The 276491-nt window shown below is 34.6% G+C and overlaps 38 protein-coding genes, 2 long non-coding RNA genes and 2 pseudogenes across 63 annotated transcripts; 23 read left to right on the plus strand and 19 right to left on the minus strand.

Annotated features, from left to right (window-relative positions):
* Positions 1-35364: 35364 nt before the first annotated feature.
* LOC107367261 (MOB kinase activator 4) lies at positions 35365-36810 on the plus strand. The gene has a single exon (XM_015934950.3). It carries the CDS (start codon positions 35627-35629, stop codon positions 36299-36301), a length of 675 nt encoding a protein of 224 aa, XP_015790436.2. The 5' UTR covers positions 35365-35626; the 3' UTR covers positions 36302-36810.
* A 1617-nt stretch (positions 36811-38427) lies between these two features.
* On the plus strand, positions 38428-41182 carry LOC107367254 (conserved oligomeric Golgi complex subunit 8). Its single transcript, XM_015934940.3, has 7 exons — positions 38428-38698; positions 38756-38949; positions 39036-39139; positions 39219-39393; positions 39464-39625; positions 39726-40504; positions 40622-41182. Exons 1-7 carry the CDS (start codon positions 38653-38655, stop codon positions 40872-40874), a joined length of 1713 nt encoding a protein of 570 aa, XP_015790426.2. The 5' UTR covers positions 38428-38652; the 3' UTR covers positions 40875-41182.
* Positions 41183-41502: 320 nt separating this feature from the next.
* Positions 41503-43841, minus strand: LOC112539410 (uncharacterized). Its single transcript, XM_089269082.1, has 2 exons — positions 43730-43841; positions 41503-43565 (listed from the first exon to the last, which is right to left on the minus strand). The coding sequence occupies exon 2, from the start codon at positions 43460-43462 to the stop codon at positions 41981-41983; it is 1482 nt and encodes a 493-aa protein (XP_089125208.1). The 5' UTR covers positions 43463-43565; positions 43730-43841; the 3' UTR covers positions 41503-41980.
* Positions 43842-44308: 467 nt separating this feature from the next.
* Prp3 (pre-mRNA processing factor 3) lies at positions 44309-46350 on the plus strand. Its single transcript, XM_015934941.3, has one exon. It carries the CDS (start codon positions 44779-44781, stop codon positions 46240-46242), a length of 1464 nt encoding a protein of 487 aa, XP_015790427.2. The 5' UTR covers positions 44309-44778; the 3' UTR covers positions 46243-46350.
* Positions 46348-47454, minus strand: hzg (CTD small phosphatase herzog). Its single transcript, XM_015934949.3, has 2 exons — positions 47212-47454; positions 46348-47119 (listed from the first exon to the last, which is right to left on the minus strand). Exons 1-2 carry the CDS (start codon positions 47280-47282, stop codon positions 46480-46482), a joined length of 711 nt encoding a protein of 236 aa, XP_015790435.1. The 5' UTR covers positions 47283-47454; the 3' UTR covers positions 46348-46479.
* A 233-nt stretch (positions 47455-47687) lies between these two features.
* Positions 47688-48663, minus strand: LOC107367262 (TIM double twin CX3C motif protein). The gene is made up of 3 exons (XM_015934951.3): positions 48474-48663; positions 48269-48409; positions 47688-48160 (listed from the first exon to the last, which is right to left on the minus strand). The coding sequence occupies exons 1-3, from the start codon at positions 48558-48560 to the stop codon at positions 47951-47953; spliced, it is 438 nt and encodes a 145-aa protein (XP_015790437.2). The 5' UTR covers positions 48561-48663; the 3' UTR covers positions 47688-47950.
* Positions 48664-49186: 523 nt separating this feature from the next.
* Cand1 (Cullin-associated and neddylation-dissociated 1) lies at positions 49187-53765 on the minus strand. The gene is made up of 9 exons (XM_015935038.2): positions 53618-53765; positions 53309-53478; positions 53023-53236; positions 52251-52965; positions 51451-52195; positions 50058-51357; positions 49745-49988; positions 49531-49677; positions 49187-49440 (listed from the first exon to the last, which is right to left on the minus strand). The coding sequence occupies exons 1-9, from the start codon at positions 53657-53659 to the stop codon at positions 49310-49312; spliced, it is 3708 nt and encodes a 1235-aa protein (XP_015790524.2). The 5' UTR covers positions 53660-53765; the 3' UTR covers positions 49187-49309.
* Positions 53766-54431: 666 nt separating this feature from the next.
* Positions 54432-55895, plus strand: LOC107367141 (poly(A) polymerase alpha-like). Its single transcript, XM_015934826.2, has one exon. The coding sequence runs from the start codon at positions 54432-54434 to the stop codon at positions 55893-55895; it is 1464 nt and encodes a 487-aa protein (XP_015790312.2).
* A 1359-nt stretch (positions 55896-57254) lies between these two features.
* On the plus strand, positions 57255-66053 carry LOC107367220 (uncharacterized). Of its 2 annotated transcripts, none has more exons than XM_089269224.1 (8): positions 57255-57401; positions 59755-59822; positions 60023-61291; positions 61387-62000; positions 62171-64484; positions 64586-64678; positions 65373-65498; positions 65601-66053. In XM_089269224.1, the coding sequence occupies exons 2-8, from the start codon at positions 59771-59773 to the stop codon at positions 65876-65878; spliced, it is 4746 nt and encodes a 1581-aa protein (XP_089125350.1). In that variant the 5' UTR covers positions 57255-57401; positions 59755-59770; the 3' UTR covers positions 65879-66053. The 2 variants fall into 2 exon arrangements, with proteins under 2 accessions (XP_089125350.1, XP_015790386.2); XM_015934900.3 differs by having other exon boundaries at positions 62171-64472.
* Positions 66054-67660: 1607 nt separating this feature from the next.
* Positions 67661-68746, minus strand: LOC112539402 (uncharacterized). Its single transcript, XR_003083235.2, has 2 exons — positions 68411-68746; positions 67661-68286 (listed from the first exon to the last, which is right to left on the minus strand). It is a non-coding gene; the product is annotated as an uncharacterized LOC112539402 (long non-coding RNA).
* Positions 68747-68802: 56 nt separating this feature from the next.
* Positions 68803-72358, plus strand: LOC107367224 (Na(+)/H(+) exchanger protein 7-like). Of its 4 annotated transcripts, none has more exons than XM_089269619.1 (7): positions 68803-68908; positions 69622-69921; positions 70360-70586; positions 70654-70809; positions 70890-70979; positions 71084-71336; positions 71794-72358. In XM_089269619.1, the coding sequence occupies exons 2-7, from the start codon at positions 69708-69710 to the stop codon at positions 71898-71900; spliced, it is 1047 nt and encodes a 348-aa protein (XP_089125745.1). In that variant the 5' UTR covers positions 68803-68908; positions 69622-69707; the 3' UTR covers positions 71901-72358. The 4 variants fall into 4 exon arrangements, with proteins under 4 accessions (XP_089125745.1, XP_089125716.1, XP_015790395.2 ...); XM_089269590.1 differs by having other exon boundaries at positions 68814-69030; XM_015934909.3 differs by lacking the exon at positions 68803-68908 and having other exon boundaries at positions 69466-69921.
* LOC107367225 (uncharacterized) lies at positions 72192-88735 on the plus strand. Its single transcript, XM_015934910.3, has 2 exons — positions 72192-72325; positions 87271-88735. The coding sequence occupies exons 1-2, from the start codon at positions 72235-72237 to the stop codon at positions 88356-88358; spliced, it is 1179 nt and encodes a 392-aa protein (XP_015790396.2). The 5' UTR covers positions 72192-72234; the 3' UTR covers positions 88359-88735.
* LOC107367223 (2-hydroxyacyl-CoA lyase 2) lies at positions 88702-92778 on the minus strand. Of its 5 annotated transcripts, none has more exons than XM_089269443.1 (4): positions 92456-92778; positions 91105-91627; positions 90683-90962; positions 88702-90582 (listed from the first exon to the last, which is right to left on the minus strand). In XM_089269443.1, the coding sequence occupies exons 3-4, from the start codon at positions 90899-90901 to the stop codon at positions 88816-88818; spliced, it is 1986 nt and encodes a 661-aa protein (XP_089125569.1). In that variant the 5' UTR covers positions 90902-90962; positions 91105-91627; positions 92456-92778; the 3' UTR covers positions 88702-88815. The 5 variants fall into 5 exon arrangements, with proteins under 5 accessions (XP_089125569.1, XP_089125590.1, XP_015790394.1 ...); XM_089269464.1 differs by lacking the exon at positions 92456-92778 and adding an exon at positions 91785-92194; XM_015934908.3 differs by lacking the exon at positions 92456-92778 and having other exon boundaries at positions 91105-91874.
* Positions 92779-93031: 253 nt separating this feature from the next.
* On the plus strand, positions 93032-96936 carry LOC107367221 (uncharacterized). 2 transcript variants are annotated; one of them, XM_089269349.1, is made up of 5 exons: positions 93032-93180; positions 93323-95335; positions 95384-96412; positions 96505-96555; positions 96619-96936. In XM_089269349.1, the coding sequence occupies exons 1-5, from the start codon at positions 93078-93080 to the stop codon at positions 96732-96734; spliced, it is 3312 nt and encodes a 1103-aa protein (XP_089125475.1). In that variant the 5' UTR covers positions 93032-93077; the 3' UTR covers positions 96735-96936. The 2 variants fall into 2 exon arrangements, with proteins under 2 accessions (XP_089125475.1, XP_015790389.2); XM_015934903.3 differs by having other exon boundaries at positions 93323-96412.
* Rat1 (5'-3' exoribonuclease 2 Rat1) lies at positions 96816-99878 on the minus strand. The gene is made up of 2 exons (XM_015934907.3): positions 99219-99878; positions 96816-99150 (listed from the first exon to the last, which is right to left on the minus strand). Exons 1-2 carry the CDS (start codon positions 99736-99738, stop codon positions 96983-96985), a joined length of 2688 nt encoding a protein of 895 aa, XP_015790393.2. The 5' UTR covers positions 99739-99878; the 3' UTR covers positions 96816-96982.
* Positions 99879-101461: 1583 nt separating this feature from the next.
* On the plus strand, positions 101462-127874 carry Myo10A (unconventional myosin 10A). Of its 2 annotated transcripts, XM_015934938.3 has the most exons (29): positions 101462-101833; positions 101989-102098; positions 102240-102314; positions 102408-104009; positions 107309-107429; positions 107495-107755; positions 108301-108466; positions 108907-109139; positions 109409-109644; positions 109875-110044; positions 110197-110464; positions 110602-113014; positions 114042-115643; positions 115738-116111; positions 116319-116412; positions 116664-116714; positions 117048-117168; positions 123422-123525; positions 123745-123924; positions 124084-124193; positions 124263-124413; positions 124510-124582; positions 124662-124738; positions 124830-124912; positions 125004-125404; positions 125497-125981; positions 126064-126150; positions 126284-126418; positions 126505-127874. In XM_015934938.3, the coding sequence occupies exons 1-29, from the start codon at positions 101633-101635 to the stop codon at positions 126622-126624; spliced, it is 10104 nt and encodes a 3367-aa protein (XP_015790424.2). In that variant the 5' UTR covers positions 101462-101632; the 3' UTR covers positions 126625-127874. The 2 variants fall into 2 exon arrangements, with proteins under 2 accessions (XP_015790424.2, XP_025017667.2); XM_025161899.2 differs by lacking the exon at positions 123745-123924 and having other exon boundaries at positions 101483-101833.
* On the minus strand, positions 120718-123098 carry LOC149094470 (uncharacterized). Its single transcript, XM_089269704.1, has 3 exons — positions 122720-123098; positions 121564-122642; positions 120718-121507 (listed from the first exon to the last, which is right to left on the minus strand). The coding sequence occupies exons 2-3, from the start codon at positions 121610-121612 to the stop codon at positions 121047-121049; spliced, it is 510 nt and encodes a 169-aa protein (XP_089125830.1). The 5' UTR covers positions 121613-122642; positions 122720-123098; the 3' UTR covers positions 120718-121046.
* On the minus strand, positions 127870-130609 carry UGP (UDP-glucose pyrophosphorylase). Its single transcript, XM_015934939.3, has 2 exons — positions 129827-130609; positions 127870-129104 (listed from the first exon to the last, which is right to left on the minus strand). Exons 1-2 carry the CDS (start codon positions 130521-130523, stop codon positions 128302-128304), a joined length of 1500 nt encoding a protein of 499 aa, XP_015790425.1. The 5' UTR covers positions 130524-130609; the 3' UTR covers positions 127870-128301.
* On the plus strand, positions 129157-130530 carry LOC112539406 (uncharacterized). The gene is made up of 2 exons (XR_003083244.2): positions 129157-129415; positions 129513-130530. It is a non-coding gene; the product is annotated as an uncharacterized LOC112539406 (long non-coding RNA).
* Positions 130610-135534: 4925 nt separating the features above from the next.
* On the plus strand, positions 135535-141264 carry LOC107367398 (potassium channel, subfamily K, member 16). 2 transcript variants are annotated; one of them, XM_015935101.3, is made up of 5 exons: positions 135535-136342; positions 138392-138542; positions 138899-139197; positions 139837-140047; positions 140125-141264. In XM_015935101.3, the coding sequence occupies exons 1-5, from the start codon at positions 136331-136333 to the stop codon at positions 140475-140477; spliced, it is 1026 nt and encodes a 341-aa protein (XP_015790587.1). In that variant the 5' UTR covers positions 135535-136330; the 3' UTR covers positions 140478-141264. The 2 variants fall into 2 exon arrangements, with proteins under 2 accessions (XP_015790587.1, XP_089122140.1); XM_089266014.1 differs by lacking the exon at positions 135535-136342 and adding an exon at positions 137945-138326.
* Positions 141265-142321: 1057 nt separating this feature from the next.
* Positions 142322-144171, minus strand: l(1)G0320 (signal sequence receptor subunit 1 l(1)G0320). The gene is made up of 7 exons (XM_015935017.2): positions 144012-144171; positions 143587-143802; positions 143347-143474; positions 142937-143068; positions 142712-142870; positions 142543-142645; positions 142322-142473 (listed from the first exon to the last, which is right to left on the minus strand). The coding sequence occupies exons 1-7, from the start codon at positions 144082-144084 to the stop codon at positions 142397-142399; spliced, it is 888 nt and encodes a 295-aa protein (XP_015790503.2). The 5' UTR covers positions 144085-144171; the 3' UTR covers positions 142322-142396.
* Positions 144172-147780: 3609 nt separating this feature from the next.
* LOC107367323 (putative nuclear transport factor 2) lies at positions 147781-148870 on the plus strand. Its single transcript, XM_015935018.3, has 2 exons — positions 147781-148014; positions 148375-148870. The coding sequence occupies exons 1-2, from the start codon at positions 147907-147909 to the stop codon at positions 148651-148653; spliced, it is 387 nt and encodes a 128-aa protein (XP_015790504.1). The 5' UTR covers positions 147781-147906; the 3' UTR covers positions 148654-148870.
* A 62-nt stretch (positions 148871-148932) lies between these two features.
* On the plus strand, positions 148933-150326 carry LOC107367321 (purine nucleoside phosphorylase). The gene is made up of 2 exons (XM_015935015.2): positions 148933-149233; positions 149301-150326. Exons 1-2 carry the CDS (start codon positions 148996-148998, stop codon positions 149975-149977), a joined length of 915 nt encoding a protein of 304 aa, XP_015790501.2. The 5' UTR covers positions 148933-148995; the 3' UTR covers positions 149978-150326.
* An 801-nt stretch (positions 150327-151127) lies between these two features.
* LOC107367324 (GEL complex subunit OPTI) lies at positions 151128-152170 on the minus strand. The gene is made up of 5 exons (XM_015935019.3): positions 152011-152170; positions 151830-151905; positions 151667-151735; positions 151528-151604; positions 151128-151270 (listed from the first exon to the last, which is right to left on the minus strand). Exons 1-5 carry the CDS (start codon positions 152101-152103, stop codon positions 151232-151234), a joined length of 354 nt encoding a protein of 117 aa, XP_015790505.1. The 5' UTR covers positions 152104-152170; the 3' UTR covers positions 151128-151231.
* Positions 152171-153325: 1155 nt separating this feature from the next.
* LOC107367355 (enolase-phosphatase E1) lies at positions 153326-155057 on the plus strand. The gene is made up of 4 exons (XM_015935054.3): positions 153326-153759; positions 153833-153968; positions 154058-154181; positions 154253-155057. Exons 1-4 carry the CDS (start codon positions 153392-153394, stop codon positions 154387-154389), a joined length of 765 nt encoding a protein of 254 aa, XP_015790540.2. The 5' UTR covers positions 153326-153391; the 3' UTR covers positions 154390-155057.
* Positions 155058-155203: 146 nt separating this feature from the next.
* Positions 155204-161994, plus strand: LOC107367353 (CAP-Gly domain-containing linker protein 3). 7 transcript variants are annotated; one of them, XM_025161880.2, is made up of 7 exons: positions 155204-155432; positions 155733-155928; positions 155989-156835; positions 157176-157214; positions 159058-160150; positions 160229-160380; positions 160461-161994. In XM_025161880.2, exons 5-7 carry the CDS (start codon positions 159066-159068, stop codon positions 161180-161182), a joined length of 1959 nt encoding a protein of 652 aa, XP_025017648.2. In that variant the 5' UTR covers positions 155204-155432; positions 155733-155928; positions 155989-156835; positions 157176-157214; positions 159058-159065; the 3' UTR covers positions 161183-161994. The 7 variants fall into 7 exon arrangements, with proteins under 7 accessions (XP_025017648.2, XP_015790536.2, XP_089122631.1 ...); XM_015935050.3 differs by having other exon boundaries at positions 155733-155840; XM_089266505.1 differs by having other exon boundaries at positions 155733-156835.
* LOC112539416 (GEL complex subunit OPTI pseudogene) lies at positions 161374-162652 on the minus strand (annotated as a pseudogene). The gene is made up of 3 exons (XR_016198016.1): positions 162567-162652; positions 162397-162465; positions 161374-162334 (listed from the first exon to the last, which is right to left on the minus strand). The product of XR_016198016.1 is annotated as a GEL complex subunit OPTI pseudogene (transcript).
* Positions 162653-165518: 2866 nt separating this feature from the next.
* Positions 165519-167297, minus strand: LOC149094471 (solute carrier family 60 member 1-like). Its single transcript, XM_089267759.1, has 4 exons — positions 167053-167297; positions 166829-166987; positions 166167-166619; positions 165519-166105 (listed from the first exon to the last, which is right to left on the minus strand). Exons 1-4 carry the CDS (start codon positions 167258-167260, stop codon positions 165540-165542), a joined length of 1386 nt encoding a protein of 461 aa, XP_089123885.1. The 5' UTR covers positions 167261-167297; the 3' UTR covers positions 165519-165539.
* A 2129-nt stretch (positions 167298-169426) lies between these two features.
* On the minus strand, positions 169427-172247 carry LOC107367362 (kelch-like protein 3). Of its 3 annotated transcripts, XM_089269826.1 has the most exons (3): positions 170258-172247; positions 169972-170049; positions 169427-169762 (listed from the first exon to the last, which is right to left on the minus strand). In XM_089269826.1, the coding sequence occupies exons 1-2, from the start codon at positions 172078-172080 to the stop codon at positions 169998-170000; spliced, it is 1875 nt and encodes a 624-aa protein (XP_089125952.1). In that variant the 5' UTR covers positions 172081-172247; the 3' UTR covers positions 169427-169762; positions 169972-169997. The 3 variants fall into 3 exon arrangements, with proteins under 3 accessions (XP_089125952.1, XP_025017676.1, XP_015790549.1); XM_025161908.2 differs by lacking the exon at positions 169972-170049 and having other exon boundaries at positions 169427-169759; XM_015935063.3 differs by lacking the exon at positions 169972-170049.
* A 397-nt stretch (positions 172248-172644) lies between these two features.
* LOC107367352 (rho guanine nucleotide exchange factor 10) lies at positions 172645-188645 on the minus strand. Its single transcript, XM_015935047.3, has 2 exons — positions 187102-188645; positions 172645-175118 (listed from the first exon to the last, which is right to left on the minus strand). Exons 1-2 carry the CDS (start codon positions 188465-188467, stop codon positions 172828-172830), a joined length of 3657 nt encoding a protein of 1218 aa, XP_015790533.1. The 5' UTR covers positions 188468-188645; the 3' UTR covers positions 172645-172827.
* Positions 188646-189062: 417 nt separating this feature from the next.
* On the minus strand, positions 189063-190144 carry LOC107367309 (uncharacterized). Of its 2 annotated transcripts, XM_089269995.1 has the most exons (3): positions 189863-190100; positions 189599-189786; positions 189063-189321 (listed from the first exon to the last, which is right to left on the minus strand). In XM_089269995.1, the coding sequence occupies exons 2-3, from the start codon at positions 189771-189773 to the stop codon at positions 189242-189244; spliced, it is 255 nt and encodes an 84-aa protein (XP_089126121.1). In that variant the 5' UTR covers positions 189774-189786; positions 189863-190100; the 3' UTR covers positions 189063-189241. The 2 variants fall into 2 exon arrangements, with proteins under 2 accessions (XP_089126121.1, XP_015790488.2); XM_015935002.3 differs by having other exon boundaries at positions 189599-190144.
* Positions 190145-190668: 524 nt separating this feature from the next.
* On the plus strand, positions 190669-193068 carry LOC107367308 (uncharacterized). Its single transcript, XM_015935000.2, has 5 exons — positions 190669-190858; positions 190914-191329; positions 192332-192449; positions 192544-192621; positions 192686-193068. The coding sequence occupies exons 1-5, from the start codon at positions 190732-190734 to the stop codon at positions 192835-192837; spliced, it is 891 nt and encodes a 296-aa protein (XP_015790486.2). The 5' UTR covers positions 190669-190731; the 3' UTR covers positions 192838-193068.
* sws (patatin like phospholipase domain containing sws) lies at positions 192741-194877 on the minus strand. Its single transcript, XM_015934997.3, has one exon. The coding sequence runs from the start codon at positions 194875-194877 to the stop codon at positions 193093-193095; it is 1785 nt and encodes a 594-aa protein (XP_015790483.1). The 3' UTR covers positions 192741-193092.
* Positions 194878-195415: 538 nt separating this feature from the next.
* Positions 195416-200424, plus strand: LOC107367140 (uncharacterized). The gene is made up of 4 exons (XM_015934825.3): positions 195416-195897; positions 196512-196746; positions 196838-197026; positions 199017-200424. The coding sequence occupies exons 1-4, from the start codon at positions 195718-195720 to the stop codon at positions 199610-199612; spliced, it is 1200 nt and encodes a 399-aa protein (XP_015790311.2). The 5' UTR covers positions 195416-195717; the 3' UTR covers positions 199613-200424.
* A 792-nt stretch (positions 200425-201216) lies between these two features.
* On the plus strand, positions 201217-203000 carry LOC107367174 (solute carrier family 60 member 1-like). Its single transcript, XM_015934857.3, has 4 exons — positions 201217-201486; positions 201552-201710; positions 201903-202355; positions 202414-203000. The coding sequence occupies exons 1-4, from the start codon at positions 201279-201281 to the stop codon at positions 202977-202979; spliced, it is 1386 nt and encodes a 461-aa protein (XP_015790343.2). The 5' UTR covers positions 201217-201278; the 3' UTR covers positions 202980-203000.
* Positions 203001-206433: 3433 nt separating this feature from the next.
* On the plus strand, positions 206434-208489 carry LOC107367307 (solute carrier family 60 member 1-like). Of its 2 annotated transcripts, XM_015934998.3 has the most exons (4): positions 206445-206710; positions 206770-206928; positions 207000-207443; positions 207503-208489. In XM_015934998.3, exons 1-4 carry the CDS (start codon positions 206503-206505, stop codon positions 208060-208062), a joined length of 1371 nt encoding a protein of 456 aa, XP_015790484.2. In that variant the 5' UTR covers positions 206445-206502; the 3' UTR covers positions 208063-208489. The 2 variants fall into 2 exon arrangements, with proteins under 2 accessions (XP_015790485.2, XP_015790484.2); XM_015934999.3 differs by lacking the exon at positions 206770-206928 and having other exon boundaries at positions 206434-206710; positions 207021-207443.
* Positions 208490-208902: 413 nt separating this feature from the next.
* Positions 208903-211090, plus strand: LOC112539412 (eukaryotic translation initiation factor 5B pseudogene; annotated as a pseudogene). The gene is made up of 2 exons (XR_016200858.1): positions 208903-209169; positions 209317-211090. The product of XR_016200858.1 is annotated as a eukaryotic translation initiation factor 5B pseudogene (transcript).
* A 9030-nt stretch (positions 211091-220120) lies between these two features.
* Positions 220121-221446, minus strand: LOC149094472 (uncharacterized). Its single transcript, XM_089266398.1, has 2 exons — positions 221419-221446; positions 220121-221307 (listed from the first exon to the last, which is right to left on the minus strand). The coding sequence occupies exons 1-2, from the start codon at positions 221444-221446 to the stop codon at positions 220121-220123; spliced, it is 1215 nt and encodes a 404-aa protein (XP_089122524.1).
* A 14843-nt stretch (positions 221447-236289) lies between these two features.
* eIF5B (eukaryotic translation initiation factor 5B) lies at positions 236290-239903 on the plus strand. Its single transcript, XM_015935025.3, has 3 exons — positions 236290-236452; positions 236602-238960; positions 239054-239903. The coding sequence occupies exons 1-3, from the start codon at positions 236411-236413 to the stop codon at positions 239323-239325; spliced, it is 2673 nt and encodes an 890-aa protein (XP_015790511.1). The 5' UTR covers positions 236290-236410; the 3' UTR covers positions 239326-239903.
* A 654-nt stretch (positions 239904-240557) lies between these two features.
* Positions 240558-242326, plus strand: LOC107367377 (sodium/hydrogen exchanger 9B2-like). Its single transcript, XM_015935076.3, has one exon. The coding sequence runs from the start codon at positions 240558-240560 to the stop codon at positions 242055-242057; it is 1500 nt and encodes a 499-aa protein (XP_015790562.2). The 3' UTR covers positions 242058-242326.
* Positions 242207-243430, minus strand: Coq3 (ubiquinone biosynthesis protein COQ3, mitochondrial). Its single transcript, XM_089270037.1, has 2 exons — positions 242589-243430; positions 242207-242460 (listed from the first exon to the last, which is right to left on the minus strand). The coding sequence occupies exons 1-2, from the start codon at positions 243317-243319 to the stop codon at positions 242328-242330; spliced, it is 864 nt and encodes a 287-aa protein (XP_089126163.1). The 5' UTR covers positions 243320-243430; the 3' UTR covers positions 242207-242327.
* Positions 243431-243693: 263 nt separating this feature from the next.
* dysf (neuronal PAS domain protein dysfusion) lies at positions 243694-259495 on the plus strand. The gene is made up of 6 exons (XM_015935069.3): positions 243694-244166; positions 246820-246878; positions 249260-249349; positions 253051-253427; positions 256776-257036; positions 257146-259495. Exons 1-6 carry the CDS (start codon positions 243977-243979, stop codon positions 259403-259405), a joined length of 3237 nt encoding a protein of 1078 aa, XP_015790555.1. The 5' UTR covers positions 243694-243976; the 3' UTR covers positions 259406-259495.
* Positions 259496-276491: the final 16996 nt, after the last annotated feature.

The raw sequence follows: 276491 nt of genomic DNA on the forward strand, positions 1-276491 counted from the left end.
GTCCTCTCTCTCTTTCTCGTCCTCTCTCTCTTTCTCGTCCTCTCTCTCTTTCTCGTCCTCTCTCTCTTTCTCGTCCTCTCTCTCTTTCTCGTCCTCTCTCTCTTTCTCGTCCTCTCTCTCTTTCTCGTCCTCTCTCTCTTTCTCGTCCTCTCTCTCTTTCTCGTCCTCTCTCTCTTTCTCGTCCTCTCTCTCTTTCTCGTCCTCTCTCTCTTTCTCGTCCTCTCTCTCTTTCTCGTCCTCTCTCTCTTTCTCGTCCTCTCTCTCTTTCTCGTCCTCTCTCTCTTTCTCGTCCTCTCTCTCTTTCTCGTCCTCTCTCTCTTTCTCGTCCTCTCTCTTGCTCGTCCTCTCTCTCTGGACGAGCTATCCCACCAGAAAACTATCCCATCATTCAATTTCAGGTATATCATCTTCCTTATTTTCTTTCTTTGGTACAATGGCACTTAATAAAGTGAGTCGTGCAGCAGATGAAATTCCAGTTCTTATAGCAGTTTACGCTTAAGAAAAATATGAAGGTATCACATACCTTATAGAACATCCTATGCAAATCGCTCGTCCTCTCTCTCGCTCGTCCTCTCTCTCGCTCGTCCTCTCTCTCGCTCGTCCTCTCTCTCGCTCGTCCTCTCTCTCGCTCGTCCTCTCTCTCGCTCGTCCTCTCTCTCGCTCGTCCTCTCTCTCGCTCGTCCTCTCTCTCGCTCGTCCTCTCTCTCGCTCGTCCTCTCTCTCGCTCGTCCTCTCTCTCGCTCGTCCTCTTTCTCGCTCGTCCTCTCTCTCGCTCGTCCTCTCTCTCGCTCGTCCTCTCTCTCGCTCGTCCTCTCTCTCGCTCGTCCTCTCTCTCGCTCGTCCTCTCTCTCGCTCGTCCTCTCTCTCGCTCGTCCTCTCTCTCGCTCGTCCTCTCTCTCGCTCGTCCTCTCTCTCGCTCGTCCTCTCTCTCGCTCGTCCTCTCTCTCGCTCGTCCTCTCTCTCGCTCGTCCTCTCTCTCGCTCGTCCTCTCTCTCGCTCGTCCTCTCTCTCGCTCGTCCTCTCTCTCGCTCGTCCTCTCTCTCGCTCGTCCTCTCTCTCGCTCGTCCTCTCTCTCGCTCGTCCTCTCTCTCGCTCGTCCTCTCTCTCGCTCGTCCTCTCTCTCGCTCGTCCTCTCTCTCGCTCGTCCTCTCTCTCGCTCGTCCTCTCTCTCGCTCGTTCTCTCTCTCGCTCGTCCTCTCTCTCGCTCGTCCTCTCTCTCGCTCGTCCTCTCTCTCGCTCGTCCTCTCTCTCGCTCGTCCTCTCTCTCGCTCGTCCTCTCTCTCGCTCGTCCTCTCTCTCGCTCGTCCTCTCTCTCGCTCGTCCTCTCTCTCGCTCGTCCTCTCTCTCGCTCGTCCTCTCTCTTTCTCGTCCTCTCTCTCTTTCTCGTCCTCTCTCTCTTTCTCGTCCTCTCTCTCTTTCTCGTCCTCTCTCTTTCTCGTCCTCTCTCTCTCGCTCGTCCTCTCTCTCTTTGTCGTCCTCTCTCTCTTTCTCGTCCTCTCTCTCTTTCTCGTCCTCTCTCTCTTTCTCGTCCTCTCTCTCTTTCTCGTCCTCTCTCTCTTTCTCGTCCTCTCTCTCTTTCTCGTCCTCTCTCTCGCTCGTCCTCTCTCTCGCTCGTCCTCTCTCTCGCTCGTCCTCTCTCTCGCTCGTCCTCTCTCTCGCTCGTCCTCTCTCTTTCTCGTCCTCTCTCTCTTTCTCGTCCTCTCTCTCTTTCTCGTCCTCTCTCTCTTTCTCGTCCTCTCTCTTGCTTGTCCTCTCTCTCTGGACGAGCTATCCCACCAGAAAACTATCCCATCATTCAATTTCAGGTATATCATCTCGCTCGTCCTCTCTCTTTCTCGTCCTCTCTCTCTTTCTCGTCCTCTCTCTCTTTCTCGTCCTCTCTCTCTTTCTCGTCCTCTCTCTCTTTCTCGTCCTCTCTCTCTTTCTCGTCCTCTCTCTCTTTCTCGTCCTCTCTCTCTTTCTCGTCCTCTCTCTCTTTCTCGTCCTCTCTCTCTTTCTCGTCCTCTCTCTCTTTCTCGTCCTCTCTCTCTTTCTCGTCCTCTCTCTCTTTCTCGTCCTCTCTCTCTTTCTCGTCCTCTCTCTCGCTCGTCCTCTCTCTCTTTCTCGTCCTCTCTCTCTTTCTCGTCCTCTCTCTCTTTCTCGTCCTCTCTCTCTTTCTCGTCCTCTCTCTCTTTCTCGTCCTCTCTCTCTTTCTCGTCCTCTCTCTCTTTCTCGTCCTCTCTCTCTTTCTCGTCCTCTCTCTCTTTCTCGTCCTCTCTCTCTTTCTCGTCCTCTCTCTCTTTCTCGTCCTCTCTCTCTTTCTCGTCCTCTCTCTCTTTCTCGTCCTCTCTCTCTTTCTCGTCCTCTCTCTTGCTCGTCCTCTCTCTCTGGACGAGCTATCCCACCAGAAAACTATCCCATCATTCAATTTCAGGTATATCATCTTCCTTATTTTCTTTCTTTGGTACAATGGCACTTAATAAAGTGAGTCGTGCAGCAGATGAAATTCCAGTTCTTATAGCAGTTTACGCTTAAGAAAAATATGAAGGTATCTCATACCTTATAGAACATCCTATGCCAATCGCTCGTCCTCTCTCTCGCTCGTCCTCTCTCTCGCTCGTCCTCTCTCTCGCTCGTCCTCTCTCTCGCTCGTCCTCTCTCTCGCTCGTCCTCTCTCTCGCTCGTCCTCTCTCTCGCTCGTCCTCTCTCTCGCTCGTCCTCTCTCTCGCTCGTCCTCTCTCTCGCTCGTCCTCTCTCTCGCTCGTCCTCTCTCTCGCTCGTCCTCTCTCTCGCTCGTCCTCTCTCTCGCTCGTCCTCTCTCTCGCTCGTCCTCTCTCTCGCTCGTCCTCTCTCTCGCTCGTCCTCTCTCTCGCTCGTCCTCTCTCTTTCTCGTCCTCTCTCTCTTTCTCGTCCTCTCTCTCTTTCTCGTCCTCTCTCTCTTTCTCGTCCTCTCTCTTGCTCGTCCTCTCTCTCTGGACGAGCTATCCCACCAGAAAACTATCCCATCATTCAATTTCAGGTATATCATCTCGCTCGTCCTCTCTCTTTCTCGTCCTCTCTCTCTTTCTCGTCCTCTCTCTCTTTCTCGTCCTCTCTCTCTTTCTCGTCCTCTCTCTCTTTCTCGTCCTCTCTCTCTTTCTCGTCCTCTCTCTCTTTCTCGTCCTCTCTCTCTTTCTCGTCCTCTCTCTCTTTCTCGTCCTCTCTCTCTTTCTCGTCCTCTCTCTCTTTCTCGTCCTCTCTCTCTTTCTCGTCCTCTCTCTCTTTCTCGTCCTCTCTCTCTTTCTCGTCCTCTCTCTCGCTCGTCCTCTCTCTCTTTCTCGTCCTCTCTCTCTTTCTCGTCCTCTCTCTCTTTCTCGTCCTCTCTCTCTTTCTCGTCCTCTCTCTCTTTCTCGTCCTCTCTCTCTTTCTCGTCCTCTCTCTCTTTCTCGTCCTCTCTCTCTTTCTCGTCCTCTCTCTCTTTCTCGTCCTCTCTCTCTTTCTCGTCCTCTCTCTCTTTCTCGTCCTCTCTCTCTTTCTCGTCCTCTCTCTCTTTCTCGTCCTCTCTCTCTTTCTCGTCCTCTCTCTTGCTCGTCCTCTCTCTCTGGACGAGCTATCCCACCAGAAAACTATCCCATCATTCAATTTTAGGTATATCATCTTCCTTATTTTCTTTCTTTGGTACAATGGCACTTAATAAAGTGAGTCGTGCAGCAGATGAAATTCCAGTTCTTATAGCAGTTTACGCTTAAGAAAAATATGAAGGTATCTCATACCTTATAGAACATCCTATGCCAATCGCTCGTCCTCTCTCTCGCTCGTCCTCTCTCTCGCTCGTCCTCTCTCTCGCTCGTCCTCTCTCTCGCTCGTCCTCTCTCTCGCTCGTCCTCTCTCTCGCTCGTCCTCTCTCTCGCTCGTCCTCTCTCTCGCTCGTCCTCTCTCTCGCTCGTCCTCTCTCTCGCTCGTCCTCTCTCTCGCTCGTCCTCTCTCTCGCTCGTCCTCTCTCTCGCTCGTCCTCTCTCTCGCTCGTCCTCTCTCTCGCTCGTCCTCTCTCTCGCTCGTCCTCTCTCTCGCTCGTCCTCTCTCTCGCTCGTCCTCTCTCTCGCTCGTCCTCTCTCTCGCTCGTCCTCTCTCTCGCTCGTCCTCTCTCTCTTTCTCGTCCTCTCTCTCTTTCTCGTCCTCTCTCTCTTTCTCGTCCTCTCTCTCTTTCTCGTCCTCTCTCTCTTTCTCGTCCTCTCTCTCTTTCTCGTCCTCTCTCTCTTTCTCGTCCTCTCTCTCTTTCTCGTCCTCTCTCTCTTTCTCGTCCTCTCTCTCTTTCTCGTCCTCTCTCTCTTTCTCGTCCTCTCTCTCTTTCTCGTCCTCTCTCTCTTTCTCGTCCTCTCTCTCTTTCTCGTCCTCTCTCTCTTTCTCGTCCTCTCTCTCTTTCTCGTCCTCTCTCTCTTTCTCGTCCTCTCTCTCTTTCTCGTCCTCTCTCTCTTTCTCGTCCTCTCTCTCTTTCTCGTCCTCTCTCTCTTTCTCGTCCTCTCTCTCTTTCTCGTCCTCTCTCTCTTTCTCGTCCTCTCTCTCTTTCTCGTCCTCTCTCTCTTTCTCGTCCTCTCTCTCTTTCTCGTCCTCTCTCTCTTTCTCGTCCTCTCTCTCTTTCTCGTCCTCTCTCTCTTTCTCGTCCTCTCTCTCTTTCTCGTCCTCTCTCTCTTTCTCGTCCTCTCTCTCTTTCTCGTCCTCTCTCTCTTTCTCGTCCTCTCTCTCTTTCTCGTCCTCTCTCTCTTTCTCGTCCTCTCTCTCTTTCTCGTCCTCTCTCTCTTTCTCGTCCTCTCTCTCTTTCTCGTCCTCTCTCTCTTTCTCGTCCTCTCTCTCTTTCTCGTCCTCTCTCTCTTTCTCGTCCTCTCTCTCTTTCTCGTCCTCTCTCTCTTTCTCGTCCTCTCTCTCTTTCTCGTCCTCTCTCTCTTTCTCGTCCTCTCTCTCTTTCTCGTCCTCTCTCTCTTTCTCGTCCTCTCTCTCTTTCTCGTCCTCTCTCTCTTTCTCGTCCTCTCTCTCTTTCTCGTCCTCTCTCTCTTTCTCGTCCTCTCTCTCTTTCTCGTCCTCTCTCTCTTTCTCGTCCTCTCTCTCTTTCTCGTCCTCTCTCTCTTTCTCGTCCTCTCTCTCTTTCTCGTCCTCTCTCTCTTTCTCGTCCTCTCTCTTGCTCGTCCTCTCTCTCTGGACGAGCTATCCCACCAGAAAACTATCCCATCATTCAATTTCAGGTATATCATCTTCCTTATTTTCTTTCTTTGGTACAATGGCACTTAATAAAGTGAGTCGTGCAGCAGATGAAATTCCAGTTCTTATAGCAGTTTACGCTTAAGAAAAATATGAAGGTATCACATACCTTATAGAACATCCTATGCAAATCGCTCGTCCTCTCTCTCGCTCGTCCTCTCTCTCGCTCGTCCTCTCTCTCGCTCGTCCTCTCTCTCGCTCGTCCTCTCTCTCGCTCGTCCTCTCTCTCGCTCGTCCTCTCTCTCGCTCGTCCTCTCTCTCGCTCGTCCTCTCTCTCGCTCGTCCTCTCTCTCGCTCGTCCTCTCTCTCGCTCGTCCTCTCTCTCGCTCGTCCTCTCTCTCGCTCGTCCTCTCTCTCGCTCGTCCTCTCTCTCGCTCGTCCTCTCTCTCGCTCGTCCTCTCTCTCGCTCGTCCTCTCTCTCGCTCGTCCTCTCTCTCGCTCGTCCTCTCTCTCGCTCGTCCTCTCTCTCGCTCGTCCTCTCTCTCGCTCGTCCTCTCTCTCGCTCGTCCTCTCTCTCGCTCGTCCTCTCTCTCGCTCGTCCTCTCTCTCGCTCGTCCTCTCTCTCGCTCGTCCTCTCTCTTTGTCGTCCTCTCTCTCTTTGTCGTCCTCTCTCTCTTTCTCGTCCTCTCTCTCTCTCTCTTCCTCTCTCTCTTTCTCGTCCTCTCTCTCATGCATGTCTTCTCTCTCTCGCTCGTCCTCTCTCTCGCTCGTCCTCTCTCTCGCTCGTCCTCTCTCTCGCTCGTCCTCTCTCTCGCTCGTCCTCTCTCTCGCTCGTCCTCTCTCTCGCTCGTCCTCTCTCTCGCTCGTCCTCTCTCTCTTTCTCGTCCTCTCTCTCTTTCTCGTCCTCTCTCTCTTTCTCGTCCTCTCTCTCTTTCTCGTCCTCTCTCTCTTTCTCGTCCTCTCTCTCTCGCTCGTCCTCTCTCTCTTTGTCGTCCTCTCTCTCTTTCTCGTCCTCTCTCTCTTTCTCGTCCTCTCTCTCTTTCTCGTCCTCTCTCTCTTTCTCGTCCTCTCTCTCTTTGTCGTCCTCTCTCTCTTTGTCGTCCTCTCTCTCTTTGTCGTCCTCTCTCTCTTTGTCGTCCTCTCTCTCTTTGTCGTCCTCTCTCTCTTTGTCGTCCTCTCTCTCTTTCTCGTCCTCTCTCTCTCTCTCTTCCTCTCTCTCTTTCTCGTCCTCTCTCTCATGCATGTCTTCTCTCTCTCGCTCGTCCTCTCTCTTGCTCGTCCTCTCTCTCTGGACGAGCTATCCCACCAGAAAACTATCCCATCATTCAATTTCAGGTATATCATCTTCCTTATTTTCTTTCTTTGGTACAATGGCACTTAATAAAGCGAGTCGTGCAGCAGATGAAATTCCAGTTCTTATAGCAGTTTACGCTATTTCTTTTTGTAGTATTTCCAATTTTGCTTGCGTACGATTTTTCTGCCCAAGAGTCTCAAATGTTCCAGGTTCGTGGAATTTGAAACTACGTTTTCCTCTAACTGTGGATTTGGTTTCAACCCGCGGATCGTAAAATTTACAGTACACTTCTTGGGTAGTTAATAGTTGGGTTAATTTTTTGTTTTTTTGAGCTCTAATATTTGCTTTTAATTTGGGCATACGATGAGTCAGTGTAACTTCTTTACCAGTAATATCAACAGTTCGGCCTTCATGGTCCAGAATTAAACGTGCAGGCTTTGAAACGGTTTTGTATTGACAGACAATAGTTACGAAGCCTCAATCAATAGTGATAAACCTCTGGAAGAAAAATATGAAGGTATCACACACCTTATAGAACATCCTATGCAAATCGCTCGTCCTCTCTCTTTCTCTTTCTCTCTTTCTCGCCCTCTCTCTTTCTCGTCCTCTCTCTCTTTCTCGCTCTCTCTCTGGCTCGCCCTCTCTCTCACTCGTCCTCTCTCTCGCTCGTCCTATCTCTCTTTCTCGTCCTCTCTCTTTCTCGTCTCTGGAACATTTCTCTCTCTCTTTCTCGCCCTCTCTCTTTCTCGTCTCTGGAACATTTCTCTCTCTCTTTCTCGCCCTCTCTCTCTCTTTCTCGTCCTCTCTCTCGCTCGTCCCTGGAACATTTCTCTCTCTCCTTCTCGCCCTCTCTCTTTCTCGTCCTCTCTCTTTCTCGTCCTCTCTCTCGCTCGTCCTCTCTCTTGCTCGTCCTCTCGCTTGCTCGTCCTCTCTCTTGCTCTTCCTCTCGCTCTTTCTCGTCCTCTCTCTCCCACAGTTAGAGGAAAACGTAGTTTCAAATTCCACGAACCTGGAACATTCCTCTCTCTCGCTCGTCCTCTCTCTCTTTCTCGTCCTCTCTTTCTTTCTCGTCCTCTCTCTCTTTCTCGTCCTCTCTCTCTTTCTCGTCCTCTCTCTCTTTCTCGTCCTCTCTCTCTTTCTCGTCCTCTCTCTCTTTCTCGTCCTCTCTCTCGCTCTTCCTCTCTCCCTTTCTCGTCCTCTCTCTCCCACAGTTAGAGGAAAACGTAGTTTCAAATTCCACGAACCTGGAACATTCCTCTCTCTCGCTCGCCTTCTCTCTCTCGCTCGTCCTCTCTCTCTCGCTCGTCCTCTCTCTCTTTGTCGTCCTCTCTCTCTTTCTCGTCCTCTCTCTCTTTCTCGTCCTCTCTCTCTTTCTCGTCCTCTCTCTCTTTCTCGTCCTCTCTCTCTTTCTCGTCCTCTCTCTCTTTGTCGTCCTCTCTCTCTTTGTCGTCCTCTCTCTCTTTGTCGTCCTCTCTCTCTTTGTCGTCCTCTCTCTCTTTGTCGTCCTCTCTCTCTTTGTCGTCCTCTCTCTCTTTGTCGTCCTCTCTCTCTTTCTCTTCCTCTCTCTCTTTCTCGTCCTCTCTCTCATGCTCGTCTTCTCTCTCTCGCTCGTCCTCTCTCTTGCTCGTCCTCTCTCTCTGGACGAGCTATCCCACCAGAAAACTATCCCATCATTCAATTTCAGGTATATCATCTTCCTTATTTTCTTTCTTTGGTACAATGGCACTTAATAAAGCGAGTCGTGCAGCAGATGAAATTCCAGTTCTTATAGCAGTTTACGCTATTTCTTTTTGTAGTATTTCCAATTTTGCTTGCGTACGATTTTTCTGCCCAAGAGTCTCAAATGTTCCAGGTTCGTGGAATTTGAAACTACGTTTTCCTCTAACTGTGGATTTGGTTTCAACCCGCGGATCGTAAAATTTACAGTACACTTCTTGGGTAGTTAATAGTTGGGTTAATTTTTTGTTTTTTTGAGCTCTAATATTTGCTTTTAATTTGGGCATACGATGAGTCAGTGTAACTTCTTTACCAGTAATATCAACAGTTCGGCCTTCATGGTCCAGAATTAAACGTGCAGGCTTTGAAACGGTTTTGTATTGACAGACAATAGTTACGAAGCCTCAATCAATAGTGATAAACCTCTGGAAGAAAAATATGAAGGTATCACACACCTTATAGAACATCCTATGCAAATCGCTCGTCCTCTCTCTTTCTCTTTCTCTCTTTCTCGCCCTCTCTCTTTCTCGTCCTCTCTCTCTTTCTCGCTCTCTCTCTGGCTCGCCCTCTCTCTCACTCGTCCTCTCTCTCGCTCGTCCTATCTCTCTTTCTCGTCCTCTCTCTTTCTCGTCTCTGGAACATTTCTCTCTCTCTTTCTCGCCCTCTCTCTTTCTCGTCTCTGGAACATTTCTCTCTCTCTTTCTCGCCCTCTCTCTCTCTTTCTCGTCCTCTCTCTCGCTCGTCCCTGGAACATTTCTCTCTCTCCTTCTCGCCCTCTCTCTTTCTCGTCCTCTCTCTTTCTCGTCCTCTCTCTCGCTCGTCCTCTCTCTTGCTCGTCCTCTCGCTTGCTCGTCCTCTCTCTTGCTCTTCCTCTCGCTCTTTCTCGTCCTCTCTCTCCCACAGTTAGAGGAAAACGTAGTTTCAAATTCCACGAACCTGGAACATTCCTCTCTCTCGCTCGTCCTCTCTCTCTTTCTCGTCCTCTCTTTCTTTCTCGTCCTCTCTCTCTTTCTCGTCCTCTCTCTCTTTCTCGTCCTCTCTCTCTTTCTCGTCCTCTCTCTCTTTCTCGTCCTCTCTCTCTTTCTCGTCCTCTCTCTCGCTCTTCCTCTCTCCCTTTCTCGTCCTCTCTCTCCCACAGTTAGAGGAAAACGTAGTTTCAAATTCCACGAACCTGGAACATTCCTCTCTCTCGCTCGCCTTCTCTCTCTCGCTCGTCCTCTCTCTCTCGCTCGTCCTCTCTCTCTTTGTCGTCCTCTCTCTCTTTCTCGTCCTCTCTCTCTTTCTCGTCCTCTCTCTCTTTCTCGTCCTCTCTCTCTTTCTCGTCCTCTCTCTCTTTCTCGTCCTCTCTCTCTTTGTCGTCCTCTCTCTCTTTGTCGTCCTCTCTCTCTTTGTCGTCCTCTCTCTCTTTGTCGTCCTCTCTCTCTTTGTCGTCCTCTCTCTCTTTGTCGTCCTCTCTCTCTTTGTCGTCCTCTCTCTCTTTCTCTTCCTCTCTCTCTTTCTCGTCCTCTCTCTCATGCTCGTCTTCTCTCTCTCGCTCGTCCTCTCTCTTGCTCGTCCTCTCTCTCTGGACGAGCTATCCCACCAGAAAACTATCCCATCATTCAATTTCAGGTATATCATCTTCCTTATTTTCTTTCTTTGGTACAATGGCACTTAATAAAGCGAGTCGTGCAGCAGATGAAATTCCAGTTCTTATAGCAGTTTACGCTATTTCTTTTTGTAGTATTTCCAATTTTGCTTGCGTACGATTTTTCTGCCCAAGAGTCTCAAATGTTCCAGGTTCGTGGAATTTGAAACTACGTTTTCCTCTAACTGTGGATTTGGTTTCAACCCGCGGATCGTAAAATTTACAGTACACTTCTTGGGTAGTTAATAGTTGGGTTAATTTTTTGTTTTTTTGAGCTCTAATATTTGCTTTTAATTTGGGCATACGATGAGTCAGTGTAACTTCTTTACCAGTAATATCAACAGTTCGGCCTTCATGGTCCAGAATTAAACGTGCAGGCTTTGAAACGGTTTTGTATTGACAGACAATAGTTACGAAGCCTCAATCAATAGTGATAAACCTCTGGAAGAAAAATATGAAGGTATCACACACCTTATAGAACATCCTATGCAAATCGCTCGTCCTCTCTCTCGCTCGTCCTCTCTCTCTTTCTCGTCCTCTCTCTCTCTCTCTTTCTCGTCCTCTCTCTCTTTCTCGTCCTCTCTCTCTTTCTCGTCCTCTCTCTCTTTCTCGTCCTCTCTCTCGCTCTTCCTCTCTCCCTTTCTCGTCCTCTCTCTCCCACAGTTAGAGGAAAACGTAGTTTCAAATTCCACGAACCTGGAACATTCCTCTCTCTCGCTCGCCTTCTCTCTCTCGCTCGTCCTCTCTCTCTCGCTCGTCCTCTCTCTCTTTGTCGTCCTCTCTCTCTTTCTCGTCCTCTCTCTCTTTCTCGTCCTCTCTCTCTTTCTCGTCCTCTCTCTCTTTCTCGTCCTCTCTCTCTTTCTCGTCCTCTCTCTCTTTGTCGTCCTCTCTCTCTTTGTCGTCCTCTCTCTCTTTGTCGTCCTCTCTCTCTTTGTCGTCCTCTCTCTCTTTCTCGTCCTCTCTCTCTTTCTCGTCCTCTCTCTCGCTCTTCCTCTCTCCCTTTCTCGTCCTCTCTCTCCCACAGTTAGAGGAAAACGTAGTTTCAAATTCCACGAACCTGGAACATTCCTCTCTCTCGCTCGCCTTCTCTCTCTCGCTCGCCTTCTCTCTCTCGCTCGTCCTCTCTCTCTTTCTCGTCCTCTCTCTCGCTCGTCCTCTCTCTTGCTCGTCCTCTCTCTTGCTCGTCCTCTCTCTTGCTCGTCCTCTCTCTTGCTCTTCCTCTCGCTCTTTCTCGTCCTCTCTCTCCCACAGTTAGAGGAAAACGTAGTTTCAAATTCCACGAACCTGGAACATTCCTCTCTCTCGCTCGTCCTCTCTCTCTTTCTCGTCCTCTCTTTCTTTCTCGTCCTCTCTCTCTTTCTCGTCCTCTCTCTCTTTCTCGTCCTCTCTCTCTTTCTCGTCCTCTCTCTCTCGCTCGTCCTCTCTCTCTTTGTCGTCCTCTCTCTCTTTCTCGTCCTCTCTCTCTTTCTCGTCCTCTCTCTCTTTCTCGTCCTCTCTCTCTTTGTCGTCCTCTCTCTCTTTGTCGTCCTCTCTCTCTTTGTCGTCCTCTCTCTCTTTGTCGTCCTCTCTCTCTTTCTCGTCCTCTCTCTCTCTCTCTTCCTCTCTCTCTTTCTCGTCCTCTCTCTCATGCATGTCTTCTCTCTCTCGCTCGTCCTCTCTCTTGCTCGTCCTCTCTCTCTGGACGAGCTATCCCACCAGAAAACTATCCCATCATTCAATTTCAGGTATATCATCTTCCTTATTTTCTTTCTTTGGTACAATGGCACTTAATAAAGCGAGTCGTGCAGCAGATGAAATTCCAGTTCTTATAGCAGTTTACGCTATTTCTTTTTGTAGTATTTCCAATTTTGCTTGCGTACGATTTTTCTGCCCAAGAGTCTCAAATGTTCCAGGTTCGTGGAATTTGAAACTACGTTTTCCTCTAACTGTGGATTTGGTTTCAACCCGCGGATCGTAAAATTTACAGTACACTTCTTGGGTAGTTAATAGTTGGGTTAATTTTTTGTTTTTTTGAGCTCTAATATTTGCTTTTAATTTGGGCATACGATGAGTCAGTGTAACTTCTTTACCAGTAATATCAACAGTTCGGCCTTCATGGTCCAGAATTAAACGTGCAGGCTTTGAAACGGTTTTGTATTGACAGACAATAGTTACGAAGCCTCAATCAATAGTGATAAACCTCTGGAAGAAAAATATGAAGGTATCACACACCTTATAGAACATCCTATGCAAATCGCTCGTCCTCTCTCTTTCTCTTTCTCTCTTTCTCGCCCTCTCTCTTTCTCGTCCTCTCACTCTTTCTCGCTCTCTCTCTGGCTCGCCCTCTCTCTCACTCGTCCTCTCTCTCGCTCGTCCTATCTCTCTTTCTCGTCCTCTCTCTTTCTCGTCTCTGGAACATTTCTCTCTCTCTTTCTCGCCCTCTCTCTTTCTCGTCTCTGGAACATTTCTCTCTCTCTTTCTCGCCCTCTCTCTCTCTTTCTCGTCCTCTCTCTCGCTCGTCCCTGGAACATTTCTCTCTCTCCTTCTCGCCCTCTCTCTTTCTCGTCCTCTCTCTTTCTCGTCCTCTCTCTCGCTCGTCCTCTCTCTCGCTCGTCCTATGCAAATCGCTCGTCCTCTCTCTTTCTCGCCCTCTCTCTCTTTCTCGTCCTCTCTCTTTCTCGTCCTCTCTCTTTCTCGTCCCTGGAACATTTCTCTCTCTCTTTCTCGTCCTCTCTCTTTCTCGCCCTCTCTCTTTCTCGTTCTCTCTCTTTCTCGTCCTCTCTCTTTCTCGTCCTCTCTCTCGCTCGTCCTCTCTCTCGCTCGTCCTATGCAAATCGCTCGTCCTCTCTCTTTCTCGCCCTCTCTCTCTTTCTCGTCCTTCTCTCTTTCTCGTCCTCTCTCTTTCTCGTCCCTGGAACATTTCTCTCTCTCTTTCTCGTCCTCTCTCTTTCTCGCCCTCTCTCTTTCTCGTTCTCTCTCTTTCTCGTCCTCTCTCTTTCTCGTCCTCTCTCTTTCTCGTCCTCTCTCTTTCTCGTCCTCTCTCTTTCTCGTCCTCTCTCTTTCTCGTCCTCTCTCTCGCTCGTCCTCTCTCTCGCTCGTCCTCTCTCTCGCTCGTCCTCTCTCTCGCTCGTCCTATGCAAATCGCTCGTCCTCTCTCTTTCTCGCCCTCTCTCTCTTTCTCGTCCTCTCTCTTTCTCGTCCTCTCTCTTTCTCGTCCTCTCTCTTTCTCGTCCCTGGAACATTTCTCTCTCTCTTTCTCGTCCTCTCTCTTTCTCGTCCTCTCTCTTTCTCGCCCTCTCTCTTTCTCGTTCTCTCTCTTTCTCGTTCTCTCTCTTTCTCGTCCTCTCTCTTTCTCGTCCTCTTTCTTTCTCGCCCTCTCTCTTTCTCGTTCTCTCTCTTTCTCGCCCTCTCTCTTTCTCGTCCTCTCTCTTTCTCGTCCTCTCTCTCGCTCGTCCTCTCTCTCGCTCGTCCTATGCAAATCGCTCGTCCTCTCTCTTTCTCGCCCTCTCTCTCTTTCTCGTCCTCTCTCTTTCTCGTCCTCTCTCTTTCTCGTCCCTGGAACATTTCTCTCTCTCTTTCTCGTCCTCTCTCTTTCTCGCCCTCTCTCTTTCTCGCCCTCTCTCTTTCTCGCCCTCTCTCTTTCTTGTCCCTGGAACATTTCTCTCTCTCTTTCTCGTCCTCTCTCTTTCTCGTCCTCTCTCTTTCTCGCCCTCTCTCTCTTTCTCGTCCTCTCTCTTTCGCGCCCTCTCTCTTTCTCGCCCTCTCTCTTTCTCGTCCTCTCTCTTTCTCGTCCTCTCTCTTTCTCGCCCTCTCTCTTTCTCGCCCTCTCTTTCTCGTCTCTGGAACATTTCTCTCTCTCTTTCTCGCCTTCTCTCTTTTTTTCGCCCTCTCTCTCTCTTTCTCGTCCTCTCTCTCGCTCGTCCCTGGAACATTTCTCTCTCTCCTTCTCGCCCTCTGTCTTTCTCGTCCTCTCTCTCGCTCGTCCTCTCTCTCGCTCGTCCTCTCTCTCGCTCGTCCTATGCAAATCGCTCGTCCTCTCTTTCTCGCCCTCTCTCTCTTTCTCGTCCTCTCTCTCGCTCGTCCTCTCTCTCGCTCGTCCTATGCAAATCGCTCGTCCTCTCTCTTTCTCGCCCTCTCTCTCTTTCTCGTCCTCTCTCTTTCTCGTCCCTGGAACATTTCTCTCTCTCTTTCTCGCCCTCTCTCTTTCTCGCCCTCTCTCTTTCTCGCCCTCTCTCTTTCTCGCCCTCTCTCTTTCTCGCCCTCTCTCTTTCTCGTCCTCTCTCTTTCTCGCCCTCTCTCTTTCTCGCCCTCTCTCTTTCTCGCCCTCTCTCTTTCTCGCCCTCTCTCTTTCTCGTCCTCTCTCTTTCTCGCCCTCTCTCTTTCTCGCCCTCTCTCTTTCTCGTCCCTGGAACATTTCTCTCTCTCTTTCTCGCCTTCTCTCTTTTTTTCGCCCTCTCTCTCGCTCGCCCTCTCTCTCTCTTTCTCGTCCTCTCTCTCGCTCGTCCCTGGAACATTTCTCTCTCTCCTTCTCGCCCTCTCTCTTTCTCGTCCTCTCTCTTTCTCGTCCTCTCTCTCGCTCGTCCTCTCTCTCGCTCGTCCTATGCAAATCGCTCGTCCTCTCTCTTTCTCGCCCTCTCTCTCTTTCTCGTCCTCTCTCTTTCTCGTCCTCTCTCTTTCTCGTCCCTGGAACATTTCTCTCTCTCTTTCTCGTCCTCTCTCTTTCTCGTCCTCTCTCTTTCTCGTCCTCTCTCTCTTTCTCGTCCTCTCTCTCTTTCTCGTCCTCTCTCTTTCGCGCCCTCTCTCTTTCTCGCCCTCTCTCTTTCTCGCCCTCTCTCTCTTTCTCGTCCTCTCTCTTTCTCGTCCTCTCTCTTTCTCGTCCTCTCTCTTTCTCGTCCTCTCTCTTTCTCGTCCCTGGAACATTTCTCTCTCTCTTTCTCGTCCTCTCTCTTTCTCGCCCACTCTCTTTCTCGTTCTCTCTCTTTCTCGTCCTCTCTCTTTCTCGTCCTCTCTCTTTCTCGCCCTCTCTCTTTCTCGTTCTCTCTCTTTCTCGTCCTTTCTCTTTCTCGTCCTCTCTCTTTCTCGTCCTCTCTCTTTCTCGTCCTCTCTCTTTCTCGTCCTCTCTCTCGCTCGTCCTCTCTCTCGCTCGTCCTCTCTCTCGCTCGTCCTATGCAAATCGCTCGTCCTCTCTCTTTCTCGCCCTCTCTCTCTTTCTCGTCCTCTCTCTTTCTCGTCCCTGGAACATTTCTCTCTCTCTTTCTCGTCCTCTCTCTTTCTCGCCCTCTCTCTTTCTCGTCCCTGGAACATTTCTCTCTCTCTTTCTCGTCCTCTCTCTTTCTCGTCCTCTCTCTTTCTCGCCCTCTCTCTCTTTCTCGTCCTCTCTCTTTCGCGCCCTCTCTCTTTCTCGCCCTCTCTCTTTCTCGTCCTCTCTCTTTCTCGTCCTCTCTCTTTCTCGCCCTCTCTCTTTCTCGCCCTCTCTCTTTCTCGTCTCTGGAACATTTCTCTCTCTCTTTCTCGCCTTCTCTCTTTTTTTCGCCCTCTCTCTCTCTTTCTCGTCCTCTCTCTCGCTCGTCCTCTCTCTCGCTCGTCCTATGCAAATCGCTCGTCCTCTCTCTTTCTCGCCCTCTCTCTCTTTCTCGTCCTCTCTCTTTCTCGTCCCTGGAACATTTCTCTCTCTCTTTCTCGCCCTCTCTCTTTCTCGCCCTCTCTCTTTCTCGCCCTCTCTCTTTCTCGCCCTCTCTCTTTCTCGCCCTCTCTCTTTCTCGTCCTCTCTCTTTCTCGCCCTCTCTCTTTCTCGCCCTCTCTCTTTCTCGCCCTCTCTCTTTCTCGCCCTCTCTCTTTCTCGTCCTCTCTCTTTCTCGCCCTCTCTCTTTCTCGCCCTCTCTCTTTCTCGTCCCTGGAACATTTCTCTCTCTCTTTCTCGCCTTCTCTCTTTTTTTCGCCCTCTCTCTCGCTCGCCCTCTCTCTCTCTTTCTCGTCCTCTCTCTCGCTCGTCCCTGGAACATTTCTCTCTCTCCTTCTCGCCCTCTCTCTTTCTCGTCCTCTCTCTTTCTCGTCCTCTCTCTTTCTCGTCCTCTCTCTTTCTCGCCCTCTCTCTTTCTCGTCCTCTCTCTTTCTCGTCCCTGGAACATTTCTCTCTCTCTTTCTCGCCCTCTCTCTTTCTCGCCCTCTCTCTTTCTCGCCCTCTCTCTTTCTCGCCCTCTCTCTTTCTCGTCCTCTCTCTTTCTCGCCCTCTCTCTTTCTCGCCCTCTCTCTTTCTCGCCCTCTCTCTTTCTCGCCCTCTCTCTTTCTCGCCCTCTCTCTTTCTCGTCCTCTCTCTTTCTCGCCCTCTCTCTTTCTCGCCCTCTCTCTTTCTCGTCCCTGGAACATTTCTCTCTCTCTTTCTCGCCTTCTCTCTTTTTTTCGCCCTCTCTCTCGCTCGCCCTCTCTCTCTCTTTCTCGTCCTCTCTCTCGCTCGTCCCTGGAACATTTCTCTCTCTCCTTCTCGCCCTCTCTCTTTCTCGTCCTCTCTCTTTCTCGTCCTCTCTCTCGCTCGTCCTCTCTCTCGCTCGTCCTATGCAAATCGCTCGTCCTCTCTCTTTCTCGCCCTCTCTCTCTTTCTCGTCCTCTCTCTTTCTCGTCCTCTCTCTTTCTCGTCCTCTCTCTTTCTCGTCCCTGGAACATTTCTCTCTCTCTTTCTCGTCCTCTCTCTTTCTCGTCCTCTCTCTCTTTCTCGTCCTCTCTCTCTTTCTCGTCCTCTCTCTTTCTCGTCCTCTCTCTCGCTCGTCCCTGGAACATTTCTCTCTCTCCTTCTCGCCCTCTCTCTTTCTCGTCCTCTCTCTTTCTCGTCCTCTCTCTTTCTCGTCCTCTCTCTTTCTCGCCCTCTCTCTTTCTCGTCCTCTCTCTTTCTCGTCCCTGGAACATTTCTCTCTCTCTTTCTCGCCCTCTCTCTTTCTCGCCCTCTCTCTTTCTCGCCCTCTCTCTTTCTCGCCCTCTCTCTTTCTCGCCCTCTCTCTTTCTCGCCCTCTCTCTTTCTCGCCCTCTCTCTTTCTCGTCCTCTCTCTTTCTCGCCCTCTCTCTTTCTCGCCCTCTCTCTTTCTCGTCCCTGGAACATTTCTCTCTCTCTTTCTCGCCTTCTCTCTTTTTTTCGCCCTCTCTCTCGCTCGCCCTCTCTCTCTCTTTCTCGTCCTCTCTCTCGCTCGTCCCTGGAACATTTCTCTCTCTCCTTCTCGCCCTCTCTCTTTCTCGTCCTCTCTCTTTCTCGTCCTCTCTCTCGCTCGTCCTCTCTCTCGCTCGTCCTATGCAAATCGCTCGTCCTCTCTCTTTCTCGCCCTCTCTCTCTTTCTCGTCCTCTCTCTTTCTCGTCCTCTCTCTTTCTCGTCCCTGGAACATTTCTCTCTCTCCTTCTCGCCCTCTCTCTTTCTCGTCCTCTCTCTTTCTCGTCCTCTCTCTCGCTCGTCCTCTCTCTCGCTCGTCCTATGCAAATCGCTCGTCCTCTCTCTTTCTCGCCCTCTCTCTCTTTCTCGTCCTCTCTCTTTCTCGTCCTCTCTCTTTCTCGTCCCTGGAACATTTCTCTCTCTCTTTCTCGTCCTCTCTCTTTCTCGTCCTCTCTCTTTCTCGTCCTCTCTCTCTTTCTCGTCCTCTCTCTTTCGCGCCCTCTCTCTTTCTCGCCCTCTCTCTTTCTCGCCCTCTCTCTCTTTCTCGTCCTCTCTCTTTCTCGTCCTCTCTCTTTCTCGTCCTCTCTCTTTCTCGTCCTCTCTCTTTCTCGCCCTCTCTCTTTCTCGTCCTCTCTCTTTCTCGTCCCTGGAACATTTCTCTCTCTCTTTCTCGCCCTCTCTCTTTCTCGCCCTCTCTCTTTCTCGCCCTCTCTCTTTCTCGCCCTCTCTCTTTCTCGCCCTCTCTCTTTCTCGCCCTCTCTCTTTCTCGCCCTCTCTCTTTCTCGTCCTCTCTCTTTCTCGCCCTCTCTCTTTCTCGCCCTCTCTCTTTCTCGTCCCTGGAACATTTCTCTCTCTCTTTCTCGCCTTCTCTCTTTTTTTCGCCCTCTCTCTCGCTCGCCCTCTCTCTCTCTTTCTCGTCCTCTCTCTCGCTCGTCCCTGGAACATTTCTCTCTCTCCTTCTCGCCCTCTCTCTTTCTCGTCCTCTCTCTTTCTCGTCCTCTCTCTCGCTCGTCCTCTCTCTCGCTCGTCCTATGCAAATCGCTCGTCCTCTCTCTTTCTCGCCCTCTCTCTCTTTCTCGTCCTCTCTCTTTCTCGTCCTCTCTCTTTCTCGTCCCTGGAACATTTCTCTCTCTCCTTCTCGCCCTCTCTCTTTCTCGTCCTCTCTCTTTCTCGTCCTCTCTCTCGCTCGTCCTCTCTCTCGCTCGTCCTATGCAAATCGCTCGTCCTCTCTCTTTCTCGCCCTCTCTCTCTTTCTCGTCCTCTCTCTTTCTCGTCCTCTCTCTTTCTCGTCCCTGGAACATTTCTCTCTCTCTTTCTCGTCCTCTCTCTTTCTCGTCCTCTCTCTTTCTCGTCCTCTCTCTCTTTCTCGTCCTCTCTCTTTCGCGCCCTCTCTCTTTCTCGCCCTCTCTCTTTCTCGCCCTCTCTCTCTTTCTCGTCCTCTCTCTTTCTCGTCCTCTCTCTTTCTCGTCCTCTCTCTTTCTCGTCCTCTCTCTTTCTCGTCCCTGGAACATTTCTCTCTCTCTTTCTCGTCCTCTCTCTTTCTCGCCCTCTCTCTTTCTCGTTCTCTCTCTTTCTCGTCCTCTGTCTTTCTCGTCCTCTCTCTTTCTCGCCCTCTCTCTTTCTCGTTCTCTCTCTTTCTCGTCCTCTCTCTTTCTCGTCCTCTCTCTTTCTCGTCCTCTCTCTTTCTCGTCCTCTCTCTCGCTCGTCCTCTCTCTCGCTCGTCCTATGCAAATCGCTCGTCCTCTCTCTTTCTCGCCCTCTCTCTCTTTCTCGTCCTCTCTCTTTCTCGTCCCTGGAACATTTCTCTCTCTCTTTCTCGCCCTCTCTCTTTCTCGCCCTCTCTCTTTCTCGCCCTCTCTCTTTCTCGCCCTCTCTCTTTCTCGTCCTCTCTCTTTCTCGCCCTCTCTCTTTCTCGCCCTCTCTCTTTCTCGCCCTCTCTCTTTCTCGCCTTCTCTCTTTTTTTCGCCCTCTCTCTCGCTCGCCCTCTCTCTCTCTTTCTCGTCCTCTCTCTCGCTCGTCCCTGGAACATTTCTCTCTCTCCTTCTCGCCCTCTCTCTTTCTCGTCCTCTCTCTTTCTCGTCCTCTCTCTCGCTCGTCCTCTCTCTCGCTCGTCCTCTCTCTCGCTCGTCCTCTCTCTCGCTCGTCCTATGCAAATCGCTCGTCCTCTCTCTTTCTCGCCCTCTCTCTCTTTCTCGTCCTCTCTCTCGCTCGTCCTCTCTCTCGCTCGTCCTCTCTCTCGCTCGTCCTCTCTCTCGCTCGTCCTATGCAAATCGCTCGTCCTCTCTCTTTCTCGCCCTCTCTCTCTTTCTCGTCCTCTCTCTTTCTCGTCCTCTCTCTTTCTCGTCCTCTCTCTTTCTCGTCCTCTCTCTTTCTCGCCCTCTCTCTCTTTCTCGTCCTCTCTCTTTCTCGTCCTCTCTCTTTCTCGTCCTCTCTCTTTCTCGTCCTCTCTCTTTCTCGTCCTCTCTCTTGCTCGTTCTCTCTCTCTGGACGAGCTATCCCACCAGAAAACTATCCCATCATTCAATTTCAGGTATATCATCTTCCTTATTTTCTTTCTTTGGAACAATGGCACTTAATAAAGCGAGTCGTGCAGCAGATGAAATTCCAGTTCTTATAGCAGTTTGCGCTATTTCTTTTTGTAGTATTTCCAATTTTGCTTGCGTACGATTTTTCTGCCCAAGAGTCTCAAATGTTCCAGGTTCGTGGAATTTGAAACTACGTTTTCCTCTAACTGTGCGTTTGGTTTCAACCCGCGGATCGTAAAATTTACAGTACCCTTCTTGGGTAGTTAATAGTTGGGTTAATTTTTTTCTTTTTTGAGCTCTAATATTTGCTTTTAATTTTGGCATACGATGAGTCAGTGTAACTTCTTTACCAGTAATATCAACAGTTCGGCCTTCATGGTCCAGAATTAAACGTGCAGGCTTTGAAACGGTTTTGTATTGACAGACAATAGTTACGAAGCCTCAATCAATAGTGATAAACCTCTGGAAGAAAAATATGAAGGTAACACACACCTTATAGAACATCCTATGCAAATCGCTCGTCCTCTCTCTCGCTCGTCCTCTCTCTTTCTCTTTCTCTCTTTCTCGCCCTCTCTCTTTCTCGTCCTCTCTCTCTTTCTCGCTCTCTCTCTGGCTCGCCCTCTCTCTCGCTCGTCCTCTCTCTCGCTCGTCCTCTCTCTCGCTCGTCCTATCTCTCTTTCTCGTCCTCTCTCTTTCTCGTCCCTGGAACATTTCTCTCTCTCTTTCTCGTCCTCTCTCTTTCTCGTCCTCTCTCTTTCTCGCACTCTCTCTCTCTTTCTCGCCCTCTCTCTTTCGCGCCCTCTCTCTTTCTCGCCCTCTCTCTTTCTCGCCCTCTCTCTTTCTCGCCCTCTCTCTTTCTCGCCCTCTCTCTTTCTCGCCCTCTCTCTTTCTTATCCTATGCAAATCGCTCGTCCTCTCTCTTTCTCGCCCTCTCTCTCTCGCTCGCCCTCTCTCTCTAGCTCTTCCTCTCTCTTTCTCGCCCTCTCTCTTTCTCGCCCTCTCTCTCGCTCGTCCTCTCTCTCGCTCGTCCTATCTCTCTTTCTCGTCCTCTCTCTTTCTCGTCCCTGGAACATTTCTCTCTCTCTTTCTCGTCCTCTCTCTTTCTCGTCCTCTCTCTTTCTCGTCCCTGGAACATTTCTCTCTCTCTTTCTCGTCCTCTCTCTTTCTCGTCCTCTCTCTTTCTCGCCCTCTCTCTCTTTCTCGCCCTCTCTCTTTCCCGTCCTCTCTCTTTCTCGTCCTCTCTCTTTCTCGCCCTCTCTCTCTCTAGCTCGTCCTCTCTCTCGCTCGTCCTCTCTCTCGCTCGTCCTCTCTCTCGCTCGTCCTCTCTCTCGCTCGTCCTCTCTCTCGCTCGTCCTCTCTCTCGCCCTCTCTCGCTCGTCCTATGCAAATCGCTCGTCCTCTCTCTTTCTCGCCCTCTCTCTCTCTTTCTCGCCCTCTCTCTCTTTCTCGCCCTCTCTCTTTCTCGCCCTCTCTCTCTCTTTCTCGCCCTCTCTCTCTTTCTCGTCCTCTCTCTTTCTCGCCCTCTCTCTCGCTCGTCCTCTCTCTCGCTCGTCCTCTCTCTCGCTCGTCCTCTCTCTCGCTCGTCCTCTCTCTCGCTCGTCCTCTCTCTCGCTCGTCCTCTCTCTCGCTCGTCCTCTCTCTCGCTCGTCCTCTCTCTCGCTCGTCCTCTCTCTCGCTCGTCCTCTCTCTCGCTCGTCCTCTCTCTCGCTCGTCCTCTCTCTCGCTCGTCCTCTCTCTCGCTCGTCCTCTCTCTCGCTCGTCCTCTCTCTCGCTCGTCCTCTCTCTCGCTCGTCCTCTCTCTCGCTCGTTCTCTCTCTCTTTCTCGCTCGTCCTCTCTCTTTCTCGCCCTCTCTCTCTCTTTCGTGTCCTCTCTCTCTTTCTCGGCCTCTCTCTCTCTCTTTCTCGTCCTCTCTCTCTCTCTTTCTCGTCCTCTCTCTCCCACAGTTAGAGAAAACGTAGTTTCAAATTCCACGAACCTGGAACATTCCTCTCTCTCTTTCTCGTCCTCTCTCTATTTCTCTTCCTCTCTCTATTTCTCTTCCTCTCTCTATTTCTCGTCCTCTCTCTCTTTCTCGTCCTCTCTCTCTTTCTTGTCCTCTCTCTCCCACAGTTAGAGGAAAACGTAGTTTCGAATTCCACGAACCTGGAACATTCCTCTCTCTCGCTCGTCCTCTCTCTCTTTCTCGTCCTCTCTCTTTCTCGTCCTCTCTCTTTCTCGTCCTCTCTCTTTCTCGTCCTCTCTCTTTCTCGTCCTCTCTCTCTCTCTTTCTCGTCCTCTCTCTCCCACAGTTAGAGGGAAACGTAGTTTCAAATTCCACGAACCTGGAACATTCCTCTCTCTCTTTCTCGTCCTCTCTCTATTTCTAGTCCTCTCTCTATTTCTCGTCCTCTCTCTATTTCTCGTCCTCTCTCTCTTTCTCGTCCTCTCTCTCTTTTTTGTCCTCTCTCTCCCACAGTTAGAGGAAAACTTAGTTTCAAATTCCACGAACCTGGAACATTCCTCTCTCTCGCTCGTCCTCTCTCTCTTTCTCGTCCTCTCTCTCTCTCTCTTTCTCTTCCTCTCTCTCCCACAGTTAGAGGAAAACGTAGTTTTAAATTCCACGAACCTGGAACATTCCTCTCTCTCGCTCGTCCTCTTTCTCTCTCTCTCGTCCTCTCTCTCTCTTTCTCGTCCTCTCTCTCTTTCGTGTCCTCTCTCTCTTTCTCGGCCTCTCTCTCGCTCGTCCTCTCTCTCGCTCGTCCTCTCTCTCGCTCGTCCTCTCTCTCGCTCGTCCTCTCTCTCGCTCGTCCTCTCTCTCTTTCGTGTCCTCTCTCTCTTTCTCGGCCTCTCTCTTTCTCGTCCTCTCTCTTTCTCGCCCTCTCTCTCTTTCTTGTCCTCTCTCTCGCTCGTCCTCTCTCTTTCTCGTCCTCTCTCTTTCTCGCCCTCTCTCTCTTTCTCGTCCTCTCTCTCGCTCGTCCTCTCTTTCTCGCTCGTCCTCTCTCTTTCTCGCCCTCTCTCTCTCTTTCTCGTCCTCTCTCTCTCTCTTTCTCGTCCTCTCTCTCTCTCTTTCTCGTCCTCTCTCTCTCTCTTTCTCGTCCTCTCTCTCCCACAGTTAGAGAAAACGTAGTTTCAAATTCCACGAACCTGGAACATTCCTCTCTCTCTTTCTCGTCCTCTCTCTATTTCTCTTCCTCTCTCTATTTCTCTTCCTCTCTCTATTTCTCGTCCTCTCTCTCTTTCTCGTCCTCTCTCTCTTTCTTGTCCTCTCTCTCCCACAGTTAGAGGAAAACGTAGTTTCGAATTCCACGAACCTGGAACATTCCTCTCTCTCGCTCGTCCTCTCTCTCTTTCTCGTCCTCTCTCTTTCTCGTCCTCTCTCTTTCTCGTCCTCTCTCTTTCTCGTCCTCTCTCTCTCTCTTTCTCGTCCTCTCTCTCCCACAGTTAGAGGAAAACGTAGTTTCAAATTCCACGAACCTGGAACATTCCTCTCTCTCTTTCTCGTCCTCTCTCTATTTCTAGTCCTCTCTCTATTTCTCGTCCTCTCTCTATTTCTCGTCCTCTCTCTCTTTCTCGTCCTCTCTCTCTCTCTCTTTCTCTTCCTCTCTCTCCCACAGTTAGAGGAAAACGTAGTTTTAAATTCCACGAACCTGGAACATTCCTCTCTCTCGCTCGTCCTCTTTCTCTCTCTCTCGTCCTCTCTCTCTCTTTCTCGTCCTCTCTCTCTTTCGTGTCCTCTCTCTCTTTCTCGGCCTCTCTCTCGCTCGTCCTCTCTCTCGCTCGTCCTCTCTCTCGCTCGTCCTCTCTCTCTTTCGTGTCCTCTCTCTCTTTCTCGGCCTCTCTCTTTCTCGTCCTCTCTCTCGCTCGTCCTCTCTCTTTCTCGTCCTCTCTCTTTCTCGCCCTCTCTCTCTCTTTCTCGCCCTCTCTCTCTCTCTTTCTCGTCCTCTCTCTCTCTCTTTCTCGTCCTCTCTCTCTCTCTTTCTCGTCCTCTCTCTCTCTCTTTCTCGTCCTCTCTCTCCCACAGTTAGAGAAAACGTAGTTTCAAATTCCACGAACCTGGAACATTCCTCTCTCTCTTTCTCGTCCTCTCTCTATTTCTCTTCCTCTCTCTATTTCTCTTCCTCTCTCTATTTCTCGTCCTCTCTCTCTTTCTCGTCCTCTCTCTCTTTCTTGTCCTCTCTCTCCCACAGTTAGAGGAAAACGTAGTTTCGAATTCCACGAACCTGGAACATTCCTCTCTCTCGCTCGTCCTCTCTCTCTTTCTCGTCCTCTCTCTTTCTCGTCCTCTCTCTTTCTCGTCCTCTCTCTTTCTCGTCCTCTCTCTCTCTCTTTCTCGTCCTCTCTCTCCCACAGTTAGAGGAAAACGTAGTTTCAAATTCCACGAACCTGGAACATTCCTCTCTCTCTTTCTCGTCCTCTCTCTATTTCTAGTCCTCTCTCTATTTCTCGTCCTCTCTCTATTTCTCGTCCTCTCTCTCTTTCTCGTCCTCTCTCTCTTTTTTGTCCTCTCTCTCCCACAGTTAGAGGAAAACTTAGTTTCAAATTCCACGAACCTGGAACATTCCTCTCTCTCGCTCGTCCTCTCTCTCTTTCTCGTCCTCTCTCTCTCTCTCTTTCTCTTCCTCTCTCTCCCACAGTTAGAGGAAAACGTAGTTTTAAATTCCACGAACCTGGAACATTCCTCTCTCTCGCTCGTCCTCTTTCTCTCTCTCTCGTCCTCTCTCTCTCTTTCTCGTCCTCTCTCTCTTTCGTGTCCTCTCTCTCTTTCGTGTCCTCTCTCTCTTTCGTGTCCTCTCTCTCTTTCTCGGCCTCTCTCTCGCTCGTCCTCTCTCTCGCTCGTCCTCTCTCTCGCTCGTCCTCTCTCTCGCTCGTCCTCTCTCTCGCTCGTCCTCTCTCTCGCTCGTCCTCTCTCTCGCTCGTCCTCTCTCTCGCTCGTCCTCTCTCTCGCTCGTCCTCTCTCTCGCTCGTCCTCTCTCTCGCTCGTCCTCTCTCTCTTTCGTGTCCTCTCTCTCTCTCTTTCTCGTCCTCTCTCTCTCTCTTTCTCGTCCTCTCTCTCCCACAGTTAGAGAAAACGTAGTTTCAAATTCCACGAACCTGGAACATTCCTCTCTCTATTTCTCTTCCTCTCTCTATTTCTCGTCCTCTCTCTCTTTCTCGTCCTCTCTCTCTTTCTTGTCCTCTCTCTCCCACAGTTAGAGGAAAACGTAGTTTCGAATTCCACGAACCTGGAACATTCCTCTCTCTCGCTCGTCCTCTCTCTCTTTCTCGTCCTCTCTCTTTCTCGTCCTCTCTCTTTCTCGTCCTCTCTCTTTCTCGTCCTCTCTCTTTCTCGTCCTCTCTCTCTCTCTTTCTCGTCCTCTCTCTCCCACAGTTAGAGGAAAACGTAGTTTCAAATTCCACGAACCTGGAACATTCCTCTCTCTCTTTCTCGTCCTCTCTCTATTTCTAGTCCTCTCTCTATTTCTCGTCCTCTCTCTATTTCTCGTCCTCTCTCTCTTTCTCGTCCTCTCTCTCTTTTTTGTCCTCTCTCTCCCACAGTTAGAGGAAAACTTAGTTTCAAATTCCACGAACCTGGAACATTCCTCTCTCTCGCTCGTCCTCTCTCTCTTTCTCGTCCTCTCTCTCTCTCTCTTTCTCTTCCTCTCTCTCCCACAGTTAGAGGAAAACGTAGTTTTAAATTCCACGAACCTGGAACATTCCTCTCTCGCTCGTCCTCTTTCTCTCTCTCTCGTCCTCTCTCTCTCTTTCTCGTCCTCTCTCTCTTTCGTGTCCTCTCTCTCTTTCTCGTCCTCTCTCTATTTCTCGTCCTCTCTCTCTTTCTCGTCCTCTCTCTCTTTCCTGTCCTCTCTCTCTTTCTCGTCCTCTCTCTCCCACAGTTAGAGGAAAACGTAGTTTCAAATTCTGCGAACCTGGAACATTCCTCTCTCTCTTTCTCGTCCTCTCACTCTTTCTCGTCCTCTCTCTTTCTCGTCCTCTCTCTGTATTTCTAGTCCTCTCTCTATTTCTCGTCCTCTCTCTATTTCTCGTCCTCTCTCTCTTTCTCATCCTCTCTCTCTTTTTTGCCCGCTCTTACCCACAGTTAGAGGAAAACGTAGTTTCAAATTCCACGAACCTGGAACATTCCTCTCTCTCTTTCTCGTCCTCTCACTCTTTCTCGTCCTCTCTCTTTCTCGTCCTCTCTCTATTTCTAGTCCTCTCTCTATTTCTCGTCCTCTCTCTATTTCTCGTCCTCTCTCTCTTTCTCGTCCCCTCTCTCTTTTTTGTCCTCTCTCTCCCACAGTTAGAGGAAAACTTAGTTTCAAATTCCACGAACCTGGAACATTCCTCTCTCTCGCTCGTCCTCTCTCTCTTTCTCGTCCCCTCTCTCTCTCTCTTTCTCTGCCTCTCTCTCCCACAGTTAGAGGAAAACGTAGTTTTAAATTCCACGAACCTGGAACATTTCTCTCTCTCGCTCGTCCTCTTTCTCTCTCTCTCGTCCTCTCTCTCTCTTTCTCGTCCTCTCTCTCTTTCGTGTCCTCTCTCTCTTTCTCGGCCTCTCTCTCTCTTTCTCGTCCTCTCTGTCTTTCTTGTCCTCTCTCTATTTCTCGTCCTCTCTCTATTTCTCGTCCTCTCTCTCTTTCTCGTCCTCTCTCTCTTTCCTGTCCTCTCTCTCTTTCTCGTCCTCTCTCTCCCACAGTTAGAGGAAAACGTAGTTTCAAATTCTGCGAACCTGGAACATTCCTCTCTCTCTTTCTCGTCCTCTCACTCTTTCTCGTCCTCTCTCTTTCTCGTCCTCTCTCTATTTCTAGTCCTCTCTCTATTTCTCGTCCTCTCTCTATTTCTCGTCCTCTCTCTCTTTCTCATCCTCTCTCTCTTTTTTGCCCGCTCTTACCCACAGTTAGAGGAAAACGTAGTTTCAAATTCCACGAACCTGGAACATTCCTCTCTCTCTTTCTCGTCCTCTCACTCTTTCTCGTCCTCTCTCTTTCTCGTCCTCTCTCTATTTCTAGTCCTCTCTCTATTTCTCGTCCTCTCTCTATTTCTCGTCCTCTCTCTCTTTCTCGTCCTCTCTCTCTTTCTCGTCCTCTCTCTCTTTTTTGTCCTCTCTCTCCCACAGTAAGAGGAAAACGTAGTTTCAAATTCCACGAACCTGGAACATTCCTCTCTCTCGCTCGTCCTCTCTCTCTCTGCCTCGTCCTCTCTCTCCCACAGTTAGAGGAAAACGTAGTTTCAAATTCCACGAACCTGGAACATTCCTCTCTCTCTTTCTCGTCCTCTCTCTCCGACAGTTAGAGGAAAACGTAGTTTCAAATTTCACGAACCTGGAACATTCCTCTCACTCTTTCTCGTCCTCTCTCTTTCTCGTCCTCTCTCTATTTCTAGTCCTCTCTCTATTTCTCGTCCTCTCTCTATTTCTCGTCCTCTCTCTCTTTCTCGTCCTCTCTCTCTTTCTTGTCCTCTCTCTCTTCCTCGTCCTCTCGCCCACAGTTAGAGGAAAACGTAGTTTCAAATTCCACGAACCTGGAACATTCCTCTCTCTCTTTCTCGTCCTCTCTCTCTTTCGTGTCCTCTCTCTCTTTCTCGGCCTCTCTCTCTCTTTCTCGTCCTCTCTGTCTTTCTTGTCCTCTCTCTCTCGCTCGTCCTCTTTCTCTCTCTCTCGTCCTCTCTCTCTCTTTCTCGTCCTCTCTCTCTTTCGTGTCCTCTCTCTCTTTCTCGGCCTCTCTCTCTCTTTCTCGTCCTCTCTGTCTTTCTTGTCCTCTCTCTATTTCTCGTCCTCTCTCTATTTCTCGTCCTCTCTCTCTTTCTCGTCCTCTCTCTCTTTCCTGTCCTCTCTCTCTTTCTCGTCCTCTCTCTCCCACAGTTAGAGGAAAACGTAGTTTCAAATTCTGCGAACCTGGAACATTCCTCTCTCTCTTTCTCGTCCTCTCACTCTTTCTCGTCCTCTCTCTTTCTCGTCCTCTCTCTATTTCTAGTCCTCTCTCTATTTCTCGTCCTCTCTCTATTTCTCGTCCTCTCTCTCTTTCTCATCCTCTCTCTCTTTTTTGTCCTCTCTCTCCCACAGTTAGAGGAAAACTTAGTTTCAAATTCCACGAACCTGGAACATTCCTCTCTCTCGCTCGTCCTCTCTCTCTTTCTCGTCCCCTCTCTCTCTCTCTTTCTCTGCCTCTCTCTCCCACAGTTAGAGGAAAACGTAGTTTTAAATTCCACGAACCTGGAACATTTCTCTCTCTCGCTCGTCCTCTTTCTCTCTCTCTCGTCCTCTCTCTCTCTTTCTCGTCCTCTCTCTCTTTCGTGTCCTCTCTCTCTTTCTCGGCCTCTCTCTCTCTTTCTCGTCCTCTCTGTCTTTCTTGTCCTCTCTCTATTTCTCGTCCTCTCTCTATTTCTCGTCCTCTCTCTCTTTCTCGTCCTCTCTCTCTTTCCTGTCCTCTCTCTCTTTCTCGTCCTCTCTCTCCCACAGTTAGAGGAAAACGTAGTTTCAAATTCTGCGAACCTGGAACATTCCTCTCTCTCGCTCGTCCTCTCTCTCTCTGCCTCGTCCTCTCTCTCCCACAGTTAGAGGAAAACGTAGTTTCAAATTCCACGAACCTGGAACATTCCTCTCTCTCTTTCTCGTCCTCTCTCTCCGACAGTTAGAGGAAAACGTAGTTTCAAATTTCACGAACCTGGAACATTCCTCTCACTCTTTCTCGTCCTCTCTCTTTCTCGTCCTCTCTCTATTTCTAGTCCTCTCTCTATTTCTCGTCCTCTCTCTATTTCTCGTCCTCTCTCTCTTTCTCGTCCTCTCTCTCTTTCTTGTCCTCTCTCTCTTCCTCGTCCTCTCGCCCACAGTTAGAGGAAAACGTAGTTTCAAATTCCACGAACCTGGAACATTCCTCTCTCTCTTTCTCGTCCTCTCTCTCTTTCGTGTCCTCTCTCTCTTTCTCGGCCTCTCTCTCTCTTTCTCGTCCTCTCTGTCTTTCTTGTCCTCTCTCTCTCGCTCGTCCTCTTTCTCTCTCTCTCGTCCTCTCTCTCTCTTTCTCGTCCTCTCTCTCTTTCGTGTCCTCTCTCTCTTTCTCGGCCTCTCTCTCTCTTTCTCGTCCTCTCTGTCTTTCTTGTCCTCTCTCTATTTCTCGTCCTCTCTCTATTTCTCGTCCTCTCTCTCTTTCTCGTCCTCTCTCTCTTTCCTGTCCTCTCTCTCTTTCTCGTCCTCTCTCTCCCACAGTTAGAGGAAAACGTAGTTTCAAATTCTGCGAACCTGGAACATTCCTCTCTCTCTTTCTCGTCCTCTCTCTCTTTCCTGTCCTCTCTCTCTTTCTCGTCCTCTCTCTCCCACAGTTAGAGGAAAACGTAGTTTCAAATTCTGCGAACCTGGAACATTCCTCTCTCTCTTTCTCGTCCTCTCACTCTTTCTCGTCCTCTCTCTTTCTCGTCCTCTCTCTATTTCTAGTCCTCTCTCTATTTCTCGTCCTCTCTCTATTTCTCGTCCTCTCTCTCTTTCTCATCCTCTCTCTCTTTTTTGCCCGCTCTTACCCACAGTTAGAGGAAAACGTAGTTTCAAATTCCACGAACCTGGAACATTCCTCTCTCTCTTTCTCGTCCTCTCACTCTTTCTCGTCCTCTCTCTTTCTCGTCCTCTCTCTATTTCTAGTCCTCTCTCTATTTCTCGTCCTCTCTCTATTTCTCGTCCTCTCTCTCTTTCTCGTCCTCTCTCTCTTTCTCGTCCTCTCTCTCTTTTTTGTCCTCTCTCTCCCACAGTAAGAGGAAAACGTAGTTTCAAATTCCACGAACCTGGAACATTCCTCTCTCTCGCTCGTCCTCTCTCTCTCTGCCTCGTCCTCTCTCTCCCACAGTTAGAGGAAAACGTAGTTTCAAATTCCACGAACCTGGAACATTCCTCTCTCTCTTTCTCGTCCTCTCTCTCCGACAGTTAGAGGAAAACGTAGTTTCAAATTTCACGAACCTGGAACATTCCTCTCACTCTTTCTCGTCCTCTCTCTTTCTCGTCCTCTCTCTATTTCTAGTCCTCTCTCTATTTCTCGTCCTCTCTCTATTTCTCGTCCTCTCTCTCTTTCTCGTCCTCTCTCTCTTTCTTGTCCTCTCTCTCTTCCTCGTCCTCTCGCCCACAGTTAGAGGAAAACGTAGTTTCAAATTCCACGAACCTGGAACATTCCTCTCTCTCTTTCTCGTCCTCTCTCTATTTCTCGTCCTCTCTCTATTTCTCGTCCTCTCTCCATTTCTCGTCCTCTCTCTCGTTCTCGTCCTCTCTCTCTTTCTTGTCCTCTCTCTCCCACAGTTAGAGGAAAACGTAGTTTCAAATTCCACGAACCTGGAACATTCCTCTCTCTCGCTCGTCCTCTCTCTCTTTCTCGTCCTCTCTCTCTCTGCCTCGTCCTCTCTCTCCCACAGTTAGAGGAAAACGTAGTTTCAAATTCCACGAACCTGGAACATTCCTCTCTCTCTTTCTCGTCCTCTCTCTCCGACAGTTAGAGGAAAACGTAGTTTCAAATTTCACGAACCTGGAACATTCCTCTCTCTCTTTCTCGTTCTCTCTATTTCTAGTCCTCTCTCTATTTCTCGTCCTCTCTCTCTTTCTCGTCCTCTCTCTCTTTTGTCCTCTCTCGCCCACAGTTAGAGGAAAACGTAGTTTCAAATTCCACGAACCTGGTGTCTAGAATGTTCAAGCCGACTATTTGTCGAGAGATCCAATCGTACAAGAACAGATTGAGAGGCCAATTAAATTGGTGAATTTTGTATCCATCGATGAGATTAAAAATGAACAAAATAACATGCACATTGATCATAAGCAAATGATCAATAGAGAAGGCCTTGCTATCAGAATTGATAAGAATGGACTGGAGAAAGTGATTGTACCTCAGAATTTGAGAGATAAATTAATGGAAAAGGTTCACTTTCAGTTTGGTCATATTGGTGTGAGGAAAATGCTGACTATAATCAGCTGGTTGTACACCTGGTCAGGAATGACAAAAGATGTAATCAAGTTTGTCACCAATTGTACTTCTTGTCAACAAGGGAAGACGAAACGATTCAAAGAAATCAGTGAATTCGGTCATTTCGGACCAGCAAAAACACCTTTCGAAATTGTATCGATTGATACGATCTGTGGGTTAAATGGTTATAAATGTAAAAAGAAATACATTCATTTAGCCATTGATAACTTCACAAGGTTTGTTTGGACTCTTGGTTCGAACCAGCAAATCGCTGGTGAATTCATCAAACTACTTGAAAAAGTACTTTTGATTGGTAAACCAAAGATGATCTTAGCTGACCGTTATATCGCTATAACATCAGATTCGTTTCTAAATTATTTAAGTGAACGAAACATTGAAATCAAATTTATACCAAAAGCATCTCCTCAATCCAACGGTTTATGTGAACGGGTCAATAACAGCATCGTTGATAAAATCAGAGTGAAAATGATAAGCAGTGGATATAAATATGGTTGGATAAGATTTTTGCAAAAGTCCGTTGATGAATATAATCAAACCCCTCATTCTGTTACGGGTTTTAGCCCATCTTATTTGATGAATGGCCAGTTACCATGGCATTGTGAAAAGGTAAACCTACCATCGATTGAAGAAGCCAGGAGTATTGCTTTTGAAAACTCAGAAAATTACCATCAGAAAAATGCACTTATATTCAATAGTAAACATCAACTTCATGAGTTCAAACCCAATGATTATGTTTTCATAAAAAACCTCGCTGGTATTAATAAAGGAAAATTAGACCCTAACTATTTAGGACCATATAGAATAGTTGGAAAGGTCGCAACAAACATCTTTGAAGTTGCAAGAAACGAATCTCCTATTTTGACTGAGCAGATTCATGCCAAACATCTCATCCCAATCAAATCAACCTAGACCACTTGGATGGTTTATTCACATATCACAACATAACATTATTAACTTCATTTATTTTTAACCATCTTATTTGTTCTTCGATTCACCAATATTCTACTGAAAAGACTCCAAAAATATACATTTTTCACCCTTAGGTGCGGGGATGTAATGTAAATATGGATAAACTTTTAATTCAATATTACTATGCAATATTACTATGAAATATTGCTATAGACTATTAATATGCAATATTACTATGCAATATTACTGTGGACTATTAATATGCAATATTACTATGCAATATTACTATGCGATATTACTATGCAATAGTAATATTTACTATTCAATTTAAAAATCCTAACATTGTCATCGATGCTTCTACAAATGTTTAATTTTTGCTTAAATTATCTTTAACAATTAACCAAAGTCATTTCTAATCAAAATCATATTGTTGACCAAGAAAAGGAAAAAGATTTAGATTTAACAAGGATAAGGATTCTCATTTTCTTAATAGTTAATTATTAGCTATCATTGTTTCAGGAATTCAATTGTAATTTTTGATTTCTAAGTGATTGGTCGGCTGATCAAAATCTAATAAAAATTAACCTTAAAACCGCTGGTCAATCTTGGTATCAAGAACTTCATTAGTTTTATTATTAATTAACATTAAACATACGTTATTATTAATAACGTACACTGTTCATCTCATCTCCTTATCTACCCATCACTTGATCACTTCATCACCCTAACACTAATATTCTTACATGTACATTCTTACATGTATTAGGTGAAGGCAATGTTATATTCAATGAACAATCAACTGGTAAAAGGTTGATGATAACTGGTGTTCTTCATGTTCCAGAACTACATCGAAATTTGCTATCAGTTTCAAAGATGACAGAAAAGGGAGTAAATGTTTTGTTCAAAAATAATGAAGTTAAAGCAATAAGAAATGGAATTGTTGTATTTATTGCTCATAACGAAAATGGTATATTTAAAATAAAAGCAAATTTTGAACAGTACATGAGTTATCATTCTGAACTCGATGATAAAATGATTTGGCACAAAAGATTAGGTCCCATTGGTAAAACTGGATTCAGTGTATTAACTAAGAATGGATTGTTACCAGTTAAAGGTGAACTTGATTCAATTTGTAGAAGTTGCATTCTAGGTAAGCAAACGAAACAGCAATTCAAAGCATCTGCTTCTGAAACTAAAGAAGTATTGGAACTAATTCACACTGATATTTATGGTCCAATGCCAACTGAATCCTTAAATGATAGTAAATATTTCATTACTTTCATGGACGATTACAGTCATTATGTCACAGTTCATTTCCTTAAGAAAAGAGAAGAAGCAATTGATGCAATTACCAAATTTGTTGACTTTGCATCAAATCAAAAGGGAACTAAGGTGAAAACAATGAGAAGTGATGGAGCCAAAGAGTATTTGTCATCTGAAGTTCGCAAATTATTTGATTCGAAGGGTATTAAACATGAGTTAACTTGTCCTTATACACCACAACAGAATGGAAAAGCAGAGAGGTTGAACCGAACACTGCAAGAAATGATGCGCTCAATGTTAATTGAAGCAAAATTAGATCAAGATTTTTGGGCAGAAGCTTGTAATGCAGCAGCTTACTTATTGAATAGACGTCCATCTTCCAGCATCAAATATCAAATCCCATTTGATCTTTGGTTTGGAAAACAGGTTGATTTGAGCAATATCAAAGTATTTGGATGTATTTGCTATGTTTTATCACCGAAAGCACAAAGAAACAAACTTGATCCGAAGTCAAAGGAGCAAATTTTCATAGGTTACGATGAGCGATATAAAGGTTATAAAATATATGATCCAATAACATATAGAACATTCATAGCAAGAGATGTTATCTTCGATGAAAATAGATTTAATCAGAATCCATCAGCTAATGAGTCATTAAGTGTTTTGACAAATTTTGAAGCACCGAAAACATATGAAGAGGCAATGGCAAGAAATGACTCTGAGCTTTGGAAAATCGCTTGTGACCAAGAAATGCAGTCATTGAAAGATAAATCCACATGGAAATTGGTTGAAAATGATGGAAAAATGAATTTGATAAACTGTAAATGGGTATTTGATATAAAAACAGATGTCAATGGTAATATTGAAAGGTACAAAGCTCGTCTTGTAGCTAAAGGTTATTCACAAAATCCACATATTGACTATCATGAGACATTTGCTCCTGTGTCTAAGATGACTTCGATAAGAACAGTACTCAAAATTGCGATGATTGAGAAGATGAAAGTCAAACAAATTGACATAAAAACAGCATTTCTCAATGGAACTATTGATGAAGATCTTTACATGAACCAACCACAAGGTTTCGATGATAAAACAGGAAGAGTTTGTAAATTACTCAAGAGTATTTATGGTTTGAAACAAGCTTCTCATTCTTGGAACAAAGAAATCAATCAATTTATATTGAATCTTGGTTTTACACGTTGTAAATCAGATACATGCATATATTACCGTAATGAAGATGATGGTAAAACTTTTATTGTGCTCTATGTTGATGATCTCGTTATTGCATCAACAAACATTGAGTTAATCGATAAATTCATAGTTGATATTGGTTTGAAATATGAAACAAAGGTAATGAAAACCTTCAACTATTTTCTTGGTATTAATATTGTTTATAATGAAGCTGACAATTCTATTGGTTTGAATCAATCAAAATATATTTCTGAACTGCTTGAAAAATTTGGAATGAGTAACAGTAAGAGTGTTAAGACTCCTATTGATTCAAATGTCAAATTAGTCAAAGAGCAGTGTGAATTGGATTTAACATTGAAAATGAAGTATCAACAGCTTGTTGGTTCATTGCATTATTTGGTTACCTGTACAAGACCCGATTTGGCTATTATTACTTGTATTCTTTCTCAATTTAGCTCTACTCCATCGAATAACCATTATGTTGCAGCGAAGAGAGTTTTACGCTATCTCAAAGGTACTGCAAACTTTGGTATCTTGTTACAAAATGATGAGAAGCAAGAAATTTTTCTTGAAGGTTTCGTTGACGCTGATTGGGGGGGGGTAACTTTGAAGTTAAACGGTCAGCAACAGGTTATCTATTTTACCTAAATAAGAGTTTAATTTAATGGGTAGCAAAGAAACAACAAACAGTTGCTTTATCATCAACAGAAGCTGAATATATGGCTGAGACTGAAGCAGCAAAAGAAGCTATTTGGCTCAAATCTTTGTTGAAAGAATTAGGTTATGAACCGAAATTACCAATCAAGATCAATTGTGATAACCAAGGAGCGATCAAACTCGCTAAGAACCCAATATTTCATTCAAGGACTAAACACATAGATATCAGACATCATTTCATTAGAGAAAATATTATTAATATGGTTTAATCAAGTTAGAATATGTTCAAACTGATAAGAATAGAGCTGACATCATGACTAAACCTTTACCTGGACCAAAATTCAGCTCTTTGGTTAAAATAATATCATATGAGTTCAATTAGATGGACAACAAGAGGGCGTGTTGAGGATTATAAGATCCTGATTATTGTTGTACATCTACATTTTTTGAAAATCATGTCATGAAATTGTCTAAAAAGGCATTGCCTAGTGGGTAAAGGCGCAGGTGAAAGTATGGAGGTTTCAGGTTCGAATCCTGGTGGCTTTTTATTTTGAATCAATTTACATATTGTATATGATTTTAGACCTTTTTAATTCAAATTTTTCATAATATTTTTGTTGATTAATACATTTAATTGGTAAGGTTGTACGAAACTCTGCAAGCTCACTTTTTCACGCAAAGCCGCAGCTACTTAAGCTTCTTCTTAAGTCAAACAAGCTGCGGCTTAGCGTGAAAAAAGTGAGCTTGCAGAGTTTCGTACAACCTTTTAGCTCGATTAATAGACTTGCTGTGGATATAAGCTATTTCCAGTTACTGACAGTATCTGGTACTCCACTGTATTTCCAAAAAATGATTTTCATAAAAATGCCCAAATTTTAAACCCAAATATCTTAGGAACCACTGGCCATATAGATGAAATGCTTCACACTAATTCTTAAAAAATAGCCCTCTATCGATTGTGTCATGTCTCATCTAAATCGGTGAGAACAATGAGAAATAGTTCCCTTGTAAGACATAAAGAAGCAGTGAAAATAACTCAGTTCAGCTAATTTCACGAAATCTCTTGTCAGAGTTGAAAATTTCAACTTGAAATACATTAATGTTTATGTTTATTTTCTTTACGTTTTAATCAATTTCCAGCCTTAAATCAGTTCATTGTTTCAAATTTATTCTTATAAATTCAATTACAGTGTCAAACCAATCTGTGAAATTTTATTTTTCATCGTTCAATATTTTTTGCTGTTTTGTTACAGAGTCAGCTGTAAAATCTGAAACTATGACAGTTTCCAGTAGGATACTTCGCCGTAATCCAAAAGGAATTAAAGGCATAGAATTTTACGATTGGCCTGATGAATCTTTTGAAGATATGGACTCAACACTTGCTGTTCAACAATTGATTCAACAATCAATTAAAAGGGATCCTAGATTTATAGATGAGATACTCAAGCCACCGGAGGGTCAAGATGAAGGTACCTGGAAATATGAGCATCTTCGCCAATTTTGTATGGATTTGAATAAACTAGCAGTCAAATTACAAACGGAATGTCTTCCTAGTGCATGTGTTCAAATGACAGCTACAGAACAATGGATATTTTTGTGTGCAGCTCACAAAACACCAAAAGAATGTCCTGCTATTGATTATACAAGACACACTCTGGATGGAGCTTCTTGTCTTTTAAACAATACAAAATATTTTCCATCAAGAGTAACAATGAAAGAATCTTCTGTCAGTAAATTAGGCTCTGTATGTCGACGAGTCTATCGAATCTTTGGTCATGCATATTTCCACCATCGCTCAATATTTGATGAGTTTGAAAATAGCAGCCATTTATGTAAAAGATTCACCATATTCGTTACTAAATATAATTTGATGTCAAAGGAACATTTGATTGTTCCAATACTTAAACCCGAATCGGAAACTGCAACAGCTACTGAAGAAAGTGAAGCCTGATCTCACAATGGTGCTGATTTTTAGATGATTGGTTTTGCTGGTTCAGTTGCCATTATCAGTATCAATTAGTCAATAATTTGAATAAATACACAACGAAAACAAATTCATTTTGCTTTGGTTCCAAAACATTAGAGTTAGAGTTATAGACAACAGTCTAGTTCTATAAAAATCGAATTATTTCTTTGATAAATTATTGTTGTTTATTAGTCAGTACAACTCCAATCGGCATATTCTGGCTTCAACACCTAACTGACGTTTCTTTATTTAAAAAAATCTACAAAACCCAAAACGAACTCATTTTCACTGAAAATTATTTTATAAATTATTATTTCGTAAATGATTCTTTAATTTATTGCTACGATTATAATCTCAATAAGTATCATTGATTAAAAGTAGTGAGATAATGTTATGCGTTAGATTTTCCTCAACTTAATGTTTGATTCGCAAAATTTGTTAATATGGTCTAATTCAGCAAATTTATTTAATAAAAGATTTTAAAAACCCTTGAATTCAGCTTCAGATATTTTTACTGTATTCATGATTTTTATTATGAACTTACTTTGACAAGAAACACAAAACTATTAAAAATTTCAACAAAATTAGCTCCAATCAGTTGAACACTGAACAGATCACACACAGTTGTTACGGAATCAATCATTGAAATGAGTTTTGATTGTTGAGAAAATATTTGTAACAAAATTTATTTTACAATTTCAAAATAAGGGTTCAACAAAATATCAATAGAGATTTATAATTATTTCACATTTTAGTTTCTGTTATCGTTATTGGTTAGCGTGCTTGAGGTTCTCAAGACTTTTGTATTTTGATTGCGAGTTGAAATTTTTTTAAATTTCAGCATTATGCTGATTCAATTTTAATTTTTGTGACTCCAAGTCAGAAAGATATCTCATTTTACGTAATGATATTCATGAATTTGACCAGGGTTCAGATCTTTTAATTTGTCCTTTCTGTCTTAACTGTAGCTTTCTTCATTGATTTGTTCTTCGGCATATCTTTGCTTGTTTCTTTCAATTTGCGTTTCTGTCCATGAGCCTTTCCAGCGGAATTATTGTCTTTAACAACTTCACTCTTTGGGTTTTTTGTTTTTCGGTTAAATTTTTTAGAGGGACGAGTATTTTTTTCTGTTTTAATAACAGAACTTTTGACTAGCTTATTCTTCATTACTTTTCCCAAACGGGAAGCTTTGTTGAATCTTTCTCTCTTCCTGGCACTACCGGTAAGCTTTTTTGGTCCATCCTTATCAACTGAATCACTCTTTAAGTCAGCTTGGCTGTTACCAGTCGTTGAATCACGTTTATCATTATTATTCCCAAGATTTTTAGCAGACTTTGTCTTATTTTTCTTAGCTTTCATGCTCTTTTTAGGCTTTTCTGAATTTGTTTTCTCAACTTCAAGAGAAACATCAGCTTTATCATCTACATCGCTGTTTTCAGGCTTAGGAGGAGAAGAATCATCTTCAGCTTTTTTCTTTGCTTCTTTAGTTTTCTTTTGCTCAATATTTCTAATTTCGATCTGACGTCTCATTTTTTTAGCCTTTTCTTTCAATGATCGTTGACTAGCAAATTCAGCTTTAATGGAAGTAACGGCCACTTCCTTTGCGTCTTTGTTTTCAATTTCTTCAGGTCCAGATGAGGAGTCATCACTAGCTTCAGCTAAATCTTTATCGTCTATATCCATGCTACCAAGTTGTTGATGAAATAAATTTGGAACATCAAGCAATTAAATTACCTAGAAATAGTAGAAGAAAACTGATGTAACTTAAAAATGCCGATTTTGATCAGAATTAAATTATAAGAAAAAATTGAACAGCAAAATAGAACCAGCAATAGGACATCGATCCAAATCGAGAAATTGTTGAACACGTTAGCACAAAATAATAATTTAACAGAACAAATGCTTCAAATTAGTTGACATTCAAAGGTTAATTGTTACAAAAAATAGCAAATGTAACATGCAAAGAGTAAGGTACTTTACTCTTTGGTAACATGTGAGACTCAAACGGAAAGCGCTGCGCTTTAAGCGCATTCAATATCCATAGTAACGAATGCAAACACTTATTATCCAATGAGATTGACGCAACACAGCCAGCTGTTGATTAGTGAATCTACTTCTATTCAATGAACAATATTCATCTTAACGTGTCTATTTAATTTCAATCAATGATTAACATCTTCTAATGAAGCAATCAAATCATGATAAATCCTGAATCCCTGGATTTGTCCTATATTGATCTAATTAAACCTTATATTTAGCTTAATCTGTTTTCTAAGATTACAAGCCAACAAGTTTTTTTTTACCTTTAGTGGTTGCTTTTCCTTCTCATTAAGAAAATGGATGCTAAACATGATGTTCTCAAGTTTATCTTTAAAGAAGATGGTAAGTACTTATGATTCTTTAGCTTATACAGCTAATTAATGCTTGTTACCTTTTCAGAGTGTATTGATCCTGATCTCTCAGAGGACTATATTGACAAGTTATGCTCGATTGGTATTCATAGTTTAGCCAGGGAACCGGCTCGATTATTGGATGAAAAATGTCGGCTAGAAGATGCTATGAAGGATGAAGCTTTCAAAAATTATCCGTGTTTCTTGGAAGCTCATAAGCTCGGCAAATACGTCAAACAAGAGGTAAACAGGCAATCATCTGTTTAAATGCTTCTCATCTCATCTCGATTTGTAATTTATTTAGTTTTAATCTCATTTTATTCATCCAGATTCTAGGAATTGAAGATAAATTAGACAAATTTATTGATAAAATACCATTCTTCCAAAGAAAGCTTTCAGGATTCTCTGATGAAGCCAAAGACATTACTAAAAGGTAAAAAATACCTTTTAAGTTGTTATATCTATTGATTAATCCCTTAATACATTGTCTTGTGATTCCATACCGTTTCAAGATGGAGGCAAGCATCTTTAATGTTATCCAAACATAATCAGCTGTTAGGGTTCCTTGAAATACCCCAATTAATGGATTCTTGTGTGCGGAAAGGTTACTACGATGAGGCTTTACAATTATACTCGTACATTCAACGAATTGACCGACTCCACGGTAAAGATGCTCCTCTGATTCAGGTAAAAATTTCAAGTTATTATCTAAAGACTTGAACATTTCTTAATGTCTCTTTTTTTCTTTTGTAATTAGACAATATCAAACGAGTTATCCCAGTGCAAGGAATTGATGATTAACCAGCTGCTCAAAGAGTTATATGGGGACATACAATTGCCTGTTGCCCTCAAAATTATTGGTTATTTAAGACGTATCAATGTTTATGATGAAACTGAGTTGAGGATAAAATTTCTCTATGTAAGCTATTCAATTCCATTTCTCTAAATTGACAATATATTCAGCTAGAGTAATACAATTATCATCTAATCTATAATAATCTCTTGTTTTTTTTAATAAGGCTCGAGATGCTTGGTTAAAAAATCTGGTTAAAGAAGTGACAGTCACGAATCCTCTTGCGTACATGGGAAAATTAATAGAAATATATCGGATCAACTTATTTAATACAGTTACACAGTATAGAGCTTTATTTGCGGACGATGATATTGTTTCGCTCTCATCATCATCTAAACAAATCTCAGGTCAAGAAACCTTGAATGACTCTGATCACCGTGATTTCGGTGATACAACAATATTAACAAGCTGGATCTCCAACAAGATTGACTTGTTTCTTAGTCAACTACAAGATACATTAGATAAATGTCTAGCAGCTGAATATTCTTCACTCTATCCAATTGAAAATTTATTCGACCCTTGTTTTTATTTTGGCCTTTCGATGAACCGAATAGGAGCAGATTGCAGACCAGATATTTCTCTAATTTTCCAGCGGGTTATTTTGACAAAATTTACTCAATCAGTTGAAACAGCTATAGATAAATTTGAAGCAAATTTGGAAAACTTTTCTCTATCTTCGGTTAATTTAATGACTAGCTCTTCGTCATCTCCTGCCATCTCATCACTATCTTCAGCATCCGAATCGTTAACTTCAGAATCCAAAACTGATTACGAGCCGCCATCCGTGATTCTCACCTTTCCTCCTTTAGCCAATCTTTGCAATGATCTTCTTGAAGCTTTTAATCAAGCCAGAAAATTGATTCCACTGTCTATAATCGCAAAATTCAGAGATATATTGAATCAATCTTTGATCAGATCAACGCGAATCCTAATCAATTATCACAAGTAAGTCTAAAACATATTTGAGATTTTTCTCATTAAACTCAAGACATTTTTCATACTTTTATAACTCTTATTTTTCTGTTTGATTAATCAAACCTTTTTCTTAAACATCATTTTCAGAACTGAATCAACATCAAGCAATACAAACCCAGAAGCTGATCTTCTCAAAAAAATGGTTCAAGTTTACGTCCATCATTTGGTGCCTCACATTCAAAAGTGTTTAACCGCTTTGGTACCGGTCCAGCAGTTAGCTAAAAGTCTTGGACTTTCTGTTCTTGAATTTAATCGATTGAGAAAAACACGAAAAGATGTTTCCATTTCAGACTTGGATGTCGACGCAATAAAGGAACTAATTGATCATCTCTTGGTTTAAATAAGCAATGATTTGTTTTGCAAAAACTGACCTGTATTCCAATCGATAGATGCCTTTACTCGACGCCATTCACTATTTATTGAATAAATGTTTGCTAATCAACAAAATCAGTAAAGTCACCAAGATAAATTAATTTCGATTTCCAGCCCATAATCTACTGATAATACTAACAGTAGTAATTATATCGGTAAAAGACAATTTTATTTCTCACAATTATTACCAATTATCTTTATTATTGACTGTTACAAATTTTTATCAACTTGGTATCACTTGCCGTCTACCAACAATAAAATCAACTTGTGAATACATTTGACTACCTTGTGATTTAGCAATCCAATTTAACAAATGGAGACAACTTGCAGCCTCTTGATTACCAACAGAGTATTAATGTATTTCACTCATAATTATTGGATAAAACGATTCAAATCTCAGACTGATTAACAATTCCGCCGAGATTTCGTGAAATTAGCTGAACTGAGTTATTTTCACTGCTTCTTTATGTCTTATCAAGTGATTGATGATCTTTAAGTTCAAGAATTCGTCATAATTTAAATTATTCAAGAAAAATTCAACGACTCTTCAAATATTTGATGTACTTGGCTTTGAAACATTGAGTTTTGAGTCAAAATTTTCTTTTCAAAAAAGCATTAAATTTTTATTATCAACTGATGACACGCTGAGATTTATTTTTCATAATTCAACAAATAAACTCAATAGAGCAAATATTACATTGATGTTTAATAGTCCAAATAAAGGTCAAAATGCTAGATATCATTTTGTTCGGTTGTAATACGCCAAATAAGCCAATTGGGAATATGATTATTAATACATCAAAATAAAATGTTTTATGATAAACTAATCTGGTCAATTTTAAATTTCGTTTAACAATGAAATCACCGGGAGACTGCTTAAGATATCATCATCAGACGTTTACTGAAAGCAGAAATGATAAGGTTGGTGATGATGATGATGAATATTATACGAATGATGATAGAGCAAATTTACAATTAGAGTTTAACTTTCTATTAGAAGCAGTATGTGCTTGGAGGGACAAGGGTAGTCTTTTTAGAAGATATTTTTTCATTGAGATATTGAGAATCATTGATTCATTTTTTACGGATAAACGATGTAACAGCATAAAGAGCAGTTTCAGCAATTGATGACATAATTCCACCAGTCATACTAGTAGTTTGTTGTGAAGTGAATAAATCAACATAAGGAGTTGTATTGGACGATGTAACTGACTCCCAATCATTTCCAATACATTCTTCATCGAAGATGTCATCTGCTTCGGAAAAATCTTGACTTTCAGATGGTTCAACCAAAATATAATCAGGATATAAGGATTCTTCAACACGGCGGTGAGTTTCCGAGTCAATGTAAATTGGCCCAGCTTGATCAAGATTACTGAAGTTTGGATTGAGAAGTAAAGTTAAATTATGACCCGTGTAAGTTGGTTCCAAATAACGGAGATCAACTCTTTGTGAAAGGCATAGATAAATTAGATTTGCATTTAATTTGGCAACTTTATGGAGTATCTCTTCGTCAGTAAGAAAAATTTCGGGCCCTGAATCACTACACTTAGAGTAAAATTCAACAAAATTGAGCCGTTTAGGGAACCGAGCATCCATGTAGTAGGAAGCAACTGATAATAATTGAGTGATGTATGATAGGGCAGCAGAGACTCGATAAGAATCATTTTCACGAATTTTTCCATCCAGTCCATCTGTTTCGCCAATAGGACTAAGTTTACAAGGATCCTTCATCTTATCTAACCAATGGCAGTAGGCGCGAGCAATTGAATCTCTTGGAATCCATGGTTCAACGATAAGATATCGAGTACAATTAGATTCAACATTGGCCCATGAACCCATTGAGGGAGGACAACAGGTTGTTGAAAAGGATTCCGTTCCAGATTCTGAAATAAAGAGTGGCCCTTCACTTTCAGAGTAAGTTGTATCTACTGAGTTGGTTGTAGTGGAGGTGATATGACTATTTTCACAATGGAAAGGGAAAATATGATCCTTCAACTGCATAATTGATTTTTGCGTTGCTACCTTGATATCGCAGCGAATCTTTGAACACTCTGAGTCGGAAAGTTTAAGACGAGATGTAACTTGAGAAATAGCCTTCTTTGTTGTCTCCAGGTCATTCAAAAATTTATCAGCATTGTGGCGTAATATATCGATTGTTCGACCCAATCTGCGAGAATATTTTTCGGCTTCAGCAACTTCTAATCGACGTGATTCAATTATTTTACGCATTGCACCATTTTTTACTTTATTTTCTGATATCGAATGTTCAACGGATTCTAGTTTTTTACTACTAGACATCAACCGCTCGAAACGATCATTGATTCTTTTGTACTCTTCTTCCAATAGACGTAATCTAGTCTTTTTCTCAGAAAACTTGGACTGAATTGGAGATAAACGATTACTTGATCCTCCTCCATGGGCTTCTTGAGCCAATTCGCAGTTAATTTTGGACAATTTAAACTCTCCTTGACAAATGCATGCTGCACAGATGAAAGATCCTTGCTCATTGTCACAAACAAAACATTTTAAATTGCCTTGAGTTGACAATGACATTAAAACCTTCCCTTGTAACTCTTTGAATTCACGTCGTATTCAATAATCATTCATGAGAACTTTGAGAATTTACCGATGATCATGGATGAAGAAGAAAAAAACACTAGAAATGAGAAAGCGAGAGACAAATAATTAAACATACATTACTTAAGTCAATGAAATATTAAGCTTAGAAATTTAAAACAGAACTGGATCCAAGCACAAATTATTTCCTTAAAAATGATCAATCTTAAGTATTACAAAAGGGATTATCAGATTAAGACTTACTTTCATGAAATTACAAAGAATTTAAAAAATATATTATGCTTTCACCAAATTTCAATTGTTATATAGAAGATTACAATTCATAATATTGTTGTGACAATTTTGTTTTGATGAAAACGGAAAACAATTACAGTCAAACCTCTCAAAAGTTGCAGCAACGGGCCAATCGTTCGCAGATGGCGTCACCAAAAGTCTCTTAAAAAAGGAGGAGACTCGTCTCTTTCTTTGAAGTTTCTCTTGCTTTTGTCTCTTTCTATGCAACTTTTGAGAGGTTTGACTGTACTTTCAAGAACCAGGTGATTGCTAAGGCGCATTATTCAAATAATAACATGTATAAAGCTTATTAAATTCCCTAACAATTGTAAGATTATGACTTTTTAAATCATTAAGGCTGAAATTGTCTGGATGAAATGGCCTTTGAAATCAAAATTAGGTTCCTTTAAATAATAAAAGCACAAAAACATAAGCTAACATGAAAGGTTAGTCTAGATCTGTATAATTATTATAATAGTAGATGATAATAATAGATGATTTCGTGTTTAAAATAGGGTTTATCTCCCTAATCACTTTTGAATCAATTAATTGATGTATTTTTACACATAAATACATGATATGCAATCCCATGGTTCTTTGCAAACATATTATCAAAAATCACCTACTGAGAGTTCATTTATTGTTTAACGCAGATCAAGAATACGAAGCTTGTTCGAGCCTTTTAAACAGAGCGCTTTTTTGCAAAGAGTTCGCTAAAAGGCATGAATATTGGTAATGGCGCTCTCTAGTGAAAACTTTTTAAACTAGAAAATTTAGTGCATCGTTCAAGCCCAAGAGTAGAACAAAGAGTAACTATAGTAGTTAAACTACTCATTGTTTAAGCTTCTTACTTTTCACTAAATCAGCTTTCTAGATTTGTTTACTTATTTAATGGTATCATCTTTTGCATTACTTTGATTTTGTGATCTTTCTTTGTGATTCTTTCATTGTGATTCTTTCATTGTGATTCTTTCATTGTGATCTTTATTTATTAATACTTCTTCATTATATCATATTAAATGTCAAACTCTTCTTTTTTTGTGTCTAGTATGGCGATTGGGCAGCCATGCTCTGGACCCTCAGCAGATGAAATTAAAGCTCGGATCCAGGCTCAGCTTGCTAGCAGGATTTCTGCTTTACGTCAAACCTTAGCTGCCTCTGACCTGTTGAGACGTACATCTACCATTGTACCTGGAACCAAAACCGTTTCAAAGCCTGCACCTTTAATTCTGGACCATGAAGGCAGAACTGTTGATATTACTGGTAAAGAAGTTACACTGACTCATCGTATGCCCACTTTAAAAGCAAATATTAGAGCTCAAAACAAAGTACAATTCAAATTGACTCAAGAACGAACTCATGATGTCAGTAAATTTTACGATCCGCGGGTTGAAACCAAACCCACAGTTCGAGCAAAACGTAATTTCAAATTCCACGAACCCGGAAAATTTGAGACTCTTGCTTCGAAAATTCGTCAAAAAGCAAAATTGGAAGTGTTACAAAAAGAAATAGCGCAAGCAGCTATGAAAACTGGAGTTTCATCTGCTGCACGACTCGCTGTATTAAGTGGCATTTCATCAAAGAAAGAAAATAAGGAAGACGATATTCCTGAAATTGAATGGTGGGATAGTCTTTTGTTGAAAGACAGTAGTTATGGAGCCTCAATCAACAGCGATAAGCCTCCGGAAGAAAAATATGAAGGTATCACTTACCTTATAGAACATCCTATGAAAATGACACCACCTGGGGAACCTAACAAGGTGATGCCACTACCAGTGTTTCTGACTAAAAAAGAACGCAAAAAATTGCGCCGTCAGAATAGGAGAGAAGCATGGAAAGAGAAGCAAGAAAAGATACGTTTAGGATTGGAACCGCCGCCAGAACCCAAAGTGAAAATGTCCAACATGATGAGAGTCTTACGAGAAGAAGCCATTAAAGATCCTACTAAAGTAGCCGTTCAAGTTGGAGAACAGGTGGCTAAACGACAAAAGGCACACGAGGAAGCTAATGCTGCTAGAAAATTAACTGTGGATCAAAAAAGACAAAAGAAATTGAAGAAAGTGAAAGAAGACACAAGTTGTGGAGTTCATGTGGCCGTTTATTTAGTTTTAAATTTATCAAATCCAGCCAAGAAATTCAAAATTGAGGTGAATTGTAAACAACTTACGATGACCGGTGTTATCGTACTATTTAAAAACGTTAATGTTATTGTTGTTGAAGGAGGACCTTCCCAACAACAAAAGTTCAAAAGATTGATGCTTCAGCGAATCAAATGGAGCGAAGAAACTGCCGAATCAGACTCTGGAAAGAAGATTGAGAACAAATGTCATTTGATCTGGGAGGGTATGGTTGCAAATAGAGCTTTTGGCGAATTAAGATTTAAAAATAGTCCCAATGAAAGTTTTGCCCGACAGTTATTTAAAAATCATGGTGTCGAACATTATTGGGATTTAGCTTATAGCTCATCAATTTTAGACAATTAACATTGAAATTAAAACACATCAATGTTTTATTTATGAGTAGACGATGATGATTACTCATATGTGAGTTTGTCTAAAGAAACTGACAAATAAATGATGCTTGTTAAATGATATTTTTGTGCTTTTATTATTTAAAGGACCTTATTTTGATTTCCAATACAGTTATCCTGAAAATTTCAGCTATTAATGATAAAAAATAAAAAATCTTAGTACATTTGTTAATAAGCTTGATGCATGTTGCTAATCCTGGGAAATGAAAAAAAATTCATTCACTACTTTTGTCTGCGTCGGTGGTTGCTGCAGCTGAGGTTCACTGGTGGCATTTCGAAGCTTTTTATATACATTATCGCATGTACTTAAATCAGTAAAAAATGGTATTAAATCCCGGAGCTCTGTATCAGAGTCATCATCAAACCAGGAAGCAACAGGCACTGCATTATCAGGATGAAAAATATAAGAAGCCGGAGAATTGTCAACAATAACAATTCTATGTAAATCTCGACCAAGTTTTCTTAGATCTTTAACATAGTTTCCACGATATAAAACACATGATTCACGAAATAGTCGTGCTCTAAAAACATTCCATTTATCCAAGAGATCGGCAACTGGATCGGCATATTTGGCTAGGCTGGCGGTAAATAAGACACATTCGTAAAGTTGGCCCATCTTCTGTAGAAATTCATCAACATAAGGCCTCTTGGCAACATAAACTTGATGTAACGTGCCATCAATTTCAACAGGAACTATAAAATCGGCCTTATCTATGGGCCTAAAAGAACTATGAACCAACGTTTCGTCTAAATCAATAACCATACAAAGCTTATTGCTATCTCCATGTCTCACTTGAGGCAACAAATTTGTTTCGTCCGTGGGTAAGATCCTTAATGGAATAATCAGGAGTAGATAAAACACAATTAATAAAAGTAATAAAAATCTTATATTCAATTTTTCAATAAATGGTGAATAACTAACCCATTATTTTGTGTTGATACCTCCAATTCTTGTCTTTCTTCATTTTTTATCTTTACACAGCAACAACCCATATTGATTAAACTTAATCTATTAAGTTAGATTAACTTATTAACACTTATCAAGATATTATTTATCATTATTAAACTTAATAAATTCCAAGGTACACAATTAAATGAAATAAGAAATAAAACAAACATCAAAATAGTTATTGCTCACAATATTTGCTGCCCTATTTGCCTATAAGCATAAGACTATTTATTCAGATACAATCAGGACCTGAGTCTCAGGATTCCCAAGTTGTCTCTCTGAGAATAGCTCCTCACTATACACAGCATTTTTTGTGAGAATAGCGATTATCTTCGTTATTTCATTATTTCAACCTTTCTTAATGTAATCATTTTTAGGTTAAATTATCTAACTAATTTTGTGTGACCTTTTTGATTAACATTTCATGAAATAAAATTAAATTAAGCCAGTTTATGATTAAAGGAATACATTTGATGAAATTCAAATTTGAAAATTGAAAAAATGTACGACTACTTGGGAATCCTGAGTGTAACTTCAAATCCCAAATTATTTAAAAACTTAATTAGGAAAGCTAGTAAATTTAAATTTTTGACTTGAATGAAAATTAAATTGGTTGAACAGTATTAAATGGCAGAAAAGTTGTGTTGTCTATTGAATTTCATCTTTGTTCAAGCCTAATTATAAATTCAAGTTAAACTATTTGAAAAATTAATCAAGCACTGCCAGAGTAATTTCCTTTGCCCATCATCTCTTTCATGCGTTTCAACATGGTTGGAAGTAATTTAACATGACTATCGGCGCATTTAACGATACAATCTTCATATTTGTTCCTAAATTTGTCAACATCAGCTTCGCTGGCATTTGGTCCTATTTTGTCTCTGATGTCGTCCTGACATTGCATAGCACATCGCTCTAATCGGTTCTGTAATGAAATGTATTTGAAAACAATTAGACATTTTTTTCTACTAAACAGACATACAAATTATTTGTATGCTTTTCAAACTTTGTAAATAAATCTTTTAATAATTACCTGAAAGTTAGCAAGCTCATTGGACATGTAATTTTGAGCTTTGGAAACTTCACTTGAACACTTTGAAATACAATTGTGAACTTCATTGAGACTCAAATCAGTTTGATCACAGCATTTAGCAGCACATCTGTGCATTTCACCCTGAAAGAAACATGATAAAAATAAAATTTAAACAAGGTTAAAACAAGGAAAAATAAAAACGAACCTGAATTTTACGAAGATGATCTTTATCTATTTTTTCAATGAGATCTTTGATACCATCTTGGACCATTTGTTGAGCTTTGTCCGACATGATTGAATTTAAAGCACGTTAAGTCAAAAATAGTGAAGAGGTCAAAATAATAATTTAAGTTGAATTAACAGTAAATTTATTTACCGATTGGATTACAGTGTTTATAAATGTGTGATCGACATGCAAATTGCTATGAGTTGAGCTCACATGTTCCTAATGTGTCTCCATCTCTTTTAGAAAACTTGATACTTGTATAATATTAATCCGATGTATTCAGAGATTTCTAATAAAGTTCAGTAAGAACTCTTACAACCCACACCATGACTTTTAATCACCATAAGCATATACTTTTTAAAACACAAAAAGACAATCCGAAAAACTACAGTTTAAATGATTTAACAAGACCTTTTTACTGGCGTGGTTTAAACTAGGATACGAATGTCTTTACTTTCAAGATATGCTTTGGAGAATCTAAATTGAATACTTTAAATTAGGATAATTCATCATTAATATTTTCAATGAATCCCCTTGATTTGAATACAACTGAAATTTTTTTCCTAAGATCTGAGAGTGTAGATCTAGCTTTTAGATTATCTGGGTGAAACATAAGGCAAATGTTTCTTTGATGAAGTCATGTACAAAAAATCACGAATGGGTATAATTTCACAAAAAATTGACACTGTGGCTTATTTTGATCTTACTTATTTATTTTTTACAATGACGATTATCAAAATTTTTCAGATGTATTTTTCTTGTGATCAAAATTTACTAAAGTTCATCGTTCATCACAAATTGCATTTGAATCCTCATCATGATATCTCCATGGGTGAAGTATTATCAACAGTAGCAGATGAATCTTTCTGAATTTGTTCATACAATTTAGATAGTTCACGTGAATTTTTAATATGATTAAGAAAATCACTGACAGCGGGGTTTTTATCTAGAAAGAAAAAGAACAAAGTTGATGAGTAATCTTTTAGTAGATCCAATTAAAGGAGTAAAGATTTGTAAACTGATGTTTATTAAATACCTGCATCTGGGATTGATGTTAAAGCTAATGAAGCTCTTAAAGCCGATCGTTTTAGTTCATCTTGCTTTTCAAATTCTTGTTTGATTGCATTTTGTTGAACTTTAATCTCACACGTTGCTTTCAATGGCTCAATAAGCCGATCCAAACCTGAAAAAATAGATATTTAAATTTATAAATATTAATTGAAAAACTAGAAGGGAAAGAGGAATCTTACGGTTAAGAACTGCAGATGGACAAAGAACCGAAAGTCTGACCAGCATGAGATAAGTGAGCATTTTGATATCATAATGATCCCTCAAACCATCTTCAACATGATTAAGGAATTCAAAAATATCAATCTTGTCCAAACAGGAATCCAACAGTGTGTACATGCATTCGAAAGCAGCCTTTCTAATATCTAGCCCATCATCAACAGTATGCTTGAAAGGACCCATTTCAACTTCTCGGATGAATTCTTTCTGAAATTAAAAATGATGTTTAAACAATTAGTAAGATGATCTATAAAATATATCACATTTCTTGCTTACTTTAACTTTAGTTTCTTCATATAACTGAGGCAACACTTCTTCAAGAAGATCTCTAATTAAGGAAGGTTTGTTGTGTGCAGCTGAGTTGAAGGCAACCAAAGCAACTCGACGAACGTTCATATCAGAATCTTTAAGTGTGTGAAGGAATTTTCCAATAGAAGATCGAAGAAGAGGATCAATAGCTTGTTTTTGGTCTGATATGGTAAACTTCATGGCTGTAACTGCAGTACTTCGTGCCCAAGGTGAAGGATGACGCAAAAATGTCTCAAGTCTTGGAAGTAAAACTTCGGGATTCATCAATGTTAATTTGCCTAAACATTCAGCAACCACATTGCGAGTACCTTCTTCTGGGCATTCACAATGTTTTAAGAGAAGCTCCCAAATAACATCCAAAAATGGAGCCAGTGATTGAATCATACGATCATTGATTGATTGACAGCTGATTATTTCCTTAAGAGAGTGTAACAAGAGATATTGTCCTTTTTGTTTTTTCTCTATTTCTGTTAGAAGGAAAGGCAAGTATTCATTCAGATTACCCACACTTATGCTACCGAGAGCGAACGAAGCAGCAGATTTAACCTCTTCACTGGGCGAAGAAAAAGCACTGATAAGAAGTTCCTTCAATTCGGGAATAGATGACAGATCAACATTTTTACCAATTTCTCCAATAGTTAAAAGGGCAAACATTTGAATGCAAGGTGAATGAGAGTGCTCTTCGATATCCCGGATGAAATGGCGAACAGCTTTAAGACTTCGTTTATGATCAATTATAGATATCGAAGCAATGCATTTGGCAATTGAATGATAAGCTTGTTTGTGTAATGGAGGATGCAATTGTTCACCTTGGTGATTAACCATGTAGATGGGTGCATTAAGTTGGTTAACCAAAGTGAAATAGTCCAGGCCAGGGAAACCGCTTCCTACCAAAGCTTGGAAAAACTCTAGGACAGACTGTAAGGCAGTACCTTGGAGGAGAGGACTTTTGACCAAAACAAGCGTTTCGGGTAAAATAAGTTGAGGAATAACGGGAAGAAAAGCTTGATATGACTTGGTCAATGAAGTGAGCAGAGAAAGGGTGAGTTGTGAGATATGTAAATCACTCTCATTGATTAACGGGGTGACCTCGTTTAAAACAATATTGATTGCTTCGGTACCAATGTTTTCGCCATAGTTTCTAACCAAAGTGTCTAAAAGATGTAAAGTTTGCAGTTTCAAAGTTCTCTGATTTTTACGTAAAAATGATGCCAAAATAGGGACAGCTTCTGGTAACAATGCAGCCAGGTTAATATGAAATTTTGAACTAAGAGAAATCAGGGAAAAAAACAAGTTAAAATACAGCTAGATAATTCTACTAATAAAGGTTACTCAAATTAGTCGGACTAGTCAAATGTACCTGGCAATTTCTGTTAAAGCTTTAACACACGTCAGTCTTGTGATCTCATTTCGCAGACGATCCACCAACAAAGGTAAAACAGTTTTTAACTGTTCTTGCATACAATCACCAAATGTACTAATAATGGTTCCCATACAAGTAATAGCTCGTTCTTTAACTTCTTGATCAATATCAGCAGTATTCAATTTGTTGTAAGTGTTTTCATAGATTATTGGGATATAAGGAACGAATTGAAATTCGTCCATTGAATCTAAAGGTCGCAACACTTTCACCATGAGAGTAAGCACAGCCAGAGCTTCAGAAGAAATCTTATAAAAAGAATCTACAACACATGTAATGACAGTCGGTAATAAAATATGAATATGTGGATGAAAAATCTGGGGTGGGTGAGTACGAATCATTGTGCTCAAGAAAATTAAAGTATCGATTTTCATAGTTGAATTGGAATTTTTGTCTCCAAGAGAGTATAAAATACCAGGAAACAAACTTTCGGTATGGTCACGAAGACAGCCTGGTAAAACGTTGATAAGTTCAGAAAGCAAGGAGAAACATCCCTGACGTGTTTTGATACTTTTCTCACGTAATTGTCGATGAAGTGATTTGACGATTGCTGGAACTTGTAGCATAAGAAGATGAATAGGATTCTGTTGATCAGCTATTCCAGATCCGAGATTTCCACCACGAGTTTGTTTCAATAGAGCAATGTAAGCATTGAATATATCAACTTTCACATTTTCTTCTCTTTCTATAGTATAAAAAAATAAATTAATACAAGAGTTACAACAGAAAGATGATATTACCTTTGAATCTAGCAATCAATGCAGGAGAAATATAAGTGTAAAAATCAACCACCATGTCATGACGTGTGGAAATAACAGCGTGAAGACATTTTGCCGAAGCTCGCCGAATCTTCCAACTAATGTCATCATCATCACTATACTCTTCATTAGAGTCACCATTATCATCTTGATCCATTTCCATTTCCTCAGAGTCTGCATCTTCGTAGTTATAGTTAGGGTCATAACAGAGATATTTTAAACAGTTTGCAGTTATAGTTTGGATGTGGATAGTTATTTCCTTAGGGCATCGACGGACGAAAGATTCGAAGGCTTGGATACAGAATTCCTTCAACTCATCGTCCTCAGATTCACAGAATTGCAAAACTAAAGGCATAGCATGTTCCAAGTGTTCACCAAATCTATGGCCAGCTTGACGACTGATCGCAGCAATACATTGAATATAAGTTCTTAAACTTGATACGTTCATCGTTCGTTGATGTTGTCCCATTTGTTCAAATAAAACTAAAACCATCTTGTTGAACAGAGGGAGACTACAGCTTGCTGCCAAGAAACTTAGCGCAGAGATGGACCGCTTACGTACTGCTAACCGGGAACTGTCAAGAAGGGGTAACAAGGAATCAGCTATTTGAGGGTGGAATGAAACCAGAAGAGGCCCGAACCGGTTCAAGAGGTCAGCTAAGATGTCGAGCACCTCCAACTGAACAGTGACATCACTCTGAAATATGCATGAGATTGATAAAGTAAATGCAATTCAAAAAGATAGAATACTAACCACTATGATTATTTTTGTAAGCTTTGATGTTATGCGCTTACAAATAGTCGCAGCAATTGTGGTGTTTGACTGTGGTAGTTCCGAGATAACGGTTTTCAAACCAATACTGGAGATATCACGAAGTTGTTCTTTATCAGAGGTCATATTAGTACAAAGTGTTTCTACGATTATCTCCACTTGTGATTCCTTGACTTTATTGATTAATGGTCCCAAACTGGATGATTTAAAAAGAGCATGTTACCAGTATTACAATGTGTAAGATGACAATATGAAAAATAAAACTTACCATCTGACAGCCAGATTTTGGACTTCTCCGTTTTTGTCTTCCAAGAGTTTGAGAAGCATTTTAACAATCTTTCGTTCACTGTCATCATCCAATTTAATTGAATCTTTCTGTAGTTCAGCCATCAAATCATTAGTGGCCATAAAGCGAAAATCTTTATCGGCTGAAGTCATCTGAAATAGTACATGAAAAGCAGGATAAATAAAGTAAAATCATAATCATCATACATTGGAACTGAATATATTTCCATATCAAGGTTAAAAAGAAACTGTACTAGTTAAAATATCCCTAGAAAAAATAACGTGTATTTACCTTCTCCAAAAGATTGGAGATTTGGAAAGGTATGGTAGCCATTGATGTGGATGAATTTGATCGCCAATTCAGAAGATGTCACGAATTCTGTAGTTAACAAAAATACCGGGGATGATCTAAAAGACGAATGTCTGAAACTAAATTGAATAAAGAACAGTCAGAAACAATGGGAAAATAAGTCAGGTGATTTAAGCTGCTAGAAATCAAACGGATCACAACCAATCCGGACCAAGTATTTTAGCGTCTACATTTGTTGTCATAGAAACGATACGCTGATTTCAGATTTGGCTCATCACTAGTTGAGCAATAAACACGGCTTGGTCAAACAGTTTGACTCATACTTTACAAATGTCTCAATGATTTAAATCTTATTCTTGACCAAACAAGGCGAGAAGATTCTAGATTTAGATCAAAAGCAATCAGTACTTTCTCATCTCTGATTAACGATAGTCTTTTAAGGTGAATTTATCAAGTTAAAAGCCTAAGGCTAAAAGATTTGACTAATAGGCCCTGATAATCAGGGGATTTGAGTCATTTGTACCAAATCTGTTTATTTTCACCACTAATCGGATTTAAAAACAAAGCATGACTTTCAAATTGAATGGTCAAGCCTTAAAATAGTTATTTAAAGTTGATTTATGCCTAAATTTCGGATTCTAAGATAGATGGCGACTCTAAATTGTTGCTAATTTTGATTTTCAAAAGCTTTCTGATCGCGAAAGCATTTATTTACAAAATCTTTATTGTTAGCAATCAGTGATCGATCGACGTTTTACTCTTGTACTTTAATGTTTATATTCTTTTAATTTAAGTGATGCCCGAAACTGAAGTAAGAGATGTTGAAAAAATTTTACGGAAAAGCCCAGCGAGACAATGCATTCACCATTCGAGGAAAATAGTGAATGCAATTCAACTTATCGAACGTACCGTCAACAGTATACTTGTTGGGTGTCTTTTAAAGGAAAACATTCCGAGGAATGAAATTCGACTACAAAGTAAAGCCAAAGTCATCATTGTTGGCTCTCACCTACTTAATGCAGCCCTGCTAGACAGTGATGTTGATCTATTAATTGTGATACCCGCTTGTGTTCATACTTTTCATGTCATCTCGGATCTTCCGCCTGCCTTGTCGAAAGTACCTGATTTTGATGATGTACAATTACATCGTATGCATATTAACCTGATACAATTGAATTATGGCGATATTAAAATCGATATCACAGTTGCTAGATATCCTGATGATCTGATTCCGGATAACATCTATGAAGCTCTCTCTGATGATTCAATTTTACAGAGAATTGATGGCCAGAGTCGAGAGATATTAATCTCGTTAAATACTTCTTATGCAATATACAAAGCAACTAACTCGAAATTATATTCTGATACTTTACGTGCAATAAAGTACTGGGCTAAACGTAGGAAGATATATTTCAATATATTTGGATTCGTCAGTGGTGTTGGATTAGCCATTTTATTGTCCAAAATCTACATAAGTTCCACTAGTTCCACCATTGAAGAATTGATGTCAGAATTCTTCAATTATTATGCTTCATACGATTGGTCACGTCCTGTGGTTATGTTTGACTCAAATTTAGAGATTGACGATTCAAATTTTGATGATAATCCAAAGATGACAAAGCTATTCATTCTGGCGCCGATTAAAGAATATAGAAATGTTTGCAAAAGTGTAACAAATTCACATGCTTATATCTTCCAACTAGAACTCAAACGTGCCAAAATGATTTGTGATAAAGTTAATTCAAACAGATTACTCTGGGAGTCTTTATTCGCACCTTACGAGTTTTTCAATTCTTATAAACATTTTGTATTGCTGGTTGGCTGTTTTCCCTCATACTATTTCGGCAGAGTTAAAGGAGAAATCAAGATTTTAGCGGAGAGGCTCGAAGATGTCGTTGGCTTGGGATATACTCATTTAAGTGCATTTGATTATGATATACTCGAAACCAGTAAAAATTTTGTTGACAAGCCCGATGATTCATTTACTAGAGTTCTTTGGTCTATTGGATTATCCCTGAATGATGAAGAATCAAATATTGAAGATATAACTGGAGTTATATCATCAAAATTGAAAGATTTTGTTGCTGATATTCGGTTCCAATTCCGATTTCCTATAACTTCATCCCCTACAGTTTACAAGAATACCATGACTGCATTTCTAATCGCCAGAAGAAGTGTTCCAAAACATGTATCCTTTGAAAATATCGATTACAAATTTTCAAAATACATAAGCAATGAAAGTCGTCTTCAAAATTTGTAATTATTCACAATCATGATTATGCTTTTAATGGCCATTCTTCTTGAATTTTTTGCTGAATATCTTATTTTATGTAATTTATTTTTACTATTAAATTTCATTTTTGAACTGATTCTGCCGTTCATTTCTTATTTCTTAAATTTTTCAACTGCATCGCATGTATGTATCGTATTTGTGAATGTCTCGAGCTATTGCCAGCTGTTGAATTCGTATGGTTGTCATTATATTCAATCAAATCAATCGCAGTAAGTCATTTTAAAATCTCCAGTCTTGATAAGGAAATAAAAATAGAAATGTTCAACTTGTAGAGTTTACATCGAAATTACAAAATGATTACATCTCTGACCATGACGTGAATATTCCTAACTTCAATATGCTGTTTCCATTATTTCATTTTAGATGACTTCGGCCAATAAGGACTTTCGTTTTATGAACGCAAATGATTTTGGCTGGGTTACAAAAAAATCATGGATAATGATAGTAACCACAAAATATTGAAAGTGCTGCTTCAACAGATGAAAGTAGGGATGTGCAAAAGTCTGTGCAGTGATCAAACTGTCAAATGATTATTGTTAATTTTATGCGCTTAACAACTCTACTCATCCATCGATTCATTCGTGATATCTTTAGCATTGGCTTGAAGACAGATATCTCTGAAGTTTCTCAGTCCAACCCAACAACTGATTCGACTATTACATAGAGTTACATTGAGGTGTCTGGATGATTTTGATAAACAAAAATATTTTCCAGTTTCATTCTGTTTTCATTATTTGTCATATTTTTCCTCATTTGTATCTTATGATTTGAAGATTTAAGACGTCGGATGGTTGAGTTTTAAAACTTCAGATGATTTTATGCTCAACTAAACAGCAACAACAGTAAATTTCAAAACATTGATTCAGCATTCCTTTCTGTTCAACTGGACACTTCAATTGGATGAATTGATAAAATAAATATCTTTATGTATTGCTTTGGAAATTAAACTGAAAATATAAAGATGATAGCATTTAAAATTGTATATAAAATCAACCAAAATGTTGCTTAGTTTGATGAATAAACCAGACAGTTTTAGTCAACCAGACTCACAAATAGTTTTACAGAACAATAAAATTGTATATTAAAACAATGATTCATTTTGATGAGAATAAACTTTTCAACAATATTAAAGTACAATTGATGAGAGTGATGAAAATCGATGAATTTATCATTTTCAATTCACAATTTAATGTAAATTACAACAAAAGACTTTGTTTTCACTTGTTTTTGGATTACAATCTGATTCTGCCATCTAACGGTTCCAAATCGTTTTAATATTTGATTAGTATAAATCCATAAGATGGCGCTTAGAAGATAAAAAAAGATAAATTCTTTTGCACAGAATAATGTTCATCAATTTATGTAGTTAAAAACCTGAAAGTAAAATGTTAATTTAAACCTTAATCATGTTAAATATTATCCAAAATCAATTGGAGATTATCCTCAATGAAACTGGATTCATCAAAACAAATGGTAAGCATCAAAATAACCTTTATATTTCATGGTTTATATTGTAAACATTGTTGTCAATCCATTGCTTGTATGCTTTTTATACCCTGAAAAAACAACTCCATTCTTTCTCTCTTTCTTTCTCTTGGTAGTCTCTTTAAAATCTCTTTCATTCTCCTCTTTCAACTCTCTTCACTTTCTCTTTCTTCATTTTCTTCATTCTTTATTTGTGTGTGTGTTCAATTTGATTTTCATTTGCCTCCTTATGGTTTTAATTTACTTATCACTTTCTTTGTCTCATATTTTTCATCATTTCTCATGTGTCAACCCAATGTTGAAAGAAGCACAATTTGTTTTTATACTTTCATCAATTAGTTGTAATTTTCATTTATACATTCTCTACATTTTTGTTACCAGTTGTATTTGTAAAGCTAGTTTCTTCTTCTATACTATCTGTTTCAAGCCTGTTAGCTTTATATGTGTTGGCTGAAAATAAGTTGTTTTGCTTTAGGTCAGATTACACTAGTTAAATGATTGTAACATGACACATGTCTCAATTTTTTCCATTTTCACCATGTTAGAATTGTTCGATAATTTATTTGTAAGATTTTTCCTGACCATAATGGGTCAATCATTGAATAAACTCAATTCCAAACCTCTATGATGACATGTTGCATAATAAACAAAAAAGGTTGCTCATTTATTCATTTGGGTTGACTTTACATGCAATTTTCAAAGCAATCATCATCAGCATATTTTCAGTTAAATTGCAATTTCTTTTTTTCAGTCAAATTTTTGTTGAATTTAAAACAAAATTTTGGGTGGTATAACCTTTATTAATATGCTATATTTAGGTTTTAAGTAAAAAAATAAGGAAATTATGTATTTAATCCAATTAGGTAATTGAAAGTTGAACGTTAAGTAATGTCTAATTGATCTTCTCACAGGACGAGAAACAAATGTAAGGGAAAAAAACAATACATAACGAATGTACCATAGCAATTCAGTCATCCAATTGAACTATTGTCTGCCCAACTAAAAGGAAACGTTGAGTCAATGTTGATAGTTAAGATCTCACGAACCCGGGCAAATTATATCGAGCCCTAGGTTTGATTTGCAAATTACATCACCAAACAAACTTCCTTCATCTTAAACTCTTAAGTGAGAAAATTTATTTTCTTATCTTTTTTTGCTAATCAAGGATCACAAAATGATCATAAACTTTGAGTTATTGAACAATTTTCATTTCAACAGAAAATTTTGTCACTAAATCTAATTCTGTCTTCTTTTCTCCGACAACAATTAACTTGATTTTTTTTTGTTTCATTGTACTACCAATTAATCAGATTTGTTGAAGATCTGTCAAATGAGTAACCATTTCTCAATTCAATGTCAATTGATTTGCAGCTTACTGAGAATGAAGAAAATGATTTACACTTTTTTTCAATCAAACTTTCATCAAATTGTAACAAAAAAAATGTTACCTTTGCATTTGCAAAAGCTAAAAACTGCATAAAAAACGAGACAAAGAAAGGTAAAAATGGTCAAGACAATTTAATTGTACAAGAAACTAGTTTAGTAGTCATTTTAGGACACTTTGAGCATCTTTAACCATTTTAGCACAAAAATGTAACCCCAGAATGAAGTGAAAAAATGTTGATTACTAAATAGTCAGCAAAAGTAAATGCAAATGCATTTGAAAATGGATGAAAAGTTTTACAAAAAATTGTTCAATTAAATTTTTATTGTTGGGATAATTTATTAAAAAAATGATTGCATTCTTGCAAAATTTGATTGAGTAAAAGTTGATGCAAAGTTGTGTTGAAGCAGCAAAAAAAAGTACAGCTTTTGTTTATTTTGAGGATTACAAAAAATGGTCAAATTTTGTGAACAAGTAATAAACCTTTATAACTCTTTGTTGCTCCGATTGGCGAGTTTCTCACTAATTTTACCGGCGACATTCTACCTGAGTGTTTGTAGGTATGGAATGTGTCTGTGTACTTTACTGTCAACTGTATTGACTTAAATTATGTTTATTGAATGGGATCAGAATTTTTGTCTGTCTTGTAAGTTTAAGGCCTAACAAGGCGACTCAGAGTAAACAGCCAGGTTTAAAAAATACCTAAACCAGGTGCATAAAGTAACAAAGCAAGAGACCAGAATTTACATCTTAAAAAAAACAGGTTTCCACTAAAAAACCGGTTACAGTACAATTATTCAACCTACCTTGCTTGGTGAAGTTTAACAACGGACCCTCAACCATAGGAGTCTCACTGATTGAATGGTGGAGCCACTGTTTAGTCAGTGGGAAACCAGAGATTCACTTGCAATTTCTTTCACCCTTGTATTACATTCTTTGTTTTTGTTTCACTCTCAGTCAACTTCCATTGATAATGGCCACAAAAAAGTTTCTTGTTCGCTTTATTAATCATCTGATCGATTCAGGTATTTTTCTAAATTTATTTTATACTCAATTGCTAATCAGCTACTAAAAGTGCGTTTGACACCTACGTTGCATAAAGAAAGAACGTGAAATAGAGAAAACAAAAAATGAATAAAACTTTAAGTCTTGGTCAAACCCGCATTTGTAGCTGTATTGTGTGATTTTTTTCGGATTTATACTAATCAACTTTTTTCACTGGCAGCTCCTAACTCTCCTTTAGAGCTTACAACTGACCAAACGAGCTTAACGGGATCTGATAATGTACCACTATCTTCAGAACATAACATCGCTCTTGTATATTTAAATAAATATAAAAAAGGTGACATTGTTTCTTCAGCAAGTGGAATCCGTAAAAAATTCAATGGTAAACAATGGAGAAGATTATGTTCGAAGGAAGATTGTACCAAAGAGTCTCAGAGGAGAGGTTTTTGCTCCAGACATTTAAGTATGAAATCATCGTCAACTTCAAATTCACCAGGGTGTTCTACTATTGGTTGGAATCCAAGTGCAGTAACAGTATCATCGAGTATGATAGCATCTAACATGGCTACATCTTCGGTATCTAATGATATGAAAGGAATGAAAGCAGTGTCAAGTCCATTGCCAAATCCACCAATAACTCCTACAGCAAAATCTCCTCTTCAAAACAATTTTCCTCGAAATCAAGTATTCGGAGAGAATGGTTTGAGTTTGCATTCATCCGAATCTCAAAAAATTGTTAATTTAGCTGTTGCTTCATCTGTTTCTGTTTCTATTGCTGCTGCTGCATCAGTCTCTGCTTCTACGGCCTCTTCTGGAGCTTCATCATCATTTTCATCTACAGCATCATCAACAACATCATCAACAGCATCATCGACTGCATCTTCGTGTTATTCTTCATCATTCGATACGACAGAAGCTGCCAACATGTTGATCTCACTACGTACCTCACCTAAAGCGGGAAACCAAACAGTTATTGTTAAACCTAATGAATTGAGCTTAGTTGCTGGAGCTAGATCTGGTCTAATGGCAGCTAGACTTATTAGTAATGAAAACTCATTTTTCCTTGGACAGCCAAATTCAATCCCTTTGTCTCCCCATACTGTACAAAGTTGTCAAAGTACAACATTACCTGTTGCAACATTATCTGTAAACTCACCATCACCATCACAATTGTCATCGGAATCATCCCTTGCATCCACAAAAGGAATGCCAACAGGAACTCATTTCGTGCAAGCGCTGCATATAGACGGAAATAATTTGACTAATTCCATAGGACGTATCGAAGAAAGGTGGAATAGTGAAAATGCAGAATCAAGATCCTGTTTGAATAATAATGGTAACAATAATAATAATAATAATAAAATAAACAATGATTTATCAAATGCCACCAATAACATTAATGCTACTGTGGATAGTAACAATCATGTTACTCATAGTTATCACCATGATCATCGTGTTAAAGAATGGCTTTTACCGAATAGTGTTAATGGTTAGTTTTTAAATTTATTCACCAATGATAATGACTTAGCTTTACTCACATCTAACTGATTTTTACTTTATTTCATCTATTTATTTGAATAACAGGTTCATCGCCATCATCTGTAACATCTTCATCTAATCATGAAATGCCTTTATTTCCATGGCATAATAGTAATAATAATCACTCATTATCTTATCACCGTAATATATCACCAAGTGGACCTAATTCACCTCCTCGAAGTGCACCTCCACAATTCAGTGATTCTGAGAATGACCTAGATGAAGATGAAATATTGGATGTAGATGGTGGTGGAGGTGAAGGAGAAGATGAAGATGATGAAGTATTTACATCATTATCGTCATCAACGACGACCACAACAACGAAAACTACAACCGTTACTTCAAATAGTATTGAAAATAAAAATGATGAAGATGACTCAAATATGATTATTGATAAATTGTCAAATGTAATATCTGTTGCACGACGTCGATCAAAATCTTGCAGTGCATTACAAGATGGCTCTAAAGATTTGAAAGGTGAAGAAGCGTGTAATAATAATGGAGATAATGGTGACGATGACGCAAACTTAAAGAAGAGTAAATCTACATCCAAACAACATATCCGAAGGCCTATGAATGCATTTATGATATTTTCTAAACGACATAGAGCTTTAGTTCATCAACGCCATCCAAACAGTGATAATCGTACTGTTAGCAAAGTAAGTTAATATTTCAAGTATTATAGCAATTGCTTGAATTCCAAGTAACAATATAATTGTTTCTTTTTTTCATTCTTTGCTATACAATACAATTTAATTACTGATTGATGTATTCTACCTACATATACTTTTGATTTATGTTGGCTCATTTGTTTTTTTTTCATTTATAGATTCTCGGTGAATGGTGGTATAGTTTGAAAAAAGAAGAGAAAGATCAATACAACGATCTTGCATTTAAAGTTAAAGAAGCTCATTTCAAGAAACACCCCAATTGGAAATGGTGCTCCAAAGGAACCGGTCCAGGCTCTAGTTTAGAGAATGAAAGTATTCCTCTTACAAATGAAGATGGCTACAAAAAGAAGCCAGTTTCTAAATCTGTGAAGAGAAAGTCTAAATCTGATGATAAACTTGAAGAAAACAGTTCAAGCTCTGTCAATAGCTCTCGTTCCTATTCTAAATCTACAGCCCTTAAATCAATAAACGAAGAAGTCTTGAATTCTTCAACCCTTATGGAAATTGAACCTTCCAACAATGAACCTGTTGACAATATTCGAGAAAACAGACCATCGGTTCGTTTCAGCTCACCTGTTGATCTTCGCACTCCTTCTTCTGCTAAAAGTTATTCGCCATCAGTTACACCTACACAATCCTCTTCAATTGATTTAAGCCTTCACTCTGTTAATTCAGCATCTTCTGCGTCCTCTGCCTCTTCTTCCTCTTCTTCCTTGCTGCCTCTCATTTCTCAAAGTAATTTATCGAAATCTCCTGCAGAAAACTTGAGTTCAATTCATGAATCTGCTCGAACTATCGGACCAGATGCTCAAGTTGAATCAGTGGGAAGAGTTGGAGGCAGTGACATACTTACAAGTTCAGCGTCGCCATTTCCAATGCACGTTCTTTCTCAGCCATCTCATTCACGTTTCTCACTGGTTAATGAATCAGCAGTTCCTATTTCTTCACCTCTATTTTTAACGTCTTATTCTAATTTTATTTCGTACAATGAAAACACTTCTGCCTCGAACTTGCCATATTCTCAAGTTAGTCAAAGGTCTCCCGTGATAGTGGCTCCTCAGGGTCACAAGCAAATGCGATTGCCAAGTTCTGCTAATCCCTATTCTCCTAATCCAAATCAACCAAGTGCATCATCTCACCAACAGCTGCAATTTGCGTCGCACCACAAAAAAACGAGTCACGAAACGCTTCCTTCGCAAATAGCTAACAAACATCATCAACCTTTGCCATTATATAATCCTTTCATGAGTTTTATCAACCATTACCAGCCACTTACTGCACCACTAACTCCAATAGTACTATCTCATGTTGGTGTTAACCCACCGTCCCCTGCAATATTATCGCCTTCCACAGTGCATGGTTCAACAAGTGAACCAAAATTCGTTTTAGCGCCCACTCCTGCTCAATTGGGTAAAGTCCGAAACAAGAAACTTTCGGGAAATACAAATGATCCTCAATCAAGTGCCAAACTCAATGATAATGATGCTAATACTAATTTAACACTACCACCACCACTACCAACATCAACAACTACTACAACATCAACAACAAATACTTCAGCTACCAAGAAAATAAATAGCAATGAGGATGAGAATGAATTTAATGTGTCAAAAAAGAGTACAAACAATGGTCACAATGAACAACAAACACAACAAAACAAAGAGGAGAAACTGTCAATGACTCAAGATGGAAAAATAACTGACAATAAAGTTGATCATGAAGTTGATAATGATAAGGTAAACAACGATCCCAATGGTAATGATAATTTGAAAATGATGAATGCTAACATTAAATTAAATAACAGTAATAGTAATAATACTAATACTGATAGTATTGGTGACACTGCTGATAAAGATGCTATGGATAAAGTTTTAGAAGAAGTAAATTTTGACCAACAATTTGCTCAATTACCAGAATTTAAACCAGAAGATAAAAATTTAACAACATCAGCACCAAGTACTCCTTTACCTTTTTCACCGACAGCATTTGTACAATCATATCGAAAGAAACAGCGTAGTTCAATTTCTTCAGGAATTTCAACACCAACTGCATTCAATTCTAATTCTGTAACTACAATTCCTGTTGTATCTAATGCTCCATCGATAACATCATCATTATCATCTTCGTCATCATCTTCTTCAACTTCAACAACAACAATTGCATCAACAGTAGCAACAATGCTAACATCAACATCCACTACAACATTACCAACATCTTCACCAATGTCCGTATCAACATCATCCATGACAATTCCAAAGAATAACAATCTCAATTCAAATTCAAATTCAAATCACCCAATCACTTTAGGATCAGGAGAAAAATTTTTCGGTCCTAATTTTAATTTGGGTGAGGCTATAGCATCAGTTACTCATAATGGTGCCAATAATAATACGCCAGAGTATACAAAAAATAAGAATGTTATTACTCTATTGACACCTAAATCACCTAAAACTCCTGGAGGTATGTTAAACGGTATTGCTTTTTACCTTCAATACTATTTATTAATCACTTTCAATGTATTTACTAATTAACGATCATTTTTCATTTTCTTTCCACCATATCAAAACCTGCAGGTGATATTGATAAATCATCTAACCGAAGAGTGCTCGATCAAAGAAGACAATTAGTGATGCAATTCTTCAATGAATGTGGCTTCTGGCCTACTGGTAATTATATTTTACTTTTCAAATCGTCATCATTCTCAAGCTGTTCAATTGAGCTTCATGTAGTTGCAATTTCAATGAATTGTGATCAATTCATTGTCTTTTTGCAACAAAATTCTAGATGCATTCAGTATAAATTTGTACTCTCCTGTTAACGTAAAACCTTCAACTTGAGCTCAATGTCTAACAATTTCAGAATCATTGTTTTTTCCCAAATTTTTATCAATCATTCTGATACTTTCTGTCATTTAAACATGTGTACATTCAATAACATTATTTGACAAATCGATACATATACATTTGAAAACTAATTACTATCCAAAATTTATTGAGAAACTCAAAGTTTACTATTCACATGAACAATAATAAGATTGGGTCTTTAACTTAAGTCAAAAAATAGCAATTTCACTTGTAGCGTGTAGAGTAACCTGTGGCATTACTAGCTCTTGTATACTTCTGTGAACCAATAGTTTAGTTATTTGACTTTTAAGTTGGTGAAATGACCTTTGAATGAGTTTTAAAATGAAGGTCAAACAAGGCAAATTTAGCTAAACTTATTCTCGAAAGCAAGTAAAAGTTGAAAGTTGAAAGATCAGTAATGATCAATCACTTGTATTGATGTGTTCGACTCGATTATGAGTTGATATTTTTTAACTTTTAGCTAATTACTTTTTTTTCCTTTTCCTTTCTACTTTAGCTCAAGAAACTGCATCATTTCAACAGCGTTACAGCAATGTTTTCCCGCATAAACATACTTTACAGTTAAAAATACGAGAAGTTAGACAAAAACTTATGGCAACAACACCAATGACTCCAAATTCCGGTAATTAATATTTGTTTTTGCATTTTCTGTTTCAAAGTAATTCAACACTCCTTTTCAATTGCTAATTAATTTTGAATTCGTCTTTATCTTTCATCTTTACAGCTTTAAAAGAACACAATGAGAATGCCAAAATCAATGAAAATAACTCATCATCTATTATGAATAATAAAAATGGTAATAGTAACAGCTGTAATAGCGATGATAATGAAAAAGGGGAGGACAAGAAGAGTCCATATTATGGGCAACAATCTTTGGATTCAAGCAAATGTGAAAATAGCATTGAAAATACATCACAATATCCGAGCCAGGAACAAACACAACACCAGCAATTACAAAATTCGTTGATCACTTCAAAGAATGTACAAAAGATGGATAATTAATATATTGTTAATCCAGTTAAAGAACGCACTATCCCTCACTTTTCTCTCTCACACTCTCTTCCTCTCTTCCCATAATAGTTAAAACTCATGTTAATCTTGTGATACAGTTATCCTCTTATCTATCTCTATTTATGTATATTACAGTCATTATAATTAAAAAAATTTAAAATTTTCAGTGTCTGAATAAAAAAATTAACTTTGCTTACCAAAACAAACACAATGTTTAGCTTGAGATGGAACGAAATGAGTCAATATTTTTCCATTTCAATTCTACTTTTAACTGCCACCATTGTGAAAATTATTTACTTCAAGAATCGCAAGGCCTTCTCAAACATACCTGAATCTTGTGCTCTCATACTTCTTGGAATCGGCGTTGGATTATTGGTTGCCTCTAAAAACACCGTTTTACCCGAATTCAATTCAAACCTTTTCAATTTTGTCTTACTTCCACCAATTGTATTAGACTCTTCCTATGAACTTCACCATCAATCCTTTTTTGGCAATGTTGGAACCATCATCATGTTTGCCGTTGTGGGAACCTTAATGAATGTCCTTTTGGTTTCTCATTTAATCTACTTTAGCCAGACAATATCACTATTTGGTAAACTGAGTCTTCCAACAATTGAAATATTTATGTTTGCAGTAATCGTGTCAGCAGTTGATCCAGTAGCTGTAAGTTTTCAAATCAAAAACTAAAAATAAATTGTTATTGAACAAGGGACAACAAACAAAAAAAACGGTTAACAATAATAAACTATTAATAATAACGATAGAGAAACATAATTTACCAATTTGTTATATATTGTTGATAGTTTGAAGGTAAAAACGTCTTAAAAAGCCTTCCTCATCATAAATATATAATGTTAATAATAATGTATTACATTATCTTTGCCGTTTTATTTTCAAATGAAACCTTAAACTGTAAGTTATTGTTGAAACTCAATTGAAAAATTATCATCCCCATTATTTATTGTTAACCTTTGTCTAAAATAGAGTAAACAAGGTTACAAAATATCAGCAATCAAACAAATCAATTAATTGATCATTGGCGTTGTTATAACTTGTCTTATATAACATTTAGCTTCCCTCTCTGGATATATTTTTTGATACAATTTTTGCTTAGCTCTTTGAGATATTTTACACTTTATTTACGAAATTTTGTCTTCTTCTTTATCCCATTCCATTAATTCATCAATCTAATTCACTTATTTATTTTGGTCTTTATTTATGATAAAACAATGATGGTATTGATGGTCATTACAATGTTGATGACAATCAACAAACAAAATAGGTTTTATCAGTTTTTCAGGAAGTCAATGTTAATCGAGCTTTATATTTCCTGGTTTTTGGTGAATCCCTACTCAATGGTAAGAAGTCAAACCTTTCTTTTGCTTGTTTATCACCAGCTTTTTTATTCATTTATATCAATATATCATGATTATTTGACTTTATTCAATCAAATCATACCTTGAAATGTTCATATAACTTCAAGTTAATAGTAATTTACAAATAATCAAAACTCAATTGAATCTACATTCACAAACTTAAAGTGAAAGACAAAATCAATTTACCTCTTGATATGTTAACTGTTAAGGTGTATCAAAAATATCAAATTAAGTTTACTTTAACCTTTGAAAGAGTGTAAAAAAATTGACTTGCTCAAGCTCAAATAGGTAAACAAATAAATATACAAATATAAGGTGAAATCTATTTGTTTTGGGCTGTACAGATTTACCCAAATCATATTATAAAATGGAGAGACAAAATATTTTGTCACAATTGTAATAATATAAATATTTCAATATTTAATATAACAATTACCTTTTGCTTTGCCTGATATAAAAGTCTTGATTGATTCAAGCGTTAAACTGAGAAATAATTGTAAATTATATGTAAACTTCAACTTATTATCACTTCTATTTGCTTCTATGGTAATGATTTTTATACAAAACAATTTAGATGCTGTTGTTATAACATTATACGAAAATTTGAAAGAGTTTTCCACCTCCGAATACATAAGAGCAACTGATATTATTCTGGCTTTAGCATCATTTGTATCCAGCTCATTGGGTGGATTATTGATCGGCATTTTTTGGGCAGTCATCACATGTCTTATAACTCAATTAACCTCGGATAGAAAGTTGAAAGGTAAATCGTCTAAATTATTTCCTTTTATAGCTGAAAATTGTTTAAAACCATCTGAATCAAGTGTTGCCAGTCATTAGTCTTTGAATCCTGGTCGTTACGAATTGACCATTTCAACCAATATTTATATTGATAAGCATATCTCAATTGTTCACCAGCAACACTGTGTTAATCATCTTTGTGTCTTGATTTTGTGACCAACAAGAAGGACAATTGAGAGACAATCCAATTCAACAAAAGCCAAGTTTGTTTACTGGGAAAACCTAGTTTTATGAAAACAAATATGAAAAAAAAAGCGTTGAGAGGATAAAATCTAATTGTTATCATATGTAAATGTAAATTGTATTTACCAATCTATTGAATTAGTTAATGGTCAATATGACTTACTTTCAATTAAATGTTAATCCAATTAGAGACTCAGTTTAGAAGATGTTTCCAAAATTAACTTTGTTCCCCTTGAAATGTAACCAAACGAAAACAGCATAAACAAAATGACAAAACACACAATAAGGTAATCCTTCTGTTTCCCCTTGAAAATTTAATTATTATGATAATAGCAGGAGAAACAAACAATTGTAGTAATCAATGATTGAATTAAGATTAGCAAAAGTTAAATAAGTTAAACCATTAAATTCCTTTGCTTTCCCAAAGAAGGAAAAAGATGAAACTGTAAACAGACAACAATACAAAAGCAATAGCAACCTTAAAAAAAAACATTACAAATAAGTTGAATAAGAGGTAAAAATTTTATCTCCTTTTTCAATCAACGATGTATCGATCCAATTTGTCGATGTTGATTAACTCCACAAACTAAATATTATGTTAAGTGTATATTATGATTTATTTGCTCTTGTCTTTGCATTTTATAATTTACCAGTAATTTAGGTAAATATTATATACATTAAAGTAACAGTTGTACTCGTCTGGGTAAAGTTAATCGTTTAAAGATGAGAGCTACATGATGGTTATAAAATTACAATATCTGTAAGGATAGGTAACAAAACAAGGTAAAACAAGAAAAATTGTGTTTATTTACTATATACTCATTATGCTCTTAGACTAGAAGTAAATTATAATTGATTTCACATTTTGCCAGTAATTAAGCTGATAAAAGTGACTACATTTAATTTGAGTTCCAATGATTTTTGTCTCTCATTGGACTTGCAATGCCTCTAAGGCTTTACCTTATAACGTTCACTGATCAGTTGTCTCATCCAACTCTAATATTACAATTCAATAATGGCTCCATAATCAATCTCATTATTATCACCATCATTATTATTACCATTAGCATCATCATCATTATCAACAACAACATCATCATCATCTGGTTAACAACCCAACCAGCATATGTAAATCATTACCAATTGTTTGATATCATTATCAACCTAATAAAACCTAACATTTACATTAAACAAGTGGATATTTGTGTTTAACAAGATTAACATGTTGGTTTTAAATTAAATAGCCATTCAATTGGTTAAATTGATTAACCAGGTCAACGGCTAAGACCAGAAATAATACATTTAGACTTGTCCATGTAATTAAATTTCATTTTTTTGGCGTTTCTTTCATGTCTTGGCTTCTCAACCAAAAAGCTGTTGAACCCACCATTGTCATCACGCTGGCATACTTGGCTTATGTTACCGGCTATTTATTCAACTTTTCAGCCATTCTCAGTCTCATGGCCTGTGGCCTGTTTCAAGCTAAATATGCTGTTCAAAATATCAGCAAAAGGTCTGATGTAACGATAAAATATTTAACCAAAATATCCAGTTCATTAACAGAGACAATTATATTCATGTTTCTGGGTTTTGTCCTCGTTCAAACCCAATACCATTGGCATTCATCATTCATTATATTGACCACTTTTTATTGTATCATTGCTCGATTCATGAGTAAGTATTAACCTTATCAAATATCACCTTTTCACCATAATCATAATCATGGTCATCAGGGAATTTATCATTTACATTTCAATAGCCTTTCTCATTGAAGCAAAGGTGCAATTTGTTACCAAATCCAATGTAACAAGAGTAGAAATAATTTGACAACAATTGAGATTAATTATCAACTGTAAGCTATACCTTAGGCCATTGTCCAATGAAAAGGTCAACCAATTAGTGAACTTCTAGGTCAACTTACTGATCATCATCACGAGATTACAATAAATATTAATCTGTGGATGGGAAAAATATTACACTTTTCAATTACAATTTTGTTTACCTTTTCCTGTTTTTTATCCTAAATTGTAAATTGATTGAACATTATCAACTGAACCTTTTTCCTAATTTCATCTTCTACCTTTTTTATTTCTGTGTTTTCATCATTTCCAGCAACATTTATATTAACTTACACTGTTAATGTTTACTTTCAACGGATTAGGATTGTTAACCTGGAAGAGCAAATTTTAATGGCTTATGGTGGACTTCGAGGTGCAATTGCTTTTTCCCTTTCAGATGATTTGGACCAATCAGGCTCAGATTCAGATGAAGTCATTATCAACCATCGGCTAATCAAGACAACTGTATTGTTCATCATTTTGTTTACAGTCTTTGTCCTGGTAAGTTGATGCCTCTTGGAGTATGTTTTCATTCAACTAACCTAAACATTTTGGCTTATCAAAACAGGGATCAACAACAAAACCACTTGTAAAAGCATTAAGAGTACAAATTCAAACGAAACGAGGATACAAGCATTTCACTGAATTCAACAAACGAGTTGCTCGTATGGTTATGCAAGGAATTGAAGTGATTGCTGGTCAGCAAAGTTCATTAAACTGGATGGTAAGATATTTACATTGAACAACTTCAAGTCTTTTACCTTTTCTTTCATTTCCATATTCAAATTTCATTATAACCGACAGAAAAAAATTGTCTCCATCAATGAAAAATATTTGGAAAGATTTTTATTGCGACGAAATTCGGGTGACAATACAATTGTCCCTTCCAGCCAAGTAAGTCAACTGTTTAAGTCAATTTAGATTGAAAGCGATCTTAAAGGTGAAATCATCCAAATTTTGGAATCAAATTGAAATCTTTACTTCTTATTGTTATTCAGAGTGCCACACAAACCCTGACTCCATATGATTCCCATAAGCTGGAAACTCCTGAGAAAGATGCTTATCCTGATTTGAATAAACGGATAACTCAAAATGAAGCCTTTGACTCAATGGGAAACCTTTTATATCCTAAACTGGACTTTAATCCGATAAAAACTGAACCCGATGAATGGTTTATTCGCATTTGCGACACCAAAAGGTCATTCACTATTCCAAAAGAATGCTGTACTCTGGTCAATTCGTGGATGCAAGGTAATACTCATGAGATTTGTGACCAATTGAATAATGATAATGGGAAAGAGGGAAGATCCTTAGGTGAAAGTGTGAAGATAAAAATGGGAGTGAAACAGTAAGATGAAGGGAGTGATGAGAGTTGATGATAAACAAAAAAGATGAATAGAGTTTAATATTGATACAAGATGAACTTGAATAGTAATTTTTAAAGCGCATTCTCACCTGTCTCTCACCAAACTCCATGGTCTATCATCATAATCATCAACATCATCATACTGATCATCATCTTCCTCCCAGTTTCTGTGCTCCATAACATCACAATCTGAATAGGCACACTTACATACAAGAAGCTCTTTGAGAGCGTCCAATTTTCATTGTCCAAACAACTGTTTCGGTTTTTTTTTGCATTTTTCACACTCCAATCATCATTATCATCATTCTCATCTTAATCATCATTCTTCTCTCATTCACTTAGATAATCAGCAAAATAAAAACAGCGTCTCAAGTGTACAAGATATCAAGGGAAAGAAGGGAAAATCAAAAATTGGAAAAATCGGAAAAACTGGAAAACAAAGCCGTTAGAAGCATCAGCACTTTGTGATTGTGCGACCATCAATTGTTGAACGTTAATTGCTGCTAATCAAATGGTGAACTTTAATTGAAAAGTCTTGTTCAAGTTTAACCAAAAAACAAAAACCTTTGAACCTCATCACCAAAAAAAAAGTTAAACCTTTTAACTCATCCTTCAACTTTACCCAAATCAACTTGTTAACCATTTGTTGTTGTTTTTGTTTTGGGTTAACCAACTGTTTAACACTTTTAACACCCAATTTTAATACTCTTCACTCTTTTAATCATCTTGGACTTGATCAAGATTGGAACAATCAATTTAAACTGTAAATCATTCAAGTTGAAAATGTGTTCAACTGCAAGTTGGTCAAAACGGAAATCCTTTTCTCGTTCAAACCTTTTCATTTATTGGATTACCCTTTCAGTCCTTCTTACTGGTAATTATAAAAAAATCATTATAAAACACTCAACCCTTCAATTTTTGTTCAACTTTTCTGTTTCCACCATGAAATTATCCTATTAATAACTCCAATCAGAGTTATTAAAATACACTAAAATGATATTCAATTCCCAGGTTGAAAGAAGACTAAAACTCGGGTTGAGTTATAATAAAGCTCATTAGATAATAATAAGATAGTGAATTGAGTTTCACAGTTTATTAATGATATTGTTTAATGATGAACAATATTCAAGGTTAAAGGTCAAATCATATAAAGATTTGAATTTAACCCAAAAATATCACAAATACATTAATGATTAAGCTAATAACTCGTTACATTGAACAAAAAGCTCATAACTTATTAACACAATTTAAGTGTTTCAACTTTTAACTTTCAACATTTTCCTCAGCCTTTGAGTTTCATCTTAACTTTCAGAAAATGATAATCTGATCAAAATGAATCTGTAATGTTTTTCGTAATCAAAACGTTAATAGTTAAACAGTTTATACCAGTTTTTGTCGCCTTTACTGTCACCTTTCATTTTCATATATTCATGATGATCTGAGATTTTGCAGTGAGAAAAAAAAGTCTTCAGAAAAGCAACTGAATTATTGAAACATTGATACTTTTAGCCTTTCCGATTTTGTCCAAATTCATTAAAAGTTTATATCTAAATGTAAAGTAACATTGTTTTGATGCATGTGATTATCTAATGTTCAATATCAATAATGATCATGGATCTCTTTTCAAGGTATAATGTTATGGTTATTATCATGTTTCAGGATCAATCTTTTCATCTTAAAATGAAACAAAATACAATCTTAGAGGTTAAAATTTTTCCTCTGCCTTTGACATGAGTTTACAAACTCTAATGTTTGCTGTCAATCGTCTCTTGAATAGCATTTATTTTTACCAAAACTTGCCAATTTACTCAATAAATGATTCAATAATGTTTGCCATGAAATCAGCTTTCATTCAATTTCTCCAAATGTATCGGTCAATATTTAAAGTTAAAGGTTAATCTAGAAAAATGGACAAAAGGTCATTTCTTGCTATTTCAATCACTTCAATTTTTCATCATTTATAAATTGGAAAAATTTAGTGAAATAAGAAGAAACAATGAAATATTATTGTTGAAAGTTTAATGAGAAATTCCAGAGAATCTAGAAAATTTGAAGAAATTGTTCATTTTGGATTAAAATTTGATCAATATTGATTTTCAACTTCAATTTAGTCTTTATTGTACCTTTCATTAAGTTGTTTTCACTTTACAATAAGACAACAACAGTTAAGTTTGAATGGGTTCATCAGTTTCCCTGTGACTTTGAACTCTAATGTCCACTTTAGTCAAGTGAAAACTGATAGTTGTGACCGTTGTGAGTGGATAATGTCAACCATCTCTAGTCCGTTGAAAGTAACTCAATCATATCCTTTCAAAGTCATAGCCCTTTCTATCAAGTTTCAGTAATTTTGTTACATTAATAATGCAAAATGATCATCAGTCAGTGGCTCTTGAACTTTTAGTTGAAACTGAGTCTAGGAAGAGCCAAAAATAAGTTAAAAGCAAAATCAATTTAACTTTGAAATGTTTACAAAATAAAAGACGGAAAAAGACAGAAATGACCTTTTAAATACAAAAGGCTTTATTGTGAATAATTTTTATACCCAAACCTACAGTCGTATTCAAAAAGCATATAATTTTTTCAACTTTTACTATCCAATTGATTGTACTGTGATTTGATACAAAAAGCTAGCCAAAAATAACGTTATGATATACTTAAGTAAGTTATGAATTTTCTCGTTTAATATCGATTTTTATGGAAAGAGATTGAATTAGCGTAATTAATGACAATCACTTTAATTCTTGGCTTTTTACTTTTGAATATGTTTAATTATAACAAATATTTTTGAGTCTTTTCATCAAAGCATATAATATTTTACAAACATTTGCTATTTTGCGGAAATATTGTGGCCAAACTGAGCGGGTTCTAAAGAAAATTTCTGCATATCTTGAAAGCCATTAGCGAACTTCAATGAGAAACATATTCAGAGCTTAATCAGAATTCAGCTAACTGGGAAATTACCGCTCAAACAGGATGGGAAAAAATGCAGAATCCGTATTGAATTTACAAGATAAACTTTTAGGTTAAGTTTGATGGTTTATTGTTGCATTAGGAGTATATGTAAAACTTTGTCTCTCGAGTGAAGACTAAAGAGTTTGATGAAAAAATCTGTTGTCTCAACTGCATAAAAGGATATCGAGTTTAAATTTTAAACTAATTTTGTCAAAGACTTTCGTTCATAGAGACTTTTTAATTGGACTCAATTTTAAGCCGCTACAGTCAACAAAATATCAACTCAACTGCAGCAAAAAATTTACGCGTGTTTAAAGAAAGACTTTTTCACTCCAAAATGAATATCATCAAAGTGATAAAAGCAAAAGATTTCAACTATTAGATTCCTTATTCCGACAATTGTTTTCTCATTAAGAATCCGGATCTTTGATGTCTGATGATTGTATCCTACCCAATGAAAAAGACTTTACGATCACTCATTTTAGCTATACGGAAAGGGTTCTATTAAAGAAATTCTAAGACTAAATGATGAGCATGATTCTAGGAATTCGGGTTCATGAGAAAATCATGTTCTAAAAGATTAAAAGAAAAAACAGAATCCGTATTCTAAAGCTATGTAAAAGGAGAAAACTATTTTGTTTAGTTTGATGACTTTATGATTTACTGTTGGGTGATTAATGAGCACAAAAACTCGAGCTTCGATCTGATAGACTTTTAGGACATAATAACTGAACCTAACTTTTCTGATCGACAATTTTTGATAAAACGCCTTTCAAAGTCCAAACTTTGGAGCGCATTTTGTTCAGTTGCAGACCAGATTTTATTTTATTTTTTAGCTCTTCTCATTGAAGATGGTTTTTCATTAATAAGAGGCTTTAAGTGTGGATTTAATGTATTGTGTTCAGTAAAAGATCGAGATCAATCATGATCAGTATTCCGCTTGAAATTCATATAAATTTATATTCATTGTTATGAAACTCCAAGCAGGGAAGATTCAAATGATTATTTCAACTCTAAACTCTAGGATTTTGCATGAAAGATGGAAATTTTTCGTGCTCTTTTCGTTCTGTAAGTTTAACAATTGATGGTCAGCATTTGGACATTTGCCGATAGGATGGAAACAGTTTGATTAATCGTATTTAATCATTAATTGCTCTTGTTTACAACACTTTTCATGCTTCTATTAATACAATTGTTTTTTTTTGTTTTCATCTTTATATTTTCACTTTGCATATTTTGGATTAACTTTGACTGACTTAACTTATCCAATTAACATTGCAATGAGTAAATTACTGTTGAAAGGAAGCGAATTAAGACTAAATTGTTGCGTTTATAATTAGATCATCATCATCATCATCAGTTATCCTCCATAGACATTATCTTTATTGTTTCTTTTCATGGTTGATTCTTAAAGGCACTTGAATCTTCTCATCATCATTATCTTGCATTTATTATTAAATAAATGACTCTTCACCTTATACCTTAACATTCACCTCACAAGTGACGATGTTGATGATGGCAGCTCATCATTTTTAAACAAAATTGTAATTAGATTAAATTGTGTGTGAAGGCGAGAAAACAAAAGATGTACTTTTCACGGATTACCAACATTTTGATATAAACGCTGTTTGACATTTTCAATTGATTCATTTCCATGGTTCCTTATTTTACTTTTAAATACTCTTAACGATTAATCTTGAAATCTTTACGCTTTTTTTACCATCAAATGCTCAACATTCAATTTTCAAGTTTCAGATCACGATAAAACGAAAGTTAAAAAGGTTGTTAAATCAAATGCTAAAGTAACATTTGAACCAGAAATTTTCTCATTTTTGATCAGAAAAAAAGTCAACATTTCCATCATTAAACCAATTTCCTTTTCAATGAATTCAATTTAATGAATTACTTGATATCTTGATGATCTTGTAAACTGTTTACATTTACATTTGTCTGATTGTCTAATTCACCATCAATTTAGCTAATGGTAATTTCAGTGATTAGTTGAGAACAGATTTACCGATGAAAGTTCCGAGAATTTCCGAGAATCATTTGCATGCATAATTGGCCGACATTGAATTGAGAGTAAATCAACTGAATTAAGATGCTGTTTAGTGCTAATACAATCTTACAGATTAGTTGGTCTTAGTATTTACAATTGTAAATGGCACGTTAAGGTTGATCTCAATGAAGAGATGACTTTTTGTACTTGTAAATGGCTTTTCATTATAACAAACAAATGAAGATGAATCTATTTGATTATTCAATGTAACAATTAAAACAACAATAGAATTAACAAGTAAATCATTGATTATTAGCATAAATAAATGATTAAATTTAATTGAAATGGAAACAAAGATTGAGCTTAAAAATGAAACCAGTTTTAATACATTGTTTAATGGGTGTGAGACAAATGAAAATGAATATTTGATCAGCTCTGGGAATTGAAGCAAAAATAGTCAAATCAAATGTAAAATTAACAATGTTTTTATGTTACAATTTGCAAATTACCTTACAAACAATCAATAACAGTCATTGTACATTGAATCATTGAAATAAGCCTGAAAAATTGATCATTTCAATTGAAAGGTGAACCGAAAGCGCATCTAAACATTTCCCTAAACAAATCAATTTTAAGGTTTCAAACAAGAAAACCCAAAAAAATGTCAACCCAAAAAATGGACCAGAATTTTTCTTCTGTCCAATTTGTTTAAGTCTTACCTTGATGTGTTACATTAAGATGATGGCCATAATGATGGTCACAATGATGGTCATAATAATGATCTTACATTTCTTGACAAACTGTCGAGTCCAATTACTTGTCAACATCAATCGATTGCTTTAGCCTTTTCAGCTAAATTAATGAAAATTAAGAGTTGGAAATGATTAAAATTGGTAAATTCAAATTTTGACTTGCAAACCTTTACTTAATGCATATAAGTTGCCTTTTGGGGGTAAAATAAAAAGAGGTTCAATTTGATGGTGAAAAGTATTCATGAGATGCATTTCTCTAAATTTCACTTCATCTTCTAACCTTATAAGATTTACAGAATTATCTCAGGAAATCTTATCAAGTTTTATCATTCAGTTGAGATATTTTATTTCCCATTGAAAATATAAATAATATGCATTATGGAAAGGTGAAGAGTAAGAAGGGAAAACCTTTGAAAAGGATAAAAGCGTTTACCTATTTTTTTTTATATTTCCTCGACATTTTTGTTTCCAATATATTTTCACTTAACTTGCATGTATATTATAATAAGTTATCATGGATTGAAATATATTATTTTGTAATATATCAATGTGTGTGAGTGTGAGTTTGAAATGAACAAAAGCCAATTTTTATTTTAACTTAACCCACACTTTTATGATACCTTTTCAATTGGACTTGGGAAACCCATTTAAAGCTAATTTCAGGTCAATAAGTAAAGGACCTTTCATCATCTTATTTGAACACTTTCCTTCAATATCCACATTCAATCAGATTATCTTCATTCCTCACTTCTTCCTGCCATTATTATTATCTCATTATGTTTCTCATTTCATTGTTTACCAGCTACTCAACTATTCTCACCTTAATTCAATGGATTTCATAGTTTACCAAATGTTACAATTTTAAATTGAGTCGAGGGAAAATGAAAAGATAATGATTTAAAGGAAAGGCCATTTTCATTGATTCCACTCCAAACTAAGAAACATTTTTGTTTATTTTTAAGGTAAAAATCGATGGATTTTTTGAATTTCGCTTTAAAATAATTGGTTCGATTGAAGCATTAGAAGTTCAGAGAATCAAAAGTTCAAGTATCTTTTGACTTCCTTTCAGTTTCCTCATTTAACTTGAAAATCACTTGAAACTGTGATTTCACTGTTACAAGATTTCTTGTAATATTCAAGCGCATTTTCAATGCTAATAATGTTTAATAATTTTTACATCATTGAATGTAATTCAACCAGAAAAACTGTGTAATAAGTGTGAATCTGAAATAATTAGGCATTTGTAACTTTTCTGATAACCAGTTTGATGTCTTTTTGCTGTTGGTTATCATTTGCTTTAGTCACAATATCTTGTTATCTGCTATTATATGTAAATATTTTGCTCTGAATCTCGCACTCTTTTGACATCTGTTGAAAATTTTACATGGGACTGATGGTGAAACAACTGAAAACCCATGAAAATTAACCAACCAGGAAAACTTGCTTGTATCTTTTTCCTAATCAAGTTGCTTTGAATTGGAAACAAATAATTTTGTTTTAGGTTATGTTATGAGTTGAAAGTGCTTCTTAAACATTTATCAACCAAAAGTGAAACCAGAATCTTAATTTATCTTGTAATTTAATTTGGGTTTTGATGTTTTAGGTAAAAATTTTTGGGCTTTTTTGTCTGAGAAGCTATTTTTGAGTAAATATTTGAATCGGTTTTGTAGTAAACAAATTGTAAGGTTAACTTTGATCAAATGATTTTTGTTTGTTTGCTTTAATAATGTTAATCGACGGTACCTTTTTAATCGTCATCTGTCAAACACAACAACCAGGCTTAACATTCAATTTAAAGAGACTAGGGTTCAAGTGGATGTTGATTGATTTTGATGCCCACCATTTTGATTGTAATCAATTTCACTGTCAACCTACGATTATCCATTGGTATGATTAACAACAACCAGTGAACCAAAGGATAACAACAACCACTATTTTATACATTTTATTCAATTTTACCCAATTCTCAATGAACCCAAATAAACAGCAAAGGTAACCTTTTAACCAGCCAAGTCAATCAAGTGATTAACATGTGAATAACCAACTAATGTTCAATACCACTATTTATTTCAACTGATACTTTGATTATCAGTACTGAAGGGTGTTTCATTTAATAACAATTGTCTTACAGTAAAAATATGTTTAAACACATTGATAAATGTCCAAAGAAAATGTTCACCTTTGCTATCTTCATCAAGATCGTCAGACATTTTCACCAGTTAACATATAATTGTAAATTATTCAACACCCTTTGGTTATTCAAATAGGTTGGTTAACAACACCCAAGCAAAATAAATGAATTAATTCACCCTAAATTTGATCAAAAAAGGGGGAAATTAAATTTCTTGACCAATTTTGTTTTCACTAAATGTAAGCTTTAAAATAACCTTTACTAGACTCAATACACTCGGGCTTCACCCTCGTAAATACAACTTTCAAGTCACCTCTTAATCGCTATAATTAAACATGATTAACTTCAAATGAAACCAACAATCATTGATCATCAATATTGACCATCAAAGAAAGTTCAAGTCCAATAGTCTTTTCCAGTAGCTTTACAAAATGTTATAAAAAATGTGAATTAAGGATTGATTGGGAAAATAATGGATTGAATGTGAAAACAGTTTCAATCCTCTTAACGTGATAACTTTTCAACCAACCTGATAAAAGGCTGAAACTGTGCATGGAAAAACGATTAAAGCCTGAAATAATTGGAATACATTTTTCAATATATTTAAAACTGTTCATCATAATGTCATAATCTTATTGTTTGGCTTGTTTTATGTAAAAATGAACCCAATTTTTTCTCCCTGATAAACCCTAAATGTTATCACATTTTGACTTTAAAGGTTTACTTTTTTTGATCCAGTTTTAAAAGCAAAGTAAAAGTATCTTTGAATCGAGATGATCTTTATGATTGAACCAGAAAATTTGATTGGAAAATTGTTTTTCATTTTCAAGTCAATCTTGATATTGCCTGATGAAGTGTTTCAGTGTTTATGAAAAGTAATAAATGATTGAACAAGAAACAACAAAATAAAAGCTAAAACTGTTTACTTCATTGTGAATGTTCATTCAGCCTGAAGGGTTAACCAAGGCAAATCAAATGAAACCTGAATTACCATCTTCACTTTAACCTGAACTGTTTACCTTTTCATCATCCATTTCAACTGAAACACTTTACTTCACTTGGATAATGTTTTAATGAAAATTGAAATATAATTGTAACTGGGAAAACTATTATACCATTAAGTGGGAGTCAATTATTTTGTTATAAAACAAGGTAAAAAGGTATTTTCATTTAAATAGTAAACTATTAATATTGAAATGTTGTTGTTTTTACCTCTTTACTCTCATTTTTTGTTTCATCTAATTGATTGTTGATTAATTTGTATTACCTTTGTCTTGAGTCTTTGTTTTCACCTTTTATTTGTTCAATGTTTCAACTATTTTTAGATGAGACAGAAGCTATTATTAGCTTATCAATTTATTGCAAGGGAAAACAATGAATTTACATGGAGTTATTATCTTATAAAATGTCATTTCACTTGATAAAAGTCATGTTATTCAGTAAACTGTATTCATGTGTTGAAAGAGGTTCAACATGATATTCAACTATAAACTGATGATATTTTCATTGATTGCTATTGATGATCACTGTTGACTGTGTTAGGCAATAATAGGAAATTAAAGTTGACGAGGAAACAAATTTAGAAGAGACAAAAAAAAGTATCTTCAAATGGTTCATCTCATGAAATTGCAGAGTTTCATGACTTTTCGTGTTCAACTCTTGAGCTATCAATTTAAAGTCCCTTGAGTTGCCTTCAACATTTCCATTGATCATCATCTCAATTTGATCCATTAATAAAATGTCTGTTAATTTTTGAATTCACTTCCATCTTTAGATGCTAATTTTAAATCTCAACCAACAGCCATTGGATTCAACTTTACATTTATGAATAGCTTTCACTGTTTAGCAAATTTTGTCAAAACTCAATTTGAGTTTATTTCACCAAATTGATTTCACATTAAAATTGAATGGGAAAGATTCATGGATTGTTTTCACCTGATAATAATAATAACATCAACAATTTATGCTTTTATTGTTGGTAATAAACTGGTAAAGTTGATGGTAAAATGATGGTAAAATTAAATAAGAAACCGTTTGGGTTAACTCGTTAAAAGGCAATTTGATTGTAAAAATACATCGAGATTGGTTGGAGGAAACTGGAAGAGTCTACATTAATACATTAAGGTGTTAATTGTTCAATTAATGATAACGTTTATATAAAATGATTTTCAACAATTTGAATCAAGGAATATGTTTACTTGCAGATTTATTAATCTGTAAATAATTTAATAAACCTTGAATGTTTCAAAGCTGGCTCATGGGTTGATCGCCTGGGAATCGGACTCTGTTTTTGCTTCATAGGTTTTTACCTTTCTACCTTTTATCCTTTAAATTTCAACATTTTAGCTTTTACATTTTCTGCTTGTCCAGTTATTTATTATCATTTACATTTGACCAGCTTAACAGCTTATCAAGCTTGAATAGGATAGTTGATGATTTTCTTGATGAAAACCAATTCTCTGTTGATTTCAATTCATTTTAGTTTGTGAAACTGGTTTTTCGGTGAAAAGGCACACAAAACATCCAATGGAAATAGAGAAACATTTTTCTGTTTAAATATGAATTAACCATGATAAATGATGATATCTTTTGTAATCTAAGTCTACCTTTCCTTCAGTTAAACTGTTTAGACATTGAAGACCTTTTTTTTCCTGGACAATATTTGGTTACCTTTTTATGCTTGATTACATTAAAAATGATTTACTATTGTCTATTGAATTTGATTGATTTTACAATTCAACAAACATCTTTCAAATTTATTGCAAACTCAACCCTAGAAATTTGCCATTTATTTTCATTCATTTCATATATACATTTAGATGTTACTCAGTTGATGTATTATTATTTATATATAGTTATTTATATTTATTGTAAATTGTGTTATTATTATTACATTATACATATGTATTAGTGAAAAAACAGAAGCATTAACTTGTTTGTTTGCATGGGGAAAACAGTGAATTTAAAATTCATTCAATTGAATTGTGTATTTTGGCTCACATCTTACCCTTCAATTTAAACAGATAATTTACATTTTCTTGTTTAATCAGTTATTTTTTTCATTATTACAATTGATATTCAACTATATTTTAATAAAAAAGGAAATTGTTTTTTGTTTAAATTTCACTCCATTTGTTCAATTTACTTGTTGCAATCTGGAAATGAGGAATGGGCCAAATGTATTTCATGGTGGAGTTGCATGATTTGGACAAACTCAATTTTCAGCTTTAGATTGGAAAGTCAATTAACAATCGTTTAATTTGGACAATTCAATGATTATTTGTTGCTGCCAATTACTTTTATGCATAATTTGGGGTTATCATTGAATCTGTTGACCTCTAGGTTTGTTAGCCTTGTAATGACCAGAAAATTGTGTTAAAATTTTAACGGAAGACAATTAACTTTCCATTGAATGGTTCAATCTTTCTCGTATTGTCTTGTTTGATTAGATTAATTAAGAGGACGATAACATTTGAATAAACACATGGAAAAGGTTTGTTGAACAGCAATTATGGTCACATTGTGCAACTGTAAATGGTGAAAATTTTGTGATCAAAATGGTTAAGATGATTGTTTCTCAGTTGTTGAGTTGAGATGTTACATTGATGGTGAAACTTGTGAAAGGAAACATTGAAAGCCAATTGAACATGTTACAACAATTAGCTTTCAACCCATTAATCAATTTAATGAACAACGTTAATTCATTTCAACCTCCTTTTCTTCAGCCTATCCTTTTTGCCTTGTTAATTGTTGCACTGGCCATTTGTCCATTTTTGAATCCTTTTTTGTGTTGTCCTGTCATTAAATACACATAACCATTTATTATTATAATCTTGCCATTGACTATCATTTGAGGACTGCTTTTGTTGTATCATTACAGTAATAAAACCAATTTAACTTGATATTGACTCAAATATAATTAATCTCAACATCAACTGAGGACGTTAGATTAACACCAACAATCATTATTCAGGCTGATCCAGATCTATCATATTTCACTTATTCTGGTTCCAGTTTGTATAGGACTTGTTAAAAAGACAGATTTGGATATCCAATGTATTATGTAGTAGCATCAGGCAAAAATAATACCTTCTTCATTCAGTCTTTTGGTGTCCAGTTTAATTATTTACTCTAATATTGAACGTTTGTATTGGTTCTTAATTTTAATGAACGATATTTAACGAATCTTCTGAATCTCATCGATAAACAAGGTATTCAGCTCCAGATGTCCTTGTATAGTCGTAGCTATCAATGATTGATGAACAATGAATTGGTTATCAGTCTGAAATTGAACCAAAATAAATAGTTAAATTGTACTATTCTTAGGCTACCAATCAATTTGGAGTATAAATAAAGTTGAATGAAGTATTGATTGAAGAGGCAGGTTGACTAGACTGCAAAGTTATGAAAAAACGTTAACAGTTAACAGTTTTTTTCCAACCATCAGTTTGAAACTTGCTCCAATTGTGCTTGTGATTTATAAATTGCAATCTTTGGTAATCAGTATTATAACAGGTGATTTGAAATTCAAGATGATGTTGGTGAAAAGAGCTATGAAAAGCTGATAATCCAAGTAAAAGTTAAACCTAGATTATTGTCAATCTTTGGTGTTTTCACTTGAAGCTGTTTTGGTTTCCAAATAAACTGGTTAATACTTTAGCCATTGAATTAATTTCAATTGTGATTGATTTTCACTGATTAAAATTTATCATCAAGATCACCAGAATTGTTTATCAATCTATTAATCAATGTCAACCCGTAAAATCCCTTCATTAAAATCAATTTTGGATCAAAAGTCAATTCTTGAGCCTTCTTTGTTTGAATTTTTCTTTCAAAAATTTCTTCTGCCTTATTGTCTTGGTTAAGTCTTGTTGCATTCAATGCTTCATCATATTTGATAAAAAAAAGGTTAATCCACCGGAAGTTTGACAGCAACTGATTATCTCAATATCATCAGCATCCTAAAGACTCAATTGTGAGATGACACTATTTTGACACAGTTACTATTCATGACAGCATTTGAATATTGTTCTGGATAAGCTTTGAAGATAAGCTTTTGCTTTTTCTTTTGCGTCAAACATTATACTTGAATGGCCTTTGGTTGTTTGTTTCTTGCTCTTTTTCACATCACTTTTCCTAATTCAGTCAGAATTGTTCACCGGCTCCTGTAAATTGGTACCAATCAGATAAAGATAAATAAAAACTTGAAAGGCAATGTTTGATAACCCAATAATAATGTTAACTGTAAACAAAAAATACAAATTGTCTTGTTTTCTTGTTGTTTCTCTTGTTGTTGTTGTCTTGTTATCAAGTGTTAAGTCTAATACTTGACAAGAGAATAAAATATTTTACCATTTATTCCATCTTCTATTTATTATTTCTTGGTTTTGTCATGGTGAACATGATGATGATTGAAGTTTACGTTTTGTCCAAAAACATCCTTAAGGGTTATGTTAATATTGAATCTAATTTGCCATTCCACCAATTGACCTCTAGTTTACATGGGCTTTACAAACAACAGGCCAACAGTATCAAGGGTCAAGAATACATATTGACACTGATAAATATTGTTCAGTTTGATTATCAATCAGTTGACAAGAAACGCTGTGGTAAAAATAAACACCATCTAACTGGAAACCAACGTTTCTCGCTAGCGATTAGCAATGAATTTGATTGAAAAGTTACAACTCCAATCATTAGTTAATTATATAATAATCTAGCAAGGAACAATTTATCAATCACGAGTAAACAGCCATCCTAACTGGTCACAAATGTCAATAAGATTGGCAACACTGTTAACATTAGCTCAATGTTAATCCAAGTATTGACTTTATGTTGACTTTTTTTCATCCGATTTCTGTATCCAATTCACTCGTTTAAAGGTTAATGTCTAATTGTCAACTGTTACATGTAGAAACCTAATCACAGCTAGTTAACTTTTAAATGATGGAACCAATTGAATGAGTTGATATTTCCAATGAAACCAGACGATGTAGGACTGTTGTGCGCCTCCAAGTCAATAAGTCTCCAACATTCACTTGTCTATATTAAGGTTGTTGAAAAGGTTAATTTTAGATGTTTCAGTAATTGAATAGTAACTATTAATCAATTGAATTGTAAATGAAGTATTAACACACTTGATACAATTTACAAGGGAAAAAACAAGAACAACTGTTTCATCATAGTTCAATCCGCATTAAGCGAGGGAAAATAGTTGAAGCGCAAAAATTAAACTTACAACATTACTTACTTGTTAGACAAATGATAAATGAAAAGCTTAATTTTAAGCTTTTAAGTTGAGACGTATTATTGAATAATAATTTGTTAAAATTATCTGCTAATTCAATTGTGATTTAATGTAACAGGATTAATGGCTGTAACTGGAATATACAGAAAAGTGTAAATCACAATAAATTGATGGATGAAAACAGGAAAAAATAGCAAATTTAAAAGCTATTAAACATCCAAGAAGACATTAATTTTTGTAGGAAAAAATCGGTTTTTCAAATTATGCTGAGACAATTAGTTAATGGTGACGATGTGCTTCTATTAATATCAAACATTTGTGATTAATTTAAATTTTTGAATACGAGTCACACATCTGAAACAAGATTGAAAAAAGTGTTTGTCTTCTGTCTGAGTAAAACAACAAGGTTTGATACAATTCATAACAAAACAAAGGTAAAGTTGATAGTATTTTAATGGAAATGTTAATCTTTTACATTTCAAATTGTTAGACAACCGTTAAAATTAATCATAATTAAAGTCTAATGCCAGTTTCCTTAGCTACCATTGGAATCCGTGTATATTGATTAATATCATGAAACATTCAAATGTGAAACTTGAACCTCTCAATGTCAATGTTTAAAAGGTATCAACTTGAATTAATAAAATGAAAATGGCAGATTTTTTTCCTCTTCATTCCTCACTCCAGCATTAGTATTAAATCATTGGGATAAAGTCACTGGGAAAGTGAATCAGTTATGCTTTTTTATAATGTTTGGTTATGATTAGGAGACTTATTAGTTGATTTGTATTTACATTGTCAATCCTGGCTGACATGTTTTCCTTGCTTATCTTCAATTCAACTCATTTTTTTGACTTGCATTTCATGTGTAACATTTAGTCAATTAAAAGAGATGCAAAAAATCAGATGCCAATATCATATTGGTTATTAAAATTTTGAAAAAAATAGTCATTTTGGTTTACTTTTTCATAGGATTATTATACTTCATTCATATTTTGCTGGATCAAATAACATTTTACTATTTGTTAGTGTATTAAACTTGGATTGTATTCAATATCAGTAGACAAAGGAAAACAAAAAATAACATCAAATTTATCATAATTAACTTTGATAATAATGATCCACAAATAAGGACATTTAACTCAAATTACGTTGATATTTTGCTTTGTTCATAACTTTGGTATTTTAGATTGCTGTATAGACCATTTCAACTCTAATCAACATTTGTATATTTCATTAATTACTGAGTACATTGAGTACATTGTTCATAAGTACATGTGTACATTGAACTCCGTAATTTAGCTCAACTCCGTTAATATGTAACGATTGCTCATCATTAAATTGGCCAGTTTTTGCCATCTTTTGAATTTACGATTGTATTTGAGATTCTTGTGGAATTGGACGAAAATTTTATTTCTAATATTGAACCTAAAATATAGAAAGCTAATCAATTTAATATGTTAAGATAATTTTGTTTTCTATTAGACTAATGTTTGTCTTTTAATATTCATTTTGACTTATATTTCAAAAAAAGTATCTTGTTACATTTATTTTGATATTTGCGCCATTGGGTAAGTCGAGGGAAAATCTAATGATAATTGATGAATTAAGGCGCCAGCTTTTTTAGGTTGTTGTTTTGTTACCGTTGAACAATCTGATTTTTTGTGATCACTTTTTATGACTTTCTTGTCAATTGCTTATTGATTTATCGTTTTTTTTCTTCATCTTGTTATTTCAGGTAGTACACTGGGTGAATCAATATCGGAAGACACAAACATAGCTTTAGATGAAGTAAACAACATTTTTCGTCATATTTTCCCAATACTTTCTGATAAAGGTCGTTATCCTTGGAAAGACAATTTGGTTGGACTTCATTTGTTATTAAACCATCATAACCATCCTAATTATTCACCAACCAACCTGCTAACTCAATCTAACCCTTTACCCAATAATCAAGGCAGTGGCGGTGGTGGTGGTGGAGGTGGCGGGGGAGGTGGAGGAGGAGGCAGTGGTGTTAGAATTAGTGACATGAGAGGCATATCAACAGAGGATTTAATTGCAACTGATTCACATCACTCTAATCCTCATCAGTATCATCACAATACAATTATTTCATCTGATAGAAACATTGGAATTGAATCTCGTTCTCGAAACTCTCATCCAATTTTACGAGATTCATCATTGTCAGCAAATAATTTTCTGAATAAAATGGTGGCTGCTGAGGCTGTTGCTGAAGCAGCAGAAGCAGAAGCTGCAGCAGCAGCAGCGGGCTATTCTGGGATTAGTTTGATTGACCCATCACGATCGTCTTCATCATTGTCATCTGCAACTTTTCCATTAAAAAATTCATTGCCAATCACAGAATCAAACGGCAAGGAAACAGATCCTCTTTTATCACTCACCTCTTCCTCAAAATTATCTTCTGCAACTTCGTCAACATCACCATCACTTTCTTCATCTTTTTCATCATCTGGAGCCTCCACTTCACCATTGTCACAATCCTCTTCATCCTCATCACCATCATCGCCATCAGCTTCATCTTCGTCATCATCTTCGTCATCATCATCGCCCTCATCGCCCTCATCGTCATTGCCATTACTATATTTTTACCCTAATGTTAAAGTTATTTCTCGGACTCAATTGGGTGCACCCACTGGAAGAGGTTCAACTCGATTATCAATTCACGGGCGTTCACCATCTTCATCAATTCACCATCAACCAATGTCTAAACAGCGTAGAGTTCTTGGTAAAAGTGGACCTGAATGTATGAGACGATGCATATCACAAGGATTACTTCATCCTGTCCAATGTCACTCTCTATGTTGAAACAATTTAGGATTATCTAATTGGTTCTATTGAACAAATCAAGAAAAGTAAAAAAAATTGTTATAATTTGAGGTAATTTCCATTGAAAAATTGCTTCAAACGTGTGTTAATTTCCTTTGAAAAATTTTGTTTGAAACCTCTCTAGAGCTTGAGATTTGTCTGTTAGAATCAACTGGATAATCCTGTAATCAACTAGAGTGAAATCATTTTTTTTGTTGTTCTTTCTTCGTTCATCTCTTTTTTCCTTTTCTTATTCTTCTTATTCTTTTCTTTAAACTCAAGCATCCTTCATTCATTTGCAAATTAGTGTCAACCTCTGCAAAAAAATTTTCTTCAAAACAAATTGTCTCAATAAATGTTGAATATTTGTTTCTCTACTGTCACATGTAATAATATTATATATTATAATACATGTGCTATAATTTACATGTGCATGTACATATTCATTATCTAAAATTCAAACTGAAATAGATCCATCTCGAAAATCCGTTCGACCAATTAACGTGTTAATCAAAACAGGGCTACTCGTCCTAGCGATTTCCAACGACTTAGATATTATAGATTCCATTTCAGTTTCATTAGTTCGGTCAATTTTGAATCCTTCGGCACCCAAAGCTCTAGCAGCTTCCTCATAAGCTGTGTAAGCTAATTTACAGGCTACATCAGACCCAAGAATCACTACTTGTTCCCTTTCAATTTGAGTCCAACCAGCATCATTGCCAACAATTGACACGACGTTGAGTTTATGGCGAACCATTGTATCATATTCCATAAAACTGAAACCAAGAGCTCCATCTCCGAAAATAATGACTACATTTGATTTTGGTCGAACCGCTTTAACACCAATAGCAAATCCTCCACCGCATCCAAGGGTACCGAAGACACCAGGGTCCAGCCACCGAAGAGGTCCTCTTGGTTTGAGAATATATGATGCGGTTCCTACAAAATCACCTCCATCAGCAATTATGTAAGTATCTTCAGGAAGTAAAGATTCAAGTTTGGTTAGAACAGATAATGGGTTAAGATGTTTGTCAGTTGGAGCTGACGATTTTGATAAAATCTCGGCGTCGCGTTTAGAGTCCCGTTCACGAAGAGTATTGATCCATTCAGGGTCAACAGAAAACTGACCAAGCTTCTCGGTTAAATTAAGGAAAAATTTACCAACATCAGCTTGAACTAATAACTCGGCATTCCAGAAAAATTTGTGATTTTTCTTTAGTTGAGATTTGTTTCTATTTACAGCAATAACCTTGCTCCGGGATGATAAAACACGCCCATAATCCAAGCGAAAGTCTGCCACAGTTCCAGCAAGAATAACAACATCAGCTTCTCTCAATGCCTCTCGTCTACAATGGCGCATATGAAGTGAGCTCGACTGTCCCAACAGGCCTCTGGACATTCCACCAAGATAACAAGGGATTCCAAGAGATTTTATAACTTCAGAAAGTTTTTCACCGCCAACAGGTGGAAGAATAGATTGACTACCTAACACAATGAGAGGCTTTTTAGCCTTTGACACAATTTCAACAGCTTTGTAGATGTCATTAGATTTTGGAAATGGCAACTCGACTGGCCAAGGACGTGTTTCTTGATCCATATCAAATGCACCAGCAAACAAATTTTTGGTATACTGGTCAAGATACCAAGTAACAACTTTTTGGGTAAATGTACTGGCCCGTGCTTTACCCATGATTTCACGACGGACAACTTTGTATGGGTAAAGAACATCCAAGGGACATTCAACAAAAACAGGCCCTGGTGTATTGGATTGAGCTTGGCGGAAAGCTTCACGAATGGTTGGCACTAAATCTCTAACTTTTGAAACACTGGCTTGCCATTTAGTAATTGGCTTCATCAATGACATTTGATCGATATCTTGTAAAGCTCCACGACCTTTGGCAAGAGTTGCCGTGCTACCAGAAATGATAACAACTGGTGACTCTGCCATAAAGGCATTTTGTGTTGGTGTAATTGTATTGGTTAATCCAGGACCAGCAGTAACTATTGCAACCCCAGGAATACCAGAGACTCTTGCAGCAGCATCAGCGGCAAAAACAGCTGAAGCTTCATGTCTTACATCTATTACACGAATTTCCTGTTCTTGACAACCAGTCAAGATTGGTGATATATGGCCTCCTGATAGAGTAAATACTTGCTCCACTCCATGAGTCTTGAAAACAGTTGCTATTAACTGTCCTCCGTGTTTTTTAGAATCTTCATCCACCTAAAGATAGTTTACATGAAAAAAGATCGTTTAATAAACTGTGCTGTTACTAAATTGTATTAACAGTTGAACGAGTTAATTATAAGCTAATGTAATTTACCTCATGAAAATAATGAGCAAGGATACTCAACTGTCGGATTACCATAGCCATTATCATAAGAAATGGATAAAATGTTTGCATGGCAGAGACAGTTATTAAGATATAAAACAGAGCTGTTTTAAATGATGAAAATGGATCAAAATCACTTAAACTTTGGCTCAATATTTCTCTGAAGCCTTTGCTCAGTTCATCCATATTAGTCCACGCTGTTGACTCCATGGTTGAATTCGTAGATCACAGCCAACCCTTGTATTTGATGTATTAACGTTGAACCAAAATACTATAGATATATAAAATAATCACAATATTACAGATTAAAGTTGAACGTTGGTTTTTGGGCAACAAGTGTAACATAAAAACAGAAATGGCAAGCTTCGATTGTAAAAAATTAAACTGCTGACATACTTTAGATAACTATTTACCTGATTCAAATTGTCAATTTTTCGTTTAATCTTGATTGCGGAGGGAGATAGAGTGAGATTGTGTAAGGGGATACAGCTGGGGATAAAGTTGTTTGGGCGTTACTAAACACTTGAAACAGGTATAAGAGTAGAAAGAGAAATGAAAATGCGAAAGTGGTTGATGGAGGCCATTTTCGTCGCTCTTTTGCTAGCCATCATCACTTGAAGAAAGGTTATCCATTTTGTTGTAACAGTTATGTAAGGATGGTAAATATCCAGACGACACTCAATATGATGAAGGAATCTCGCATATAAATGAAATTTGAACGGAAAGCTCCACGAATGGTTGATATTAGGTCATGAACTTTATAAGCTTCAACTGCCATTAGCTATTTGTTACAATGATAACAAGTGATCAGTTTCCTGCAAAGCTCCAGTGAGTTTCCCGGTAAATGAATAAACAAAATGTTGGTTCATTATTGAAAGTTATTCGTATGTGAAGTTTTAGTGGCTGAGATATTTGTTGATCCATTGGTTAAGAGTTCTGAAAAGAGACAATATGATAATTTATCGTTAATATTTCAATATTAATATTCAACATTCCTTAATCCTTAATATTTCTACGTTAATAGTTTCAGATTTAACTAAAGGATTAAAAGTCCTCGGAATAATTACAAGATAGGATGTTATCAATATTCAACCATGTATACTTCATAACCATCGTCATTATTGTGGGTGAATACAAAAAAACCAGAAAATGTAATTTTTTTGCAATGAAAATAGATTCAGGAGAGGAAATCATTAAAAGGGATAAGATAATTGAAAATTACATTAATTATAATCATGTTAACAAGAGAGAAATAATTAGGTAAACTGAATCACTATAAATCAGGGAGAAAGAGAAATGAGTGAGAATGGATGAAACGTATTTTTAAAGAGGAAAACAACAGAAATAAGTAAAATTAATGGTAAAGTTCATTGAAGAATGAAAATGGATACTCAATTTCTAATCCACATAGAAAACTCTGACGAAGACAAAAATCAATGAAGATACTTTCAACTATCTGAGTATTAGGCATGTAAGATTGCAAGAATAAACGATTCATGATTTGTTGACAATTAATGGTTAACTTTCACCAAAATTTAACAAGCTTGAGATAATATCAGCTGGGATCAATGAGATGTTAAATGAACGATAAGTGCACCAGCGGAAAGGCTCAACACAATGAAAGAATCAAGTTTGCTTGGTTGAATTTTGATTGTTATTCCATGCTAATACATTTGTGGAAACTTGATCATTCACATATTGACAATTGTCAGTTGATTAACTTCAAAATTAATGGTGAAAAAAAGACAGAGAAAACATGTTGACCTTTTAGTCTGCAAAACAAAAAAACCATCGGAACAAGCAAGATTGCACCAGAAAATACAATGAAAAAAGTATCACATTAAATACACAGAAATAAAGAGTAAAGTTTACATCATCATTCACACTAATTAATTAATTAACAATAAATATTGTTGAAATGGACAAAAACAATCAAAGAATTCATTAATTTATAATTGAAAAAAGAGCAAAAATAAAAACCTAACATGAAAAGTGTTTCACCTGATTGTATAAATTATATTGAATGTCCACAACGAGGACTCTTTGTTTACAAAAAATGGAAAGAGTTAGTGCTAATTATACTAATCAGTATTAATTATAAATTGTATTTGCTTTAGCATTTTTTTATTTCTCGTGTAATTATGTAATGGAAGTAGAGACATTTTTTTGTGGAAATTGATGTTCAACATGTAAAATCGCTATTGATACAATGGTTTAAATGTCATTCATATCTGCAAACATTGAAATTTCAATAAATCATCAAACCAATAAATCTTCGGTGTGGATTGTGATTCAATGAACAAATCAACAAATTAGTTCCTGATTATACTTTTTCCGCATTCAGTTGGTCAAATGAAGCGGACTTCAAGCAACATTAAAATTAAAAATGCGAATTTTGGCTATTTTATTGTCAACGCTATTCATTTTTATAATCAGAGGTGAAGTCAGCCATGCCATTAATGTGAAATTGGATGACAGATTGCAACTTGGTAAGTAAATTTGATTGAAATTCTTTAAAATTGAATAATTTATAGCAAATTATTCTTATTGCCGCTTTACTTAAAGAGGATAATGAATTAATTATTTATATTTTTCATCTAACTTGTTCATGAAACTGACCATGTTTTACAGTCGGAAATCAAAATGGAAAAATAATAGTTGGGTTTAAGCCAGAAGCTGAACATCGAACTCAACCTAAACCGTTTCAATGGCAACAACTTTTTGGTTTAGTACCACAAGCAAGTCATACACAAACGCACAAATCATCATTGAAACCAGAACCTGATCCAACACCAACACCTAATGGAATGCGAGTGAATGGAAATGATAAAACCCCATTGATAGAAAACGGTGGACCAACAGTAACTGGAACTGCTGCATTGCCACAGTCTGTAACTGATGTAGCGCCAGTGATTGGACCTGTGATTGAACCAACGGTTCCTGTAACTAATGTAATGCCAATACCTACAGTTGATATATCACCAGTGGCTGAACCTGTGATACAACCAACGGTGCAAGCAACTAACGTGATGCCAACGCCTAAAACTGATGTATCGCAAGTTATTGGAACTGTGATTCAAACACCAGTTAAAGGATCAGATCGAGCTCCAATGACAGGAAACGGTCGACCAACAACGCCTGAAAATGATGTATCGCCAGTGGTTGGACCTGTCATTCAACCAACAGTAACTGGAACTGCTGCATTGCCACAGTCTGTAGCAAATGTAGCGCCAGTGATTGGACCTGCGATTCAAACACCAGCTCAAGTAACTAATCAAACTCCAATGACAGGAAACGGTCGATCAACAACTCCTTTAACTGATACCTCGCCGGCAAGTGGGCCTGTGATTAAACCAACAGTGGCTGGAACTGCAGAATTGCCACAGCCTGTAGCTGATGTGTCAGCAGTGATCAGATCTGAGGTTCAACCAACGTTACAAGGAACTAACGTTATACCAATGCCTAAAACTGATGTATCGCAAGTTATTGGAGCTGTGATTCAAACACCAGTTAAAGGATCAGATCGAGCTCCAATGATAGGAAATGGTCGACCAACAACGCCTAAAACTGATTCCTTGCCGGCAAGTGGACCTGTGATCCCCCCAACTAATGTAATGCCAATACCTGTAGCTGATATATCACCAGTGGCTGAACCTGTGATACAACCAACAGTGCAAGCAACTAATGTAATTCCAATGCCTGAAACTGATGTACCGCAAGTGATTGGAGCTCCAGTGGTTGAACCTGTGATCCAACCAACAGTACTTGAAACTAATGTAATGCCAATACCTGCAGCTGATGTATCACCAGTGGCTGGACCTGTAATTCCACCAACGGTGCAAGGATCTAACGTGATGCCATTGCCTGAAGCTGTGATTCAAACAACGGTTCAAGTAACTGATCGCACCCCAAATGCTGAGCGAATGCTTATGACTGGCAGTGATCGACCAACATCGTTTGGAACTGTTGAAACACCAGCGATTGCACCCGTGCTTCAACCAATGACGCCTGGAAGTAATGTAATACCAATGACTGGAAATGATCAAACACTAACGATGGAAAATAGTCGTCCATTAATGATTGGAAATGATCGGCCAACAAAGGCTGGAACTGATGTATCGTCAGTGATTGGACCGCTGATTCAAACACCAGTTCAAGGAAATGTTCTAACACCAATAATGAAAAACAATGAACCAACAATGAGTGGAATTGATGGAACGGGAATTAGACCCGTTCTTCCATCAACGATACTTGGAACTAATTCAATGCCAATGACTGAACCTGTGATTCAACCAACGATTCCTATAACTAATGGAATGCTCTCACCTGTAATTGAGGTATCGCCAGTGAGAGGACCTGTGATTCAACCAACTGTTCAAGGAACTGATCGAACTCCAATGACAGGAAACTTTCGACCAACAATGCCTGGAACTGTTGAATTGCCAAGACTTGAATCTGTAATTCAACCAACAGTACCTGTAACTAATATATTACCTGGAAATAATCGGCCAATAATGCCTGAAACTGGTGGAATGACAATGGGTGGGCTTGCGTTACAACCTCAACCTCGGTCCCGATTGTCGCAACTTCTTAGGCTGCAACAAGTTCTTAGGTTACAACAACAGTTACAACCAAAACCAGAACCTAAGCTTCAACTTTTGCCTGGAGCTGATGAAATACAAATGCCAGGACCTGTAATTCAAACACCGGTTCAAGTAACTGATCGAAACCCAATGTTTGGGGCTGATCGAATGCTTATTACTGGCAAAGATCGACCAATGACTGGAACTGTTGAATCGCCAGTGATTGGACCTGTAATTCAACCTGTAAATAATGTAATGCCAATACCTGCAAATGATCGGCCAATAATGCCTGAAACTGAAGCAATGACAATAGGTGGACTTTCGTCGCAACCGCAGCCTCAGTCCCGATTACAGCAACTTCTTGAGCTACAACAACTGTTACAACCGAAACCAGAACCTAGCCTTCAACTTTTACCTGAACCAGCAATTCAACCAACAGTACCTGTAACTAACCTAATACCTGGAAATGATCGTCCAATAATGCCTAATACTGGTGGAATGACAATGGGTGGACTTTCGTTGCAACCTCAACCTCTGTCCCGATTACAGCAACTTCTTGGGTTACAACAACTGTTACAACCAAACTCAGAACCTAAGCTTCAACTTTTGCCTGAACCTGTAATTCAACCAACACCACCGATAACTAATGTAATGCCACAGCCAGCAGCTGATATATCGCCAGTGATTGGTCCTGTTATCCAACCAACAGTTCCTGTAACTAATGTAATGCCAAAAACGGGAAATGATGGCATGACAATGAATCGACTTGCGTTGCAACCTCAACCTCGGTCCCGATTACAGCAACTTCTTGGGCTACAACAAATTCTTAGGTTACAACAACAGTTACAACCAAAACCAGAACCTAAGCTTCAACTTTCGCCTGCAGTCCTGCTTTCCTCTATACTTAAATCTGCGTCTCAATCTGAATCTAATGCCGTTTCTCAACCAAAATCTAGTCTGAATCTACAGTCAATAATTCAGCCCCAGTTTTCTTTAAAACCTAAATTTCCTGTGCCAATGCAACCAAAAATAAATGATAACGCAAATTTTGGAATAAATCCTATTCAAACTTCCATGGTTAACCCCCTTCTTCCTACGGTTTTGCAAGTTCTTAAACAATTATCACAATTAATTTGTAGTAAGTTTAACTTATATTTCTATTATTTATATAATATCTGAAACTAGAAACTAGTATTTAATAATTTGTGAATCTACTTGCTTTTTTCTCAGACGGAGTCGGCAGAAATGAAATATTGAGTGGGAACAGTGCTCTAAATGGCGGTACGTTATTTTAGTAACACTAATACTTAAAAATCATTAACGACATCTTTTCTATTTATCTAGGTTTAAGTGTGCTGTGTGATGAAAATCTTTGGTCCGCACCAGCATTCACTAGTCAAGCAAATCGCGTCATTAGTCTTCTTCAAAACCGATTACCCAAATTTGGAGTAAAAATTTAACAGAAATTTCTGACAATATTAATAAATAAAGTGAATAATAAAGAGTTAACTGCAAACGATAAAAATAAACATTAAACAAAATTTAAAATTATGAAAATGAACTGTTCAGTAAGAAAGCTATTTGTTAATACTGGAATTTTGGATAACCAGTGTAATATTTACTTTTACAATAATCATTCAAAGTAAACATTTCAAAGCTTGAGTTGTAATTTATCACTTATTCGGAGTTTTTTTAAAGCAATTAAGGCTTAATATCCACCACGATTATACCCGCCACGATTATGTCCACCACGATTATATTCACCATGATTGTAGCCGCCTCGATTGTACTCGCCATGATTATACCCACCACGATTGTATCCACCACGATTATATCCGCCACGATTGTATTCACCCTGATTATAACCACCGCGACTATACTCGTTGTGATTATAACCTCCACGACTATACTCGTTAGGATTGTACCCTCCACGAGTATACTCATTATGATTGTACCCTCCACGATTATCACGATTATAACCACCTCCTTGGCCTCTATTATTGTGACTTCCTCGACTGTAAACTCCTTGAAACCCTGCACGAGGTTGGGCATGATGTTGGATAAATCTGTGACCGGATTGACCGAGAGAAGCGCGCTGAGGGAGATGAGACATTCCAATCATGGGTCTAAACTTGTGATCGGCACCTTCAGGTTTCAGTACTTTAGGGGGTGCCTTAGCACTTACTAATCTAACTGCTGGAAAAATATGATCTTCAGGATAAATTGGATCATAAAATTCAACACATCGAGCACTTTTGTGGAGATGAGAATATTTAGCACTAAGACGTAATTCACCAAACATTCCATTAAATAAAGTTGGTGAAATTTCCAAGTGGTCAACTTTTTTACTGAAAAGTTCATCTAAATATTTAAATGCATCTTCTTTGTGCCGTGAAACAAAAAATAAATGAGGTCCTAAAGAGTTTCGCTCTTTTTCAGAATCGCTTAGATTAGGATAAACATTTTCCAAAGCTGAATGAAGTCGTGATTCGTCGATGAAAGGTAGAAGAGCGACACCTTGCCATTCTTGCATTTTACCATTTAGATCGATTCGGAAGTTTTCTGGATAAAAATCAATTATGTCAGATTTTGGATCAGTCATCAATATTTTCCAAGAGTCGGGTAAATTACTAGAAGATGCAGCGGGGAAGACACTCATCAATTGTTCCAAAGGTTTGAACGGTTTAGATTTTCGATTGAATTTAACTTCAATCTTGTCAATACCGACAAAATCTGATGCGAAAGGTGCATAATGGAAGGGATAAAACCACTGCCAATCAGGACATCCTTGATAATAGTACAATAGCACCCAACACAAGCCAATAACATATTCTCGGGAAATTATACGACTAATACCATCGGGTTTTGGTGCGTCAAATTTATGAAAGTAATATCGATCTTTCCAGCCTTCCATTCCAAGCATAATATCGTCATCGGGTTCATCATCAGACTCTTCATCTGTTTCATCGTACTTTCTTTTCCTAGGGCTAGGTCCGGTTTCCTTTGCACTTTCTTGTTTACTTTCTTCATTTTCTTGTTTCAACATGGAGCGAAAAGCTTTAAGATTAGACATTGAATCTACTTTACTTGTTCCGACTATGGCTTGAGGTGTTAACCAAGGAGATCCTGAAGTTGCTTCTTGGCGCATTTTTTCCATCTCTTTTGCTCGATTAAGTTCCTTATTTTTTTCTTTATTACGAGCACGGAATCTGGCATCATTATTTGCTCTACGAATGAAAATTTCGTCCTCTACCCTACCTAACTCTTTAAGAATTAGTTGGCACCTCTTCAAATTTACAATACCATCTTTGGTTAAATAAATATCTTTAGCAGGAAATTTTTCATTTATATCCTTGTAAATTTTTATCAATCGGTCTATTGCTCCTTCTCGTATTTCCAAAGAGGGCAGGTGAGGTAGAAAATCATTACCGACAAAGAAACATAGAAACACAAAATCGTCAATAAAACGTTCGAGGTCTAGTTTTCCACTTTCTTGTTCCAGGTATTCACGTAACACATTTAGTCGAATGAATATGAAACCAGGTTCAGATACAACAATGGCCTCTTCCGTAGGGTCATTCGGTTTCCCTTCACATTCTTTCATTTCATGTCCATATTGACCACAAATATCACAAGGTCTAGGTTGATTTGGTATAAACTCTTCTCGTATAATGGTGAAGTTGAGTTCATGGGTTGCTAATCCTAACATAATAAGATCTGCGTCAGCTCCACATAAACAGTGCGATAGATTGGCATCATAATTTTCTTTTGATCTTTGACGTCTAATATACTCCATGATTTTGTGTTCCCCTTCTCCTGGAGCTGATGCATCACTGAGAATAATCAACAGATCTTTGTGCCAAAGCTTATTTGACTCTGAATAACGAAAAAGAGTTAGCAAAAGGTGCAAAAAATTGAGCGCGCTCATTTAACAAATATCATACCTTCATCATTTTCAGCATGATCAAGCTTTTTATTAATCCAAGCTTGAAGGGCATGACTTAAATTTATCATAAATTCAGTTCCAGGAGTAATTACATTAGAATCAAAGTGACTCTTCTTAGTTTCGTCTTCATCAAAAACGACTCCTTTTTCTTTCAATTCTTCACGAATACGAGTAACTTCTGATTTTTTCATTATTGACTCCTTAGCTGCTCTAAATCGTCTTGACCGTTGTTGATTCATCTTAGCTCTTGGAGCAACACCGTCAACAGCCATGTAAAGCAATTTCTGAGGCTTCAGTATTTTCATCAATTTATCAATGTACTCAAAAATAGCTTCGAACATTTCTTCCTCATTTTCCGGAGCTTTTTTATACTCTGGATGAGTGCAAGGATGAATTATACCATTCATGTCTAGATATAAATTATCAAATGTGTAATCCACCGGCACATTTGGATCCACTTCAACCACGATGGAGGGAAATTTTTTAGAAAGCCAGCGAAAGAATGCTGGTACACCCATAGTTCAGTAGAAAGCTTGATTATTTTAGGTCCAAATAATGATACACTGGTTACTCGAGAATAGTAAAGTAAACAAACAACAATTAAACAAGGGATTGCTCAAAAAATCTTATGCTTTATCCAAAAGGATTCAATCCCAATGAGGCAACTTTATTCAATTAACTATAGTAACCGTGGTTATTCCCATCCGTTTATAGTTACAGTTTTTCACCGCCAAATTTAAAGCACAACATTTTTAAAGTTTCCAATTTTTCCTGCAATCATTTCATGTTGGCAATCATATTGTTAGACTTGATGAAATTGCATCTAAATAAACACTCAATTTTCACAAAGAAAAAGCTAGACAATGAAAAGACTGGGGATTTTTTTAAGTTGCCTTACAAAAAAAGCGGCGACTTTCTTACAAGAGACAAGTTACATAAACAGAACCAAAAACGTCTGACAATAGAATCCGTTGAGAAGACAGAGATAAGGGATAATATATCACTGTTTTTACAGGAAAACTCAATTGAAATCTGATCCGGTTGCCGCTTTTAAAAAACCAAGTCTTGCCATTGGACAAGATCATTGAATTTTCGCTCAATCGACCCTTAATTTCATCAATTGAAGCCTAGTAAATATTTAGCTTTATTTATAAGCTGTTAACCTATCAGTAGAAATGGATATCAATGTGACCCTAGCTTTTCAACTGACATTATTTCAATTGTTGGTCTAAAAACAATACATTTTGCTACATGGAAAAATGTTCATTTCTTTAAAAAATTTCAATGCTTCTGAATGACATATTGTATGGGATTGAAATGGTCAAACTTTCATGGTTACCAATTAACCTTTTTCAATAAAATTTAACGAAACACTGGCGTGATTGTTTATTGGTGCTAATTTTAGACAATTTTTGAGGACAAATTATTGATGGAAGCAAAAATTATCCAAATATATATTATCAATATCTTACAAAAACCACTTGAATTTACAACCATTTAAAGGAGTTGAACTAACAATATTGTGAGTGGTTATAAATTCAATAAAAGAGAGTCAAAGTCAGGTTCTTGAATGTTTAATTAATAATAAGGTTTAAATGTTAAAAAAAGGATTCATTTTTTACTTCAAGTTGTGCTCTTGAATAATAAGTCAACATGAAAGTAATGCCCCACATTGAAGGCAACATGACAACTTACATAATCAAATAATGGATCATAGTTGAATTAATATTTACGCACTTTATTAAGGCAAGCAATTAATTGGTAAATTTAGTGTTTTTTCACGTAAAATAATTTCTCATTAAATAATCTTGGTAAATTCATTAGATGGCGACTCTAGCGTAACCTTTTATTAAAGGTAAATAAGATTCAAGTTGAAGCCGCCATCTCTTGATAAGAAAAGGCTAAGCATATGTAATGTAACTCAACTATTTCTTAATTAATAAGTGTAGCAACTAGTCGGAATTGAGTCCAATCCTGTATCAGTTTTTATCCACCCGATTTGCTAATGAAAAGAGGAAAAGAGAGAGAGAATGAAAGAGATCTGAGAAAATTCTGATGGGGAAAAAAGTTAATTTATAAAAGGCTGACCCCCGTCAAGTTATGAGAGTTTCCAGTTATGAGAAGGACTGACTGTACTGGTCTGACTAGTAGACGGCTCTCATTTTCACTGCAATTTTTTTTGTTGCAACGTCTCAATTTGAGAGAGGATCTTATTTTTGGATGGTTTCACTCAACTTCTTCATTGATATCATCTCAGTCTAACTAAATATGTGTGTCCTCTAATTTGTCAATAATTGTTACCTCACTTTCGGCTGGTTATACTGTGCTTTTAACTCTTATTGCTGGATCTGTGATTTATTCTGATCCCTTTTTTGGTGATCAGAACCTGTGTTTGTGCATCTTTTCACAACAATGGAAACCATACCTTTTGACATCTCCACTCTGTTGGGGGAACCCCAAGTTTACACTGTTGATGATGATAATCTTGAGGAAATTCAACGAAATCATAACCTAGGTGAAAATGGGGTTGAAGATATGGTTGATCTAGTAGATCTGAACGAATCAGCATTACTATGGAATCTCAAAATTAGGTATCAAAAACAATTGATTTATGTAAGTTTAATTTATTTCAAAAATTTCTTTGCCGACTTGACGTTATGACGGTCATTGATTCCTATTGGTCAACTAAACAATTTTCTATTGTTTTCTTCTTTAACATGTCGCTATTGTCAAATTTTGATATTGTGCATATAAACATGGAACGATAGACCTATGTTGGTAGTATTTTAATTGCTGTTAATCCTTATAAAATGTTTGATATTTATGGACTTGATTTGGTTAAAAAGTATGAAGGAAAAATACTTGGAACCCTTCCACCGTATGTATTGATTATTGAATAACATTTTTTCTCTTTATTGATTTTAATCATATAACTAGATAATTAGAACTAAATCAACTTTTAAACTCGATTAATCTGGTAAAATATTTGTTTTACTTTTTCTTCTTTACCTATTACTAGACATTTATTTGCAATTGCTGGTTCAGCTTATTCCAAAATGATTAAAGATAAAGAGGATCAAGTCATCGTTATTTGGTAAGTATTATTGCATTTCCAAATTTCATGTCCCTATACATTGACCCTTTCAGTAAAAATTAATCTCTTGTTCATATTTAATTGATATTTCAGTGGTGAAAGTGGAGCAGGTAAAACAGAAACCTCAAAATTAATCATGCAATATTTAGCCGCTGTCAATAAATCAGCAAGTAATATTGTGACTGAACAAATTCTTGAAGCCAATCCATTACTCGAATCATTTGGTAATGCTAAAACTGTCAAAAACAACAATTCAAGTCGTTTTGGCAAATACTCCGAAATATACTTTAAAGATGGTCTCATCACTGGAGCCAAATCAACTGAATATTTGCTTGAAAAATCACGAATTGTTACACAAGCTTCAGATGAACGAAATTATCATGTTTTCTATGAACTTTTGTCTGGATTAACTGACCAAGAAAAGGAAAAATATGGTCTACAAACAAGTGACAAATACTTTTACCTTAACCAAGGGTCTTCCTCTGAGATAGAAGGTAAAAATGATGGACAAGACTTTCGTTTCCTTTTAGCTGCTATGCAAGTCCTTGGATTCACAAACGAAGAGCAAGATACAATATTTCGTATTTTGGCCTCTGTTTTACACTTGGGTAACATTTATTTCCACCGAAAACAACTTAAACATGGTCAAGAGGGTGTTGAAATTGGAAGTGATTCAGAAGTTCGTTGGACATCTCATCTTCTTCAACTACCCATGGAAGGTATTTTACGAGCTCTTACCGTTCGAACAACTGAAGCACGAAATGAGCGAATGATGACTCCACTCAATATTGACCAAGCCTTGGATGCTCGTGATGCCATGGCTAAAGCACTCTACTCTTGTTTATTTTCATGGTTAGTTCAACGGATTAATTCAATGGTTTACAAGGGATACAAAAGACGAACCCTAGCCTTACTTGACATCTTTGGGTTTGAAAATTTCAAAGAAAACTCTTTTGAACAACTTTGCATCAACTATGCTAATGAAACGTTACAATCATATTTCACCAAATATGTCTTCAAATTGGAACAACAAGAGTATGCGAAAGAAAAGATCGATTGGATTCCATTAAGTTATCCTGACAATCAATCCGTCATCAATTTGATTTCAAAAAAACCAATCGGAATCCTTCCTCTACTGGATGATGAATCCAATTTTCCTAAAGCATCCGACAACTCGTTCCTTGAAAAATGCCATTACAATCATGCTCTCAATGATTTGTACAGTCGACCCAGATTATCCTCAATGGAATTTGGAATTAAACATTTTGCCGATCAGGTTTGGTACAATGTGGAAGGTTTCCTAGATAAAAATCGAGACACATTGAGACATGATGTTATTGAACTAATGATCAACAGCAAGATGTCAATGATTTCCAAGATGTTCCAAGAGCTTCGCAACTCCAATGAATCTGTTAAAACCTACAATCGCTCAGACGGAAGGTTTGTTACAATGAAACCAAGAGCACCAACAGTGTCAGCTCGATTCCAAGATTCCCTCAACTCACTGGTTGATTCAATGTCCAAATGTAATCCATGGTTTGTTCGGTGCATTAAACCAAACAATGAAAAGGCCACCATGAAGTTTGACATTCCAGTTGTCTTGGAGCAACTTCGTTACTCGGGAATGTTGGTAACAATTAAAATACGTAAATTGGGTTTCCCTGTTCGAATCAAATTTGCCAACTTTGTTTCCAGGTAAAATTTAAATCCAATCATCGACTCCAAATAAATCCAAAGCCCTTTGACCTCTCTCCTCCATAACCTTTCCCTTTCTTTCTTCATGTTCCTCTTGATTTAATTTCTTTGTCTACCTGTCCATAGTAACTCGTATTCATTTCCTCATTCTTTCACTTTCACCCTTTCTTTCGCACACCTCACTGATTTAACAATCAATATATGCTTATGATCAAGACAGCGTTTAGTAAGGCGTGAAATGACGATGATGAAAGAGAAAAAAAGAGAAAAAAATAAAAGAGAAAATAGAAAAATTTTCTTCAGAATGAGAACAAAAAAAAATAGTATTGCAAAGATGAGCATTTCTTGCGTTCACAAATATTGTCTCACCTCAATGAAACCTCTAAATACTGTACAAGTCTTGAATTCTTAACATTTACCTTTATCTCACAAATCTTGTTGCCCTGTAAGTAATACACAAAAAAAGGATGTTTCTCATCTTTCACCATCGTCATCAATTTCTTGTCTTTCATTATCATCATCTCTTGTCATTCTCATCACTTGTCCATTACAATACCAACTTTGAGTGGTCAATTTGAAAGGGACAAATATTCAAGTATATTTAAACCTTTCAAGCTGATTCCCTGACAGTGTGTTGACTTGCTAAATGCATCCTATTATTATCATTATCAATGAGCTTATTCCTGAGAATAATGTCAACATCTACTTTTTTTCAGAGTAATTACCTTAAATGACATTACACATATTCACACTCGTATAAACCTAATTCAGTTCATGATAGTCTCATACTGACAAGATTAATATTGTCTCTATTTGTAATATTTATTGTTGGTAGTATTCAAAGCAAACACAAAAAAACAGTCTTTTCCCACAAAGTGAAATTTTATTTTGATATTAACTTTGAAATTAAATTTCAATTAACAGCTGACCATGTTAGTCAAAGGATTGCTTTCTTCTGATTTAATTCAATTATTGTTGATGATTATGGAGTTAAATAGCTATCATCTCTTTATTTTCATCTACGTATAAGTGTATGAAACAGGAACCGAGAACCACCAGGAACTAACTCTTACCTGATCTTCCGTTTGAGTTTAGGGTCTGTATTAAGAAGAACCGGAATTCTCACCTCATCGAGTCAGCAAAATTCCTGAGTTCAGAGTAAACTGAAAAACCGGTATAATGATGAAAAAATAACAAATATCACTCTCCCTCTTCATCATCATTCTCATCATTTTTGCATCAAGATATTTTTTGCCGACCTTCTTGATAACGACTAAATATAAATTGATATTTTTTTGTCAAAATTTACAATTACATGTTTCATATTATTACATCCAATTAACAATCAATTGCATTCAGTCCATTCAAACCTAATTCCTGAATAATCCATTATTTATATTATTTAAATTGAGTCTTTCAAGTTATTTGTTTTTTTCTTACCTTTGCTTTGTCATTTCAATGTTCATACTTTATTCATGTTTTCAGGTTAATCCTTTTTTTTCTTGTTGATTCTCTTGATTTGCATTCGTTTCCCATCCCAACTTGAAATTTACAGCTAAAAAGATTAACCATTTGATCATTTGTTAATCTCGTATCTATTGGGAAGGAAATCATGTCCAGGTTGATTAAAGGTTGTTGATTCAGTTACCTTTTTCCCCTTTTTTTACAGTATTGACAATTATGCTTTCAATTTTAATGTCATCAACTATTAACTCCAAGTAAGGTTAATGGTAACATTATCAACGCCATTTTGTTGATTATTTTATTTCTTTCTCTTTCATTTTCATTGCTGAAGGCTTAATTGTTGAGTCAAAAGTCAATATTACGGCCATTATGATGGTAAAATATTTATTTAATAGTAACAATCAGCTAAATTACAACCTTAACCATCTAATAATATTTAAGTCTTGATTGTGCAAACAATGAAAGGTTAACTTTAAAATATAATATTTGGTTCTGGTTAGTTGATTTGGTCAATATTTTGAGTTGAGTAAAAAAACTCAACAACAAATAACATCACTATTAGAAACAATTCAATTGTATTCGACTTGATTAACCATTACAATTGATCTCAACAAACCTAATAACAAAACATTTAACCTTAACACTGTTTACAAGTGTCAATCATTATAAACAAGAATTATTTAAATAGCAAACAAGTGAATATGAAATCAAGTATTGATTGAGTTAACTGTCTAATTACAATTTGATCATAACTAATCAATGTTTATGTCTTTACTGTTTAATCCAATCAACCCAATCTGGTTAAAAAACCCAAAATAGCAGCTAAACATTTTTATCAATTGCAAGTTAACCCAAAACCCGTTAGACCAGATAACCGGCCTTTCTTAAATTGAATGCTCACAATCAACTTATTGATCAACCTTTTATTATTTCATTTGTTATCATTTGATAAAACCAAAGTATCATAATTACACAATTAATTCTGGTATAAAATGTTAAAATGATGAAGGTAAATTATTCTTAAACAAACTAAAAGGGCAATTGATAGTCAACAATATTATCTAGGAAAATAAAAGCTGAAAAAATAACATTATTTTTGAGTTACATAGTGATTGTTATACTTTTTATTGTTATTAACATTATTAAAATGATTACATGATATAAGCTGATATATCATGTTGTCTATTCAGAGAGAAAGGTAAACTGAAAAGTGAATTGAAGGCATCTTTTCAGCATCACAAGATGTCTCGTTGAGGTTAAATTGAAGTTGTAAAGTTTAAAAGACTGTATTTAGTTAAAGGCGATAAAATACAAAATCATCATTTAAGACGATGAAGAAGAAGAAGAAGATAAAATTCATGAAACGGTCATTCATAGCCGTAGGTCATTTATATTGCTCTCAAACTATTGCTCTGCTTGTTGATTAAAAATGATGATGATGATAGCGATGCTGTTAATAATAATTTCTGATTTTCTGTTTCTATCAATCATTGCCATTAGCTAATGAACGTTCTCCTTTTTTCTTCACTCATTTAATTTCTTAAGCCTGTTAACAATCTTATCATCTCTCTCTCTTTCTCCTTCTCATCTTCTTTATCTTTCTATTTCTCTGTCTCTCACACTCTTCTCTTTCGCTCTCTCGTCATCTCTCAATTTCACCGCGTTAATTGATACCAAACATAAACAAAATCAGATTTTCCCTTTTTTTCGCAAACGTTATGTACATTTTTGATACACTATTAGCCATTAATTGTTCCCACGTTTTTAATTCCCTTTATTATCATCACTTGTAACCCATTGGTCTAACCTTTTTGCACCTTTTAATCCTCATCCAGGTATCGATGTTTAATCACCAAATACAATCTTCCAACAAATCACTCAACCAAAGAAATATGTAAAATCATTTTGGATAACCTTCCATTCAGTAAAGATCAATATGTTCTTGCTTCAACTAAGGTAATGTTGATAATGTTACTAATGTCTATTGATGTCTAATAAAACTCTTGTTTTATTTTCTCCAGGTATTCATGAAAGAAAGCCTTGAAGTAAACTTGGAAAAGGAGCGAATCAACTTATTACGATCATCTGTTATTACCATTCAACGTTACATTCGAGCTTACATTGCTCGTAAAAGATACCGTAAAGCTAGATCAAGTGCCATTAAGATTCAATCAACTTACAGAGGATATAAATGTAAACATCGTTACAATACGATCAGGAGAGGAGTTGTTCGTGCTCAAGCTAATTGGCGAATGAAATGTCAAAAACGTGAATACGCCAAGGTATGTCATCAATCAATCAATCATACCTTAATGGTCAGCGAAAAACAGCAAAAAGGCCAACTTAACAAATTCATTTCATTTCAACCTATTCCGGTCAAATCTCACATCATTATTATTATCACATCCATTATTATTTTTCAACCCAATGTATTATATATACACAAATATATACATTCATGTGGTTAATATCTGTCAATCTGTAATCATTTTCATATGCATCATCCTTCACCATCATCTCTCTCTCTTTCAATTCTTGGGGATGATCGGATGATGACCTTACAATCATATTTATCTTACCCTACTTCTTAGTTTTGTTTTTTCATGTATTTTTACTTGTTAGCAACGTTTTCTTACGATTTACTCTTTATATTTATATTTAATCTGAACTTTCCTCCTTTCCTTTCATCACAATAATCCTGTGAATCCTTAGATGCTTGATAGTAGTTATCAAACATAATAATGATGCTAATAATAATGATGATAAAAGATTTAAGTGTTAAAACATTTCTATTTATTTTCTCAATTTTATTTTCTTTCTCTTACAGTTAAAATTTATCATGGAAAAGAAGAAGGAAGCTGACAGAATTGCCAGTGAAAAAGCCAAGGAAAAATATGTTAAAGAGGAACACGAAAGAATCTCTCGAGCAGTTGCTGGAGTTAATCATTTGGAAATACCTGCTGAATTAGCTTTCCTAATTTCAAAATTAGATGGTATTATATCTAATATATCTCAATACTCGCATTTAATGGTCAATCAACTATTAGTCAAACTCATCATTAACACCATTGCTCACATTTACAATTTACATCTATTAGCGATTAGGAATACATTTTCAACTTGAAAAATGTTCAATTCAGCGTAACCACCAATGATTATATTTCAATCATATTAATTCAAATATAATTAATCCTTCCTATTCATTGTTTTTCTTGACATCTTTTATTCTTGAACTTGTAAGCCTTCAGCTGGGTCAATTGACAAAGTTACTTGCTCTTTCATCCTTACTATTATTTTTTTTTCAGTTTTAAATCTTTTTTCTTGTTTGATTTGTTTGACTTTTAGTTTATTGGCAAAATTAACTAATCTTAAGAAGTACTTTTTTGGTCTATTATTTCATTGTTTACTCTTGTTATTAATTTACTATTTTCAGATTGGAAATGTCAACAATCGGATAAAAAAGTTGTTAAATCAGTGGAGCAATTTGATTCCGGAACAATCCGTTATTCACTTCCATTGGACATTGATCAACATGCTTTTACCAGATTTACCAATATCTATTTCAGAGCTCATGTCTGGGGAATGAAGCGTGAACCAATTAGAACACCATTTCTATCTAAGACAAATGAAACGGAATTCCAGGATTCATTGTCCATTTTCAAATTGGTATAAAGACATTTACTCCTGTATTAATCCAACAACAGTAGCAATCATCAATAATTGAGCAAACTTACAACACAAACTCAATAACAACTCTACCTACTCATTTAACAAGATTTATCTTAGTTTTACCATTTTATACACATATAATATTCGAGCGTAACAAACTAACCAGACAACCGTTACCTGATTATTTTTAAAATTTTCGTGTTTTTTTTATTTTGAATCTTCAACCAATTGAACTAATCAATTATTTGTTCTTGTTTCATTTTCAGATACTTCGTTTCATGAATGATAACAACTTGAATGGTCATAAGGAGAAGCTGTTAGCTGATTACATTATTCAAAAAGGTTTAAGCAATGTAAACATGAGAGATGAAATTTTGTGCCAATTATGTAATCAAACCTGGAAAAATGATAATGAAGCCAACTTTGAAAGAGGCTGGCTTCTTATGGCCAACTGTTTAAGCTGTTTCAATCCAAGTTCATTATTGTATAAATATCTTTTAAAGTGAGTGGTCAATCACCAGAAAAAAAAATGATCAACACAAATCACAATCAAATGGATTATCAGTTATTGTTAATCTTGTGCAACTTTTTGTGACCCATTGGATTTATTGTGTATAGTTACAGTTGAACGTCCATTGAGTTTTGATTGTCGTATTTGTGATTCTTCATTTTTCATCTTCTTATCTTCATATCTTCATCATCTCATTTTCATCATTTATTTATTTCTTGTAGGTATGCTTCTGATTATGCGTATAATGGATATAAGCATATTTGTCAAACAAAGTTACTTCAAAGTGAACGAATTGAGCCACAAAATGTTCGCACTTACCCACCATGTCAGTTGGAATGGAAGTCAATGGTTAAAAAGGCTAACATGTGTTTAGAAGGAAAACTTCCCGATGGTTTGTTGAATTTTATTTTGAAAGAAAATTTTCATAGTTCCTGAAACTTCGGATTTTTTCGTGTTTCTTCAATGAAAACTCAACTTTACTTTTAACTGTGTTTTTGATATTCATCTTTTTTCTCATTTTATTTCTTTGATTGTGCCATAAAGGAGATATTAAAGTTGCTCCAATCACTTCATGGACAAATGGTGAAACTTTTGCTGCTGATTTGTTGCGTGCCAAAGGTATCGATGACACTTCTGGATGGACAGTTGAATTAGATGACGAAGGAGATATCTATGAATTGAATGGAAAAGATTTTGTTCTTGACTTAATTTCGGAAATGGAAGTGATGCCTTCATTCCCTGTTTGTAAAAGTTTCTTCTTAGTCTCTCCTGATCGTAACAATAAAAACAGGAAAGCTAATCTAGTTAACAGGTAACATCTTTTCACCATTATCACCAATCAGTCAATCAGTTACATAAAACACCACAACTGTCCTTGTCTTGTTGACTCATATTCCTAATTCTCGGTTTTCATTCATTCTTGTCCTTATTTTGTTTTTTTTTGTTCAGCCCACACAATCCTGAAAGAATCAACAAATACGAATATGATGCTGATTTTGATGAGACATTACATTTATCATCCCACCAAGAACGAGAGAAACACATGAAAGAATCAGCTGATAGACGAAGAAGTAGTGGCCTTGAACACAAATATCATGACCGAGCATCTTCAAGTAACCGTCATATGAGAGCTCGTTCAGTTTCACGGGAACATTTGGTTCATAATACAGATGATGGTGATAAATATGAAGATGTTGAGGATGCCTTGAGAGGTCCTGAATTGAGATATGTTGGAACTGCTAGGAATAGCTGTTCATTAATGTCATTAGATCAAGTCAACTTAAGTCTTTCCAAAAACAGTAAACTTAATCGTCGTTACCTACACAAAAGTGGTAAAGAGGAAACCATTAGCAATTTGAAATTATCTGAAACAAGTAAACTCAATAAACGCTATGGATTAGCTAGTGGTGAATCTAGTGGTTATAAGAAAGATTTACGAGGAATTAAAGATTCCAGTCCTTCTGATACTTTTGCTTCTAGACCATCATTAAGTAAACGTAGCATGTCACTACAAGAATTAGGTTTGGCTACATCAGCCTTGAATGATCGCTATTTTGCTCAGAATAGAGATGTTCTTCAGAAAACTTCATCATTAAACGGTGGTTCAGAGCAACTTGAAACTCCCGGTGATCCAACAAAAACTTCCAGTCAGACAAGTTTAATCGAAATGAATCCTGAAGATATTGGTGCCATTAATAGTGGCGTTTATGGACGCAACTCCAAGGAGCCAGTTGAAATTATTAAAGGAACCAAACAAGGAATTCACCAATCAAGCAGTCATTCATCAGCATCATCCATTTCTTCAGCTGATTATACAGGTTCTCACCATGGCTTAGGTGATAGTGCAATAGATGCTGAAATACGCAGGCGAGCTTCTGATTCTCGATATGTTAAATATTCTGGAAACAAATCGACTGGTTCTTCGTCTCGATATTTACCTTATGGTCAGTCAACTAAAGCTTATATTGATCGATCAACTACTCGTGAAGGTGAATATGGATTCACTGGTGTTCGTAGTTCCGCTATGTCTGACACTTCAGAAGCTCCATCTTTAGCTTCACACGTTAAAAATATTAAAATACCATCTCATACAAGTGATTTAGATCAATACTTGGATGATTTGTTTAATCCTGTTTTAGACGCAAATCTAGATGATTTAAGTGATGCTCGCTCATTGGCAGCCTCCATCAAAGGAGGCTCAGAGTACTCATCAAATGCTCCAAGTGATTTTTTCACTGAAAATAATTTAACCTGTGAATTGGCAGAAAGCTATGCCGACTCAATCTTCAGCGATAGCTTTAGCCAATCAGTTGATATTGTGCATAATGAACATGACGATGATTCAGATCATGATGGAACTTATACTTTGGTTCCATCTGAAATTGATTGTGGACTTCAAGATCTTGACATCGATATTAGTGACCTTGCCAATCTTTCAGATGCCAAACATCTTGCTGATTCACTCAAAGGTGGAGGATATCAAAGTGAATCTAAAACTGTACCAGAAAAGGAGGAAGAAATTGTTGCCATTGTCGAACCCTGTTCAACGGTTACTTTTGGTACCTCAAACAATACAATTGAACCTTCTTTCTCTGAAAACTATGATCCTGATCAATCCTCAGAAGTTGTCTCATCAATTTGTGATTCATACACTTACACTCATCATCCATTTGATTTCATCTCACTTCCAGTTGAGGGCCAAGGTAGTCTTTTTGATGGTAATCAACAATTACCATTGGAAATTGTTGGTTTATCTGATGATTTGGAAAGTTTATCAAATGCTGAAGATCTCGTAGTTACTATTAAAGGAGGTGGCATGAATGAGCCAAACATGGAAACAACAATTAGCTTTGGAACCAATAATGGTCAAGATGTTGGATCAACATCATTCTCATCTGGCTTCTCCTCATTCAGTCCTGGAGCTGCGTTGAGAGCTACCAATCAAGGTCCGCCAACTATTAACACTAATATGCCTTTTACCAATATTGCTGGTATGACAGTTCCAATGGTTGATACATCTCAAATAATTCAACAACAATTAGTTCATCAACAAATGATTCAACGAGCTTTCCTTGCTTCAGCTGTACAACAAAATCTTCAAATTCAACAACAGCTACTACAACAAAATCAAGCTCTTCAACAACTACTTAACTCATCTGTTGGAACCAATTCACCAAGCAATTCAAGTAAACCATTATCACCAATACTTCAACCCTCATCATACAATCTATTACAGACTGCAGATAGTTCACTTGATCCAGCTTCTTTACTATCAACTTCCAGTCCATTATCATCAAATGAATTGGTAAATTCAAATAGAATAGCTGATCCACGTAATGATGGCCAAGAAACAAATGGACAGGTAAATACAAGAGTTAAATTGTTAAATTATCATCAAGAAATTCAAGTTTGGTCAACATTTTAAAACTTACTCAAAACAAAACTCAATCACTACAAGTTAAACTAGTTATAATTTTTAATAGCTACTCATTAAGTTTCAAGTTGAAAGCTAATTTAAGTGAATTGGTAACATTATCAAAATTAAAATTTGAGCAAAAGAAAAGTAATTTTGAGACAATTTGATGATCAATTTGAACAACTGTAATCTAAGTCGCTTTTAATTTCTTGCTGTTTCATGTTTCTTTTGCAAATTCACAATTGACTCAAGTCTCTCTCCCACCAACAAGACCCACTGACTTAACCATTTTAAAAGAAAAAGTTTTCACTTGAAAAGACCAACAATTTACCCGTGTTGATAGTTGATTAAACAACCTACTCATATTTTTGCATGCTAGTGTAAAGTTTAATTTGCGTAGCTCCAAATTTATGGTCACTCCTCGCCCATTCGGTTAAAAGAGCAACATTGATTACTATGCTTAACCATGATTTTCCCTCTTATCCATAACTTTGTGCTCTCCTTACCATGACTTTTACTTTTACCTTTTCCATTTTCTGTCTTTCCTTATTCTCACTCTCGACATTTCCCACCTTATCAACCCTCCACTCATTACCCCTCTGTCTGGTCTGGTTATCGAGAAAAATAAAGGTCATCTTGTAACTTTTATACTTGATCAAGCTTACCCATTATTTTCCCAACATTAACCAGTACTGTATTTTTTAGCATTTTTGGCGTAATCAGTTTCTTTTTAATCAGTTATCAATCTATTTCTCGTTTACACGTTTTGATTGGTGTTAAAATGATAGTAAAATATCTTACAGATTTAATTTATATTAAAAAATCATCTTGAATTCAACAATGTAATCAGCAGTACAATCAAGTTTGTCTTGGTTGCTTTTTCTTGATATTTCATTTATCAAAATGGTTGTGTTAAAAACTCGTTATTTTTCTCGTTTTTAAATCCTTGCTTCTTTCAATGTGTTTTTCACAGGGTGTTTCGCCAGTTAAACAATCGCCATTACCTGCATCACATTATATATCTGGAACTGGTATACCACCGCCACCTCCACCGCCGCCACCGCCACCACCACCATTGTCACCCAGTTTTACCAACGTGTATGGAAGAGCCAAAACTGTTCGCATTGGTAAATGGCGTTGGCCTCCTCCTCGAGATAATGGTGTTACCGAAGGAGCAGCAAGTTTTTTTGAATTTAAATTAAAAAAGCAGCAAGAAAAACACAAGGAAACAAGTGACTGTGATAAAAATGAAGAATGCTCAATGATTATTGAACAAGAAGTAATCGTACCGCTTAATACTAATGCTATGAATGTAGCATCTGGACCGGGTCCTGGGTCACCGAAAGGAGGACAAAAGCGTTATAAGAAAAGTGATAAAGCCTCGAAAACTGATGTCAATGGTTTGATAATTGACGGTTCAAAGGGAACAAGTAAAGGATCAATTGGAAAGTTGAGGATAAGCTCAGAGATGAAGGCTAAATTGGAACAGTTAACAATTGATCAAACTGTTCGTTCAAAGAAGGATGGTGGACGGGAAAAACTTGCTCGATCCATGGAGGATATTCGTGGTGGTGGTGTTGGTGATGGTTTAAGTGGAGGAGTTAAAAAGCTGTCTGAGCATAGGAAAAATTTACTGGAAAAACAATTAATGGGATCAATGTTAATTCTTAGTGATACAAAAAGCCAATTATCTCGATCTAAATCAAATGATAAACCCATTGGATCAAGTTCAAATTCATCATCCCAATTGATTACCAAAGTAGTCTCTAGTAGTGGTAATAATTCATCTAATCATCACCCTCATCTAACTCATTCTCATTCTCATGGACGACTTGATCGAGGTGATTCTGGTGAAAACCTATCCAAATTCAAGGAAAGATTTTCTGCTGCTCGACGCAGTGGATCTCGTGAGTCAAGGGAACGTCGTGATGAGCTAGGCCCACACAATCGAGGTGGAACCTTGACATCAACGGTGGCTGCTGAATGTGACGGTGATCATTTGTCAACCTCAATGGGAGGAACTTTTATCGATCAAATGTCATCTCGAAGCAGCATTCAATATGAAGACAGTGTAATAAGCTCTGTAAGCCATACTAAATCCAATTCCAGAGCTGATGTTACTCGACCAATTAAACGAATGTCTGTTCCACCACCACCTCCACCCTCTTCCAACCTAGAACTCAGTGAAGCTCTCAACATGTCCAATGGTTTAGTTGACAATGATCACTCAGTTATACATCCTCGTCACTCTCCAGGTCATGGTTTCCGTGCACCTCCAGGACCACCATCGGTTGCTGCATCATCTAGTTATTATGGTCCCAGTACACCAGTAATGATGAGACGAAAAGATCAGCCTCCCCCACCGCCACCGGCCATGAATTTCAAAGCTTCAGATAGATTCGAGTTTATCGAGAACTCTGAATTTTTGAAACCAGTTGATACACCAGTGCCAATACCAGTTAACCGACGAGAGCAAAAATCAGTTGACTCAATCAAGACTAAATTAGCTCCAGCAGCTCATAATTATTCATTAACTTATTCAAAAGGTCCTTGGGAGTTGCGTCTAAGAAAAGAGGTAAATAACAATGTCATAATCATTTAACCAAAAATTTATTTAGATGCTTTATTTTTTCTGAATGATTCTAATTTTCTTTTCTTTTTTTTCTTAGGTTTTCTCACCAATGGAAAAAATTGATAGCCCATTGAAACTTCATTTAATCTTTTGTCAAATTGTTCGAGATGCATATTCCAAAAGTTGTATACGATTAACTCGTGAGGATAAACAAAAGTTACAAATGCAATTGGAAAATTACAAAATAAATTTAGACAATATGAACTCATCTAATCACAAATTGCCGGTTCAACGGAACATCATTGAATTTGCCAAAGACTTGCCAACCTATTTTACACGATTGTTTCCCGTCTCTGGTGGATCCAATTTACCCGATGTTGAACTGTTAGGAGTATCTCATTCGGGTATCAAGTTAATTAAAAGAGAGAGAGATGCTATTTGTGATTATTTACGAATACTGGATATGCTTAGGTAAGTGTAACCAAGTAACAACAACAACTAATAAAGATGATATGATACTGAAAATAATGAGCCAAGCGGCCACCTCAACAAGACAAAAAAAATCAAATCCAAATTGTCACTCAATTGTTACCTTTTTATCTTTTACCTCCTCTTTACACCCTCTCCTCCTCCTTCTTTAAATCTCTCTCTACTCTTTCATCATCACCATCACCTCAGTTTCGATGAGATTGCGGAAGCAAACGTTGTTGGCAGCAGTACATTTCAATTGCTCCTCCTCAACGGTGGATGGTTAACTCTTTACACTCACAAGGTTGGTCTAAATTTGTTTTCTTTCATCTCTTTCTCTCTATCTTTCTTTTTCTCTTTCTTTCGCCTCCTCTAAGCTCGTCGACGCTGAACAACTTGTTAGCTCGACCAAGAAAGTAGCTTGAAAAAAAAGGCTCAAACTTCAAACTGAATCTCATGTATATTGTGTTATTATTACTTTAAACATCACTTTTTCTCTGTTGTCTTCATCATCTAACTTTTCTTTCTCTCTCTTCTTTCACTACTTTTTTACAGGCAAACCAAATAAAAACCATGATTGATACCTTTACTGATGAAGCCAACAAGGTAATCATTTGTTGAACCGTGTCATCCTGTGAATCCCGGATCATGATTTGATGTTTTTTGTTGTTGTACTGTTCATAAGTCTGTATTTATGTGGTTTTCATCAAAAGTTATCCTTTGATTTTTCCCTCTTTTACTAACATCTTGGATTAACAATATTTAGTATACATTTTGTTTACAACCAATCAATTGTGATTAACCAACAAACACAGATTTGACAGTACAAACCATCAAACTCTTGACTCTTTTGCGTGCCTGTTTCCATTATTAACTTAATTGTTCATCTATTTTTAATTGTGTGTTAATCTTGTTTAACCTTGTCTTCTGTATCAACAGAGTGGAGCGGATTATGTACAAGCAATTGTTGATTATTCATCTCATGAACCATCAATCTTATCCTTCAGAAAAGGCGACATAATTCGTATTGTTAAGAATAAAAATCTTCAACTGTCCAAAGGTAAGATTTACATTTAATTATAATCAACTTTTATTTTTCAATCTTTTCATTAACCTTTTCATATTGTAATGATGAGTTAATTTAGCCTTGCCTTAGCAAATGATGAACATTTAATGATGATTAATCAATCAATTGATTGGCAACTATCAATCAAATGATGATACATTAAATAAAGTTCATTATTTACCTTAAAATGGTTTGTAAATCAACTATTTTTTCAGTGAAAATAATTACCTTTTTGCAATATTTTTCAACACATCCATCAAATTTTATCTAGTATTTGAATCAATTTACCAAACAATTTAATAGTCATGAGAAAGTGATGACTTTATATTGATTAGTTCAAGTCATTGACTCAATATTGTCAAATGCATCTCAAAAACACACAAAATTGAATCTCACATTTGACTCAAGTCTATTATCGGTGATTGCCTCTTAAAAATCTAATTGTTTTGATCATATTGATAACTAATTAGTCTCATTAGTCTAACAGTGTTTAACTATTTTAAAGCTGCTATTAAATTTAAAACTGTCAACAACAATTTAACATTACATCTTTATATTGACTGGTACAGCTTATGAACAAACCATGTTAGGTTAACATTTCGTGTTTGTCATTCAACACGCACAACAAGATGAATATGATTATTGATAGCATTTTAAACTGTTAATATAAATGAAAGTCTTGATTCATCCAAATTTTTAACCAACATTGATGACATTTACACACCCAAAAAAGCTGTAAAAGGTAAAACACTTTTTGTTGAGTTAACTTTAAGTTAAACCTTTTTCATCTTCATTTTGGTTTTGATTAAACATTGACAATCCAATTGATTTCACACCAGATTTGTGACTTATCTGGTTTCCTACGCTTTCAACTATCTTTACCTGGTTACTTTGAGTCGCCATCATTACATCATTTACCTGTTTGGCGTAACAATGTAAATTGTTGCAATTTGCAATTCTTAGTTGATTATAGTTAACTATTTGAGTCACAATTTGCATTCACCTCTTTATTGTATCTAAAATTTTCCGTTTTTTCATGTTGACTGTTTCAAACCTAATGGATTCACTTTGTCTAGTTTTTCAATGATTTTTAACCATCATTCATCATTATTATTTGAAGATCACTGGTTTTAATGATAATAATAACAAGTAATGATCAACTATAAATTGTTATTGAACAAATAAATGAACAAATACATTAAAAATGAAGTCTCATTTTAGGCTTGATTGATTAAACGATTGATGAGAGAAGCTTCACCTTTTATTAACATTATCAGGATGATTAGCTTCTGTTAAAATCAATTACTTTATAAATGTCAATCCATTTGTAATTGAATGATAAAATTATCCTAATAGTTGAACAACAGACGAATCAAAATATCCATATAAACCAATCTGTTTAACAACAATCAGCTATTTAATTTCAGCTAATTGTAAAAATAGATTTCAAGAAGACCATTTTTTGTGTGTCTCTTGTCAATGATTTATTAAATAGATTCATTGATAATAACAATCAAGAGACTAATAAAATTGAAAGATTCGTCCAAATAAATAATCATCAGAAAGATGATGATGATGATCAACGGTTGACCGAATCAGGTCGATTAAAATAGCAAAAAAAAGGTGAATTAGCAGTGCATAAAGAACAATCAAAATGATGAAAATAATAGTTGAAAAAATGAGATGTTTCCATCATTTTGAAAGTGATATTTCATGAAGATAATTTATCCAAATCTGTAACCACCAAAAATCGTCTTCGGTAAAAGTCAATGATAATAACAATAATAACGGTAATCGTAAAGTTAATAGCACTTTTAATGTTAATAATTACTGAATTGTTGTTAGTAAAAGTCTTAACAAATTGACAATTTACCATTAAATGCATTTTTTGCACACAAATCAATTTGAACACTTTCGTTTGCAATTCAATGTATTATTGGATATTGAGGTTTGAACATTTTATCAATAATTTAGTGATTGAATGTTGAGAGAAAGATTCAATTGGATATTTTCATTGTTTAAATCATGTTCAGTTGAATTAATTTCATCGTAACATCAAAAGTTGTCATTTACTCATTTCGTTGATCAATTGATTGCTTCTTTGAAAATTGCAATTAGTTATGAAAAAATAACCTTCTCGTGAATGTTTTACTGATTGTTGATTGCTGCTGTTACAATAACCATTTCTTAATCATTCAATTTTGATTCAACTCTGTTAACTCATTTTATGCAAATGTAAACTGACTCTGTTAGGTATTTTTAGCTTTCAAATAATTTACTATTTTTGGTTAATAACGAGCATATTTGAGCTCATTTCAATTGCTTTAATTGTTTACTTCATTAATGCTTTTCTTGCGATTGACATTATGAAAATTGGTTCAAATCAAATTCAATCTCTCACTGAATCAAGGTAACAATCAACGGATCAAATGTCAATATAAATTGACTATTATTACCATTTATAAAAGCTATTTTGTAGCATTCAAATTAATCACATTTTTGTTATATTTTTAATCAAATATTGCGCTCTTTTCGGGCGATTCAATGAGATCAAATGTTTCAATTTTAATATAAATTGAATGTTATGGTAAACATTGAAGTTATTGTAGGTAATTTTATAATTGCAAGCAACAGGATAAACATGAATAATAATTGAGTTGAATTAGATAAATAGTTTCTCTAATAAATAATGTGAATAAATGTGTTTTTATCTAGAAAATTTTTACATTAAAATCTGGGTTAATTAATAATCATAAAGGGTAAAACTCTTGTTTGGATTGTCAATGAAACTATGAAACAAAAACAATGAAACTCCATTGAAAAGCCAATGACAGTTTATTTTGTTTCAATGTTATCATTCTGAAAATTTGTGGTTTGTGATTAATGAATGTATTTGAATAGCTATTTTAAATACATAATTAACCCTTACTGTAATGACTCATTCGAATCACCTTCACTCTATTCCATTTGTTGCGCTCTGGTTGTAGGTTGACCTTAACTTTAGCCCGAAATTGGATTTGACATCTTGAGGAGGATAAGATTTGGTCAACAGGTTGCTTTACCTTTTTGCAACAAAAAATCCAACTTTTGTTGGTAATGCGTCCAAATACACTTAAATTGACATTTCAAGTTTCTTCCCATACAAAGTCAATGACAATACTAAATTTTGCATTTAAAATGAAGTATTAGAATGAGCTGAGATGATGAATAAAATTACGAATCCAAATAGCTGCTCTTAAGAAATTAACTTTTAGATTCTAAATAATTCTAATTAACTCAAAGCACTTCTAAACTGTTATGAATTGTATGAATAGGAATACGAAAGACAGAAGGAAACTTAAATTTACAATTTGTCAAAAGCTTTCTTTACAAGTAATGAAGACATTTCATGAATCTATTTTGACAACTAACATCTCTGATTAAAGCCAAAAATTAAAACTGTCAATAATTTCAGTGTTTAAGATTATTAATTTAATTTATGCCACATGTTTCGGTGTAAATTAATGAAAATCAACTTACTTTTTATGTAAAAGATCAACTTGCTTACCCTTGTTATTAACTTTAATCATCTTAAGGTTGATCAAGTTAGATCATTGAATCTTTTCTGTAATTATCTCCAATGTATTGTTATTCTGTGTCAACATTTTATATCCTTTGCGATTTCATTGATCTTACATGGTTTCATATTCTAAGTTCTCACTTTCGGTGATTATAGTAAAAATCACTCACCAAAATCATAGTCTGTTTCAACTCCAATATGTAACAAAGGTATTTCAAAAGGGTTTATGAGCTAAAGCTTTTCGCTTGAAATCAGCTAAGAGTTGAGATAGTGAACCAATAATGGGCATCAAATCAACATTTTCAGACGATCGTTATAACATCCTAGCTGTAGGAACAGCAAGTTGACGAACAATCACCACTGAATTTTCCATAGCAACATCATACTGATCTGAGCCTGAAGGTGGAATCATCGCCCAAACTTCATACATAGATTCCGTGATTGATCGCCTCATGTTTGGATTCATGGCAAGAGAGATGATCACTTTGGTAACAATAGGAATCAAAGGTCCACCAGGAAGAAAAACGGAAAATGTGGTTAAAGCACCAATGGCAAAATCTACGACCCACTTATATCTATTGTAGGCTTTGTAATACCAATCGACCCATGTAATCATCCGAGCAATTGTATTGCGATTGACAGCACTGTTGTAATCAAGAATGGATGCAAACATTGATTTGTACTCATCAACATTCAAACATAACTTCTGTAAATATGATTCCGAAGAGGGTGAAACAGCAGAAATATTGGACTGACCATTGACCATAAGAAAAGCTAACGAGAAACAAACAGGTTACTGGGGTTTATTTTAAAGGTTCAACCATAAATACCTGGAAATATCAAGAAAATTGTCAAAACTCGAATCATTGGTGGAATCATGTTTGGAAGTAAATCAGCAAAATCAACTATTCAACATGGATATAAACGAAAACTACTAAAATTCATTTATGAACATGAATGATTAGCTTCCTTTGTTGGATCGCAATTTATTCATCAAGACGTCAATTCCATAAAACTATGGTTATTCATCACACTTTTCAAGGATTATTCAAGTGTTTTCCGTAGTGAATCAACTTTTAATTCTGATAATTTAGTCACAAAATCAGTGTTAATTTTGTAACACACTATTGACTTTATTACCTGCTGATCCAAATTTAGACGATAAATCTTCAAGTTCATGATGAAATAACACTTTGAATTGCCCATTTGCTGTAGTTATACTTTTTTTTGTAACCAAAGAGATTTTTGATTTAGCAACATTATTACCTTTGATAATAATTATTTACACAAATTTTTAAGCTCTTATAAATTGCTGAGTGCTATTAACAACTCAAGCTGGTTCTTTGGTTAGCAATTGGTATTAAAGGTAACAATAGCATGAAATAAACCTAATGTTGAATCATTGTAACTATTCGTACATAATCATTGATCAACCTTAAAGTAAATCTCTTGGTTACTGACCAGTTTTACTAGCTTTTCCAATGACAATAGAGTTGCTCAACTATAGATATAAGACTCCAGATCTCAGGTTGTTTCCATCTTCCAAGTAAATTTATCAGTGACCATAAATTACGAATCGAAAACTCACGAAAGTTCTTCAGTATCTTTAAAGCTCCAAGATCACTTAAGCCCACCTCGATACATTTTATTGGCCATTTTGTACTGGATTTTGTTGTGCTCCTATCTTGATTTAAACTTTACGTCTTTTGACTTCAGACTTTTAAAATTATTGCCATTTCTATGGAACGGCAAAGGTTACTGGCAATTTTGGATCCACTTTGGTATTGGGCTGCGAACATAAACAAAGCATCTGAAGATGCTATAAAACAGTCTAGTCATAATGTATCCATCATCAGCATCCGTGAGATCCTAGACCTAGAGTTGCTAAGACGAGATTCCCTAAGGGTCTCTTAAAAAATAAAGAATAGTCGTGATATGGCTAATCCTAAGATCCTCTTCAATTTTTTTTTTAAAAAATTTACTCACCTTGCTTTTACTCTTACATTTGCAAGTTTTACCCAAACTGGTTCTCCTAGTTGCTTTTACCTGAGTTGTTAAACTCTCTCCTTCTTTCTCTGTTTCTTTTGTTGATGGATTCACATGAAAAAAACAGTTGAAAAACCGAAACCTTACCTTTGACCCATTCTCATAACTCTTTGTTGGTTAACCTTGTTAAACGAAGAAACTTTTCTTTTAAAAATAAGTGGAAAAACATTTTCCTTTTCACGCAACATTACTCATTTTATCAACCTGTGTTCATCACCAATTCCTAGAAAAACTCTGTATTAAATAGTTGTGAGTTGAAAAACAAATTAAATCATCGTCTGATTTAATTTTATTGAAAATTGGGTAAGCTTTACTTACTCATTACCAACCCTTTTCTCATTGGTTTTTCTTCTTCTGCCTTCTTAAAGCGCCAACATTAAAATTGCTTTAAAATTAATTTAACTCTTCCTCCCTTTTTCTTGTTACAAAACTGCTACTTCTACTTGAAAATATTTTCACTCGTGGTTTATTTTTCAATGACAAACATTTTTATTAATCATCATCTCATCACCTACAATATAAATTTACATTCTGTTCATTTAATTTCTTTACTATCAACCAACCACGTAATTTAATATCTATTTGTTTACTAATTGTTGTCTCATTCTTTTCTTTGTGTTCATTGTTGCATTTCCAAACCAGGCTGGTTATATGGTATATTGGAAAGTGGTGAAAGTGGAATCTTTCCTAGTGAATATGTTGTAACATTAAATCGTCAACAAATTAGTGAACTTTTACAAAAAATGGTAAGAAATTCAACTAATTACTATATTTGTATCAATTTTTATATCTATTATATGTTGCTACCAAAAGATATACAAAATGTCTCATTCATGTTTCTTTTTTACTTTTGTCCTGTCCACCTGTTTACATCTTTTTTATTGTCCTACCAACACCTTTTCCCTTTCATGTTATGTGTTTTCTTGGTGGTTCTTTTGTTTTCTCGGTGATTTGATTATAATTAGGAGCAAATCCGATCCTCTAGACAAAACGGTTATGCCAAAGAAATGGAATCATCTGATAAACGGTTAAATTCATCTAAATCACAGGCCATAACCAATGGAGATGCTCACAACAATAATCACCATCATCCTGCAAGTGAATCAGGACGTGATGGTTGCTCGTCATGGGTAGAAAGTCGAATTGTATGTTAATTAATAACCTCAATTCAATTTCGTCTCAATTAACTATGTGTTCTTCACCCTTAAAGAACCACAAAAATTTAAAAACAAAACCTTAATGTTATTGCTTATCCTTTAATTAATCATTTTTTTCTCATTTTTCTTTTCATTCCATCTCAACAGGATCATGTGGATGACAATAGAAGTGATATAACTCAAAGTTCAAATATCAATGATGGCAAATTTTCATTACTTCAATTTGCTTTATACAATTTCCGTGATGTAGTTGACAAGTAAGTTGAATGTTACCACATTTGAATTTAATTATATTAATTGTGCTTTTCTTTCCTCAATTTGTTCAGGTATGAATTGATTAGAAGTGCTGATGGTTCTTTCAGTGGATCAATTAAACTATTAGAAAGTTTGAAGTCAAAGAAGAAAAATAAAAAGAAAAATGGAAGTGGTTCTGATTGGACTTGGAGAGAATTATCGGACCTTGTCAAATTCTCGAAGGTTTGTAATGGCTATTAGCCGTTTTTACTGTCACTATCAAAGTTGTTGAACACATCGAACTGGCAATTTTAATAATTATCTTTCCTCTTTTTACAGGCTCCTATTACCAACTCTTTGCTCAAATTAAGTCCACCTGAATTGAACAAAATTGCCATCGAATGTTTTGCATGTAAGTTTCTATAAAATTTTCCATGACGTACCTGAATGAATCAATTATTTGCTAAATTATTATTTTCCCTCAAATTTAGCAATCATGAGGTTCATGGGCGATCTTCCGTTATTGAAAAATCAAACAGAAGTTGACTGTGTTTACACTATTCTAGTGGTAAGTTTACTAAACTATTCTGAACAAATATGATTCCTTATTACTTTGATATAATAATGACTGAATTCATTAAATTGTTTTTTTCTATCAGAACTGCTATCAATGGCCTCAACTCAGAGATGAAGTTTATTGTCAACTGATGAAACAAACCACCAACAACAAAAGTGCAAGACTGTAAGTGTCTTAATGAATAAAGTTCATTGCCTCTCAATTTAATTACAACTTATTAAATCTTGATCGTCTATTTAATTTATCTATATTACAGTGATAGCTGTCAACGAGGATGGAGACTTTTTTCAATCGTTGCTGCTTATTTTGATTGCTCTGAAAATTTACGACCTTATCTGCACAAATTCCTTGAGACTTCAGCTTACGATAAACGACGAGCATATTACGCTACAGCCATGGTTTGTTTACAAAACTTGCGTAAAACAATGAAATATGGAGGGCGTAAGAATGTCCCAAGTATCGAAGAGATTGCTGCTATTGCTGCAGGAAGAAACTCAAAAAGACAAATGTACAGATTACCTGGAGGAACTGAACGAATAATCAACACCAAATCAAGTACCGTTGTTTCCGATATTATCGAGGAAATATGTTCAATGCTCAATGTTAACAATCCAGTTGAAATGCAAGAATTTTCACTCTATTGCATTATAGACGGAGGTAATTAGTAGTCTCAATTATATTTCTAATTGCTGGTTGATTATTCGTCACTTATTCAATTTCTTGTTTTATTTTTTTTTCTTTCTATCTAGATCTTTATACAATGCCTCTGAATAGAGAGGAGTACATCTTGGATGTTACTACTGAGTTACTTAAGAATGGACAGACATTTTATTTAATTTTTTGCCGTTCTGTGTGGTATTATCCATTAAGACTTGACTGCCAGTTGTACATTGAAGTTATTTTCAATCAAGTTGCACCTGACTACCTGGAAGGTTTACTTTTAATCACCCCAGGGGAACGTTTAAAAGATAATCAAGTTTCTGATATTTCTCGTATTGCTGCTCTTCTTCACCGAGCTGCCAATATGGACCATGAGCCAACAAAAGACGAAGTTAAATATCTTTTACCCAAACCTATTTTACCAATGAAAGAGATTCGTCCACCTCAATGGGTTGAAATGGTTCAATCTAATTGGAATGATATGGGAGCTTTAACAACAACCGAAGCAAAAGCACAGTGTTTAGATATTTTACAAAAATGGCCATTATTTGGCTCTTGTTTCTTTGCAATCAGGGTAAGTTAACTTGAATGATGCACCTTGACTTGATTTATAGCAATCTGATAATTATGTAAAATTTTTCTAAATCTCTTTACAGCATATTCAAGCTGATTCTCCTAACCATCCTGACTATATTTTGGCTTTGAACAAAGAAGGAGCACACTTTTTAGATATTTTAACTCACGTAAGTGCTTAAAATTACTGAGTTATTTTTTGAATATGATCTTATTTAAGGTCTTATTTAAAACTAGAATATCTTATATAATACCTCTTCAACTTGATTAATTAAATTTTATTTAAATTCATTATTATTGTAGGAAACTATTTGGGATTATCCATTTGATCAAATCATATCGACTAGGAAAATCCGAGCTGAAGATGAAGCTCTTTTCCTTGATATGAAATGTGGTAACTTAATGACTTATAAAATAACAAGAATTCAAACTGATCAAGTAAGTCCCTTAATCTTGCTTAAGATTTTGTATTAATCTTTTCTGTTTCATATTTGATTCTGATTAATTTTTTTCTCTTTCCACAGGCTCATGAAATCTCACGTCTTATTAGACAATATATTGACATTCAAAACTCTGACAAAGGGGAAAGAGGACAACAAGTATCAACTATTTCAAGAAATGCAAACTCAAATTACTCAAGTTAATTGTTAATTAACCGAATCTACTTTTTTTACGATGCGGTATTATCCCATTATCACTCATCATTATGACTACAACATTGGGTTATCTTCACCAAGCCAATGTTTCCGCACCATTTTGACATGTAATCACACGCAAACCGTTTTTTACACAACAACACTGATCAAAATGATCATCATAACACATAAACTTATCTGGAAGACATTGAACCCTAAACTTTGACTACAAGAAAAATTAACCATGAATTACAAATCGCTCCAAGACATTTCCTGATGCAACCATTTTCCACATTTGCTAAAATGATTTACTTATTTGTGCCAAAAGAAGATAAAGATGAACTCTACAATTGCTGATTAATTTTATGGAGAACCAGAATAAATCCAGTTACATGAAAATGATAAGGAAATCCAGAACTTTACTTTTGTTTGCGATTAACTAAGATATTGTTTTTTAATTGTCTGGTTAATTTCTGTAAAATATACATCTATTTGACAAATCAAGACCAACAAAAGACTGGTTCAATCCTTGCCTTAATTTTTACCTCAATCGCAAACTGAAAAGATTTACCAACGATTACCAAGAAGGAGTAATATTGAATTCTGTATCGGGAATTTTTATTGACCATTCTCATCTTCCTAAATATTGACCAATGTTGAAAAACATGAATACTATTTTTGTACATTATTTGTTATGCCCTTGAATAATCACGAAATTTGAATTTGCAATATCAAATGAAAAGTTGTATTCAAGTAGGGTGACTTCAAATCAATATGTCGATCAATCAATCTTTTGAATTTTGTAAAGTAACAAAATTAGATAATAAGACAATTGCAATATATTTCAATATAGTTGAGGAAAATTTGTCTTGAAATTCAATTTTCCTCTTTTCCAAACCAAGACTTCACTTGAATGTTATCTGATTTCATCATGATGCACTTGATATACATATCTGTGTCTCAACAAGCCAAAACCACTTACCTTCATTCAATCTCTGGTTATATTAAGTTGATTTACTTGATTAAGTCAATTTAATTAACTTTTCCTCAGTTTAATTCAAATGTCACCTTAACTTGAACGCACTTTTCAATCTTTTGCATTTGATATATTTTCACTTCTCGTGTCTTTCGGTATTCCGGTTTCACCTATTATCACAATCTATTTTTAAATGCACTTTATACATGTTTCCATTTTTTTTAATTTATTTTCTCAATTATTGCATAAATTTCAATAAAAGTGAAACTGTTGTAAACTTGAATTTCACACCTGAATCTAGTTTATTTCACTCATGAAAGAATTACAATTTCTCATTACATTGATGTTGATAGGGAAAGAGAAGTAGCCATTTACAATTATAATTGTTCCGTCATAATCTAATCATTATAAAGTGATGTATTTTTTGACAACTTGAATTTCTAGTCAACTCAAGCTGTCTATCGGATGTATAAATGGTAGTTTGAATTTTATCAAATTGATTTCCAGTGACAAGTGTTGAAAGGGTGTGTTTAAAAAAGTACACTTCTATACCTACAAATGGGATGAGGAGCTTCAATGGCTTCGGCAGTTGATTTCGGCTTCTACAATTAAAATTGTGTTACTCGACTTTCGTCAACTTTTCGTGTATTCAAGCCTGGAGTCAAAAATGGTTTGACTTTCATTGAATGATCGGTTCTTCGTTTGATCGGTTAATGATCCAAAATTCTTAGATTTCCAGAGATTATTTTGTTTTCCAAAACTGAACCAGAAGGTATATCGATCCGATCACCATGGTTGGCAATAATAATAACAGTACCCTTTAGTTTAACACCAGTACCAAAAGTAACATCTCCAGAGACGGTTAAATGATTCAACTCAAGGATGTCTGGAATGGAAGCAAATCTTCTCAAGAAATCGCGTACCTTTGCGAATTGTGCATCGCCCAATTTAACCAGAGGAACTGTTAGGAATGGTCGAGCTGGATTTATGGTTAAACTTCCTTGATTGAGAGAGTAAAGGTTTGACATGATTAAGAGTAAATCTTGGGTTTTTTTAACTGGAAGGAAACGACTTCTAGGTACATTAATACCGATCGAGTTTTCAAAATCTTTCATAGCGGCTCCAGCAGCTGTTTCCAGTTGAATAACATTCAAACCGTTGGCTAAGTGTTTGGGATTTGAAATAATTTCCATGTGGATACTTTGGCTAGCAACGAGTTTGTCAATTGATTTCAAGCTCATCCATAAGTTGTTAGTGTTGAAAATTTTGAACTTCTTTACTGATTTGAATTCCTCCACATGATCCTTTGGTACCTGAGCAATCTCGAGTAACCGTAATTTACCTTCATATTGAATTAAAGTTCCACCCTTGACATCAGCCTGAGTTTTATCAGTAACTTCCATAACAAATCCAGGCCTATGGGCTTTATCAGTATCCAATAGATATTTGAGGATATTGATGTCGACTGTAGCACCAAGATTATCAATATTTGACACAAACACATATTCTTTACCTATCAAAACGAATTGAAAATAAAAAATAAAGATAAAAAATTGAATTATGAACAACGATTTTAAAAATGCCAATCATTATGCCTTTTGTGCTCGCAGAGTGCTTTCTATGCTACAGTTGGTATTTAGCTTATCAACAAGGCTCTTTTAGTGATCGGTTAAAATTATTATCTTTTTATGATTGTTTTAGCTAATTCTTTCACTGGATTTCAAAGTGTTTTTTAACTAAGTGCTTATTTAGCAGTTAGTTTACCTTCTGAGGACTTGATAATAAATTACAACGTTATTTTTACTTCTATTGTGATATCATTTTGTAAGTTCAATATTCCTGTGTCCAAGAGATTCAGTGCATGTGTCAAATTTTTCGATTCTTTGCAAAATCTAACTTTCAGTCTATCTTCTGCTTACAGGCAATCCTCATTGTAATCTTCCAAGTGACAGATGAAAATGAATCTTATCCAAAAGCTCTCCAGATCACACTCAAAACAAGAAATGGAAACTGATAATAATATATTTGCAATCACGGTATCCTTGCTCATCATGGCTTGTGGACTAACTCATATCTATCTGGTTACATTATCATGCCTTACCCCTGACTGAAACTTCACTGGCAAGATGTGAGATGATTTTCATAAACGATATTTAGAGGAATTTTATCAAAGTACAAAGGTACAACTGGCAGGATTGGAGGTAAATTTCACCACAAAATACTCTAACAACTCACCTTGTTCAATAAAATCAGCAAGTAAGCCTGATTTGGCGAAAGAATCGTAAAAATCACCATGACCAGGAGGATACCAGTCTTCAGCGTCACCATCAATACTGGTTGCTATTGGTAGTAGAGTTTCCTTGTTAAGCCTTGGATAACGACTTTGGAGGAACGTGTAAATCCTGACCTTACAACCTCGATATTTTCTTGACACTTTTTCGGTATCGGCGTCAGTGTTAAACGAATTCATGAGGACCAGTGGCACATCAACATCATACTTTTTATTCAACTGTTCAATATTTTGAACAGTTAGGTCAAGAAAGGTTAAACCATTTCGTACAGCGATCAAAGATTTGGGCCCAACACAACCCATTGAAGTACCAAGGCCTCCATTTAACTTTACCACAACCAATTTATTCAAATATGCCTTTACCTGGTCACCATTGGGTTCATGTAAATCACGATAATCAATTATTGCATCTCGTGGTGGAGGCTCAATCTTATCCCATAAAATGGATGGACCAGTTTCCTCCATATATTTGGCGAACAGCTTCTCAAAGCCTGCGAAATCATCAAGAAGACGTTCACGTTGAGGGCTGGGAATATCTCGAACAATTTTTTCCAATTCCGATTTAAGGGCCGCTGGAGCATCTTTTTTGGTCAATTCACGGAACTCGGTTGCTCCACTAATCTTACGATTTGTAACCGTCATTGTTAACTCCAATCAAATTACAAAGCAAAAGCACAAAGGAAAATAGAATAAAATACTTCTTCAGTCAGCACCGAGAAACAACAAAATGCTAAGAGTGTTTTTGCTCGTTTCTAGCTCAACTTTTATATTATTATCAAAATTGTACTTGTGGTTATACGATTATTGAGGGTAAAACAAAATATAATCTAATAATGAAGGAAAAAGCGTTGATTAGCCTCAAATGTTATTAGGAGAGATTGATATTGAAGTAAAGATAAATAGATATTTGTATTATTAATTGTTGTGTAATGTATTGTAATTAATAGTAATAACTTCAACGATACTCTTTCATTTCACTTCATCTTATTAACTTAATCGCTTTGGAATCTTTATCCAATGACAGTTATATTAATTAATTGCCCTTGAAAACTAAACATCAGTTAAATTGTAATGTACCTGTGAATTAGCAGAGATTTATCTCGTTACTCCGAACTCGGAAGATAATTAAGTACAAAAATATTAATAAAATAATATACAATCAACAATCCTAAAGCTTTATTTTATAACCATGTTAATTTTGTACTCTATTTTTATGCTATACATATAACAATTACCGTATTCACGTGAATAATGTCACGACACTCTTAGCAATGCAGTGATCAATAAGAGCGGCTTTTAGTTAACAGAATCTCAACTCAGAAAAAGAAAATTTTGTAAAGTTCGAAATCAATCGTTCAAGAGTTACTAAATGACTATTAAATGACTAAGAAATGGCTGAGAAAATAAAATCATGTACAGACAAATATCCTTTCAACACAGCATAAGATTTGTGTTTGAATAAGCATCTAACATAATAAATGAAACATTGATCTGACAAATTAAGTAATACAATGCTAGAACTTTTCTTGTATGATCTTGAATGATATTTTCTTGATCTATTTCTTTGAAACAGCCCATTATAAGATAAAATAATTGGTGAAACAGCGGCGATTGTAAGTGTTGCCATTCCAGAGATATTGAGTCTCAAAGTTATTTTAATTGATTAATCCTTTGACTTTACAGGTTCCCTTGGAGCTTCATTTTCAGTCAAATCCGATCTTCATATGGACAAAAAGACTGGTGTTTTACTTGCAACTGTTTTCTGGTCTTGTTTCTCCTTTTATCGATTGATCTTAATTCCATTAACATTCATGGTAGGTGAAACTAAATTATTAGCCCTCAGTTTGTTACTTACTTTGCTTGGTGTAGTTGTTTCTGTTCCATGGGCTAATAGCAATGAGGCTTGTCTTTGGGCTGGATTCACACTTGTTGGATTAGGCATATCGACCATCTTCGCAGCTTAACTTGGTAGTCTATCAAGATATATCGTTATTGCTGGTGAAATATCATCTATGATTTTTATTCCTGGAGCTGGTGGATCATTTCATCTTACAAAAGCTGCTACTTTACTCACTAATAGTCCAATTTTATTTCTTTATTACAATGCTTTATTAATTGTTGTATTTGTTATTTCATTCTTGACAATGATGATATATTGTAAAACGGTATTGAAAACACCAACTGTCCATATTGCTCATCCTTCAATAGGGCCAGGGTTCTCAACACTCAGTGTTAGCCATCATTAAAGAAACCTCATTGTCCTAAAATATTGTGTAAAATGATTCATTTTTCATTATAAAACAATGCATTTGTTGCTGAAAAGACACAATTAGCACAATTGTAACATTTATGCATCAAACTTATGAACAAAATGGACAAAAAAGAGTGAAAATGAATTTCTTTCAAATTTAAACTCTGTAAGTTCGTAGAACTATAAAAACTACGTTCCTAAGTACTATTAAAAAACTTCTCCGATCGCCAGTGTCCGAGGAAATTGAGGTCAAAGTTGAAACTTTGATCGCCCTTTGTACAGTTGTCTGACCAGATTTTTCTATGAAATTCATTTCCCTTAAATTAATTTTGATGCTTAATCAGAAAATGAACTTATTTGAAGAAATTAAGTTTTCCTTTTTCTATAAAACCCATAAGTTCGATTTTCAATCAAACGGGCCGGTTTCTGTGACCACAGGAATTAGAGATCTGAAACTGATTTTTCATGCATAAAAATTGTTTACACATATCATGGGTTGAATATTTCTTTCAATTTATCAATCGTTCTCTTGATATTGGCCATTGACCTGAAAAGTTTGAGCTTCGATAGTTCGAGATTGATACCACATGTCATCACCATTCTTTGATCAAACATTAGATTTTATTATGAACTGTAATATGATATGAGCCAACACCAGTAAAATCTGAGTTAATTCATTTAATAATGATTTGTGTTTGTGCACCCAATTTACTTCATCAACCAAGTCTAAAATCTGGTAACATAAGTACACCAATGCTATAACTTTCATTGTAGAATCTTGAATAATTTGATATTTCAATTCATTATAGCCCATAATGAGATCTAGTATTTGGCCGTAGACTGATTATGATAGGTGGTTTCATTCTCGAAATATTGAGGTTCGAACTTCTCTGGTCAATGGCCAATATCAAGAGAGCTGTTTATAAATGGAAAAAAATATTCAATTCATGATTTGTGCAAACAATTTTTATGCACGTAAAACAAGTTTCAGATCTCTAACTCTTGTGGTCTCAGAAATCGGTCCGTTTGATTGAAAATCGAACTTATGGCTTTTACAGAAAGCGAAAGATTCTATTTCTCAAAATAAGTCCATTTTCTGGTTAGACATTTAAATTTACATTAGAGAAATGAGTTGTATGGAAAAAATCTGTTCAGACAACGGTACAAAACTCGATCGAGGTTTCAAGTTTGAACTTGATTTTCTCGAGAACTACTGATCACAGAAATCTTTAAATCACACAAATAAATTCAGTTTTTATTTCCTTACAATTTAGCATATTTTAATTTGCAAGAAATGGATTCGCACCCGTTTTTGGCCACTTTGTTCACAAGTTTGTTGCATAAATGTTACAATTGTGTCAATTGTGTCTTTTTAGCAACAAATGCATTGCTTTTTGATTGAGGTTATTGTTTTATAATGAAAAATGAATGATTTTACACAATATTTCAGGACAATTAGGTTTCTTTAATGATGGCTAACATCTTGGTCGAGTTTAATGGACCAATAATAAGTTTCAAATCTCTAAATATTGTGGTCACAGAAATCGGTCGCTTTGATTGAAAATCAACTTATGGGTTGTGCAGAAAATAGAAAACTTTATTTCTCAAAATAAGTACATTTAGCGGTTGATTATTGAAAGTTACATCAGAACGATGAGTTTCATTAAAAAATCTGCTTCCATAATTGTACAAAAAGCGATCCAAGTTTCAACTTTGCACTCGCTTTTCTCGAAAACTATCGATCAAAAAAACTTTTTAATCGCCCAAATAGATTCAGTTTTTATGTCATTACAAACCAACAGAGTTTAGTGTTGCATGAAATTGCTTTTCACCCGTTTTTGCCCATTTGAGTGCAAGCTTGATGCATAAATGTGTTAATTGTGTCCTTTTAGTAACAAACCTCTTTCAACGATTCTCAAATCATTTACATTGAAGACAAAAATTCACCACTTTTCGAGTTTAACTTTGAATGCTGACCGAATCCAAAATGTGACCAATGTCATTGAAAAGTATCTTAACATAGCTCGAATGTTTGACATTTACCTTCTTCGGTTAAACAATTTAGTGCTAGTTTTCATTGATTATGTGAATAATTGAATCTTTTTAACATAAACTTGCTTTTCAACGGGATAACAACAAGTGCTTCAATATGTTCAAATATTTAAATTTTTGCTACAGAACCAAAGGAACTTAAAAATCTTGAAATTTTGTAACCAACAATCATTCAAGTTTCAAGACTGAAAGTCCGGTTAAATAATTGATCCAGAAAATCTGGTTAATTGTGAGCTATTTGATTAACAGACAATATGTAGATTGTTGTTTGTATAAATTCAATTACAATTGTTTTCAGGATGTAAGCTTTAAAATCTGTTTTTTAGGAATATTCAATTTCGATCAAAGAGCAACATGAATAAAATGGTTTCCTTTTCTGGTCTAGTTGCTCCTACAACAATTACCAATGGTATATCAATGATATTTGGGTTTATCCACTAAATCATAAGGTAACATGCCATTGTACCAGTGTATCTACGCAATTGACTGTAAAACCAGATTTTAAATTGAATTCATCTATTTTAGTATTAAAAATGGTTTAATCCTTCTAAGAATACGAACAACAATCTGTAATTTTGTTTTCTTTATGACCCTTTGAGTTTCCTTTTTTTCATCTATTGTTTTCACTGTTGCTCTTGTTGTTTTTCATGTTGATTTCAATCTGTTTTCATCCCATGATTCAGATAAATTTTCATCCTCTCTTTCTTTATCACTACCTTAAATCTTTCTCTCTCTCCTTTCTCACTCTTCTGGATAAACTCCAACTAAAGAAAGATGAGCAAAAAAGTGACAATTTAGTGCCTTTCCAAAAATAAAACAACCATTTTTTCACAAAAAATCCGGCGACATTGGATAAGGTCAACAAGATGTTGTCTGTTGAAGCAAACAACCAACTTCAATTTATCAACCTTTCATTTACATTCGTTCATTGGATCACCATAATTGTAGTCATCAACACCATCATGGTAAACATTGGAAGATGTGAAATTTGATCAAATTATTGCTGTTAGAAGTTTTGAGTTCATTCAGGAATCCGATTTACCATTGATATCTCCATCGTCCATGATTAAGGGATAATTGGTGAAAAGGTCGTAATCCTCCTTATGGTGATAATTTGATTTGAAGTTGAAAATCAGTGAAAAGAAATATTGAAATACTTTTTTTCGTTCAGATTTTGCCATTTCTTTGGCTCTGGTTTAAAGAAACGGCTTGAAAAATATTTAGACAGAGAGGCGACAAAAGAGAAGATAAAAGTGAAAGTGAAAGGGGAATGAAAAGACAGAGAAAAGGCGTAAATAGGGGAAGATAAGAGAGCAAAGGAAGACACAGAAAGACATAGACAGATTGAGAAAACATTGTGAGTTTGGTGTTTGCTCTCACTTTCTCTTCTGTGTCTTTTTTGTTTCCTTTACCTTACTTTTTTGTCATCATCATAATCATCAGATGAAGACGATGATGAAGAAGAGAGAGAAAGGGAAGAGGTGAGACAAAAGAAAGGCAAATGTGACGAAGAGAGAGAAACAGAGAAGAAAAAAAAACAAGGTTCGAATGTTTTTTTGAACAAAGAAAACATTTTAAGAAAATAAAATAAGAAAACTAAAGGAGAGTAACAATTAACATTATCATCGTCTACCCATTCTTATCCTTAACAGCATTGTCCTCAACAGTAAAATTTACATCACCTCACAGTAATGATCATCAATTGTCGTCCTCATCGTCATCATCGTTAAATTTTACAATAGTGTTGTGTCCAGTTTTTTGATAATCACCTGTGTCTTTCAATTTTTGTCCTGTGTGCTTCCGTTTGTCTTCTGGTATCTTTTTGGGTCAACAGTGAACAATGATTGGGATAGTTTAAAATTTGTGATATTTCTTATGACTTGAGTCTTGATTGCTTCTGTTTTTTTTTTAAATTTATTGAATTGTCCAAACTTTGTTTAATGGCCCTTTGACGTTATTTCATCATTGATCAATTATTAAAACTACAAAGATGTGATTAATCAGAACTGTTATGGTTGTGGTTTACTTTCCACTTCGCAGTTGATGTGATCGTGTTAACTCAAAATCTACACACATTCAAAGCAACCTGTTGTTTTTGGATTTACTTTAGTCATCGATTGAATTCTGTGGATTAACAGGATTAAAAATGATTCCAAAGGTGAGATACCATAACCTTTTAATTGGTTAGGCTTGTTCAAGTGATTTCACCCAGAAGTTATTGAGTTTGGAGTTTCATTGATTAGGATTAAAAGAATCAGGCAACCATAGATGATAACCTTGTCTACAAATGAATGGTGCGAAATATTTTCAGAATTCCAGATTTTCTCATTGTTATTTGTCTTGATTCATTTAACTTTAGTCATCCTTAGCTTTTCTCCTAGTCAAATATCTAATCAACATTTCAATTGTTCGTCTTGCAATATTTGCATTTCGAAATTGCTGAAATTTTGGAAATGAAATCCTAAGTGTTGCTATGAACTCGTATTTCCAACTGTAAATATTTTGCAAACTAATCAGGCAAACCATCGGATTGCTGGTCAACCTTTGGGTGTTGTCTTTAAAACAAAACCCGAATTTACTACTAACTCATTGGGTCACAATTGGCAGCAAATGTTAGTTGATCAAAGCGATTGACGAAAAAGTGTTTCAATAATTGAATCACAAATCAAAGAGTAATCTGAACTTTCCAATGTTTGATCACATTTTTCTTTGACTCAATTAGCAGCATGACAGAAACGTCAATAATAAGTTCTCGACTTGATTAACTGCTAATAATAAACTTGTGTCAAAAAATTCAAAATTTTCGTGTTTGATTCTGCTTTTGTAGGTCAAGTTTTCATCAACTTTGCTCAAATTTTTCTCATTTGATTCAGTTTTCTTGCTGGTAAAAGGTTTAAAGGTTAACCCAAAAAGTTCCTTTGAAATCAACATTTAACCAACTCAAGGCTAAATTTAATTACGATTGCCAACTTTCCAATCGTCATTTAGTTACTTTCTATTTTAACCTAAACCTTTGTTTTCCTTTATTCTTCATATCATGTTAGTTGAATGTTTAAATTGGGCAAGTCTCTATTGTATTAATTTAACAGCATTAAAAGATTACCAAAGCAATTGTTATAATCTATCTGATTCACAATGTCAGCTAAAATTGAACTTGCATGAAACATAAAGGTATTTTTGAATCTTCAATGATCCATTTTTAACCAGATTTAACCGTTTTTTTATGTCTCCTTACACACAGAGGTTAACCTTGTTAACTTGCTAACCCAAAATCTTAAATTTTACACCAACATCATCTAATTAATGATTATTTAATACATTCTCATGATCTCAACAATTTAATAATGTTACCTTAATTTTGGCAAACTTTCGTCTAGATTATTATTGCCATTTCAAAAATTTAGACTTATTATTGATAATATTTTGCGCGAAAAAAAAAGATACACATTTGTGGGTTAAAACGCATTACCAAGCTAACCAAGGCATAAAATTTGAACTCAACTGTTAATGTTTGCTCATTAATTATAACATTTTAGTCATGCTTCAAAATTTTAGACACATTGATATCATTTTATGCTTTAACGTTATTATCTTACCATCTTCATCTTTTCAGCAAAATATAATTAAACCTGCAAAAGATATAACCAAAAGATATTAAGCCAAAGGTGTTAATCCATAGATTTTATGAAAAATATTTTTCTCACACTCTAAACCAATGTGTCATCAGATCAACAGTATTTTCCGTTAAACAAAATGTATTGACATCAATCCAAACCAATCTAGTGTTTTCTATAAATTTATTTCAGGATAATATACCTTCACCGTGCCATTTATTGTTAAGTGTTAATCATGTGTCTGGAAGCATAAATGGATATTTGAATGTTTTATGTCGCCAAATTGGACTTTATATTTGAAATGTTTTCCCTGTGATATTTAATTTCCACATTCTGTATATCGTGAAACTCAAAACACCGAGAAGATATTTTTTTACTATTCTTCTTGCATGTTTAATCTTATTTGAGATGAAAGCTACAACTCAATTATATTTCACTATTTGTACCTGATGAACAAAGTGTTAAAATCTTCTGGATTTTTATAACCAAATGTCAATTATTAATGCCTTAATGACGACCTTTGATCAGGTCAATATGATTATTTTATATTATCTTCAGTTTACTAACCATGACTGTCATTTTATCATTCACAGGCAATTTCAATGGATCTTCGGCAATTATTTTGCCTCCTTCTATTCTTCATACTGTATGTTGTGATTGGAGGAACCGTGTTCATGATTCTTGAATCAGCTCAATCAGAAGCGGATAAAGAGAGAGAACGAGATACACTTTTACAAATTAAAGGTAAGTTTATTAAAAGAAAATTCAGTGGAAATTTACAGTTTCTTTGTGATCATTGATCAAAGCAAACAGTTCACAATCAGAGTTACAATTTATCTTTGAACTTCTTTCAAAGTTGTAGACTGAATCAACATGTTAGAATTTCATTTACTGCAAAGTCAGTTGTTTCTGCTCCAAATGTTGATTCGAATGATAGCTACTGTAAATTTTGTTCAATGTCAACAAGCAAATGTCTCAATTTAGCACAATACAAATTATAATTTTGTTGGTCACAATGAAAAGTATTGGCAATGATTTTTGTTTGGTATCATGATATTTATTTTAACAATTACATTATTTTTTCTCTTTTCTTCAATTAGATATTTTAATAGACATGAATTTAACGAATGAGGATAATGAGGATCGACGTTTAAAGATGTTAAATATAATTGGTCAACGAGAATCAGTTCTTGACCCCGAATACGCCATGAGATGGGGTTTTTTTAATTCTTTTTTCTTTGCCATAACTGTTGTAACAACAGTTGGATATGGACATTTATCACCATCAACTCCTGCAGGAAGGATATTCTGTATTATTTATGCGCTGTTTGGCATTCCAATGACCGGTATATTATTAGGAGCTATCGGTGATCGATTTAGTCGATGTTTTCTTAATAAGGTAAATATATTGCTTTATATTGATGAGAGATGAAGATCACTATAGCTTGTCCATTTACTCTGTTCATGCTGGAAACAAGCCACTCATTTGCAGACTAATGTTGTTTTTCAACCCATCTAAACAAGAGAGCAGAAAATTTCACTCATTTATATGTTTTTAGTCTGAATTCGGATCGTATATACATAAAAATCAAATTGAGTCGAATTGAATTCGGGATTTTGGCTAATCAAATCTAAAACAAGCTTACAAACTCACTCTATTAATTTCAGTTAGGCTTGCTATTTAAATTGGCCTTGCTTTGCTATTTGTGAATGTTCAGTTTAAAATAAACTCAAATAATATCTAAAAACTACTGAAAAATAATGCGATATCCAAAAATTACGGTCATTTTCGGAGGGAATCAGAAGATATCTTGCTTTGAATCGCGATGTAGGTAGTGACAGTTTTTTTGCTTCTCTTATGTGTATAATTAAATTTCTTGAGGTTATTTTTAAGGTTATTTGGCTGTGTATTTTTAACCAAGAAACTTAATGATTCAATGAGTGAGCTCATTATCTTCTGATTTTTGTCTCTCATTCTTTATTGCCAATTTAACAGCATTTTTAATTTACTTCATTAATCATTGTTTCTTTTTTTCAGATGAGCCAAATTAGAAAGGAACCTCTACAACATTTATCACAAAAACTTCTTGTTCTTCGACATGCAATGCTTTTCTTTCTTCCATGGTTCATTGTATTCCTCATTATTCCTGCATTTCTTTTTCAAATAATTGAAAATTGGACTTTTCTTGAAAGTTTCTATTATTGTTTTGTTACACTTTCAACCATTGGATTCGGTGATTTAGTTCCAGGTAAATACAATCGAAACATTTTTTTTGCAAATTCCCAATTTCCTAATATATTTGGTTTATTCTTATCTTATGTGAAGGTCAATTTTATCAAAAATGGGTTTGGATTTACAAAATAGCTGCAGTTTGCTGGATAATATTTGGACTTGCCTATCTTTCGATGATACTCAACTTTATCAGTAAAGGTTTTCGAAGTCAACACTTGAGCAATGTTGTCCATTCAATAAGAAGAATCTCAGTTCCACCTCGAAGAATTAACTTTGCCGGATCACCTAATAAACCTAGATTCGGGAATGGCTCAACTCCAACGAGTCCATCATCTCCAGACTTTAGATCAACAACACCACAATTTTTGGTTTCATGTGATAAACCGCCTGCACTGAGTAATCTGGTGAATATTACACTTGACGAAACAAAGAAAACTTATATATAGCAAATCGTATTACTCTTAATTGTAATTTCAAAACGATTTAATATATTGATGGTCAACGAGAATATTTACAGCGGTGATCATAATGTGCCTTGAAGCTCGTTGGATTCCTAAAAACATGTTGGATGTCTCATTCGCCAAAGTGCCTTATTAAGTGATCTGATTGTACTGACTGTTTCCAACTGTATCCAACTGTTTCCTGGTCAATGAAATGGGAAAATTTGGAAAATCGTGAATTATTTGTATCTTTCGATTCCGTCTAAATACTCAAAACACTTTGGCTGATTGACTTCACCCTGTTGACTCCTAATAATGATTATGGTTAAATTGGCACAACAGATGTTTAATCATTGTGATAATCATTGTGATTAATTTTTTTACAATAGACAAATTGTCATCATCTGAATCTCTTGATACATTTACTTGCTAGTCAATAATGTATTTTTTTTTCATTTACCGAATAAGGTAACCAAAGAAAGTTGCCAAATTTCCATTTGCTTTTTGCAATGGAACTGTTATAAATGTAAGAAAACGAAGTGAGAAACATTGTTATATTTAAATACTCACAATTTCATTTAGTAATCAATTTTATCAAATCAATCATCATCCTTTTCTTCAATCTAATTCCGATTTCTCTTTTTCTGTTTTCTGTATCTTTTTTCTCTACAACATATTCCTTTTCCTTTCATTCATGATGTAACAAACATTGATCAAAATTTTATTTTACATAAATACGAGGGTTCATCTCTAAACCCCAACTTAATTAAACAATTAATTTAATTTATTTAAAGATTCAATGCTCTCAAAGTTCATTTTAGTTAAATTGACCAATAACTATTCTGGAAAGACTGAGATTTCAAAGTTAAATTTTTATTTAAATACTGTTTCAAACTAAACTTGATCGCAAGACAAAATTGTAAAAATTTCAGTGAATTGTTACTGTGATGAAGATACTCTGATGTAAGGATGACAAGGTTATTTAATAATAGTCTAGCTTAGTTGGATGCTCATTCTGCAAGTTGCTTTCAATACCAATCCTGATAGCAAAATTATTTAAATTCCGATTCTTTCCAATTGTGTCTCCAATCATCGGTTTGCTTGACAATATAAATGGAGTTATTGTAATCTAATAAACGATTCACAGTTTCATTTTAAACAGAGAAATAACCTTCAATTTTATAAATATAATTACACTTGTGATTGAAAGCCATTATATTGATTTTAAATTCAAGAACAATTGAAACTGGGCAAAGTATAACTACGAGTTCAATTTAAAGGTACACAAATAACGAATCATATTGTTGCAATCATATCAATATTAGATAATTGACAAAAATTAACAATATGAGCTTTTTTAAACATCTAAAAATCATACAAGCTTATACATACAACATTACAACGAAACTGATTATGATTATTCTTGTAACCTTGCTCATCATAACATTTAAGAGAAAACTCATCAATAAGTCAATAACTTAGAGAGATTATGTTTCTTTTAAAATCTGAAAACTCATGATGAGATAGAGAAAGGTCTCATGACTTAGCGTGGCACTTGAATCATTATTAGCTGCAATTTTTATTTTTCATCCACGATTGTTTGATGGGAAATCGGTCAATCCCAAAATATTTGATCTGATTGGTGCTTGGCGTGTGTTTGTAGGTGATTAAACATTAATAGACCCGATGTACGTTGTCAAGCTCAAGTGTTAATTTTGAAGTCGAAAATATCTTGAAAGAATCTGAGAAACATTATGGAAAAGTGAAAATGTTAAGAAAATGTAAGATAATGCACAAACGAGTGAGATCATTGTAGCATTAACTGGAATTTAAATTTTTGGAACATTCGATTGTTTTGTTTTTCCCTTTTTATAGGCACCATTAAAGTGTAAAATACAATTTTTTATATAAATTCAAATAATTAACTATTTATCTTCAGAAGAACCAGTTCCTCTTTTCACTTTACGTTGCCTAGGAGATGCCTTATTTCTTGGTGATTTGTCTGCGAAAAAAGGAAAGAAAATACATTATTAAAAACACAATTTTTTTTCTCGTACTGAACAGATCTTACTTATAGCTGAAAGAGTTTCGGGTGGCAACCAGTCGTAATCAACATCCGTTGTACTAACAGTTCCAACCTCCACTTTAGCTTTAGGTGCAGAAATTCGCTTTTTCTAAATTTAGATTAAAAAACATTCAAGTTAATTTTTTAAAATTTTGTGACAAATATTGGAACTTACGCTCATAGAGAAGAAAAGCTGTTGTGCACCGAAAGCGAGCAAACCGACTAATGCAATCAAGAAAATATAAAGGAAAATAGTTTCTCCGTCTAATCCTTCATCAACTTCTACTATCGATACTGTTTCATTAAACACGGCGTTCATGAATTGATTTCCATCCTAAAAATGAATTAAGTTTAGCATTAGTAAAGTGAAAATAATGGTCAAATCAAATTAATAGAATACCTTGTCTTTGTAATGAAGTTCAACAGTAAATCCATATGGTCTAGTGCTGTAAGCTTCACTTATGAAGAAAGAATATGCCAATGTAGTTTCCTCGTTTGGTTTAATAACCTTGTTGTATGGTATGGCGGAGAACTGAAAATAGATAAAATCAATTAAAATTTCAGTCGAACAAAAAAAATTGATGCAGAAATTGAAAAAGGAGAAACTGTAACAAGCAAACAAAATATATAGAGCTATAACACATCATCTTAACGCACACTTCAGAAAAGGCTACATGCATAACAAGTAGATAACTTAAGATTTGCAATCTCAGCAAAAGAATAGGTCTGATAAAATTCAGTTGAAGAACTAACACCATAGAGATTTAAAAAGCTGGGTAGCTAACCAAAGATGAATAAAAATTTTCGTACATTTTGAATGTGGAAGTTAAAATCCATGGCATATCGGAATGAGGCTCCCATAGATTCAACGATGAAGTCTTTCTGACCTCGATTGGCAAATCCAACCAAGAAGTGAGCATCGGAATTAGCAGGTAATTCTGAATTAAAAAAAGAGTTATTATAAGCAAAATATACGATATTTAGAATAGAGATTAAATAAGGAAATGAAAATCTATCAATGAGGAAATAAGTAATTTGCATAGCTCTCACCTAAACCTTTTCCAGCTGGCTTGGTAAACATGAAATAGGTATCAACATCAGGACTTGGCTTCAAAGATAAACTGTCATCTTCGTCTTCTCCAGTACCCGAGACCAATGCATCACCACCAGCATCTTCTTCAACAGCAGCTTCATCTTCACCTTCTACAGAATCACTACCGGCATTAGGTTCATTTTTTTGATCAGCAGCATCTACACCTTGAAAACCTAGATAACAGAGAAAGCCAATGATAACACAAATTAGACAATTTCAAGGTAGCCAAAATGAAATGAGAAACTCGATAAAATAAACATGGCAATTAATAAACAAATGAAACAGGTAGCATGACATGAGTCTAACTTGCCACGTAAGTCATAACGAGTAACCCGGTTGATCAAAGTTGGTAATCTTAGTGGACAAGCCAACAAGAACTTACTTATTGTCGGTGAGAATAGATTTAATGGTATGAGAAGCAGTAAAATCAATGATATTCTATTGAGTAACATCATTTTGACAAAAAAATATAAAGATTCAATTAATTAAATAATTAAATTAAATTAATAAAACCAGGTAAGAAAATGAAAAATAACAAGTTTAATAGACTCTGAGACTCTCAGCTTCCACACGGAAATTCATTTTATCTTTGAAAAGAGCCATCTAACGGTGAAAAGAATAAATCCAGAATAAAAAATCACAATTAAAGTAACTGTAAACACTCTTAATTTCAAGAAACATAAAGCAACTTAATTATCGCAATCGACTGAAAATAAATCATCATTACCATAATCATTTTTTCTCAAAAATTCAGGTTATTTTCAAATCAAATTGATGAGTTGGAAAGCTTTTCGGGAAAGTCTTTTCGCAAGAAAATGATGCACAGTAAGTATTAATTATTCCAACAGATGGAGTCCTTCAAACAAATATCAAAATTTAAATTACTGTAAATCATCGAACTAATCTCGTTTAGTTCTGTATGTAAAGTTTAAGCAAGAAACTCGACCTGTTGGATGTAAAAGTGTTACCAGTAATCAAGATGTGAAGAGTGATTTCTTGGAGTTATGAAGTTGTTAACAAGTCGTTTGAAAACAGTGCTTTTCCTTAAAGGTAGGAATGAAGCAAACCTTAGTAATCAAAGTTCAAACCAGAAAATAAAATTTCATTTGTGATTGAATCTCTCGAGTTTCAAACACATTGTTATTTTGTGAGCATCAATTACCAACAAAAATAAATTTGGTAGTGCAACAAAATAAATGGATCTGTACTTATACACACAAAGGTAAGTGATATCAGATGAACTAATGTAAATAAAGAGTTGGTAAAATATATTAACTCGTTTCTTTCATGAGCGAGAGTGAATCGATCCTCAACATTGAGACAATATTCAAATAAATCTGCTTAACTCTTTGTATAGAAGTGCATATTATTGGTAACAAACGATTCTTATGTCCGAGTTCACCTGAACTATTATTGATATTCATTAGCACTACTTAGATAGCAGTGCAACGACATAAGCAGTAAAGCCATTTTTAACAGAGTTAACATCAAATGGATGCAATGGGTAATTCAAATTACCTAAGAACCAGTGTTTATTCAATTTTCTGGTTAACCATTTTTACTTTATGCATGTGTATCCACTTAAATCCATTCTCAATCTGATCTACGTGATTTACCATTACCATGGGTTTTACTGTTCACCCAAAAGTTTCTTCTGGACATATGAAATGTCTTGCTCCAGAGTTTCCTTACAATCTGAACCCAAAAACTGTTGGTTGTAAGGTTTTTAAATCGTGATTGGATTACATCTCTTAATGCATGGAATATTGACTAAAATTTGTCTTTCTTGGTTCTTTCGACTCATTCAATGAAGGCAATTTATCCAGTTTATGTAACCGGACTGTAGTATGGGTTATTAGCTGCTGAACTTATCGGAAGCTAAGTGAAACCTTTTTTGTTACCAAAAGACAGCGAGTTTTTGCTAAAATTACAGATCAGCTTTGTCTGCTAATGGAAGATAAAGTTCAGCAAACTAATGAATTAAGCCACTTCAGTTTCATGAATCTATTCAATTTACTCAATGTAATTGAAAAGATAATTGCGAGTATTCCTTTCTAAGAAAATATAGCGGACAAAATGCCAATGCCGATAACAGCGAGTGCTTGAAATGACCAACAATGTATTGTATTGATCTGATGATATTACCCAGTTTTTTCAGGTAGGAAAAATACATTCAAATGTAGTCACAGTTTTGCACCACTTGATGAAAAAATGCTGCCTAAGCATAAAGTTTTATCACAACAATCATCAATTCCTAAAAAACCTGACTTTGCTGATTTACTCGATCCCCAGCTAGATGAGAGCGATATTGAAGATGACATATTGACAACTGGTGGTCTTGAAACAAATCCAATTATTTGTGATCGGCCTTTTTTCATAATTGATAAATTTTGATTTCAATTTCAGATTTTTGCATAGTATGATAAAAAATAACAAAAGCATTTAAATCTATTCAAGCAACCGAATGTACGAGAAAAAAGAGATTGGCGAGCATTTTCCAGATGACAGTCCACCTCAACTTATTGGCAAAATATTGGGTGAAGATGTTTGGGAAAAAAGACTTTGCAAAGGAACTCATTTCTTAATTAGTACATTTACAGCTCATTGGAATTCAGACGTTTATGCTGATCCAGATTTTGATTCTAAAAAATAGAACCCTGAAAATTAAGGTAAAATTTCCAAAGCAATATACTGCATTCACCGAGATTTTGCCTTGGGAATCGTTTTGCAACTCATAAAATCAAAATATTTGTTATAAATGTTGTCCGTAAGTTGATAACATCTATAACAGCAATTAAAACTATGTTATTTCAAAAAATGAAACAATCCTTTTGGAGAAGGCTTATTAAGAATCCTGGTTGATCATTAAAAATGATACTGTCACGTCAAAATTTTAAAAATCAATCAACACTCTGAGAGATAGGTTTATGTGAGATTTGCTTGAAAATACATTTCCTTTGACATATTTATCTATCAGTTCTCGTGGCCATACTCTAATTTATGAGAGATTTAAGTCAAGAACTTTGACTTGAATTTCATTGAAGGTGATTCGACATTTAAAGATCAGTTTCTGTAAACGCAACTTTTTTAGGTTCATTTTTTTGATCCGCAGCATCTACACCTTGAAACCCTAGATAACAGAGAAAGCCAATGATAACACAAATTAGACAATTTCAAGGTAGCCAAAATGAAATGAGAAACTCGATAAAATAAACATGGCAATTAATAAACAAATGAAACAGGTAGCATGACATGAGTCTAACTTGCCACGTAAGTCATAACGAGTAACCCGGTTGATCAAAGCTGGTAATCTTAGTGGACAAACAAAACCAAAAAACGTCACTAAATAGGAGTTTGACACTATTCGGTTGATAATCTCATAACCGAACATCACTCCGGTTGAGAAAATGAAAATTATCAATATTGATAGACTTGGAATTTTCAGACTCTAAAAAACTTGACCAGCTGAAGTTCAACTTCCACACGGAAACGCTTTCACCTGCAAGAAGAGCCATCTAACGATAGGAGAATAAATAATTGTTAAAAATCACAATTAAGTAACTGTAATTAACTCTAATTTTGAGAAATATCTAAAGCATCTCAATCATTGGAATCGATTTAAATTAAATCTTTGCTATCGTTATGATTGTTCCATAAATTCTGGTTATTTCCAAATGAGATTGATGCTTCGACTCAGCAAAACATAACTGATTAGTTACATGAAAAGCAAGGAAAAAGATGTTAAAAATTACAAGATAAAACACGATTGAAGATATTGATGATAAGCTGAAGCTTTCATGTGAATCGATTAATTTTAAGGAAAAGATTGAAATTTCTCTGACAATAATCTATCAAGGCTGTTCGCTAGCAATTTAATGCCAACTCAGCTTGTTCTTAATCAATGATCGATTGTTATTTAGTAAAGAAGTTTATTATTGTAGTAGAAGGCTTGAAATTGTGATGTTAAATTATTGTCTAAAGATAATACTATAAAATCAGAGAATTGTTTCAATCTTTTTAAATTGTAATCTTTTAATAAAAATTAAATTCACTTTTGTTTAAGTAAATTTGAATATCCCTCGCTAGTGGGTTTGTTGTTTTTTCAGCCTGACATCTATTGACTGATCTTCAATAGATCAGGTAACTTTTGAAAAATTTCTTCATTGTGTGTGTATTAACTGTTAATTAATTATTGTTTTGTTTGCTTATCTTTAATTGTCAAGCTATACGAAAGTTAATTTCTTGTGTTTCTTCCTTAGCTATATTTTTCTTTAATCATGACATTAAACCCAAATTACGCTGATATTGGCAAAAACTTTGTTCAACAATATTATACCTTATTCGATGATCCCAATCTAAGAGCCGGTATACTTCCTCTTTATTCGGTAAATTGCTTTATTATTTGCTTCTGGACTTTACCCAATTTCCCACTGGTCAATATTTAGTCAACCAATTCAACAATAACTAACCTTGCAAGTCAATATTCAATCAGCTTTTAGGCCTTACACATTCCTACAATGTCATCCTAACCATAAACCTCGTCTTTTTTCCTTTTGTCTCACCCTCAGCCTCTTTCCTCTCTGCCTCTTTCTCTCTCTCTCTCTCTCTCATCTCTTTACTATGTCTCATTATCACTCCCTATTTATCTCCTTATCCTCAGATTATCTCTGAATATCTATTAACTTTTTTAATATTGAATCCGATTTTTCATTGGAAAATGTTTTTTTTCTTCTTGCAATTGCTAGGAAACCAACTCTTTGATGACATTTGAGGGAGAACAACTTTTGGGTCGAGTAAAGATCATGGAAAAATTACAAGGATTAACTTTTAAGACAATTAAGCATGTGGTTACCACTGTTGATTGCCAGCCAACGTTTGACGGAGGGGTCTTAATTGTTGTTCTTGGCCAACTCAAGACGGATGATGATCCACCACACACCTTTAATCAGGTTTTTGTTCTGAAACCACTGGGAGATACCTTCTTTGTGGAGCACGATATTTTTAAACTTGCCTTACACATGTGAACTGTAAAAAAACAATATAACAATTTACCTTTAAAGCCAAAACAATAAATGGAATTGAATCAACAAATAATGAGTTATCACAACTTCTCTAATCACAATAAGATGTAATTCTCTGTTACCATGCTCTTGATTTATCGTCTTTCTGTCTGCATCTCTTATGTTTTTTCCATTTGATGTGATTATGAAAATGAAATAAAAATGAAGATGATAAATATGATTACGTTGGTTAATTTGGATTATATATAAATATATTGTACAGATGATACAATCAAAACAGATTGAGTATCTCTAAACACAACTTGACAATTGTAAAACAAAACCTCATTTTCAGTACTGTTAAACATGTTTCCAGAAACAATTAATATGAATGGTTCCATGAATGGAGATGCTGTATCTACTAACCATATTACCTACAACTATGAACGCATCGAGAAAATTGCCCGATTTCTTGCTTCCAGAACAACAATTAAACCTAAATTGGGAATCATCTGTGGCTCTGGACTCAATGGGATAACAAGTCAAATGAAGGACGGACAAATCATAAAATACAAAGAGATTCCTGATTTCCCTCAATCAACAGGTATTTATTTTAACCGTTTTTATCCAACATTCAAATAATACTTTCAAATCAAACTATTTGTCAACAGTTGCTGGCCATGATGGTGTACTAGTGTTTGGACTGTTAAACAGTGTACCAACTGTTGCAATGAAAGGCCGTTTCCATTCGTATGAAGGACATGCACCCGAAAAATGTGCTTTACCAGTCAGAGTTATGAAATTACTCGGTGTTGAGGTATTAATTGTGACCAATGCTGCAGGAGGACTTAATCCTGATTACAATGCTGGAGATATTATGATAATTAAAGATCACATTAGTTTACCTGGTTTGTCCGGTGATAGTCCATTGAAAGGGCACAATGATGAACGATGGGGACCTCGATTTCCTGCTCTCAATAGAGCTTATGATGTCAATTTGATCAAGAAATTTGAAAATTGTGCCAAACAATTAAACCTAAGTGAAGGTTTACGTAAAGGAGTCTATTTTATGGTCTCTGGTCCAGCTTACGAGACGGTAGCTGAGTGTCGGTTAATGCAATTACTTGGTGCTGATGCTGTTGGTATGAGTACAACACATGAAGTTACCGTTGCTGTACATTGTGGCCTCAAGGTTTTAGGCCTTTCTCTGGTCACTAATAAAACGGTCATGGATTGGGATTGCGTTGATACACCTAATCACACTGAAGTATTGGAGGTTGCTGCTAAAAGAGCGGGTGACATGGAATTGTTAATTAACCATTTCGTTTCCACAATTTTCAACAGTTAACTTTTAGGAAAAACAAACTCTTTTTTTTAATCACAATCATCATCTATAATTATCATGAGATATTTCCATTTGTTTTTAATTATCTGTATCTATCTGATTGAGTGTTTCCCCGAGATATTGGCAAGATTACATTTATTATCTTAGATTGTATCGAGTATCAAATAGTTTTTACCTTCATTTTCATCTGTGGATTCATTTGTTTCACTATTTATCTCAGCGATTCCAATCATTAAATGCCAATATCTAATCGATAACTTAGTTTGACTTAGATAATAATTTACCTTAATGGTAATAATTATGTAATATTCAATCCTGAATCAAAATAAACTCCTGTTATTACAATCTAGAATCTTCAAACGACCGTTTTTATCTTATTATCCAAGTGTTGATTAATTATTTTCTTGTATGCCTTGTAATTGTAAAAAGATTGTTTTCATATTTCTTTAATCATCATTATCAGTGGAAAACTTGATTACAATTTTTATAATCAGAATCCAAATAATAATGACACTGAGGTTTTCCCAATTCATGAGGTCCTCATATTTATTTAGATGCTTATTTATAACCTTTCTGAGTGTCATCAAGTGAACTTGAACCAGCTAAATCCACATTAATTGGTTCAATGTTGGTTTAAACGAGCAACTGTTAGCATTCATTTGGTTTCAATAAACTGGATCTAGATTGAATTTCATTTGACCCTTGTCTCGATCTTTGATTAGATAAACTTATATTACATAGCAATATAATTATGTGCAACAAGAATGACTGTAAAGTTGTGCAAATTAATTTTTATATTCCTTGATTAAATGTTCTGTAACACTATCAAATATAAAATTGAAATAACATCACATAAATTCATAAAATAAAATGGGATCAGTTGTAGCCTAAAGATAGTTATCTAGATAATTTACACTGGAGGTGAATTTATGTTGAAATGGTTATTGATGTGACGATTAAGATAATAATAATAAAAGAGCAATATTTCTCCCAGGAATGCCTTATTAGAATGTAAATCAAAATTTGCTCTCAGTGATATAATCACGAGAATATTGCTTGGATGAGATGGAGAGATGTTTCAATTCGAAGGCTCAAAATGCCACATTTGTTGGGTTCCATATCGATAAAACCACAAATCCACTGAGATATCGAATAAAGTTTCAATTCTTTAATTGCATGCTTCTATTAAAAAATGAAAAAGTTTGTTTTTACACATAATAAATATTCATCTGCTTAAATTAACTTTGTATAACGTTTTCAATAGTATATGGCTGAGTACATCATGGTCCAAGTAACCTAGAAAGAATAGATAGGAGATCGAATTAGATATTTCAGAATTATGAACATTCCTCCTTTTGAAGGAAGGTCAAGGTTGAATCAAGGTGTTTTACTGAAACAATTCATGCTCGATTTCGATATAAACGAATGAATGCGTTTTAGATTCTTTTTGCCCTTTTCGAATTTCTCATTATAAATCACGATAATGATAACTGTTCGAAAATCAAGCAATGAAATTGATCCATCAATAGCCATTGAAGGAAAGTAAAAATTACCAAAAATCCGGCAAAAGACGTCATGAAACCTTCTTTGACAAATTCCATTATATCTTCGGTATCATTATTGAATCGGACTGTTGGAGATTAAATTAAACAATCAATTAGGTTAGAGATGATAAACACTTTAATGACTAACCTGAATACAAATAAACTGCTATGGAATTGAGAGCAACAAAAGACGCAATACCAAAGAATCCGGTAATTCCTGAGAAGAGATAGAAGAGAAACCCAATTAGATAAGTTGCATGAGTATGATTTTATGTAAGTTTGTAAGGAAGAGGAAAACATGCTGTACATACCTATAAATCCCCAAATCATACCCATGAAAATGGCTAACACTTGTCTACTCCAATAAATGACATCCAAAAATTGGTCCTAAGAGCATAGGTCAAAGTTTCATGTGGATCAATAAAACAAAATAAATAACATTGTACCGTTTGAGCCAGTCTGAGAAAATAAAATCATAAAAATTGAAGTTACCTTGTCTTCCCATGATGAGTTTGGAGTAAACATACGTTTCCAAACATTATCGGAACTATTTAATTTTGAACTAGATGGTAAATTTTTCTTCATAACTAGAACTAATTAATTTAATTATAAACAGCAACCAGAACAGGCAGAAAGACACTTCTTAAAATTTACAATTTTCCGTGGCTAAAGCTGTGAAAATAGACAGTAAGTTATTTTCAAGACAGCTATTTTCACCAAAAGTGTCTCTTACAAAATGTGAATTGTAAATTTATGGCAATTGTAATTTAATTTAATTACACGAAGTGAATCCAATCAATACTAATTATCAATCTAAATTTTTGGAATTTTCAACTATTCTACTTTGAGACCATTCACACAAATGCAAATGCAACTCAACTCCTTGTAAAGTTCAAACACTGACAATGTGAGTTTAATTAGGAAAGGCTGATTTTTCTGTTAATCAACAGACCAAGTCGATTTGAAGCTAAACCTTCCACATTCTATACCTTTGAGAGAAAGAGAACTGAAACTTATTATTCGTCGATAAAGGTTATCGGTTCACATCCAAAATCGAGCACTTTTTTCAATTTACAATTGTATCGACAATTCTCTTGATTTTGGCCACTAGCCTAACAACTTTGAGCTTCAATATTTTGTGAACAGCACCTACAATCATCATTCTTTCGCTCATCATTGGATTTTATAAGATAATACGCAAGAATACCGAAGAAAATCTGAGTTAATTCATTAAATAATGAAGATTCCTCTAACACATCATAAGATTTGTGTTTGAGTAACCATTTACCATTTATGAATCAAGTATCAAATCTGACAGCACAAGTAATACATCGCTATAATTAATTTTGCATGATCGATTAACGGTAATAAGTTTCCGTTCTCTTACTCGTACGGTCTTAGAAAGCGGAAGGTTTGCCTAAAATTGATCTGATCTGTTGTACAGAAACGGAAAATTTTATATCTCAAAATTAGTGCATTTTTTATTTGTTCATTAAAATTACATCAGTTAAATGGATTTCATGAAAAAATCTGCTTCATAATGGAATTAAAGGCGATCGAAGTTGCATCTTTCAACTCGATTTCCTCAAAAACTGTCGATCGATTTTAATAACACTTATGGACTCAGTTTCCATACTACTAACCATGTTACAAACCTACAAAGTCGAAAATCTTAAATTAAATGTTCAAGCTTTTGGCACTAATCCATAGAGTTTAAACAGACGCGCCATACTCTATGGTAAATAAATAATCTACTACATATCCAAGGATTAGAATCTTATTAGATATTTTTTAGTAAGAACGGCTAATCTTCATGCAGTGTCTTCTTCTACTCTTTGGTTTTAATTCATTAAAATTATCTGTGATATAAATAATGATTGAATTAACTGCTAATTGTGTATTCCTTTTAGATATTGAAGGAACAACGACGTCAATTTCGTATGTTACAGATGTTCTGTTTCCATATGCTTTAAACAATCTTGAAAGCCATCTAGAGTCAAATTGGTCTAGTAAAGAACTTCTTGAGGATATTGATTTGCTGAAACAGCAATCCTTAATTGATGTGACCAATGGATTGATCGAGAGACCATTACCTGATAATATTGACGATCCTCAATTCAAAAGTCAACTGGTCAGCTATGTTAAAAAATTGATCAATGGCGATGTCAAGTGTACCGCTCTTAAAAAATTGCAGGGACACATTTGGAAAGATGGATTTGAGTCTGGTTTGATCAGAGGACAGTAAGTTTATTTCTGAATGTCTTGAATATATCAATCAACATTAAGAAGATTTCTTATGTCCATTTATTTGTAGTGTTTACGATGATGTGCCTAAAGCTTTGGAAAGATGGGCAAATAAGTTCAATTGTGATGTATATATTTATTCATCTGGAAGTATCGAAGCTCAGAAACTGCATTTTGGGAACACCATTCATGGTAATTTACTTCCGGTTAGTTTTCTAAATTGATTGCGTGATATTCAAATATTATGAATGTTGAAAGCACTAATTTAAAAATGTTTTTGTCTTCAATTTTTCAGCATATCAAGGGCCACTTTGATACGACGACTGGACCAAAACAAGATCCCAAAAGTTATACAAAAATTGTGGAAGCAATAAAACGTAACCCAGGGGATGTTACTTTCCTCACTGATATTCCTCAAGGTATGAAGACTGATATAATTAACCTTGTCCAAATACTAAAATTGATTGAAAATCATTTTCTTAATTATTAGAAGCCATTGCTGCCCGGTCTGCTGGTCTAACTTCAATCATTGTCTGTCGCCCAGGAAATAAAGAAATTGATTCTTCTACTAAAGAAATGTTTCCCACAATTAAATCATTTGATGAAATCGAAATCAAAATTAAATGATGGAAATCGAAATCGATTAATAACTCTGCTTGGTTGGTGTCAATTCACTTTTGCTTTTATTTTATCTTAAAATAAGAGGAAATCTACTGAATCCTTGGTTTCTAGTCCACCGTTTCACTGGTCACGTCCATATTCATCGTAAATCAATCCATTTTTAGTGTAATGATCGCCAACTTCATCAATCGTTATTGCTTCCATCATAAAATTATCCACTGGACAAATTTCCTTTCCTCTTAGATAATATTTATATCATTTTCGTGATATTTTAAATGTCTACCTGATATCTTAAATCAAAATAAGACTAGTTAATTTTTCCTTATTCCTGAAAGAGCTTCAGTAATCATTCCATTTCAAAAATATGCTGTTTTGTGATAATTTCAAAAATCATCAAATGGGTCGCCTATTCATGTAAAACTTGCTTCTCATGAACATTATGGGAAAGAATTCTATTTTTATCAATGTCTGATGACCATCAAGATTGGCAGTGAAATTTAAGGAACTACCTGTTCGGAAATTAATCAATTGTCATCTACAATTACCTGCAATGTTATTTCCTCTAATTTTAGAATGGAACTTTATTTCCCAATCAATTGAATTTGAAATGCTTGGGAAATTAAGGGTCACAAAAAAAGGAAATTATTAAATTTAGTTACAATTATTTCGTACAATTATTCAGCGAACCATCATAATTTAATCGCGCGCGGTTCACTGAATTCAATGCGTTAACCTTCCCTTATTAAAATGCTATTCTAATACTATAACAATCAATATGCATTTATTTTTGATTAAATAATCAATACTACCTTCTGTTAAATATTTTGTCTTCATTCTCAATTGATTTAATTACTAAAGTTAAGTAGACTAAAGTGATAATAGTTATTGAGTAAATAAACTTTTCAACAATTGAACCAAAAAAACCTCACCCTAAGCATTGGTAATGCAATTTGCTGTTAACAATTCTTACTCTCACTTTTTTTGTTTGGGTAATTGATCAAAATTAACGTTTAATTTGATCGACACTTGGATAATCTGCTAATAAGCAAGTAAGTAAAAGTTGATTATTTTCCTCTTTAAACAAACTACCTTGATTGTCATTCTTTAATGGTTATTATAAAGTGTGTAAAATCACTTTCACGTAAAATAGTCAAGCAGCTGTATGATTAGAGCGGTTTGAAGTAAATTTGAAAGCTTATCAATTGATCTTTTATTCATTAGCATGTATAGTGTCTTCAGGTAACTAATTAACTGTGAATTATGACAATCTATTACAAATCATCACTGTAATTATCCTGTTTTGTAGTGTAGATTTTTCATTTATAGTTTTCCTCTTGTTGTGTTTTCAGTTGCCCATCAACATCATCACCAACACTACCATCTGATCCAGCAGAGACCATGCTTAAAGTATTCCCAACCAGTCGTTAATTTGATATCCGACCACATTTTCATTTCTGGTTATTATAAATTTACAATTATAATTTTAACCTTTAATTTGTTTGTATCATCAATAGTACCATCGTTTAACCATCTCTATATATCTCTGTATGTGTAGACTCAATCGTTTCTTTTTACCTATTCATCTTATTTTGTTTACCTTCACAGACTTTGCTGCAAAATTCACCAGTTAATTGTGTCAAACCTGGAGAAGGAAAATTAACGATTGTAACAATCCTTTAATACAATTTAACCACAACCAAGATCACCTGGAATCCATTTACACCATTTCTCAAGATGTTGATGTCTTCAAGAAAACACTCAAATTAAAGAAGAAGGAAAAGAGTTTGTTGATTGGTTGTGCACGATATACTCCTGAATTTATTTGATTATCATCATCACCATTACAGTCATTCTATTACCATTATATTGCCAGTTACACAAGCAGATCAGAATCACCTTGAAATAAAGAAAAGTGTATAAAATTATGAAAGATCAACATCACAGATGAAGTGAAATTATTGTTGCTATTCTTACATTCATATGTGTGCTGTGTTATGCTCATGGAACTTGGGCAGCTATCAACCCATTGTTCCAACTTCTCAGCCATGAGACAATTAATCAATGGAATTAATGTAAATTGAATTAAACCATCTAACCAGTGGGCTGGTTTTGTCGTGTTTATCCAATTTTGTGAATTCTCTTTCTTCACTTTAACCTATTGTTATTGTTGTTGTTATTTTTCACGCAAGGTTTTCCCTTCAACCCGTTGTTATTCAAATTGAAAATGAGAGGACAACAATAAGCTTACATTTTAGTAAATAAAGAAACAAACAAATTACGATTATACAAGTGGTGGAAATCAAATCATCATCTCACATCAGCATTACAACTGCTTAATTTGTTGCCAAAAACAAAAACACATGAACATTGTTATATTCAAAGCCTAGTAAATTCAATAATCGGAAAGTGAGCACGAAATTTGTATGCTCATTAAATTAACACCAGATAGTCGGTGAGTCTTTTTTTTCTGCTAAATAATACTTTTAAAATTGCTTAGTTATCATTATTGTATTCACCTCTCAATTAATTTCCCCTGTTTTCAATAATATTTTTCTTCCTCAATCATTATCACAGCAATTTTTCATTTTCCCTGTTCGCTCTTCCTTTACCTTCCTAGCTTCATCGGTTATTAATTATCTTCGTATATTTTAGTTGATAGGAAGACGCAAAAATTGCATCTTCATTTTCACGATTTTACTACATTAGATTTAATCAATAAATCATGTTTACCATGTATTTAATTAGAACTTTAATTTACCGAATGAATAACAATTTGCTTATGTTTTATACAGATTGGAAGTTATTGGACCCAACAGATAATCAATATTTCAGTATGTATTCATTTTCTCTAATTATTTCTTCTCCTTCTCAATCAATTCTTAATTATAACCATCATATTAACTAAAATCTTTCAACTATCAAACTATCGTGGCTCATTACCATCAACTCTTAATTTAATTTTTATTGTATCAAGTGATTCTCTTTAATTCATTTCCATCTAATCTCAACGAACCTTCGCCGACATAAACTCAGACATTGAACCAGTGATCCTAATAATGATTCAACCTTTTAATAGCTTTGATTCAGTCTGTCTGGCTAACTTGTTTACGTTGATGCTGAGGACAAATCAAAAACCAATTTTCTTTGTATCAAAGTTACCCTGAGGAGATATTCAAATTGTTGACCAACTTGTATATTTTGACAAGCTTTGACTCCACCTTTGGCCCACACTCAATGAATCTTAAATTGTCAAAATGTCAGATTAATGGTGAGTAATTAACACTTGACTTTACCATTGAAGGCTTACAACTCAAACCTTTGAACCAAAATCATTGCTTCTCAACCTGTCCAAGTAAAACCTAGTAAGCCTAATGACAAAGTGTTGCTGTTAAATTACTCGCCATTGAGCTTGCTGTCAACAATTAATCAACAGTTGGAAATTATTTTTACTCATTTTACATGATCTTTTAATCATGAAATACCCGTGAATCCCATCAATTCAAAAACTGTTCATTATTGTTCTGTGAAGATGAAATTATCAAAAGATGTTCCCTTAATGTTTAAATTTTTTTGTCTTGGATTGTTATTAATCTTTCTTCCTAAACCTGGTCACATTCAATCAGTTTCATGATTGCAGATTAGACATAAAAACATTACAATCAGCTAACAATCGGTTTGTTACCAACATCTTAACCATTCAGGTATCATGCCATTTTACCCAGCGACATCAATAAAATTGGGAACACAATATTATTTTACTGACCTCAGTTTCAAGTTCCGTAAACTGTATTCATGAAATTTTTGCTACTTTTTTTGCCATCTTATAGCCAATCCTTATAACAAAATGATACACTTTTTACTAATTGTTAATCTTTTTCCGTTCTTTAGTGTCCCCATTGTACCCGTTTGTTCCTATTGTTTTGTCAATCGTCATGTTAACTGTTTCCATCAGCTCACACCATTTCAGTTTCCTTATTTATCATCAGTTTCATCATCATCAGAACCAACAAAACATATTCTTACCTCACCGTTAATACTGATTAATACAGATTTTCCCAAATCTCAACCCAAACTCACTTTTAACTCTCCTTCAGGTTGATCTTGAAAATTTCAAATCATCATTATTCATCTTAATACCATTTCCAATCCATGTTATCGGTGTTAACTCTCTTTTGACTTTCTTTCACCTCAATTAACATTAACTAAACAATCGATTCTTGTTTGCTTTTTGACTGATCAACAAAGTTTAAGTTACGTTTTTCCACATATTGTCTGAATCAACCACCAAATTGTGATGCTTTTATATCATTTTCAACTTGTTTCTTCTCCCATCATGAAACCTTTTTTGTCCCTTAAAACCAGCCATCATACATCTTAACCTATGTGAACTATTATTAATACACTCATTTGTTGGCCAAAATTCAATCAACCTTTCCAGCTTATCTTTTTCCTCCTTACATTATGTGTGAGAATCAATATTATCATTTTGTATTGTCTTCTAATTCAGTCACAGTCACAATTTTCTTCATGATGCTGAAACGATAGCTTTTTGTTGTTTGGTTTAAATTAATTTTATGTGCAATCTTAATTGCCAAACTGATTGAGAATCTCTTACTTGTTAACTTATTGGAAATCTTGTTTTTAACTCTCTATCTCTTTTTTGACTCTGTACAGCTCGCAAGATGGGAACAGATACTAATGGACATTGGTCAAACTCGACTATCAATTCATCACCAGATTATACATCAAATGGCTCGGCTCCTCTCAATGGTTCTCTATCCATTGAAGCTCAAAATGTTTATGAGATAATGACTATTGAATCCAAATGGAACTCGCCTAAAATTCATGTTGCTTCGGATCCACCATTTTGTAAAACCTGTGAACAATTGGATACAACCTTTTTTAACATTCAGTGTCACAATTGTCGTGAAATTTTAACCAATCCGGATACAACGATATCACAATTGTTTGCCATTCTCAGACAATGGGTTCCTCAAATTCAATATTGTATTGAATTACTTGTCGCAGAGATACTCAAACGTGGTGCTCATCATAATGACAAAGATGGTTTAACTGACATGACACTTCTTCATTATGCTTGTAAAGCGGGCTCTTCTGGAGTGGGTGATGTTCGTGCTGCTTTAAGAACGGTTCATCTTTTGATCTCCAAAGGAGCTGATCTATCAATACGATGTCGCTGGACCGATATGGCTGCGATTCATTATGCCGTTTATTTTGATGTCTCCGAGATTGTTGACTATCTATTGACCATCAGTGACCGTGCTTGTATTGATGATGTTTGCCATGATTTTGAAGGTGGAACCCCTTTACACATTGCAGCAGCCAATTTGTGCATTGATTCAGTTAAAGTGCTTCTAAAACATGGAGCCAATGTACTCCTCAAAGATGATCATGGTCGAACAGCTCTAGACTGTGTTCCCGACCCAACAACTCTTCTCAATTCATGTATACTTTCAAAACAGGGTGCTGTTGAGGTTGCGACTGAATTACGTGCACTTCTGGAGAAAGCTTTTCTCTCCACTATTCCTGGTGAAACATTCACCTTTGAAGGCCCAGTTACCGGTAAGGTTGTCCTTCAAGCATTGGGTCTACAATTAGGTGATAAAGTCGCCATAAACGGAGTTAAATCAGGAATACTCAGATTCTGTGGGGCCACACAATTTGCTTCTGGGATCTGGGCTGGAATTGAACTTGAAGAACCAGAGGGTAAACATGACGGAACTTTTCAAGGAGTTACTTACTTTAGGTATTAATTTCGTCTTTAATAAATAATTAAATTTCCTACCATAATTTATGAATATTAATGTTTCTTCCTCGCTTTCAGATGTCCACCAAATCACGGTATATTTGCACCGATCAGTAAAATTTGTAGATATGATAATCTTTGGCGGAATATTAGAGGAACAAATCAAACCGTTAGAATTGTTAACCATCCTGGTGTCGATGTTTCTCGTGTAACACCCAAAGTTGAAACAGGTAACATTTCGACTAAAATTTCTGTTTACATAAAACCAATTTCTGTTATACTTTATATTAATTTTAATTTCTCTTTTCAGGCCTGAATTCGTTGAAATATCGTTCTGCTAATGTAGCTGAAGTTGGAGATAAAGTTGTGTTGGTGGATAAGCGAATCGGAGTTGTGAGGTTTGTTGGTGAAACATCATTTGCCTCAGGAATTTGGTATGGAATCGAACTGTCCAAACCTATTGGAAAAAATGACGGATCCATTGAAGGAGTCAAATATTTCGACTGTAAACCATCTCATGGACTGTTTGTTCCTCCTGGACGGATACTTCGTGTAACTAAAAGTCCACAAAAACCTATTGATGAGATATTTGCTGATGATGAAAGCTCAGAATGTAGTTTAAGTTTGAGCCGCAGTTCGTCTGAAAGAGCCAAAAGTCCTTTAACTATGCGTCGTCTGAGATCAAGATCTTCCCTTAAATCATCTTCATTTTCACCCACCTCTTATCCAGTCACATCTTCAAATAATCTCAACTCATTACCACCAACCAATAACAATTCATCCTCCTGGTTAACTCTTGGTGTTAATGTTTTTGTTAACAATGAAGTTGGAGTTGTTAGATATATTGGACCAGTTGACTTTGCTGATGGTATTTGGCTTGGTTTAGAGTTAAGAAGTGCCAATGGTAAAAATGATGGAGCCGTCCAAGGAAAACGTTATTTTACTTGTAAACCTGGACATGGTCTATTGGTTAGACCAAAAAAAGTATCCGTCCGAGGTATTAATGGATCAAAGCTGTTGCCTGCTGGTTGAATCTCGTTTTAACATTTATTTTTGTTAAAGAAACAAAATGAGATTATCAATTATAAAAATTGCATTTCATCTTGGCATTTAATTCACAAGAAGAAACTATATTCAATCAATTAATATTGCTATCAATCATGAAGATAATTGACCAACAATTGATTTACCTTAAAATTATCCAAATCTTTTTCAATCAAAAATATTGAATCGTGTAATTATTTTAATTCAACGGACTAGCTGATAATTCAAATCATGAATGGACTCTTTCACTTTGCACTCACTAATTAAGATCTCTCTTGTATTTCGTTTATTCATCCTTTACTATTTTTCACCTTCACTTTCAAATTCGCCATTATTTATCAACTAAACTCAGTCACATTCAATTGGCTCAATTTACTGCATTTGTACATCTGTATTTGATTACTTTTTCACCTCATCACCTGTGGCTGATTTAACTCTGCATTATATAAGAAAGTTCAACTTGATTCAAACATTTATCGATTTTTGATGTTTCTTAACTGCTTTTGATAACTTGTGGGCAGTTATGGATAAGTTGTCAACACAAACGGGTGATGGACAAACAAACGACAACAGTAGCACTGTGTTATATAAACTGTGATAACTTGGTTAGAGATGCAGCTAAATATTTTGTTGGAAGGAAACTGATCTCTACTGGTAAAGAGATATTCACGTCCCAATGACTAAAATGCATTGTTTTTGTACTTTGATTTTTCGATAAACTATTTAAAACTCTTGTCAAGTGTTACATTTTGAAAGCAAAATGTTTTGAGAGATTGAATAAAAAAATTTTCTATACAATATATGAAGCCATGAAATTTTTGTCATCAAATTGTGGCCAAACTGAAAGGGTTCTAAAGATTATTTTTGCATAGCATAAAAGCTATAATTAAACTGCAATATCCAAGAATAGTTAAAGCTTAATCAGAATTCATGATCGATTTGAATGACGATAGGAATATGGCACTTTTCAATCTTATTATAAACTACGGTAATGATAACTGTTTGAAAATCAAGCAATGAAATTAATTGATAAATAGTCATTGAAGGGAAAGTAAAAAATTACCAAAAATCCGGCAAAAGACGTCATGAAACCTTCTTTGACAAATTCCATTATATCTTCGGTATCATTATTGAATCGGACTGTTGGAGATTAAATTAAACAATCAATTAGGTTAAAGATGATAAACACTTTAATGACTAACCTGAATACAAATAAACAGCTATGGAATTGAGAGCAACAAAAGACGCAATACCAAAGAACCCGGTAATTCCTGAGAAGAGATAGAAGAGAAACCCAGTAGACAATTAGATAAGTTGCATGAGTATGATTTTATGCAAGTTTGTAAGGAAGAGGAAAACATGCTGTACATACATATAAATCCCCAGATCATACCCATGAAAATGGTTAACACTTGTCTACTCGACTTGGGTTATCCAATAAATGACATCCAAAAACATAAGAGCATAGGTCAACGTTTCAAGTCGATCGTTTTTATTTTTCTATTAAAGGTATTATTATATTAGGTGTTGTACTTGTTATTTCATTTTTGGCATTGATGATATATTGTAAGAAAGTATTCAAAACGCCAACTGTTTATATTGCTCATCCCTTAATAGGACCAAGATTTTCAACAATAAGGGTTAGCCATTATTAAAGAAACCTAAAATACCTGATTTGAGTGGATCTTTGACGTACCAAAGCACAAAACCATCACCGAACAACTCTTTACCTTTCATACTGAGTTTCAAATGCAGTTTAATAGGCACACTTCGTTTATGTGGTTTTTATTTACTGCAATTGTACCATACATGCATCAAACTTATGAACGAAGTGGGCAAAAACGAGTAAAAATCAATTTCTTGCAAATTCAAACTCTGTTAGTTTGTAATGGCACAAAAACTGAATCTATTTGGGCGATTAAAAAGTTTCTGTGATCGATAGTTTTCGAGAAAAGCGAGTTCAAAGTTGAAACTTCGATCGCAATTTGTACAATTATGGAAGCAGATTTTTTAATGAAACTCATTGTACTGATGTAACTTTTAACAATCAACTAGAAAATGTACTTATTTTGCAAAATAAAGTTTTCTTTTCTCTTTAAGACCCATAAGTTCGATTTTTAATCAAACCGATCGATTTCTTTGACCGCAGGAGTTAGAGATCTCAAACTTATTTTTCGTCCTTAAAAATTGTTTTCACAAATCATGAGTTGAATATTTTTTCTAATTCATCAATAGTTTTCTTGATATTGATCTGTAAAGATTGAGTATCATTTTTCGCTTATTTTACTTTAAAACAGACAGAACAGTCTTTTTTTACGATTTTAAACTCTGGCCATTTGAGCTATGAAACACTACAACTGCCGATACTTTACAGGCTAATAATCCAATCTCATCTCTTTATTACACCGCTACATTAGGTGTTGAACTGTTATTTCATTCTTAGCATGAATGATATCGCAAAACGGTATTAGAAACGTCAAATTTCCTAATGCTGATCTCTCAATAGGACCAAGATGTTAACCATCATTAAAGAAACCTCATTGTCCCAAAATATTGTATAAAATTATTCATATTTCATTATAAAACAATAACCTCAATCATATATCAATGCATTTGTTGCTAAAAAGACACAATAAACACAATTGTAACATTTATGCATCAAACTTGTAAACAAAGTGACCAAAAACAGGCGCAAATCCATTTCTTGCAAATTAAAATATGCTAGTTTGTAGGGAAATACAAACTGAATTTATTTGTGTGATTAAAAGATTTCTGTGATCAGTAGTTCTCGAGAAAATCACGTTCAAACTTGAAACTTCCATCGCATTTTGTACCGTTGTCTGAACAGATTTTTTCCATACAACTCATTTGCCTAATGTTAATTTAAATGCCTAACCAGAAAATACACTTATCTTGAGAAAAAGAACGTTTCGTTTTCTGTAAAACCCATAAGTTCGATTTTCAATCAAACGGACCGATTTCTGAGATCACAAGAGTTAGAGATCTGGAAACTTATTTTTTGTGCATAAAAATTGTTTGCACAAATCATGAATTGAATATTTTTTCTAATTTATCAATAGTTCTCTTGATATTGGCCATCAACCAGAAAAGTTCGAACCTCAATATTTCGAGAATGACACCACCTATCATCATCAGTCTTCGACCAAATACTAGATTACAACATTAGCTATAATTAATTGAAATATCAAATTATTGAAGATTCTACAAAAAAAGTTTCAACATTGGTGTACTTACGTTACCAGATTTTAGACTTGGTTGATGAAGTTAATTGGGTACACAAACACAAATCAATATTAAATGAATTAACTCAGATTTTACTGGTATTCAATCATACCATATTATAGTTCATAACAAAATCTAATGTTTGATCAAAGAATGGTGATTGCATGTGGTATCACTCTCGAACTATCGAAGCTCAAACTTTTCAGGTCAATGGCCAATATTAAGAGAAATTTCCATAAATTGAAAAAAATATCCAATTCACAATATGTGTAAACAATTTTTATGCATGAAAAATCAGTTTCAGATCTATAACCCTCGCGGTCACAGAAATCGGTCGATTTGATTGAAAATCGAACTTTAGGGTTTTACAGAAAATAGAAAACTTAATTTCTCCAAATAAGGACATTCTCTGGTTAAGCATCTAAATTAACTTAAGGGAAATGAGTTTCATAGAAAAATCTGGTCAGACAACTGTACAAAGGGCGATCAAAGTTTCAACTTTGACCTCAATTTCCTCGGAAACTGGCGATCGGAGAAGTTTTTTAATAGTACTTAGGAACGTAGTTTTTATAGTTCTACGAACGCATGATCTGTGCAAACAATTTTTATGCACGATGAATAAGTTTCAGACCTTTATCTCTTGCGGTCACAAAAATCGGTCGGTTTGATTGAAAATCGAACTTATGAGTTTTACAGAAAATATAAAACTTTATTTCTCAAAATAAGCGCACTTTCTGATTGAGAATTAAAAATTATATAACGGAAATGAGTTTCATTAAAAAATCTGGTCAAACAACTGCACGAAATGCGATCGAAGTTTCAACTTTGACCTCAATTTCCTCAAACACTGGCCATCGGAGAAGTTTTTTAATAGTACTGAAGAACGTAGTTCTTATAGTTTTACGGATTTACAGAGTTCAAATTTGCAAGAATTTGATTTCTGCTCGTTTTTGCCCACTTTGTTGACAAGTTTGATGCATAAATGTTACAAATGTGTTATTTGTGTCTTTTTAGCAACAAATGCATTGTTTTTGATAGAGAATATTGTTTTTTAATGATAAATGAATAATTTTGCACAATATTTTGGGTCAATGAGGTTTCTTTAATGATGGCTAACACTGAGTGTTGAGAACCTTGGTCCTATTGAGGGATGAGCAATATGGACAGTTGGTGTTTTTAACACCGTTTTACAATATATCATCAATGCCAAGAATGAAATAACAAGTACAAAACCTAATGCAGCATTGTAATAGAGAAATAAAATTGGACTATTAGCCAGTAAAGTAGCTGCAATTGCAGGGTGAAATGATTCACCAACAACTCCAGGAATAAAAATCATAGATGATATTTGGCCAGTAATAACGATATATCTTGATAGCATTCCAAATGAAGATGAGAAGATGGTCGATATTCCCAATCCAACAAGTGTGAATCCAGCCCAAAGACAAGCCTCATTGTTGTTAGCCCATGGTACAGAAACAACGATACCAAGCAAAGTAAGTAACAAACTAAAGGCCAATAATTTAGCTTCAGCTACGATGAACGTTAATGGGATGAAGATTAATCGATAAAAGGAGAAACAAGACCAGAAAACAGTTGCAAGTAAAACACCAGTCTTTTTGTCCATATGAAGATCGGATTTGACCGAAAATGAAGCTCCAAGGGAACCTGTAAAGTCAAAGGATTAATCAATTGAAATAACTAATAAATTTGGCAATAATAAACTTACCAAGAACTGATTCCAAGCTATAAACAAAATGGCCAACCACTGCTGCTAGGAAAATGGCGATATACTTTTTCCATGGACTGATTTGTGAAGATGGTTGAGGCACTTGAATGTTGACGGCGTTCACCTCTTTTTTACTGTATTCAGTGATACTTCTTTCTCGGAAATATATACAAGCGTAAAAGAAAGAAACGATTACTGATAAAAGACCAATGATCACGAAGGCATATTGAATCATTACATCTTTGGCAGTATAAATTGATACAATCACTGGATTCGCAGTTGTGTTTGCTGTTATTAAAGCACTTGAATCTGGTTCAAGACTTTCTTCTGGTAATAAAAATGGACGACATATAACTGGAGTTAGTAGAGAACCGATTCCCCATGACATGTGAAGAACTTGTAACCAATTCGTACTCTTTTCCTTCCAAGTGCTGGTCACTGAAGTATTACACACTAGAAAGCAAAAATAAGTCAGTCCGAAGGGTTTCGTTTTAACCATTTTGATAAGGCATAAGCGATCTTTGAAGGATCACTTGGGTTACTAGTCATTGTATTAATAATAAATTCATTGTTGCAATGGTTTATGAAGGATCTAGAAGCATTCACACATAAGCCATTTCAGCAAACTAAACTGTTTGCGGTCAAATGTTTTATCGACTTACAAATATCTGCCATTCCATGAGCAACACCAGCTATTACCAGAAATACTGAAGTAAACTCAAATTTGGTAAAGAATGGAGCAGCTCCAAGAAAAATTCCAGAGATCAAATTGATTATCCATAAAAGAAGAGATCGGTTGAATCTTTGCTCGATCAAACCAGCTGTTAATCAGAAACACCAGATTGAATAAAGTGACATTTAACTGAACCAGATTATCCAAACTTACCCAGAGCAGATCCAAGTATGTGACCGGCACTACGGAAGGGAATCAAATAGGAAACTTTGGCAAAATCAACATTTAAACGTATTTGTAAATCAAGTAAACTGGAACCGAGAAGTGTTGTCGCTGATCCGATGCAAAAATATGCAAAGTAGGCGAGTATCGTTTTAAATAGTCTGTACCTATTGTCACTAATAAAGCGTATTATTTTCATTTCTGTTAGGCTCAGATATTTAATAATCTAGTTGAGAGTTCTGTAGTGAATGGTCGTAAAATTGTATCTTGTTTTTTATACTCTTCACCCAATAATCTTGAGGTTTATTAATCTAGTTAAATCTGGATAATAAAACTAATTTTGTATCTTAGACTCATAAATTCATTTAATCTCAGTGATATTTGCATAAGTATGAATGGAGTAATAAACTAAAAATTCAATCTTCTATCTAACTTTGCTGAGTAATTCTTGAAAAATTAGAAGTTAGAAGTCTGCTTTCAGTAATGAGATAACACATTGAGCTAACTGGTAGAATCATATTCTTGATTACGCACATAAGGTTAGCATTATTATTATAATAATAAGGAGGAGATGCTAGGCCTTCCCAGTTGTCATTAAAACAAAATCTGAAACAAAAATGTCTCCCAGAGCGTTTATCGATTCATACTTTGATAATTAATCAAAAAATCTAAATTATATCCAATCTTTCTATCAAACGCATGAAACAATTAAAATAGAAATGTTAGTCACTTTGTGCTTGAGACAAGCGATAAAACTTATGAGTTTTCAGAAAATTATTCTGTGAAAAATTCAAAAATTCTGGTCGGCCATTAGAAGTTTCAACTTAGATCTCAAATTTCTCGAACACTTTTCATCAGACAAATTTTTAGACTCCACAAATGATCTTATAATAGTTTCGATGTCGCTACAAACCAAAAGAGTCTAAATTTGAAAGAAATTAATTTTTGCCCGTTTGTTCCCAGTTGTGTCAATTTGTTTTAATTTTGTCTTTTTAGTAGCAACCCTAATAAAGCTACATAAACAACGGATTTTGATTTTGACAGTCGATAAACTAAACTGAATTGAGTGAAGGAAGAATAATTAATAAAAATCAAATTCGTATTGAATTTTATTGCCTTCTGAGTTTGAGGAGAAATAAACTTTAAGTTATAAAATAAATCTAAACAGGTAAATCTTATTTTGGTTCATGAAGTATTTACCGTTTTAAAATTATCTGAAAAATACGTAAAATAGGGAAAAATTTATTAACTGATGTCATATATGATGTAATAACATACAAAAAGATCAGTATTTCATCGGAATGTTTTGAAGTGAGAAGAGTTGAAAAGGTTTTTACTATTACAGGGAAAACTATTCTGAACGAAAAGATCTGAAGGATTGCTATATTTAAGTTATAAACTGCAGAGATCTTTGAAGTACCTCTGCTTATGGGAAATTTAAACAAAATTTAGCAACAAACATTGAAACAAACAATTTGGCAATGAATATTATCCTTGAATGTTTCATACTGGCACCACAAGAAAACAATTATGCTTTTTTCATTATATCAATTTAAATCGATAGCAAGTTTAGTTTGTTCAGAAGGTTTCTCAAGTTTATTTAGAAAGAGCCTTTAATCAGATTCATGTACAATCAGATTCATGACAAATCAAGTGGATATTTACACATTTATACTGTTTGGGTAATGAACAAGAGATATTTATTGAGACATGATGAAGATAATGAAAAGGAGTTGTATCGATGCTTCTGTAACTGCAATTTTATGATGTTCTTTAGACGGTTTTTTAAATTTTAGGAATCTCATCACGTCAGAAAAGGCCAACTCTTGGAGATTAACGCTTGACAGGGCATTTAAAATATTATTCACATCTTTGGGTTAATTGACTGAGCCTTGAGTTTTACTGTATAGTGCTAGTTAATCTGCTAGATAAAAGATGATTATAATGGTGAATGGTCGCAGATGAAGTAGACTTGGACGGTTAATCATCTGTTATTGTCATGTTGAAGAGATTTCAGGTCATGAAAGTTGCATTAAGGCTAGTTTGTGACCTAAAACACCATAGAAGCTTTTTCGACCTCATCATAGTCACTCCGAATCTTTGTTGCCTTTTTGTATTTACATTGTAATACCAATTGCCTCAATCCGACTCATCGATTCCAGATCATGCATTAAATTGTTCAGATCACAATACACCCTTTCAATTGTACAATGTTGCGGGGATGTTGATGTTGACTTTGAATCTAATAAGATGATAAGAAAATAACAATTAGAGTTGAATTCATCACTTATTCCAAAATAATACTAATGGAGATTTACGTCTTATCAGGTATGATCCTGTAAATGAGAGTGAATCGAGTGTGAGATAATGAACAAATAAAATAGAGTTATTGATTACACCAAAACTGTACATTGATGACAAACAAAAAAATTATGAAATTTATATGATGATAATAGTTATCGCCATTGATAAATGAGGAAGCATTGGTTGACTGATTGATCAGCTTATTGAATTTTTTGAATAAAAATGGTTTGATGTTGAAATGTTTGAAAGCCTAACTTGGCTTAGGGTAATTAAACATTAAACAAAATGTTGGCAAATTGTTCAAATTGGTTGTTGCATACAATTATCCAAATTGTTGTTCTTTTGATTTCACGTTGATGATGATTTTTATGTTGATCGAGATTCATGAAGCTCTCTGCTGTATAAATGATAAGGAAGACATAAGTAAAAATGATTAGTAAGAGAGATTAATATAAGTGAAAAAGCAACGATAGTAATGATAAGTCTAATTAGCGAAAAAAAAACATTCAGGAGAAAGAAAACGAAAAAAGGAAAGTCGTATTAAGTTCTAGGTCAACAGGAAAGACTAGCCTGATAAATACTAATTGATACGATGCAAAGTAATACCAGTATAAAAACCAAATTTGATGGAGTCAGATGAGGAAAAGACAGGAGCTGATTGGATATTTAATAAATTGAGATAATCTGATTGAGGGAATAAAGAAATAATATATTAATAAAAAAAGAGAAACTGGAAAGATGATGAGAAGCGCGAAAGGAGACAGGCAAGGAGATGATGAGGATAATTATTATGATGATAGAGTAAAAAAGAGTAGATTCAACAGGCTGGATTAACGAGTAAATGTTTTCTTCTTGCTACTGAATGTTTTCCTCTTATTTTTCTGATACGCACCTATCAATATGTGATGTTCCTTGTTCAACAGCATCTCCAGAAGCGACCGAAACAAGGACATCATCGTCTAAAGGTTTAAATTTATCAATAATACCAACACTAGAGTAACTGCGTTTAATGGACATCTCTTGGGGTAACATTGTCCATTGATTTTTACGAGGATCATAAATTTCAACCGAAGCAATATTATCAAAACCTTCGTCACCACCAATCACATAGAGTAGACCATCTTTGGTAACAACACCAGCATTTCGTCGAGCAACAATCATGTCAGCACATTGCATCCAACAATTGGCAACAGGATCATAAAATTCAACGCTTTTCCTCACAGCAGGTCCATCATGGCCTCCAATGGCATATAGTTTGCCATCTAAAACACTGACACAGGCACCACTGCGACGTTGAGACATTTCAGGGAGAAGATGCCAAGAATCTCTGGTCATGTCATAATATTCAACGGAGGAAAGACAGCTTCGCGATGCACCATCGTACCCACCAACTGCATAAATGTGGTTATTAAGGGTTGCCACTCCGACAGAAGATCTTTTGGTTGACATTGAGGCAATGTAAGACCAGGTACATTTGTAAGGATCATAAACTTCAGCTGATTTTAATCCTGAAGTACCATCAAAACCACCCACAGCGTAAATTTTATCATCTAAAACGCCAACCCCTAAAGTTGAACGTCGAGCTTGCATGTCTGGACAGGCTACCCATTGGCCTTTGGATGGGATAAAATATTGAACAGTCTTGAGACGAGTGGTTCCATTGAAACCTCCAACAATGTAAATATGACTATTTAAAATGGCCAAACCAGCTCTACAGGTTCTCGTTGGTAAACCATTTGGCAAATCATACCAACGTTCAGTGGTGAAATCATAAAATTCACAGTGTTTCACTGCTTTTGGTGATTGTCCTCCAATTACTAGTAAACATTTAGGTTTGATCACAGGTGAGCGATTTCGGAAGCGAGCACTTGAGGAAACAATGGTTCCTTTGCTCAGGTGATATTTCATTGCTTCAATAAGCAAATCTTTACAAGTAGGATAACTCTTGATGATTGGATATTGATCTTCGATTTGAAGTAAAGTTTGCTGGGCAAGTTTAGGGAAACGAACATGTTCCAACAATTGAGGAAGAAATTGTTTCCTATTTTCTTCATCATAAGATACCCAGTTCATTACAGAAGAAAATACGACTTCTTCACCACCAGTACCTGTGTCGATATGTTCACTAGAAATAATCTCTATCAACCTTTCTGGAGTCAATTGTGTAAATTCATCTGATTTTTCAATAATCGACGTAAAATTATGTAAAATATAATTTAAAGTACACTGATTGAGATCACTACAACCTAAAAGGTCCGAAAAAGAATAGATTCCAAGAGCATTTTCTGGATGAAGTTGAGAGATGATAAAATCTGAACAAATACTAACGATCTCTGGACAATCCAACATTTTGGCTCCAGCAAGCAATTGTTGTACATTGGTTTCATCAGGTTCAACAGGAAGACTATAACACCATCTAATTATTTCTTCAAGAGCTGAACCATCAATATTTTTTATTAATATTTCCCTTTGTTCAGATTCGATATACGATAAACCACTTCGAGGAGTAAACATTGCACTAAAATAAGGTAAAGCTGACGAGAGAACCACTTTGTGTCCCTCGATATGGTAACCATCTTCCGTGATCAAGGTAACATCACAATGGTCAGGTCTTAATTCAAACATACGTCTCATACATCGATCACTTCGAGAGAGACTTGAACTGGCACTGGAACCACGAGTAGTTGGAGTTGATTTCATGCTGTTTCCTTTCATATCTTTACTTGGTCACTTGTTTTAGCTCAAAAAATATTCACAGTCACTTCTTTCGATACAGAATCATTCTTATTGATTGCGAAAAAGTAAATAAATCTTGACCCATTCATAAATCAAGTTTTACTGATTAACTTATTTAATCTTCGTCTCAATGAGACAGTAAGCTAATGTTGATAATAATATTCTCAAGTACAGGGAAAATGGTGTAATTACATCCAGCTGAAAATTTTGCTTTATTTTGATTTATAACGACATCTTTCAGATTGCAAATGAAACAAGTACGAGTTAACAAAGTTAACTTCGCTATATTTTGATGAGTAAATAATTAACGAGTAATTCATTTTCCTTGATTATCCAAATAATTAATAAAATTAAATTATCTCTTATATATCTTGATTTCGAGATGGCCCCTACCATTGTTGACATTTATTTGGTGATATGAATCGAATCGTGATTAAGAGGATTCATAATTGTGTTTTATGGTGAAAAAATGTAAGCAATTTGTTTAATTAAGTAAGATTAATCTTTAATAAATGCAGAAATAATTTAATGTTGTTGATATGATTAAATAAAATCAATTGGTAGTGTTTTATTAGATTAAAAGTACAGAAGAGATGAAAGTGGTTGGCGATACTGGCGCATATTTTCGTTATTATGAGTCGGAAATGAATGAAGAATGGATTTGCTTTGTTTTAATGAATTTCAATGATTTTTCAATGATTTTGCGATAAATGTAAGTTTTCAATTTCACAATTTATATTCCCATATTATGCAATGAGCATGTTGGCTTGAGTATGGATTATCTATTAAGCCTCTCTTATAACCGTTTCCTCCAGTCATCAGAAGAGCAGTTTTTAAATTGACTGAACTACTTTGCATTGAATTAACGGACCCATTAGTACCATAAATTGAAGCATTATTACTACGATGGTTGATAGAGGTTGAGGTAGTGGCCACATTGGGTTCCGAACCATGAGTTGAAGGCTTACTTCGTTTTGAATCGTACAATGAGTTAGCTGCCATTCGAGATAGTGTGGAATGAGAATCAGTTTGTTGTTGAGGTTGTTGTTGCTGTGGCATTTGTGATTGTTGGGGTTGCAGCGGCATTTGTGTTTGTTGTTGTTGTTGCTGTTGTTGCTGTTGATGTTGTTGATGTTGTTGTTGGTGTTGCTGCGGCGCCAATAGTTGTTGCTGTTGCTGTGTTAGTTGTGAGTGTTGAAACTGTTGTAATTGTTGTGGATTAACTGCTAATAGTTTATTTGTAACATTATTTGCATCTTTGGGTGAAGTATGGCCTGAACCTTGAGCTCCTGCTGGTATAGTACTGGTTGATCCATGAGATCGATGATGATTGTCCTGGTAAATGGCACTGCTTGAGGCAGACTCGGAGGTTGAGTCATCTGAGATCGTCATATTAGAGAGATCCCAGGTCATTCGAGTTGCACTAAGATTAGTTTGTCCAGAAGGTTTTTTCACCTCATCATAATCACAAACTTTCATCAGGTCTGCATAAAGTCCATAAATTGATTCAGCGTCGTCAGTTTTAGAGTCGGTTACATTTCCTTGATTTTTATCACCACCTCGCTGACCTGAAGGATTGGTTACTGGTGACAAAGTCACTCCTGGCGTTAAACTGAGTAGTATGGTTACTGGTCCAATGTGTCGATGAAGTGCGACATTCAAGCAACCAGAGACCAATGGAACTCCTTGAAGTCTCGGTAATGTTAAAGTTACTATTATTCCAACAGAAGTACCAATCCAGAGTAAACCTCGAGTGGCTAACATGGCTGTCACATGGATAGGTAAATCATTGCTAATGGGTTCATTTAATACTCGTCTAACGTTGGGAGCCACATTTAAATCTTGAAGGTGTTTGAAAGTTTCGGTGTGATATAATTTAATAATTGATGAGTTCATGAGGCTAACCCACAAACCAATACCGCAATGAGCTAATAAATTGGGCCTTGGCTCTTCCTTAGTCACAACTAGATCATCAAGTGAATCGGATGAGCCAACATTTTCAGGAACCAGGGAATAACTTTTTTCAATATTTCCACCATTAATGACCCAAATTTTAGTAGCCGAGCATGCATATACATCTTTACCGATGGGTAATAAACAGGTGACTGGTGATGAGCTGAGAGATAATACAATTGGATCTTCAAGACGATCTATTTCATAAACGGTAAGCACTCCTGACGTAAGGCCAACGTAAACATATTGGTTGAATTGTTTAATACAAGAGACTTCACCGGGTGTCTCTAAAGCTGCAATTTGACGCCATTCACCGGGAGAGTTGGCATCCACAATGATAACTCGTCCTTCCTTTAAACCGATCCAAATTAAATCTGAGGCCACCAGTTCAAGGCAGGTTACATGAGAATCACACAGTTCATAGGAATGTATGAGAGCCATTTCTGAATCATTGGTTGCCAAAGCACCCAGTTGAGACCCATTTTCATTAACATTACAAATCCACAATACGCCTGAACCAGTATCATCATATCCAGGTAATCCTTGATATAATTTGTAATAAAGAGCACAGGTAAGTTGACTGCCTTCCGTTGTTGCAAAAATTGGTAGTGACTTAACAAATAGAGGAACTCTTTGTTGAGTTATTGCATTTATATTGCCACTTGACGATGAGATATTTTCACTGACAATATCCCATGCTGGATTATTAGCTCTATCCAATGATAATTTGGCTAAACGAACATCAGTAAGCCAGTCTTTTTTAGCCTCTGGATCTGACATTTGTATGCATATTATATCTTTAAAGTTTTTAGATCGGATTCGTAATTGGAAACAACTTCGATCAATAAGAGTTATCTGATTATCTTTTCGACGAATCTCATTATGAATTTGTCGACTCAATTGTTCAACTAGTTCAAGAGATAGACCATTATATTCAAAGCGCAAAGACGATATAAGATTTTTGATCCGACTCATCATTTCCAGATCATGCATTAAATTGTTTAGATCACAATACATCCTTTCAATTGTACAATGTTGTGGAGATGTTGATGTTGGCGTTGAATCTAATAAAATGATAAAAAAATAACAATTAGAAACATGAAAATTTAACATTTAAAATTAAAATCACTGTCATTTTCATCATCTTCAATAAATCTTTAGGATGGGAATGAAAATTTGATTTAGGAATGAAATTGTAAACAAATAAGGAACTTAATTTATCAAATTAAAACATCAAAGTTTATAAAAATTTGAATGAATTGTTGAAAATTACAAAGATTGAAATAAAAAGCTTTGAAATTTGACCTAAAATTGATCAATAGGAATAATGATCATAATGAATGCAAACCTTTATCTACAGACAAAGAAAAATCAACAATAATGGTGAAAAGAAAAAATGATCAACATGATAAACAAGACAACTTCCAATCAGGTCAAGTTTTGGATGTTAAAAGGATAAAATGTAATATTAATTGTGAACAAAATAATGATAATTGGTTACGCTTTTCGAGTGTATCTGACAATCAAAAGAGTAAACAAAAGTTTCATTTGAATTCCCTTTGATTAAACTGAAAGACATAATACGATCTTCAACCTTTACACTTCCCTATCATGAATGGCTCAGAAATTGTATCATTTTTTAAATTGCCTTTTACAGAAGACATAATAATACTAGAAAAGATCTAGATAATAAATATAATCATCATAATTACAACCACAATCATCAGCATCAATACCATCATTTCAATGCAATTTTAGTTTGTGCTTTAGCAGCTCATCATTCAGCAATTCATGATAAATCTGGGTGACATTGATTACAGGTAACAAAAGTAATTGATTACTCAATTTAAACTTTTTATCAAAATGAAAAAATAAATTTCTATTTTTTCTGTTAACTTGAAATATCGACAATGAAAAGGCCCAGCAAACTGAACAAAGGAAAGGACAATTCATTGAATTTCCCGCTAGATTTTTTCTGTGAATCAAAGCTTTAAGGTTAACAATTACAAGATAATTATTTGATAATAGCAGGCATTATTTATAACAACCAGTAAATGCAAAATAAAAGTTGATTTTTAGGATTGAGTTAAATGTTGAGCTTAAGTGAGGGAAAACATTACTCGTCTGTTGGCAAAGCAATCAATCTAAATTAATTCTGGCTACTTGTAAGGTTAAAAATGATTTAAACTTGAAATAAATATTTTGAAAGATTCAAAAGCACACAGCAAAATATTACTTTTTAAGTGTACAAAATGATAAATTATCATGTTACTTGGAGATTTATCATGTAAGATTCAGGTTGTTAGGTGAATTACTATTGTTATCAATAGTTTATTTGAAATTGAATTTTATCAAGATATTTCTTGTTTTACAAGTTAATTTTGATTCTGAAAAGGGTTGAAAAATAGATAGAAATCAATTGATCAGTTACAGCTTGATTAAAGTTGAGTAATTTTGAAAAATTTACTGATTGAAACTAATTTAAATGATGTATAAATTAAATGAAATTTATTGGGGTCAGACTATGGTTAAGAAGCTCTCATTTACCTGTAAATAATCAGAAACTGATGAACGTGAAAAAAATGAGCTTACAATGAATGTGAATGAAAGAATCTAATCAAGTAATTGGGTTAATAAACAATATAATAATTTTCAGTGAAAATTGGTTTTTATTTATGAGCAAAAATGAAGATGGTCATTGTTATTCAGTTTTACCTGACGATTGAATTAGTAAAGATAATAATGGTGAAAAATGTAACAGTTTCTTGAAATAATGTAAAATGATGCTTAACCTAAATTCCTAGTAATAAGTCTGTTTAAAGTTAAATATTAACTAAATATCTAACCTCATTGTAATCATTGAATTACATGTCAAATTTTATGAAAATCAAGTAATGGCTGATTGTAATATGAAAACCAGTTTTCTGTTGCAATCATTTAAATCAACATCAAAAGTCATTATGTTAATTTAGTGCAACAAAAGTCAGCTGATTGAAAGCTTTAACCAGTCGATTGATGAAAAGAGAGCCAGAAAAGGCAGAAACAATCAGATAAGTTAAATTAGAAGCGCATTTAAAACTAAATCAATTAATATTCAAAATAAAAATTTTGATGAGTTAATATTGAGGTTGTTGTAGGATAATGAAACAAGTCATTAATATCATTCCGTGTTAATTGTATTGAGATCGTTTAATTGACTTCAATCTTAATTAAATTATAAACCAATTGTGAACTCAATATTTGCTGTCAATGATATTTTATATGAAATGAGCAAAAATATTTGAATTGAAACTCAAGTTTTAATACAGATTAATAGTTGGATCATTTTTATCCAGATTATTGGTTAATCTGTGAAGTGATATTTTAACACTAACAATTTAGCTAAACAGATTATCTGTGAAACAATGAATCAAGAGTGAAATAAAATCAGGGTAACACCTGAAGGGTCAAGAATGACAAGAATAATTTAGAGTTTCAAGTTGAAACATTGTAACTAGCATTAAGGTTGATGACAAAGAATTGTCCAGGTATAGTGTTTGGTAGTTAACTAGAGCAATTCAACTTAATTAGGTGATAACGCTTAACGAACAAGGTGAAAAAAATCAATCAACAAGACAAAATAACGATTCAGGGTGTGTTTCAGGAGGGTTTCATCCCTCAGGTGATTATAAAGACTTGTTTAGGAGATGAAGAAGGAATAAAAATATGAAAAGATGAGAAAGATAAAAACATCAAACTTCTCAATTTATTCAAACAATTAACATTCCATGATCAATATATCTTTGGTGGGTTTAATGAAACTTTCGATCAGATTGAGTGAGAATGGGAAAAGGATACAATCTTGAGTTTGGATGAAATGCAACAGATAATCATGATTATTTTTTGGCAACAAATAAAACATTAACCAAAAATAATGATCATAATTGGTCAGAATAGTTGATAAAGAGCTTGAATGAAATGTTCAACTTTTTACTTGTGGCATCAATAAAATGCAGATCAACTTTTTTGCAATTTAATAATAAGAATAAATGAATTAAACTGAATTTATCAAATATTAATTCAAATGCAATTTATTCATCACAAGACAAAATTGATGTGACAATAAGTAAGTTGATGAGAGATTGTTTAAGATTCAATCAATCATGATTGTTGAAATAATAGCTATCATAATGATTTAATGGACGGAAAAAAACAATGCATTTGATGATTTTGAAAGATAAGTTCAGTGATAGCTCAAAGTGTTGAATATCAGCTTGGTAAAGAGTTTATAGTCTATTGGAAAGGAAAGCATCATGAAAGTAATGGTCAAGGTGATGAAGCGATTTGAAACAACTGGACAAGAGGATAAAAGGTTTGAAATAAAGTTAGAGGTGAAAGAAAATTTACTTGAAAAGATATTGATTATGCAGGGAATGAAAAGATGTTCATAGCATGAATTAAGTTCCGTCAGCAGTCAACTGTCATGTTGTATTGTAAACATACGAACACGCGCAAAAAGCAACAGAACTTTATTCATGATAAATTCGTTTAACCGTGATCACCATAATCAGGTTTTTAATGTTCAGTAAGCATTAAACTTTTCAAAGAGAGGTACAGAGTTAATAAAATTAACAGCAACAAACATGATGACAAAACAATTGGGTCAAAGAATCAATTGTCAATGAGATTTAAAATTACTGTGAATGAAATAGCAAAAATTTTGGCTTCCAACAATAGGAAAAAATTGTGGAAGTTTCAGAAGTTACCGAAAATGATGACATGAGTAATGACTAATAAAATGAATGGACATGAAACTCACGAAAGTAAACAAAGGATTGGAAGCATTTTATGAGGTAAAAATATGATTTCAGGTAAGAGTGGAGTTCATGTTCAACGTAGTGTTGCGAGATGGATGAAGATGCATAAAAGTTCAGAGCAACATTAAAATTAATGCAATTTCATGGAAATGCATGGAAGCATAAAAAACGGAAATTATTCAAAGTATTGACAATTGGAAAAGATAAATCGTAAGAAAAATTAATATCATTTAGGAATGTAAAACATTGGTTGAAGATGGTGCCAAGCATAAGTTTACATCTTCAATTGAAATGCATTTCAACGAGAGACTGAATGGTTCAAAGGACTATCGATTAACCATTAAATCGTTCACCTAGTATTTTGTTCAACTCAAACAAAACGTGTCTCACTCAAATAATCATTTAGTGCTCTTTGTTTCTCATTTTTTTCATCTCCAAAAACATCATTAACATCATCGTTTTTTTAACTATTGCAAGGAAATGAGTTGAGTAATGAGCGGCAAGAGAGTGAAAGGTAGGTCGAATACAATCAAAGGTAAGATCCAGAAAGAGAGACTCGTGATCGATTGTAAGAAAATGATGATAATGATGATGAAAATGGCGATGTTGATGGTTTAAAAGTAGACTTACTCTTCAAGTCTCTGAAGGAATCTCACGGCTTGGTTTTACTATTATCATTATGGCTTTAGTTAAATGTTATTATAACCTATTCCACATGAGATTTTGAGTAAGGAAGAGAAATGATTTTTACATCATGGAATTGCAGATGAAAATGGAGATAAAATATTGATTTGCTCGGATTAAAATTACAGTTTTATCTTGGCTAATCATCAATTCTGCCAGGTTAAAGGTATCTCATGTATTCCTGAGGAGGGATAATCATGTTAATAGAAAGGGATAAAATAAATAAGATTATTGGTAATCATTCTTCATTACAATGATTTTATTTGCAGATTTATGGACCATGTTTTATCATTGACCTGAGTTTTATCAAGTGAAAAGGAAAAGATTCAAAACTTTTTCATGTTCACTTCATGGTTAGAGTGATAGGTAGTAATAAAGAGTTTGGGAATTCACTATCGATCTGGATAAAAACAATTGTCAATTGATTGACGTGACTAGTTTGTGAAGATGAATGAAATTGATCAATGAAAATGAAGATTGATGCTGAGAAAGAAAAGGTTTAACATCAATTTTAAAAAAACCCAAAAATCGATTATCTCATTGAAGGAGAGTTAAAAGTGAAAGTCAACAAATTGATTATAATTGAAATAATTGAAATACATGAAAGAAACACCAGATCAATGGGAATGACCATTACAATGATTATCATGACAAGGGTAACTTCAAATATTAACATGAGATTTAATATGTTCAATTATAAATAATTTTGAAAATACTGATGAGAAGAAGGAAGAAGATTAAGTAAATAATGAAACCCTTTTCCCAAACTAGTCACGATTAAATTACAAGATATAAGGCAATTTGAAATTCAAAGTTAATCAAAGCATCCATTCAACTAGAGTTAACATTAACAACCAAATGAGAAGCAAGTAATTAAAAAATGTTTGATCAATAGAGATAATTTAGAAGCTGATTGAAAGAAACAAAACATTTGATTGTAAACAAATTGACAGTCGAGCTGAATATAGCTGTTGAAATGACAGATGAAAATGAAAGTTGACCAAAAAATAGACCAACATGAATCGAGTTAAAAACAATGAAACCTGTTAATATTGAATTATGACGGATTAACATTTCATGTAATAACGAGCAAGTTGCTAAAAAATGAAAGCAAATTATTTTTCTTGGTCATCAAAGGTTTAAAAAAGTGAAGACAGAAACAATTGTTTAATCTGTTTGAGCGTTTCAATCAAAACCCTTCCAGATCAAATTAATAAGCTCAGGTCATTTGCTTGAAAATAGATTAGGAAGAAGAAAACAAATGATATTGTTGAATAAGTGGCCTGATCACACCCTTTTATCAAGTTGCTTTTTTATTCATAAAGCAAGGAAAAAAATGTATCACAAAAAGTAATGGAAGCAAAATAAGCCTTAATCATAACCACAAATCAAGCTAATCCATCAATAACATGTAAGCCTCTAGGGTAATTGAAATAATAAGGTTATAGTTGGTATTATTATCATCGTTTAAGAATGCATGTAAAAATATATTGAAGAAGAAAATAGTTGAAAGAATTTAGTTTTAGATATTGAAATCTGAAAGGCTAAAAATCATAATTCTGAATCTTGATAGTACTGATTATATACCTTGTAAAACATGTTACAATTAACCATCAAATTCAATTATTAGGTTATAAGATCAGATGGAGAAAAAAAGAAAGGAGAAATAAAAGTAAAATCATTTCAATCATTTATCATAAGTTATTTTTATACCTTTTTTATGATTATTTCACCATTAATCTTATTAAATAATAAAATTAAATGAGTTATGGACTGGAAATTTTATATCTCTCTTTATCAACTAATATTCAAATTTATATTAAGGCTAAAACTGATTAAGGTTCATTTGGTAGGAAAATTAATTTAATGGTAAAAAAGCCATTGTCGCAATAATTATTTTAGATGTTGATTGTTGATCATCAACATGATATTAAGCTGAATTATCTGATTAATTAGGCATAAATAATTATATGAAGTCTGTTTCAAGAATGTTTCATGCATTTTGTTTACTCAAGTCACAGTTAACAAGTTAATAGCATTGAGTATAACCCTTAATTATAAAATAAAAGACTTAAATGTCAAATGAAATTACAGCTTTCAACTGAAATTGAGAGGTAAAAAAAGTCATTTTAGGTTGAAAAGAGTAACAAAAAAGTTGCTTTTTTGGCCCTTGAAATGAATTCAAGGTATCGAAGGATCATTGATCATTATTGAGCAATTTGACTGTCTTATAACATTGTTCATGAATCATGATGTAAAAATGATGAGCATTGGGATACTTTGTTTATAATTGCTAACAATTTGACTTTAGATTAAATATGATGGACAAAACAATAAAATTGTAGGAGTCATCATTTTATCAATAGATGTCAAGGTGTATAGTGAACATTGATTCATTGAACAAACAATGTTAACAAGTTGCATGAATAATAGTCTAAGATTATTCAGCAATGATTGTTGTAAAAAGATAACAACTTAAGAGTCAATGCATTTCAAGAAAAACAGGAAAGCTGTAAGGGAAACTGATTCATCAAAATATTCATGATTAATACATAGAAATAGTAATCATCATGGTTATCAACTGGGTAATGATTGAAGTTTTGTAAGTCAAACATGATAACTTAATAATTTGCTCAGTCAACATGCACAACTGGTCAAGATTTTTAAATTGGACTCATTAGCATATACAATAACAAGTTTAGTAATTGTCATCAATTTAATGTTTCCATTTAAAAAGTTAAAGTTGGTTGAAATGATAATGACAATAGTCTGAGAATCGCAATTGAATATTTTGATAACAAGGTAATTAATTTTAAAGGTGGTAAAGTTAATTAATTCAACAATTTAAGGTTTATAAAGGGCCGAGACAAGAGATGATAACAATAGGAGGTAATAAAAGGTGGCAACTCATCAAATGAAAGCTTGCATTAACAATTTAAAATATCAAATTAGGTTGAAGCTATTAAGATGAGGTTTAGGATAAAGCCAGAGAAATGATAAACTAGCAATTAATAAACAAACACTTCAATGTGTCACTTGGGTTGAAAAGTGTCGCACTGAAAAACACTGTTTACCTTTTTCAATAGACTAAATGATGATTGAAAAAAATGAACATTATGAATGAATTTCAAGTCATGGTGTGAACAGAGGAGGATAATGATGATGAGAAAAATGAAAGTAATACTGTTAATTATATCCATTTATTGTTGCACAAAAATTATACAGCAAAGTATATTGCTATAACTTATCATGTCTTTGATTGAAAATAAGGTTGGAATAAAGGTGACTTCATTAACCGTTATTATTACAGAAATGGCAAAATAAAATGAATTTTGTGTTGAAAAAAGAAGAAGAAAAATTAAGATTTGGATCATCAGTGACACACCTAATGAAATACTTCAAAGGTAAGTTACATGAGAAGATGATAGATAAGGTAAGCAATTTTCTTGTTGAATTTTGTATCCACGAAATGGTCTCATTGTAAGTAAAATGAGCATTTTGTGTTCAACAAAAACATGATATAAAAATGAGATGCAAAACTTGATATCAAATGAGCAAATTAATTAAGATACCTTTGCTTTAAGGTGAGAAAGTTTAACCCAAGGTTAGATTGAAAAGGCAATAAGTGGTAGGGAAAAGTTTATGGTTTTATCAAATATGTAATAAAAAATAGTTTGGGTGAAAGTTTGAGGTTTCATGAAGGTAACTCAAGATGTCAATGTGATCAATTAAAACATTTCATGTGTTGATGCATAGGTACAATGGAAATGTATTTAATATTCAGAATCAGGTTTTTTTTAATGATATTTACCAAAATGTAACCTGAACAAAATGATTATATGGAAGCGTAATAATGCGATTTTAGGCATACATTGAGCCCCTAAAATGAGTTGATATGTAAAACAGTTTAGTTTAACAAATTTCAAGGTAAAAAAGGTAAAAAGTTGAATAAATGAATACTAAGTGGATATAATTCTTACAAACTGAACACTTTGAAATCATCAGTCCAAATGTTTCACACCAATATTGCTTTACCGCTTCTTGTCTCTAAATAATGACAGTTTACTATCTCATTGATTAAAAGTGACCCAAAAATGAGTCTAAAAATGAGCGTAAAATTAAAATTAGTTGATTGTAATTGAAAGGATAAACTTATAAAGTTACAAATGCTGAAAAAAACATGTCAACTATAATTGATATCTCTATATGAGTTTGTAATTGTTTAGGTAAAATTGTAATCCGTTAAGATTGTAATGAATAAATTAGCAATTAAAAAGTTATCAGATAAAAATATCATATTTTATAGCAATTTTTCCAGTAATGACACTCGATTTTCACCAGCATTGATACAGTTAAGGTTTGGTAAGATTAGCATTGAAAGCAGATCTTATTGGGAAGATATGAAAATAAAGCAAATTAAGTTGATGATGAAAGTTAATTAAGTTTGAAATGAACGTAAATAACAGATGAAAGGGTGCGATGGGAATTGTAATACTAATAGTGATACCTGAAAAAACTGTGAAATTAAGTTGAAAGTTTTGAGCGGCTTAAGGCTACAGAAGTAAATAATATCGAGAAAATAAACAATGAGAAATGCAATTATGAGTAAAAATACTCTGAATGTATGTCAATTCAATTTGTGCTGGTGAAATATATCTATTCAGTTAAGTCTAATATAAATGTCATTGGCTGAGAAATTCAAGTTTAATTTTAAGTCAACCTTTTGAATTTATGATATCATAAAATTACAGTTAGACAGAGTTTTCAAGTGAAATATGAAAACAACAGGCACAATTTGGATAGGGTTTAGGATGATCGAGATGAAAACAATATTAATGGGAAAAAGTGCATCAATTATCTCATGCTTTTACTCTCTTCCTCAATGTTACTGTTTGAGTTACGCTTGAAAAGAGAGAGAAAGGTTGGTGACAAACCCTCAGGACTGGTTCCTTTTAAACACACACACACACAGTTAAACACCTTGCAAAACCTCAAACAGATTACAACTGATTATGAAGATGAGACGACAGTTAAACAATTACATCAATTGAGTGGCCGTAAAAACAGGTAAATGGTAGACTAAACGATAAGCCAAAAACAGTTAATAGACGGGATCAATATGAGCATTTTAGGCTAGCAAAAGATGCGTATAAACATTATGCCCACATTAAATTATCATTAATTTGTGTTATATTTAAAAGTTAATTTTTCAGGACATTCAAATGAAAACACATAAACATGTAAACACATTAAACGCGTGTGCGTGCATTGAATGAAAGCATGAAGCTCAAGTAAATTGAAGGTAAAGAGATTTTTGTTTGCAAAAAAAGTTCAACACTTGCATCAATTGTCACTGAATTCAATAAAGATTTGGATCTTTGAGAGAGAGAAAAAAACTTTCAGAAAATTAGTGAAATCAAAAGTGTTAACAGTTCTCATGGATGGAAAAGAGTGAAACATTTTAAGGTGAAACAGATCAAGTGCTAGGAGTAATGATCTGTAATGAGTGATGATGTAAATCCACAGATATTAGCACTTAAGATTAAATTGAAGGCTATTTTCGTTCATTTCATGATGTTCAGTAATGACAGAAACTGGTCGTTTTATTTGCAAATGTTACCTACCACGCAAAAAGCATTAAAAACACGGAAGAAGCGAAAGATAAAAAACATTGACCAACATAGTACCATTAAACTTGTGATTGTACTGAAAAAGGGTGAAACGAGTTGCGATATAAAACTGGATATTTGAATTATTAACCGGTTCTTGCTTTCCAGATGTTAATGATTTTTACACTTTCGTTAACAAATTGATACGCTATTTATGAACTTTAGTAAACAATGATAACAATACTGAGCACAATATTGAAATATCAGCTTAAATTGTTTAATTGATCAAAGTTTAGGATCAGTTGAAGATTAGCAAATGAACATTTTGAGAGGAACAAGTAAAACAATGCAAAGGTTCAACTGACAGTAGCATAATTGTTTAGACGCTAGTTTTAAGTAAATTGTTTGAAATGAAACCCTGGTGAAAGCAAGCCTGATAAACTCAATGATGGTTAAATAAGCGGTTAACTGAAAGAAAGAAATTGAATGAGTGTAAAACTTTCCAAGATTAGATTATTTTGAATAAACAATCATGAAAAGGGAACAATAATCACTTGAGACGGAAAATTGGTAAAAACTCATAAATATGTCTTTTCAGTTTCTTTGCGGTTTGTTTTGTACATGATGAAGAGGAAGATGAAATGATGAGAAAAATGGAAAGGTATTTGAGAGAGAGAAGAAAATGAAATTGTTAATTGTTTTGCACCCAGAATGTTTACCGGAAAAGGTTAGAATATAAAAAAAAGAAAACATTAAGGATGAATAAAAATGATGATTGTTACCAGACATGCATCTTTTGTTTATGGCATGGTGAGGTTAAAGGATGAAACAATGACTAATTTGATGATTAGCTTCATAGACTAGATAATAACACCGATTAATGGTGGTTGGAATTGAATATTATAAATATACTAATTGCAGCATTTAATGAAAACTAATAAAGCACGGTAAAGAGTGGAATAATGGCGACTTAATGATGAATGATTGGTTAAAGGGAAGAAAAATAAGCCTAAAGATGAGCTTTTTTGTTCATTTTTTGTTCAAATGGTTGGTTGAAATTAATATAACTGATAACGAGGATAAATTAAATTGAAAGATACAATGAGAAAAATGATTTTCTGTTGAGCAACATGTTTTTTTTCCTGGATTTTTATAACGATATTATAGTCTTCAATCAAATAGCTGAGAAATAATCAAAGAAATGAATGACAAAGGATTGCCAAGTTATGATATAATGTTTTTTGATGGGAAGACGATTGATGAAAATTGATAAAAAATTTGATAACAAAAGTTTCAAGTTTGTTCATCATTATCGTCATCATCATTTTGTTTAACTCATAATCAACCTGAGGGCTCGTCACCAAGGTTGAAGGATTCTTTTAGAGGATTAATCAAAAAATCGTGAGACAATACAAAATGGGTCAGGTCAATTTAACGGTCCACACGGATACTCGATATTATTTTGACAGATTATCAGGAAAGAGAAGTTAATGAAAAAGTGCAAGAAAAGGTAATGATAATAAATGTAATGTATATATATAAATGTATAAATAAATAAGTATGAAATGCTCAAGTTTAAGTTGAAAAAAAAGAGAGTCAAGAGGCATGAGAAAGAGTAGTTAAGAGCGATATGCTCAAGTTTTTGGGATGACTTTCTCATAACACTCTCTCATCTATGTTATATTAGATCTGAAAGAATGATGTACAAGTGAAAATGGAATGAGCATGAAGCTAATTGAGTCAGAAAAGTGATAAAAGTCTTTTATAAATTAGTAACGTATAAACAATTTGATTGAGAATAAAATGTAGGGTGTTAGAAGAGGAGGAAACAGGTTAAGATAATATTTTGTTAAAAAAAAGTAAGTGTTGATTGAAAGAGAAGGAGAAGATGAATGAAGATTACGATGATGATGATGAAAATAGACGGCATTTTTATGATTAAATTTAAGTTAACTAACCTTTGGTCCGTAAGACTGAGTTTGCCATAAGATTGTCGGTTGCTGGTTTAACATCATCTATTACATCCACATCTTGAAGAGATGCTTGGAATTTTAACCTATTTGAAGGAACACTGACACACACAAGCATATCATTGAGAAGGTAAAGCTTTCGGCATTTTGTTTTCAACACTAGGCCCGTGCTTGCATCAAGGTCAAGAACATAAACGGAATCCATTCGGAGAAGGTAACGATTGGAGGAGGTTGTCGTTGAATTTGAAAGATAATCTTTGAGAAGTTGTTTAACAGCGAAATGTCTTTCCGAGTCGCGTTTTCTTTCATTTAGACGGTCAGCCAGAGATTCAAGTTGAGTCAGGGCTAATTGGAGGGACATGCGATCAGGATGATCGGCTGGTGTATGTTTAAGTAGATCATCTAGGAGAAGGATAAATTGTGGAAATCTTTGAACTGGTTTAACCATAAGACCAAAGAAGCTCAAACGATCAGGACTAGAAGTAGCTTTGCCTTGTAAAAATTGAGCAAAAGCTGATTTTGATTTTGATGCTTTGCGAGCAGTTTCCATTGCATTGGTAAAGTTATTGATAAATTCAGAATAAATATCCAAAACCATAGATTTGGAAAAGGAATTGATGAAAACATCACCAATTTTCTCCTTTTCATCCCATTCACGGACACATTGACTCAAAGCAATGCCAAAAATGGTATGACACTGTAAAATTTGTTCGACCCGGTAAAAAATGATATTAATCTTGTTTTGACTCAAAATAGGTGGTGTAGCTTCTTCCATGGGTTTCTTAAATTCATCTATCAAACGGTGTAGAGAATTAATATAGGAATTTTCTGAATCCACTATGGAACCAACAATGTAACGCCGTTTAATTTGCTCTTGGGTTAATCCACTAGGAGGTATATAGGGCAAACATAATGGTGGTCGCTGTCTTTTAGATAGTTTAACATCCATATAAGCACTTTCCTCCTCGTTACTAAGAGTAGGTGAATTTTTTTTACGAGTTGAAAACCAACGTGTAAACGATGAAGATGATGAGGTACCTGAAAGTGTTTTCTTGCTTCCCTTTTTCTTCCAACTTTGAAGGCTTAACGTGTCTGCGTATTGAGCTCTCAGTGAGGAAAGAGTCATAAAATCAACCTCCTCATAAATATTCTCCTCTGCTCGGGCTCTATGAGAATCATCATACAGCATGTACAGTGGTTCTCGGTAGATCGGCTGTTGGATAACATTTGACGTGGTCTTGGTCTTCTTCCAATTGTTATAGGAAAGTGAAGCGGAGTCTTGGAGCACAAGGTTAGACCTGACAGTGGGTTGTGAGGTTGTTGCATCGGTAATATCAATGCTGGTAGAGGCCATTTTGGTGTCTTTAGATTCCTCATCAACTAAATAATCACAAGAACATAAGAGAGTTGAATTATTAACACTAGGTTAATTGTCATTAATCTTTTAAATAACAGTTAAATACCCAAATAGCCACTTAGTTGTCTATTCACAAGCTCAAATCAGAAGACAAAAAATTGGCTCGCTAAAGCTGGCTAAACTACAGAAAAAAAAGCGAGGCTTGGCTGGCTAACTGAATAAAGAAAGAGAGAAAAGATAAAAGAGAAAAAACTAACACAAATATTCTTAAATATAGTGGCATCTAATGGCGAAGAAAGGAATTAAAATGACCAAACCTTATCAAATTCAATATAAAAACATCACTCAATGTCGGAATCATTCATTACTGTTAATATTTTCATCTTTTAACCAATCAATAAATTTACAATTAAACTTAAAAAAGTAATTTTACAATGAAATATTAATGAGAGAAAATAAATTTTTATTTGGCTTGTTTGAACAAAAAATGACATTGAAAATGTATGAACCACATTAAGAAAGGCTGAAAATGCAAGTAAAATCGCATTATTGATTTTCCTGTTAATTTCAGTTTTGATTTCCAATCATAATCTTTAACAGATTTAACAGATTTAATTTCAATTTAGTAAATCAATCCATAAACAATATTAACACAACTGTTAAGTTAATAACTGTCAGGGAATCGAATGCAAAATATTGGCCTGAAAATCAACTCATTACAAGAATGACTTTTCTCGTCTTTTGACTGCCATAGAGCGTCGAGGATTACTGTTATCCAGACCAACCAGTCATTGGTGACGGACTCGGATATGGTGCTGGAGCTGGTGCAGGAACATGAATCTCTTGAATTGCTAGAAATAAAAACCAAATAAAAAGTCGATTAGCTAAACATGAAACAATTCACTTCAAACAATTCAAAATATAACTTGAAATAGTCCAGTTTCAACCCAAAATTTCCGAGTAAAAATCTCAAGCAATAAAACCAGAAATTTGGGTTTCTCAAAATACCTAAACTTGGTACCAGATTCATTTTGATTTTTTGATTTTTCAATTTAATCTAAATTCCCTTCTAATGATAAATAACTTGTTAATTTGATGATGAATACTCACTAATAAACATTAACTTACCAATAAATTTAGTCCTTGGTTTTGATTGAGACGGAGGTGGCATTGGTGCTGGAGCTGGACTTGGTACTTGAACAATTTTGGGTACTTCAACAGCTATGTACTTAATAATGGGTTTCAAAGGTGGACATGAACATTGTTGTTGCATATAAGATGATTGGCCGCTGTAACCGTTCATTAACAACGTTTGTCTAGGAAACAAAATTGTAATTAAAACAATTAAGTTGAGGAAAAGTGAACACTTAGTAACCATTTTATCAATCATACCAAATTAACTAAATTGTAGCAACACTTGACGATTGTAAATGAGAGTCGAGTAAAAATATGTATCAACAGCAACTTTCAACTTTCTCCAGTTTAACAGTAATTAATAAATTGCAATTGACAAATTTAGAAGAATCAAATTGTACAAATTTATGTTCTATTAATTTTTAATTGTTAACAACAAGAATCAAGATGATTACAATCCAAATCCTTTATATTGAAACCATTTGAAAAACCAGAAGAAACACAAAAGATGGTGAAAATGGTTTGTAATGTAACCAAGCAAATCTCATTTGAATGGATTTACATTTTCCATTATTTAAATTATCTTAATCATGATTTGTTAATTCCTCACTAATTGCTCATCTTAAGGTTTGACAGTTTCGTCAATCAAATCCATTGAAAGTTGATCCTAAATCAATCAAAATGTAACCATTTTCATCTCTATCTTGACAGATTAATCAAACAAAATTGAATTGCTTTCATTGTCAACTCTTTATTGCTCTTTCCTTCCCAACAATCAGTGATTTATTAATTTCCTATGAAATAGGCAATAACTAATCAAGGTTAATCATTATCAAAGATCACAGTAAAATATGATAATCGTAATTGTCTGATAGCTTTTTATTTAGCCTTTTACTCGACATTTTTGTCAACCATCTTTGTAACTAATGACAATTAAACATGGTAAACCCATAATTAAATGATCGGCAACAGTTTCAATCAAATGGTTAACAATTTTGCTCCTAAACAATCACAAGATTTGTATAAATATTGAAATCATTTGCTAATTGTTTCACTTTTTCACTCCAACTTTGGGTTGAATATTGTATTTGAGTTTTGTTTTTGCCTTGTTTTAACCTCTATTCATAATGGACGATAAATCGACAGTGATTAACATTTCAGGTTCAAAATGTGTGATTAAAAAGACTGTTATCCGTAAATTGGTTGAAAATGGAGAGATTCAAGAAATTAAAACCACAATTGAGGAGATTACAGGTAAAAATTAGGAGATGAACCAACTTCTTGTTTAACCCAATCTGTGTCCTTTTAGGTGCTAATATTGATACTGCTCAACTGTTGGCTAAATTTGACCAACTCTCAGCTGATGGATTAACAGTTAAATTTGATGAGAATCAAAATGAAATAACAAAAGATGTTTCAGTTGTAAAATCGGGTGTTAAAAGTGTCAACTCTGGTCAAGATGTTAAACCAAAGATTAGTCCTGAGATTAAACCAGAAAGTAAACCCGAAAATAAAGCCGAAGTTAAAGCTAAAGTTAAACCTGAAGATAAGCCTGTGACTGTACAAGGGATTAAAGATGAAAGTGTGAGAACTGCCAATGAGTCAAAAGATTCTGGATCAACTGTTAAATCAGAAAGTGTTGACCAATTCAAACAAGATTGTCTAAGCAAACACAATCAACTGAGATCACTTCATGCAGTTGAACCATTGACCATCAATGACAAGGTAATTTGAGTTGACTAAATAACAATTGACTGTGAAATGTTAATTGTCACTTGAAACTGTTGCGGTTAAATTTTTGGGAATTTCATGGGCACCAAAAGGATACATTTTTAAGATTTTCATCCGATAATTGCTGCTATTTTTTGAGTTACCGTTAACAGTTTAACCAGTCATTAAACTAAATCAGTCTATCCTTGACTGATTTAGATTGAAAATAATGTTTCCTGCTTTTCCCACTTCATTTCCATCCTTTTTTCAATTGTGATTGTCAGTACATTTCATCTCTGACCAGCAAATCATGCTACAAGCCTGATTCATTTGATTGTCCATTGAAATTTAAATGATGAATTTGAAGAAATGGTTCGAAGAGTTTAATTGTTAAGAGAGAAATCTTAATATAGAAATGTCCTTTTTGTTGATTCAATTGTTATGAATATTAAATGCTGAGTCTAATGCTGACTAGTTATCCTTAAGTCTGATTAGACTGTAATTTTCAATGTTTAAACAATAGAATGAGTTTATTAAATTGTTACTTTTAACTAATTGTTTTTTAAGTTTATTATATTGTTTTGAATCGAAAAAGATTTAAATTTGATCAAAGGTGGTGAGCTTTCTTGTTGAGGTTAGTGTTGCTTGAAAATTGGATGGATTGAGTTGGAAACGCATTTTGTAAAAGATGAATATTTTTTATCAAAATTTAGCTTTGATTTTGATCAGGATTAACTTATAATAATTTATAAAGAAACCTGTAAACAGATATTTAATTCTGATTAAGATAACCGGTTGACTGGGTTTAACTTGACTAGGTTCAAATAAAGGCCTTAGAATCATCCTTAAGGTTGTAATCAACATATGTTTTGTCCTTATTAGTGTATAACTATGACTGGTTATTGATTTGTGATTAGCTTTGTTTTAGCTATAATAATAATCGATAAGGGAAGTTTATATTTCTAACTGGATTAAAAATTGACTAATTCATAATTGTATCGACCTTTTGTTGTCAAGCTCAATGAATTGGCTCAAGATTGGGCAAATCATCTGGCTTCAATCGGATCTTTATCACATCGACCCAAAAATGAGTTTGGTGAAAATGTATTCTGGACTTCATTGACAGCTGTAAATGGTAATTATCCATTGTTAATCATCTTATTTTCAACAGCATCTTTGTATTAATATAATTTGATTGATTAAATTGAATCTGCTTTAATCTTTCACAGGAGATAAGCCGGTTGAATCTTGGTATAGCGAAATTTCAAAGTATAATTGGGATAAAGCAGCCTTTGTCAGTGGAACTGGTAAGTCGATCATTTTCATTGATAATTAATTGTTGATATAATGTTGGTTTTGATTTGTTTTCAGGACATTTCACTCAGGTTGTTTGGAAAGGGTCAAAGGAAATTGGAATCGGCAAAGCTGTGGGTTCAAAGGGGACTTTTATTGTCTGTAATTATAAGCCAGCTGGAAATTTTATTGGAAAATTTGCAGAAAATGTTTTACCATTGAAAAAATGAGTCAATTTGGGTTCATTTGTTGGTGATTAGCTTCTAACAATGTGAGGCAAAAACAAAAAATTAATAATGATTATAGATAATTTAAACAATACTTTGGCATTTACTTGTATCTTAAGTTTGATGACAATAATCTTGATGATGTTAATGACCAATACAATACAATGTAATTCAATAGAAGTTAGGAATATTTTTGTTTCAAGATAAATGATATATCAGTTATTTATATTTATATATTTATATAATTTTGTTTCTTTTTTATCCAACCTTTTGCTGTCTAATAATAAGAGTGTTTGCAAGGAGGTCGCTCGCTAAATTAGGGGTCAGAATTGTTTTACCATGGTTATAGCCGACTTCGGATATTTCATCAAAGTTACCAAATTGGAAAGTTTTGAATTTATCTATTGGTGGTCGGATGTATGTACAGTACGAGCTGTTCTTAACTCTTTCTAATTGTCTTACACAACTAACAAAGGCAAGTCGAGATTGTATCTCAGGTAAACTTGGAACTTTAACAGGTGTAGCCCATGGGTTCCAACGTTTCCAGAGAAGCCACCAGCCACTCAGAGTATCACCATAATTGAATAGATCAGTTTCATCTTGACTACCTACGTCCACGGCGAGTGTCGTATGAGCTCCCATTACTTCTTTCATCACATCAGCAGGTAAATTATTTACATAGCCACCATCAAGTAGTAGATGACCATCAACAGGATCACAGAGTGGAGGTAAGTAGCCAGAAAGTGACATTGAAGAACGAACATAACGCCACAATGATCCATATCTATGGATTCTCATACAACTTGATGATATATCAGTTGTAATACAGAAAAATGGAAGCCACAAATCTTCGATTTGCTTTTCACCAAAAACATTGTGGATTGTTCGATTAAACGCTGCTCCTGTAAACATTGCGGTAACCGGATAAGTTAAATCAAGAATTTGCCTCCAATAAGAAGTCATTTCTAAAGCCCAATGTCGGGCTTTGTCCTTAAATTTGTTGAAGTCACTTTCTTGACAATAAAGAGCACCCATAAAGGCACCAATAGAAACACCGCCAATCATATCGATAGGTATTCCTTCTTCCAATAAGGCTTTAATCATACCAGCATGAGCTGATCCTCGGGCCCCACCTCCACCTAAAACTAATCCAACAGATCTGCCAGTCAAGAATCTTGCCAATCTAGAAAGATCAGAATGAATATCTGTAGGCTCAGATGCAACAATTGCACAATATTCTTTCATCTTGGTTGGAGATTTTTTGATAAACATTCGTTTTGGACATCGAATGTGGTGATGCCATGAACACCAAGCTCTCATGTTTAACCAGAGGACAGTATTCTCTGGAGATTTGGAAGGATTACTATGTAAAAGAACGAGTTCTTTTTGTGTTTTGAAGGCAAGCGAATCTAGCTGCTTTTCCACTCGACCAACAGTTGGTGGAGAATTGGCTAAGCCAACAACTAATATACAGTCAGCAGTGCGAATACAACGATGACTCCATGTAGTAAAAGTGCGATCACATTGATACAAAATTATACGATATTGATCTCTTTGTTCCTTTAACCAAGTGGACAACTTGTTCTCATTGGATACATCAAAAGCTCGTGGACCCAAAACCTCACGAATATAATCAGAAGAGAGTGTTATGACTGTTGCAATTGAGGTTAAGGCTTGATTAAGTTCAACACAAAAAGCTTCCAAAGGTACATCATCAGAAGCGCCAATAATAGTAACAGCTGAATAATTTTGATTTGGTCGTAAGCTAACAAATTCAGGATGTAGATAATGGTTTAACCTGAAAATCCTGTGATTTCCTGACTTTTGAAAAGACGTTCGCACTTTCCGGAGCATTTTACGTCCATAGAAAATGACTTTATCTCGTTTACGAAAACGAGGCTGCTTGGGAGGATTATTGGCAACAGGTTGTAGCCGTTTAATAGCAATCAGTACCAAATTTAATATCAAAAGAATACAAATAGCGAGTAAACCATATTCGTATTTTTCATTCAATGATCTTTCATCAAACCATACTTTGCTCATGGTTAAATATAAACGTTTATAAACAAAATAACAATATACACAAGTTGATTACTGTGTCTCCAATTATGATTAAGGTAATCAAAAACGCACAGATTTAATAACAAAGTAAATTTAGTCACGTCTCATTCATTTTTTTGTCTCCAAATACCATTGAAATCAATGGTAAACAACAAAAAACCTTGTCTCGATTAAACAATCAACTTGTTTCCATGGAAATAAAGCCAGTGCCATCTACAGTTATTCAATAACAATATACCGTTAATATTTAACTTTGTTAATCAACCTGGAGAGAGATGGCGCTGAAAAATCTGGGTTATCTTCCACTTTTTGCTGGTAACTTAGTTTATCAGTTAAATAGTTGATGATTTGGTGATGATTAAGGTTTGAAGGATCATCATTATTATCTAGTCTCTTAGTGTTTAAACAAAATCATGTTAAGACAATCAAAGTACTTAAGAAACTGGAGGTTCTACTGTTGTGATGAGCCGAGCATAAATAAACTAGCTTGGTTCAAAGTTGATATTTATTTTTCTTCACTCTTTGATTGTCACTGTTTCAACTAAACTTTATTTCTATCCCTTTTTATTTCTTTTAATTAATTTACAATCTCCATCAACTAACTGCCTTGATACAAGTTTGATCTTTGTATTCTGTGGTATTTAGTCATCTCAGCAACACCATCATCTTTTAATCATCTTGGTCTCAACTCCCTTCTTTTAAACCTTACTCAAGTGTCTACTTATTAATAGTTTTACCAATAAAACAGCCAACTGTTTTTGAAGATTGTTTAAGACACCATTTTCAACCATTTGTAAACACCAAATTTTCTATCATTACAAAATGAATTCGTTAATGGTTTGGAAGACGATCTCGTTTTATTTAATCACCCTCTTTTTTGGCCTTCTTTTTTTAACCGAAATCATCATGAATCAACTCACCCACTCTCTGGTCATACTTTCCGATTGTTATTTCAACATGTTCATCTTTATGACTTTACTGTTAACCTTAATGAGCAACCGGGTATGTAAAATATTTGTCATTATTTGAGAAATTGAATGTTAAACTGGTAAAATTAGACTCTTAAGACATGGTGGTGACATGGTTCCCTCAAACGTCGTACTCCACGTTTTTGACTTGTAGACTTTTCTTTCTGAGCTCTCATGAAAAACGAAAGCTATTTATGACATCTAACACCTTTAAGAACAGAAATAACCACGAAAATTAGATAAGATATTTTGAAAAGGCTAAAAATGAAAGTGTCTTTTTGCCTCTACTTTAACATATTTGAATTTCAAGAACAATCGAAATGGTCACATTTGAGAAAATTTAACATTAACTTCAGGATATTTTTACAGCATTGAAATCTGACTGATAAAAACAAAGATAAGGTTGAAAATCCCAGATTATTTGTCACCCTGTATCATAATTTGTCGTGTAAATACTGGTAAACTTGTGGCACTAATTAAGATCCATTTTGTTGTAAACCCATTCATAATTCAAGGCTTTGTTACAATGTTATACACATTGTAAATCCACTTAAAGCTTTAACGAGATAATATTTATTCCCAATTATATTCTACTTATTCTATCAAATAATTACTAATTGACTTTCTTATCGTTTGGTCTAATTACAGATGGCTAATTCAGTCAGTCTAAGAGCTACCTTTGGATGGGCTCGAATTGAAGTTCTTGGTGCTTTATTTAACATCATTTTCATCTTGGCAATGTGCTTCTCAGTGTTTGTCGAGGGCATTTTAAATCTTATCCATTCATCTCACCATGAATCTCAGATAACTAATCCACTTTACCTGTTAATTCCTGGAATTAATAGTTTAGCATTGAATCTATTTCGATGCTTGTTTTTCAATGGTAAGTAACAAAAGCTACCTTCAGCTGACAATGTTTTTCAATGCAATCATTTCTATTTACTTAATTTAATCAATTTTTCTTCTCTCAATAGAATCATCGAGGACCAAAAATGTTCAATTAAGCATTAGAGGAGAAGAAGTTCAAGTAAATTGTGTTGTTAATGGTGATTATGAGATAGTAAGCCAAAAGAGCTCCAACAAAACGGGTAAACAATACAATGATGACAATGAGGAAGGAGCAAAGGATAAATTACTAATCAATTCCTGTTCAAATTATTCTGGTAATTTCAATTGATTCACAATCAACTGTAAACCAACTTACAAACTCATCGGACTCATCAAATGATAAAGCAACCAAAATATACACCGACGAGTATCAAATTTGCACAGTTGAATCTTTCCTTGTTTCACTTGCTTAGTTAACATGTTTCCAATCAATCAGGAATAAAACCTGAAATTAAGGTTTTTCTTCTTTGATTTACAGTTGATTAGCTGCAACTTTTTCTTGTGAAAACAATTTTAGACTATTTCTGTTCAATGAAAAGGTGGATTGCATGGTTAAAAACAACCTTTTCACTCAATTCAGAATTATTTTTTTCAATCCAAGTTTTTTTCCATCAATTACAATCAAATTTCCAACTCGAAAAATTCATTAGTTTACTCAGACAGTTTATGACCAAGCTAAATTTGATTAAAAGGGAAAAATCAATTTACTAACTAATTGTCAGAAATAAGCCAACATTGTTTCACTTTGTTCATTTATGAACCAGTTTTGTTTCTAGTTTCAACTAAAACACTCACTTTTTGGCAGCCATTCAGGTGCAATTGTATTTATATCTGAAATATCTTCAACAGTTGACGCTTAGCACACACTGAAGTTGTTACCATTTTCATCAGGATGATTATTTTCCTGTTGAATCTTATATAATTCATATTATATATTCCCTTAGCGACTAATTAAGAAAAAGGATTTCCTTTGATTATGTAGAGGTACATTTGAATTAGCTTTGTAGTCGTAGATGTATGATGACTGTGAGATTTCCAAACTTGCCTTTTCCCACTACTTTTATGATAATTTACTGCAATCACTTTTCCATCATTACTTACAGAATTATCAATTGTATCAATTGATAATTTTGATGAGAGTCAATGATCTTCAATCATCAAGTAACTTGGAAGATGAGAAGAGACGCAAATGATTTGAAGGATTCATTGTTAAACCCGTCTAAAACAACTACATCAGGGTTTTATGAAATTATCATCTCGTCATTTCATCTCCAGTCAACCCTCTAAATGATATTCAGTATTTAGTTTGAATAAAACCATTTAGTTATTTACTCATACATTATAAGCCTTTTTTTGCTGAATATTTCAACTCGACTAAATTTTACCCTTTTTCACTCACTTTCAATGAATCGAGTAAATCCCATTTCAATGACAGTTAAGCTTGCAAAACAAATTTAGCCTTGATTCAACGTCTATTGTTGTCTTGTATTTGTAACTGTTCAATACGTATTAATTTACTTACAGAGCTGAACCTTGTATTGAATTATATACAATCAAATATTATTTAGACTTTGACTTATGCTTACATGTACATCAATGAAATTTGCTATTTCAATACAACGCTCCAAATATCATTGATGTAAGTGTTTTTGTTTTTAAACTTTTACATAGTCATACTAAAGATAATGTTGATTAAACACTTAACATCATCATTATAACCATTACTATAAAATTACCACTTACAAAACCTTTACATTGTTACTTTTGAACAACCTTGTTCTGGTTTAGGACTTTGCTCTGCTATTTCTGTAAAGCTTTTATTTTACTGTTACATTGAAGTCCAACAATGAGGACTTTTGATGGTACAATTAATGTCCAAATTGTATCTATGTCATTTATTTAGTAACGTTAAATCGATTCGATAAGATCGAGTAAACAAAATAACCAAAATTACATATACAATGTAATAAGGTTACATCGTAATGGCAATGGTTGGTTAAAGTGTAAGGATAAAAATATCGACATGATCCAAGTAATATATTTATTATTTTTTTACAACTTACTGTTGACAGATTATTAAGTCAGAGACAGTTTAAAAATAAATTATCTTTAACCAATTTTTGAGTTGAATATCCGTATATTAATTGATACTCTTGGTGTTTATTTGCCTGCTTGGTTGTTTGACTTTTGTGGGTTCAATTGATTGTCAATTTTCAGCTGTGATTTATTAAGATATTAATTTGATTTTTTTCTTACTTTTTTCAGAGGAAAAATTCACAGAGGAAAAGGAAAATATTTGTTGGAAGATAATCAAATCAATTGGTACATCATTATTGTTGATTGGAGCATCAACTAGTCTTTATTATTTCGATCATCATGTCTGTTCCCTAATTGACTCCATCACTGGTTTATTGGGAATTTTCATCATTCTCTCAATGATTTACCCCTCAATGAAGGAATCTGGCCTTATTTTACTGCAAACCGTTCCTAAGCATATTGAAGTTACCCAGGTTAAGGAAGCTTTATGCCGGGAATTTCCAACCATTATTGAGATTCACGATTTTCATGTTTGGTGCCTTACTCGAGACAAAGTCATAGCAACTTGCCACATATCTTTGCCTGCACTCACCAGCCACTCATATAATAAACTATCTTCACAGATTTGTAAATTTTTAGCTCGTGAAGGTATAACTCTGGCAACAGTTCAACCTGAATTTCCAAAAGAGTCCCAAGCTAATGGTAAATGTCTTTACATTTGCAAAAAAGGTCGTGAAACCTGCAGTGATAAAACCTGTTGCTCTGAGGATCAAGACGAGGAGCATCGATGTACCAAACGGAATGCGGATGTTTCACAAGTTTAAAACGCCAATCCAACTCATCCAAAAAACTGTGAAATAATTTGAAATTATCCATCTATGCAAAGATGAAGACGAGAAATTTAATTATCTCACACGTAATGAATGTATAATTGAAATTGGAGATTATCAAAATGCCGATGATTCTACTAAATTTGACTTCAGCTACAAACACTAATCAACATTTCTTGAATCCAGGAATCACTTTTTCTTCATTCCATAGCCTTTGACCATAATATTAAATATTGATTGTTGGTATAAATGCTCAATCGTCAATCAGTCGAATTATAAAGACGTAAAAAGTTCATTACAAAGTGCAATAAATGACAAAGTACAAATATATTTTGTAAAGCGCGAATTGACGAAGGTTAACTGTTTTGGATTGGATTGGAAGAGGACAACGATCAATGAAAAATGAAGAGCTTTCTTAAAACTATTCATCATAACAATCATATCATACCCAATATATATGTATTATTACTGCATCTTTTATTTTCATCGAAAAACTCATTTTTAACCCTGATTATTGTTAACACCAAGATTGAAAGATAATCAAAGGTCTTTCAGCCTGGATGGCCATTTTTCAAATTTGTACAAATTGATAGATTGTTAAATCAAAATTTTTATCCAAATCGTTGTTAGCAAAATCAAAATCAAAATCCCTATTTAACATTGCTATGAGATTTCAATCTCTAAAGATTGTAACACATAATTTGTAACCATTTTCAACCTTGCCATTTTGACTTCCCTTGATTTATAATCAAGAAAAAGTCTGATATCAAAACGCTATTAATAAAAGCAAATTTAAATAAAGTCCATCATTTTGCCTGATATACTTGATTTGATACTTGTCTGAAGCATAAAGAGTTTAGCTCTGAAAGCTCAGATAACTCAAGCAGAAGTCCATTCAGACTTGCATTTTCACTGTACTTGGGATTCCTAACTCCTAATATTGAATCTGTATATTCGAAGAAACACTATCGGAACACAATGATAGTTGTCGCTTTCAGTGTTAATCTTCAAATTTAACATTCATTCAAGTTTATTAATGTTATCCAATGTAATAATTTGTTCAACTAAGTTATTGAACCTGAACAGATTAGCCTTGGGAGTTTTGATCAAAGGATGGTGAATAGATTAAAAAACTGATTTTTCTTACCCTATTGGCCTACAATAAAACATGAGTTTTATTAAGTAATATTGTAGGAGATTCTTTTCCAATTTTATGTAACAATTTATATTTAAATGACAAACCAATGATACAAAATCAAGTATATTTGGATTGATGTCCTTGCACTAGGCGGTCTGAAGCCATTCACGATTAAACACGTTTTGATATCTACTGTTTCTGATAACATAGTCATTTATTCACCTCCTTCAAGAATTACTCCGCAAAGTTAGATAAATTATTGAATTTTTAGTTTATTACTCAACTATTATTGAATTATAACACGCTTGGTTATTGAAGACTAATAATGCAACAATAACTGAGATTACATGGATTTATGAGTCTAAGATACAAAATTAGTTTTATTATCCAGATTTAACTAGATTAATAAAACTTAAGATTAGCAAGATTATTGGGTGAAGAGTATAAAAAACAAGATACAATTTTACGATCATTCACTACAGAACTCTCAATTAGATTATCAAATATTTGAGCCTAATAGAAATGAAAATAATACGTTTTATTAGTGACAATAGGTACAGACTATTTAAAACGATACTCGCCTACTTTGCATATTTTTGCATCGGATCAGCGACAACACTTCTCGGTTCCAGTTTACTTGATTTACAAATACGTTTAAATGTTGATTTTGCCAAAGTTTCCTATTTAATTCCCTTCCGTAGTGCCGGTCACATACTTGGATCTGCTCTTGGTAAGTTGGGATAATCTGGTTCAGTTAAATGTCACTTTATTCAATCTGGTGTTTCTGATTAACAGCTGGTTTGATCGAGCAAAGATTCAACCGATCTCTTCTTTTATGGATAATCAATTTGATCTCTGGAATTTTTCTTGGAGCTGCTCCATTCTTTACCAAATTTGAGTTTACTTCAATATTTCTCGTAATAGCTGGTGTTGCTCATGGAATGGCAGATATTTGTAAGTCGATAAAACAGTTTGGTTTGCTGAAGTGGCTTATGCAGGAATGCCGCATGAACTATTTCAACAATGAATTTATTACATTGTATTATTACAATGACTCGTAACCCAAGTGATCCTTCAAAGATCGCTTATGCCTTATCAAAATTAGTAAAACTAAACCCTTCGGACTTACTTATTTTTGCTTTCTAGTGTGTAATACTTCAGTGACCAGCACTTGGAAGGAAAAGAGTACAAATTGGTTACAAGTTCTCCACATGTCATGGGGAATTGGTTCTCTACTAACTCCAGTTATATGTCGTCCATTTTTATTACCAGAAGAAAGTCTTGAACCAGATTCAAGTGCATTAATAACAGCAAACACAACTGCGAATCCAGTGATTGTATCAATTTATACTGCCAAAGATGTAATGATTCAATATGCCTTCGTGATCATTGGCCTTCTATCAGTAATCGTTTCTTTCTTTTACGCTTGTATATATTTCCGAGAAAGAAGTATCACTGAATGCAGTAAAAAAGAGGTGAACGCCGTCAACATTCAAGTGCCTCAACCATCTTCACAAATCAGTCCATGGAAAAAGTATATCGCCATTTTCCTGGTAGCAGTGGTTGCCCATTTTTGTTATAGCTTGGAATCAGTTCTTGGTAAGTTTATTATTGTCTTTATTAGTTATTTCAATCGTTTAATCCTTTGTCTTTACAGGTTCCCTTGGAGCTTCATTTTCAGTCAAATCCGATCTTCATATGGACAAAAAGACTGGTGTTTTACTTGCAACGGTTTTCTGGTCTTGTTTCTCATTTTATCGACTAATCTTCATTCCATTAACATTCATCGTAGCTGAAACTAAATTACTGGCCCTCAGTTTGTTTCTTACTTTGCTTGGTGTCTTTGTGTCTGTACCATGGGCTAACAACAATGAGGCTTGTCTTTGGGCTGGATTCACACTTGTTGGATTGGGAATATCGACCATCTTCTCATCTTCATATGGAATGCTATCGAGATATATTGTTATTACTGGTCAAATATCATCAATGATTTTTATTCCTGGAGTTGTTGGTGAATCATTTCACCCTGCAATTGCTGCTACTTTACTGGCTAATAGTCCAATTTTATTTCTCTATTACAATGCTGCATTAGGTGTTGTACTTGTTATTTCATTTTTGGCATTGATGATATATTGTAAAACGGTATTAAAAACACCAACTGTACATATTGCTCATCCCTCAATAGGACCAAGGTTCTCAACACTCAGTGTTAGCCATCATTAAAGAAACCTCATTGTCCCAAAATATTGTGCAAAATTATTCATTTATCATTATAAAACAATATTCACAAAACAATGCATTTGTTGCTAAAAAGACACAATAAACACATTTGTAACATTTATGCATCAAACTTGTCAACAAAGTGGGCAAAAACGGGCAAAAATCAAATTCTTGCAAATTTGAACTCTGTAAATCCGTAAAACTATAAAAACTACGTTCCTTAGTACTATTCAAAAACTTCTCCGATGGCCAGTGTTCGAGGAAATTGAGGTCAAAGTTGAAACTTTGATCGCATTTCGTACAGTTGTTTGACCAGATTTTTTAATGAAACTCATTTCCTTTATATAATTTTTAATGCTCAACCAGAAAATGTACTTATTTTGCGAAATAAAGTTTCCTATTTTATGCAAAACCCATAAGTTCGATTTTCCATCAAACCGTCCGATTTCTGTGTCCACAATATTTAGAGATCTGAAACTTATTCATCGTGCATAAAAATTGTTTGCACAAATCATGCGTTCAATATTTTTTATATCTATCAATAGTTCTCTTGATATTGGCCATTGACCTGAAAAGTTTGAGCTTCGATAGTTCGAGAGTGATACCACATACAATCACCATTCTTTGATCAAACATTAGATTTTACTATGAACTATAATATGATATAAGTCAACACCAGTAAAATCTGAGTTCATTCATTTAATAATGATTGGCGTTTGAGTACCCATTTTACTTTATAAACCAAATCTAAAATCTGGTAACATAAGTACACCAATGCATTAACTTTTTCTTTAGAATCTTGAATAATTTGATATTTCAAGTAATTATAGCCCACAATGAAATCTAGTATTTGTTCGAAGACTGATGATGATAGGTGGTGTCATTCTCGAAATATTGAGGCTCGAACTTTTCTGGTCAATGGCCAATATCAAGAGAATTGTTTATAAATGAAAAAAAATATTCAATCCATGATTTGTGCAAACAATTTTTATGCTCAAAAAATGAGTTTCAGATCTCTAACTCTTGTGGTCACAGAAATCGGCCCGTTTGATTGAAAATCGAACTTATGGGTTTTACAGAAAACGAAAAGTTCTATTTCTCAAAATAAGTGCATTTCCTGGTTTGGCATTTAAATTTACATTAAGAAAATGAGTTGTATGAAAAAAATCTGTTCAGCCAACGGTACAAAATGCGATCGAAGTTTGAAGTTTGAACGTGATTTTCTCGAGAACTGCTGATCACAGAAATTTTTAAATCGCCCAAATAGATTCAGTTTTGATTGCTTTACAAACTCTCATAGTTTAAATTTGAATAAAATTCATTTCCACCCGTTTTTTGCCCAATTAGTTCCCAAGATTGATGCATAAATGTTACAATTGTGTCAATTGAGTCTTTTTAGCAACAAATGCATTGCTTTTTGATTGAGGTAGTTGTTTTATAATAAAATGTGAATAACTTTGCACAATATTTTGGGACAATGAGGTTTCTTCAAAAATTTTGATGATTTAATGATGATGTTGTCCTTAAAACAAAGTTTTAAAGTAAAATTAGCTTGGAATAAACTCATTTATCAGTATCGTTTGTCGCAAATGCTAATTTCTTTGTCTATTTGTTTCTCAGATTTTACTGGTAACCTGTGTGGATAAATTGTGGAACTTTTTGTAACGTATTTGTATGGTTTTAAGTCACATAATTTATCCACGCAGGTTATTCACTAATATTATATTATATCCCGTAATAAAATCTAATATTTGGGTAGAGTATGGGGATTGTAGGTGATGCCATTCTTGAAATATTAAGAAAAACAGTTCAGGTCAATGGCCAAAATCAAGAGGACTACAATATAACTAAATGTATGTATAAATTGAAAAGATATTCAATTCAATATTTATGTGCAAAAAATAAGTTTCAGATCTTTGACTTTTTCGGTCATAGAAATCGGTTGGTTCAATTGAAAATCGTACTCATCTTTATTAAAGAAAATATAAAACTTTATTTCTCAAAATAAGTACATTTGTCTATTTGATTATTAAAAGTTACATAAGAAAATGAGTTTCAACAAAAAATTGGCTTCCATAATTGTACAAAAAGCGATCGAAATTTCAACTTTGAACTCGCTTTTCTCGAAAATTAACGATCACAGAAACTTTTAAATCATCCAAATAGATTCAGTTTTGATTTCCTTACAAACCAACAGAATGAAGATTTACAAAAATTAATTTTTACCTATTTTTGCCGACTTTGAAACTAGAAAGTGTAATGCATTTGTTTTGTTCTTTGAGATTTCGAAGAAAAAAATCGATGCTATTCTTATAAATTGGTCAGTAGTTATCGAATTTTCAAATGTAATTTAATAATCTAGATTGGAGTTTTATGCACCTCAATATGATCAATCGACACTCAATAAATGGGCAACTGCAATCTCGAAAGCATTTAATTGTTTAACTGTAAGCAATAATAGCAGTCTGATGACTTTCGTTTCTCAATTAGTTTATTGTTATCCTAATCTCTCTCATTGTGCATGAGTAGATTTATTTTTTAATTGTCTTTACTTCTTGGAATTGTTATTCAATGCACATGATGCAATGATTATTGCGAACTTTTGCATTAAAATTCCAACAAGCGTATCGTAAAATTAGTACTGAGAGAGGTTCGATAAGTCTTTAAGAGGTCCGTTTCAAACAGTAGGAGGTCTGATAACTCATTGAGGGGTCCGATCGGTACGTGATTAACTGAGTCCACATGACCAACTCGTGCGTTTAACAGTTAATAAATGACTTGTTAATTACCGTTTACAAAGGTACTGCAATCGCTCGTAGATTGCTGTTTCTCTCGAACATATTTTTGTTTCTATGGTTGCGTTTTCAGACGCAAATTATGGGAAACCCGCTCATTTTTGCGCCATTCCATGTTCACCCCACTGCATCTAACTTCTTAACATCCTGTAACTCTTTGATTAATACACTGGTTTGTTCAAACATTGGACCCAAGAGTAAGGCAAGTGGGTAAAGCAAGTTCACTCTGAGTTGGCTTCATAAGTTAACATAACGGTCTAGTTATACGGACACAAGGCCCAACTAACAAGCCTTTTAAAACAGTTTCCAAATTGAATATCAATCAATGAAGTAAAACATGAGAAATAACTCAAAAGAGAAAGATATTAAAACTGATTCTGGAGGGAATTGCTGGTCAGTTTGTCCACTAATGCAATGAATATCGGTTAGAAATGAGTTAATAAAAAGTGCAACAGAAATTATCTCATTAGTATCATTGTTATGAAATAATGAATTTTATCATTTGATTATCTTTTTTTGTGGTTCAAAGCGCGGGTTAAATACACGCTTTTCCTGGTGTCTGTATTATTACCTAATTGTTTAGTTTTATTGCAATGAGATAAAAGTCTTCACATAATCGAATTGATAAGTCGAAGAGATTAACAAGATTACTTCGTACAAAGAGAAGAGATAAATAGGAATTCATTCACTTCATTTGATACAAAACTAGCAACATCTTCACTTGAACCAAAATGAAACTCATTCGTTTTATTTGTGAAAATAGGTTCAGACTATTTAAAACATTGCTCGCTTATTTGACTTTTTTGTGTTTGGGATCAGCTTTGAATCTTCTTGGTTCCAGTTTACTTGATTTACAAATACGTTTAAATGTTGATTTTGCCAAAGTTTCATATTTGATTCCCTTTCGTAGCGCTGGTCACATACTTGGTTCAGCTTCTGGTAAGTCTAGTTTCATTTTGAAATATATTTCAAAGTTGATTAATTTCGTTTTTCATAAGCTGGATTCATTGAGCAGAGATTTAATCGATGTCTCGTCCTTTCCGTTTGCAATTTGATTTCTGGCATCTTTCTTGGTGCTGCTCCAAACTTCTTTCAATTTGAATATGCTGCTTGTTGTCTATTCATTTCTGGTATCGCTCATGGCATTATGGACGTTCGTAAGTAATATTGTCTTTGATCATTTAAGTTATAATGACATCTTCTTTGATGCTTTTCTTCAAAAACGCAGTCTGTAATACATTGATTACAGACACATGGAAGGATAAATGTACCAATTGGCTACAAGCGTTACACATGTCTGTTGGAATCGGTTCACTATTGACTCCAGTCTTGTGTCGACCGTTCTTGATACCAGAGGAAGGAGAACCAAATGTCCAAAGAGCCATAAATGAAACGTTTGCAAGTCCCATAATTGAACCAATCAAGCCAACTGCGAGTGATGTAAAGGCACAATATGCTTTCATGATTATTGGCGCCATTTCAGCGATAATTGCCTTGCCATTAGGATACGTATATTTGAAAGAGAGAAGCTATCAAAACAAAAACAAAAACAATGTACAAATAAGTTCCGACATTGAGCCGAAACAAGAATGGTCTCCATTGAAAGCTAACGGAGGAATCATTTTAGTAGTGATCATCAGTCATCTTGTGTACAGTTTAGAGGCAGTGATTGGTAAGCAAAACCTCCACAAAGTTGAGATCAAACAATAATAATTTCTGTTATTTATTCAGGTTCCCTGGGAGCTTCATTTTCAGTCAAATCCGATCTTCATATGGACAAAAAGACTGGTGTTTTACTTGCAACTGTTTTCTGGTCTTGTTTCTCCTTTTATCGATTAATTTTCATCCCGTTAACATTCGTTGCATCTGAAGTAAAGTTACTTCTGGTAAATCTATTGTTCATGTTTATCGGAGTCGTTATTTGTGTTCCTTGGGCAAATACACATCAAATCTGCATTTGGATTGGATTCATTTTCTTAGGAATGGGTTTATCTCCGATATTTTCAGCTGCATACGCAATGTTAGCAAAACACATTACAATTACTGGGAAAATCTCAACAATTATTATCATTCCTGGAGTCTTTGGTGAATCAGCTCATCCTGCACTTGCAGCAACTTTAATGGCCAACAGTCCAATTTCATTTCTTTATTATGTTGGGCTACTTGGCATTCTTCTTGTCGTAACATTTGGTCTTCTCATCATTTATTGTAAATTAGTTTTCAGGACACCTAATGGTCTTCAACGTGGAATCAAGGAAAGATTATCAACTCTCAGCATAAGTCGCCATTAAGACTGTCATCTTAGCATCTCATAACAACAAGGGTTATTAATTCAAACACGTTGAAAGTTCAAAAATTTATACCAAGATTAAGTTAAATCTTGCTATCTCATGTAATAAATTATCAAATCACTTTAAATGAAAACATATTTGAAAACTAATTACTATAAACAAGATACAATTTTATGACCATTCACTACAGAACTCTCAACTGGATTCACACTTGTTGGATTAGGTATATCGACCATCTTCTTATTTTCTTGAATAAATCAATATTTCGTTATATCATGACCCACTATGAAATCTAATACTTTCCCAAAGAATGATGATGATAACTGATGCCATCCTCGAAATATTGAAGTCCGAACTTTTCAAATCAATTACAATGTATTAATATCAAGAGAACAATAGATGGATATTAAAAATATTGAACGCATGATTTGTGCAATTAATTTTTATACACAAAAAATAAGTTTCAGACCTTTATCTCTTGCGGTCACAAAAATCGGTCGGTTTGATTGAAAAGCGAACTTTAAAAATAAAATTCAAAACTTAATTCCCCAAAATTGCATCAAGTCTCCTATTTGAATACAGCTGACTTTTCTTCCATCTAGTGCAAAGAGTAAAGGAAAAGAGGTTTCTCTTAATACAATTTTGTGAAGCTTACAAATTGGCTCTGGCGAGGGCGCTTTAAGGTAATTCAAAGGTATTTTTAAGAGATTAGATAAAAAAATAGAATAAAAATTAAATTGCAAGAGATTGAAAGAGTGACTGATTTGAGCGCCTCTCGTTGAGGACCGCTAACTAAACTTCTCATTGAATCCAATGGAGAGCTATCTATTCTTTTTTACTCTTTGATCTAGTGGCACACTATTAAAGTTGCAGATTCTGCTTTAATCTTCTGCATTGCAGAAGATTGAAGCGGCATGTGTGTTCATTTTCCACTACTTATCCATGTTGTTTGTTAGGTGATGTTTTTTCATCGTATATTAGCTTAATTTCAATTAATTTATTTTTTTCTCTTCTTTTTTTATAACTGATAATCAGTTTAATTGTGTTTGTTTGATTTCTGGAATTATGGGAGATACAACTGAAGAAAAACCAGTCAATGAATCTGGAGTAAGTAGATATTGATAGCTTTTATTTTTCTTGAGTATGGTTTATGCTAACCATTTTTCTTCCATCGATATCATTTAACCATACTCTAAGTACTCTTCATACTTTATAATTGTTTGTATTCTAATGTCTTTTTTATCATTTTCTCAGTCTTTACTAGATCCTGAGGAAGAAAAAAAGAGAAAACAAAAAGAGAAAACAAAAAGAGAAAAAAGATCGACAGAGAGCATTGATGTCGATTGAGCTTCTGAAGCAACAAGGTGCTATCATTGTTGGTAAAGAACCTGGAGCTAAAGTTGACAAGGATAGAGCCTACAGAAGGAATCGAGCAGCTCAGAAAGCTGCTGCTGGTGGTTCTGGTGATAATGGTCAAACTGAAACATCGAACGGAGAAACTAAAGAGAAAATTGATGAAATTCCCGAAGGAGAAATAGAAATTGAATCTAGTGATGAATCTAGTGATGAAGAGATAGAAAATTGGGAAGATTTAACAGAGGAGTCCAGCGCAGCCGATAAGGAGAAGAAGGAAAAGGAATTGAATAAAGCAAATAATAAATTGTCTAAAGAAACCAAGGAGCCATTGAAACCGGTTGAAAACAAAGTGAATGATATTTCCAATAAATCTGGTACAACTTTAACTTCAAAAGGTGGTGAACCAGATAAAACGATAGAACAACCGCCTTCATTGAGGTCTCCTGTTATTTGTGTTTTGGGACACGTAGATACAGGAAAGACTAAGATTTTGGATTATATACGGAAAACACATGTCCAGGACAATGAAGCTGGTGGTATTACTCAGCAAATTGGTGCTACCTTTGTGCCTCCATCAGCTATTCACGACCAATGTAAAATAGTTAAAGACGTTACTGAGCTTAAACTGCCTGGACTTTTAATTATCGATACTCCAGGTCACGAGTCATTCACAAATCTACGTTCTAGAGGTAGTTCATTGTGTGATATAGCTATCTTGGTTGTTGACATTATGCACGGCTTAGAAGCACAAACAATTGAATCAATTAATCTTTTAAAATCTCGTAAAACACCATTTATCATCGCTCTGAATAAGATTGATCGATTGTATGGTTGGAAAAGCAATCCACGTAAAGATGTTGAAGAACTGATCAAGTCTCAAGCATCTCATACACGAGCTGAATTTGAGCAACGAGCTACAAAAGATGTTATTCTTGCTATGAATGAGAATGAATTGAATGCTGCGTTGTATTACAATAATCCTGATCCAAAAACCTATGTTTCTATGGTCCCTACCTCAGCTCATTCAGGTGATGGAATGGGTAACTTGATAAACTTAATAGTGTTCTATTGCCAGGAGCGATTAAAGAAAAGACTGCAATTTGACCCAGATAAACTTCAAGCAACCGTTCTGGAAGCAGATAAAATAAAAAAAGATGCTCCTGCCGCTGGTGCTGCTGCTGTCAAGAAAGGTCCTGGTGCTGAACAATTACACTTATTAAAGAACAATTAAAGAAGCAAGAAGAGGAGGAGAGATTGAAAAAAGAGGAAGAAGAAAGGATTCGCAGGGAAGAAGAAGCTGAGAGAGAAAGATTGGAAAAACTTCGAAAAGAAAAAGAGAAAAAAGAAAAAAAGAAACAAAAGGAAAAAGGAAGAAACAAAAGACTGAAAAAGGAAATCAAAAGATTTTTTATATTACGTTCAAGATTTTTGCAAATTGATGCCAGCAAATTCGAAAGACTCGAAATGTCGATGCAATTTGCCCATATTTATGTTAATGTCTGAGTATTGTCATTTTGTAATTTGTTAAATTTTAACAGTAAATTCGAAAGACTCGAAATGTCGATGCAATTTGCCCATATTTATGTTAATGTCTGAGTATTGTCATTTTGTAATTTGTTAAATTTTAACAGTAAATTCGAAAGACTCGAAATGTCGATGCAATTTGCCCATATTTATGTTAATGTCTGAGTATTGTCATTTTGTAATTTGTTAAATTTTAACAGTAAATTCGAAAGACTCGAAATGTCGATGCAATTTGCCCATATTTATGTTAAAAATGCTGAATATTTGTCATTTTGTAATTTGTTAAATTTTAACAGTGAATTGGAAAGACTCGAACTGTACATTTAATTTGACGATATTTATGTTAAAAATGTCTGAATATTTGTCATTTTGTAATTTGTTAAATTTTAACAGTAAATTCGAAAGACTCGAACTGTACATTTAATTTGACGATATTTATGTTAAAAATGTCTGAATATTTGTCATTTTGTAATTTGTTAAATTTTAACAGTAAATTCGAAAGACTCGAACTGTACATTTAATGCGACTATATTTATGTTAAAAATGTCTGAATATTTGTCATTTTGTAATTTGTTGCATTATAACAGTAAGTTCGAAAGACTCGAACTGTACATTCAATTTGACTATATTTATGTTAAAAATGTCTGAACATTTGTCATTTTGTAATTTGTTGCATTATAACAGTAAATTGGAAAGACTCGAACTGTACATTTAATTTGACGATATTTATGTTGCAAATGTCTGAATATTTGTCATTTTGTAATTTGTTGTTAAATTAACGCAGTACATTCGAAAGACTCGAACTGTACATTCAATTCGGCTATATTTATGTTAAAAATGAATATTAACTATTTAAAAATTGTCACTTCGACGGTTGCAAAGTATCCATTCAATTTTATAAATCTAAATAAACATTCTTTATTGGAAATATGATAACATGGTGTAGTAATTAAATCATGTTAGTAGACTCAAATGTATCGAAAGTAGTAAAAAAAAGAGAACTTTCTCTCACCTCCGGTCCTTCCGGTTTCCCTCTCCCCATCCAGGCACTTTCCGGACCCTAATCAATGACGTGAGAAGGCCCAACCCCCTATCTAGGCACTTCCGTTTGTCTTATTTCTTAATGAAAGAAATCAGGCTAATGATACATTATGAAACATGATATTGTCTAGAAGTGTAATACGAGCTAATAAAACTATAATCATTACAACTATAGAAATAATGATGAAAAGCAGCGTTAGTTTCCTTTGATCCATTATGGTTCGCGTGAGGAATGAATCGTCATTACCCTGGTAATGACGATGAGTGTAGCACGTATATAAGCTACAAAGATCATCGCATTTCATCATTACAATCAATAATGTCAGTTGAGTATGAGATAACTAATATTGTTTCAATCTGGAATCTTGGTCAGAGAATCGATCTTCCGGAAAATGATTACAAAGGTCGTAAACGATTTAATGGATGGATAAAAAAAGATGGGAAAAAAACTTGCATTGCTTTTGCTTCTGGTAAAGTCACAACTACAGGATTTAAATCCCTTGCAGATGTTGCTGTAACAATAAAGATAATGTTCCCGGATTATGATTCATTTTTAGAGAAGATTGTAAGTATTGCTGTCAAATCTTTTCTCCCTTATCAGATTGATAAACGAAAGTTTTTCAATGAACCGGATATCATATATGAACCAGAACTATTTCCTGCTGCTCTTTGGTACTACAACAAGATTTGTTTAATGTTTTTTCACACCAACTCAATTGTTATGAATGGATTACAAAGATTTTCTGATATTGAAATTGTATTGGCTGCTTTCATGAAGAGGGCGCTCCCTTTTAAAAAAGTATAAATAATCAAGTTCAACACTACTTGGTTATCAGTTAACTACCTTTCTTATTTGAGTGAACTATAAACTGTAAAATTTGTAAAGTTTATAAAATACATTATTTTTGTCATGCCGAACTTACGTTGGAGAAAGCACTCAGTGCTTAAACTTGCTGATAATTTAGTTCTTACTTTATCATCTGGTTTCTCTGATGAAGGAGATTTTCTCTGTACCCGTGTAGATATCCGTGAATGGTATAACGATTACCCGACCCACAGAGGCGTTGTTCTAGCGAAACGCCACCTGATCCTACTTAAAGAGTTTATCCGTGCTTTCATCGTTCAGGATGGTCCTGAATTTATCGAAGTTGAAGATTTCAAAGTACAAAGAAGTGCTAGCAACTTTATTACCATTCAGAAGAAGATGAAGGTTATAAAAATAAAACCACCTGAGATAGCCCATTTGAAAACTTTGCTTCCTGGAATAATTTATCTTCTTGGTGTTCAACAGAAGAACAATTTGGAAAAGAAAGAAATTCATGATCTGTTGATTGATTTCTTTTTGTTTTGTTCATTTGTCGCTTATGAAGTCAATAATGGACGCCTCGTGCCTGATCAATTGATTGGACAAGCGCTGGATACAGCTCGGATTGAAAGATTCAAAGAATCCTTACCAGATAATTATGAACGTTTTAAGCAAATTTTCATATATCCATTCAATCTCAATGATATGTCTACTCCGAGGAATGTTGATAGTATTTTGAGAAGAATTGAGGATAAACAATTTGTTTCCGGTGCTGTTCGATTTGCTGAATTGGACCGAGATATATTCAATTCACTGGCAACGTATCTTTACAAGGTTATCTATTTTCGATTTAATGAATGAAACTTAAAGGTGATAATTATATTCTTTGCTTTAGGTATACAACTGTTCACCGGACCCGGAAGCAACAGTTGGTGGTACTTCAACAGATTATTGTTTTATTTGTATTTCAAATGTAATTGACACAGTTTGTCTCCCTTGTTTCCACACTGGATGTAGACGTTGTTTAGTTCAGTGGTTGCGTGCTCATGATTCATGCGCAGTCTGTAGACGAAAAGTTGAATCTTTTGCAAAGTATAAAAGAAGCTAGATAATCATTTTTTCTTTCATTTTCAATTTGATCTTTGTAAAAGTAATTTTAAATTTGTCTAAAATAAAAACAGTATCATGAATTCAATTTGTGCTTATTTTGATTGCCAAGGATTTTATGCAAATGGTGCTTTCTTTCCAAGAGAATTAGCCTGGTTAGACAATGATAAAACTTGCCATTTTCGTGTCCAGCTTGGCACTATTGACGATTTGTTTACAGAAAAAGAAAGAAATTCAGCTCGATTTTTGGAAAAATACCATCATGGATTAGGACTTGGAAAAGCTCACGGAATTCGTGGTGTTGTAAAAGTTTGCAAGGAAATTGAAAATTGTTACAACAAAATCTTCAGTTTGAAAAAACATGTCGCTGTTAAATCAAAGGAAGCTGAAGAGTTCCTAGAATTTTTGGATATACCTTCAATCAACCTTTTAGCCTATGGAGCAACTAATAAGAATATTAATGATGGTTCTATCTCAGTTTGTTCACTTCACTCCAATACTTGTCGTAATGCAAAATGTTCATTATCAGTTGTTCACTACATGCAGAAATTTGTTCAAAATGTCACTAAAACTGTATAAGATTAATGAATGTGTTAATTAAATAAAAATCATTATGAAGCTTTATTCTGTATTTTTACACCATCCTTTCACAATGTTGGTTTCAGGACCAACCGGCTCTGGTAAGACTTTCTGGATTAAAAAATTAATTCAAAACAAAATTCGTGTTTGTAAACCTTCACCTACAAATATAACTTACTTTTATGGAGAGTGGCAGAGTTTATTTTCTACAATAAAATCTGTTAATTTCGTGAAAGGATTACCTGATAATTTAATAAATATGTTTGATGGAACCACTCCTCAATGGATAATCATAGATGATTTGATGCATGAAGCAGCAGCATCAAAGACAATATCAGAAATTTTTACAAAGGGTTCCCACCATAGAAATCTATCAATAATTCTATTAGTACAAAACTTTTTTATGAGAGGAAATGAAAGTCGGAACATTTCCTTGAATACACAATATATTGTTCTGTTCAAAAACCCTAGAGACCAATCGATTGCAACTAACATAGCAAGACAGATGTTCCCATCGAAAATCAAAAAGTTCCAGAAAGTTTACGAAGATGCAACGAAAGAACCTCATTCTTATTTATTCGTGGATCTCAAGCCCGAAACCGAATATGAATTACGATTACTAACAGATATTTTTGGAGAGAAAAGTTTTATGAAAAGTTACTTATTATAAAACTATATAAGAAGTAGATTGTTTCCAAAAAATATAATCATAATGTCAATCAAAAGTGTAGTCAAACATCTTCCTACTTTGCGGAAGTTAGCCAAAGCAAAGAGTCAAGCAAAAAGGAAGTTAATATTAAAAAACTCACCAAAAAATATTTATAAAATATTGAGAGAGATAATACGTAATATTTTGAAAGGAAATATTCCACTTAAGAAAGCAGCTATTAAAAAATTAGCTCTTTATAAAAATAGCTTAAGAAAAATTGGTTCAAGTGCAATTGATGATTGCTGCATCATCATAAATCAAAGAGGTGGATTTTTACCAGCTTTATTAACACCTGTGATAACTGTTCTAGCAAATATTTTAGCAGAAAAGTTAATAAAATGAATGTTATAATGAAATCGTATTTAATTCCTGAAGATCAATTTCTACAACTGCAAAACACGAAGAATGAAAGGGATCCGCTACAGGAAATCAAACCAATATTGGATTCAAATCTAACAACAGATATAAAAATGAGACTATTAAACTCGTTATTAATGAATAAAGATTCACCTCCGCAAATGGAGTGATGGAATTATGTGAATGAAAATCCAAATCCAATCGCTGATGCACAAGAAGATGATAATACACCAACGGCTCCATCAAATCTTAATGAAGAAGTTGAGGAGAGCGAAGAAGATGAAGAGATCGAAGAAGATGAAGAGATCGAAGAAGATGAAGAGATCGAAGAGTCTCGAGAGGATAATGATGGTTTAGAAACAGTATTAAGAAGCGATCCTTCTCTAGTAAATCCAAATGGTAAAATAAAATATAGTAACGGAAAACTCATACATAGAAGCAACATTTCAAATATCGTCAAATACTTGCAATCATCGTATTCACATTCTAAACCCCCTGGAGCTATAAGGGTATTAGATTATATTCGTGAGGTTAAACCAGAGCTTAAAAAATTTGTGGTCAATCCTTTCATAACATCAAAAGAATTAACATGGAGCCAAGTGAAGAAATACTCACGCAAATCTATGTGAATCCCGAATCACCAGGTGCTTTTGGAGGTGTGAAAAAACTTTATGATGTAGTTAGAAAATCTAACCCAAACATAAAATTATCAAATATAGAAAAGTGGCTTGAAAAACAAGATACTTATACTTTATTCAAGAACCGGAAAAAAAATTTTATACGCTTACCAATACTAGTAGATCGTATAGATGAACAATGGCAAGGTGATTTGCTAGATATGACATGGATAGCACGTCAAAATGATGGGTTCAAATATCTGTTTACAGTCATAGATTTATTAAGTAAATTTGCTTGGATTGAACCATTAAAAGATAAAACTGGAGTTTTAATACTTGCAGCTTTCAAGAAAATTTTATCTAGCGGAAGAAAACCTGAAAAATTGCAAACTGACCAAGGAAGGGAATTCAAAAATTCTACATTGCAAAATTTCTTACAAGAAAATGGAATCAAATATTTTACTTCAACTGATGATGTAATCAAATGTGCTGTTGTTGAAAGATTCAATAGAACAATTAGATCGAGAATTTACAGATTTTTGCATGCAAAAAATAGCAAAAGATACATTGATAATCTACAATCTCTTGTGAAGGGGTATAATCAATCTTATCATCGTACTATAGGTATGTCTCCGATTGAAGTCAATATAAACAACGTGAGATATGTTGTAATAAATATGCGTAAATTACATCGTCAATCTAAAGTTAAAGTTAAACCTTTCAATGTTGGGGATGTTGTACGAATAACGAGAGCTAAAAGTACGTTTGAAAAAGGAGCTACACAGAATTTTACAGAAGAACGGTTTAAAATAACAAAAGTTAAGAAAACACCACAAGGATTCATTTACAGAATCTGTGATTTATTAAACGAACCAATTACTTCTATTTTTTATCATTATGAATTGATAAAAGCAGATGAACCAGAGCATTATAAAGTTGAAAAAGTTATAAGAACTAGGGTTAATCCTACTACTAGAAAAACAGAATATTTTGTAAAGTGGTTAGGTTATCCTGATAAATTCAACAGTTGGACTGATAATGTCACTTCTATCCGATGAAATTTATGTTGATGTTATTTCAAATGCATCAATGAATATTTATGAAGATAATACATTGTCAAAGTTTACAAATAAATTAAATCATCCACTTATTTTAGAAGGTGATTGGGAAGTAGGAATTAAAGAAGTTTTCTATCCTATTCAATTCAAAGCAATCAGGAGAAAAGTTAAAATTGCTATTTTTGCAGTCCCAGAGCAAGTTTTTACAACTGAATTTCATTATAATGATTCTGACGAGATTGGAATACTCCTTAATGGGTTGAATGAATCAATAGCATCAATTTGTCCTAAATCATGGACAGCCCCTTATTTTGAAGAACACGAAGAAAGTGTTACAGAAAAAGATAAAGATACTGAAAAGAGAATTCGCATTGTAGGAGGATCTGACGGAAAATATAAAGTTTACCCACAAATTTATGAATTAAATTTAGTTAAAACTCTTGGTTTTGATTCCAATTCATTCTTCAATCAATTGAGAAATGCTGTCAAGAATCAATTGAAATATGTACATGCAAAATCAAGACCAGAAATAGGGATAAAATCTCATTTGTTATTCATCTATACTGACATAATAAGAGAACATTTCGTTGGTGATGCAACTTCCAGATTGTTACGAGTTGTCCCTCTGAGTAAAGGAAATTTTGAAAAATTGGGGCATGTTTCATTCCCTCAACCAATTTATTATCCTGTAAGATCCTGCAAGATTGAAACTATCAACATAATAATGTGTGATGAAAGTGGGTCACAAGTAAAATTCAAATCAGGTAGAACTTTCATAAGCTTACATTTTAGAAAATTGTATAAGAAAAATAAAGATTAACTTAATAATAAAAATGCAACGAAGAGTTTATTGTAATTGTGATAGTGATTTTACTAATCACTATCAGTCACAAGCTGGAAACGGTTTTTCTGAAATTGAGGTGTTTCGAGGTCAACCATATCAAAGAGGATATGGTCTCGGTTCCATTTTAAAAAGATTCGGGATTCCCATTTTGAAACTATTAGGAAAAGAATTACTAAAAACAGGAGTTAATATAAGTAATGATATTTTATCTCACGGTAATGTCAAACAAGCAGTGAAAATCAGAAGCAAAGAAGGTGTTAAATCTGCAGCAACGAGAAGTTTGAAGCATTTATCAGACTTGATAAATCAAGAAGGAAGTGGTATAAGAACAAGAAAAAGAAAGAAAACTACAAAAAAATCACGGTCTATAAAAACTTTGAGAAAAAGACCCAAAAAATCGGATATATTCTCATGATGGATTTTTTACATCAAAACTCTGTACCAGTTAGCAAGTCTGAACTTGAAATATTTCAAATCCCTCCAACTCAAACTGCCATTGAAAGTCATTATGAAGTATCATATAGACCTTCAACAACTTTAGAAGGGGGCGTTTCATTTGAAGTACATATACCAGCCTCTGATGATTTCACAGATTTACAATCAACAACAGTACTAATTAATGCGTCAGTTTCAACTATAACTGCAACAAGTAAAGTGAAACCTGTTGATAATTTAGCCAATGCCTTATTTGAACAGATAGATCTTTATCTTGGATCAGTAAATACTGTTCAAGCTAATAATTCCTATCACTACCAAGCCTTTATTGAAGATATCTTTTTCAGACATCCAAATAAATCAGATGTTGGAAGAATGGAAGATAGTGATGAAGCTCGAATCCAGAAATCGCAATTTGATCTATATTTCCGGTTACATTTACCTTTAATGTCACAAGATAAATTACTTTTAAGTGGAGTTCCCATAACCCTCAGGTTCACTCGAAGCCCTGATTCTTTCCCTCTAATCAAATATGATGCAAAAGATACTGCTAGTTACAAAATTAAAATTAACTCACTAGCAGAGCATATTAAAAGGATGAAATTATTCCCTGATGCGCAATTATCAGTCCTCAAAGCATTAGATACTTCACCAGCAAAGTATTTCATCACTAGAAATGAAACTAAAAGTTTTACTGTTCATGCCAATCAAAGTTCAACAACAATTGAAAATGCAATCTCTGGTATATTGCCTAAGAGAATGATCTTGTGACTTGTATCTGACGAATCATTTTCTGGTGGGTTAACTACAAATCCATTTGATTTCAAACACTTTAATTTAAATTTTCTAGCCTGCTATGTTGATGGAGTAATGTGTCCTAGCATTCCATATCAACCAGATTATTCAAGTTCATTGTATATGCGAGAATATGTCAGTCTCTACAAATACTTAAACCAAGACGAAGGTCTACCACAATTGGATATTTCTCACAGTGATTATATCGACGGAAAAGCTTTCTATGCTTTTGATCTATCTCCTGACGGTTCAATCGGAGCTGAGACAGGAACACTTTCTCTATTAAAACGTGGTAATCTAAGGATTGAATTGAAATTCGCTAAAGCCCCTACATCTGCAATTAAATTGATTGTGTTTGCACAATACGATAAATTTATTGCAATAGATAAAAATCGAAATATATTCATTGATTACTAATGTTGTCAACACTGGATTTAATCAATATATTACATCACTATCCTGATTTTGGTGGTGTTGTTTGATTTTTGGTGGTGGTTAAATCTTCTACCGATTCATTTTGAAAAACCAAAATTTTTCATAATTAATCTTGACCCACATTATCAAACAGGAAGTCATTGGGTTGCATTAAAGTTTGACATAAATGGATACGCATACTATTATGATTCATTTGGACGGCCGCCATATGGAAATATTCTTACGTTCATTGAGAGACATGCAAAATATGGTTATTCATTCAATAAAAAGAAAATTCAAGGAAATGATTCAATAGCATGTGGATTATTTTGTTTGAAATTTATTTTATTAGGAAATGATAATAAATTATTTACTAAATGTAATCATATTGTAGAAGAACAGGAAATGTTACAAAAATTAAGATCTGTAATGCCCAAAGGCAAAACTACTAATTTTATCATCTAAATAAAATCTTTTATCATCAAAAGGTGATAGAGCAATTTTGTTTTGTTGGATCAAACTAATTTGATGATTTTTTGAAGCAAGCCTTCGTACTGTAGCAATATTTACATTTTCATTATGAAGGCAATTTAAATAATCTTCAAAAGATATATTATTTTTCAAAGTCGAACGTTGAACACCTTTGGCCACTTTTTTAACTCCCTCATCAGTCTTGAAAGAATATAATTTAGCTTTTATTCCAATAAATTCATGTATTGGTTTACCGCCCATTTCATCTTTTAAATATCCAATTTTACGATGATTAGCAGCTGAGTATAATGGATGTGAGTGGTCGTAATTACTGAAGTCCATAACACTTGAAAGGGCAGATAGATCTTGAGTTAGATTGTCTGTTTTTATCTCGTAGATCAAAGAGTCTGTATCTGTGTAAAGTAGTTCAATATTATTTCCAAAATGATTTTTGAAAATATCATAATGAAGATGGTAAACTTGTAATTTCGCTAGTTCAAGAATCGAGAAACCAACAGCAATAGGTTTATTCAAAAAGACATTTGATTGTTTCACTTGAACTAAGGCTAGACTCTCATTCAGAATAAGAAATCTTTCGCAAAGTTCTTTTCGAATCTGAAAATTAGCTCTATCGGGTGTATCAACTGCTATAACTTTCAAATGGTTTCTCACGTTTTCGATTGTTTTACCATATAATGCGTTGACATTTAGTTTCCAGAAATTACTAGCAGCTGTATTTGTTGCTGCTTGTCTTTGGATAGTGCAAAAATCTACATAGGGTTTGAGCCAAACTTCTTGATGAAAAGCTACTACACGGTGTAGTTTTGTAACTTTTAAACCTTTGCTGACATAAAACTTCAAAGTGCGATAGTGTAAAACCATCTTTTCTTTCTTGTAAAATGTTGTCATGAGCTTCTCACTAGGTTTATATTTGATCCCCTTCTCCTCAAGTCTTGATAGTAGTGAACTTTGGTAAACACTCAAAGCAGCTCTGTCTATAGTTCTTTTTTCAGGTGCCAGTGGAAAGTCATTGTGAAGATCGTGTAACTCTTGTGGATATTCGAGATCAACCTCCACGAAAAAACCATTATCTCCATCATCTGGAGTAGCTAAAATATTGTGATGAGATTTATCTGATGAGATAACAATTGACCACTGAAGTGGTCAGTCTTCAGCAAACCTAATTATCTAAAGATAATTATTGGCCACTCAAGTGGTCAATCTATCCAAAGATAGAGAGATACATTTTCTCAAAACTTTCCATGTAAACATCTTAAAAGATGTTATCTCAAGTTGAAACTGTATTTAAGGAAGAGCAATTGTAAAGATAAGGCATTCTAGTATTCGACCATTAAAGTTAAAACATCAAAACGAACTCGGCTTTATCACATTTGGAGGTTCCACCGAGAGCTGTTTTATACACTTCGCATCGTAATTTTTCTCTTTTTAAATTTCTAAACTAATAATTCCCTTTAAATCTCTATACCTCACTTTCATTTCAATATTGTTTCTCATACCTCTATTAAAATCATGACGGAAAAATACACTCTTCTTAATGAGATCGACGTCAGAAAAACGTTTGGTGAAATGCTCACCAATGCTCAACAGCATCGACTCGTCCGAGTCCAGCCTTTCTCAGGTGAATCGAATTCAGACGTCTCTAAGTTTATTGAGGATTACGAGCTAATGGCTACCGATTACAATTGGAGTGAGGGAGACCGTTTGGCAAAATTACATCTTTACCTACAAGGAAACGCTCGTGATTGGTTTAAAATAAAAACAAAGAAACTGGACACTTGGAAGAACGCAAAGGACCAGCTTGAAAAGTATTTTATGCCAACCGGTCACAAGGAACACTTGATGCAACTGTTAAGAAACCGAAAACAAAAGGTAGGTGAACCCGTGCTTGCATATATCCTTGAAAAGCAAATTTTGTGCCACAAATTGAATCAATCAATGGAAGAAGATGAAATCTTCGATCATCTCTATTCTGGTATGGATGGTGAAATAAGTTCAAGACTCTATCAATACAAACCCAAGGATTTGGAAGATTTCATTGAACAAGCCAAGAGGATAGAGCATGGACTTTCCAAAACAGAAAAGAAGAGCGAAATCTCTCAATTAAGAGAAGAGATGAAGGAACTAATTTCAACGCTGGCTGATGCAATGAAGACCAATCGCCCAAATATATCGGGACAATATCGCCACCCTCAAAGACCAAGTCATCGGACTACTGATAATCGTCCAATATGTTGGAATTGCAACCGATCTGGCCACACTCGAATCAACTGCCCTGACCTCCAGTCAACTGCCCCAGTTCACGCCCCAAGGAACCACCATGAGAATTCGTGGACCAGAGAAGGTTCAGGTAACAATCATCGTGAGAATTTTACATCACCTGGTGTCCCTAATAGGTTCAGAGAGAATACAGCTAATAAAGTAACTGAAAACGATCGAGCTGTCCCTAATCTGTTGATTGTCGCTGGTTCCGTCGAAGGCATACCCGCTCTCTGCCTTATTGACCCTGGTTCGACCGTTTCGATGATAAACGATAGACTAGCTTCACAACTGTCTGACATAAAGCCCTACCATGGTGGATGTGTTCGAGCAGTTAATGGCGAACCTGTGCGGATTAAAGGGAAAATCAACGTTAAGATACAATTACAGGAGCTCAATGGCCCAATAACAATTCCAGCTTTAGTTGCTTCAGACCTGAGTCACGATTGCCTTCTAGGTAATGATTTCAACCAACGAGCAGGTCTCATTATAAACTGTGCCACTATGAGCATAACCTGTAGCCCTGAAAGCTCAGTTAACTCCTTCTTAGCAGAAGAGATGACATCTCTGGCAGAAGTTGAAAGCGATGAGTTAGGTATGATACCATTGGACATTGAAGAGTTCTGCCTCATGGCTTTGGAAGAGCCTCTTCAAATGAACTTAGGAGAAAACCTAACCTCGGACGAAAAGACTCAGGTGAACGATCTCCTTAGCCGATACAAGGAGGCCCTTGCTGATGACCCATCTAAACTCGGTCATTGCACAGCATTCTACCATCGAATCAACATCACAAGCTTCCAACCAGTCAGCGCCGCACCCTATCGCTATTCCTGGCCGATTCGAGAATTCATTAATACAGAAATCAACAAAATGCTCGAACTGGGTGTTGTGAGGCACTCTAAATCGCCGTTCAGCAGTCCGGTTGTCGTAGTAGGCAAGAAGGATGGCACAAAAAGACTTTGTGTTGACTTACGAAAATTAAACGCCATCACCAAAAAGGACGTCTATCCGTTACCCAATATCGACGACCTGTTAGCAACTCTAGTTGGGTCGAAGTTTTTCTGCACATTGGATCTAAATTCAGGATACTGGCAGATCAGTATGCACCCGGATGATATTGAGAAGACTGCCTTCTGTACGCAAGATGGATTTTATGAATTCACTAGGATGCCATTCGGACTGTGTAACGCCCCAGCAACTTTCCAGCGGACGATGGATGTAATCTTGCCCGGTCTAAAATATCGTGCTTGCCTTGTCTACCTGGATGACATAGTGGTTTTTGGCAGTAGCTTTGCAGAAATGTTAATTAGGCTCGAAAAGGTGTTGAGTGCCATAAGATCGGCTGGTTTAACCCTCAAACCAAGTAAGTGTTACTTCGGGATCGAAAAGGTACAATTTTTAGGTCATGTTATCACAAAGGATGGAATAAGCACCGATTCCAGCAAGGTTAGCGCCATCATCAACTTCTCAACACCTCGCAGTGTTACCGAAATCAGAAGTTTTGTAGGCTTAGCTGGCTACTACAGAAAATTTATAAAGGATTTCTCCATCATAGCCAAGCCTTTAACCCAACTGACTAGGAAAAATGCTCAGTTTGTCTGGAATTTGGAATGCGACCAAGCCTTTCACGACCTCAAGCATAAGTTAACCCATGCTCCGATTTTGGCCCACTTCGATCAAAGAAAATCGATAGAACTACACTGTGATGCATCGCGCGAAGGAATCGGAGCTGCATTGATGCAACGTGATGAGAATGGCATTGAATTAGTCTGGGTCATTAGTCGACTACTTACGGATACTGAAAAGAGATACCCAATCACAGAACAAGAAGCTCTATCCATAGTTTGGAGCCTTAAAAAACTCAGAACCTTCTTGTTAGGAATAAACTTCTCGATCTATACCGATCATAAGGCGTTATGTTGGCTCATGCAAAAGAAAGACCTTAGCGATAGGCTAACCCGTTGGGCGCTTGCCGTTCAAGAATATAACTTTAACATCATCTACAAACCTGGAATAAATCACCATGTTCCCGACTACCTATCTCAATACACGTCTATCGTGGAGAATGAACCCGACGAGGAAGAAAAACATTTTGTAAATAATATCGCCACAATATCAGGACAAAATTTGAGAAAGAGACAAAATGGCGATCGAGAGTGCAAATCGATGATTCAAGCAATCCTCAATCCAGAGGAGCATCAAACTACAAGCACGACAAGTTTCACCCTTTACGAGGACATCCTTCACAAGCTGGTAGAAGATGAAACAGGTCCAAAGTTGGTACCATGTATACCTAAAAGTTTAGTCGGGGAGACATTGTATCTATTGCACGATGATCCCATCTCTGGCCACCTCGGTGTAAATAAAACCCTACAGAAAGCGAAAGTGCGATATTACTGGCCGAATATGGTAACCGACATCAAAGAATACGTGAGATCATGCCGTGATTGCCAGGGAAAGAAACAAGAATGCCGACCCAGTCCCGGTTTACTCTGTCCGATAGAAGTAGGAGGTCCTTTCGAACGAATAGGGATGGATCTTTTGGGACCGTTTCCAAAGACCGAATCAGGGAATACGACCATTATTGTAGCCACAGACTACTTAACTAGGTGGGCTGAATGTAGGGCATTGATTAATGGATCGAGTGCCAGCATTGCAAGCTTTGTAGTCGAAAACATCATCTGTCGCTTTGGTGCCCCTAATGTTTTCCTGACAGACCGTGGCAAAGCATTCCAAAGCAGATTCATTGAGGATCTTTATCGACTAGTGGGAGCCACACACGCGCGGACTTCAGCTTACCATCCGGCAACCAATGGACTAACAGAGAGGTTCAACAAGACTTTGGCAACCATGTTGTCAATGTATGTCAACACCAAGCACAATGACTGGGACCGTGCCCTGAATTTTGTCTGTATGGCTTACAACACCACTCAGCAAGCTTCTACCAAATTCTCGCCTTTCTTTCTCTTGCATGGTTTCGAAGCAAAATTACCTACTTCCCTGATCGGAGAACCCGAGACCATGGGAGTTCCCGACGCTTCAGAATATGGCGAGCTCTTGACGACGTTCCTCAACGAGAAAAGAAATTTAGCTCGTCAGAACATTCAATTAGCACAACTTGCGAACAAAAAAGACTACGACCAAAGACATCGCCCGGTCGTCTTCGCTGAAGGAGAGAAAGTCTTAGTTTACACACCACAGAGGAAGAAGGGAAAGGCTGAGAAGCTCCTGCATTTCTTCCGAGGGCCGTTTGTTATCAAAGAAAGACGCGGTATAAACTCATATTTAGTTCATCCCGAAGGTGATTCAACAAAATTAGACTATGTCCACGTTAGCCGGCTCAAGGCATTTATAGAACGCGTACCTCAAATAGCTACAGACGAAGATCACACGGACGAGCTTAGTGAGGATGACACGGTAGTAAATTCACCTACTCCGCTCGAAGTTCCAACCACTGACCCTGAAGTGGGGGAAGCTGCCGAATTGGAACCTAGCTCAAGCGATACCGAAACTTTAGCAATGAGCCCACCGAATCCAATAAACACTGTCCCATCGCCTGTTGAAGATGTTATACCTGAAACGCCACCATCAGAAACTGAAAGCGAGCCAGAACAAGAACAACCGGAACCAAGTAATCCTGTCCCTCCAAGGAGATCTACACGGCAGAGAAGGGCACCTAATCGGTTAAGCTATGCGATCCTAGCACCCTTTATTATGTTCATGATAATTGCGTTAGTTTCAGCTGGCTTTGAAAAAGCTCACCCCGTTCTGTGGCGAAAGTCCACTCAGCCGGTTATTAAAGGATTTCTAGAGGTTGATGCCGAAGTATTATTCGATAAGCCATGTGAAGTCTTCAGCAGTACATTAAATAATACCAACTATCAACTCGGCTACATAGTCCGTTGGTGTGAGCGAAGCTGGCAAGAAGATTTTATGTGGCCACTCACTAAGATGTGTGACACAGATTTCGAGTTGGAAGCCCATCGAACAAGAAGATTTGCAGTTACCACCATTGTTTTGGGAATAACCGCTGTCGTTTCTGTCTTCTCGTTAGGATTAGGAGCAATGAGTGTATCGGAAACGCTTAAGAATAAGGACGAGATAGACCATGTCAAGAACCGTATGGAGAAACAACTGCTACAAACCCAGATAATAAGACATGCAACCCTCACCAATAACGACGCCACCCGAAAGCTCATAGAGAATCTTCAAGATTTATCAAGAGAAGTGAACAAACTGTCCCGTAGAATGGAAGAATATTCACATACCATGCCTTTAGTCTCCCACCTTAACACGCTACTTGTTAACAGAATAAAGATTGCTCGAATACAGATGCAAAAGATCGATGAAGAATGGAAAGACGGTAAAATAAGTCAAACCTTCTTTGAGCTTTTCAACATAACACTGCCATGTGGAGATAATTGTGACATCTCCTCAGCACGTAATTTGAAATGTTTTCTGGATACAAAGAAACAGAGAGTGAACTTAAACTTTTTAGTATCTGAAAAGTCACCAGAACTCATGGTCTTAGAGGCTGACCCATTCGTACTGCATGCTTACGAGCCCAGGGGCGGGGAACATTGCAAACTTCTTTATTCAGGAATCCGATTTGTCTTATATAATAACGTAACAGGATGCCTCTCCCCTCTCCCTGTCCAAAACCTCGAGAAACATCACAACATTCTCCTGTCACCAGAGAATCTCGAGTGTAATAGAAATTCGGCTTATAACACCAGCTCGAATTGGCGACAGTACGAATGTAGACATCAACCTTTCCTGACGGAGAGCCAAGTAACTCAAATAAAACCCTTCGGTGGCTGGAACTTTATCTATTGCTCAGGGTTCAATATCCACCTGTACAATAGAACCTTGGCCTGTCCAGTCTACCCATTCAGGGTCAGCGCCACTGCAACTTTCACCATTGGGAACACTACGTACGACTTCAAACGATCACATGTTATATCCACCCTAAAATTAGATCCTTCAATAACGGAGAAGATAAATTTCCTCCTCACTCCAGACCTCCATCTGTTCGACTTTGACGAGACTATCAAGGAATTAAAAGAAACGAAACGAGAACTAGAATCTATTCCCACCAATCAATTCATGTTAGAATATAACATAAATGTTATTCTTTTATCTGCCCTGATTATAATCACAGGATTAATTGTTCTTTATTGCTTACGTAAGCAAATAGGTCACAGAAACCGTACAAGAGTAACCGCAATTGCGTCAGAAGCATCTGAAGAACAGGAAATGGCTGAAATGGACTCTAACAAACCAAAGAGCAACAAGGTTATCCTGATTCGACATTGAGTTAGACCCAGAAGACTAATCCGATAACTACCAACTTAGAAAAATTTCCATTGTCCCTAAATTGCCCCGATATTTTAACTTAGAAAAATTTCCAATGTCCCTAAATTGTCCCGATATTTTAACTTAGAAAAATTTCTGATGTCCCTAAATTGTCCCGATATTTTAACTTAGAAAAATTTCCAATGTCCCTAAATTGTCCCGATATTTTAACTTAGAAAAATTTCTGATGTCCCTAAATTGTCCCGATATTTTAACTTAGAAAAATTTCTGATGTCCCTAAATTGTCCCGATATTTTAACTTAGAAAAATTTCTGATGTCCCTGAATTGTCCCGATATTTTAACTTAGTTTTTTTTTCACTATTATAATTTTCTTTAATTCAAGATATAATCAATTCCTAAATTCCATTTTTCTTTCCATTACAATTATGAAATCATAAAAAAAAAGAGATACAATTTTAAAAATAAAAAGAAATTCCATTCGACGATCAGTCCTCGGATCTCCTGCGCTGCTTCTTTGGCCTACCAGAATTAGGGTTACCAAACCGACCATCAGGAGGTGGTGTCCAAATTGCCTTCTTACAATTCGATCCTGGAGGACAGTTACTCTTAGTGCAGTCGTGTCCTGGTGCCCCAGAAATGTTACAAATTTTTTTCGTGTCGTAGTTGAGACTTTCGACAGGATAATCCCCTGCGGCACCATCGACACCGATGTTTGGACTCCTCTGCGCGCACCTCCTCTGCATCCCATGACTTTGGTAGTAGATGGTCTTCTGGCTTCAATCCATAAGGAATCTCCTTGTCGGTTTGTACGTGTTCTCCAAGTGTGAGTGTCGGTTTCCATTTTGTGACATACACATGCCGCTTCACACCCTTGTACCAAGTATGGCCATGGCGCCTGAGCACTCTGTTCTTCATGGCTAGATGATTTCGATATGGTCTCACTAATTAAAACACACTTGGAGGAAGCCTTACGTTTGGACATGATGAAAAGAGCACTGACAAAAACACACTTGACAACTTAAATAGAAAGTAATAAATGCAGTTAAACTTTTGCCTATTTTGCTGAAAATGGATCACTATCGAAAGGGACTTCGATTTAAGTAGGCGAGGAAGATGTGATGAGATTTATCTGATGAGATAACAATTGACCACTGAAGTGGTCAGTCTTCAGCAAACCTAATTATCTAAAGATAATTATTGGCCACTCAAGTGGTCAATCTATCCAAAGATAGAGAGATACATTTTCTCAAAACTTTCCATGTAAACATCTTAAAAGATGTTATCTCAAGTTGAAACTGTATTTAAGGAAGAGCAATTGTAAAGATAAGGCATTCTAGTATTCGACCATTAAAGTTAAAACATCAAAACGAACTCGGCTTTATCACAATATCATCTAAAAGTGTAGAAGAAGATTCAGGATCAATCCACCTGAATCCTTTAACAGGTAACCTTTGATGCATAGCAAATCCATAGAGATTATTCACATCTAAATATACAATGTGAGATTGTGGTTTGGTGATATCAAATCCTGGAACATTCGGATTATTAGCAATAACATGACGTTTGCAAACCATAGTAGGTCCTCCTCTAATTTGAGTTTCAATCATTATGTGCATATTGAGATCTGAAAGAAGACCTAGTTTAACACAAGTCGTTTTCAATGCTGCGGCCCAAGTTAAACCAGGAGCTGACCAGTGATGAGATGGATCGATGTTGAAAAATTCAATACTGGTATCTCGAAAATTTTCAAAAACTGCAGCTAACAAGTAGACATCAACTTTCAAGTATATGTCATGAAAATCACCCAAGTCTTTACATTTAAATTGATTCCATATTTCAATTAGGTTATTGTAAACTGCCCTTGATATGGTCGAATCAGTAAGTGAAGAATAAAAGTTTTCGATTGGTGGCAAACTTGTTTCCTTGAACCTCTCATGTGAGTCCATATATTCATAAGGTAGAGCACATTTTTTGAGTAACAGTTTGACATCTGTATTTGGAAAACCCTGCTTCAAGAAATAAGATTTTTTATCATCTGAAAGATGAGAGGATAAAGTATCTAAACTTGCTTGAAGAAAAGCAAGACTATCCATGAACTTGAATCTATCCAATTCGAATCCAATGTATCGTTCGAGGTTCTGAGCAATGATTTGAGGAGGTGATGCAAATATATCTCCTCTCAATGCAGACATGATGATGTGTCCATCAAAGTTTTTGAGGTTATGAAAAACAACAGGAACCTTCTTAGGCACTTTATATTGTAAATTACAACTCTGATGTGCAGCTCCTCGATACCGTCCTGTGAGATGACAATGATCACGAACTGCTGTACCAAATAAAGGTTTACAACAAATATGACAATCTCGAGCAGATCTAAAGTCATTTTCATCATCTCGAGACATTACAAGAGGAAAAGAGTTTCTCTCCAAATATTCATCAAGAAAACCAATTAAATTTTTCAATTCGGTCAGTAATGTAATAGCAGGATTGATCCCTCGATAAAACTTTGAATAAATTACTTCTTTCCTCCAATTGACGACAATTAATCCGAAGCTGCATGGTTCATTTTGTCTCAATTCACCAATATCAATATCTCCTGGAGTTGACAAAGTTTCAAAGTCACCATAAATAGTAAAAGGATGCTTTGGTTCTTTATCAAAATTTCGGCGATAAACATGCAAAAAATCACCAGTTGGCATTCTTACATTTTGAGGTGTCAGCTTTTTACAAAGCTCAAAATGTTCATCAAGCTTATCCTGGGTGTTGAAGTGGTACAAACATAACGAACAGATAAAATGATGATTTTTGCGTACAAAAGATGATAACTTCTTGATCAAACGATAATGATCATCATAAAGGAAGAGATTGATATGTCTATCCATTGGACTTGTGCAAACTTTGAGGGGAATGATCACTTTTTCATCAATGCAATAAGTATAAACATTGATGGAAATATTGTTTTTGTGCTCAAACTTTTTGATGTTACTCAGAGGTACAACACCTCTAACCATACTGAAATCATACAAATCTATATAATCTTGGTATCTCGATGGACGACTTGGATATCTAGTTGGATGAAGACCAGCAAGAACACTATACATAAAACAATCACTTGTAGATTTAACAGATAATAATGATTTTGTCTTTTTCACAAGTTCTGGCGGAAGAGTAGAGTTTGTACATCCTCCTTTAATTGGTCTAAATCTTGCCACTCTTAGTTCAATGACTTCGATTCTAACCATACGCCATCCACTTCCACGTTCCGTAAATTGATCGATCAGAGGCTCTAATTCTTGAATTGAATTATTGACAATATCGGCAATATTATCGCTTTGATAAAGAGGCAGCAATTTGGTCCAAAAATACGATTTAGCAGACAAAGGCTCACTTTCAATATCCTTCTCAAATAAAATCCATAAACAGAATTGAAATTTTATCAGTTTTTTCAGTTCAAGTTCAAACTGGAGCACTCTCACTATTTCACTCAACATTGTGTTCACTAAATTCAACAAATCATGAATTCCCGTGAGGAAACATTTGTAAATAACTAATGTATCATTTAATGCTGAATTCGATTTTTGAAATTTATTTACAGAACCCAAAAGAGAAGTTCCAAGTCTTTGCTTCTTCTTTTTCGATGGAACACTGGTTTTCTTTCTCTTGATTTGAGGTAGTTGCTCATTCATTGAAACCTGTTCATTCATTAGCTCGTTAGATTGGTCATTGACTTGTTGGTTTACATTCCTTTGAATGGATAAGTCTAGTGGCTGGGATTGCTCACTATTTTTTTGAATGGTTAAATCTAGTGGCTGTGATCGAACAATAACTGGTGCTGGAGAGACAGGTCTGTTGACTTCTGGTGTTGGTAAAACAGGTCTGTTGACTTCTTGTGCTGGTAAAACAGGTCTGTTGACTTCTGCTGGTGGTGAAACAGGTCTGCTGACTTCTGGTGTATCAACAAGCTCAATGATTGTAGTTGGTTTCTTTTTCAAAACTCTTCTTACTCTTTCAACACAAACGGAACATGAAGAGTCAAAGGAGCTACTAGATGTAGAAGATTCAGAAAAGCTACTTGATGAAAGAGATGAATTGACAGGGCTTGTTGGATTCGGTCCAAGAGCTTCAGTTGCAATCGCATCAGATCGAAAATTACCACCAAATTTTATCGCAGAAGTTGGAATCCCTCTCACTTGACCTCCAATCTGTTCATTCGCTTCCTCACTAATCTGGTCCCTAGATTCTCGTCGAGGATTTACAGGCAGAAGATTGACTGGCGGAAGATTGACAGCCGGAAGATTGCCAGGTGGAAGATTGACTGTCGGAGGAATTTGGAAAAGATCCCAACTACGACAAATCGGGTAATTACAATTACATGAATGACAAATGTAATCACCCAATAATGAAAATGTGTTACCACAACAAGGACAGATGTAATCCTATTCAAAGAGAAATCAAATAATTAGCAAAAAGAGTACGTCTTTTTCTTCCTTAATTTCTTGTTTAACTTGTGTCTTATCAAAACAGTTAAACCAAACAAGAAATGAATTTAAGAAATAGATAATTCAAATATATCAGCTTACCATTTTTCTTTCGTTATGTCCTTCAACTTAACGATAATGATGATTGGTCAAAATAAGATGAATCTCAATTGCTAGCGAATGAGACAATGATGAACAAAAGGATGGCTGTTAAAAATAAGATGACTTAAACTGGACAAATGATGAACAAAAAGAACACATAACGGAAAACAAAAAATGAATATTGGAGAAATCATAAAAGATTGATTATATATTTACATTTATATTTACATTACTAACCTTTTTAAATTCCAGTTTTCAGAATGATCATGCAATTTTCATGAATACCTGCATCAATCTCGAGATTGAATTACTCTAGTTTGGTTGTAATCAGTTTTTAGATTAAGAATTTCTGATCAAACTTCATTTATTTGAATCAGAGCTTATTATCCTGCAATATCATGTGATTGTGTCATCCAATCATGCTGTCAATGCTACCAATCAATTTGTCTTGCAAAGAGCTTCCTAATGATATGTAGAATGATGTAATTTGGAGACAAAAAAAATTTGGAAAAAGTTGGGTTCATCAAAATTTTGAAGTCAAATAACTCAAAATGTATCAATGCTATCTTAATGCATGTAAATGAATCTGAAGACTCAAACAAAGCTCTATCATTTGCACACTGTTTCATGACGATCCGACAATGTTGCAATTTTTATGCCCTCCGGGCATATTTTTAACATTGAAAGTTTAAATCCTTAATCTTCGCTCTAAAGAGATTCAAATTGGTTGTAAATTAAAGAACATTCATAAATTAACCAGCCAACAAAAAACCATGATTTTCTAACACTGATAAAGGAAAAAAAATCAAGAAACAATTCAATTTCAATGCTTGCGAAAAAATTGACATTTATCCCCTTAAATTTGTCTCTAATCTGCAGAATGTATTGTTTTAACCTTAATCCTAGGGCTAGTTCGCATAATCTCGGGTAGGGTTAAATCCCAATCACAAACTCTTTTCTAATTGGTTAATTTTGAATGATGTCACATTAGCTTGCAACGGTCGAGATTGCAAAACTTAACCTTCATTTCCACTTTACCCATCTTAGTATTAAGGTTCAAATCTTACATTTAACTTATTGTTTCTTGCATCATCTTTTTTTACCATTGTGCCTATTCATTTACCATAATGTCTATCATATATGAACTTTTGGAAGCGAAGCTGATCATTTTAAATAGTGAATTCAATCCTGATGAAAGGACCACTCTATTACGTTTCCTGGATAGAGTTGAGAGAATGGTCCAGGATCTGGATGATGACATTCACGATCTAGATGAAATTCCTGATGCTCCTGCTCCATCACCAGTTTCATCACCATCATCATCTTCATCAAATTTATCATCTTTACCCTCATTGTCATCAATTTCAACCCTGTTGGCTGACCCTGTTATGGCCGTGGTGAGAAGAATCGAGCACAACACCACGGAAATACTCAATCAAGTTTCACTCAACACCACCAACATTTTGAGTAATAGTCGAGACTTGGATGACCTTCATGAGATTACTGAAAGAATTCAAAATCGTCAGCGGGGTCAACATCTCAGAGTCATGGAATTCATTTCAGGAGTGGAAAACCACATCACGGACACTTTGGACCTGGAACTCGAGAGAATTCGAAATAGCCAAAACAACCTTGCTAACAGTTTAGTTGATCAAAGCGAAAGGATTCTCAACGCTATGGCTGTGTTCGATAGAGCGAACAATTATTTCATTGATCAACTAAACAGATTAGCAGGGCATCCAAACATTTAATGCATTTCTTTCAGAAACATGATTTTTGCCTATCAAGCCATTTTCATTCATTTTGCTTTCATTTTGTCCAATAAATATGTTTAATTATTCATCAAAAATCATGCTTCATTCATATCTCTTTTGGTTGAAAATCTGGAACCATTTGCTATCATTATAGCGTTCAAGTTAAAGCCTAAAATTTGATTGTTAATAGAAAATTAATTCAAATATAACCGTTAAAATAGACAAGATATTCCAGCTACCTAAGATTGCAAAAGAGTCAAAAGATTTCTCATAAGGTTAACCAAAAACTGCTAAAAAAACTGATAAGATTTGCTTTAGTTGGCGCCAAAAAAGATTAAGCAAAAAAAATTTCACCCCTTTGAGTAATTCTTTGTCATAAGGTTGTAAGTGCCTGGATGGGGAGAGGGAAACCGGAAGGACCGGAGGTGAGAGAAAGTTCTCTTTTTTTTACTACTATCGAAATATCCATTCGATTTGCATATATTTATAATGAGAAATGTTTTTTATAATTCACATGATAACTTTGATGAAAATTGTTAAATTTTGTCAGTAACTCATAAAGTATCTAATTATCCATTCAATTAGCGATAATCGATTATTTCAATTTCAACTACAACTACAATTTCAATATCGATATCTATGGATATTTTTATCAAAATTTAACTTTGGTTTCAATGGGCGAACAAAATATCGATAAATATCGAGCGCTGAAATATTGATAATTATCATCGATAACGATATTATCGCACATCTCTAGTTTGTTGAAAATCAAACTCATGAGTTTTTCAGAAAATATAAATTTTATTTCGCAAAATTGCATCGAGCAAAGAGTAAGGAGGAAGAGAGAGCGATAGATGAACAGAAAAGCCAATTTCATATGTAAAACGATAGATGGCGCAAAAGAAAGAGTCTCTTTCTTTTCTCTTTCTTTTTCTCACATTAGACTTTCTTTTTCTCTTTCTTTTCCCTTTCTTTTCAATTATTGAAAAATTGTATTTAAACAATTAATATTGTAGTTGGAATTGACTTTCAGCCTAATTTTTCATCGTTTTTCATTTTATATTTACTCAAAACGATTTTTTTACTTTAAATTACGTTTCTTAGCCGTCTTATAATTAACTCAGTAATCTAACTTATTCTTATTCAATAAAACCTTTTTATCAATCGACATTATTAACTACTCTTGAAACTTTTAAGCAAGCATTCATTCAAATTAATTGTATAATCATCGACTATTGTTCTTCGAAAATTTTTCCATCTTTCATAGGGAACCCAAAGAACCCAATCCGATCAGCATGCGATGATCGACAGCCCTAAATCAAACAGAATGAAACCACTACAAATGAATTTCATGAGAAAGCATGCAATCGAACCTCAAATATCAAATATTCTAGAACTATTCGAAGATTAGTAGATGAATTTTATTGAATTTCTGTTCTGAATATTGCAAGGGTAGTTAATAATGTCGATTGATAAAAAGATTTCATTGAATAAGAATGAGTCAGATTAGTGAGGTTCTTAGACGTCATTTATTAGACGTTATTAAGACGGCTAAGAAAAGTAATTTAAAGTAAAAAAATCGTTTTGAGTAAATATAAAATGAAAAACAATGAAAAATTAGGCTGAAAGTCAATTCCAACTACAATATTAATTGTTTAAATACAATTTTCAATAGTTGAAAAGAAAGGGAAAAGAAAGAGAAAAAGAAAGGCTAATGAAATAAAAAGAAAGAGAAAAGAAAGAGACTCTTTCTTTTGCGCCATCTATCCCACTCCGAAAGAAATACCCATTTATGTTCATCTATCGCGGGGTGGCCGAGAGGTTTAACCCTTACGAGCCTGCTAGCCAACAGCAAGACTGCTGGGGTTAGCGATCGAATCTCGTCTAAGTCTCGGCGATACGAGCGAACAGAGTAGTGTAGAGCTTACTCAGGGATTAAGCCCCCTGACCTATCCTGACTTCCCTTCCCTTGCCCCCTGGTTAACCCTGGGGGGCGGGCCACCCATGCCTGCTCCGACGAACAAAGTCGGCTTTGAGTACAAAATCTATCGCAGTCTCTTCTACATTACTCTTTGGCATCGAGTCTCCTCTTTGAATACAGCTGACTTTTATTCCATCTAGTGGCACACTATTAAAGCTGCAGAAGATTAAAGCTGCATGTGTGTTCATTTTCCACTACTTATCCATGTTGTTTGTTAGGTGATGTTTTTTCATCGTATATTAGCTTAATTTCAATTAATTTATTTTTTTCTCTTCTTTTTTTATAACTGATAATCAGTTTAATTGTGTTTGTTTAATTTCTGGAATTATGGGAGATACAACTGAAGAAAAACCAGTCAATGAATCTGGAGTAAGTAGATATTGATAGCTTTTTCTTTTTCTTAGGTATGGTTTATGCTAACAGTTTTTCCTTCATCGTCATCATTTAACCATACTCTAAGTACTCTTCATACTTTATTATTGTTTGTATTCTAATGTTTTTCTTTACCATTTTCTTAGGCTTTATTAGATCCTGAGGAAGAAAGAAAGAGGAAACAAAAAGAGAAAGATGCTAAGAAGAAGGCCAAAAAGAAGGAGAAAGCAGCTGATGAAAAAGCAAAAAAAGATGCTCCTGCCACTGGTGCTGCTGCTGTCAAGAAAGGTCCTGGTGCTAAACAATTAGCACTTATTAAAGAACAATTAAAGAAGAAGCAAGAAGAGGAGGAGAGATTGAAAAAAGAGGAAGAAGAAAGGATTCGCAGGGAAGAAGAAGCTGAGAGAGAAAGATTGGAAAAACTTCGAAAAGAAAAAGAGAAAAAAGAAAAAAAGAAACAAAAGGAAAAAGAAAGAAAAGAAAGACTCAAAAAGGAAGGTAAATTACTTACTGATAAACAGAAAAAAGATCGACAGAGAGCATTGATGTCGATTGAGCTTCTGAAGCAACAAGGTGCTATCATTGTTGGTAAAGAACCTGGAGCTAAAGTTGACAAGGATAGAGCCTACAGAAGGAATCGAGCAGCTCAGAAAGCTGCTGCTGGTGGTTCTGGTGATAATGGTCAAACTGAAACATCGAACGGAGAAACTAAAGAGAAAATTGATGAAATTCCCGAAGGAGAAATAGAAATTGAATCTAGTGATGAATCTAGTGATGAAGAGATAGAAAATTGGGAAGATTTAACAGAGGAGTCCAGCGCAGCCGATAAGGAGAAGAAGGAAAAGGAATTGAATAAAGCAAATAATAAATTGTCTAAAGAAACCAAGGAGCCATTGAAACCGGTTGAAAACAAAGTGAATGATATTTCCAATAAATCTGGTACAACTTTAACTTCAAAAGGTGGTGAACCAGATAAAACGATAGAACAACCGCCTTCATTGAGGTCTCCTGTTATTTGTGTTTTGGGACACGTAGATACAGGAAAGACTAAGATTTTGGATTATATACGGAAAACACATGTCCAGGACAATGAAGCTGGTGGTATTACTCAGCAAATTGGTGCTACCTTTGTGCCTCCATCAGCTATTCACGACCAATGTAAAATAGTTAAAGACGTTACTGAGCTTAAACTGCCTGGACTTTTAATTATCGATACTCCAGGTCACGAGTCATTCACAAATCTACGTTCTAGAGGTAGTTCATTGTGTGATATAGCTATCTTGGTTGTTGACATTATGCACGGCTTAGAAGCACAAACAATTGAATCAATTAATCTTTTAAAATCTCGTAAAACACCATTTATCATCGCTCTGAATAAGATTGATCGATTGTATGGTTGGAAAAGCAATCCACGTAAAGATGTTGAAGAACTGATCAAGTCTCAAGCATCTCATACACGAGCTGAATTTGAGCAACGAGCTACAAAAGATGTTATTCTTGCTATGAATGAGAATGAATTGAATGCTGCGTTGTATTACAATAATCCTGATCCAAAAACCTATGTTTCTATGGTCCCTACCTCAGCTCATTCAGGTGATGGAATGGGTAACTTGATAAACTTAATAGTGTTCTATTGCCAGGAGCGATTAAAGAAAAGACTGCAATTTGACCCAGATAAACTTCAAGCAACCGTTCTGGAAGTTAAAGCATTACCGGGCTTAGGAACCACTATTGATGTTGTCCTTGTTAATGGTAAACTTCGGGAAGGAGATAAAATCGTTATGGCAGGGCACGATGGACCTTTTGATACTTCAATTAGATCTATTTTAGTCCCTCAACCATTGAGAGAGTTACGTGTTAAATGTCCTTTCCAAGAATTGAAGCAAGTCTACGGTTCAATGGGAATTAAATTGACTGGACATGATTTAGACAAAACTATAGCTGGTTTAGAATTACATGTCGCCAAAAATGATAAAGAATTAGCTGAATTAAAAGAATTAACATGGAAACGTTTCGGTGAAGCAATGAAGTCAATAAAATGTGTCGATAAAGGTGTTTACGTTCAAGCATCCACCTTAGGATCCTTAGAAGCTCTTTTACAATTTTTAAAAGATTCTAAAATTCCTTACTCTGGTGTTAGAATCGGTCCTGTTGTCAAAAAAGATGTTATGAAAGCTTCCGTTATGCTGGAAATTGCTCCAGATTATGCTGTGATCTTAGCCTTTGATGTTAAAGTGGAAAGAGATGCTCAAGAGTTGGCAGATCAATTGGGGGTGAGAATATTTACTGCAGAAATTATTTACCATCTGTTTGATAAATTCACTGCCTACCGAGATGATTTGAAAAAGAAGAGAAAAGAACAGTACAAAAACGTTGCTGTTTTCCCCTGTAAACTGAGAATTCTTCCCCAATTCATTTTCAATGCTCGTGACCCAATCGTATTAGGAGTTTCTGTCGAAGATGGATTATTAGTCCCAGGAGTTACATTAGCAGTACCCAGCAAAGGTAATGACAGACTTTATTTAATTTATTCAAGTCTTTATTTAAATTTTGTTTAAAATTCATTTTAACAATTTTCTTTCTTTTTACTTGATTCAGAGAATCTTGAAATAGGTCAGGTAACAAGTATTGAGCTAAACCATAAAAATGTTGATAACGCTCGCAGAGGAGCAGAAGTTTGTATAAAAATTGAACACGTCGGAGGTGATGCACCTAAACTTTATGGACGCCACTTTGATTATAACGATATGCTGGTGTCTAGAATAACTCGAGAATCGATAGACGTTGTTAAAGAGTACTTCAGAGATGAGCTACAAAAAAGTGACTGGCAATTAATGATCGAATTGAAAAAGACTTTCGAAATCATTTAAATGCATATATAGTTTGACCTCGTTTCGAAAATTGTGTGACAAATCAAATTGCCAAATTCCATTGTTTGGTCAGTCTGGGATAAATTCATCGCTAAAAAATCCAACATCTGTTTCTTTATTGTCAATTCTTCTGCTCTCTTCCAGCTCAATCATTGTTTTCGCATAAGTATTCAACACCGAAATTGGTTTAGAATCGAGCTGTGATTATCGACTACTGTTAATGAGCATTACAATTATCTTTCTCTCCTTTAATTGTCTCTTTCTCTCTCCCTCTCTTTTATATCAACGCTCCTTGTCAAACGGGAGAGCAAAATATTTTTGACTAAATGAGTAAATACATGTTTCATCAGAGACCCTTTATTGTATTATTTTAAATGATTTCACTGCGTATTCCATCAGCGGAATTGAAGTAAATTCAAAATTTATGTATTGTGACGCTAGAGTGAACTTAATAGTTATGCGCTTATCAATTTTCGCAATTGATAAACAGTACTTTCAAACTCTGCATCAAGAGAAACTAAATTGTATAAGAGTAATTCAAAATTCATTTTCGAAATTAAATTTTTTTATCATGTCTACACTTCGGTTTAACTTTATTTCTTGATGTGTTATCAAATGTATTCCGTTGACTAAAGATCCTGGATTAAGTCGGTATTAGAATTGGTTAACGTCCTATCTTTGTAAGCATGAGATTAATGCAAACCTTGAAATCGATCTCACATTTATTAATAATAGACAATAAGATTAAAAATGACATTAATACCAATAAAATCAAGTAAATGTGAATAAACAAACACAATCAATAAATCCTTTCCTGGTGACAACGATTTAAAATTAGTTTATGAATTTCGTACCAGTAAGTAAATCATAACCAAACATTAATGATTAAATTAGAAACTAATATTTTTTGTTTGCCGGATTATTTAATCAAATTACAGCTGAATGTCAATAATAAATGAAAGCAATCCAACAGAAGAAGCTAGAGAATGATCGAATCTGAGTCAACTCGAAATCACAAACCTTTTTGTTTATGTCTTGGTTAGTTAATCTTCTGTAATCTCGCTTTAATCATAATCTTTACAATCAATAAGATTTTATTCGATCAATTTCGCTTAGTAGTGATCAAATATTTCTCGTATTACCAATGATCGGATTTTCATTAACAATCCAATTTACTTGTGATTATCTGTCTTTGTTGACTTGATGTAAGTGAATTTACTGAATCACCCGAAATGAAAGCCAATGCAAATGGTTCACCGCATCAAAACCGGATAAGTGTGATTGGTTCACCGAGCATCGATGACAGCATCAGTCAGAGTCCAGAGGAAGCTCCAACAATCGCAAAAAAATGTATATCTTTTATCACGGAATGGATAATTCGTGCTGCTCTTTGTGTTCTATGCTGGTCTTTATTATGGTCAATTTGTGGTCCAATTGCTTTGCCACCTCAAAGTCCATTATTTTCACTGTTAATCATTTGGATAACTGCTTATGCTTTGGGCCAATGTTGTCTTCCGTTCAGTTTACCACCACTTCTGGGAATGATGATTGCAGGAATAGTCCTTTCCAATATTCCAGGCAACGTTATTGTTCTCGACTCAAAGATTTCAAGCTCATTGCGATCGATTGCATTAACAATTATACTTTTACGAGCTGGACTTGGTCTTGATCCAAAAATGATTAAATCTTTATCAGGTGTTTGTTTCCGATTAGCTTTCATTCCTTGTCTAGTTGAAGCAGTTGCCATTGCCATAACTACTCATTTAATAATTGGATTTCCATTTCAATGGGGACTTTTACTTGGTTTTGTGGTTGGTGCTGTTTCACCTGCAGTTGTAGTCCCAGCCATGATTGATCTTCAACAACAGGGATACGGAATTGAACAAGGAATTCCTTCTCTTGTCATAGCAAGTTCATCAGTAGATGATGTTTTAGCAATTACTGGATTCGACGTTGTACTTTCATTTGCCTTTGTTCGTCCTGATTCAAGTTTAGTTTGGAATCTTGTTAAAGGTCCTGGAGAAGCGGTTATAGGTCTAATCATGGGTACATTGACTGGTATCTTTCTGTGGTACTTTCCCAGATGTTCATGGAAAGATTTGGATTCCGAAGAGACATTTGATCAATTCACAGCTAATTGCCAAAGATTTGCTCTGACTCTAACCATTGGTTTAGCGTCAGTGTTTATAACTAATTACCTAGACATCGGAGGAATCGGACCTCTGGCTGCTTTGGTTGTGACTTTTGTAGCAGCTATTCGTTGGCGTCCTCTTAATATTGACTCTCAAATCGAAGATGGTCTCAAAATTGCTTGGTTAATCTTCGAACCATTTTTATTTTCTCTAATAGGAGCAGAGATTAAATTTTCGCAACTTAAATTGGATTACCTTTTCCCTGTCACTCTTTGTTTGATCATATCACTGGGTTTTCGATGTTTAGCGTCATTTTTAGTGTTATTTGGTAGTGAATTGAATTTAAGAGAAAAATTTTTCATTGCAATCTCTTGGCTTCCAAAGGCAACTGTTCAAGCAGCTATTGGTCCTGTTGCTTTAGATTTAGCTCGGTCTAGAGGTGATCAACAGGCCATCGAAAATGGTATTTTGGTATTAACAGTGGCCATACTTTCAATCCTTTTAACGGCACCTATTGGAGCTGTTTTAATCAAACTATCTGCGCCTAAATTACTCAGAAAACCGGCTACCAAAAATACATTCGAGATGCAAGTTTCTTGAAATAATTTCCAGAAATATACTCCAACGACATTACATGCATAAAAAGTATTGTTGATATACCTCATAATGGACAATTAACTTTGATAAATGGTAATTCGTCTAAAACACTGCAAGAAATGATTTGAGTTGAATTTGTTAAACTTTCATCATTTTCATAAATAAATTATATTTTATAAGAGTCTAGTTTAACAAAAGAAAAGACATAACGATGTAACTCCAAAGAGAGAATAGGATTGAAGCACAATAAATAATTATATTCTATCGACTTATTTAAGAATTTTGTTTCGTTTCTTTGGCATCTTTTACTGCTACCATAGCATAATTATTAGCGGTACATTTTGACCAAGACCATCTTGAAGACAACGGGTTGTACATCATTCCTTGGATTGATCTAACTGTGAAACTATCTGAAAGAAATGGTAAAAATAAAATGTTAAATAAAGCACGAAAAACAATCAATACAAATCCATGAGATCGCAAAACAAAACTAAATTTAAAAAAGTGACCTCACATAAGCTATCAAATTAGTACTTACTGTGTTCGACAAGTTTCTGTAAGCTTGTCGGTGAGATGAAAAGTTCATATTGATGAGTTCCTTGAGGTATTAAACCAAGTACCTTTTCAGCGATTAAAATGTCAATAATGTATGCGGCAAGAGTCTGGTTAATTGTAGTAACGATTAAATTTCCTCCTGGCTTGATGAGTTTTTCACAACATTTAATAAATAAATCGAGATCTTGTACATGTTCCAATACTTCGGATGCAACGACAGCATCAAATTGATTGTGATGGCTTTCATTGACAACAAAATCTTCAATAGAAGTCATTTTATAGTTTAAATTTTCACTTAAAGAAGATGAAAACCAATCACGGTGTTCTTCCGCAGCTTGAATACTACTCTGACTAGGATCAATTCCTGTAACCGAGGCACCAAGCCGAGCAAGAGGCTCACAAAGTAAACCCCCGCCACAACCAACATCAATACAAGAATAACCATTAAGCGGCTTCGAAGTAGTCAATTTACGACCTCCAGTCAAAGTGTCACGAATTAAAGGTACACGCAGTTGATTAAGAGCTCGCAAGGGTTTCATACTAATACCAGACCACCAATCGAAACCAGCATTATTATAGAAAGACACTTCATCGGGCAATACAGTGGACAAATTGCGAACACCAACAGTCAAACTTTTATTGGTCTGATGTGAACTCAACAGCCGAGGCAACAAATTTGACCTAACAGCAAAGCGCATTAAAATGACCATAGCTGGTAGTGAACAAGTAAATAAAATTACAGTTGAAAGTTGAAAAAAAAGACAACAAAATGACAACAATTAAACACTGAAAAAGATGAAATAATCAAAATTATTTTTAAAGAAAGAGAAAGTCAATGAAAATCATCAGCTGTATCAAATCGCACACATCTTCCAATAGATGGAGCTTAGTCTTTTCTCCGAAACCGTTGCCGTAAAATGCCGATGATGCCGATGAAGCTGGATGAAGAGGATGATAATAATGATGATAATGAGGATAATGCCTGTTATTACGGGGAAGACGGGAAAGCTATTAGTAGGAGTTTCCAAGGAGGAGTCAAACCTTAAGCGTTGAGAAAAGTTTTCAACTTATTTTTTTCATCAACTTCTCTAGAAGCAAACTTTTCTTCATGTGATTAGTTAACTGTTCAAGCTTATATGTTGAGGTGAAATTTAAGCAATCTTGTAACCTGGTTTTATCCCTAAAACGGAGTCACAAATTTTGTCTACCTTAATCTTAAATCTGACCCTTTACACCATCTAATTGACCAATTTTTTGGCCTTCTTTTCAATTTACTTTTCTCTACTATTTTTGATACTCGTTTGTTTTTTCATTTCCCAATTTTTTGTTTACATCTTTACACCGTGAAGTGGTTTAAGTGAAATGCAATGTATACCTGCGATGCAAGCAAATCTACTAAAGGAGCTTCCAAACAGAGACGGGACTCCATTAATGCCGAAATTGCCAATCTTCGTGATTTACTGCCATTGCCATCATCAACTCGACAACGTTTATCCCAATTACAATTAATGGCATTGGTTTGTGTTTATGTAAGGAAATCAAATTACTTTCAAAATGGTAAGTAAACCCTAGTTTCACCCTTTCCCACCATTAGGCCTAACATTAGTCTCTTAATATCATCTCTAAACCATTCAATTAGCCATTATCGATGATCTAACTATTAATTTAACACTTTAATAGTGTTGAATCAATTGTTGTTGATATAAATTTCAACAAATCTCTGTTAGTTAAATCCAACAAGTGATCGTTTGTATATAAACTTACAAGTGACTTGTTGTCACATTTTCACCCATTTATCAATTGATTGTTGCATTAAATTTGATTTTGCGGTGAAATGGATTAATGTTGTAAAAGCGTAGGAAGGAATCGTAATGATAATATTTGATAAATGATAAATATTGCCCATTGATTTTTGAGCACAATCAAGAACAGTTGGTGGCATTTGAATGCAATTGCATTGTTAATGGAATCGTTTGAATACATAAGAGTTAGGAATAAAAAAGAGAGACCAATTAACAATGATGAAGATATGATGTTAAGTGGTTTACTAGAAGAGAGATGAGGATGAAAATGATGATGAAAACCAAGACATGTCAATCAATGTTTAAGGTAATTAAATTAATATCATTGTTATCATTATTGTTCAATGACAGCTCCAAACTAACCGTTTAAAAGACAACAAAAAAAAGCTGATGAATCTTATGTTACCTTTTTACTGAACCTGAGAAAATATGAATAACATTCAACATGAGAAAAGTGTTTTGTTTAAAAGTACCTTCAAGAGTTGATGAAGATAGTGTTGATGAAGATGAAGACGAAAGATATTCAAAAAAAAAGTTATGAAAAAAAGTTCATTGAGTGGTTACACAAAGAGCAAGAATTGTTGATCTGATTCGAATTGACATATTCAGAGTTCCCACAATAATCAATTCTGTTCACACAGCACAACAGGTGATCCTCTTATCATCATTTAATTTCTCCTCCTTCATCCCATCATTAGAATAATTTTTAATGAAAAAAATTCCAGACTCCAGAAAATTGAAAAATTCAATTTCCTAGACAAGACCAATAATGTTGAGCAAAATGAAATTTACCAAAAAAATGAAAAACAAAACGGAAAGAGGAGGAGGACAATGATGATAATGATGAATAAGATGAGGATGAAAATTGGATCAAAATTTGTGATTAATTTTGTAGTTTCATTTTCATATAAAATTTAATGGTAAATTGGTTAACCTGTCTCCTCCTTCTGGAATCAAGCTCTTGATGATTATCATGTTCATTGAACAATATGTTGATCATCATTTTGAACCTACCAAACGCCCTCTAATACACCAAATAGGTTGATATTTCAACCGTTTATAGTTGCTGTAACATTTAACCTGAAAGGTAAACCTGTAATTAGTTGGTCACTAGTCACTTGGAACCCTCTAATTAAAGTTAAATTAACTGATAGAATGGATAAGTTTACAGAGATTGAATCAAGGTTGATGATCATCCGATAATCATTAAGCAAAAGATGAACATTTTCTCAATATTTTTTCATTTCATTGTTTCCCATTTTATATGAAACTGATTCTTGAGTCAATACCACACATAAGACCACATCAAGTACCACAGGAATACATCCTCTAAACCTCATCCCCATCAACATCATCTTTTCACATTTACCTATTAGAATGCGTGAGAATAATGAAATACAGTTTAAGACAAAATAAACATGCATTTATGGGATGATCGAGACTCTTGCTCAAGGCAAGACATTTGTCTTCAATGTTTACCTCCTCCTCATCATCCAATCTAAAACCATTTGCCATCATCTTCATCAACATCATCATCATCATAATGCAATATCAAAAATATGTGAATCAATTATCCAATCATTTGAATGGCAAATTTTGGTCCATCTTGTAAATCACTTCAAAGCTCAACATTGAATTTACCATTTTTAATTGTCTCAAACTCTGTTACTGATTAACATCATTTTTACATGATAAATTCAGTTAAAACCCGCATTTCTTGATAATCACTTTTCTGTGGTTAGTTTACAATTTACATAATTACAGGTTCAATGCAACATTGAAATGTTATTTATCACTTTAAACCATCTTAATTATAGACATTAGTAAATCAAACAAGAAAAATATCCAATTGTGAATAATTAATTTGCTAATTTGATTACATTTTGAATTGCTTTTGCATTTGTTTATCGATATGAAAAGTTGCTCTTTATTGTTCCCATGAACATTCAATGTTTATGTTTACTTATTCACTTGACTAATCAATTTTTAGATTTGATTGCATTTAGTAAATCATTGGATTAATCGACAGTTGAAACAAAAGCAAAATTGATTGATTAATGAGTTTGTTTCAATTGTTTAATGAAAAGTGAGAAAACCCTTTTCATTGAAAAACCAATTCAATGAACTGATTCAGTTTAAAGTTGATCAATATTTACTTAGCCAGTTATTTTCATCCACTCAATCAAATTGCCAATGATAATCAATATTGATATTTTTATTGTAATATCAAGTTAGTCAAACAAAAGATATTAACAATAATAGCCATTGAATGAACAATTGAAAACTTTTTTCATCCCTTAAACGATAACAAAATTTTCACAACTCAACGAAATCGATACAAAAAATGATTTCAATATTTCCCATTCTTAATTGACACACAATTAACTTTTAATTTCATCCTTTCACAGCTTTTCGCAAACACGAGATTTCGCCCGAAATTCCGATTCCTCACTTAGGATTTTCAAAGGTAAGTAAACCTTAAAGTAAACCTTAAAGAAACGGAAAACTTGAAAAAATGAAATATTTGTAAATCTGTTTAATGTGATCAGTTTACCGTTAAAACGCTTATAAATCTGTAGTTACTGCATTTCACTGGTCAATCAAAGGTATTGATCTAAACTTGTAATTATTGTCCTACCTTTTAATTGTAGTTTTTGGTTACTATTCAACACAAGTTAACCACAGTATAAATGACTAGGTAGGTTTGCTGCTGTTTGTTACCTTTCCAACTCCTAATGGAAACTTTCATCATTACAATTTTAGTAAACCTTCAAAAGGTTCAAAATGAGGTAAAAAGAGCTGAAAAAAAGCAAGACTAGGCAAACGAAGGCAAAAATGGATGGATACTTCATTTGTGAAACATTTAGTGGATTCACTTGAAAACATTGTTCAAAGTGAAACACAATTAGCTGTCTAAATCTCTTGTATGTTATTAATTGGAAGCCCTATGGTTACATCCTCCCATAACCTCTCCACCCTCTCTTCTTGCCTTCAAGTAACAAAACAGTTTCCCCTCTCATCCTCATCTTCATCATTATACTCCTGATGATCGTTTTTTTATCTAAACTCATCTTCTTCTCTCTTCGCACTCTAAATCACTGAGAGAAGCAGCAAAGTGATTGTCAATCATAGCCAAAGCTAAACACAATTCAGAACATGATGAGTCTTCATAAATTCACTTACCTTCAGCTCATCATCATAATCATCCAATCTTGTATCTATAAGCTACAGAGTTCAGGACAAAAAAACAAGAAACAAATGAAAAAAAATGTAAAACAAATTGTTGTTTCATATTGCGCCTTCGTTAGGCCTTCAAAAGGCCAAAATTATCATTGGTGTTACCATTGCCAATCCATTTTCCTTGTGTGTGATTGCAATTGTAATTGTATCGTAAGACAACCAGAGAAGTGAATAGTTCACTTAATTTACCTTTCTTCTTGATTAGGAGATCCTCAAGGCAAAATCATAAACTCTCTTGTTTGTTTCATCCTCTATCTTCATCATCAGTACAACATACCTGATTAGCCCTACGGCAAAATTGAGATGATCAAATTTAATGTAAAAACCAAAACTACAAGAATGGCTAACAAGAAGAAAAATGGAAATGAAGAGAAGAGAAGAAGAGAAAAAAAAGTAAAAGTTATTTCTTTTCTTCTTCTCTTTTCAGGTAAAACTTAAATTCTGTGTGATTGTAGGGCAACAATTCTCATAAATGATATCAATAACGATAATAGTTTTAATAGTTAATTTACGGAAAGTTAATCACGAACCTGTGAACCTTCATTCCATCGCAAATATCCAGCGTTCCGGTTTGCTTTGACCATTAAGCTAATGATAAATGAAACCAAATTGTCATTGAAATTATATTTTTACCAATTGCTCTTCATATTGTACAAAAGTTCAATTGTTACATTCATTTTTTCAAGGTAATTCATTGTAGTTTTTTCCTGTTAATTTGATTAAATGAATAATGTAATCAATAACAAGATTAATGATTTTAATGATAATTGATGAAGTTACAGCTGTTTCAATCACAAATTGTGTTTTAAATTGTAAGGAAAGTAAATGTAAAAAAAGTACGAAAAAAGTTTGTTAAGTTTAACCAAAAACTGAAATAGTTTTGCAAAATTGAATATCAATACTGATAAATGATGTTTGATTGCGCTTTGTATCATTAACCAGGTAACTTCATGATGAGCATTACTAACGTGACTTAATATTCATTAAAGCGTATCCTTTGATTAAAACTTTTAATTCCAATTAGCTAAATGAAGAAGAAGAAAATTCGTTTCTTGTTTTTTTCTGCTCAAACAGGTAAAGCTGAGGATGAACAGAAGCTTCAGTATAGTCTTTGTATGCAAGTTTAAAACAATAATGAGTGAACAGGTGAATATAAAGTACAGGTGAAACAGACACAAAAAGAATTGAGAAAATGGTGAAAAAATTGAAGAGAAACAAAAAATTAGAAAAACAAAAAGTTCCATCAACATTCAGAAGCTCAGGGTTAAATGGAAAGTTGAATTTGCGCCATTTCATCGCCATCATTTCCAGGATAATTCAACTGTTCACCTTGTAATGAACAATTCATTGATAGTAATGAATAAAAGTGTTAAACTTATTGATTTGGCAAAAAAGGTTTTCCAGCATTTCTCCAAACCCTGAAGCTCAATTTATATCTATTAATGATTGAAACACTTTATTGTTAATATCATTGTCCATCAATATATTATCAATTAACTTTATCACGTTCAATTGAACAATAACAAAATATCAGTTTCAAGTTTTCCTGCGATTCTGATGAAGGATAACATTTTGAATATTAATTTTAATTGTCTTTTATCATTTCAGGCTCTCAGTGGATTCTTAATGATGATGACACAAAATGGTAAATTATTGTACATATCTGATAATGCTGCTGAATACCTTGGACATTCAATGGTAATTATATTTTAAATTGTTTTTTTTCAACATTAGTTTCAATCATTTGGTTATTGATTAACTAAAGTGATGAAAACATGAAAACCTTTTTGATTACATTTAATTGGATCACCATTTTGGTGAATGGTTTTGGCTTAAACATTTATCAATCAGATGAAATAAAAGGTTGAAATTATCAAAATATTTGATTCTTAATTTAACTTGAAGCAATTTAGTTACAATTATCATCATCTACAACATTTTAACTGACTTTAATCACGAAATTAGATTTGTTTTGTTGAAGAGAAGAGAAGTAAAAAATGTTTAAAAATGATGAAAACATGAAGATACGTTTCACTTGATTTGTGAGTTTTTTGTTCAAGTTCATTCAGACTTTTGAAGTTGAACAAAAATCTTTTCATCTTCAGTTATCGTTAAGATCAAAGATGATGAGTTGAGGTGTTGATCAAGTTCAAAATTTCATCCAATGAGAGTAGAAATGAAGAGAAATTAAAAAATGTAAAGTAAATGGAACGTCTATCAGGATAAAATCAATTTTCAGGCGAAAATCGAATCAAACTTTCCTTCTTTATCGTCCTAATGAATATCATTGAACTTGATTGAATGAGTTTAGAAAAAGTTGTTTAAACATTTCCATGATTGGTGCAACTTCATATTGATCAGATTTCCCTGATCATGGAATGTGAAATTTTTCCCTTTTCTTTGATGAAAAAAAGTAAAAGTAAACATTGAGTTGAACCGGAATCAGTTTTGTAATTTATTCAATAATGTTAATCCATTGGAGGATGATGATCATGATCATCAGTCTTTATCATCATCATGTTTTCATCATCGTACTCTCTCTCTTTTCCCTCTTCATTCATACAACCTGAATGAACCCGGATCTAGAGTGGGGTGAGAGTGGAGGGTGGTTCTCCCTCCCTTCTCTCTCTTAATTTTTTGAGTTTGTTAAATTTACTAACTGATGAAATGGAAACCTCAGAAAAAAAGTGAACATTTTTCCTCTCAAATAAACAGAGAGTCAATTTAATGTATTAACCCTGAGGCTTGTATCTTGTAAGTAAACCATCGTCTGTGTCTGTACGTTTCACACTCAATCTTGATAGGATCAATGATACAACACAGTGAGCATCAATCCTTGTCAGAAATGATCTGAAACAAAGGAACCTAAAAGTTGGAAGAAAAACTGATTTAAAGTAAAAAAATTGAACGGTCAACAACATTGATTCAGATAATTTCATCTGCAACGATAACACCTTACATTGAACATTGCCTTTGTGAATATTTACTAGGCACACTCCTTGACTTCCCACTGGGACAGTAAATGTAACAATGTAATACTAAAATGGATATTTCATAAAGTTCATCAAAGTTAAGGAAGAAGAAGATGAAGAAGAAGAAAGAAAAATATTTGTTGCACTGATAAAGTGACCCTCTCTCACCACAAGGGGCCTCCTTCATTACCTCAACTCTCTCCCACTCTCTACCTTTGCTTCACCCTCCTTCTCATCATCTCTTCATCTCTTCTTGACCAACGTCCATTCCAATGGGTTTACCTTGTCTTCTGTCAAAATAATGTTTCAGTTCAATCTTTTCCTAAATTAGTTACGCTTTCACTCCCTTCAACCTTTATTGTAATTTTTTGTGTTCCTCTTTTTTTTTACCTTTGATTTCAACTATTTAGTAAATTTATCACTTTATAACAGCTAAAGGGCCCAATGATATTGACCCAATCAAGGCGGTCTGTAAAACTAATCAATTGTACTTCTCATGATTGATGCTGATTGTTTTGTTACTATTTTGTTTTACCTTAATCTGCTTTCATTTGTTAACATTCAACTAATGATAATCATGTTTGTTGTCATTTCATTAAAACGCTTGAAATTAATGTTGAACCTTTTGAAAGGCAATTTCCTGAACAAAAACTGAAACAATCTTAATTGATTGTGAAAAGACAGTTTATCAATGAATAAAAAAAGAGGAAAAGTTTGAAACTTTTTCTTCCAATTTGTTCAGTAATTGATTTTGTATAGTCGGCTATCAATTGAATAAATTTGACAAAAGGTCACCTTTAATCTTACCTAATTGACTGTGAACAGGTTAATTAGTTGTAAGCTTGTTGAAATCAAATCTCATGTTGAGCGATAAACTTGGATAATTGAGGTTGTCCATTCGTTACTAGCTTTTTTTGATGGTCACAGTGTGGTGTCCAGATGCATGCTGGCTAAACTTGTTTGGTTAAGACGCACTTCATACATCAACATTGTTGATTAATTAGAATGAAATTTGTATATAAAAATTGTTACAGTTAAATTGAGATGAATTGCAGATTTATTTAAAACAATAACACCAACAAGATATTAATCATTTTAACACTTGATAATTTCATTAGATGCTCAAGCTGTTCCCTGTTTTTCATCACTTGTTGCTAAATGAAATACAAATTGAAATCAAATTGGGTTTGCCCTTTCCAATATTTGTATTACTCTAGGAGTGTTCATTGATAACACAATTTGCTACCATTAAGAGTAGTTGCTAGTAGCATTTACACTTGTTCAACATTCATATCAAGGCTAGTCAAATGGTTCATTGATGGTGTGTAAATGTATGAGGAGAGGTTGATTCAAAAAATATAAATGTTGATGAAAATGATAAACGGAAGCTTCGAATGAAAATTATTTGAAATGGCGAGAAGCCAAGCCTAACAACTGAACGAACCCAATGTAGGATAGTTGCATCGACGCCTTTACCGATAAAAGCATTGGCCTAGTAAAGGGAAGCAAACTACTGAATTACGGTTAAACAATTTTTACGAGTTGTAATTGAATAAATAACTGGTCCAATGTAATTTGCATGGGTCAAGGGTAGATGGATTGGAAAGGAGGAGGAAGAAGAAGGTGTGAGGAGTTAAAGGGGTGGCATGTTAAATGGTAGCTTCAACAGGGAGATCTGATTATAGGTTTTCAATGTACACCTAGGTAGTTCAGGTGAGAAGGGAAAGGGCAGAGAAGAAAATGTTTTTTTTGCCCTTTTCTGCTCTGTTCAACATTTGTGGCTTAAATGACCATTATTACAGTTAATGATTACTTTCAATATGAACCATTATTTTTGAAAAATGGCTGTTTTTTGCATCGATATGAACATTGAAATTAGGTATCAATGTGGTGTTAATTTTTGTGTGAAAACCAAACATGGCAACCACTTACAATTGTTAGATTAACGATAATGTTCCGGCATTGTCTAGTGGTTAGGATACCTGGATCTCAACTAGAGTAGCAATCGAGTTGATTTTTATCAAAAGATCAAACATTTAAAATTAATGGTTTGCTATTCAGATCACAAAAATATCTGTGATTATGCTTTATGATTGACTTGAATTGTTCAATTTTTGTTTACATCCAAACAGTTTTAGTCATCAAAGTTACCGACAGATAAAGCAATTTTTTAGCAAAAATTTGATCAAACTGTTTAGTCATTTCAACCTTTTGTCACAATAATAATGCAAAATGAACTGATAATGTTGATTCAACTTTTAGTCAAAGATTCCGAGTGAACTATGAACGAGCGAAAATTGTAATCTTTGATTAAATGAAACCTTTTTAAAATGTAACTTTTAAAATTTCTTGTCACAATAATAATGCAAAATAAGCCGAAGATGTTGAGTTTTGATTTTATTTTTTTTTACTTTTTCTTTATTCCAGGAGGAATTACTCATTCATGGTGATTCAGTCTATGACATTATTGAGAAGCAAGACCATCAAACAATTCAAAATGAATTAATGAGACCACCTAATCCCCTTGGAAACAGTTTGGCCTCAGATAACAGACTTTTCCTTTGCCGAATGAATATATCTCGCAATGCTCGTCGCCAGATGAGATTTGGCGATCAAAAGGTTGTCCTGGTTCAGGGACATTTCGTCTCCTATTTACCTTTATGTACAAGCAATGCACCCGTCTTTTTAGCCACTTGTACACCAGTTGCAATGCCCGAGACAAGAGAGTGTGTAGCTCAAGGAAATACAACAGTGTTCACCTCAATTCACTCGTTAGACATGAGATTCATCAATCTTGATCGAAAGTAAGTAAAACATTTCTCATGAAATTTCCAAACCAAAAAGTTCATCAAAAAAGCAAAGCTCAAAGCAAACCTCAGCCAACAACCAAAAAGTTATCAAAAAATTGAAAACTATATTTTCCTGCCATAATATGATTCTATACATGATAATAATATTTACCATTATAACATCTTTACAGGCTTGGCCTTTCTTAATAGCAAATCTTTCTTCATCAGTAACAATCATTTCTTTTCATCTTTCATTCATCATCATCAACATCATCATCATCCTATATCATCATCAAGTCCTATAGTCTTTAAACTTTACAATCCAATTAAAGTGGAACAGCAACAAAATGTTCAATTGTTATAACAATTGAACAAAAGTTTCAATACAATAATCTCAAGATAACTTACTCTTCCTCATCTTATATCATTTCCCTCCAAAAAACCGTTATTTCTTACCTTAATTTCGTGACTTATGTCAATGTTATTCACTTGTAATTTAAATCATAGACATTGTTAGTTGATAAACCTTTTTACCTTTAACCTTATGTTAAACAACAAAAAGTATATTTGGCCATTCACATCATTACTATTGTTATCATTATATTGCCATTATATCATAACTATTATTGTTATCGAAAGGCTGCAATTATTATCATTCTGTACAATTTAATATTGACATGTTACGCCTTCTTATCCAACAATTTATCCAATTACAGTTGATGGTTTCATCCCATTTCAGTTTGAAATTACGCCTTTCATTACTAAACATAATAACATCTGAACAACTCAGACGGAAGTATTGAGTTGGAAATTTCATTTAAGGTTCATTTTGTTGAAAAGTGTAACAAAATGATTCAAGACAAGAGTTGTTATTGAATAGGGAAAAATATTTTCTGCTTTTTGGTCAACCGATCAAGTCCAATTAAAGCCGCCTTCAACTTGCATTGAAATTTGGCTTTTTTTGTTTTGTCTAAGTTCCCATGTAATATATGATGATGATGATGAAGATGCGTTTCACCTTTGACACGAAGTCAAGGTAAAAAACTCATGTTAAGGTTGTTAAAAGTCACGATATTTTGGTAAACTTTGACTTGACCTTGTCTATCCATTTGTTTTCGTTGATCATCAATTTTATGATTATCATTATTTTGTATTTACCTGTTGTTATTACACTGGGTTGGCCCTTAATTTCAATATTTGACATTTAATTTCCCATAAAGTTCAACTTTCAATATTCATCATTATTTAGGTTTGGCTTGGAAATCTTGAAATCGAGAAGAACAAGAATTTTCTTCTCTCTGTCTTTCAAGATTTTTCATCTTTTTCATCTTCTTTCAACTTTTCTTCTTCTTTTCATATGATGATAGATTCCTTTCTTACCATCAGAATCGTGATCATCTTTCCTTAACCATGGTTAACTTGATTGCTTTACAAATTACCTTGCTAATTTGAAAATTGTAGTAACAAGAGTCAAAGACGGCTTTGTGATTCAATTGCAATTATTGATATAAATAAATGTTACTTTTGTTTACATACATTTAGACGTTGTCTCTTCAAGTCCGTAATGAATGGATGAGTAAAAATTACGCTCAGAGTAAAAAGATGATCATGAGAAGGAGGATTTAATGGTTAGCTAAATAATCCCATCGGGCAATGAAAACATTATTCATTAAAATATCAATGTAGCGACCTCACAAGAATTGCCATTATTGATAGCTTTACATCGAAATACATTTTTTCAATTTTACCTCATTTACTAATTGTTACTTCAATTATTGATTGGAAACAATGAAGTCTTGATTGAAATATTAAAACCAGGAACAAGCATTGACTTTAGATTCAATTTTTTTTGTATTTTAAACCTTTGATTGAGTCACGATTAATTGATTGATTAAAGTCAATTGAACAATTGAGTCAAGCATCAACTAAATGAAACTTGAAATGTTAAACAATTGTAAAGTGCGCCAAGAAAATTTGATTAAAAATTGTGATTAAAAAAGGCCTTTAAGGTAAACAAATGTAAAGAGGTAAATTGAGGTAAAGAAAACAATAATCAAATAAACAATTAAAGCTACTATTAGGTCAACAGTCGAGTCTAATTATAATTCATTATTGATGTAAATGATGAGGTAAATGATGAAGCTAAATGATGAAGCAAATGATGGAAACGATTAACATTACCATTTAGAGGATCATCTGTTTCCTTTTCCTTTACTTTATCAATTTTTGGTTACTTTACCAGATTTAATTTGATTGTTAATCATTTCAATGAAAAGACCAGAAAAGACATAAAACTTCAGCTGTAATGAAACATAATGGATGTTGAACAAAGGCTCAACGTCTTACCTTATTCACTCCCTCGTCTTCCTCTTCACTCTTTCCCATCATCTTCATCTTCATCATTATCATCTTATTCTTTTAATTTCATTTACATCACGATTGTTTTAGGTCGATCTCTTTCCAGCTTGTTTTCGTTGTCTGTTAACGGCTCGGGGCCAACATTACGAGGTTTACTGGAACACTTAACTTGCTCTCTCTTTCATCTTTTTTATCATCTCTTTCTAAATCATCTTCTTCTTCTTCTTCTTCTCTCTCTCTCATCACCGGTCACCTAAGTCGTGATGTATAGCCTGAGGTAATGAATTACAGGATAAATATTAGCCGATATGTTTCTTTGCTTTTATTATGCATAAGATGATAAGCTTGTACCTGAGATGATAAAGATGGCGATGATTATTATGATGATGATGATGATCGAAATGAAAATGAGTGATATCCTTTTGGAATTTAATTTTACGGATAAAATTAGAATGAACTGTTCTCAGTTCTTCTTAAACATTGAGTTAAACTTTCTTCTTCTTCTTCATCATATTCAGTAATCATTAAAATAATTAGTACAAACAATTATGTTAAATATATTAAACATTAACTCATAACTGATGGAACATGAAAATTGTTTATTCAACAACACTGACCTTAGAGCTTTGTTAATGTGAATAAATCACAGTAATCGTTATTGTTATTATCAATATTTTGCCTCTTATAATTTATTATCAACATCATTATTGTTTCTTGTTTTTACTCTGTTGGTTATATCATGTAAATTGCGTTAGAAATATAAATCGCTTGGAATTGGTTACAATTTAAAATAATCATTAAAAGAAAATGTTTTCTGCCTATTTATAGATTAGTTTTAAATTAATGAACATTTTTATTGCATTTAGTTTTTTATATTCAATTGTTTAAACAATTTAAAAAGCCCTCGCTTTGAGCTATCGTCTGACAATTTATGGAAAACAAAATTGACTAATGAGCGCTTCTTTCTTTCTTTGTCTTTCTTCTCTTTCTTTTAATCCTTTCTAGTGGAGAGTTTTATTTGGGTTATAATAAGAGTACAATTAATGGACTATCTTGGTATGATTTAGTTCATTGGGAAAATTTACGTGAAGCTCAATCGAAGCATCGTTTAATTACCCAATCGGAACAAGAAAAGTCTTGTATATTACTGTTAAGATTGGAGACTGCTGATCATCGATGGATTTGGGTTCACAGTGTTTTACAGTTTAGAGATGCCAATGATGCCTCCCAACAGCCAACCATAGTCTGTACTAATCAAGTATTAAGGTGAGTAATTGCTTCTTTTGTGCCTCTTGTATAATCGAAATATCATTGTTAAACTGTAACAATTTAAAATGTTTTCGTTTCCTTATTTTTTTTATCTCTATATCTACAGTGAAAAAGAGGCAACAGTAATGCGTGCAAATAATTGGCTTTACCAATTTTACTCGCTCCATTCAAAGATGCATTATGGTTTAACTGGATATGAATCTCATCCCTCAGCAACCCGATTAACTTCCCTGTACCATCATCCACATCACACGGCTGCAACAGCTGCTGCTGCTGCTGCTGCCGTGGCCGCTGGATCCACGGCGGTTGCTGCTGCGGCTGTAGGTGCTGTAGCTACGGCTGCATCAGCAATGACCGCTATGACGGCCGCTGCTGCTGCTGCAGTTCACCACCATGCTCATGCCCATGTCCATGGACATTCCAATGGTCATGGACAAATTCACTCACAATTAACCTCATCCAATTATCATCATCACCATTCTTCATCACCTTCCACAAATGGTCCAACCATTTCTATCTCTGATGGCTGTTCATCTGCTACACCAACCTTGGTAACATCAACAAGTGTTCCCTTAGCACCTGTAGCTTATCCAGCCAGCCTTCATTCAGGTAACATTGGGCCCATTAATGGTACCACACCTCATCATCCTATACCAGCTCATCCACATCATCCTTATCATCACCCGTCGTCTGCAGTTTTACAATACTCACCTCAAGCAGGAAGCTTACCTTATCCTACTTTTGTTCCGGTCTCATCAGCATCAATTCCTGAACCTGAATCTTCCCGAACTTCATCATCTGCACCTTTAGCAGTTAAAAGATCGCACAATTCATCATCAACATCATCAAGCTGTCATCCTGTGGGTGCCTCCATACCTGTCATCTCTACAAACTCTGTTACTACTTCTGGTGCAAATTCAAACGGTAATAGCAATAATAACTCTAGCAATAGAGATTCAAATAATTCTCAACAAACAAATGGTGATCGTAATCGTAGTGAACCTGAAACTGAAGAAGAACCTGAATCACCCGAACCAAATGCAAAAAGGGTTAACCATGGGCAGCATCATCTCCCACCTCCACCTTCTTCAACCTACCATCATCCACGAGCATCAACCTTTACATATCCTGCAACTGGAATGTTTGGAACCACAGCAAGTTCCGGTTACCCTGGAATGTCAGCAACAGACTTGGGAACGGTTGTTCCAGTTTCCAGTTATTATGGATCCCCTCACCATCCACATCATCCCCATCATCATTTACATCAACACCATCATGTTCACCATCATCAAGTGTTAACTCCAGTTGCCTCCTATCATCATGCTCATCACTTTCGCACACAAAAACAATTGAATCCAACCCTGTTAGACTATGATATGGTTGAATCAAATGGTCCACCCATGAGTTCATCAAATGAATTGATGGATTCAACCGGAGCCTCGTCACAATCAACCCTAGCCTCAACCGATGAAATGACCAATTTAGTTTCCCTTGGTTCATCTTCATCTGTTGCTGCAGCAGCTGCTGCTCTACTCAAATACTCATCTCACTATCACCATCATCCTTCCGAGACATCATCATCCGGATATTATTCACTTTCATCTCCATCCTCATCATCCTCAGATATTGATCGTTATCAATCTCGTAAATCTCCTCAATCAACAACTTCTGACTATGGAAGTGGAACTTCATCACCACCCTCTTTATCATCTTCCTCTTCATCTTCAGCCTTTGAAAAACTTCCAACTCTAATGCATCTTAAAGAAGAACCCTTTTTAATGTTGACTGCTTCTGGGAATCCCATGGTAACTTCAAATGAACAACTTCAATCACCCGATCAAATATCCAGAAATAATTGTTGGTCCAATTATCCAACTTATACAGATTTATCATCTTCCAAACCAAGAAAAGGTTCAAGTCACCATCCATCTCATCCTCATGAATTGTATCATCATTCATCAATTGAAACCTATAATCATTCCAGTCATAATACTCATCATCATTCAGCCCGTCATTTTCATCCTCATTCATCTTATCAATTTTCAAATTTATCATCTGAATATGGTTCTTCACTAGTCAATCAACAACTTTCAATGACAAATAATAATAATAATCATCATAATTCATCAAATGGATCAGCTAAATCAGCCAAATCATCTATATCTTCACCTTCTCCACCATCCGCATCTACACCAACCACATCAAATAATTCATCAACACATAACTCCTCCTCATCATCTTCATCATCGCCTCTTGGTTCATCATCTTCATCAAACACACCTTCCTCACCATCATCTTTACCAAGGGGATCAGGTTATGATGGTTCATCTGGCTCAAGAGGAACCCATTCAAATAGCCAACGTTAATTAATCAATTGACTTATATATGTATAATTACTTAATTATTTTACACATCTTTAAATAAATAATATACAAGTTAAAATACAAAACAAAAATGTCTAAAGTAAGTGTTTCGCGTCGATGGCAAGCCGACAAATTAGCGACCAATAAAACGACTTTAAATCATAGCTCGGGAAAAAGACAAAAATGCAAATTAAACTTTCACACCATTAATATTGAAATTTACTGAAGTTAGCAAGAGTCATTGATTTACCGAAGATAGCAATCAACCCAAATTGCAGTGTAAACCGCAAATCAATGTTAATATTACTTTAAAACATCATTACTATGTACAATCAGTGTTACCGTCTTTAAACAAAAAAACCAATATTAACATTCTTGTCCAATGTAATAGTTGAGATTCAATGATATTAACATTTAAACACGGATATAATACATAAGTTAAAATTAAGGTTGAAGGCCAACAGGAGTTGACCATGTAAGTAAGGATCGATTAAGGGAACAATTGAAGAAGCTAAGAGAAGGTGAAAAGACAGCAAAAGATGATGATAATGATGATCAGTAGAAAGAAGAAGACGAAGATGAAAAAGAAACCAAAAGAAGAAGAAGAAACGAAAGAAGAGAAAAAGAGAAGAAAAAGTCTTAAAGTTGAATATGAAGACCAATAATTATGTTGGTACAACAACGAATGTAAAAAAAGTGGACATTAAAATTGGACACAAGTACTGTGATCCAGGAGCTGGACTGTACCTTGAGATGATATCGAGGATAATAATAATAATAACGATGATACTGATGATGATGATGATGATGATAGTGTTGATGCTATGAAGACAAAGATCAACAAAATATGAACATGTTACAATGGTTTTAGTTACTAATTTCATCTTTTCACTCATTTCCAGTCTTTACATTTTACTAGCAACAAAAAAAACATTTGTGGTTAACAATGAAAACAGTGAATTACATGTATTGTCCAAGCAAATTACCCTCTAACCTGGTCCCTCAATTTGACCACCAAAGGTACTAATTGTGCAGAGACTTTCAAATCTCAATAATTGATTATTTTGATTCCCACAAAAAAAGAGATTGAACAATTAATGAATACGGAAAGGTAAAGTTAAACTGAAAATTCAATGTTGAGATTGAAATGCGGATACAAGTGAAGAGAGTAAGAAAAAGAGAGAAGAAAAAAAACGATCGATTTAACAATGATCCTATAAAAAGATGATAAAATGATGAAAAAGATGATGAAGAAGATGAACTTGTTTATAGGCTGTTTAAGAGCCAATTCCGGTTTAAATGTAGCGCTATAGATGAGGAGAGACGCAATGAGAGAGGAAAGAGTCTGATGATGAGAATGATGATAATGATGAGAGGATCGTTTCGCAGGTAAAGGGGCAAAATGATAAGAGAAAGAGAGAGAAGAGAAGATCCGTGTTTTCAAGTGATCATTAAAATTGATCACCAAACGGCCATCTCTCAACCTCTCTGTTTTACACCCCACATTAGCGGCCCACTTTATTTCAATCTAATACTTTGGTATAATTGCTGTACATTGAGAGATGAATGAATGAGGCAAAAAATGTTCAAACCATTGGCTGATCATGAATCAAGATTTAAAGATAGAAAGTGAATGAAGATGCAAAAACAAGATACATCCATGGTAAGTTTATTGATAGATGATGATAATGATGATAGTTTTACAAATAATGATACTTTACAATTTACTACTTGAAATGTAGCTTTTATTACTTTCCATTTTCCAAATAATTACCATGATAGCATGATTGGTTTGATAATGAGAATGAAATGTTGAAATGAAATCTTTTTGTTTCTTCCATTGTTATTACATTTTCACTAGACATTATCTTGATAATTATTGATTGTTAAAAGGTAATCATTTTGAAAGATGAAAGACAGAAACAATCAGAGAAAAGAATGTAAAATGAAGCGAAAAAGTTGATTAAAGTAAATCACGAAATCAACTGATTAACAATTGAATTAAAAAGATGAATTACTGTAAAGGAATGACTTGTTTTTTTTGGTTTGTTTGGGAAGAAACTCGTTTTGCTGTTTGACTGTTAATTTGCTTTCCTTTTGTTAACCACAAATTAATGTACAAAATGAGTTTTTGTTTCAATCTGCTTCTTCTTCTTCCCTCATCATCATCACCATGTTCAGATGTATTTGGCCAATTTGAAGTCTAATTAAAGTTGAATTGTGGTTTTGACGCATTTGTTTCAGTTAATCTATTACAATTGAATTCCCACTCCCAGTTGCTCGTCTTTTGTTGTTAACCAATTCCACTTCACCCTCCTCCTACAAGCAGGGCAAACCAGGGCTACAAGCTTTATGGGAGTGACCAAGGGTCATCCTCTTCTGTGCACGTCTTTTTGTGGTCAATTGAACATTACGAGCTCACACTTAACATGGACATTCAGGCAAACCTAGTTAAGCTTCCAAGGAAAGGTTAAAGGTTCACCTTACAGTGGCTCAACGGAAAAGTTGGAAATCACTTTTTACAGCAACATCGATGCTCTCTATTGGAATCAATGTTCATCTTTGTTCATCAAATTTACATTTTCTCTTCTTCTCATGAAAACTCACTTACATGCTGAAACCTGTTCATGTCAATGTTGTAGCTCAACTATAAATGGCTTCAAATGAATTCAAGTTTAACTCGTTGAATGTACGATACTCAAGATGAGTTGGTTAAAGCTGGAAAATATTTTTTCAAAAGTTTCTCTTTTCTCTCTTTTCCACCCTTTTGCTCATCAATTCAATGAAAATATTTATTGATGAAAATGCTCAAGTTATTGAAATTTTCCTCCATTTTCATTATTATTCAATTACTCTTTATCAAGATGAAAAAATTACTTTCGTTGAATTTGCTCGCTTTTAACCTTATTTTATATTCACTTTTGTAACTAAATTTTAACCTTGAAAATGAGTGAAGTTATCAAATGAAACATTTCTGAATGTGTTGAAAAACTCATCATCATTGATGGAATCAAGATAATCATGTTCCTCCTCCTTATTCACCTTTATTGAACCCAAAAGCCTTCTCAATCAGGCAAAATTTACACCAAAAAAAGCGTAAAAATTGAGTTTAAACATTCAAAGCTTCACAACTTCCAGACTGTTCAGACAGATAAAAAACATGAAAAAACGAAGAAAAAGTTTCGCTATTTTACGATAATTGAAACGTTTATAATTACCAAAAAATCCAACCCACTTCATCAGCTAAAGACAAAAGCAAATCTTATCCAAACTCAACTTGAACTCAGTCATTCAATTTTTATACTTTTGTTCAAACTTCCAAAACTTCTGAACAATTCTTGCTCAATATCACCAGAAAACTGAACAAATTCAAAACCGACTTAAACTCAAGTAAAACTCGCATTTTGACCCTTTTGTATCTCATTACCGGCAAATCAATTGAAATTAATCATTCTTAATCATCTTGAAACATTATTATAAATGTAAATTGTTAACTCTTTTCATCCTGCAATGAGCTTCATATGATTGATGTTGAAAGAAATGCTTTGCAAGTGCATTAACGATGAACATTTTGCTTAACCAATCCAATTGCTAATTAACTTGGACCATTTTACATAATTCAAAGTCACATCTTTGTTGATCATAAATCGTTTAATTTACACAAACATAATCATCAAATTGTTCATTAATCATATTCTCATAAATAGCATCGAATTTAACTGTCAAACATTCCCTTTGTTCCAACTTGAATCATGATAATCATCATGTTGTTGATCATCGTTATTATCAAGCAAATTATTTGCAATATCAAATCTAATTAGAACCAATTAAGATCAATGAGCCGCACCTTATCGGCAAATTGAAGACTCTTTAGTGACTATTTGCTTTCATTGTAATATTTTTTTTCACTCAAATTTTCAAACTTGCCGCAAGGTAAATGATCAATGTTAATCAATTACAAAAGTCTGCCAATTTGTTCATCAAATGAACTGTTTGATGAAAAGTCTTGTCAGGTTTTTATAAGAAAATGTGAAATTGAAAAGAGATGGAAAAATGAAAGGAAAACAGACTTAAATGACTTTTAATTGTTTCCTTAATTGTTCATTTAATGCAATTATTTCTTACAAAATTTGGTTCGGGTAAAGGTGAAGATAAACTGTTGTTCAATGTTGTTCAATAACATTGTAATTATAAGGTAAATTATTATCTATTTAAGTGTAATATTTTCAAATATTGGATCATTTAATTGTCGATAATGGCCTTTACCAAGTTATCAATTTCAGTCTAATAATCATAGGAAAAGATGGCCTTAAAAGAAAAGGCCATTTTTTTCGCTTTAAATATTATTTCTGTTTTTGACTTGTTTTCAACTTTTAATTTGCCATTTAGAGCAATAATATCTTTTTGAATGGTCTTTACGAGTAAATTGTCTTCACAATTAACTTATTGGCTAGACAGTTAAAGGTACATTAAGAACCACTAAGTTGAGCTTAAAAGTGCTTAAAGATGCCAGAAATTGAACTATTTTTCCTTCAAAATTATTCCAATTTGCTTTAATGATTCAATGATTATTAGCAGCTTTTCAACGCTTTCTGTCTTTCCAGTTGTAATTCAATGCGAAATGAGCAATATTGAATTCAATAATCAAGATTTGGTGTGAAAAGAGTTTCCTCTTTAGGTAAAAATTAATGTATAATTTTTTGAATTGAAAATACAAATAAAATGATAGAAACTGAAACAATAATAAAAGCCTTTTTGGAGTTGATTTGGGATGCTAAAGAGTGATGGATTTGAATCAATAAATAAATTAGCTGAATATTTGATGAGAATTGTTCTGCAATGACTTAAGCTTTAAGTTCTGATTCAGAGATGAAATTATCATTGATGTGGAAGAATCAAAAGCTAAGTTGTCAACCATTTATTCAAACTGCTACTAAATAGACTCAATTAATGACTGATATTTTACTGATGATTTCCAATGATATAAGAAACTCTTGAAATTATATATTGAACAATGTAATAAATTGAGTGGCTATTGCATCTCCTGTACTCATGAGCCGCCTTATTAATAGGTTAATTTATATTTTACTAATGATGGCAATTCCAGGATTAAATTGGCATTTAACGTTAATCTGGTTTAAACAAAAAAACCAATATTAACATTCTTGTCCAATGCAATAGTTGAGATTCAATGATAAATATATGAGTTGATATTAACATTTAAACACGGATATAATACATAAGTTAAAATTAAGGTTGAAGGCCAACAGGAGTTGACCATGTAAGTAAGGATCGATTAAGGGAACAATTGAAGAAGCTAAGAGAAGGTGAAAAGACAGCAAAAGATGATGATAATGATAATCAGTAGAAAGAAGAAGACGAAGATGAAAAAGAAACCAAAAGAAGAAGAAGAAACGAAAGAAGAAAAAAAGAGAAGAAAAAGTCTTAAAGTTGAATATGAAGACCAATAATTATGTTGGTACAATAACGAATGTAAAAAAAGTGGACATTAAAATTGGACACAAGTACTGTGATCCAGGAGCTGGACTGTACCTTGAGATGATATCGAGGATAATAATAATAATAACGATGATACTGATGATGATGATGATGATGATAGTGTTGATGCTATGAAGACAAAGATCAACAAAATATGAACATGTTACAATGGTTTTAGTTACTAATTTCATCTTTTCACTCATTTCCAGTCTTTACATTTTACTAGCAACAAAAAAAACATTTGTGGTTAACAATGAAAACAGTGAATTACATGTATTTTGTTGATGTTCCTATCCAAGTTGATCCAAACAAAATTTTCCCACAAACAACCACCAATTGCCAACTATAATGATATGATATAATTCAAATTTTTGTACCAAACGTTAATAGTCAGTGTAACTATATGGATGCAGGAACAGCATGGAAGCCTTTTCAGGAAAACAAAAATTCCATCAGTTTTATTTCCATAAACGCAATCGACTCTTCCAATGTCCATAAATCGATTGCATGAACTTTTTCTGATCTTGACCATTGCTCGTGAAGACAGCAAACCCTTGCATTACTTTTGCATCAAAAATTCATTTCATTTGCAACGAATTCCAAGAAACTTTTTTTGCAATAATTCCAAGAATTCAATTCTTTTTTCACTTTTAACAAAACTTTCAGATTGTTTGCAACTCTATCAATCTCAATGAAAATAACGATTCTTTTCAGATGCAAAAAATGTCAATATCCATGAGCTAAGATTGATTCATTGATAGAATCGAAAGAAATGCATTTTTCAAAATCGATATTGTTGTTTATTTGAACCAGGAAAACTCAACATATTGAAAATGATTGCCATTTACTTATCAATGAGATTATCTGAAAATATTCACATTAAAAGTTGAATACGTTTGTTATGTTAAATGAATGAGAAAAAGGTAAATGAAAAAAAAGGTCGTCTTTGATATTATTAGCATTCTTATGTATAACATGGTTTTTTTATCATAACTATTTAATGATATACAAGGAATCCAATGAAGTGAAAGAGAGTACAAATCATTTTTCACAATGTTCATACCAGAATCGTGATTTACCCTGAAACGCCCAATAGCCACGAACTGTACCTTTCATTTAATCATTTCCCCTCTCATCTTTTATCTTCCTTTTCTTAACTTTTTCTTATTCTTCTTTCCTTCTCATCATCATCTTCTTGATGTATATCATAAAATCTGATTCGGTAAAGTTTATTCCGAAAGAAGTTGAACAAGATGAAAATGATGGCGAGAAGATGATGAAGATACGATTCTTTGTTGCATTATTTGGTTCTCTTTTTTTCTTCTTCTTCTTCTTCCATTACGATGACGATGAAGAAGAATGATTATGATAATGATAATGATGTTCTTACCATGTTGATACCATTCTATTATTATCTGTATTACATGAGATTACTGATAATACAAAAGCGCTTTTGAGAAACAACGAGTTTTCATGTTTTCTTGTTTTCCCTTGTCATTGTTACTGATCAAGTTTAAGGTTAAATGATGAGTTTTTTTACCTTTTTGTTGCTGTTACTTAAATCATTTACAAATACATTTTCAAACTAATTGATAAAACTAAATTTAATTGCAAAAATATGATTTACAATTAAAATCCTAAACAAAGTCAAGTGTAAAAACTGCTAAAAATTGTAAATTGAGTTAAGAGGGAAACACATTGAATAACAATTGACTTAAGTAAAGGTTAAAAGTCAATTGAGTTTACCATTTGATTGTAACTGTAATTTTGGACATGCAATGAAAATTAGCACAAAATTAAAGAGTTTAACAATCACAATGAATAGAGCATTTGAAGGCATTATTTGGTAAATAATAGGATGAGTTGCAAGGTAAAAGGTAAAGAGAGAGAGAGGAGAAAAGGTAAAGTCTTTGAAAGATGATTAGAGATGAGAATGATGATGATGATGGTGATGAACAACAATAACTAGAAGCAAGAAAATGATGATAAGGCACTCCTTAAAAAGAAATGGTGTTTTTCTTGAAGATAAAGCGATACCCTGTAGAGAGTAATGAGAATGCATCTTAAGACAATTTGTTACTGAATAAATTCTCGTTCTACGTTTAATACTATATAAATGTCTATTTATATTTGTATTATTATTTAACTTTTGATACATAATATGTATAATGGTTCCCACGGTTTACATCATTATTATATATAAACGCATATATCGCAACAATACCTTATGATGATGAGTAAATTGGATGAGAATCATCTGAACATTTGCTCAATACTTTTATCAGGTGCAAATTCAACTGTCAATGAGCAACATTTTCCTCCTCAAGTATTGGGATGAAGTTATTTCAACATTTTAATGAACATTGAAAGGATTGGAAATTTTGTCAAACTTTAAATTCTTGATCAAAATTTGATTGGAATTTTGGTTTTTGGAACTTTTTTTAGTTCTGTTTTTGAGTTTGCCATGGACAGTTATCATAACAATGAAGTTATGACCAATGAAAGGCAAGGTCAAGCGTTTCTTTTAATAAAGATGTTCACTTGAAGAACATGTTTTTCAGGATTTATTCATAAGTTATCTCAAGTCTATATGATCTTTGAATAGTCAGGAAAAGATGAAGTTTCATGAAGAGGTTATTAAAGGCTAAATGTAGATAATCTTGTCTTTAGTTGATCAATTTGTATTGACATTGAATTACAAACACAAAATCATCTAATTATAACAAATGTTGAAATTTATTTCAATTATTGAATCAAGTTTAACCAGAAAAAAGGTGAAAATGATTTTAAATGTAAATCAATTTAACATTACATTAATATCACAACAGCAAAAGGTTGAGCTTTGCAGGTTTCAACCTTTTGTTCATTTCCATAGAAATAGATTGAAGATTGATTTTTTTAAATTTGAAAGCTTATGGTTTGATTAACTTGGATTGTAATTAATGATAATAGTTGTTGATTGTGTAAAGGGTAAATAATTAATGGTTTAAAGTTAATCAAAAAGGTTAGACTTTGCAAAACACAAAAACAGAAAGTTAACCAGAAAAAACATTTTCACGAACCAGATTTAAATATACTTTGGTAAATCATGTTGATCATCATAACCATCTTGTTGATCATTAATCAGGCCAAATTGTTAATTCTCAACTCAACTAAACTGAACTTTATCGAAATTATTTTGTTCCATGTTCAGCGTTTCAAATGTTTTCTTGTTTTTACCTTCATTAAGAATTGGGTGGTTAAAGGCACAAAATTCAAATTAATTGAAAGATTAAGCTTCAACAATCAACTTCTATAACAGTAATAAGGAGGCAACTTAATAATGAACACAACAGGTAAACAGTTTAATTGTATTCTGTGATCAGAATTGTTGATCATTTTGATTTATGATGAGAAAACTGTTTTAGTGTAAATTAAAAATGATCAATTGTTGTAACAATTAACACAATTGTAAAGCAAGTTACATTTGCAAATCTGAACAGAACGAGGTTTTAATGATAAATGATGAAAAGATTTAATCAATTGAGATCATCACTGATTCAATCAATGGTTTAATCTTGAAATTTCAATTTTCTTCAATTTTCAGAATTTTGGTTTTCATGAAAATTTTGGATCACAAATGATAATCTGATTCAATATTTACTTTGATCAGTTTTAATTATGGAATGACAATTTGATGGGCAAACAGTTGGTGGTCTCGGTTAATCGACGTTAATCAAGAGGCTTGAGCTTCCATCAAATTAATCAGGTTTAAGCAATGATAATCAGTTGATTACAATTGAAACTATTAGTTAACCTCCAATAGAGTCGATCAATCAAATAAACCAATAAAATGAAACTAATAAGCCAGACAACTGTAAAGATACAAAAGACTGAACCTTGTTATAGTTTTTATTTAGCCATGAAAGGTATGAAGAGCAAAAAATGGATGAAAATTGGATGATATTAAATGATGAGGATGAAAAATATCGTTGGACTAACAGTTTTGATGAAGTCATTTGGATAACATTGAAGGCACAAATGACAACACTTGCATTCAATATTTGGTAATTGGTCGAGTTGCTTTTGTTGGAAATATTTTTACTTCATTTTGAAACACTTTACCAAATTGTTACAAATAATGACAACAATCAGGTTGATCAATTGGTAACAATGAAATATTGAGGTTAAAAGAAGGAAAATTATCTCCTTTTGTTTGTCCCTTATTTGATGGTCACTTGGGTTGACTTGTGCAGTCCGACAACAGGCACAAGAATCATTATTGATTCGGTCTCTGACCTTGGTTCTAGAATGAAAGGATAGCATCCAGGTTGCTTTTGACCTGGACAAGTCCATTATATTCAATGAGAACACAAATGAGCCAATTTTGTACTTCAATCATTTCCTATTAACTATTAGATAATATTGAACAATGTTTACCAGCGAAAAATGATAACTTTACAATCTATTGATTGAAACCAATTTACAGTCAATTCAGTGGTTATTTAGGTAAATTATGATAATATTTGGGCAAAAATTGAATCTTTTTTTTCTTCTTCTTCAGTGAATTACTGAAAATGAATGCTAGGATAAGTGGACAAGGCTCAAGAGCAATAGAGTTACAAATGTCAAATGCTGTTAACCTTTAAAAGAAACCATTTGCATTGTAACTTTGCTGAAACTGGCAAAAAGAATGAACAAGATTATCGGAAATATCCAGAATTTCAATAATCAAGAGAACAATTTAAATGTTCTAATTTTTTGCATTCAACTTTTCTGGTGAAAACTTGTTTCAATAAGATTGCTTCAAGATTTTGATTGTTGAAGTAATTTTAAAGTAACTGGATCAAAATTTTCTGCAAAATTGCAGTTTTTAGAAGAAAAATTAAGTTGAATTTTTAATGATTTTTTTCATAATTAGTTGGATTCTTTATCAGATTAGTCAAAATTGAAGCATTTACTTGATAAGATGGTTAACAAAATGAATGGAAATTAGTAAAACCTTAAAAATATTAAATGTATCAAGTTGGAGGAAAAAGGATCTTTAAAGTGCTTTATTTGAATGGTCATCATCATCATAGGGAGTCGATGGATTGTTTTATCATTATTAAAGGAGTGAAAGAGAGTTAAGGTGAGGATTGAAAGACAGTGAGTAGTTAATCCGATTGACGATTAAAGTCTAAGTGATGCAGTTTCAGGTTGAAAGATGATTTTAAGGTTTGATAAAAGGGAAAAGAAAATGTTTCCAATTTGATGAGCAATTGGGTGAGAGGGTGGTGAGGAGTTTACATCAAGAATGGGATTAAAGTCAAGATTCGGATAACATGGGCAAAGTGACTCCAGACTCTGGAAAGTGTTTTTGTTTTTCAAGTAACAAATGAAGATCAGAGTAAAGGCAACGTTAATGGTTATGTAAAGCATCACTTGATGCACTTTTATCTGGACATCATTGGTGGACCGCCTTATCCATTAGAGCTGAAGTCAACTCAAGTCACCCTTCCAAGGGTAACAAGGGTTAAGGTAAAAGGTCAAACGTGATTAGTGTAACAAGCAAAAACGTGGTCATCATCTTTAACTTTTTTTCCCCTCTTTTCCTATTTTCACCATCCATTCTTTATTCTCATCTTTATGCTAACTTTTGATATTAAAACATCTTGTTGTCAGGGGTGAGGTAAGGTGCTCTTTGACCACCTTTTGTTTCTTGTACTTTGGGTTCCAATCAGTGTTACCATGAAAATTGACGGAATCATCACGAAATTCAATGCTATTGGGTAGCAAGAGAGGTTGCACTCGCCATTTAGTGTCAATTATAGTCTGCCATTTTCATTTGGTCAAAGGTCTTTCGCTCATCAATAAAATTATCTTGAAATGGTTTAAAATCAAAGTCCAATCATTAACCATTGCGTGTCAATAAGCAATCAACTTATAATTTAAGTAAATCAACAGTTGGAACAATTGAGAAACAATTGCAATCCCTTCAATAAATCACCCAAAGACACTCACACAACATCTTTCAAGATCTTTTTGTTTCTGATTTACATTGAAATTTGCACTGATTCTTGACTCTAAACTAAATTTAAAATTCTGTTCATAATTTCAATCATTTCATTCTAAATCAAAATTAATTTAGCATTTAAACAATCAAAATTGTACACAAAATGAATCTTTGAATAAAAGTAAATTTTCTTGCACCAAAATTGGCGATTTGTTACTTTTGTAAATGAAGCTTTGAACTGGAAAAGGTTGAAATGTTGGATGTTTGGGAAAATATTGTTTATTGTTACAGAATTGGCATTTTAAGGGTGAAATGGAAATGAAATTGAAATTGAAATATCAATTTTGATATGAGAAACTGAGGCAATTTACATGGCTTAACGGTTAGATGTGAAGGCCTTAAACCAGCATCATTTTGGTTTCATTTTATTTTCCAATTTTCTCATGTTTTCATATTTTTTGGCTCGATGAAATATCACAAAAGTAATGATAAAATATGTAAAAAGATTAAGATTGTGAGTAAACTGATCGGATCAGGGATTGTTAAGGGAATCAACATGTTAGGCAAATTTAGTTGGCTGTCAATCAACACGCTTGTTGTAAAACTGTAGTTACATGGTAAAGTTTTCATTTTCATTGAAAGTTAATTCAATTGGTTGACAATCAGGAAATTTTTGATTATCTTTTCTCTCTGTTGCTCTCTTAATGCTTGTTGCTGCTTCTTATAAAAGCTAATTTAAATAAGATGATCCATCATCAGTAAAAGGTTTCATCCATTGATATACATTTTTATATTTGATGGTTGATATAAGCTTCATGATAAAGCACAGAAATTAAATCCGATTGGAATCATCTGAGATTTTAATTTTTCTTTCTACTTCTATAGCAACAGGAGGTCGACAAGATTCACATTGAAACTCATTTCATTTCAATATCATTTTCATCTTACTTTCTCTCTCTCTCTTGTTCATCTTATCGTCCCATGAAACTCATTGAATAAGATGTCAATATGACATTCCAATGACACTCAATTCAGTTGAATCATGTGTTGATGTGTTTACAAATAGTTTAACAAATTGAAAGTCAACAGGTTAATTTGAAACTTGATCAGGCAAAAAGTGAAACAAAATTGTTTCAAAAGTTAAAAATCAATCTCTTTGAAAACACGGAAACAGTCAATGGTCAAGATTGCATTTTATTTGGGGTTTGATGAAGATTTACTCAATCAGCAGGAGTTAAACATTTACATCGAAATTTTGATTTGATTTGAGTCAATTTGTCGGAAAATTTTGCCTTTTTCAGACAAATTGTTCATTTTCTTCATTTCTTAAAATTAAAATCTAATAAAATTGCAAGTCTCAAGATTCTGATGTTATAACCATGAAAGATTTTCATTGTAAATATTGAGAATCGTTTTTGTAACGATTTTCTCATTCTAATTATCACTTCACAATTTTTGTTATTCCGAGAAAGGAGTGAATGCAAAAGATTTCCTTTCAAGTTAAGCCCATTTGAGTTTATTCCCAACTAATTTTACTTTAAAACAAAGACAACTAAGGAACATTATCATTGAATCATCAACATTATTAAAGAAACCTCATTGTCCTAAAATATTGTGTAAAATTGGTCATTTTTCATTATAAAACAATACTCTCAATTAAAAGCAATGCATTTGTTGCTAAAAAGACACAATAAACACATTTGCAACATTTATGCATCAAACTTGTGAACTAATTGGCCAAAAACGGGCAAAAATCAAATTCTTGCAAATTTGAACTCTGTAAATTCGTAGAACTATAAAAACTACGTTAAATAGTACTATTAAAAAACTTCTCCGATTGCCAGTTAACGAGAAAATTGAGGTCAAAGTTGAAACTTGGATCGGATTTTGAACAGTTGTCTGACCAGATTTTTGAATGAAACTCATTTCCCTCAAGTCAATTTTGATGCCCAACCAGAAAATGCCCTTAGTTCGAGAAATGGCATTTTCTATTTTCTGTAAAATCCATAAGTTCGATTTTCAATCAAACCGACCGATTTCGATGACCACAATAGTTAAAGATCTGAAACTTATTTTTCGTTAACAAAAATTATCTGCAAAGATCATGGAATGAATATTTTTTTCAATTCCTAAATAGTCCTCTTGATATTGGCCATTGACCTGAAAAGTTTGGACCTCAATATTTCGAGAATGGCATCTCCCTTCATCATCATTCTTTGGTCAAATATTAGATTTCATTAGGTGCTATAATATATTGAAATAAAAAAGCGTTTGAGATTCTACAAGAAAAGTTATACCATTGGTGTATTTATGTTACCAGATTTAAGACTTGGTTGATAAAGTTAAATGGGTACTCAAAGACAAATCATATTAATTGAATCGGTCAGAATTTTATTGGTATTCACTCATATCAGATTATAGCCCGAAATAAAATCTGATGTTTGATCAAAGAATGGCGCTTGTAGGTGATGCCATTCTCGAAATATTGAGGTCCAAACTTTTCAGGTCAATAGCCAATATCAAGAGGACTATTTATGAATTGAGTAAAATATTCATTCCATGATGTTTGCAGATGGTTTTTGTGTGCGAAAAATAAGTTTCAGATCTTTAACTATTGTGGTCATCGAAATCGGTCGCTTTGATTGAAAATCGAACTTATGAATTTCACAGGAAATAGAAAATTCCATTTCTCAAACTAAGGGCATTTTCTGGTTAGGCATCAAAATTAACTCGAGGGAAATGAGTTTCATGAAAAAATCTGATCAGACAACTGCTCAAGATGCGATCGAAGTTTCAACTTTGACCTCAACTTTCTCGTTACCTGGCGATCTGAGAAGTTTTTTAATAGTACTAATGAACGTAGTTTTCATTTCTTTATAAAATAATAGCGTTTAAATGTGCAAGAAATTAATTTTTGCCCGTTTTTGGCCACTTTGTTTACAAGTTTGATGCATAAATGTTACAATTGTGTTTATTGAGTCTTTTTAGCAACAAATGCATTGCTTTTTCATCGAGGATATTGTTTTATAATGAAAAATGAACAATTTTACACAATATTTTAGGACAAATGTTATTGTAATGCCCTAATATCTGTAAGTCTGCTATTAAACATTAAATTTGAGTTTCTTGTTATTATTGAAATGTAAAATGCTAAATAAAATCTAGTGATTCGCATTGAATTGAGGTGAAACCAGTGAAGGGAAGCAAATGCGATCAACCAAAAGCTACTATTTTCAAGAGTAAAAGTAAAAGTAGAGTTTAATCACAGAAGCTGACCTGTGATTAAACTGCGTGCGAAAATGTGTGAATCAGGAATTTGATTGTAAAGTTAACGGTAAGAAGGTTTTTACCAATATTTTTCAGTACAATCACGGTTTTATGAATGGATGAGTAAACAGCGAGCACAAAGTTGCGAGATGATTTTATTAATAGTAAGCCATTGAAACGTGTACTGAATCATGATTTTTCGTGGTTAAACTCGTGCAGTCGTTATAACGGTCAGTGTCTTAAGTCTTACTTCCATGTTACCCACAAGCAAAATAGGAAAAAGGTAAACACACAAAAGTAACTAGACATAATCGTCTAATCATTTTTACACACTTTCCCTTCTCAACGGGACTTGACTTTTGCTGGTCACTTTCAAAGTATACATTTAATACTTTTACACTCACGCTCTTCAATTTTACCTTTTCATTTACATTTTTAACCATCAACACTCAACAAGAGCTCAGGAATTGCAAGAAAAATGTTTCAACTTGAAGGCAACACAAGTACGGTCACAGAGTTAAAGTATTACCTAGATAAGTCCGTGAGGGAAGAAGAGATTTATCATGGAAAATGATGAGAAGATAAATATTCACGACTTTTTCCTTCTCCTGGTTTCATCCAAATTGATGATCGCACCAATGAATAGAGAATCTTGTTCCCATGAACAAGTGTAAATGGCCAGTTATTCACGATTAACATTGAACCAGGAATTGTTGACTATTTTCATGTGACCAACTTGAAGATGAAGATGGTAAAGATGAGGATAAAGATGAAGGTGAGGGGAAAAAGGGATTTTTTCACGGCCAACACGAGCTCGTGAATCAGCTACTCTGGATAATTCTGCATGTTTTTGGCTTGTTTATGTTTCTTTACTTTTACTACTTCCTTCACTTATCATGATCACTCACTCTCTCTCTCTGACTGCGTTTTGTTTATCACATCAATTTACACGCTCTCGATTAACGTGATCAAATAACTGTAAAAAAACAATTCAGTAGCTGGACAGTTTCAACTATGGCAAGCTACTTGATCATTTTGCATTTTCATGTTTCATTGACTTTTCCTTTGGAGACGAGAATCACGAGATTCACGAATAAAGGTTGTTGGGCCAAGAAGATCATTTCAACATGATTATCATAAACTAGAAATGAGCATTTAACCAACATACATTGGGAAGACTATCAATTTTGATGATAATTACGAGAAGTTGCATCTTTTAATATCAATAAACATTTGATATCTCAACTATTAATAGTCAAATGCTATATTAGATTCAATGCTGAATGATCAAATGATATAAAGTAAAGTCGCTCTGAATTTGATGATGGAAAAGACACTTTCAGGATAATTTTAAATTTAAGTCTTGATCAAATGTGGAATCAAAATTTTGGTTTTTTTCTGTGTCTTGATTTAACAGTAACCAAACATTATTGGTACAAATTGCGCTTCTTGCTCTGGATCGTCAATTGATAAAAAGATGTTCATCTCTTACTATCCAAATTATGCTTAGTTCTATTGAACTTGGGCCAAAGTTTGCTGTTAAAAAATGGACGAAAATGTTTATAATTTTAACTATTTTCGAACAAACTTTTGAACAAATAAATACAGGTGTTCAGCACACCATGAAACACTATCAAAATTCAATCAATCACTTTTATTAGCAGCTAAATTCATAAAAACATTTAATTTATGCAATGTGCTATTAACTATCCAGGAATGGTTTATAGAGCTTGGAGTTAAGCTACAGAAACATTTTTATTGCAATTTAATTATAAAAACATATATTAAACTATAGTTATAGTATAGTTAGTTGAATAAGTTAGATGAATAAGTGATCTGAAAAATTTGGACAATTGCAGTCAGCGAGTGAGTTTACAAATTTGAGAATAAGCCATTTGAAATAATGAAAAGCAATGATGAATCAATAGATGATAGTATTGTTTGCTTCAACAAAAGTCCGTTTATTAAATTGCTTATGTTAACTTAAGAACTGGAAAGCTGGGATTGCTATTGCGATGGGCGAAGTAACTAAAGATGTTTTTAATTTTTGTTCATTTTATTACATATTCAGTTCATTAATTACATTATATTTTGAGTTAGTTAATTGAGTGTATCGAGATCAAACAGGCAAATACTAAATTATATAATTCATAACAATATAAAGTTAAATTAAGTTTAGTCGATTTTGATGAACAGACTGCGCCATCTTGTGTTACATAAAGCAGTGTCCTAAGGTTTAATACAGAAATCGGTTTAAACCGATTGGTCAATTATCGTTTACACAAAAGTCGTTCATTTGACGGATTGTAAAATTTTTTGAACGATAATTTTCGGTAAGCCACGTTTAAA

Source organism: Tetranychus urticae, chromosome 1, assembly GCF_039701765.1.
Source record: "Tetranychus urticae isolate SD_2017Ah chromosome 1, NJAU_TeUrti_SD_1.0, whole genome shotgun sequence".
Lineage (NCBI taxonomy): Eukaryota > Metazoa > Arthropoda > Arachnida > Trombidiformes > Tetranychidae > Tetranychus > Tetranychus urticae.

What these genes read in the sequence shown, in the direction of transcription:
- LOC107367262 (XM_015934951.3), bottom strand. Translation starts at nt 48,560, where the DNA reads ATGTCGGACAAAGCTCAACAAATGGTCCAAGATGGTATCAAAGATCTC. An exon ending in ATCATCTTCGTAAAATTCAG is followed by an intron (nt 48,410 to 48,473) that starts GTTCGTTTTTAT and finishes TGTTTCTTTCAG; the next exon opens with GGTGAAATGCACAGATGTGC. An exon ending in ATGAGCTTGCTAACTTTCAG is followed by an intron (nt 48,161 to 48,268) that starts GTAATTATTAAA and finishes ATTTCATTACAG; the next exon opens with AACCGATTAGAGCGATGTGC.
- dysf (XM_015935069.3), top strand. Translation starts at nt 243,977, where the DNA reads ATGTATACCTGCGATGCAAGCAAATCTACTAAAGGAGCTTCCAAACAG. An exon ending in ATCAAATTACTTTCAAAATG is followed by an intron (nt 244,167 to 246,819) that starts GTAAGTAAACCC and finishes ATCCTTTCACAG; the next exon opens with CTTTTCGCAAACACGAGATT. An exon ending in CTCACTTAGGATTTTCAAAG is followed by an intron (nt 246,879 to 249,259) that starts GTAAGTAAACCT and finishes TTATCATTTCAG; the next exon opens with GCTCTCAGTGGATTCTTAAT.
- UGP (XM_015934939.3), bottom strand. Translation starts at nt 130,523, where the DNA reads ATGACGGTTACAAATCGTAAGATTAGTGGAGCAACCGAGTTCCGTGAA. An exon ending in TGCTGATTTTATTGAACAAG is followed by an intron (nt 129,105 to 129,826) that starts GTGAGTTGTTAG and finishes TCGTTTTGATAG; the next exon opens with GTAAAGAATATGTGTTTGTG.
- hzg (XM_015934949.3), bottom strand. Translation starts at nt 47,282, where the DNA reads ATGGGTTGTTGCTGTGTAAAGATAAAAAATGAAGAAAGACAAGAATTG. An exon ending in GTATCAACACAAAATAATGG is followed by an intron (nt 47,120 to 47,211) that starts GTTAGTTATTCA and finishes TATTCCATTAAG; the next exon opens with GATCTTACCCACGGACGAAA.
- Rat1 (XM_015934907.3), bottom strand. Translation starts at nt 99,738, where the DNA reads ATGGGTGTACCAGCATTCTTTCGCTGGCTTTCTAAAAAATTTCCCTCC. An exon ending in TCATGCTGAAAATGATGAAG is followed by an intron (nt 99,151 to 99,218) that starts GTATGATATTTG and finishes TTCGTTATTCAG; the next exon opens with AGTCAAATAAGCTTTGGCAC.
- LOC149094471 (XM_089267759.1), bottom strand. Translation starts at nt 167,260, where the DNA reads ATGAAAATAATACGCTTTATTAGTGACAATAGGTACAGACTATTTAAA. An exon ending in CATACTTGGATCTGCTCTGG is followed by an intron (nt 166,988 to 167,052) that starts GTAAGTTTGGAT and finishes TCTGATTAACAG; the next exon opens with CTGGTTTGATCGAGCAAAGA. An exon ending in TAGCTTGGAATCAGTTCTTG is followed by an intron (nt 166,106 to 166,166) that starts GTAAGTTTATTA and finishes TTGACTTTACAG; the next exon opens with GTTCCCTTGGAGCTTCATTT.
- LOC107367224 (XM_015934909.3), top strand. Translation starts at nt 69,597, where the DNA reads ATGTCTTGGCTTCTCAACCAAAAAGCTGTTGAACCCACCATTGTCATC. An exon ending in TATCATTGCTCGATTCATGA is followed by an intron (nt 69,922 to 70,359) that starts GTAAGTATTAAC and finishes CATCATTTCCAG; the next exon opens with CAACATTTATATTAACTTAC. An exon ending in AAAGTTCATTAAACTGGATG is followed by an intron (nt 70,810 to 70,889) that starts GTAAGATATTTA and finishes TATAACCGACAG; the next exon opens with AAAAAAATTGTCTCCATCAA.
- LOC107367140 (XM_015934825.3), top strand. Translation starts at nt 195,718, where the DNA reads ATGAATTCGTTAATGGTTTGGAAGACGATCTCGTTTTATTTAATCACC. An exon ending in TAACCTTAATGAGCAACCGG is followed by an intron (nt 195,898 to 196,511) that starts GTATGTAAAATA and finishes GTCTAATTACAG; the next exon opens with ATGGCTAATTCAGTCAGTCT. An exon ending in TCGATGCTTGTTTTTCAATG is followed by an intron (nt 196,747 to 196,837) that starts GTAAGTAACAAA and finishes TTCTCTCAATAG; the next exon opens with AATCATCGAGGACCAAAAAT.
- LOC107367324 (XM_015935019.3), bottom strand. Translation starts at nt 152,103, where the DNA reads ATGAAGAAAAATTTACCATCTAGTTCAAAATTAAATAGTTCCGATAAT. An exon ending in ACTCATCATGGGAAGACAAG is followed by an intron (nt 151,906 to 152,010) that starts GTAACTTCAATT and finishes CTATGCTCTTAG; the next exon opens with GACCAATTTTTGGATGTCAT. An exon ending in AGCAGTTTATTTGTATTCAG is followed by an intron (nt 151,605 to 151,666) that starts GTTAGTCATTAA and finishes AATCTCCAACAG; the next exon opens with TCCGATTCAATAATGATACC.
- LOC107367353 (XM_025161879.2), top strand. Translation starts at nt 157,618, where the DNA reads ATGAATCTTAAATTGTCAAAATGTCAGATTAATG. An exon ending in GTCAAAATGTCAGATTAATG is followed by an intron (nt 157,652 to 159,057) that starts GTGAGTAATTAA and finishes GACTCTGTACAG; the next exon opens with CTCGCAAGATGGGAACAGAT. An exon ending in CAAGGAGTTACTTACTTTAG is followed by an intron (nt 160,151 to 160,228) that starts GTATTAATTTCG and finishes CCTCGCTTTCAG; the next exon opens with ATGTCCACCAAATCACGGTA.
- LOC107367225 (XM_015934910.3), top strand. Translation starts at nt 72,235, where the DNA reads ATGTGTTCAACTGCAAGTTGGTCAAAACGGAAATCCTTTTCTCGTTCA. An exon ending in CCTTTCAGTCCTTCTTACTG is followed by an intron (nt 72,326 to 87,270) that starts GTAATTATAAAA and finishes TTGTTATTTCAG; the next exon opens with GTAGTACACTGGGTGAATCA.
- LOC107367398 (XM_089266014.1), top strand. Translation starts at nt 138,288, where the DNA reads ATGTCAATTATTAATGCCTTAATGACGACCTTTGATCAG. An exon ending in GTCGATGTTTTCTTAATAAG is followed by an intron (nt 139,198 to 139,836) that starts GTAAATATATTG and finishes TCTTTTTTTCAG; the next exon opens with ATGAGCCAAATTAGAAAGGA. An exon ending in ATTCGGTGATTTAGTTCCAG is followed by an intron (nt 140,048 to 140,124) that starts GTAAATACAATC and finishes TCTTATGTGAAG; the next exon opens with GTCAATTTTATCAAAAATGG.
- LOC107367261 (XM_015934950.3), top strand. Translation starts at nt 35,627, where the DNA reads ATGACAGTTTCCAGTAGGATACTTCGCCGTAATCCAAAAGGAATTAAA.
- LOC107367352 (XM_015935047.3), bottom strand. Translation starts at nt 188,467, where the DNA reads ATGGCCTCTACCAGCATTGATATTACCGATGCAACAACCTCACAACCC. An exon ending in CTCAGTCTTACGGACCAAAG is followed by an intron (nt 175,119 to 187,101) that starts GTTAGTTAACTT and finishes TCATTTTATTAG; the next exon opens with ATTCAACGCCAACATCAACA.
- LOC107367309 (XM_015935002.3), bottom strand. Translation starts at nt 189,860, where the DNA reads ATGATTGATAAAATGGTTACTAAGTGTTCACTTTTCCTCAACTTAATT. An exon ending in ACCAAGGACTAAATTTATTG is followed by an intron (nt 189,322 to 189,598) that starts GTAAGTTAATGT and finishes TTTTATTTCTAG; the next exon opens with CAATTCAAGAGATTCATGTT.
- LOC107367323 (XM_015935018.3), top strand. Translation starts at nt 147,907, where the DNA reads ATGACATTAAACCCAAATTACGCTGATATTGGCAAAAACTTTGTTCAA. An exon ending in GTATACTTCCTCTTTATTCG is followed by an intron (nt 148,015 to 148,374) that starts GTAAATTGCTTT and finishes TGCAATTGCTAG; the next exon opens with GAAACCAACTCTTTGATGAC.
- sws (XM_015934997.3), bottom strand. Translation starts at nt 194,877, where the DNA reads ATGAGCAAAGTATGGTTTGATGAAAGATCATTGAATGAAAAATACGAA.
- LOC149094470 (XM_089269704.1), bottom strand. Translation starts at nt 121,612, where the DNA reads ATGATTCCACCAATGATTCGAGTTTTGACAATTTTCTTGATATTTCCA. An exon ending in AATTTTCTTGATATTTCCAG is followed by an intron (nt 121,508 to 121,563) that starts GTATTTATGGTT and finishes GTTTCTCGTTAG; the next exon opens with CTTTTCTTATGGTCAATGGT.
- LOC107367141 (XM_015934826.2), top strand. Translation starts at nt 54,432, where the DNA reads ATGCCCGAAACTGAAGTAAGAGATGTTGAAAAAATTTTACGGAAAAGC.
- LOC107367321 (XM_015935015.2), top strand. Translation starts at nt 148,996, where the DNA reads ATGTTTCCAGAAACAATTAATATGAATGGTTCCATGAATGGAGATGCT. An exon ending in TGATTTCCCTCAATCAACAG is followed by an intron (nt 149,234 to 149,300) that starts GTATTTATTTTA and finishes ATTTGTCAACAG; the next exon opens with TTGCTGGCCATGATGGTGTA.
- Coq3 (XM_089270037.1), bottom strand. Translation starts at nt 243,319, where the DNA reads ATGGTCATTTTAATGCGCTTTGCTGTTAGGTCAAATTTGTTGCCTCGG. An exon ending in AAACTTGTCGAACACAGTAA is followed by an intron (nt 242,461 to 242,588) that starts GTACTAATTTGA and finishes TCTTTCAGATAG; the next exon opens with TTTCACAGTTAGATCAATCC.
- LOC149094472 (XM_089266398.1), bottom strand. Translation starts at nt 221,446, where the DNA reads ATGTTTACATGGAAAGTTTTGAGAAAAT. An exon ending in ATGGAAAGTTTTGAGAAAAT is followed by an intron (nt 221,308 to 221,418) that starts GTATCTCTCTAT and finishes TTATCTCATCAG; the next exon opens with ATAAATCTCATCACAATATT.
- LOC107367223 (XM_089269443.1), bottom strand. Translation starts at nt 90,901, where the DNA reads ATGGAGTCAACAGCGTGGACTAATATGGATGAACTGAGCAAAGGCTTC. An exon ending in TTGCTCATTATTTTCATGAG is followed by an intron (nt 90,583 to 90,682) that starts GTAAATTACATT and finishes AACTATCTTTAG; the next exon opens with GTGGATGAAGATTCTAAAAA.
- eIF5B (XM_015935025.3), top strand. Translation starts at nt 236,411, where the DNA reads ATGGGAGATACAACTGAAGAAAAACCAGTCAATGAATCTGGA. An exon ending in AACCAGTCAATGAATCTGGA is followed by an intron (nt 236,453 to 236,601) that starts GTAAGTAGATAT and finishes CCATTTTCTTAG; the next exon opens with GCTTTATTAGATCCTGAGGA. An exon ending in ATTAGCAGTACCCAGCAAAG is followed by an intron (nt 238,961 to 239,053) that starts GTAATGACAGAC and finishes TACTTGATTCAG; the next exon opens with AGAATCTTGAAATAGGTCAG.
- LOC107367307 (XM_015934998.3), top strand. Translation starts at nt 206,503, where the DNA reads ATGAAACTCATTCGTTTTATTTGTGAAAATAGGTTCAGACTATTTAAA. An exon ending in CATACTTGGTTCAGCTTCTG is followed by an intron (nt 206,711 to 206,769) that starts GTAAGTCTAGTT and finishes GTTTTTCATAAG; the next exon opens with CTGGATTCATTGAGCAGAGA. An exon ending in TCATGGCATTATGGACGTTC is followed by an intron (nt 206,929 to 206,999) that starts GTAAGTAATATT and finishes TCAAAAACGCAG; the next exon opens with TCTGTAATACATTGATTACA.
- LOC107367308 (XM_015935000.2), top strand. Translation starts at nt 190,732, where the DNA reads ATGGACGATAAATCGACAGTGATTAACATTTCAGGTTCAAAATGTGTG. An exon ending in CACAATTGAGGAGATTACAG is followed by an intron (nt 190,859 to 190,913) that starts GTAAAAATTAGG and finishes GTGTCCTTTTAG; the next exon opens with GTGCTAATATTGATACTGCT. An exon ending in AGCCTTTGTCAGTGGAACTG is followed by an intron (nt 192,622 to 192,685) that starts GTAAGTCGATCA and finishes ATTTGTTTTCAG; the next exon opens with GACATTTCACTCAGGTTGTT.
- Cand1 (XM_015935038.2), bottom strand. Translation starts at nt 53,659, where the DNA reads ATGGCTACCATACCTTTCCAAATCTCCAATCTTTTGGAGAAG. An exon ending in TCTCCAATCTTTTGGAGAAG is followed by an intron (nt 53,479 to 53,617) that starts GTAAATACACGT and finishes GTACTATTTCAG; the next exon opens with ATGACTTCAGCCGATAAAGA. An exon ending in ATTGATTGCTAGATTCAAAG is followed by an intron (nt 52,196 to 52,250) that starts GTAATATCATCT and finishes TTTATACTATAG; the next exon opens with AAAGAGAAGAAAATGTGAAA.
- LOC107367221 (XM_015934903.3), top strand. Translation starts at nt 93,078, where the DNA reads ATGCGAATTTTGGCTATTTTATTGTCAACGCTATTCATTTTTATAATC. An exon ending in GGATGACAGATTGCAACTTG is followed by an intron (nt 93,181 to 93,322) that starts GTAAGTAAATTT and finishes CATGTTTTACAG; the next exon opens with TCGGAAATCAAAATGGAAAA. An exon ending in ATTATCACAATTAATTTGTA is followed by an intron (nt 96,413 to 96,504) that starts GTAAGTTTAACT and finishes CTTTTTTCTCAG; the next exon opens with ACGGAGTCGGCAGAAATGAA.
- Myo10A (XM_015934938.3), top strand. Translation starts at nt 101,633, where the DNA reads ATGGAAACCATACCTTTTGACATCTCCACTCTGTTGGGGGAACCCCAA. An exon ending in CCTAATTTCAAAATTAGATG is followed by an intron (nt 108,467 to 108,906) that starts GTATTATATCTA and finishes TACTATTTTCAG; the next exon opens with ATTGGAAATGTCAACAATCG. An exon ending in CATGGGTAGAAAGTCGAATT is followed by an intron (nt 123,925 to 124,083) that starts GTATGTTAATTA and finishes CCATCTCAACAG; the next exon opens with GATCATGTGGATGACAATAG.
- LOC107367174 (XM_015934857.3), top strand. Translation starts at nt 201,279, where the DNA reads ATGAAAATAATACGTTTTATTAGTGACAATAGGTACAGACTATTTAAA. An exon ending in CATACTTGGATCTGCTCTTG is followed by an intron (nt 201,487 to 201,551) that starts GTAAGTTGGGAT and finishes TCTGATTAACAG; the next exon opens with CTGGTTTGATCGAGCAAAGA. An exon ending in TAGCTTGGAATCAGTTCTTG is followed by an intron (nt 202,356 to 202,413) that starts GTAAGTTTATTA and finishes TTGTCTTTACAG; the next exon opens with GTTCCCTTGGAGCTTCATTT.
- Prp3 (XM_015934941.3), top strand. Translation starts at nt 44,779, where the DNA reads ATGTCAAACTCTTCTTTTTTTGTGTCTAGTATGGCGATTGGGCAGCCA.
- LOC107367362 (XM_089269826.1), bottom strand. Translation starts at nt 172,080, where the DNA reads ATGAAAGGAAACAGCATGAAATCAACTCCAACTACTCGTGGTTCCAGT. An exon ending in GGAACATCACATATTGATAG is followed by an intron (nt 170,050 to 170,257) that starts GTGCGTATCAGA and finishes TCCCTCAATCAG; the next exon opens with ATTATCTCAATTTATTAAAT.
- LOC112539410 (XM_089269082.1), bottom strand. Translation starts at nt 43,462, where the DNA reads ATGTCATTGTCAACTCAAGGCAATTTAAAATGTTTTGTTTGTGACAAT.
- LOC107367254 (XM_015934940.3), top strand. Translation starts at nt 38,653, where the DNA reads ATGGATGCTAAACATGATGTTCTCAAGTTTATCTTTAAAGAAGATG. An exon ending in AAGATGCTCCTCTGATTCAG is followed by an intron (nt 39,394 to 39,463) that starts GTAAAAATTTCA and finishes TTTTGTAATTAG; the next exon opens with ACAATATCAAACGAGTTATC. An exon ending in ATCCTAATCAATTATCACAA is followed by an intron (nt 40,505 to 40,621) that starts GTAAGTCTAAAA and finishes CATCATTTTCAG; the next exon opens with AACTGAATCAACATCAAGCA.
- LOC107367355 (XM_015935054.3), top strand. Translation starts at nt 153,392, where the DNA reads ATGATTGAATTAACTGCTAATTGTGTATTCCTTTTAGATATTGAAGGA. An exon ending in TCTGGTTTGATCAGAGGACA is followed by an intron (nt 153,760 to 153,832) that starts GTAAGTTTATTT and finishes ATTTATTTGTAG; the next exon opens with TGTTTACGATGATGTGCCTA. An exon ending in TTCATGGTAATTTACTTCCG is followed by an intron (nt 153,969 to 154,057) that starts GTTAGTTTTCTA and finishes TCAATTTTTCAG; the next exon opens with CATATCAAGGGCCACTTTGA.
- LOC107367377 (XM_015935076.3), top strand. Translation starts at nt 240,558, where the DNA reads ATGAAAGCCAATGCAAATGGTTCACCGCATCAAAACCGGATAAGTGTG.
- LOC107367220 (XM_089269224.1), top strand. Translation starts at nt 59,771, where the DNA reads ATGGCCACAAAAAAGTTTCTTGTTCGCTTTATTAATCATCTGATCGAT. An exon ending in TCCTGGAGGTATGTTAAACG is followed by an intron (nt 64,485 to 64,585) that starts GTATTGCTTTTT and finishes CAAAACCTGCAG; the next exon opens with GTGATATTGATAAATCATCT. An exon ending in ACCAATGACTCCAAATTCCG is followed by an intron (nt 65,499 to 65,600) that starts GTAATTAATATT and finishes TCATCTTTACAG; the next exon opens with CTTTAAAAGAACACAATGAG.